At 55.9% G+C, this 277,402-nt stretch overlaps 4 protein-coding genes, 9 long non-coding RNA genes and 5 other non-coding genes across 30 annotated transcripts; 13 read left to right on the top strand and 5 right to left on the bottom strand.

The window, feature by feature from the left end:
- Positions 1-5,634: 5,634 nt before the first annotated feature.
- Positions 5,635-32,349, bottom strand: BRI3BP (BRI3 binding protein). 2 transcript variants are annotated; one of them, XR_009250581.1, is made up of 4 exons: positions 32,003-32,349; positions 19,545-19,647; positions 9,240-10,508; positions 5,635-7,434 (listed from the first exon to the last, which is right to left on the bottom strand). XR_009250581.1 is itself a non-coding variant. In XM_058691476.1 (3 exons), the coding sequence occupies exons 1-3, from the start codon at positions 32,210-32,212 to the stop codon at positions 10,087-10,089; spliced, it is 735 nt and encodes a 244-aa protein (XP_058547459.1). In that variant the 5' UTR covers positions 32,213-32,349; the 3' UTR covers positions 5,635-10,086. The 2 variants fall into 2 exon arrangements, 1 of the variants encoding a protein (XP_058547459.1); XM_058691476.1 differs by having other exon boundaries at positions 5,635-10,508.
- A 3,146-nt stretch (positions 32,350-35,495) lies between these two features.
- Positions 35,496-65,299, top strand: DHX37 (DEAH-box helicase 37). The gene is made up of 27 exons (XM_058691466.1): positions 35,496-35,703; positions 39,685-39,854; positions 42,677-42,789; positions 44,229-44,559; positions 46,953-47,101; positions 48,179-48,271; positions 49,863-49,959; positions 51,079-51,192; positions 51,373-51,474; positions 51,719-51,833; positions 53,036-53,131; positions 53,316-53,398; positions 54,102-54,249; positions 54,854-54,930; positions 55,266-55,498; positions 56,737-56,848; positions 58,028-58,134; positions 58,231-58,419; positions 59,403-59,527; positions 60,334-60,450; positions 61,639-61,811; positions 62,489-62,603; positions 62,752-62,889; positions 63,095-63,189; positions 63,278-63,351; positions 64,580-64,677; positions 64,834-65,299. The coding sequence occupies exons 1-27, from the start codon at positions 35,598-35,600 to the stop codon at positions 64,917-64,919; spliced, it is 3,456 nt and encodes a 1,151-aa protein (XP_058547449.1). The 5' UTR covers positions 35,496-35,597; the 3' UTR covers positions 64,920-65,299.
- A 1,239-nt stretch (positions 65,300-66,538) lies between these two features.
- TRNAA-UGC (transfer RNA alanine (anticodon UGC)) lies at positions 66,539-66,610 on the bottom strand. The gene has a single exon. It is a non-coding gene; the product is annotated as a tRNA-Ala (tRNA).
- Positions 66,611-66,863: 253 nt separating this feature from the next.
- On the top strand, positions 66,864-66,935 carry TRNAD-GUC (transfer RNA aspartic acid (anticodon GUC)). The gene has a single exon. It is a non-coding gene; the product is annotated as a tRNA-Asp (tRNA).
- Positions 66,936-68,005: 1,070 nt separating this feature from the next.
- On the bottom strand, positions 68,006-72,857 carry LOC131489482 (uncharacterized). Its single transcript, XR_009250589.1, has 4 exons — positions 72,647-72,857; positions 69,254-69,723; positions 68,477-68,550; positions 68,006-68,242 (listed from the first exon to the last, which is right to left on the bottom strand). It is a non-coding gene; the product is annotated as an uncharacterized LOC131489482 (long non-coding RNA).
- Positions 68,701-68,773, top strand: TRNAF-GAA (transfer RNA phenylalanine (anticodon GAA)). Its single transcript has one exon. It is a non-coding gene; the product is annotated as a tRNA-Phe (tRNA).
- TRNAD-GUC (transfer RNA aspartic acid (anticodon GUC)) lies at positions 69,277-69,348 on the top strand. The gene has a single exon. It is a non-coding gene; the product is annotated as a tRNA-Asp (tRNA).
- On the top strand, positions 70,108-73,540 carry LOC131489485 (uncharacterized). The gene is made up of 2 exons (XR_009250591.1): positions 70,108-71,029; positions 71,935-73,540. It is a non-coding gene; the product is annotated as an uncharacterized LOC131489485 (long non-coding RNA).
- On the top strand, positions 71,717-71,788 carry TRNAA-UGC (transfer RNA alanine (anticodon UGC)). Its single transcript has one exon. It is a non-coding gene; the product is annotated as a tRNA-Ala (tRNA).
- A 156-nt stretch (positions 73,541-73,696) lies between the features above and the next one.
- On the bottom strand, positions 73,697-76,065 carry LOC131489479 (uncharacterized). Of its 2 annotated transcripts, none has more exons than XR_009250585.1 (3): positions 75,623-76,065; positions 74,981-75,380; positions 73,697-74,170 (listed from the first exon to the last, which is right to left on the bottom strand). It is a non-coding gene; the product is annotated as an uncharacterized LOC131489479 (long non-coding RNA). The 2 variants fall into 2 exon arrangements; XR_009250584.1 differs by having other exon boundaries at positions 75,684-76,065.
- A 1,979-nt stretch (positions 76,066-78,044) lies between these two features.
- UBC (ubiquitin C) lies at positions 78,045-81,084 on the top strand. The gene is made up of 2 exons (XM_058691467.1): positions 78,045-78,188; positions 79,185-81,084. The coding sequence occupies exon 2, from the start codon at positions 79,188-79,190 to the stop codon at positions 81,015-81,017; it is 1,830 nt and encodes a 609-aa protein (XP_058547450.1). The 5' UTR covers positions 78,045-78,188; positions 79,185-79,187; the 3' UTR covers positions 81,018-81,084.
- Positions 81,085-83,848: 2,764 nt separating this feature from the next.
- Positions 83,849-99,160, top strand: LOC131489480 (uncharacterized). Of its 2 annotated transcripts, XR_009250586.1 has the most exons (4): positions 93,816-94,121; positions 94,384-94,592; positions 97,884-97,967; positions 99,029-99,160. It is a non-coding gene; the product is annotated as an uncharacterized LOC131489480 (long non-coding RNA). The 2 variants fall into 2 exon arrangements; XR_009250587.1 differs by lacking the exons at positions 93,816-94,121; positions 94,384-94,592 and adding an exon at positions 83,849-84,790.
- Positions 99,161-107,072: 7,912 nt separating this feature from the next.
- Positions 107,073-198,384, top strand: SCARB1 (scavenger receptor class B member 1). 10 transcript variants are annotated; one of them, XR_009250580.1, is made up of 14 exons: positions 112,706-112,968; positions 146,234-146,391; positions 148,065-148,206; positions 150,409-150,612; positions 152,493-152,588; positions 154,045-154,160; positions 156,691-156,857; positions 162,334-162,452; positions 165,331-165,404; positions 168,495-168,546; positions 169,679-169,825; positions 195,722-197,106; positions 197,367-197,534; positions 197,964-198,384. XR_009250580.1 is itself a non-coding variant. In XM_058691469.1 (13 exons), exons 1-13 carry the CDS (start codon positions 107,221-107,223, stop codon positions 176,639-176,641), a joined length of 1,593 nt encoding a protein of 530 aa, XP_058547452.1. In that variant the 5' UTR covers positions 107,073-107,220; the 3' UTR covers positions 176,642-176,647. The 10 variants fall into 10 exon arrangements, 8 of the variants coding, with proteins under 8 accessions (XP_058547452.1, XP_058547451.1, XP_058547454.1 ...); XM_058691469.1 differs by lacking the exons at positions 112,706-112,968; positions 195,722-197,106; positions 197,367-197,534; positions 197,964-198,384 and adding exons at positions 107,073-107,289; positions 172,470-172,594; positions 176,518-176,647; XR_009250579.1 differs by having other exon boundaries at positions 195,722-197,534.
- On the bottom strand, positions 110,145-112,482 carry LOC131489478 (uncharacterized). The gene is made up of 2 exons (XR_009250582.1): positions 111,520-112,482; positions 110,145-110,488 (listed from the first exon to the last, which is right to left on the bottom strand). It is a non-coding gene; the product is annotated as an uncharacterized LOC131489478 (long non-coding RNA).
- LOC131489484 (uncharacterized) lies at positions 154,605-155,326 on the top strand. Its single transcript, XR_009250590.1, has 2 exons — positions 154,605-154,998; positions 155,243-155,326. It is a non-coding gene; the product is annotated as an uncharacterized LOC131489484 (long non-coding RNA).
- Positions 156,870-158,668, top strand: LOC131489481 (uncharacterized). The gene is made up of 2 exons (XR_009250588.1): positions 156,870-157,819; positions 158,082-158,668. It is a non-coding gene; the product is annotated as an uncharacterized LOC131489481 (long non-coding RNA).
- A 31,759-nt stretch (positions 198,385-230,143) lies between the features above and the next one.
- Positions 230,144-234,096, top strand: LOC131489471 (uncharacterized). The gene is made up of 3 exons (XR_009250577.1): positions 230,144-230,517; positions 231,417-231,466; positions 233,348-234,096. It is a non-coding gene; the product is annotated as an uncharacterized LOC131489471 (long non-coding RNA).
- Positions 234,097-250,093: 15,997 nt separating this feature from the next.
- LOC131489470 (uncharacterized) lies at positions 250,094-270,224 on the top strand. The gene is made up of 2 exons (XR_009250576.1): positions 250,094-251,175; positions 269,761-270,224. It is a non-coding gene; the product is annotated as an uncharacterized LOC131489470 (long non-coding RNA).
- The last annotated feature ends 7,178 nt before the right edge of the window (positions 270,225-277,402 follow it).

Genomic DNA, 277,402 nt, shown 5'->3' with positions numbered 1-277,402 from the left:
AAATCTTTCTGAAGGGTAGCCCAAATCCCTAGGCCGGAAGGAAATTGCCCCCCCTTAAGGAGCCATAGGATTGAATACCAGCTAGGACAAAGAATGTGTTTGAAAAACAAAAAGACAGGGGCACCTGGGTGGCTCAGGCGGTGAAGCGTCCGGCTTCAGCTCAGGTCACGATCTCGCGGGCTGTGAGTTCGAGCCCCGTGTCGGGCTCTGGGCTGATGGTTCAGAGCCTGGAGCCTGCTTCCGATTCTGTCTCCCTCTGCCCCTCCCCCGTTCATGCTCTGTCTCTCTCTGTCTCAAAAATAAAATAAACATTAAAAGAAAAAGACAAAACGAGCTTATTCATTAGACTAATGCCCATTTTCATTCAGTCGCCACAACCTTGGTTTTAAATTTTCAACACCAATGGAAAGATGGAATGAAATTCGCAGCCCAGTTCCTAGGCAAAAAGCTAGAGGCAAAACTGATTGCTTAATGTCATATTGTATATACCGTGTTACATTGTATAATGTTACGTTGTGTTATAAGTTATAGTGGGTCATTTGTACAATAATGCCGTACTGTTATTACATAATAATGCTATGTTGTCTTATCACATAATCATGTTATACGATGATGTTATGTTGTATCATTATATAATAATGTTATATTGTGCCATGTTGTGTAATTAGGTTCTATGATATTATATGTTACATTGTGTTGTATAATGATGTTATATAACATCATATTTGCATCGAGCACAACAACTTGCATCAAAGTCATAGAAACACGGGGCGCCTGGGTGGCTCAGTCGGTTGGGCGTCCGACTTCAGCTCAGGTCATGATCTCACAGCTCGTGAGTTCAAGCCCCGCGTCGGGCTCTGTGCCAACAACTCAGAGCCCAGAGCCTGCTTCAGATTCTGTGTCTCCCTCTCTCTCTGCCCCTCCCCTGCTCATGCTCTGTCCCTCTCTGTCTCAGAAATAAATAAAAAACATCAAAAAAAAAAAAAAAAAAGTCATAGAAACACATGGGGACTTAGGCTAAGTCAGTCAATTTAGGAAGTGCGGCTGTTGGTCAATACGGAAACGGTTAAATAAATTATGGCCTAGCCACAAAATGGCCTTTCATAGCCACAGAATGGGGCAGCTGGCTCAGCTATATGCACACAAATACCAGGTTCCAGAAAAGCGCAGACAATATGCTGTGATTTGTGTTAAAGAATGGTGTATTTATATATCCTCGTGCAGTCACTGACTACCCCTAGCAGGAGTCACAAGAAACTGGTCACAGGGGTCCCCTTAGGGGAGGAAACCGCGGTGGTGGGGAGATGGGGCAGGGGCGAGGTTTGGTGTTCACCAAACAGAGAGACGGCTGTCATCCATGAACCAGGAAACGGGGCCTGGGCTGAGAGGCTGACAGCAACGGGCCTGATGCGGGACTCAGACACATGAACCGCGAGATCACGACCTGAGCCTAAGTCAGATGCCCAACCGAATGAGCCACCCAGGCGCCCCAGAAAACAGGAACATCTAGCGAGAAGACTGGCAGTGTTCCACGCACCTCCTAATCTGTAATATCTGACTTAAGGACCACTGGGTTCCTCCTGCCCGTGTCGCCGTCCATCAGTTGTGAAGTCATATCTCATAGTCTCTGGAAAACCCCGTTGCACAGTCGTGAAAAATAAAGTGGAGAATGCAAACGACTAATTATTAATAGTATTTTATGTAGCTGGAGGAACCCAGACCACAACGTGAGAGCCACAGGACTATCCAAATGAATGAAGAACATTTCTAAGCCTCCAAGGGATCCTTCATGCAAAAAAAAAAAAAAAAAAAAAAAAATTATATAGATGTATCTTTATCTATATATGCATGTGGGGGTAACATTCAAATAATTGTACACAATTCACACAGCAATACGGGGAAAGGATCTGAACACAAAGGAAGGTAATTTTGCAGTCTTTTTTTTTTTTAGTTTATTTATTTTTGAGAGAGAGAGACAGACAGAGCGCAAGCAGGGGAGGGGTAGAGAGAGACACACACACAGAATCCGAAGCAGGCTCCAGGCTCTGAGCTGTCAGCACAGAGCCCGACGTGGGGCTCAAACTCATAAATCGCGAGATCGTGACCTGAGCTGAAGTCCGACACTTAAGCAACTGAGCCACTCAGGTGCCCCAAGATAGCAAGATTCTTAATTAATTGTTTATAATGTTTATTTTTGAGAGAGAGAGAGAGAGAGGGAGAGAACGCACGCTGGGGAGGGACAGAGAGAGAGGGAGACACAGAATCCGAAGCAGGCTCCAGGCTCTAAGCTGTCAGCACAGAGCCCAACGCAGGGCTCAATGTCACAAACTGCGAATCATGACCTGAGTTGACGTCGGTCACTTAACCAACTGTGCCACCGAGGCGCCCCATAAGGCTTAACTTTTTTAAACCTCAATAAGCCGTAAAACAAATATTATTTATCCTTGTTCCCGGCTGTCACCCTTTGGAATAGAAAAGGTGGTTATTTCAGTTTTTTGATTGCCAGGCTTTGTAGTCATTATCTCATTAGGGTCGTCAATAGCTCTGTTGATACAGGTTCAAAAAATAATAATAATAATAAAAATACCCATGAGAGGTACAGCTTCCTAGCAGGGAGATCCCAAAGCGGGTGACGGGACTTCTGACGCAAGGGACATAGCCTGCAAGGCTGGGCGCCCACCCAGGTTCCCCGAGCTGTAAGCATTTGACCTTGGGAGATGTTCTTTAACTTCTCCGAACCTAGGTGTTCTCGTTTTATTACCCACATAATCCCTTCTTAGCAGAGTGGCTGTGTAATTCCAACAAGCTGGGGCAGGTACAGGGGAGCTGACCCACAGAAGGCTCTTAGCTCACACTGATGGCTGTCATTTATGGGGGCTTACGGCCACCGCCCCTCCCTCATCACCTCCCACGTCAACCTGCTGCGCTCTTGGTCCTGAAAACTCATCTAAAGGAAAATTGTTTCTCTGCTCCCAACGCTCTGACAGCAAACAGTTTTCCCTGTCACTAAGCAATTCTGAGACCAGTTACCCAGAACCAGTGCAGACCTCACAGGTTAAGAGCTGAGTCCCACAAAACCATCCCTGGCCTTCAGATGTCAATCCCAAGTTCGCCCCCCCGCCCAGGGTTGCCCTCACTTCTGTCCGACTTGGTGACAAATCAGGTTCATGACTGCCTCCTTGGAGTCAATAAATTGCTAGAATTAGGCTCACCGAACTCAGGGAAACACTATTTACTATTACTGGTTGACTATGCTTTAATTAGTGATGGCCAGCTTCCAGGGTGCCTGGGTGGCTCCATTGGTTAAGCGTCTGGCTCTTGATTTCAGCTCAGGTCATGATCTCGCCGTTTGTGGGTTCAAGCCCCGCGTCGGGCTCTGTGCTGACAGCTTGGAGCCTGCTTGGGATTCTGTGTCTCCCTCTCTCTGCCCCTCTCCTGCTCACACTGTCTCTCTCTCTCCCAAAAATAAATAGACGTTAAAAAAATTAAAAAAAAAAAAAGAAAAGAAAATACCACCCATACGAAGTGTCAGTGGGGTCATGGAGGAACTGGGGTTCTCATACAGAGCTGGTGAAAGCGTGGGTACAACCACCCCAGAAAACAATTTTTTGGGAAACTAAACGTACGCCTGTTACACAATCTAGCCGTTGCACTCCTAACTATTCACGTAAGACAAATGAAAGACAATGTGGATACAAAGATCTGTGCCTACGTGTGGCTTTATTTGTAAGAGCCCCAGACTGGGAACAGCCCCAACCCGCCAGCAGGTGAATGCGTACGCAAAGGGAGGTATATTCAGGCAGTGGACCACGACCCGGCAACAGAAAGGAGGGAGCTACGGACACACCCAACCTGGGTGAATTTCAGCATAATTACGCCGAGCCCAACGGAACGGTAGAAAAGCAAGCACACGCTGTTTGATTCCATTTGTGTGAAATGCTAGAAAACGCAGGCTAATGTGTAGGGACAGAGTGATGAGAGGTTGCCTGGAAGCAGGAGAGCAGGGAGGTCAAGAGGCCGGCACACTGAGGGTTTTGGAAGCGGCCAATGTGTTCCCCGTCCACCTGAAACACGCATGGTTCACCGTATGTCAGTTATACTTTGGGAAAGCTGGCGTTAAAAATGAAACAAGCGGGGGGCACCTGGGTGACCGGGTTGGTTGAGCGTCCGACTTTGGCTCAGGTCGTGATCTCGCGGTTTGTGGGTTCGAGCCCCGTGTCGGGCTCTGTGCTGACAGCTCGGAGCCTGGAGCCTGCTTGGGATTCTGTGTCTCCCTCTCTCTGCCCTTCCCCAGCTTGTGTGCACTCGCTCTCTCTCTCTCTCGAAATAAACATTAAACAATTAAAAAAATATTAAAAAAAAAAAAAAGCAGCCAACAGCACAGCTCAGTCCGGACTGGGGACAGGTGCCGAGGTGCCCATGCACCACGTAGCTGCCCTGGGTGTTAGGTAAACCACCTGCTGGCTGGAAGCAGCTGGCGGCTTTGGCAGAGAGGGCAGCGAAAGCGAAGACGGTAAATGGAGGCTGGGTCGGGGGCAGGGACGTGTATTTGTGCCCTCTGCTCTGTCAGTCACACTCCTCAGCCTGGTGCAGCCTCACCGGGCGAGGCCTCACTCCCGTTTCGTTTAACACTTTCTTGGTCCCGGGACCAGCTTCCACCCTCCTTTTCCACCTGCTGTTTTTCACCGGGATGTTTTTTTTTGTTTTGTTTTTTTAATGTGCTCTCACAAAATGATTAATGGCTTATATTTAATTCACTCAAAGGGACAAGGCTTTCCTGTCTCAGCGTGGTTCCTATTTTCTGACCCGACGCGGCTGTTGTGGCTAACTTGCTGTTCTGTCCCCCGTGGTGTGGGTTCCCTACCTTTAACCTGCTCCCTCTCCCAGGGGCCGGTCACCCAGGTGGCCTCCAAATAACTCACACGCCCAGGAGCAGTACTTTTGGGTCATAAGTGTGTTTCATTGGACTCTTCTGTTACATTTGCTCCTGAATATTTGCTAAGGAAATAATTTTTAGCACCCAGGAGAGCATCTCAGTTCGGGGTGGGGGGGAAGGGTCTACATGTGTTGCAAAACCCTCCTGGGGTTGCCCCAATTAGCAAATAAAAATAGTTTTCCTGGCTAAATTTGAAATATACGTTTTTTGTATATGTATATTCCTGGGTGGCTCAGGTGGTTAAGCGTCCGACTTCGGCTCAGGTCATGATCTCATGGCTCATGGGTTCGAGCCCCGCATCGGGCTCTGTGCTGACAGCTCAGAGCCTGGAGCCCGCTTCTGAGTTTGTGTCTTCCTCTCTCTCTCTGCCCCTCCCCAACTCATGCCTCGTCTCTCTCTCTCTCTCTCTTTCTCAAAAATAAATAAACATTAAAATTTTTTTTTAGTGTATATATATCCCATAGAGTGATTGGGATATATGTATACTTAAAAAGTATTTGTTGTTTATCTGAAACTCAAATTTAACTGGGCATCCTATGTTTTATCTGGTGGCCCTACCTACCTCCAACACGTTAAGATTATTTGATTTCCCAGACCGGGGAACAGAATCACAGAATCAACCAACACAAAGTCGGGGAAATTCCACAAATGCTCCGTTAGGAGTGATGACATATATTTAGGAAGCCCGTACAACGAAATTACAATAAACGTTTATTGAGCCGCAATTTTCACAATATTTTCATTCTGTTCTGAAATCGGTCTACAAATATCTCTACAGAACACTAAAGCCAGTGATTTAATAAATAAGAGGAATGTATTTAGCATTTTGCAAATAAAAGAAGCCTTATACATTCAGATCTCCATTTGACACTCACAGAATCAGTTTCCCAAGGCTTTAGGCAACTAAAATGCGCACACAGCACAGACACACACACACCAGCGTATTCAAATCAGATGGGTTTAGATTAAGCGCGAAATCAAATGCTGCATAAAATTTATAACCAGATACACACAGGATGAACTCAATCACGAACGCACTGTTCGATGATGGACACCGTTACCTCACTAGTATGATTTCCAGTTAAGAGGGAAATAAAGGATTGCTTCGTTGGATTTTAAGTGAGCACAAATCACCGTCACCATCACAAGAAATCAGTTGAATTGCACGGTACCCAGAGATTGAACACACATGCGAATGTTAAGCTGACACCACAATAAAACCTTGAAATCTGCGAAAAGACGTGGGGACATAGGGTCGATGACACCGTTAGCTGCCACAGGTTTCCCGTAAACGATGCAAATGACCATCAGCTTTTTATGCCACCACAGGGGAAAAAACTGGTCTTGCCGTGTCTCCTGCAAAAAACTCAGGACGCTGAACAAAGCCTGCTTCTCCCAGAGACTGTATATCATATCGACGGCTGTCCGTTACTCATTTTAAGGGTACTATGCTAGACCCCGCAAAAAAATAGATAATTCTATCGCTCACCACTCACAAGTGAGGGGCAAAAAGTCCAAGACTCAAAGGACCGTAAACAAAACTTTGCGGAATGGAGATCTATTATCATTACTATTTTGATTTGGGGACAAGGGGGTGACACCTCAGGGCCTTAGGAATTCCTGCTAACACAAGCCAGCTGGATGGCCGGAGCTGGCTTTTGGGTTCAGTCAGGCAATTCGAACCCCGTCAGGGAGAAGTTACCAGACGTCCTTCACCTAAAGCATCTTGGGGAGTACCAGGAAGCACAGAAATGAAACGGTTCAGGATTTCCGCTAACGACAAGGCGTATTAACCGTGTTTTTGATGCGTTGGCTTTGGCGTGTTTTTCCTAAGCTCTCCGTGAGGCCGCTGAATCGGAGGCAGACAGGCAATCAAGGTGGTTTACGCCTTCCCCCCGAGCCAGCCCTCACGGGCGTGCAAAGTCACATCACAACCCTCCCGACCACTGCCCCCCAACCTGCACGTCCGCGCCTGGCACCCGGTAGGGCATGTTCAAACCCGTTGCTTCCTCCCACCGCGGTGACGGAGTCCAGACACACACCCACTCCGCGTCCCGACCCCGTGTGAGGCTTCGCGAGGCCCTGCAAGGCATGCTGCGGCCAGGTGCTTTAGGGAACCGTGCCGAGAACCTTCTCTCAATGGGATTGGCCCCCGTGCTGTCACCCAGGTCACCTTCGTAAATGAAGACCCCGGCACAATTCACAAGAGCAGCTTTCAAGAAATTCTGTTGCTGCGTTTTGCCCCCAGAAGTGATGTGGGTTATCACGGAAACATGAGGCCAAGACCCCCCCACCCCCACCCCAGAAGCCAGGGGATGCTGATCTTGACCGGTACGGGGAATGCCTTTGTGGAGGGCTGACGTACCACGGAAGCGTCTTCGCCAGCACATCAGGGAACAGGTCCCTCTGGACACAGACCCCAGAAGATCCACTCAAGTCCAGCAATTTTGAGATGGTCTTTTCCTTTTCTGTCCTTGGCGTTGGTTGTTACTGAGGCACTGGAAAATAAAAACTAGTCAAGTTTAAGATCTCTAGAAAACAGAGTCTTAATTCGAACCCATCCACGGTCGTTTCTGTCAGGGTTTTCTAGATCACACTGAATATGAAGTGTCGCGCTAATAGGTCCTACAACCCGGAAGACATTAAAAAAAGGTTTCTCTTCCAGGTATGAGATGTGGTACAAAAATACATTTTTTTTTTCCCATGTACAAAAGAGAGAAAAAAGAAAGACACGGGGAGTAGTGGGAAAGGCCAAATACCCTAACAAGCTTCTGTGGAGTGGAGAGAGAGGAAACGAAATCCCCAACTATTCGGGGTTAAGACGAGGCCCCAAAACAAAAGTCAAACGGATGCGTTAAAAAGCAGGCGTTGTTCAGACCGAACGTCCACGGTTTCTACCAGAATTCCAAAGAATGTTCTGCCCTGAAGTGGTGCTCCTTTTTAACTGTAGGTGCTTTCATTAAAAATAAAGCCATCTTTCGTCGCAGTGCATGATGAAACTGCAAGGCTGGGCTCAGAGAGCCCAACCCTTGGCTAATGGGGTGGAAACAGCGCATGTGACCAACAGCGATTTCTACCTGCTGCTTACGGCCTCCGCGCGCCAGTGCCCAGGTGCACGCGCCTCCCTTGGTTTACCGGAAGTGAAAACGGTTTTCCTGTTGACCCCAACACAGCACGGTGCCTTTCAGGGTTCGCGGGGGAAGGCGGCCGGGGGAACAGAGGGGATATTCCAGCGACAGTTTCGGACTTAAACAAGCTGTGTGCAGAGAACGCCAGTTCTGCACGAGCAAAGCAATGTTTTGGGATCTCAACACGCCCGATGCACGAGAGCCAAACGCACAAGAGGAAGGCAGGCCGGGATGGCCTCCCCGGGGCTATTTCTTATACCCCTTGTGCTAAAAGAGATTTGCCTCCAAGATTCCGACTGCAACGGCTTCGGGCTCCAAATGCGCCTGGAGAAAGGTTTGCCCCGGGCAGACCTCGGAAAACACGTATGCGTTTCAGGAAGCGAACCGAATGCTGCAAAGGTTGGGTCCCGTTACGTGCACCTCACACAGAGAGGTTTCGTAAACATTCTCAGAAACATCCGCTCCGGTTTTCCGGATACTTGCATCCAGCAGTAAAACTTCACGGAAACCGCACAGGAGTTAGCAGACAGCTGAGTGTTTCTCCGGAACGATGGGTGGACCGTGGAGTCTTGGTTCTACCTGATCCAACTGGGGGTGGGGGGGTCTCTGCAAATGTGCGTACAGAGGCTCTGTCGGGGGGCCGCCGGGGTACGCAGGTGGGCAGGGAAGGATTGTGGCGGCCAGAACTCCCTTTCCTTGTTCATGCGTTGCCTGATGCTTACCAACAGGCCTGGCGGGGGGGGGGGGGGGGGGGGCCTACACTGGGCCGCGTGCATCGACCCCTGATCCAGCCTCACAAGGCGCCCCTGTCGAGGACCCCCATCGCTGTCTGCCCGGTATGTCCCTCTCTGCCCCTAGGCACGGCCGAAAACGAGGGCACCACAGACTTCACACAGAAAGCACATAACACGTGTGTCGTAAAAATTTCAGGAAAAAGAATTCGGATCTTCTCCAAGGCGTGTTTATTGCTGCTGAGAATGCCTTATAAGCAGCAAGAGACTTGAAAATGTTATTAGCTGCTAGAGTTTGTTTTAATTCCGAGGTCCTGAGTCAACCCACACTACCGTGACACAAATAAAAACCCTTGAGAGCGTACCTTTTCTCTACAGGTCTAGCTGGCAAATGGTGATACCGGGGCATCAGATAGACTCCAGACGGGGAGTTTTGACACTCACCCAGGTAGCTCTCGGCATCGAACCCCAAAGACATTTCTTTGCTTGGTCCTTGGATCTTCCCTTACAAAACGCGGGGGTTAAAATACATCAAAGTTCAGAAAGGGAAAACAAAAACAAAAACAAAAACGAAAACAAAAGCAAACGATCTCAGGGTTGCTATGAATAACGATCTCTTTCTCCATTTAGAAATATAATTGACGGGGGCCTGGCTGGGGTCACGAGGACCCAGAAGATGTTTAGTTTCGTCCTGGACCCCAACCACCCACATCCAGAAACAACGACATCTATCAGCTAAGTCACCGTCAACCAAAAATGACATAAAATGAAGTTCACGGTTTTGGAACATGAGAAGAACGCACACAGACCTCACCCACCAATCCCTATGCCGTGACGACAAACAGTGACGCTGGAACTCTTGGTCTAAAATGTCCGATTAGCATATTCTTCCCCTCAGTGTAAAGTTTTATTAAACTTGACTCGATCTGCCTTTATTAAAAAACCTTACAAAAGATGTATTTAAGTGCTTGAAAAAATTAACTTTATGCACTATGCACAGATAAACTCTTACCATACAGCTAATATGGTTATATCCTTTGTTTTAAAAAATACTTCTTCCCCCACTAACGACCCTCGGCGGGTAGTTCCGCATAAACGATCCTGTCATTCCTCTGGGAACGTGTCCTAGGGGTTGACACGTGGCCGGAAATACCCTCGCAAAGCGCCCCCGGTTCCTGCTCGGGAATGTTTATTAGGACTGCTTGGGGTTTGCTGTTCTTTTCTTCCTTCTTCTTTTTTGCTTCCTGAGGCAGGGCGCTGGTACGGGGGGACCCGGCCGGCCGGCTGATTGTCACTTGCCGTTGGTGCGGTCGAGACTCTCCAGCACTTTGTTGAGGCGGATGTTGAGCAGTCTGACCTGGTTCTCCAGGTGCTCCAGCTTCTCCTCCACGCTGGGGCCACTGGGGCTGCTGCGCCAGTAGAAGCCCATGGGCCCGGTCATGAAGTAGATGGCCACCACGAAGCACAGGGGCAGGACTGCGTTCTCTGGCTCCCCCTCGTACTTGTGCAGGACGTAGACGCAGGACATGGAAAACAGGATGACCCGGGCGATCCAGAAGAAGCGGCCGAACACCACGTGCAGGAGGCTGAAGGTGAAGCCCAGCGTCAGAGACAGGAACCAGTAGGCCAGGAGGACAACGCCCACCAGCAGGAGGGCGCGGGCCGGGCTGTTGGCCACCGAGGCCGGGCTGAAATACTGGGACAGGTTCGACACTGCGGAACAGAAAAGAGGGACAGTGGCGGGTCAGCACGAGCCGGGGGCTTCTCTGCAAGTGGGGTGCGGGGGTGCGCTGGGTCTCCGCCCTACGCGTGTAAAGTCCGCGGCCTCTTTATCCTTCACACGAAGCCCTGGGGGAAGGCAGGGCACCCTCCGAGGCCACCCGCCGCATCCTGAGTTGAAAACACCTTTCATGGCAGGGCAGAGCTTACAAGCCCGTCCTCTATCTCCTTCCTTCCTGTCTCCCATGGTAGCAAACGCCCAGGTGTAGGCTGGGTGCGTGGCTGCCTAGGAGGAAGGCGTTTCCAGCCTCCCTTGAAGCTCTGAGACTAAGCTCTGGTCAAGGAGATACTTTGTGGTGGCTTTGTGGGGTCTTTCCTAAAAGTAGCAGGAATGTGCCCTTTCTCTCTTCTTTTGCCTGCTGCGATGGAGATGCGATGGCGGGAGTGGGAGCGGCTATATTGGGCCATGAGGTAAGGGAAGTCACCTAAGCCGTAAGACGGACGGTGCCTCGGTCCTGAGGCCCTTGTGCTGCAAAGCCACCTCCCTGCCTAACCACCTACCTGTGAACACTGACACAGCTTTATTGAGATATAACTGACAAAAAGCACTGTATAAGTTCAAGAGCATGACTCATTACTTGGATTGTGAAATTATTAGCACAATAAATTTAATGAACATCCATCACCTCATATGGATACAAAAAAAAAAAAAAGACAAAAAAAAATGCTTTTTTTCTTGTCCTGAGAACTCTTAGGATCCACTACTCTCTTAATAACTTTCATATATACCATAGAGCAGAGTTAACTGCAGTCCTCACTTTCTAAAATTTTTTTAACATTTATTTATTTTTGAGACAGAGAGAGACAGAGCATGAACGGGGGAGGGGCAGAGAGAGAGGGAGACACAGAATCGGAAGCAGGCTCCAGGCTCCGAGCCATCGGCCCAGAGCCTGACGCGGGGCTCGAACTCACGGACCGTGAGATCGTGACCTGAGCCGAAGTCGGACGCTCAAATGACTGAGCCCCCCAGGTGCCCCTGCTGTTTTTTGGGTTTTTTTTAAGATTCTTCATATAAGTGAGATTATCAGGTATTTGTCTTTCTCTGACTTGTTTCACATGCCATAAGGCCCTCGAGGTCCATCCAAGTTGTCACAAATGGCAGGCAGGATTTCCTTCTCTTTTATGGCCGAATAACATTCCACGGTGTGTGTGTGTGTGTGTGTCACTTCTTCACTGCCTCAATTTACAATCCCACCACCAGTGCACAAGGAAGGGTTCCTTTCGGTCCGCATCCTTGCCAGCATTTGTAAACTCTTGTCTTTTTGATAATGGTCATTCCAGCAGGTGCGAGATAATGTGTGGTTTTGATTTGCATTTTCCCGATGAGTGATGTTGAACACCTTTTTATGTAACTGTTGGCTATCTGTTCTTTTGGGTTTTTAAAAAATGTTTACTTATTTATTTTGAGAAAGCATGCACACGAGTTGGAGGAAGGCCAGAAAGAGGAGAGAGAGAGGATCCCAAGCAGCCTCCACTCTGTCAGCACACAGCCCGACTCGGAGCTCGGTCCCAACAACCGTGAGATCATAACCTAAGCCGAAATCAAGAGTTAACCTCCAGGTTAATCAGACTGTGGGTTTCTCACTATTGAGTTGTAGGAGCTCTTTATAGATTTTGGTTATTAACCCCTTAATAGATACGTGGTTTACAAATAGTTTTTCCCATTCCATAGGTACTTTCTTTTTTTAAAAAAATTTTTAAAAATGTTTTTATTTATTTTTGAGACAGAAAGAGACAGAGTACAAGCGGGGTGGGGGGCGCAGAGAGAGAGGGAGACACAGAATCCGAAGCGGGCTCCAGGCTCCGAGCTGTCAGCACAGAGCGCGACGCAGGGCTCGAACTCACGAACTGCGAGATCGTGACCTGAGCCGAAGTCGGAAGCTCAACCGACTGAGCCCCCCAGGCGCCCTGGTACTTTTCATTTTGTGATGGTTTCTTCTGCTGTGCAGAAGTTTCTGGGTTTGAGTAGTACTACTTGCTTATTTTTGCTTTTGGTGTCAAATCCAGCAAATCATTGCCAAGACTGATGTCAAAGAGCTTTATGGAGTTTTATGGTTTCTGGCCTTACATTTAATAAGTCTTTCATACATTTTGAGTTAATTTTTGTGAGTGGTATAAGGTAGGGGCCTCGTTTCATTCTTTTACGCGTGCATATCCAGTTTTCCCAGCACCATATACTAAAGTGACCGTCTTTTCTCCATTGAGTATTCTTGGCTCCCTTGTCAAATTTTAGTTGACCACGTATCCCTGGGGTTTATTTCTGGGCTCTCAATTCTCTTCCATTGGTCTACGTGTCAGTTTTTATGCTGGCACTATAGTGTTTTGGTTACTGTTTTGGTTCGTAAGGCTTATAATACAACTTGAAATCAGGAGGTGTGATGTTCTTTTCTCAGGATTCCTTTGGCTGTTCCTTTGGCTTCTGCAGTTCCATGTAAATTTTAGGATTTTTTTTCCCCACATCTGTAAAAAAAAAGCCATTGGAACCTTGATAGGGATTGCATTCAATCTGTAGATGGCTTTGGGTAAATAGCAGACATTTTAACATAAATTCTTCCAATCCATGAACATGGGATAATTTTCCATTTATTCACGCTGTCTCCGATGCCTTTCGTCGATGTCTTACGATTTATCTTTCACCTCCTTGATTAAGGTTATTCCTAAGTATTTTATTGTTTTTTTTTTTTTTTCAACGTTTTTTATTTATTTTGGGGACAGAGAGAGACAGAGCATGAACGGGGGAGGGGCAGAGAGAGAGAGGGAGACACAGAATCGGAAACAGGCTCCAGGCTCCGAGCCATCAGCCCAGAGCCTGACGCGGGGCTCAAACTCACGGACCGCGAGATCGTGACCTGGCTGAAGTCGGACGCTTAACCGACTGAGCCACCCAGGCGCCCCAAATAATATACTTTTTGAGAAGAATAACTGATTTCCAAAACAGTACCAAAAAATCCCGATGATGAAAACAGTGAGATGTTTTGCATTTTTACAACTCTTTTTTTTTTTTTTTTTTAAATATCTGGCCTGTTAGGAGAGAGCTGGATCCTCAGATCTGGTTTTGAATTCACAGAAACAGAATGTCAGCCACAAACGTGGGCCACGGATAGATTTTAAACATTTCTCGGGGCACCTGGCTGGCTCAGTCCATAGAGTATGCAACTCTTGATCTTGGGGCTGTGCGTTTGAGCCCTGTGTTGGGTGTAGAGATTACTTAAGAATAAAATCTTTGTTTTATTTTATTTTTAAAGTTCATTTATTTATTTTGAGAGAGACAGCGAGCACAGGTCGGGGACGGTCAGAGAGAAGGAGAGACAGAATCCCAAGCCGACGTCACACCATCAGCACAGAGCTTGACGCGGGGCTCGAACTCACGAACAGTGAGATCATGACCTGAGCCGAAGTCAGACGCTTAACTGACTGAGCCACCCAGGCACGCTTAAAATACCTACTTTAAATAAATAAATGAATGAATAACAAAACAAACAAATATTTCTAGTAGCCACATTAAAAAGGGCAAAAAAGAAATAGGCAAAGCTAACATTAAGATATTTAGCCCAACAGGGGCACCTGGGTGGCTCAGTCGGTTAAGTGTCTGACTCTTGATTTCGACTCAGGTCATGATCTCACAGTTGGTGACTTTGAGCCCCGGCATGGGGCTTTCTGCTGTCAGTGAGGAGCCTGATTGGGATTCTGTCTCTCCTCTCTCTCTGCCCCTCCCCCACTTACATGCACACTTGGTGTGATCTCTCGCTCTCTCTCTCTCAAAATAAATGAATAAACTTAAAAAAAGAAAAAAGATATTTAGCCCAACATATGCAACATATTATCAACATGGAATTGACACATCGAAGGATCCCTTGAATGCCTGGCCTCACACAGGTTGCTGGAGAAGGGGGGCACCTCACGGTTCCCCTGAGGGGCCTCAGGAACCCCCTCCAGGGTTCATCAGAGCATACTTGGAGAACCACCGGACTAGCCTATGTATATCTGCAGCTACATACCACGTGTTATTATCAGGGTAACAAGGGGCTGAGTTAGGTGACCAGCGAGGACAAGGACCCTCGGTGGGGGTGGATCTAGGACTAGGGCCGAGAATGTTGACACAGGCACGACCTCGCTGAAACCCGCGCTGCAATCCAGCGAGGGGGGTAAAAAGCAGTGTGCCTCGCCAGACGCCCTAAAAATCGCAGCTAGAACAATGAGCAACTCATGACTCCTGCCTGAATCCGCTTCCCAGAGCTGCCACGACAAAGCAGCACAGGCCGGGCGGCTTAGGCGACGGGAACGTACGTATTCGCACACAGTCTGAGGTCAAGGCGTCGGCAGGGTGGCGCCTTCTGAGGCCGCCGGGGGACAGCCCGTCCCAGGCCCCTCCCAGCCTCGGGGTGGGGGAGGGGGGGTGTGGGCGATCCGTGGTCCTCTTGACTCGTGGGAGCATCCCCCTGACTCTACCTTGGTCTTCGGGTGGCCTTCTCCCCGGGGCCGCTGGGTCCGAGCTCCCTGCGAGGTCACCGGTCCTACCGGATTAGGGGTCCACCCCGATTCAGAGCCAGGGGAAAGCCGGCTGTGTGTGCAGCCGCACACAGACGGCCCTCGGCGTGGGGAATCGAGCCTGGGTGGGTCCCACAGCGGCCTGACAATGACTTTTCGGAGCGGATCCCCTCCGTAAGCCGTGAAGGGGTCACAAGGTATTTACCGCGGGCCCACGCGCTGCTCTGATGGCTCTGCACAAATTGTCATCTGGTCCTCACGATGTGCTGATGACACGTAGCGTTTTCCACATGGAGGGCGGGGGGTGGGGGGGGCTCAGGCACACAGCGTGACTTGCCCCGGGTCCCGCAGCGAGGACAGGGCGGAGCTGGGATCTCAAGGCAGGGAGCCTGGTTTTCGGACTGCGCTACCCTGATGCGTCTCACGAGCGTGTGTCAGAAGCGGCTCCCAAGGCTTCAGACAGAGTAAACCGCCCGATGCAGGGACGAGGCTTTAAGTCCATCCTTCCAACTCCTTCCCGGAAGAGTGACTTGAGCCGCCCGGTCTAGAGCAGGCCAACGCCACGGTGTCCGTTATGGGAGCCATCGGCCACGTGTGGCCACTGAGCGCTTGAAACGTGGCAGGTCTGAACTGGGATGTGCTGTGTCAAACACGGGCTGGATCACGAAGGCCTCACACCCCCCCCCAAAATGTAAAGACGCCTCATTAATAATGCCACACGCTTCCCACAAGTTGAGATGACAGGAGTTTGAATCTCTCGGGTTAACCGAAATACCTTATTAAGTTAGTGTCGCCGGTTTTTTACTTTTTTTAACATGGTAACTAGAGCATGTGACATCATCCGGCGCTCTCTTTCTACCGGACGGCTCTGGCTAAGGAGGCTCCACTTTAACCGGTACCCCGAGAGATTCTGGAGACAGGAATTAGAGGATTGTGCTCATGGAGACCTTTTGCACCAGAACATCCAACTTCGGAACGCTATTTCCCGTAAAGCCTCCTGCGTGCTCGGACTTCTAAGCAGAAGCTGAAAATCCCAAAGGCCTCTGGATGCTTTGAAGTTTATGCGCCAAACACAAGGGGAGAACATGACGTGGGAGGGGTTCTTTCACCTCCGGAACGTGCCAGCTGCCCTCCCCACGAACGCAAGCATGTGGGGCCTCTGCGGAATGACTCTGTTCTGGTCCCCTCCCAGGTAATCAGGAGGCTGTCTCCACCGCAGCTTTCCGCTCCAAGCTGCATGCAACTTTTTGCAATCAGGTTTGCTTCTCCGGGGCTCCTTGTTGGCCAGGGATGGAAATACCGAGAGTTTAACAATCTGGGCGAGTGGCGAATACGGATTCTGAGCGGGATTGCACACAGTTGCCGTATCTGGGTTGTGTGTTGGCTCAGCCCGACTCCCTGGAGGCTGCAAATGGCATTTGCTAGAGCATTGGGACTGTGTCGTCTTGCCCGCTGGGGGCCAGAATTCTGAAATCAAGGTGTGGGCAGGGCCGTGCTCCCTGAGCGCTCAGAGGGAGTCCCTCCTGCCTCTTGCAGCTCCTGGGGGCTCCAGGCACCCTTGGCTTGTGGCCACGTCCCTCCAGTCTCTGCCTCCGTGTCCATAGGGCCATCTCCTCTCTGTGTGTTTGTCTCTGTGTCCCAATTTCCCTCTTCTTACGAGGACACCAGACACTGTCTGGTGGGATTTAGGAGCCACTCTAATCCAGGATAGACCCCATCTTAACTTGATCACATCTGCAAAGACTCCATTCCCAAATAAGGTCACATTCATAGATACTGGAGCTTTTGGGGTACTTTTGGGGGGACGCAAGTGAACTCCCACCAGCAGCGAAGCAGAGGGGCCAAGAGTCCTCCAACTTTTATTAATGACAGGACCCTGTCCACCAGAGGCAGAGTGAGGTGGAGGGTGCAGCCTGGGGGAGATGGGCAAAACCCTGCTCACAGGAGCTGATTCCGGAAGAAATATGGGCAATAAACATATACACACACGTGTGCACGCTGCGGAACATTACAGCTGACAAGGGATTGTAGGCGTGAGAACAGGGTCCCTGTACATGGGGTAGTCAGGATGGGCTCCCTGGAGGAGGTGTCATGTACCAGAGACCCAAGGATGGGAAAGATCTGAGCAGGCCAAGGGCTGAGGGCCTGCTCCCAGTGGGGAACACCTAAAGGAAACAAACATGTGTCCGAGGACAGGACGGAGGCCGGGGCTGGGTGGGGAGGCTGGGCAGATCCTTGGAGTCGACGGTCCCCGTGGGAGCCCTGTGTCAATTCCAAGAGCAACAGAAGTCACTGGGCAGTTTTAAGGTGTAGGACTTAACCTGACTGATCCTTTTTTTTTTTTTTTTTAATCACTCTGTGCAACAAAAGAACTAATAAAAACTAAAATCACCCTGGCTGGTTTGTTGAGAAGGAACCACAAGGGGCCAAGAGAGGACACGGAATTAGGAAGTGTGCAGGAACGGGTTAACACGGCAGGCCCGAGTCCGCTCTCTAGAGAGGTGCCAGAAAGGATTAATATGGCCCTTGGCTGACATCTGGGAACTTGGGTTTCTGGAGTGTGATACAGTGATTTATAAGATGTATGTGTGTGTGTGTGTGTGTATATATATATATATATATATATATATATATATATATATATATATATATATTTGGTCTTTGTCCCCATTCCTGGCACAGAGCTCCTCCTAGAACCTTTGGATTAATTCTTAACAGGGTCCTTTCGGCCACACCTGAGTATGTGTTGACACAGTGACCTCTGGACAGGCCCTGAGGATGGGGGACCAGGAGAACCCATCATGAGGAGAAGGTTGGAATTTCAGACCCATCCCCTGACCTCCAGGGAGGGGAGAGCGGCTGGAGCCAATGGCTTCATCAATCGTGCCCGTGTGACAGAGCCACCACAAAAACCCGACAGGAGCTTCTGGGATGGGGAGCTCAGGGAACACCAAAGCTCCGTGCGTCTCCCTACAGAACGCACCCGAACATCTCCTCCATCGGGCTGTTCCTGAGTTACATCCTCCTGCAATAAACTGCTAAGCTAGTAAGTGGTGTTCTGGAGTTCCGTGAGCCGCTCTGGCAAATTAATCAAACCCAAGGAGGGGGAACCTCCCATCTAGAGCCACTTGCTTGGTCAGAAGCACGGGGGGGGGGGGCTTGCAACTGGCATCTGAAGAGGGAGGAGGGGCAGTCCTGCGGGATGAGCCCTGACCCCGTGGGCTCGCTCTGACATTATACCTCCAGGTAGCCGGGCTCAGGATTCAGTTCAATTCGTGGGACGCCTGGTCAACTCACGGAGAGTTGAGTTATCTGCTTGGGGGGTGGAAAGAACACGGGTAGTGGAGGGGGCTTCCCTCCATTCCCTGATAACGGGGGCTCCCTGTGCCTGGACTATTTGCACACATTCTGTGGTTTATGCTGACCACTTGCTTTCCCACGGGGTGTCGGGAATTTTGGCAGGTGCCGGGCAGAAGGTGCCCACATGACCAGCCCCTAAGAAACACCCTGGGCGCAGCGTCTCTAACGGGCTTCCCTGGTGGATGACGACTTTACACGCATCACCACAAATTGCTGCTGGTGGAATTAGGGTTTCCTGTGAGGCTCCCACCGGCCTGTCCCCTTTTGCTGAGGGTGCTTTGTGTCCTTGCCCTGGAATAAATCACAGCCGTGAGCATGACGATAACACTGAGTCCTGAGTCCTCCTGGTGATTCACCGAACCTGGGGGTGGTCTTGGGGCCTCAACACAGGCGGCTGCAGACTTCCTGGCGGGAGAGGTGGCAGCCTGGACCAGGGCCGAGTCCTTGAATTCAACCGTTCCAGCAGTAGCCTCCTGATTCCGCACAGAGCAGCAACTCCCACGGCAGGCCAGTTCGGCAGCGTTCTAGGCACGGCTCTGGGACCGCCTCAAGCTCTGTATGAAATCCCTTTGTGCCTAAATAACTGTAGGTAGGAGTTTGTGATGGGTCCCAACACCCCGGAGGCCCCACCTCTGGTCTTTGCAGTTTGCCTGGGGGCCAACGAATCAGCCCTACCCACACGTACCTTACCCTAAACAGCATCTGTGAATCTCAGTTTTGACGGGTCATTTCTTTATGCAACTATCACAATAAAAAATGTTCATTTGTGGGGCACCTGGGTGGCTCAGTCAGGGAAGCATCCAACTCTTGATTTTGGCTCAGGTGATGTTCTCACGGTTCGTGAGTTCAAGCCCCGCATCGGGCTCTGTGCTGACAGTGCAGAGCTGGCTTGGGATTCTCTCCCTCTCTCTCTGGCCCTCCCCCGCTCGCACCGTCTCTGTCTCTCTGTAAATAAATTAGCAAACCTCAAAAAAATTTTTTAAGTGTTCATTTGTGTCCTCACTACCAACCCCCACCAAGGGGTCCTGTGTGCCACCCATCATGGGTACTGCATCCACACTTTGATAACCACTCGAATAAAACAGCACCTTCAATGAATGCCTTCCCCCCAGCACCACGTACCATCAAGTCCAAGAACATCCAAGAGCTCCATCCAAACTTTCCACAGTGTTTCGATGAACATGTCCACCCCCAGCACGAACCTCTCGGTCAGCCTGGTCAGGAACTGCAAAAGCAAGAGAGTGGTCACTACCGCTGACTGGGACAACGCGCCCTTCTCCTGGTCCAGCCAGGCCCATTGGTTTATGCGTTAGTGGGAAAACAGAGCCGGCCAGTGATGAAGGACACAGCAGGAGTGGCCGAGTAGCCTGGGCACAGACATGAGCTTGGTAGGCCAGGAGCTGGGCGAAACCTGGTCAGGCCTCCTCCTCCACGGGCCAAGGGGGAGACAGGAGGTCCCCACAAAGCTGATCCACTCCACCTCTGACTTCTGAAGCCCTCTTGCCCACGTCAAGCTCAAGGTCTCCTTCTTTTCTCTGCCTGATTTCTCACCTTTATCTTTTATTTATTTTTTTAATGTTTATTTTTGAAAGAGAGAGAGAGAGAGAGAGTGTGTGTGTGTGTGTGTGAGCACGAATGGGGGAGGGGCAGAGAGAGGGAGACACAGAATCGGAAGTGGGCTCCAGGCTCTGAGCCGGCAGCACAGAGCCCGAGGCGGGGCTCGAACTCACAAACCGCGAGATCATGACCTGAGCCGAAGGCAGACGCTTCACCGACTGAGCCACCCAGGCGGCCCTGGTGTCTCATTTTTAAATGGTGGGAGTTTCCACCCCCTCCCATTCCGCCTGGACGTTGGGTACTGCCTCCTGGGACAGGAAGGGTGGGAGGGCAGTGGCTCTCACATGTGAGCTGTATCACATCTCCTGGGCATGAGGGAAACCCTAGAGACCCATGTCCACCTGGCTTTAAGGACCCGGGTCCTCAGAGGGCTTCCTGATCTCTACAGGTGATTCCAGAGAAAGACCAGGCTGGAGGAACAGCTCAATGAGGTGTAGTCTCATCCATCCGGTTATTATTTTTAATAAGTGCTATTCTGTACACATGGTATAAAACTCAAAGTTGCAAACGGGAAGTCAGTGAAAACTAACCCTCCCATCTCACTCCCCATAATGCAAATCTCCTTCTGGAGGCTCTGTCGTTATTCTGTGGCTTCCCTTTGATGCGCCGGGGGAGTGGCAGCAAACATTCTTCCTCCAAGTGCCAGTGACTATGCACGGTTTTCTCATGTGACACTCTGCCTCAGCCCGACCATACAGAGCTGCCCTTGTTCTCCTTAAAGATGTTTGAGCGATCCCCTACCCATGGACACCTAGGCTATTCCCACCCACGCTATTGCAGCAAAGGGGAGTGACACAGGGGAGCCCTGTACTTGTGCACTTTGGCTCACATGCGGGCGATCAATGCCTTGGAGTGAAATGGCTATTGTTTTTTTTTTTTTTTTTTAAATTTTTTTTTCAATGTTTTTTATTTATTTTTGGGACAGAGAGACACAGAGCATGAACGGGGGAGGGGCAGAGAGAGAGGGAGACACAGAATTGGAAACAGGCTCCAGGCTCCGAGCTGTCAGCACAGAGCCCGACGCGGGGCTCGAACTCACAGACGCGAGATCGTGACCTGGCTGAAGTCGGCCGCTTAACCGACTGCGCCACCCAGGCGCCCCATGGCTATTGTTTTTAAGTTATTTATTTATTTAGAGACAGAGGGCACAAGTGGGGGAGGGTCAGAGAGGGAGAGAGAGAATCTCAAGCAGGCTCTGCGCTCTCAGCGCAGAGCCCGATGTGGGGCTCGAACCCACGAACCATGGGATCGTGACCTGTGCCGAAATCAAGAGTCAGACACTTAACCGACTGAGCCACCCGGGAGCCCTGGCTACAGCATTTTGAATCAGACCTTAGGGCTGGATCACCGCTCCAGGGCACAAGGGGAAAGAGAGCAGGGTCGAATCAGCCACCAGGAGAGACAGGACTCCAGTAACCTCCGTGCTAGTTCTGTGGCTTGGCTGAGAGCGCGCGTGGCTGAGTTTAAGGGCCTCTGCTTCTTACTGCTAGCTACGTAGCCATCGTTGTGTGTGTGTGTGTGTGTGTGTGTGTGTGTGTACACACATATAATACGTATCAGAGCTCCCGCTAACTAAATGCATGTATTAGTATCTACCCCAACTGGTTATTTTAGCATTAAGCGGGATACTCATATGAAATGCCTCGAGCACACGGTAAATGGTCAAAATTCCCACCGACATCCCATACTCGCACTGAGCCCTGACCCCAGAGCACGTCCTGCAAGGAATCATCCTTTTCTCCTTAGGTCATCACACTAAAGGGATTTGTACACGTAAAGCCCACGTGGCCATCAGCTGACGGATGGAGAAACAAAGCCTGGTCCATCCATACAGTGGGATGTTGTTTGGCCATAAAACGGAATGAGTTACCATGAGCTTCCACGTCAGTGTACCTGGAAACACGATGCTAAGGGAAAGAAGCCGGACGCAAAAGACCACGTATCGTACGATTCCATCTGTATGAAAAGTCCAGAGGAGGCAAACCCACAGAGGCAGAAAGTCGACTGCTGGTTGCCAGGGGCTGTGATAGCTAAAATTTCTTTTAGCGGTGAGGAAATGTCCTAACATCGACTGTGGTAATGATTGCACAGCTCTGTGGTCGGACTAACGAGGACTGAACGGTACACTTTAAGGGGGCGAATTGTAGAACACGTGAATTATACCTCGATGAAGCTATTTTGAAATGGGAGGGTAAAAATATATACAATGGAAGAGCTGGCATTAAAAACAAAAACAAAAACAAAAACAGGGATGGGAATGCAAACTGGTGCAGCCACTCTAGAAAACAGCGTGGAGTGTCCTCAAAAAATTAAAAATAGAACCACTCTACGACCCAGCAATCGCACTACTAGGTATCTATCCAAGGGAAACAGATGTGCTGTTTTGAAGGGACACACGCACCCCCGTGTTTATAGCAGCACTATCGACGATAGCCAAAGTATGCAAAGAGCCCAAATGTCCATCGATGGATGAATGGATAAAAATGTGATATACATACAATGGAGGATTACTCGGCAATCAAAGAGAATGAAATCTTGCCATTTGCAACTACGTGGATGGAACTGGAGAGTATTATGCTAAGTGAAATTAGTCAGAGAAAGACAAAAATCGTATGACTTCACTCATATGAGAACAAACAGAGGGTTGCTGGAGGGGTTGTGGGGGGGGGGGCGGGGAATGGGCTAAATGAGTAAGAGGCATTAAGGAATCTATTCTTGAAATCATTGTTGCACTATATGCTAACTTTGATGCAAATTAAAAAATTTTAAAAAACAAAAAAACTAACAAAAAACAACAAAAAGACAACAGGGTGTCTGGCTGGCTCAGTCCGTAGAGCCTGCAACTCTTGATCTTGGGGTCATGAGTTCGAGCCCCACGTTCCGAGTGGAGCCTGCTTCAAAGAAAAAGTAAAATAAAATAAAATTTTCTTAAAAAGGGGGTGCCTGGCTGGCTCAGTCATTTAAGCGTCTGACTCTTGAATTCGGCTCAGGTCACGATCTCACGGTTTGTGGGATCGGGCCCCACGTTGGGCTCTGTGCTGACAGCGCGGAGCCTGCTTGGGATTCTCTCTCTCTGCCCCTCCCCTGCTCGATGGCTCTCTCCCAAAATAAATAAATAGTCTTAAAAAAAAGAGAAAGAAAGAAAGAAAGAAACCCGTACTCATCAGCAGCCAACCCCCTTCCCTCCTCCCCAACCTAGGCAACCACTAATCTGTCTGTCTCCACGGATTTGCCTTTCCTGGACTTTCCGTACAAACGGAATCATACGGCAGGTGACCTCTTGCGTCTGGCTTCTTTCTCTCAAAATAACATTTCCCTTGTTGTACCAGGACTCAGTAGTTCATTCCTTTTTATGGTGGCCGATAGTGTTCCACTTGACGGGCACCCCTGTTCTGTGTGTCCTCTCACAGAAAGTATGTTTGATCTGTGCGTCTTTGTCGGTAAAACCAGGTAGCAGGCTTTACCATTTGTTCAGAAGGAGGAAGAAGGAAGGAACGCCAAGGCTTTTGTGAGAAAAGGGTATCGGGTCCTTCGGATGGCACTGAGCCCCCCAGGAGGGGTGCGAGGAAACAGCTATTTTGGAAGGGAGAGACACGGCCGCTCAACATTGCTGAACCTCTCTGTGCCTCAGCTTTGTCAGCTGTCAAACGGGGCAAAGACAGGATTGGACGTTCCGACCTGTAAAGGCCTCCACGTGGTGCTGGCACAGACCGGGAGCCCGGGCGGCAGAAGGCTAAGGACGCTTCTGTCTCAGCGCCTACCCACGCTGGTCTCCAGGTAGGTGCTCGGAGACCTGCTATCCTTGGGAAACCCTCAGGCCCAGACATGACTGGCCTTGCTCAGGAGAAAGAACAGACCCGTCCCGGAAACTGGTCCGGGCAGGAGAGGTTGAGAGCAGAGAAGGGCCCACTGCTGGCCTTCTAGCCAGGAGCAGGACAGACTCGCCCTGGGCCCTGGGGGCTGGTGCTGTTGCTTTGGATACGGCCCTGTGACACCCTGTCCCACTTCACCCTGTGAAGGGCATCCGGGAGCCCTCAGGGGGATAAACCTGGTGCCTGCAGATTTCCTATGTCGAAGCCCTAATCGCCAGGCCCTCCGAATGTGACTGGAATTGACGACAGGGCCTTTGGAGAGGTAAGAAATATAAAACGGGGTCACCAGGCTGAGCCCTAAGCCAACGGGACCTGTTGGGGAGGAGACGGGGACACAGACGCACACAGAGGAAGGACCCCGCGAGGACGCAGGGAGAAGACAGCTGCCCGCACACCATGGAGAGACACCAGAGTCTCAGTTTTCTAGTAAATTCCTACTGTTCGAGCTGCCCAGTATGTGGCACTGGGAGGGCGGCCCCAGCCACTAACAGGGGGTCACAACACGGCCCGGAGCCTGGAACGGTTCTCCCACCACCGGCCTGCGGGGGTCGAGAAACATACCCAGCCAAACGTGAAGGTGGCCTTGCCTCCAGGGCAAGGCCCAACTTCGCCACAGAAGCCGCTGTGGACATAAAGAGCAGAGGAAGAGGGGAGCCCGGGTGGCTCAGTGGGTAGAGCGTGTGACTCTCGATCTCGGCTGAGGTCCTGATCTCACGGTTCGGGAAATGGAGCCCCGCGTCGGGCTCTGCGCTGACAGCGGGGAACCTGCTTGGGATTCTCTGTCTGCCACCCCCCCCCAAAATAAATAAATAAGCTTTAAAAAGAATGGCAGAAGGTTGATTAGCGGAAGCAGTGGCTGGTGGGTCCAGGGTTCATTACAGGATTCTCTCTGCCTTTGAACCTGTTGGACAATGTTCAGTATGAAATATGAAAACAAGGGAGATTCAGGTGAATTAACTCGAGGCTGGCGGCCGTCACGGTGGGAGGGACAAAATTACTGAAGCCTGGATTTCGTTATCCCTTCTCTTGTAGCAGAGAAGCCTGGACGTCCACCTCCCGAGGGCACCTGCCTCTGCCCCAACCTTCCCTCGGCCTGTCACCCCTTGGCTTGTGCAAATCGGCTCCAGGGAAAATCAGCAAATGTGTCCTGACGAGCGAGTCAGAGGAGGAGTGGGGTTTCTGCCGTTTCGAGTTTGCCCAAGCATGTGAAGAACACCCAGAAATGCAAAGATTGCACGAACAGGAAATACTGGAACCGACGCCCGGATCACAAATGGGTCACAAAAGGGAAAGGCACCTCCAGGGCACAAGGCAGGGACACAAGACCCCTTCAGGGGAATTCTTGCCAGATGCGGACGTGTGCCCTCATCCTAACCGCGAGGAAACAATCCGACCACACCATGGGACATTTCAAGAAATGACTGGTCTGCGGGCGACTGGCTGGCTGGGTCGGTGGAGCATGTGACTCTTGGTCTTGGGGTTGTGAGTTTGAGTCCCATGTTGGGTGTAGAGATTACTTAAAAATAAAGTCAGAAAGAAAGAAAGAAAGAAAGAGAGAGAGAGAGAGAGAGAGAGAGAGAGAGAGAGAAAGAAAGAAAGAGAGAAAGAAAGAAAGAAAGAGATAGAGAGGAAGGAAGGAAGGAAGGAAGGAAGGAAGGAAGGAAGGAAGGAAGGGAGGAAGGAAGAGGAAGGAAGGAAGGAAGGAAGGAAGGAAGGAAGGAAGGAAGGAAGGAAGGAAGGAAAGAATTGGTCTGTCAAAACCACAGTGAGATACCATTCCAGCCTCACCCTGTGGGCTATAATCAAAAAGACAACGATGAGACGACTGGGTGGCTCAGTGGGTTAAGCATCTGACTCAATTTCGGTTTATATCATGATCTCACAGTTCATGAGATCGAGCCTCGCATTGGGCTCTGTGCTGACAGCACAGAGCCTGCTTGGGATTCTCTCTCTGCCCCTCCCCTGCTCTCTCTCCCTCAAAAACAAATAATGGGGTGCCTGGGTGGCTCAGTCAGTTAAGCGTCCGACTTTGGCTCAGGTCACGATCTCATGGTTTGTGAGTTCAAGCCCCGCGTCGGGCTCTGTGCTGACAGCTCAGAGGCTGGAGCCTGTTTCAGATTCTGTGTCTCCCTTTCTCTGCCCCTCCTCAGCTTGTGCGCGCTCTCTCTCTCTCTCAAAAATAAATAAATATTTTAAATCAATCAATCAATCAATCAATAAAAATAAAATTGACTGTGGTGAGGGCTGGGCAGCTGTCTGAATATACTCAAAACTACTGAACTTTCAATAAAGCTGTTACCAAAACAAGAAAAGCAAAAAAGACAATTGGTCTGCACTATTCCAAAATGTCAATGTCAGAAAAGCTCTCCACACCCACACCCAAAAAGTGAGGGGACTCTGACAGACTAAAGGACATTAAAGAGACATGAAAACCAAATGCAATGAGCCATGGTTCATAAAGTGTTAGATTTTTTTTTTTAAGCTATGAAGGAAATGTGAATACAGACTGTATGTGACAAGTTTTTACTGTACTAAATGTAATTTGGGGGGATGGAGGGACCATGGTATTGTGGTTCTGTAGGAGAAAGTGTCATGATGTTTGCGACTTACTCTTTTTTTTAACGTTTATTTATTTTGAGAGAGAGCGCGTGCGCACATGAGCAGGGGAGGGGCAGAGTGAGGCTCCGTGCTGTGCGTTCAGAGCCTGACACGGGGCTCGATCTCACAAACCACAGACCACAAACCGTGAGATCATGACCTGAGCCAAAATCAAGAGTCAGACGCTTAACTGACTGAGCCACCCAGGCAACCGTGTGACTTACTTTCAAATGGTTCTGGGAAGAAAACAGTGTGTGTGTGTGTGTGTGTGTGTGTGTGTGTGTGTGTGTGTGCGCGCGCGCGCGCGCGCGTGTGTGGTGCGTGTAAAGAAAAAGGGAGAAACCAGTTTGGGGAAAATGTGGGTTCAGTGGGAAAGTTTCTAGCTGTTCTTCATTCCAGCCTTTCATCTGTTCCGTACTTCCAAACTTCTCATAATGAAAACGAGAAACGTTTTGATTGTGGTAGTGTTTACACGGGTGTGCACGCACATCGAAATTTATCAACTTGTACGCTTTCGGACACGTTTGTCCCACTTTAAATATGCGCTGTCTATCGAAGCGTCATGCCAGTCACACCTCCAAAAAGCCGCTAAGACGGGCCGGGGAAAAAAAGGCTGGAAAGCGTCAGAGTTATTTTTGCCCCACAAGCTCGCCGGCAAACAGCGAAACGGGCCAGCATCTCAAAAAATCAAAAACCAAAGACAAGGAAAGAGCTCAATAGAAGAAAATGGCAAAGAAAACAAAAGGCAGTCTCCAGACAAGAAAAGGCTGATGGAGTCTGCATATGTGAAAAGATGTAATAAAACCAGTAAAACACGTAATAAGAAACTTAATGATACGCTTCGTCGGACAAGGTGTGGAAAGTAGAGCTCACACGTTCGGTAGGAGTGGAAACCGGCAGAATTCTTTGGAAAACAATTCGGTCGTCTTTCACAGTATTGAAAGCGTATATGGAAGTGGGTGTCAACACAAAACTAACTTATGTTGCCAAAAGTCAGGAGAGCGGTTGCCTTGGGGTGGGGGACAGGGGAACTGGAACGATCCATTTCTAGATCCGCATGCCGGTGACACGGGTGTGTTCGGGGTGGGACAGTTCACGATGCTTTATACTTCTTATGGAGAAAAGCACACCGATTATATTCCAACTTGAAAATTTGTGAATGGGGGCATGTAGGGGGCGCCGTGGGTTGAGCGTCCGACTCTTGATTTCAGCTCAGGTCACGATCTCGCGTGGGTGGTCTCGAGTCCCACGGGGAGGGCTCTGCGTGGACAACACAGAGCCTGCTTGGGCTTCTCTCTTCGTCCGCCCCACCCCCCTCTCGAAATAAATAAACTTAAAAAAAAAAATTAAGAATAAACACTTGTGAAAGCACAGACCCTTTGACTCAGCGATTCCATTTCTAACAACCCGCACACAAAAATCTCTACAGAAAGACCTTTACCGCAGCCAGATTTGGAGGGCACAAGAGGGGACGCTAACAAAATGTCAACTATTAGGTTCAATTATGGTACATCCTGAATGATGGTTTGCTTTCTGCACTCCTCCAAAAGGAAGGAAGCAAAGCTTTATGTACCAATAAGATGTGATTGCCAAAATTTGTCAAGAAGGAGAAGAAGAAGAAGAAGAGGGGGAGGAGGGGGAGGAGGGGGGGAGGAGGGGGGGGAGGAGGGGGAGGGGGAGGGGGGGAGTGGAACAGCTTGCGTAACGAAAAACAGAAAACCCACCAAGGGGCAGGATCTGTACAGATGCTCAGAACACCAGGCTACTCTAGGAAGGAAAATGGGAGATGGGGTCAGACTGGGCAAGCAGATTTATTTTTTTTTACTCTTGAACTATGTGAAATGGCATTGCATGCAGCTACGGCCTTATTAAAAAAAAAAAAATGTTAATCTTCTTAAAAACAAAACAACTAAGGAACAAAGGACTAATAAGAACACCAACTCTCAGCTTCTCATTCAAATGTTCCCACCACGTGGGTCCAGCTGTATTTTTTCCCCTGGGCTCCGCAAGATCCACACCCCAACGCAGCCGCCTGTGAACCGGACCCCAACCTTGTCTCAGCCCTTCCCTCCCCTGCCAACCCATCTTCCCGGACCCAACTCACACCCCTTCCTCCACCCCCTGCCCAATGCCTCCAGGCAGGGCACCAGATCTCTTCCTCCTGGCTCTCCACAAGGCCTTTCTGGCATCACTATTGATGTCTTGTTAAACCCTAGGTCCTGTGTGACCTAGGTCTCAATCTCCCTCTGTCCCTTGTTCACTCTGCCACAGCCCTACTACGGACCCTCTCTGGCCCTCACACACCAAACCTGTTCCTACCACAGGGCCTTTGCTCACACTGTTGCCTTTGCCTGGGATTGTCTGTCCCTCCAGCTCCTTCTGTTTCAGCTCACTTCCCAGGCCACTCTGTTCCAGTCATTTCCAAGTCTGCAGAGGTGACGAGTGTGGGCACTCCCAGTCCTCCCTCCAACTGATTAGTGGAACTGGGGGCGAGAGGTTCAACCTTTCCATTGCCTTACTTTCCTTCTCCGTAAAACAGGGCTGATAAGAGAGGCTCTCTCTCTTAGAACAGCGCGAGGCACATCCTAAGCTTAAACAAAGATTACCCATCATCATTAACACATCATCTTCTCTTACCTCTGTAACGGCACTTACTACTCCGAAATAATCTTGTTTTAAGTGTCTGACTTATCTATTGCCTGTCCTATGAAAGGTCCTCGAGAGGGGACAATTTTGTCTGGCTTGTGCTCATATGGCAGGTGCTTAAGAAATTTTTGAAAATTGTTGTAAAGGGTGGCTCGGTCGGTTAAGCGGCCGACTTCGGCTCAGGTCATGATCTCACGGTCCGTGAGTTCGAGCCCCGCGTCGGGCTCTGTGCTGACAGCTCAGAGCCTGGAGCCTGTTTCAGATTCTGTGTCTCCCTCTCTCTGACCCTCCCCTGTTCATGCTCTGTCTCTCCCTGTCTCAAAAATAAATAAAACGTTTAAAAAAAAAATTTTTTTTTAAAGTAATATTTAAAAAAAAAAAGAAAATTGTTGTAAAATACACATAGCATAAAATTAACCGGTTGAACCATTTTAAAGTGTACGATTCAGTGCCATATGGTACATTCACAATGCTGTGCAAGTCACCTCTGCCTAGTTCCGGAACATTTTCTGCCCGGAAAAGAAACCCCCGGTCGATGAAACAGTCACTGTCCACCCCACCCCACCCTCTCCCCTTAGCAACCACTCATCTGCTTTCAGTCTCTACGGATTTGATTGTCCTGAAACATTTCACACAAATGCCATTGTACAATACGTGGCCTTTTGTGTCTGGCTTCTTTCACCTGTTTTCAAGGTTCATCCGCGTATCACCTATCAGTGCTCCACTCCTCTTTATGGCTGGATAATATTCCATGCTTGGACAGGCCACAGTTTATTCATTCATCAGCAGATAGACATTTGGGCTGTTTCCACCCTTTGGCTAACGTGAAAAGCACTCCGATGAACACTCATGTACAAGCCGCTTCATAATTTTTAATTGAATAAATGAGTCTATCACTTTCCTACCAGAGTCCCTTTCTTACATAAATATCTCCCACCATTGACTAAAAAAATCATTCAGTACCTGGTATTATGCAACCTAGTCGCATTCGGCCCTCCAATTCATCTCCTCTGGAGAGGAGACAGAGAGGTCAAGTCAACTGGCCCAGGATCGAAGGCTAGTAATTCCAATCCTTGTCTGTTGGACAGCAAGGCCCATGCTCCAAACCAGAGCCCCGCAGGTTTATTTTAGACGAGGCCTAGCTTAGACCATGGGGGTGTTTCTTTAAACACCCTCAAACCTCACAACCCACCAAGCCGGTCTGGCTCCGACTTAGTAACCCCAGGCAGGCCGAAAACGACGTGGCCAGCATACCTAGTTTTTGTTAACAAACAGTCTCCCCCAAGCCCGGCCAGTCTGGGCGACGCTCGGCAGGAAATGTCAGGTCGGTCTCGTTCTAGATGCTGCGTTGATGGGGGGAGGGGAGGACCACAAAGGGTCATGAGGCATAAAGACCCATGAAGGCACCAGTGTGGGTTTAATTCCCGGCCCTGCCACTCAGTTTGACTTGAAGCCACTCACATCACCACTCTGTGCCTCAGTTTCCCTATCTACAAAATGAAAACATGAACAGTACCTACTCATAGGGTTTTTCTGAGAATTAATTGAGTGACTCTATCTCTAAAAGCACTCAGCACATTTTAAGCAAATAACAGATTTGTATTAGCCCCGTGGAAGGCACAAACCTTGGTCACCCCAGAAAGAATTCTGATCTCGACCCAAGAAGAATGCCAGTCTGAGTTGGGTTTTGTTTTATCTCAAGCACCAGAAAACTTTTTTTTTTTTTTTTTTAAATCCTGAAAGTCCTTCCAGCAGGGCTAAGCAAAGTGGATTTGTGCCTTGGCCGGAATGTCAGCAAAACGATGTAGTTGACACAGATTCAGTCATTACTCTGGGCCAGGAAAGCACCATAATTACAGGAAGCATTCATAATTACAACCGCATAATGAAGGGGATATTATTATTAGCCCCTTTTAGAGGATAAAGAAACTGAGGCTCAGGGCAATGAAGCCACACGTGGCCCAAAGCGGAGCAGCCCGTTACGTGGTAGCCTGAACCGGAGTTCCCAAACCCCAGGGCTAGCCCGGAGCAGAGACATCAACAGGAGGAACAGCAAGGGCTGTCCTCAGGGAACCACGTTACCACATGCAACCGTCTTTCATTCACTTCCCCTTTCTCGGGCCCGAATGAAGCCTGTCCCACCGGGCTCCAGAGGGCAGCGCAGGGTGCGGACACACGTTCCCGCGCTCCTCCTGAGCGCTCGACACAGCAGCTCCAAAGTAAAAACGCTCCGAATCAAGGGACGGCACACAGTAGGAGCTCAGGAGGGTTACTGGGCCAAAGCAACAGAGGAGACCGCCTCAGTCCCTTTCTTTTCTTGTAAAGTTAAAAAAAAAAAAAAAAGCCGAGATAATCTTCGCAGCAGAAAGAGGAGGGCCTAAGGTGCTCGGGGGAAGTGGGTCCGCGCGAGGCTGGCAGAAACGCAGGGGTTGCTGGGGAGAGGGCAGGGCGCCCCCTGGGCAGCGCGCGCGGCGCCTGGCTCACAGTAGGTGCTCATTCAAACGCGCTGAATGAATGAATGAGAGGCGCGGCCGGCGTGGGCGCAGCCCAGGGGCCGCGCGGCGCCCGCGGGCAAGGTCCAAGGAGAAGTGCGGCGCCGAGCAGAGGGCGCCCCGAGGCCCCGCGCCCGCCCCCCGCCCCCCGCCGTGTGCGCCGCCACCGGCCGCCGGGCCCGCCCCCGGCCGCGCGCGGGGGGCCGCAGGCCGCAGAGGCCCCGGGGCGCAGGCCGGCCTCCCCTCTCCCCGCCGCCCGGCGGCCCCGGAGGCCGCGCACGGCCCAGGCCGGCCCCGGGAGCCAGGTGCGCGTGGGCCCGGGCAAGGTGACCGCAGGCTCGAGCCCGGCGCCCACCTTGTGAGCGGCGCGCACGTTGTCCTCGCCGAACAGGCTGCTGACGCTCTGCGAGAAGGTGTTGACCGTGCGGCGGTAGCTGTTCTTCTCGGCGCCGCCGCGGCCCCGCGCCCCCTGCGCGCCCGGGGCCAGGAGCCCGAGCAGCAGCAGCGGCAGAAGCAGCAGGAGCCCGGGCCGGGCCCGGGGCCCGCCCGAGGCGCGCGCGCCCATCCTGGGGCCGGCGGGATGCGGGGTCGGCAGCGGGGCCGAGGGCCGCACCGGGGACGCCGCGGCTCCGGCGGGGACCGCGTTAGCGCGCTCGGGGGCCGCGCGCCGCGCCTCTGTCAGCCGCCGCCGCTGTCGCAGCGCCACCTGCCCCGCCCCGCGCGCAAAGCCGCGACGGCCCCGCCCACGCCTCGCCCCGCCCCCCGGACGCCGGGAGCCGGCCGACGACCCCGCCGACGACCCCGCGAGGGGCCGGTGCGGCTGGAGGCTGCCTCGTCTCCCCGCCCCCACCGAGCTGGAGGGGGGTGGGGGTGGGGGTGGAGGTGGGGGAGCGGTTGGCCTTTAAAAAAAATAGTAATTGTTATTTTTAACTTTTCTGTAAAAAGGAGGCTGTGCCGGTAAAACTTGCAACGGCCTCAGCAAGGATGGTGACTGCGATTGATTGGAAAACCAGATACATGCATGTCCCTGAATTTCTACTGATCCCCAATACTTGGCCACCGTTGGCGACGGCAAGGGCAACCGTTCCTCCACCCGTTCATTCATGCTGAGATTTTGAATTAAAGGGAAAGCGCCAAGCATCCCTCCTGCCTTTCCTCACCTACTATTTCAGCCTCACAAAACGGGAGGAGGGAACGTTCTCTGAACATAAGTCCAGCTGGTAAATGAGGAGGGAGCCAAGGAGCTAGAAAATCATTTTGCCCCTTAGGGGAACGATGGATCCAGGCGATGGTCATCAAGAGACTGAAACCAAGAGGTGAATGCTGGGTGGGGAATTTGAAAATGGAGGCGCCGAGTTGTCCAGACCTGGACGCGGGACAAACCCTAGAAGCAGGAAGTACCTGCCCCACCTGGGATGGATTCTTGCCCGAACACTTTGAACCCTAACCGGATCTGGTCTCTACAGCTAACCAACAATTTACAGGAAATATGGGGGATGGAGGAGAAAATGAGAAGGCAGCAGAAGCAGTCAGTCAAATCCAGAATGTACAGGGCAAGCGACCCAGTGTCTTCAATAAATTAGATGGTATACAAAGCGAAGGAGGATTATTGATTTTAAAACACCCATGAGCCATAGTAGCCAAATGCAACCCAAGGGCCTAAAGCAAACGGTGTCCAACCGTTTTTCTGAGATAACCAGGAAAACTAAACTTAACCTTTGCCAATCCAAAGAGTGAAAAATTGTATTTTATTTTTGAACTTACACTTCTCTGGATTCCTGATGAAGCTTTCACGTATTTAGTGGCCATATATTTTAAGTTCTTATTTTTTAAGAAAAGTTTTACTGAAGTAGAGCCTACACACAGAAAAATACCCGAATCGTAAGGTGCTTCTGCATGCATTTAAACAACACATGAGGTAACCAGCACCCACATGGAGAAATGGAACATTACCAGCTTCCTGGGGAAACTCACTATTTTCCCTCCAAAATTTAGGGACTTAATTTTGCCTGTGTTTGAACTTTATGTATATGGGATCAGACAGTCTGCTCTTTTGCGATTGGTTTTTCAACATAGTTATGAGAGCCATGTTGTTGTATATACGTCTTGTCTTTTTTGTTTGTTTGTTTCCAATGTATTTATTTTGAGAGAGAGAGAGAGAGAGAGAGAGAGGCAGACAGAAGAGAGACAGAATCCTAAGCAGGCTCTGCACTGTCAGCACGGAGCCAGATGCAGGGCTCAAACCCACAAACCACAAGATCATGACCTGAGCTGAAGTCAAGAGTCAGATGCTCAACAGACTGAGCCACCCAGGCACCCCTATGTCTTTTCCTTCTTGTTTTACACAACATTGTATTTTCTGGAGATAATACTTTGGTATATAAGGAAACTATAGGAGAAGTTACTATTACCCCCTTAATTTTAACATGGACACACCTTTTATTTACTTAAACATATTCAAAGGAAACACTGCAGATCATTATCATTCTAAGCAATAAGACCCCTGAAACCAGAGGTTTGATATGCTAATTATTCTCTCTCCTCCCCAAAATTCGTTTAAATCAGTATATAACTTTATAAACATGTTTATACATACATTATCTAAGTCCTCTCATGCACCACCTGTGTGTTTATAGGGATGTTTTTGCTTTTGAATTTGGGGGGGAAGGAGAAAGTCTATGCAATCATGCTCTTCATTTATTCATTCAGTGATTATTACATTCAGTAACTCCTTATTGCTTACCTACTCTGCAGCAGATCTTGTTCTAGGTTCCTTTCTAAAATTCTAGGGGCGCCTGGGTGGCTCAGTCGGTTAAGCCTCCGACTCATGATCCCACAGTTCCTGAATTTGGACTCACAGTTGGTGAGTTTGGCCCGCGCTGGATGCTGGATTCTGCACTGACAGCAAGGAGCCTGCTTGGCATTCTCTCTCTCTCTCTCTCTCTCTCTCTCTCTCTCTCTCTGCCCTTCTGCTTGAGCGCACTCTCTCTCAAATAAATAGACATTAAAATAAATACAATTCTAAAATAAATCCTAATGCCTTCACCTGGTTTTTGTTATGTTATTTAAATGTCTGCCCTTGGGGCGCCTGGGTGGCGCAGTCGGTTAAGCGTCCGACTTCAGCCAGGTCACGATCTCGCGGTCCGTGAGTTCGAGCCCCGCGTCAGGCTCTGGGCTGATGGCTCGGAGCCTGGAGCCTGTTTCCGATTCTGTGTCTCTCTCTCTCTCTGCCCCTCCCCCGTTCATGCTCTGTCTCTCTCTGTCCCAAAAATAAATAAAAAGTGTTAAAAAAAAAAAAAAAAAGTCTGCCCTTAATGAACTCATGCTTTTAACAGAAAAAATGCTGCACGATGTAACTGTTCTACACGCAACATAATTACAGGACTCACAAAGTACATTATTTCCGAATGTGCTACAGACAATGTGATATGGTAATGAGAGTTTAAAGCCGCCTAATAGATACTTTCTTCTTTTCGTTCTTCTGTCCCTGTAATGGAAATATTTCGTGCCTTTTTACTACACAATTAATTATGTTTCTTATCGGAGTAACAGAAAATGCAAATGAGCAAAAAAAAAAGAGAAGCAGTTTGCAATGGGGACGGGGTGATAGTTGGAAAGGTGACAACACAGCCCCACTCCCAGGTAGCCAAATGAGTATTAGCAGGTAACTCCGATTTAGGGACTCTGCCTACACCACGTGCGAACTATCCCCAGTTTAAATTCAGGCCTCCCAGGAGACCTCAGGCCTCGTTCCCGCCTCTAACTTGGCCCCGCCCCGCCTCCTCCCCGCAGGCCCCGCCCCCAGCCCCCTGTTGTTTCCCAGCTCTCGCGAGAGTGCAGCCCGGAAGTCTCGCGGCCCGAGCCTGGGGCCTGGGAGGGAACCCACGTGGGCTGGGTTTTGGGGTGCGCGGCTCCCGCAGCCAGCCGTAAACCCTGCCGGACCCAGCGCCATGGGGAAGCTGCGCCGGCGCTACAACGTCAAGGGGCGCCAGCAGGCGACCCCCGGCCCCTCGAAGGGCCCCCCGGAACCGCCCCCCGTCCTGCTGGAACTAGAGGGTAAGGCGTCCGGGACGGGGGCTGGGTTTCGGGGAGGGGCCGAAGGGCTCCGCGACTCTGGGGCGGGGGGCACCGGGAGGAACCTCCTCTCAGATGATCCGGGGAAGGGGAGACAGTGACACTATGGTTTTAACGGTGAATTTGGGACAGTCCCGGGGCCTGCTCCTCTATGGGAGTCCGGCCCTAGTTTATTACTTTCTCAAGTTTTATTTAAGTAATCTCTGCACCCAGCGGTGGACTCGAACTGAGGACCTTAGCTGAGATCAAGAGCCGGGTGCTCTTCAGACTGAGCCGGCCAGGTGCCCCCACCCCTAGTTTAGTAGTATGGGGGAATGTGGGCAAGAAAATAAGGTAATTCCCTCTATTCCTCTGGCTGTTTTATAATCTCCTTGCCAGCGACCCCCGAATAAGTAAGTATGTTTAGCCCAGACCTGTCTGCTCAGCTCCAGGCTGCTTGACGTTTCTGCTCAGACTCCTTTCTAGTAGGAGCTGCCAGGACTTTAGGAGACATAAGGGAAGAGGAGATTTAAGGGGGAAAAAAAAAAAAAAAAGAATCTGCCCTGCTGAGCCTATTAGATGCTTGTGGGAGGAAAGAGGCAAAGGCAGACAGGTAAAATATACAGGATGTTGCGTGGGTATAAATACTAAGGAGATAAAGCAGAGTGGGTGTTTGGGTGGGTTGCAGTGTCCCATCGGGTGGGCAGGGAAGGCCTCACTGAGGAGGCGTTGAGTCAAGGCCTGAAGGCAGCCAGAATGGCTGAGTGGAGGTGAAAGAAAAAAATGGGGCAGGATCACGTAGGGTCCGCGAGGTGGGGTCGTGGTGAGGACTGTGGCTGGGGCAGGGTTTAGAGCGCCAGGGGGACGTAGGCTTATGTGGTGACAGCATCTCTGTGGCTGCTGCGTAGAGAAGCAGTAGAAGGTTAGGTAGAACCAGGGTGGTCGGTTAGGAGCTTGTTCATTCGTTCACGCAGGGAGCAGGTGAGCTGGTGGTGGTCAGGCTACGAGGAGCTCACAGGATTTGCTGGCTGAGCGTGCCCAAGAACACTGATGTCGAAAAGGACTCCCAGGCGCTGGGCCCAGGCGGTGGAGAAAAGGCAGGGTGGGCAGCTTGGGAGACCCAGAACCATGTTTGGGATATGAGTGGTCTGGGGGTCCTGTTCCATAACCCAGGCGACCAGGGTAGGCAGGCAGGTGCTTGAGAGAGGCCGTTCCTGGGGGAGATGGCAGTTTGGAGTCATCGGTGAGTGGCTGGGGTTTGTTCATTTCAAGTCCAGGCTGGATTAGCTCACTGAGGGGGTGAGTCCTGCCCTGGAGAAGGATATGGGGAGGAGAGCTCTGGGGCGTGTGGTCTGGGTGCCGTGGAGGGGGTCCCACCATCCGCATCAGATGTTCCCAAGGGGCCAGGGAGGGAGAGAGGGACCTCTGGATGTAACCAGGGAAGCTGTCCATGACCTGGATGGGGCCACTTGTGCAGGAGAGGTGAGATGAAGTGACTGAGTCCGTTCAGAGTTGTCTCGCAGGCTCCTGAAAAGGATGCGGTCCCAGGTCGGACTCACCCAGCTGAATGCACGTGCTCCCTGAGGTCCAGCCGAGTTAAACATCAGGAAACAGCGGACCTAGGCTCTGGAGATGCACAGAGGGAGAGCAGGGCCGCTGGAAAGGCCTGTGTCCCTCGACCCACGGCCTGGCCTTCTGTTCTGCACTCTCGTTGGGCCTGAAAGACAGTGAGGTTACCAGACAGAATTTTAGGGTGGGAACCTGGAGCCTGAATTCCCTCCTGAGAAGTCGCACGGATAGGCTGGGGGCTGACCAAACCGCCTCACATCTCCATGCCTCAGTTTTCTCATCTGTAAAAAGGATCCAGGAGGAGTAGTCGTTCTACCCCCGTCGGAGTTTTGGAGGAGGTGATTGGAGCAGGGGGGCCTGAGGTCTCTTGGACCCAAAGATCGGGGAAGGTTCTTTCCCACCTCAGGACATCTCCAATTAATCCCCGCCTTCCTGAGGGGCCAAGAGGAGGCTTATAAAAACATCCATCACATCGCCTGCCTTCTTCAAAGAGCCTTCCCCGACCACTGACCTAACATCGCCACCCGCTGCCTGATTTCTGTTTTTATCACTTCCCTTATTATTTTTTTTTTCTATAGTACTGTGGTTCTCAAATTTTTGGACCGAGGACCCTTTCACGTTCCTAAAAACTGAGGGTCCCAAAGTGCTTTTGTTGGTGTGGCTTCTATCCATCAACACCAAGAAATTTTGAAACCTGTACATACGAGCACACGCTTTTTCAGCTGTGAGAGCAGCTACGCGTCACACGATTTGGAGCCTCTGGAAAATGCTTGCTGTACGCTCTTTTTTTTTTTTTTTTTTTTCCTTTCTCGCTTTTAATTCTGTTTTATGCGAGAATTGCACAATGGATCACTTGCATTGCTTAAAATTGTCTCGTTCTCTCCTACGTTTTGTGACACAAGGCAAGATGGACGAAGCCAGAGGAACTACTGAAAGTCAGGGCCCCCACGGAACACGGGAGAGGGGAGCCACAGCAGGTTGGGTTGAAGAGTAATGTAGCCGAATTTGGGTCTAGATTGTATACTTTCAGACTGTGGCATCTATTTTTAATTTTTTATTTTTTTAACATTTATTTATTTTTGAGACAGAGAGAGACAGAGCATGAGCAGAAGAGGGTCAGAGAGAGAGGGAGACACAGAATCCGAAACGGGTTCCAGGCTCCGAGCGGTCAGCACAGAGCCCGACATGGGGCTTGAACTCACGGACCGCGAGATCGCGACCTGAGCCGAAGTCGGACGCCCAACCGACTGAGCCACCCAGGCGCCCCCAGACTGTGACATTTAAAAGTAGGTATGGTGGGGCGCCTGGGTGGCGCAGTCGGTTAAGCGTCCGACTTCAGCCAGGTCACGATCTCGCGGTCCGTGAGTTCGAGCCCCGCGTCGGGCTCTGGGCCGATGGCTCGGAGCCTGGAGCCCGTTTCCGATTCTGTGTCTCCCTCTCTCTCTGCCCCTCCCCCGTTCATGCTCTGTCTCTCTCTGTCCCAAAAATAAATAAAAAACGTTGAAAAAAAAATTAAAAAAAAAATAAAATAAAATAAAAGTAGGTATGGGGGGCGCCTGGGTGGCGCAGTCGGTTAAGCGTCCGACTTCAGCCAGGTCGCGATCTCGCGGTCCGTGAGTTCGAGCCCCGCGTCGGGCTCTGGGCTGATGGCTCAGAGCCTGGAGCCTGTTTCGGATTCTGTGTCTCCCTCTCTCTCTGACCCTCCCCCATTCATGCTCTGTCTCTCTCTGTCTCAAAAAAAATAAATAAACGTTTAAAAAATAATTTTTTTGTAAAGTAGGTATGGTACATGGGGTGCCTGGGTGGCTCAGTTGGTTAAGGGTCTGACTTGGGCTCAGGTCCTGATCGCACATTTCGTGGGTTCCAGCCCCACATCGGGTTCTGCGCTGACCGCTCAGAGCCTGGAGCCTGCTTCGGATTCCGTTTCTCTGCCCTCCCCAGCTCGCGTTCTGCCCCCCCATCCCCAAAATAAATAAACATAAACAATTTAAAAAATATAAAAATGAAAATAGATAAGGTACAAACTCAGTACTTAGTCCCCAGCGTGTCCGAGGAGGACGTTGTACCAGTGCTGTGAAAATAGTTTTGACCTCACAGGTCTGCCGAAAGCAGGCCACATTCTGAGCGGAGCACTGCTGTCCCGTGTACCCTCCCTCCTGGCACCCGCTCTCCTCTGCCTTGACCGCTAGGGTGGAGGTGCCCTGACCCGCGTGGCGGGTGCTGGGTAGGCAAGCTGAGTGAACGGTGGTGGGCCCGCACCCCCGGTCCCGTGGGGGCGCTCAGGGGGCTCACACTGGGGTGGGGAGGCCACATGGAGCCGCCCCGCACCGAGCCGGTGGCGTGAATGTTGACCGTTATTTGGCCTCCGGGGTCTCCGGTCCCTGGGCCAGGGTTCAGGCATGTGTGTCTTTCCAGATCAGGGCTCGCTGAAAGGAGTTGACGCAAGCAATGCGCTGGTTTTGCCGGGAAAGAAGAAAAAGAAGCCCAAGGCTCCTCCCCTGGCGAAGAAGGAGAAAAAGCCTCTGACCAAGAAAGAGCGGAAAATGCTGCAGAAGATCTTAGATCAGAAGGAGAAAAAGAGCCAGGTACGCCTGTTGTGGCAGGGTTTGCGCCCGGCCCCCCAGACTGCGGAGGGATGGGGTCTGTGTCCCCCAACTTGATCTCTTCCTTGGGACTGTCCCGTAGAACTTTCCGGAATGCGGGCCTGGTTTGTGTCTGCGCAATCCCATAGGGTAGTCGCTAGGCGTGTGTGGCTAGCAAGGTTGAGGAATTGAATTCTTTTTGTGATTTAATTAATTTAAATTTGAATGGCCTCCCCGTTGCTGGCCCTTGCCTGACACAGCTCCAGCAGGGCCCAGGTTTGTTGAGGCCAGCTGTCAGCGCAGAGCCGGATGTGGGGCTCAGACCCACAAACTTGAGATCACGACCTGAGTCGAAATCAAGAGTTGGACCCTTAACCAACTGAGCCACCCAGGTGCCCCTCCCTTCGTACTTCTTTGCAGAACAAATTTTGTATTGGGAAATTCAAACTTCTACTGAAGCAGAGAACCTAGTGTAATGGACTCATGCGTCCTGGTCGCCAGTGCCAGCGGCTGCCAGCCCAGAGTCCCCTCGTCATCCCTCCTGCTGGCCACTTTCCCACCTCCGGGGTCAAAGCCGGGGAAGCATAAGTCTGTATTGGTGTCCGGGGCTGCTGAAACAGGACGGCAAACTGAGCAGCTTAGGGTAGAGTTGTATTCTGTTGTGGTTCTGGAGGCCGGAGTCTGAAATCAAGGTGTCAGCAGGGCCTTGCTGCTTCTGAAGCCTCTAGGGGAGGGTCCCCCTGCTTTGGGTGGCCCTCAGCGTTCTTGGCCTGTGGCCTCATCTGTCCAGTCTTGGCCCCTGTCTTCAAGTGGCTGTCCTCTGTGTGTGTCTTGTAAGGACACTTGCCTTGGGATTTAGGACCCACCTGGATAATCCAGATCTCATCCCGAGATCTTTAACTTAATTACATCTGAAGAGACCCTTTCTCCAAATAAGGTTGCATTCTGGGACAAGAGTTATCCTTTGAGAGGGCAGGACACCGTTGTGTTTATACATAAACAGTTTCAATTGTATCTCTAAAATAAGGGCCATTTAGAATAGGCAAGAGGGGTGCGGGGCTCAGTCGGTTGAGCATCCGACTTCGGCTCAGGTCATGATCTCACGGCCAGTGAGTTCAGGCCAGTGAGTTCGAGCCTGCGTCGGGCTCTGTGCTGACAGCTCGGAACCTGAAGCCTGCTTCGGAGTCTGTGTCTCCCTCTTTCTCTCTGCCCCTCCTCTGCTCGTGCTCTCTCTCTGTCTCTCAAAAATGAATAAATGTAAAAAAAAAAAAAATTTTTTTTTAAATAACCCACAAGGCCATTAGCCCACCAAAATTTTTTAAAAATATCAACTTTCCCTAAATGGTCGAATTTCCAATTGTTTCATAAATGCTCCCCTAGCCCACCTATTTATTTTTCTTTCTCTCCTCTCCCCCCCCCCCCCCTTGTCATTTATTTGTTGAGGGAAATCAGGTTGCTTGTCTGCGGTTTCCCACAGTCTGCGATTTTAAACCTTCATCTCTGTGGTGCAGTCAAACACACCCCTCTGCCTCCGAATGTCCTGGAAATGCTATTTGGATCTGAGGCAGGGATCCTCAGCTGGGACAAAACGTTCTCTGGCCCGCACTGCCTGCAGTGCAGAGACCGAGAAACCCCAATCTGGAGACTTCCTGGGGTTCACATTTGACCTTCCACCAGGATCACCACACAGGGTCCCCTGCTCACAGCCCTGACACTCGGCCCCCGGAGCCCTTTCTGCAGGGAGGCTCACAGTCCGCGAGTGTGTCCTTTAAAATCCTGTGCGGTGTTTTTTCTCACTGTTCTGTACGTGCTTTTTCCTCTCGTTGATTGCAAAATACGTAGATGGGAGCACATATAAAATGCATGTTTATAATTTCAAGAGGAAGAAAAACTCCTGAATGGTTCCTCAGCAGAAAGAGGCCAACTGTCCCCGCCTCCGCATGCTGCTTTCTAGAAGGTGGCACAGGGACCGCTTGCCATATCACACAAGAGCCTCCCCTCCCTTTGACACCGCGGGGGAGCCCCGCTTTGTACACATAAACCCTCCTTTATTATACGGTCTCCTGCGGATGGGCATCTGGATGGTGGAGAATTGCTTATGACACACAGTGATGCAGAGAGAGCCTTGGTCCAGCGCCAGACTCCAGGGGTAGACAGCCACCCCAGCTCACGTGAATGTAAGGCCCCTGGCCTGTGATGCACTTATAATTGGACGTTTGGGGGGCGCCTGGGTGGATCAGTCGGTTAAGCATCCGACTTCAGCTCAGGTCACGATCTCACGGTCCGCGAGTTCGAGCCCCACGTCGGGCTCTGGGCTGATGGCTCAGAGCCTGGATCCTGCTTCTGATTCTGTGTCTCCCTCTCTCTCTGCCCCTCCCCCATTCATGCTCTGTCTCTCTGTCTCAAAAATAAATAAACGTTAAAAAAAAAAATTAAAAAAAAAAATAATTGGACGTTTGGTTTAAAAAGCCTAGATGTTAGCGTAGCCAAAATCTGATGTACGGTCTCCCTTCCCTTTTTTTTTTTTTTAATTTAATGTTTTAAGTGATCTCTTTTTATAATTTTTAAATTTTTTTTTAAGTTTATCTTTGAGAGAGTGTGAGCAGGGGAGGGGCAGAGAGAGAGAATCCCAAGCAGGCTCCCTGCCGTCAGCACAGAGCCCGATGTGGGGTTCGAACTCACGAACCGCAAGATCACGACCTGAGCCCAAATCAACGGTCAGACGCTTCACCAACTAAGCCCCCCGGGCACTCCCCAGGTCTCCCTTCCCTTCTGAAGAGAGGGTCGCCCTGCCACATGTCTGACACTGTCATTTCCTTCCCCAGCGAGCGGAGATGCTACAGAAATTGAGTGAAGTCCAGGTCTCAGAAGCCGAGCTGAGACTCTTTTACACCACGTCCAAGCTGGGCACTGGGAACCGCATGTACCACGCCAAAGAGTGAGTCGGGTGCCCCTCCTGCCAGGGCCCCGGGGGCGGCCTCACAGGTCACCGAGCCTTCCGGGTTGAGCGTTAGGAGGAAAGACGCCTGCAGTGGCCCCCGTGCTAACACGCCTCCGCCGCGTGGGGGCCTGGGTGCTGCTGATTCCCGCCCACACGCGCGGACCTTCTCACTCATGCGGGGTCCTGCGCGACCGGTTCTTCCAGCTCTGGCCCAGACGATTAGGCTAGACGTTGCCTTCAGGTGATCAGGGATTCGGTTCAGCTTATTTCTGAGCGCAGAAGTGTGGCCTTCCGGGTGTCACAGGCTTGGTCCCTTCTGGAAGCTGGAGAAGCTGTTCCTCCCCTCTCCCCCGGCTTCGGGTGGCTGCCAGCCGTCCTGGGGGTTCCTTGTAGATGTGACACCGCGGTCCCCGTCTCCGCTGTGTCTCCCGGTGTGTCTCTCTGTCTTCCGTGGCCTTCCTCTGTGTCCGCGTCTTTTAAGGACGCCAGGCATTGGAATTGGGGCCCGCCCTGATCCAGGATGCCCTCATTTTACCTGAATTACCTTTGCAAAGACCCTGTTTCCAAGAAGGTCACATTCTGAGTCCCTGGATGTGAATTCTAGGGAGACACTGTTCAACCCAATACCACCCACATTCCAAGATTCAGACTGCAGGAGTCGGGGTGCACCTGGGTGCACTGAGCATCTGACTCTTGATTTGGGCTTTGGAATCGAGCCCTGCATTAGGCTCTGCTCTGAGCTTGAAGCCTGCTTAAGATCGTCCCTCTCCCCCTCCTCCTCCCTCCGTCTCTCCCTGTCCCTCTCCTTCTCCCTCTCCAATAAATAAGTATTAAAAAAGAAAAGTTGGTCTCATATTAAAATCCAGGTTCCCGCCTGGTCTTGTGCCACACCAGATGGCCCTCTCACAGGGCAGCTGACCCTTAGATGGAGCCCATGTGCCTCCCTCCGCCCCCCCCGCCACAGACCCACGGGACACGGCCGTCTTTCTGTCAGCCTGCTCCCTGTAGGCCTTGTGTGTAGGCCTTATGGCTGCTCTGAGTGCAAACTGTCCCAGGCTCTCCTCTGGGCCCCGGGGATGGAGAGTGCACACAGGTAAAATAAGAAGGAAGCTTCCCTTAAGAAGCCTGCGTTCTCCTCATGGGGAGATGGGCAATAGTCAAACGAATGCATACGTATCTAGTGCTGGGAAGCACGAGGCACAAACTAATGCAGGGAAAGAGGATGGAGGGAGATGGGAGAGTCTCCCTGATGGGTGACATTTGAGTGAAGTGAGGGAGTACTTCTGCATAGGGAGCGGGAACAGCATGTGCAAAGGCCCTGAGGTGGGAGAGGGGGGTGTCCTTTGAATCCCGGCTTCTGAGGGGTGTGTCGCAACACAGAGCTACCTCAGGTTGACCGGCCCATCCTAGGGCCTGACTTCTGGCCGTGCTGGCAGGAGGTCTGACGAGATCGAAGCCCAGGGGCAGAAGATCAGCAGCCTCAGCGGGGCCCATCGGAAGCGCCCCCGCGAGGAGGCAGAAGATGAGTCATCCGAGTCCTCGGTGGAGTCTGAGCCTGATGAGGCCCCTGCCGCCGAGCCCGTGGAGGAGGCTGGTGCGGGGCCGCCGCCAGCTCCACCGGGGGCGGGGGCCGGGGGCCCCGGCTCCAGCGGCCAGCCCTCTCTGGCCGCGACGTCGTCGGTACCTCCGGCAGCAGCCCCCACCGTGGCCAGGCCCCCAGCGAAGCCCGCCGTCTCCATCCCTGTGGACCGCTCCCCCGAAGTGCAGGTTTGCTGCTCCGTGTCTGCGACGGGCTCTGAGGCTAGCGTGGTGGGGGGTTGGGGGGGGCGGGGGCGGGGGGGGCGTCCTGTGCCTCGAGCGGGTGGGATCCCTCCCGTGCGCCGGTGTCCTCGCCCAGAACGGGAGCAACTGTGCCCTCCTGTAGGGTCGGCGTGGAGACGTGGGCGGGTGCGTGTGTGGACGTGCCGGCTGCAGTCCCGGCACGGGGTGGGTGGGGGGGAGGGCAGCAGACAGCGCCCCCGCTGTTGTGAACGGAGGAGGCTGGGTGCCGGGAAGGGGGAGAGCAGGAGGGCCTGGGGAGGCATCTGGGGCAGGAGCTGGGAGACCAGCAGGAGCGGAGGAGAGGGGGGTGTCCCACACTGAGAACAGCAGGAGCTAAGGCCCTGAGGCAGGAGGCCTCCTGGGTCCTAGCGGGGCTGTGGCAGACTGCACGCTGTGTTGTGGAAACCGGAGGGATGCGACCAGCTCCTTTCTTTTAATGGAAAAAAAAAAAAAGAACAGAAAATATCAGCACAGCGTTGTAAGTAAGCATCAGAACTATTTATTGAAACCGGGATTTCAGTTCGTGTGCTCGGATATAAATGGGGCAAGCTGACGGCTCTGAGGAACCACCCGGTGTGCCCCTGGGTTCATGCTACAAAGATTTGCTCGTAGGTGCCGTCACATGGCTGCTGCTGGTGCGGGAATCTCTTCACTCGGTCCCTGCGGGCCCCGGGCTGCCCCCGCCCCAGCTTCAGCCCCTTTCTTTCTCCATGGCTTTTCTCCATACGTGTTCCTAAGCCGTTACGACAGGTCGACCACCTGTTTTGATAAGTGACATCATATCACTCGTCTCCCTGCACTTCGATTGCTTGGTCAAGTCAGTTTCACGTTTCTGAGACTTATTCGTCCGTGTCGGTGCTGTAACCGAAGTCCCCCTTATTCTGGGTGGTTTTCCCCCGCTGCTCTCGAGTATTCCGGCGTGTGACTAGAACACAGGGCACGTATTCTTGCGAGAATTCTTTTTTTTTTTTTTTTTTAACGTTTATTTATTTTTGAGACAGAGAGAGAGACAGAGCATGAATGGGGGAGGGTCAGAGAGAGAGGGAGACACAGAATCTAAAACAGGCTCCAGGCTCTGAGCAGTCAGCACAGAGCCCGACGCGGGGCTAGAACTCACGGACCGTGAGATCACGACCTGAGCCGAAGTCGGACGCCTAACCGACTGAGCCACCCAGGCGCCCCGCGAGAATTCTTCACATGCACAGAACTTCCTCTCGGGCAGTGTTGGCAAACTGTAGGTCACAGCCATGACCGGGTCACGAGATGACTAGCGCTTTTGGTTTTTGTTTGTTTGTTTTTGTTTTTAATTTTTTTTTCAACGTTTTTTATTTTTATTTTTGGGACAGAGAGAGACAGAGCATGAACGGGGGAGGGGCAGAGAGAGAGGGAGACACAGAATCGGAAACAGGCTCCAGGCTCCGAGCCATCAGCCCAGAGCCTGACGCGGGGCTCGAACTCACGGACCGCGAGATCGTGACCTGGCTGAAGTCGGACGCTTAACTGACTGCGCCACCCAGGCGCCCCTAGCGCTTTTGGTTTTGAAACAAAACGGAGTAGAATAGAAACGGAGTAGAATAGAAACGGAACAGAATGTTTTAAATCCGCACTTAGCATGCTTCACGTAATGAAGGTGTGAGCTGTGGTTCGTGAAACTTCTGCAGTATATAATAACACCAGATCCTTGAACAACGGGGGTTAGGGGCTCCGCCCCCCTCGCGGTCAGAAATCCACGTGCAGCTTTTGACTCCCCCCAAACTTGACGACTAATAGCGTACTGTTGACCCGAAGCCTCAGAACACAAAACAGTTGATTCATACGTGGTTTGTATGTTATGTGTGTCATATGTTTTCTGTATTCTTAAAATAAAAGTAAGCTAGGGAAAGAAGATGTTACTGAGGAAATCGTAAGGAAGAGAAAACATTTATAGCCTTGTACTTTTTTTTTTAAGTAATCTCTGCAGCCTCCATGTGTCTTGAACTCACGACCGCGAGATCATGCTCTACTGACTGAGCCAGCCAGGCGCCCCTAGTCCCGTACTGTACCGAAGACAATCCGTGCGTGAGGAAGCAGGCCCCCGCAGTTGTTCAGGGGTCGGCTTTGCGTGCTGGGCTGTCCCCGAGGACACCCGCTCTGGCACGGGAGGATCCCACTGCTGTCTCTGTCCCCTGTAGCAGGGCCTCACTGGCTTTGCTAGGAGGGCTCACGGCATCCACATGCCCACGGCCACCTTTATAGAAACCACGTCACCCTTCGCAGTCTCGCCGATCCCCTCTGCCATTCTGCGGGGCAGCCCCCCCACCCCCCCGATTCCCTGAGCACTGACTTCCTCTCTTCGCCAGGAAGAACGGCTAAAGCTCCCAATTCTTGCTGAAGAGCAAGTGATCATGGAGGCGGTGGCCGAGCACCCCATCGTCATCGTGTGTGGTGAGACCGGCAGCGGGAAGACCACGCAGGTGCCACAGTTTCTCTACGAAGCAGGCTACACCAGGTGGGGGCTGGGGGCTGGCCCCTCGGGTGACCCCCAAAAGTTACTATGAGTGGGAGCTCCCAGGGCCCTAATCCAGGCTCCGCCGTTGGTATGCTGTGTGGCTTTGGGCAAGCTGCTTAACTTCTCTGGGCCTTGGTGTCCTCCCACAGTCGTTGCACCTACTTCACACGGGTGTCGTGTGCACGAAATGAGAGACTTTGTGTAAAATGCTTAGATCAGCCCCTGTCACGTGGGGCGGTGTGTTTATGAATGTCGCCTCCTGTTGGCACTTTTGACCCGGGTGTGTCACAGGTCCCCAAGACCACCCCGGGTTCGTTGATTTGCGAGGAAGGCTCACGGGACCCAGCGTGTAGTTGTACATGTGAGTGTGATTTCTTAGAGCAAAAGAACACAAAACACGATCGGCAGAGGGAAGAGGTGCACGGGGTGGAGTGTGGGAGAACCGGGCACAGGCTTTCTGAACCCTTTCCCGGGAGAGTCACACAGAAGCAGTCCGTGTAAAGAGCTGTCACCAGACGAGCCGAGTAGAAACTGAGCACCCAGGGTGTTTGTTGGGGTCGGACCCCCTCTCCCTGGCACCTACCCAAGTCCCAGGCGCCCAGAAGGAAAGCCGATGGTCAGGATGAACCACGCTGTTGGTACAAACAGTCCAGGCACGGAGACCCCCCCCCCCCCCCCCCCCCCCCACTTATCAGGATCAGGAACCCTCCCAAAATTCGGATCTCGGACACCAGCCACCCCCGACCCAGTAAGCAGACCTTTCTAGGGGGACCGGCCGCGGGCTTCTGTGCTGCCTGTCGTCCGCCGTCCCCTTGGCAGGTCCTGTGACTCAGAGCACTTGCTCCGGGCCAGCTCCAGCCCAGCCTCCCATCCGCAGCTGGCTGCTTTCCCTTCCACTGTGACTCCCACGCGTCTGTGTGCGGACCGCCAGGCTGTCCCCTTTTGCTGTCAGGCGGTGCCTCGTCACCTCTAGGGAGGGCCACTCCGTACGTGGAGTCCTGACGGGGAACCGTGTGTGACCGTGGGACTGACAGGTGGGGCCGAGCACTGCTGATGTGTCTTCTCTCCCTCCCACAGCGACGACAGCATCATCGGCATCACAGAGCCCCGCCGCGTGGCTGCTGTGGCCATGTCCCAGCGGGTGGCCACGGAGATGAATCTGTCACAGCGGTGAGGGCTCTGTGTCCTGGAGGAGGGAAGGGGGTGGTCCCCCGGCTTGGCCCCGGGCGCGCTGTCCGTCTCGAGGGTGCTGGGTGGGAGCGTTGCTTCTGCGTCCGGGCGGAGGGTCTCCTCCCGCAAGAGGGCTTTCCGCCCTCTGGACGGCAGGACCTTCCTGGGGAGGGGCCACAGGGCAAGGACGAGCCCGCCAGGCCCTCGGGCTCACTCCGTGCCCAGTGCCCCGAGGAGACCGTGGCCCTTTCTGGGGCTCGAGGGCGGAGCAGAGTGGCAGGTGGCCAGACGCAGGCAGGCAGTGATCACTGCTTGCCATGGTCCAGTAGTTCTGTCTAGGCAGGGCTCCCGAGTTTGGGTCCCCTGCGGGCGGCGAGGCTTTAGGACTTGATGTGGAAAACTGAACAAAGCAGGCAGAGCGCCCGCCTGAGGGTGGCTGGGGCCGCGTTTATACCGCACACGCCTGGGCCTCGGCCCGCACCAGGGCATCCAGGTTTGAGGGGGTAGCATGTCTACTGGGCCTAAAATTGAGAAAGTCTCCTTCATCTGCCCTCTTCTCTGAATATTTACCGAGCGGCACCTGCTGTGGGCCGGCCCGGCCCCGGGTCTCAGGACACGATGAGCGAGACAGAACGGCCCGCCCTCCTGGGACTGGCGTGCGGGTCGGGGAGGCTTGTTGTGTGCGCATGTTGTGGGGGCAGGGTGCCCCCAGCGTGTTTCCCGTGGATTGTTCCAGACAGTCACAGGCACAGACAAGCAACCGTGGGCATCTCTGTATTTCTCCTCTCCGACTTGTATATAAACGATTCATATTGTTCACCCCTTCTGAATCTTTCCCGTTGTATTTGATGGTATGTGTTGAAAATAATACATACAAAGCTATCCTTTTTGGTCACCATTTTTAACTTTTTTTAAGGGAATGTTTATTTTGACAGAGAGAGGGAGAGCAGGAGAGGGGCAGAGAGAGGGAGAGAGAGAATCCTAGGCAGGCCCCACGCTGCCAGCGCAGAGCCCGACGCGGGGTGCGATCACACGAACCGCGACATCGTGACCTGAGCCGAAATCAAGAGTCGGACACTTAACTGACTGAGCCACCCAGGTGCCCCCTCTTTAACTTTTTGTGGAAGCTTTTAAGCACACACGAAAGTAGAAAGCGTAGTGAACGAGCCCCCGTGGACCCGAAACCCAGTTCGGTGATGGTCAGCTGGTGGCCAACTTGCTTCTGACTCCGTGCCCTGCACCCCAGGGGTGCAGAGCTGCTCTTGGAGAATTGCTTCCTCGGGGTTTGTCTGTTGGGCTGAAAGATCAAGGCTGTATTTCATTTCTGTGCGAGAAGATGCTAGAACAATTTCAGCGCCCTCACCGTGACCGAAACCCTGTGACACACTGGGGGGCCCTCTGGCCCCCGTTGTCTCTCTTCTGAACAGTTGTTCACCGTTGGTCGTTCAAATTGCACTCCGACCGAGGTCCGCGTTCAGCCGACCCGTTTTTCAGAGGGCGGTGACGGGCCTCCGCCGTCCGCCCCCGTGTGGCCACGTGGCTGCAACCGGTCGGGACCTTACCTGCCCTGAGCCGGAGTCTGTCCCTGCAGGGTCGTCTCCTATCAGATCCGATACGAGGGAAACGTGACCGAAGAGACCAGGATCAAGTTCATGACAGATGGCGTGTTGCTCAAGGAGATCCAGAAGGTTGGACGCGAGGCCAGCGAGCATGGGGCGGGCAGTTCGAGTGCTTGTCTTGCCACCCGCTGGCACGGCAGCCCTGTGTCACCTTGGGCAAGTTCCTTCCCCTCTCTGAGCCTCGTCTTCTTGATCTGCAAGCCGGTACCTTCCTCACACGGTTGTTTTTTTTTGTTTGTTTTTTTTTTTAATTTTTTTTTTCAACATTTTTTATTTATTTTTGGGACAGAGAGAGACAGAGCATGAACGGGGGAGGGGCAGAGAGAGAGGGAGACACAGAATCGGAAACAGGCTCCAGGCTCCGAGCCATCAGCCCAGAGCCTGACGCGGGGCTCGAACTCACGGACCGCGAGATCGTGACCTGGCTGAAGTCGGACGCTTAACCGACTGCGCCACCCAGGCGCCCCCTCACACGGTTGTTTTGAAGCAGAAGTTGTACGACGCGTGAACGCGCCTCAGCGTAGCGCCTTGTAGGTGCTCGTTACGCGGGAGCTCGTGTCGTTAGGATTTGGTTCACAGACTTGGTGCCTCGGCCACACGCGTGTTGCTCCTTGCTGGCTGTGTGGCGTCCACCTGGGCAGAGGTCTCTGGGGACGGCAGAGGTGACACCTGCCCCCTCTGCCCTGAGGCCGGCCAGGGTCACCCGGGGAGGTGGCTGTGAAGGGGGCTCCGGTGTGGTTGACTACGGCTCCTCTCTGCGTGGGAGACGCTGTCCCAGTGTCCTCGGTCCTACCTGCCACCCCCTCGTTCCCTTGTCCTGCGTGTCCTCTCTGCTCTACAGGCGTCTGGCTTTGGTAGCTCGCCTCTAATAAATGGTAGCTGCCCGTTTTCCAGCAATTTCTCTGCCAGGCACCAGCCCCCAGGCTGCGTTCTTTACGGATGGTGTTTGTCACGGAAACCTCCCTGTGACCCCGTGCAGTGGGTCCTGTTGCCCTGTTTTACAGATGGAAAACAGACACGGGGAAGTGAAATAACTTACCTGAGGTCACAAACCAGGATCCCCCGGGCCAGTGCTCCCGGATCCGTGCCAGCTGTGAAGGGGGCTCCTGGAGCGGGAATATGGGGTGTGAGTGATGCTGAAGTGGCTCGGGCCCAGGCTGGCGGGCCTCACCACGCCCCCCTCCCCAGGACTTCCTGCTGCGGAGGTACAAGGTGGTGCTCATTGACGAAGCCCACGAGAGGAGCGTGTACACGGACATCCTCATCGGCCTCCTGTCCCGCATCGTGTCTCTCCGGGCGAAGGTAGGGCGGCGGGGTGGTGGGGGTCAGGTGAGACAGGGTCTCCTGAGCACGGGGTCCCCCGGGCCCAGGGGCAGGGCTGTGACTCTCGGTGTGAGCGGCCCCCCTGTGATTCCTCCGCCTTGGAATCCTGGATCCGGCCGTGTTACCCTTCCGTCCGTCACCCCATCTGCCCTCCCGCAGAGGCACCTGCCGCTGAAGCTGGTCATCATGTCGGCCACGCTGCGGGTGGAGGACTTCACGCAGAACCAGCGGCTCTTCGCCCGGCCGCCCCCGGTCATCAAGGTAGCGCCTGGGTCAGCGTCTCGGGCCGGCGAGGGGGGAGCGGGGCCCGTCAGCTCCCGCAGCGGGACGCCTGGTGTCGAGGCCGCTCCCGCAAGGCCCCGCTCTGCTGGTGGAGGCCGAGACCGGGAGGCCTTGGGGAGCTGCTCGCGCCGAGCGGAGAGCTCCGGGGTCGCAGGGGCCAGGGACGGGGGAGGCACCAAGCTCAGCCCACCGCCCCCGGTGCCTCTGTGGGCGTGTGTCCCAGGTGGAGTCCAGGCAGTTCCCGGTGACGGTGCATTTCAACAAGCGGACGCCGCTGGAAGACTACAGTGGCGAGTGCTTCCGGAAGGTCTGCAAAATCCACCGCATGCTGCCGCCAGGTGAGGCCCCGGCAGCGGGCGAGGCCGGGTCTCCCCTCCGCACCCCAGGCCCCACCTCCCCGCGCTGGCTCTTTCCTGCTGGTGGAACGTACACGAGTTGGACCATTTGAGCCGTTTTTAAGTGTATAATCCGGAGGCGTTTAGCGCCTTCCCAAGTGCAGGCTCCCCTCGCTCACTTTGCTTGATCGTACTTCGCGGCTCCTGCACTCTGATGAGTTAGGGTTCGTGGCGATCCTGCGTCAAGCCAGCCGATCGGGCCGCTTTTCCGACAGCACTTGCTCCCTTCAGCGTCCGTGTCACGCGCTGGCGATTTCCACGGTATTTCAGACTCTCCCCCTGTACGTTTCCAGTGATCTGTGAGCAGCGGTCACCACTCCTGAGAGCTCCGGTGACGGTTAGCAGTTTTTAGCGATATTTTAAATCGAGGCATCCGCGGTGTCTTTTTAGACAGTGACACCATCGCGCGCTCAGTAGGTTCCAGCATAGCGTAAGCGTAACTTCTGTGTGCACAGGGCAACCCAGCAACAGCTGTGACGCTCGCTTGTGTCACTCATTGTGACACTCGCTTCTCGGTGGTCTGGGACCAGACCCGCGGCATCTCTGAGGTGTGCCCGTGCTGTGCGGCTGTCCCCACCATCCACAAGGGAAACTCTGTCCCCATTAAACACTAACTCTCCATCCCCCTGTCCTGGCCCCTCCCCCCGTTCTGCTTTCTGTCCCGACACATTCGTCTATTCCGGACATTCTGTACAGACGGACTCGTTCGGTGTGTGGGCTTTTGTGCCTGGCTTCTTTCACATAGTCTTGCTTTTTTGGGGTTCGTCTGTGTGTTTTCTGCCGTGTGGACGGACCACACTCTGGTGGTCCATCCACCAGCCGACGGACACTTGGATTGTTCCACCTCTCGGCTGTTGTGAATGGAGCTGCCGTGGGTGTCTGGGGACAGGTCTTGGGTTGCGTCCCTCTTTCCCGGTCTCCTGGGCTAATGCCCACGAGTGGAACAGCCAGGTCGTGCAGGGGCTCTGTCCAGCTCCCTGTCACACGTCCTCTGTGTGGGAGGCGGCTGCCGCTGCTCGTCTCTGTGGCTGAGTCCTGCCGTGACTGGCTCTTCCTTACACCCAGCTCCTGGCAGGTGGTAGTTGCTAAGTAGATGTTTGCTCCACGAATGACCGGGTAGCCGAGGGATCTGGTTCTTTTCGCAGGGGGCATCCTGGTGTTCCTGACGGGGCAGGCAGAGGTGCACGCGCTGTGCCGCAGGCTGAGGAGAGCCTTCCCGCACGCCAGACGCAGGCCTCCAGGTACCCCAGCGGCACTTGGCCCCGAGAGCCTCCCTGTGTGAGAGCCGGCGCCTCGCCCGCCCTGCCGTTCCCCAATAAATGGCCAGCAGTGCGGTGGCCTTACTCTGGACGGTGAAGAACAGAGCCCTGGTAACCCGCGTGTGGCCTCGAGACCTCTCCCTGCTGAATCTGCTCCTTCTTACAGAAAAGGAAGATCGGGAAGATTCAGTAGAGGAAGGGCGGAAGTTTAAGAAGTCAAGGACAAGAGCAAGGAAGGCCCGGGCAGCGGTATGTAGAGGCTCGTGGGCACCTGGGGACTCTGAAGCTACCTTCTCTGGTGGCCAGTGGCCCCATGGCATGTGGATGCCAATGTAATTAAAACGAAATAAAAATAAGGTTCAGTTTTAATCGAATTCTGTCAGACGCATTTCAGGTGCTCAGTAGCCACCTGGGGCTGCCGGCGACCGTGCTGGGTCCAGAACATTCCTACCGTGGAAGAGAGTTCTGTTGGGTGGTGCTGCCCTAGAGGCCTCAGGGTGGGCTGTGATTTGAAGGTTCCCTGTGCTGTGGGCCAGGAAGAAGTTTCTGGAAGGCCAGCCCTGAGGCCAGGAAGAAGCTTCTGGAAGGCTGGCCGTGAGGTCCTGAGCAGGGCCTGTGAGGATGTCTGGGAGGGCAGGCAGAGAAAGGGTGCGGAGTCCCACACAATGTCGTTGTGGTTCCGGGGGCGATGGCATCCTTACTGGGGGGTCACTTGCCCCCACCCGCTGCGTTTTGGACCTGCCGGGTGGCGTCATAAGTCCAAGTGTCGACTGGTCCTCACGGCAGCCCGTTGAGACGAGCTCTGTGGTCGTGCCGGCGTTGAGGCGAGGAAGCGGGCAGAATGGTTGTGAGGGCTCACGGGCAGTGCTGGGCCTCGTTCTTGGACGTGCTCGTCTTTCCTGCCTGTGACCATGTCTCCTGCAGCTGGGGTTCTGCTGTCTTCTTTGTCTAGACGTTGCCGCAGATCAGTCTGGACAGCTACTCGGTGTTGCCTGCAGGCGAAGGCGACGAGGACAGGGAGGCGGAAATGGACGACGAGGAGGAGGAGGCCCTGGGCTCCGACCTTGACCTGGACTTGGGGGACGACGGGGCAGACGGAGGTGTGCCCTGGGCAGGGCCCCTGCTCGCGCTCCCTGGGTCATTCACTCGGCAGGGGTCTGTAGGGCGCCCGCGGTGTGCCAGGCCCCGTGGTTAGGCCCAGACTTGTTGGTCTGGAGCTCAAGAGGACCGGGCTTTGTGGCCGCCTTGCGCCTGCTGTTTGCTGAGTTCCTGTAGCTGCCTGCAGACAGACCCTCCGATTTCCGTAGCGTCGATTGTGATGGGCATGCCACCCCCGGGCTCAGCTTTGCTGGGTAAAGGCGGGCCTCAGGGCTGGCTCGGGGGGGCTGCCCGGTCCCAGGGCCCCCTGTACGGAGATGGGCCCACGGCCTTGTGGGAGCCCCGGGGGCACCCAGCCGGCGGTAGGGCTCGTGGCCAGATTCTTCCCAGCAGACTCTCCAGCGGGGCGGGCGTCCCCCCCCTTGGAGGAGGGTCGTGGGGCCTGAAGAGCCTCCAGGAGCCTCTCAGACTCAGCCCACCCTGTGCTGGTCTGGGGGCGGGGGGCGGCGCCTGGTAGCAGGTACAACAGGTAGGGGGACGCGGGGCAGCCTGCGGTGGGCTCCCGCGGGTGGCGGGGAGTACCAGCCGGCCCTGCTTTCCCTGCAGGTGCACAGCCGGATGCGTCGCTGCCCCTCCATGTGCTCCCGCTCTACTCTCTGCTGGCCCCGGAGAAGCAGGCGCAGGTAACTGTGTGGGCTCCTCCTGGCCTCTTGGGGACGCCTCCTAGGGGCACTGAGATAGGGGCAGGTCAGGCCCGGGGCTGTCCTCCTCCTCAGCAGTTAGGTCAGCGCCCCCAGATGGGAGAGGGTGTTGGGATCCCTTGGAGAACAGGAACGCATCCCTGCGGTTGCGCTGAGGAATATCGCGGCCAGAGGCAAGGGGAGGGCTTGTCCACCTCGCCACCCGTGGGCCCCCCCAGCCTGGCCGATTTCTCTGGGGTCAAGAGCCCCACATGTCTGTGCCACCAGCTGTTTCCTGATTCTGGTGTTTTGCGGCCTCTGCTCCCTGACAACCCCAGGTCTTCCAGCCTCCCCCGGAAGGGACACGGCTGTGCGTCGTGGCCACCAACGTGGCCGAGACGTCCCTCACCATCCCGGGCATCAAGTACGTGGTGGACTGTGGGAAAGTGAAGAGGCGTCACTATGACCGCGTCACTGGCGTGTCCTCCTTCCGAGTCACCTGGGTGTCACAGGCCTCAGCCGATCAGCGGGCGGGCCGAGCGGGCCGGACAGAGCCAGGCCACTGCTACAGGTGGGACTCCCCTGGCCTCTCCAGTGACGATGGGGGTCCCTCTGCGGCAGCCACCACTGAGGAGCAAGGAAGGGGGCCCCCGCCCCAGTCTGCAGCGAGTGCCGTGTCCCCCTGGGGACAGTCCTTGGGGTGCCGTGCAAGCCCTTGTTGGCTCTCAAGCACTCAACGTGCTTTCTTTATTCTGACCCTTAAGCGATACTTATTTTTAGCTGTTTTGTTTTCGTTTTATCTTGTTACGGCTTTCCGGAGGTACCGTTAACGTACCGGAACTTTGACAGTTTCGAAGCGTGCACTTCTCTGGTATTGGGTGTTCTCAGAACCGTGCAGCTGTCCCCCAGTCCGTCCCAGACGTCGTCACCCCAAAAGAAGCCCCCATCCGCTAGGCGCTTTCCTCCCCTTCCCGTCCCCTTGCTCGGACCGGTGTTTCTGCTTCCCCTGGGTCTCTCCCTGGGGTGGGGGGTTGGGGGGGTTGCTGGGTCACATAGTCACTCTTGCGCCTTCTGGGGCCCGTCAAGCGTCCTCCGCAGCGGCTGCCCCACTCTGACGTTCCCAGCAGCCGTGCTCGCAGGTCCCCGTCTCCCCACATTCTCGCCAACGTTTGTTCCTTTCCATCTTTTTAGACCTGCAAGTGTGCGTGGTCGCTCGCTGTGCACTTGCTTTGCGTTCCCCCCCCCCCGCCGACCTTGAGCGTCCTTTCGTGTGCTGTTGCCTATTTGTGTTCTTGGGAGAAGTGTTTGTTCGTTTCTTTTGCTTATTTCTTTAACGGGGTTCTTTTTCCTTTATTGTTGAGTCCTAAGAGTTCTTTACCTAATCTGCGTATTAGCTCTGCCTCAGAGGCGTCATTGGCGAATATCTTTCCCGTCTGTGTTTTGTTATGGTTATTTGATCACTTTATAGCTGGGTTTTTTGGGGTGTCTTTGACATTGTTTTAAATCACGAGAAAAGGAAATTGGGAACCTGTGTAGAGAAAGCTAGTAAGGAGCGACAGTAGTCTCGGGGACTGTGTGCCAGGCACCGGTCTCCCTGCATGTGTGGCTTCGGACATCTGTGCCCCAGCCCCGGTGAGTCCCCTGCTGGCTTGGCCTGTCCCGCAGGAGAGGGAAAGAGGCACGAGGAGGGTCAGTGCCGGCCCTCGTAAGCGTCCTGGTTGAAATCCAGTGCCCGGTAGCTTGGTGGAGCTGCCCTTCTATTTATTTATAAAATGATGGTGTTCTCTCTGGTGCTTCTCCCCCCCCCAGGCTCTATTCATCTGCGGTTTTCGGTGACTTTGAGCCGTTTCCTCCTCCTGAAATCACCCGGAGGCCGGTTGAAGACTTGATCCTTCAGATGAAAGCACTCAACATTGAAAAGGTCAGTGGCGGCCCCCGGCCCTGCCAGCACCCCGCCGAGCCCCCAGCCCCCGCCGAGCCCCCAGCCCCCGCACGGGCCGGCTCCTGAGATGCGGGGGACCCAGGAGCGGAGCCCTGTGGTGCCGGCCCAGCCACCCGGAGCGCTCTCGTGGGACGCTGTGTCCACACGTGCCGCTGGGCCCTCCCACCTCTCGAGGCACCGCTTCCCCCGGGGCTGCACCCCTGGAGCACCTGGGGGACGAGTGCCTGGGACGGAAGCCACACAGGGAAGGCCTGCCCACTGCACAGAAACCTGTCGCTGTCCTTGGGGCTCACAGAACATTCTGTTGACACGGTCCTCACGTGGCACCTGTCTGGGGGTCACCTGCCTTTCTGCTGCTCCACAAGGGGTTGTGCAGAGAGAGAGAAAGAGAGGGAGACCCTGGACCCATTAGTCCTTTCCCGTTCCTTCCACCCTGACCCCCAGGGCAACCGTGCACCAGCTTTCTGTCCCCGTGGCTTTGTCCGTTTTGGACGTTTCGTATGAAAGGGATCATTCGCATAAGCGTCCTCGGGGGTCACCCACGCGGTGGCACGTGTCAGTACTTCGTTCCTCTGTACGGCTGAGTATCGCTCCGTCGTAGGGCCAGGCCGCGTCCTGTCTGTCCCGCTGTTGTCGGGCACCTGGGGCGTCTCCACCTCTGGCTGCTACACACAGAGCCGCTGTGAACGCGGCCGTGTGCGGATTTGTTAGAACACCTGTTTTGAGTTGGTCACGCTTTCTCAGGTGCCCCCATCCCCGATGCCGGTCTGTCTGTTCCCTCCTTCACCCTTTTATTGCGTGAGGACGTCTGCTCCCGTTCACTTAATGCGTTTGCTCTGGTTGAAGGGGCCCCGTGGAGGCGGAGCCCTTATCTGGTGCTTTCTCCGTCTCTGTTGCCAAGAACAGCCCCTAGGACGCACGAGGTGCTCAGTGGATGCACCCGTGAGGTGGTCGGTCTGTGCTTTTGAGTCCGTGGGTCGTGTGAACGAAGGGGTCCCCCCGGCACACCGCGCTGGAGCGTGCCTGGGGCTGTGCGCGGTGTCCGGACTGGTGCGGGAGGCGCCGTCCCCTGCCAGGCCAGGCCCTGCTGCCCCTTGTGGCCACCATGCCTGCTTCTCCACGTCTCACCGCTGCCCCTGCCGTGTCTCCTGTGCCCAGGTCATCAACTTCCCCTTTCCAACCCCTCCCTCCGCGGAGGCCCTCGTCGCCGCCGAGGAGCTGCTGGTGGCACTGGGTGCCCTGCAGGCGCCCCAGAAGACAGAAAGGTAGGCGGGGCTGGGGGTGGGGGGGAACAGCGAGCCCCGGGGCCGCTTAGCCGTGCCCCCCCCGCCCCCCGCCCACCACACGCCTCCGTCCTCCAGGGTGAAGCAGCTGCAGAGGTCCCGGCTGAGCTGCCCCATCACCGCGCTGGGCAGGACCATGGCCACGTTCCCCGTGGCACCCCGCTACGCCAAGATGCTGGCGCTGAGCAGACAACACGGCTGCCTGCCCTACGCCATCACCCTCGTGGCTGCCATGACGGTCCGGGAGCTGTTCGAGGAGCTGGACAGGTGGGCCTGCGGGGGCTGCCCTCCGGGGGCGGGGGGGTGACTGGCGTGTGGGGTGGCCTCGTGCTAACTCGGGGCCTCCCTGAGCCGGCAGCGCTCCGTCCTGGTTCCATCCCGGCAGAGCTCTGCCTTTGCAGAACTTCCGGGGCAGCGCAGATGTCAAAGGTCGGTTGTGTGACGGCCAGCCCGCCGGGGTTCAGCTCTCCCTCTGCCACTTCCGGGCTGTGTGGCCTTGGGGAGACGACTTCACCTCTCTGTGAAGAGAGGGGGAAAGTGGGGATGAGGCCTTAATAACAGCTGAGCTGTCATCAGGGTTAAAGTAGCAGACGCGAGGGGCACCTGGGTGGCTCAGTCTGTTAAGCGTCCGACTTCAGCTCAGGTCATGATGTTGTGGTTTGTGAGTTCGAGCCCCGCGTCGGGCTCTGGGCTGACGGCTCGGAGCCTGGAGCCTGCTTCGGATTCTGTGTCTCCCTCTCTCTCTGCCCCTCCCCTGCTCATGCTTTGTTGTTCTCTGTCTCAAAATAAATAAAAACATTTAAAAAAATAAAAATAAAGTAGCGGACGCGAGCAAAGCGCTCCAAACCGGGCCTGACGGGTGCCTTAACCTGCGTGTCCGCTCTTCAGGCCGGGGAGCCAGGAGGGTAATTCATCCAGGCCACGCTCGGTGGTGGTCACAGCAGGGTTCAGGCTCTTGTCGCTTGTGAGCAGCTCGGCAACATGCGACGTCACTCGTTTGTTGGATCCTTTCTTTGTATCAGTCCCTAGACGCGGACTGGTCGGGTTAGGAAGCAGGCGTGTGTATCATCTCGTGGGCTGCTGGCAGTGAATTTTGATTCTGGGACCTCAGTTGTGTTCGGCGGCGGCCCCACCAGGCATTTTCTCTGCCCCTGAGCCTCCCAGCCTGCCCTGATTAACTAATGCGTTCCCTGCCCCTGTGGCCCAGAGGGCGGCCGGGCCAGTAACCCAGGTGGTACTTATGTTGGCAGACCGGCCACCAGTGACGAGGAGCTCGCCAGGCTGAAGGGCAAGCGGGCCCGGGTGGCCCAGATGAAAAGGATCTGGGCCGGGCAAGGCGCCTCTCTCCAGCTCGGGGACGTCATGGTGCTGCTGGGTGCGTGCCCGGTGCGGCGTGGAGGGGTGGGGGGCAGGCGGGCCTGGGCGGGGTTCCGGGGGGGAGGGAGGGGACAGGCGGGCCTGGGGGGGTGGTTAGGCTGGCCTGGGCGGGGTTCGGGGGGGGCAGGGGCTAGGCGGGCCTGGGGTGGGGGGCAGGCGGGCCTGCGCGGGGTTGGGGGGGGGGAGGGACAGGCGGGCCTGGGGGGGGGGTGGGGGTTAGGTGGGCCGGGGGGGGGGCAGGCGGGCCTGGGGGTGGGGTGGGGGTTAGGTGGGCCTGGGGGGGGGGGCAGGCGGGCCTGGGGTTGGGGGCAGGCGGGCCTGGGCGGGGTTCCGGGGGGGGAGGGGCTAGGGGCTAGGCGGGCCTGGGGTGGGGGGCAGGCGGGCCTGCGCGGGGTTGGGGGGGGAGGGACAGGCGGGCCTGGGGGTGGGGTGGGGGTTAGGTGGGCCTGGGGGGGGGGCAGGCGGGCCTGGGGAGGGGGGCTAGGCGGCCCTGGGGGTGGGGTGGGGGTTAGGTGGGCCTGGGAGGGGGGGCAGGCGGGCCTGGCGGGGGGGGTGTGGGGGGGGCTAGGCAGGCCTGGGATTGGGGGCAGGCGGGCCTGGGGGGGGGTGGTTAGGCTGGCCTGGGTGGGGTTCCGGGGGGGAGGGGCTAGGCGGGCCTGGGCGGGGTTCCGGGGGGGGAGCGACAGGCGGGCCTGGGGGTGGGGTGGGGGTTAGGTGGGCCTGGGGAGGGGGGCTAGGCGGGCCTGGGGTTGGGGGCAGGCGGGCCTGGGCGGGGCAGCAAGCGAGCACCCTCCTCGTCCTTAGGTGCCGTGGGAGCCTGTGAGTACTCCGGCTCCTCGCCCCAGTTCTGCGAGGCCAACGGGCTTCGGTACAAGGCCATGATGGAGATCCGGCGCCTGCGGGGCCAGCTGACCACCGCAGGTACCATCCGCCCCCCACACCAGCCTCCCGTTCTCAGGCAGCACGCGGCAGAGAACTTGACTGTTTTGAGGTTTCAAGTTGTTTCGGGCGACACCAGCCACGTACAGTCAATCCCCTTTAACCACAGATTCCACGTTTGCAAACCCACCTGCTTCCCGAGACTTTAACCCAAACCAGTACTGGGTGCTTCCCGGGCGTGCGTGCCAGCGGGGGGATAACGTGCACACTGGTTTCCATCAGGCTGTCTGTCCCCCGGTCTCCTCTTTTCCTTAGTGACATTCCTCTTGTCACCCTCTGCCCCCCGCTGCTCACCATACCCCCTTCTCAGTGGCCCCTGTGCCCCCCCTCCCCACTGCTTGCTCCATGGCCAAGTGGAGAGCCCCTTTTTGCGAGTCGGGGAGCAGCCCCCCACTTTCTGCCCCTGGGCTGAGCCGGCAGAGACCAGACCTGTGTGAGGCCGCGTCGGGAGGCGGGGGCTCCAGGCACAGAGGCTTCCGGGCTTCTGTGTTCTGTCCTTGGGGCCTGTTTGTTTCCTATTTTTCCCCTTTTTTCTCTTTCTCCACCTCCAACAACATCCGTTTTGCTGAAGGTTTTGTAGAGAAACAGGTTTACAGGGCAAATCTCAGAGCAGAAACAGTCCAGTCTGCGCCCACCTTCCTTCCTGGCCCTCATCCCCTGGTTCTCCACCCTGCCGCGTCCCCCTCCGAGGTGCAGGGCCCGAACCCCCCATCCCCTCTCTCCCCCTGCAAGGTACCCCCACAGCTTCAGACCCCCCTCCTCTGGTGCGGAAGCGTGAGGCCTCTCCTCGTGTCAGGCCTGCCTCAGCAGCACCCCCTGCAGGAGCTCGAGAGGAGATGATCTCGCCCTACCATGCACGCTTGGGGGGGTGACCCGTTCACAGAGCCCATCGGGGAAGTCACGTGCAGGCCGAGCAGGGTCTCCCTTGGTGCCTCACTCAGATGCCCACTAAGGCACTGGGGTCTTGTCCTAAGGGGAGGAGGCCGTGGGTTTGGGGCAGGCAGCTGGTTGTGTCCTGCTGAGGACACCCCAGCAACCTCGGTGGAGAAGAGCCCCGGCGAGCAGGTGACTGAGTCGGGAGCTTCACGCTGAGGGGCCTGAGGCCTTCCAGAAGGTCAGGGCGGAGGCAGCCCCGGACCTCGCCGTCCTCACACCTGGCTCTCCCCGCAGTCAATACCGTGTGCCCCGAGGCCGGGCTCTTCGTGGACCCCAAGATGCAGCCACCTTCCGAGAGCCAGGTGACCTACCTGCGGCAGATCGTGGTGGCCGGCCTGGGCGACCACCTGGCCCGCAGGGTCCAGAGCGAGGACCTGCCGGACGACAAGTGGAAGAACGCCTACAAGGTCAGCCTCGGGAAGCGTGCGGGCGGGTCGCTGCACCAGGCTGCCCTCCGCCCTGCCCTCCCCACCCTCACCCGTCCCCCTCTGGGAAAGCCCCCGTCAAGGATCGGGGTGGGGGTCACAGCGGGCTCCCATCTTCCTTTGGGCCTTGGCTTTGCCCCAGCTGCATTTTTGTAGCAGCTGAATTGAGAGAGAAGTCACACACCGTACAATTCACCATCTCGAGGTGTGCAGTCTGGAGGTGTTTAGTGTGTTCGCCCAGCGATGCAACCGTCCCCACAGCTGATTCCGGGACACGTGCGGCGTCCCCAAAAGACGCACGTGCCCGCTAGCAGTGGCCCCTCGTTTTCTCCTGATCTCCCCAGCCCTAACCCGCTCTGTGTCTGTGCCGGACTCTTGGTGCTGGCGGAGGCGACCGGCACGAAGTGCTTTGTGCCTTCTCTCGCTTGGCATCTCATCGTTCAGGTTCATCCGGGTGCTAGCACGGGTCGGTGCAGCATCCGCGGGGCAGATTCGCCACGCGCACGTCTGTGTGGACAGACGCACGGAGAGCCACGCCGGCGGCTGGCGGAACGCTCTCCTGTTCTCTGGGCTGAGCGTGGGATCCGGTTCACACGGGTCAGTCTCAGCTGCTGTGCGCACGTCTCCTGGTCTCACGCCCGCTCGCCGTGTCTCCGCAGACGCCTCTCCTCGATGACCCCGTCTTCATCCACCCCAGTTCCGTCCTTTTCAGAGAACTCCCTGAATTTGTGGTCTACCAGGAAATCGTGGAGACGACCAAGATGTACATGAAAGGTAGCCAGGCCGGTGGCCGGCCCCTCGCCTGGCCCACCGCGGCTCTGCTGAGCTGTGTCACCAGGACCCTGTCGGGGGAGAACCCGGGAGGCCCTCCCGTGCGGAGGTGCCCGCGGCGACCCCCGGCCCTTCTCTTCCTGGCCCGCAGGCGTCTCGGCCGTGGAGGTCCAGTGGATCCCAGCCCTGCTGCCTTCCTACTGCCAGTTCGACAAGCCCCTGGAGATGCCGCCCCCTGCCTACTGCCCCGAGAAGGGGCGGGTCCAGTGTCACCGGGCCAGCGTGTTCTGTGAGTTGGGGCGACCTGCCACCGCCCTGGTGGACACGTGGCCACGCACCACGTGCCCACACACCACGTGCCCTGGAAGCATGTGGCGCGGGCAGTGTGGCCTCAGCCTTCTTCCTCTTTGGTGGGTGGGCCCAAGGGCTCGGGGCCAGGACGAGGGGCCTGTGGGAACCTATCCCAATCTCGCTCACGGGCCCCTGCCCTCCAGACCGTGTCGGCTGGCCGCTCCCCGCGGTCCAGGTGGATTTTCCGGAGGGCATTGACTGCTACAAGCACTTCGCCCGGTTTCTGCTGGAAGGGCAGGTAGGCGGCCCGGCGGCTCCCTCGGCCCCTGGTGTCGTGGGCAGAAGGGGAGCCGGACCCCTCACCCTGTCCTGTGCTGTCTCCTCAGGTCTTCCCTCAGCTGGCCTCACACCGGGGCTGTTTGCTGTCCAGTCCTGGCACGATGCTAAAGACGTGGGCCAGGTACGGGCTTGCCCGGGAGCATCGGGTGGCAAGGGGAGCGGGACTAGCACCCTGGGACAGCCGGGACAGATCACCGCCCACCAACCGAGAGGCTTAAAACGACGGAAGTGTGTTTCTCGTGGCCGTGGAGGCCAGAGGTTGGAAGTCAAGGCGTCCGCAGGGCTGTGCTCCCTTTGAAGGCTCTGGCGGGGTCCTTCCTGTCTCTTCCAGCTCCTGGTGCGTCCAGGCGTCCCTTGGCCTGTGACCACATCGCCCCCGTGTCTGCCTCTGTTTTCACGTGGCTGGCCCTCTCGGCCTCTGTGTCTTCTCTTCTCATAAGGACACCAGTCGTTGGATCTAGGGCCCGCCCCCAGTCAGTACGACCTCCCCTTAAGTAATTGTACCCTCAAAGATTCTCTTCAAATAAGGTCACGGTCTGCGGTTTGGGGGAGACCCTGGTCAGCCCATCGTGAGGCTCCAGGTATCAGCAGGGAGCATCCTGGGGGCTGCCTGCCCACTGAGCACAGACCCGCCTCCCTCCCATCAGCCTGCTCCTCCCTTCTGCTCTCTTCCTGCTCGTGGTCCCCACCGCCTTCCTAAGACTGGCGTCCCAGACGGCGCAGGGAGCCAGACACGTACGAAGCAGGCAGGCGTGCACACACCCCGGCATTCCCGGGGACTCTGGGTAGGGGCAGGGGGCCGGGTGCCCCCTACCCCTCTGCCAGCCAAGTCATTCCCCCGGCAGACAGTTGTGAGCACCAGCTGTGTGCCAGGCACGTTTGCGTGCTGGGGCACGGGCACGACCCCGTCCCCTGTGGGGATGTTGCAGTGCGGGGAGGCCAACACCGAGCCCCACCGTGACTAGTGCAGATGGCGTGTGGGGACCGGGCGACAGAGGGACAGAGCAGCACGTTGGGGATGAGCGTCTGCGGGGCTGGGGTTGGTCGGGGGGAGCCTGGCTGAGCAGATGGGGAGGAGGTGATGCTGGGAGCAGGGATGCGGAGGAAGGTTCCAGGCAGGAGGAACAGCCCGCGTGGGAGTGAGGAGAGCCAGGGTGCCGGATGAAGGTGTGAGAGGAGAGGTGGTCGGTGGGGCGCCAGGGTCTAGACCCTCCTCTCCGGCCAACACCGCCAGCACGACGGAGGGAGACCCTTCACCGGCCTTGGTCAGGCTGGCCTGGCGGGAGCGCCTGCCCCCTCGCACAGCTTCCGGGCAGAGTGACGCCACAGCGTGCGTCCCCCACCTGCAGGCTGCAGCCCAGGACAGAGAGCCTCCTGAGAGCCCTCGCTGCCGAGCGCGCCAGCTGCCGAGACGCCTTGCTCGCCGCTTGGAAGAAAAACCCCAAATGTGAGCTCCCCCGGGGCGAGCGACCCGTGGCCAGGGGGTTGGGAGCGGACAGGAGGGGACCCACCGAGGCAAGCCGGGGTCGGTGGGCGGATCTGCCCCAGCAGGCAGCCGGGTCCAGAGCCACCCTGACGCCGACCTCCCTCCTGCTTCCCGCAGACCTGCTGACCGAATACTGCCAGTGGCTCCCGCAGGCCATGCACGCCGACGTCGAGAAGGCCTGGCCCCCTGCCTGCGACCACTGACCTGAGGCCTGGCTGCAAGGCCAAGCACTTGTCTGGAGACCCAGGAGGCTGGCAGTGGCCACCCTGATATGCGGGCTGCTCCCAGGAGGCGGGCCGAGCCCCCAGGAACCCTCTCTCCTCTCGGACACGGGATGTCTGGACACAGCTCGCTGCTGTCCTGGGCAGTCTGACGTGGGCGGCTTCTTAGAACTGTTTATTCCGTAGGGGGTAATGGTGTCTTCTCACACGCTGCTCTGTGGACTACATTAGTCCCTTGTGGGGCTGCAGCCTGGAGGGCGGAGCGCGCGGGGAGCGGGAGAGTGCATGCGGGCCCTTCCCAGCGGGCTGGGCGCTCCCTTGCCGGGTTTGGTGCTGTAATAAATCTCAGCCGTGAGAACAACTGCGATCGAGTCGAGTGAGTCTCTGAATGTGGGGGTGGTCGGAAACTAGTCTGGGTGGGGGCTCACCCAGGTGTTCACTATGCCTGTAGGGGGTGTTGATTCCTTCCTTCAGCCGAATATTCGTCCTAAACCAGTTTGTGCTAATGCTGTAGTACAAATGCATAAATTCTAAAACGTACATATGTAAATAAAATAACAGAGATACACATTTAATATTCCAGAATTACTCTCTCCATAGCTTGGCCACTAATCCCAGTGTACCCCCAAACCGGGAGGTCCCCCCTACTCTCCCCACATTCCAGCCAGCTGCAGGTTGGGTGGGCTCTACCCCCAGAGTTTGTCCAGAGCCCCCTCGTGCTCCCCAGCTCCACTCCTGCACGCCCACATACACACCCCCAGTCCCTGAATCCCTAACAAGCCCCCACCAGCTCCTGCCTGCTCTCCCAGCCTCCACCTGCTGGCTCAGGGCATATTCTCCACCTGGCAGCCAGAGGGAGCCTTTTTACAGCTAAATCTGAACATGCCATGCCACATCAGGCCTTCTAGAATCTTCGATGATAAAATTCAAGCCCCTTATATAACCCTCATTCACCAAACTCCATGCACGGGGCTTGCTTTCAGTGTCTTCAGACAGAGCTCTCCTCCCCCTCCCAACCTGGAGCCTTAGCACCTGTCATTTCCCCTGCTTAGCCAGGCCTCCTGATGGCTCTTGCATAGCAGCTTCCACACCCTCCCCCCCCCCCCCCAGTCTCCATCTTATCAGTATTACTGTCTTCCTAAAACTTAACCTATACCGGATGAATGCTAGTCTCTAGAACTCAAACCTTGCTTCTCTTCTCCAAGGAATACTCAACTAACACTGTACCTGGGCACACAGTAGGAGCTCCATGCATGCGCACCACCGGCATTAGGCGCTCAGGAGCCACTGACTAAACGGCCACTTGCAAAACCCTCCTTAGAAATCACAAGCCGGTGACTAGAATAGGAGTGTAGAAACGCAGATTCCTGGGTCCACCGCCCACCTATTCAATCTGAATCTCCGCGGGGGAGGGGGGTTCCCTGGGTAACCGCGTTTGGGACCGGGCCAGGGACGTTTCCTAGCGCTGCCTTGTCCATGGGGGCTTGTTTCCCAGACCCACTAATGCGGGGCATCTGGGTCACCTTCCCTGCTTTGCCTTCTGGTGGTGCGACGGCTTTCGGACAAAAATTAAAAAAAAAAAAAAAAAAAAGGAAAACAAGTGGAGATGCCGGGGATTGAACCCGGGGCCTCATACATGCAAAGCATGCGCTCTACCACTGAGCTACATCCCCTACCCGTGAGCCCTTTTTTTCGGGGAGTAGGGATATCGGAAGCCACATCTTCGTCTCGTGCCCACGTTTTTCTCCTTCCCGGATGCTTAGTATCCCATCGTTTCCGAGAGGTCCCTCCGCGCCTCGGGAGGCCCACTGGCCAGGCGCGCCCGGCGCTGCGTCTGTGACAATCCCGGCTGGGGACGGATGCGCGCGGTAGCAGGTCGGCGCTTTATCTATATGGACCGACCCAGAAAGCGGTTGCCATAGCGTGTCCTCGTTAGTATAGTGGTGAGTATCCCCGCCTGTCACGCGGGAGACCGGGGTTCGATTCCCCGACGGGGAGGCTGGCAAACCGTTTTAAAAGCAGCAGAGGCTTTCCTTGGACGAAGACACCCTGCTCTCTGGGCCTAGTAACGCGCCCCTTAGGGCCCTCGCAAAGATGAGCCAAGTCCTTGGAGTCAACTGCGCGGGAGAAGCACGCTATCCCATGTGTGCCCTGTTACCTACATGAAATATACACAGACGTCAGTGTGTTATTATTTCTACTTCTCATGGGCATCACAGTAACAAGAGCCAATGATTTTATAGCTCTCACCACGGCCGGGGGCAATATTTACGGGTGTGCACTCCTTCCGAGGCTGGCTGGGGCTATCTGGTCACCCAGGCGGGTGGGGAAGCAGCTCTGTAACCTGCCCAAGGTGGCGTCAATCACAGTCTGCTGGAGACACCGGTTACCTCTGGGGGGAAGGACTGCAGTAGGGTGGGAGTGACTCTCACCTTCCATTCTGTACCCGTCTGCACCGTTTGAATTTTATTTTTCTCCCTCCCTCCCTTCCTTCCTTTCTTCCCTTCTTTCCTTCCTTATTCAGTTTTTATCAAAATGATACACTTCAATGATTTCCAAAGAATGGTGTTTAAAGGACTATAGGTGACTGTTGCACCATCTTGTGAATATACTAAATGCCACTAAACGGTTCGCTTTGAAATGGTTACTTTTATGTTATGCGAATCTCACCTGAATTTTTAAAAAATTGATTTTAACAAAAAAAAAATTAATTGTAGCAACAGATCAAGACTTGTTTGGGGAAGGAAGGAATGGGATGGGCGGATGGGAGTGTAAATGGCTTCAGCCTATTCAGAAAGCGCCTGGAAACCCGTGTATTCCACCATCTAACTTGATAATCCCATGCAGGGAATTTTGCCATTAGGGAGACAAACTTTAAATGCAAAATACAAATAACTTTGGTCTTTTTTGCTTATGAGCATTGCTATTATGCTGAATATCTGGTTAGTGCATTTGTGACTGGACCAGACGGTCATTCGGTGCTTAGCAAACACTTGTGAGATGACCTCACGTCATGAAGGACCTCCCCGCTCCCACCCCCGTCCCAGACAACACTCCTCTAACATTTCCCAAAAGGAGGGAAGTAGAGCCGAACTTGGACGCCCACCTGTTGACCTCTTCACCCCTTGAAGCTGAGCAGGTGCCACAGGAATGGTGGCCATGCGTGGAGGCCGGATCTGAGTCACTCACTGCCCGAAGGAAAGTCGCAATGTGCCTGTTGCGTCCTCCACACGCCTTGACGTGGTCAGCATCTCTGCCACACCTTAGGCTGCTTGGGGAGTTGCACCCGAGACATGACCTTGTTCCTATGTACAAAGAAGGGGGCTTGAGAAAGCGGAGTTCTGAGCCAGGTACGATTCATTCATCCATTCACTTGTTCATTAATTCAACAGATATTTATCAAGCACCTATTAGGTGCCAGGCACTGTTCTAGATCTTGAAGGATACGGCGGCGACCAAGGCACGTGACTTCCCTGCCCTCAGGGGTCTGTCATTAGCGCTGGGGAGACAGAGAATGGACAAGGAAAAACAATACCTACCCTAACAGTAAACGGTAAGGGGCTGGGGTCAGGTTGGGAGGCGTGATCCGGGAGGGCTTCTCGGAGGCGGTGACCTTGAAGGACAAGAGGGAGTAGATGCCGGCGAGCCTGGTCGACGTGGGTTCCAGCTGGTTCCGGACTTTCCGCATCGGACGTCCAGGGCGGAGGACCCAGGGCCGGCACCACGACCAGGAGGATCTGAGCGAAGCGGCGCCTTACCAGCAGCCGAAATAGCTCAGTTGGGAGAGCGTTAGACTGAAGATCTAAAGGTCCCTGGTTCGATCCCGGGTTTCGGCAGTCGCTCTTTTTTTTTTTTTTTTTTTTTTTTCCTCCCCGCCGCGACAGGCGGTTGGAAAAAACCGGAACAGGGAGGCTAATTCTCCGCGATTAATAAAGAGTTTCGCTTTCTTTAAACCCGGCTCCGAGCGGTATCCACGGGAAATGGGAGCGGAGGGAAACTTCCGCGCAATGTGGAGAATTCTAACGCGGCTGTGTTTCCCCTGTCTGCATTTCTCGCCTCTCGGAAACGTTTATTAATGTCTGTCACGTGTTTGTTGATGTCTGCTCGTTAATTTGGGCTTTCTGCGTATGAATTCCTGTTCCCCGAAACCCGCGCAACTAAGTCAAGGACCGAGCGGGGGACAGCTTCCCTAAGATGGAGTTAAGTCAAGTAGGACTTTTGTTCTTCGGTTTTGAACGGAAAGAATAAAAGAAAATATTGAACCCTTTGATATATAGTGATACACAGGGGAAGTTGAAAATGCTTAAAAGGAGTACCTGAAAGCCCCAATCAGAGCCGGTCCTCGTTAGTATAGTGGTGAGTATCCCCGCCTGTCACGCGGGAGACCGGGGTTCGATTCCCCGACGGGGAGGCACGCAGGCTTTTGCGTAATCCTCTGTTACTGTTTTCATTTCTCTTCCAAATAAATCAGATTCTCCCACTTTCACGGAAACTCTTTTCTACGAACGACTAAACCTGACCGGCGTGCGAGATTCGTTGTAGATTCTATCGACTGCCTGGTCAAAATCATGCCCCGGGTCCCCAGTGTCCCACAGTTACACGAAAGAAAAAGCCCAAGGTCTCGCACCCCGGCTTCATTTCCCTGCTCATTCTCCCAGCGCTGCACAAAAGTGCTGGGTTTGCGCCATGCTGTCGCGGGACGAGAGGGTCAACCTCCAAGGCCAGGAAATGCTCCTTCTGCTGCAAATCTTCCAATCTCTGTGGCTTGCTCCGGACCAGGCTGGCCCTCGGAAAATGTTTATGGATTTGAGACAGGAAGTGTGGGGACGCTACCGTGAAACGCTTTCTTGTCTTAACGTGGTTGCAGACTCCTTCCCGGGTGGCTATCAGCCTTCCCAGGCTCCTCTTCTTCCATTCGTTTTTTTGGTCACATTCATTCTGCAAATATACACTGAGTACTTCTTAGGGGCCAGGCACTGTTCTAGGCACTGGGGCTATAGCAGGAACCACGAGGCCCTGGCCCCTGCCCTACTGAGCTTATGATACCGGTGATAAACAAATAGTATTAAAATTAAAAAAAAAAAAAAAAAAAAAAAAAAAGTCTCCCAGAGAGTAAATGCTGTGAAAGAAGCGGAAAAAAAAGTGTGTTGGGGGGGGGGGGGAGGGCACGCCAGGGAGTGTGTGGGATTCACAGGCCCCAGTAGTGAGGCAGCCAGGAAGGCCCCTCCGAGGACCTGGACAAGGAGAAGGAGCCACTCACCAGAAGATCTGGGGAGCACCCTTGCAGGCAGAGGGAAGTGCAGGTGCAAAGGCCCTGAGGTGCAAAGGAGGGCAGCGTACCTGCAGAACAGCAAGGAGGCAAGTGTGCATGTAGGAGGGGGAGAGGAGGAAGGGATAAGGTCACAGGCGAACCTAAGGAGGTTGGATTCCATTCTAGGGTTTTGTGCAGAGAGGCAACATAATCGGGCTTGTTTCGAGCAGAGCAGTCTGGCAAGAGGGCAAGCAGGGGCCCTGCTAAACCGAACCCAGCTCATTCCCAAACGTCGTGCAAAATAACACCGCGAACAGTGCCATCCGTCCATGCTGGGCCAAGGTCTGTCTTCGCCAGAGTTCATATAATAATAACTGCATTTGCCATCCTGAGAACCCAGGCTCTGCCGGCCCTTGTACCAGGCGCTGTTCTAATCGCTCAATGGCCACACCCGCCCTGGGGAGGAGGTAGTACTCAGATCTCCATTTTATGAATCAGCTCCAGACAGGTGGGGATATGAATCACAACTGCCCGGCAGGTGTCCTGGGCACCAGCTCAGGTAGCCCTTTACCTGGGAAGGTTTCAAGCGGGTTGGAAGGGAGCTGACTGGAAGGCAGGACAACTGGGGGTGTGTTCTCCCCATCAGAGTAAGTGACTGTTTCCTGCCAGGAAATCTCAAGCGCTGGTGGAAAGAGGTAAAGAGTCAACTTTCTGCCCTCTCCCTGCCCTCAACCATTCCTCCACCGCAGAGCGACCCCTTGATGGCTGGAAGACATCTCGTATTGCCTCCCTGGGGCAGCTTCATAAGCACTCTGCACTCTGGAAGAGACGGGTGCCGACGGTGAGAAATGGTTCTTTTCGGTGGGCTTTTGCAAAGTGATTCCTCCCTCAGAGCCCTGATTCTGGAGCTGGACCTATTTCTTTTTAATTTGCTTCTTTTTATATTCAGAAGAGTGCTCTGGGAATGTGGGGGTGTGGTGGGGTCAGGGAAGGTCTGCAAACCTCAGTTCCTGAAGGTTGGAATATTTTTGTATTACGTGTTTAATTTTAATGCCAGTAGAGCTAACATACAGTGTTTTCTTAGTTTCAGGTGTACAATATAGTGATTCAACAATTCTTTGCATTAGTGCTCGTTATGATAAGTGTACTCTTAATTCCCATCGCCTGTTTTACCCTGGAATGGTTTTAAAGGACAGAGAACCAGACATTGCTGGGTAGAGGTTCAATCAAGGCAATGCCCTTATTTATTGGAAATAAACTCATTTTCCTTCCTTTTTTTTTTTTTTTTCCCCCTGTGATGAGCAACATTCAAAACTAGATCTCTTTCCCTTGGTTCCTGGGTTCCGATATCAGCGAGCACTTCAATCGCAAGGCTATGTAGAACGGGCCTGTTTGGGGAGATTTATTTTTGGTTTGTTTATGCCAACCCCCAACACACATTTAATTAGACAAAACTTTAAATTAGAAAAATAGCAACCTCAAGAATAGCATACAGCAGAGAATTTCGGGAAGCCAGGCAAGGAGGGAGGGGGATGTAGCTCAGTGGTAGAGCGCGTGCTTTGCATGTACGAGGCCCCGGGTTCGATCCCCGGCATCTCCACGAGGCCCCGGGTTCGATCCCCGGCATCTCCACGAGGCCCCGGGTTCGATCCCCGGCATCTCCACTGTTTTTCTTCCCAGTCTCCCCCTTCTTCATCATTAAAGTGCCATGTATGTGATTACGACTCCTCTGGTCACTACTTGCAGGTGGGATTTTCACAAGAGGCAGGATCCCCCCCCCTCTCTGAAACCTGTAACACTCCCGATGCGCTTTTGTTGCAAGAGGCTGAGGGCAGCTGCTGGCAGAAAAACGTAAAGGCAAAAACATCACCCGATGACTGAAACAGCCCGAGAAGGAGCAACGGGGGAGGCCACGGTCCTTTTCGTGGCACCGTGACTGCAGCAGAAGTCCCCAAGGACTGGCGACTGATGCCCCGCCATGAGAGGGCAAGTGTGGAAGCCATTCAAAGGTCTAACTGCTGGCCCTTGCCCTTTATTTGTGCTGTCAGTAACCAACCAGTTTGGGAGTTGACCCGAAGGGAAACGAGCATTCCTGGCAGGCAGGATTTTGTCTCCTGCTTCATCAGCAACAGGTCACGAACAAACGAACGAATGAATGAATGAATGAATGACACTGATGCACATACGGTTCATGTTTATATTTATACACGATCTGTATTTTATCATTAAAGATCAAAGATGCATTTTATAGAAAGAAGGGATTGTATTTATTGCCTTCTGTGCTTTCAATTCTTTCTCTGCAGTAATAATGAATTCCTCACCCGGCAAATCCTGTCTCTCGCGTGACTTGACCTCATCTATTAAATCATAAAAGCATCTCATCTCACATCTGGAGGGACGTGACTCTTTGCAAAGCCTTCACTTTTGAGATGACATTGAAATCTGTGAAGTGACTCACCGGTTGGGCGGTGGAGTTTTGGTGACAGCTCCTGTGTCTAAATGAGCTGCTGTGAAGGTGATTTCTCCTCAAATGTCAACCGGGTGTTAAGGGAACAGAATGTCGAGGTGATTTCTAAAGGCATCAGGCCTAACACGAAGCTAATTATATGCTTCTGGTGTACTTTCTATCTTATCATTAACCATTTCCGATAGCACACTGACAAGGCGAAACATACCATCAGGTTTGCTGGGGAACGTAGCTTCCTAGAAAAGCGGTTGTGAGTCTTTGAAAACTCTGCCTTTGTCAACTCTTGCATTTTACCGTGCACTTAAAACGACAAAGCCCATCGTAGGACATGGCTGGAGCAGTCAAGTTCAGAGAGGCAGAAAGCGGAATGGTGGGTACCAGGCGCCGGCGGAAGGCGGATATGGGAGTTCTGTAAATGGGGGCAGAGGACCCGTTTTGCGAGATGGAAGAATTCTGGTGGGGACGGCTGCATGGCAGTGTGAACGTTGACGAGCACCAGAACATGCCATCTGAGATTATTTTGAGCTGAAGGCACTTGAAGATCAGCATAGGCCGGGAGAGGCTGTCCCTGAACCCCCCCTTATGTGCCTAAATACAGACCTTCCCAAGGGGCCCACTGGTCCAAGATCCCCCCTCCGGAGGTTCACCAACCGGGGCAGACTGGCACACGGTCACACACTGTCCTACCTCCCATCTACTCTATGGTCCTTCCTAAAAACCGTTGAATGGCCCCCCGAGGGGCCTATACCCCCCTCTTCTTTCCCTCTTCAGATGGTGTTTAGGCCTAAATTCTAAAACCACCTCTGACTTCATAATTCATGTTGTCCTGGGGGATCTCCCGTGCATATGTGTGACCTACATGTTAATAAACTGCTGGGGACTTTTCTCTCTGGTTAATCTTTCATCACAGAGGTCTCAGCTAAGACCTCAGGAGGGTAAAGGGAAAATTATATCCCCCCCCCCCCCCCGCCCCGTGTACCTCACGATGTAGAAAATGTTGGCCTTTGGAGCCAACGGCCAAGAAAGAATTCTTGAGACGTCTTTGGTGCAAAAATGTGGTTTTATTAAAGCACAGGGACAGGACGTGTTAGGGTCTTAAAGGGGGGCCGATGCTATACTTTCAAGTCGGGAGGGGGTTAGGGACAGCACAAGCCTCCAAGGTATTTTGGAAACAAGATTTCCCACGGTTAGGAAAAGGTCATTTACTACCTTACTACCGTCTAGTAAAACCTCAGTCATGAGCCCCTTCAGATGTACATCTGTGGGCTGTGAGTTTGGAGTCATTGCTAACATAGATCTTTGGGGCTGGGATAGACACAAAGGAAGTTTCCAAAGGAATTTGTAAACAGTTTTATGTTATTAAGTTTTAAAATTTATTTATGAGAGAGAGAGACAGTGTGAGTAAAGGAGGGGCAGAGAGAGAAGGAGAGAGAGAGAGAATCCCAAGCAAGCTCTGTGCTGCCAGTGAAGAGCCCAACGCAGGGCTCGAAACTCCTGGAACGGTGAGATCATGACCTGAGCCAAAACCGAGAGTCAGACACTTAACCCACGGAGCCACCCAGGCGCCCCCAAAGGCATTTTTATATGTTAAACTAGATTTTCAGGATTAAGATTGCCTTTTGCCCTTAGCAAAGAACGGAGCTGAGCTCCTAGAGGAAGGTCCCTCTGTTTCAAGGGCTTTTCAATAGGCTGGTAAGTTGTCAGGAAATTTAATTTTTTCCTTTGCCTTTGTTTCCCGCATCCGTGAACGCTACTGAAGGGTACACTTTAAAATGGTTTAAGATATGGGGGGCCTGGGTGGCTCGGTCGGTTAGGCAGCTGACTTTGGCTCCGGTCATGATCTCGCGGTCCGTGAGTTCAAGCCCCACGTCGGGCTCTGTGCTGACTGCTCAGAGCCTGGAGCCTGTTTTGGATTCTGTGTCTCCCCCTCTCTCTGCCCCTCCCCTGTTCATGCTACATCTCTCTCTGTCTCAAAAATAAATAAACGTTAAAATATATAAAATAAAATGGTTTAAGCTGGTACATTTCGTTACGTGTGTATGTCGCCACAACTGCCACGAATTAAAAACAAACCAAATCTCCAACAGGCTAACTAACTTCTTAACCTTCCTAAAGCAGGCATATTTGAGGACTGGAACTTTTTAAAGTCTGATTGTCCCAGAGGTAGGGCATGAAACTGGTTATTTTTAAACCGGGGCGGTCTGAGTTCGGCCACACGAGGCCACACGAGGCAAATGCACGCAAGTAAACAGGAAAATGAAGAGTCCCTTGGGCTTCTCCCCCCCCCCCCCGCCCCCCTCAACTGCAGACGCCTTTGATTATTACCTTTTATGGTTACCTATGACATGACAATGACAAAGCAAGGCAAACGGTTCCCAGCCAGCCCTTGATCTCATCCTCTCTCTTGGGGGAAATGTTTGCTGATCGCTGTGCTCTTGGATTTTCTTTCTCATGATGCTGAGTCAAGTCCCAAACACGGTTATGACCTTCAGGGGAACCAAATCCTTTGGGGAAAGGAGGAAAGGCAGGCAGACAGACGGGCACCAGTCCCACCAGCACCGCCCACCCCGCCCCCAGCGGCCCAACACCCCAGGCCCTTTGTGAGCTCAGCCCGTCACGTGCTCGCGTCCGCGCGCCAATCCCGCCGTGTTGCTGGGCCTCTGTCACTCTTCCATTGGTTCCACCTCCGAAGCCATCTCTTCTGGGGCGTTTGCAAAGGACGGATCTGTGGGCGGAAGGAACTGAAAATGGATCCGGTGACTCACCCTGCATCTCGCACCTTCCAGCACATTACATTCTAGGTCAGGGGATTTGGGGTTTCAGGAACGTGACTTGATACCCGAAGCCTGAGTCCAAGTGGGACATTTAGGTTTGGGGAGGCTGTCTCAGCAAATAGAACAGCCAGTTGTGAAGAGGACAACAGTCCTCCGTAGGACAGGGTTTCTCAACCTCCTTGGTGTCGCTGACCTTCGGGGCTGGGTAATCGCGTGGGGGGGGGGGGCAGGGGATGTGCCGCAGCGTCCCCGACCTCGGTGACTACACGCCAGTGGCAGGAACTCTTCCTCCCCGCTCACACCACAGTTGTGACAGCCAAAAATTGCCTCCAGACGTTGCCACGTGTCCTCGGAGGGGTCAGATCACTGGTGCTTGAGAATCCCCGCTCTGGGGAAACACCAGCCATCCCCTCTCCTTTTCTCTCCCTCTCCCTGTCACCTCCGTGCCCTTGGACGTTTACTTCTATACCCTCTGCTGGACTGAAGGAATGCAGCAGGGGTGTTGCAGAGAATTGTTTTTTTGCTCGAGACATCAGTGTTGTCAGCTCCCAAGAATGTTGTTTTCTCTTTGGAGATAACCCTGGACCCCATTCGCACCCTCCCAGCTTCTCCTCTTCCTCCTGTCCTCCTCTTCGTCCCCCTCTCCCTTCCCTGCCCCTGAAACCAGCCTGTTTTTCTCTGTACCTTTTGGACTCTGGAAAAAGCTATGTCACAAAGCTCGTGACTCAGCCCTTAAACAACATGAATCACGAGGCTTCCAGCAAAAGCCACGGCCAACAGTGAACCGGGTGTGGTTTGAAGCTAAGCCTGATCCCCTCGGAAAGAACCTCAGCTTTTTGGTTCCCCGAAAATTGGGGAGAAACAACTCTACAAAGGGCCTCCGTGTTTTGTTCCTGTGAAACCTCTTTGCACGAATAACTTTCACAAACATCTGGATTAGGAAGTTACTGGCGTCTCCTAACCGGAGACATGACATTTTGCTCTTAATACTCATTTTAATTTCCCAGTCATAAATTCATTCTCTCTGAAAAATGTTGAAAATTACAAAGTCAATTCTGAACTCTCATCAGACCTTTTTCATAAACACCTACCGGGTTATCAAAGAAAATACAGAGCAGTTTCGTTTTCTCATTCTAAGTGGCTTAAAACAATACAATGATCGTAATTTAAAACAAGAGTCTTTTCTTAATGGCAGAACGTTTTTTAGGAATCTTTTCCTTTTTTTTTTTAAGGCTTTGAGGTTAGACATTAAAACACCCTCTCCCCCTCCACATGGTGGAAATACTTCTGGAAGAGTCCAGAAGGGACACTGACTGGGGAACTGAGTGTTTCTGAGGGAGACTTTTCACTGTAAACTTCTGAAAATCTCTTTTTTCAACATGTTCGCGCATTTTACAAACGCTTTAAAAAATATGTTGGGGGCACCCGGGTGGGCTCAGTCTGTTAAGTGTTGAGGACTCTTGACTTTGGCGCAGGTCATGGTCCCAGAGTCCTGGGATTGAGCCCCGTGTCTGGCTCTGTGCTGAGCCGGCAGCCTCTCTGCCCTTCTCCCCCTCAAGTGAGCGAGCACTCTCAAAATAAAATAAAATAAAATAAAATAAATAAAATAAAATAAATAAAATATGCTAAGAAAGGACTCACAGAAATCACAAAATGGAGGATAGTAAAAATAAAAATATCTGGCTGGTAATCTTGTTCTCTTTTATCCAAATGGAATTTACGTACAATGAAATTTCATGTTTGGGATATCAAATTGCCCCCCCCCCCCCCCATACAGGAACTCGGTCGGTGTTTTTGAAACTTCAGGCTTCAGTAGGTTCCACTTCCTGCTCCACTGAGTATCATCAACAAGCATGAAAACCTGAGGCCTTCCTGTCGGTATCTAAGTACAATCTTCTCAAACCCAAGGCCGTGCCCATGCAACAGGACGGCTCAAGAACAATCTAGAAAGTTCTTTTGGTGTCCGGAGGCACCTCACGTAGGTTCACGAAGCGTGAGGGGCCAGCGGCGCTTCCCCGACGACCCCAGGCGGGTGGGGGGGGGGGCGGGGGGGAAGCAAGGGCGGCCCCGCCTCCGCCCGCATAGGTGCCCCCCGCGCCCGATCTGTCGAGTCATCCGTCCTGTCAACGCGCCCGCGCGGGGGATGGGCACGGGGGTTCTGGTGACACGCGAACGCGCCGCGATCTTCAACGTGGCCCCTCACGAAAACCCCTCTGTCCGCGGAGGGGGAGGGGCGCGTGAGGCCTGAGCCCCCTGCGTCAGGGCGGGTCTCGGCAGCGGCGGGGGCCGTTGGGGCTGAGGGGACGGGGACGGGGGCGTCGGGGCCGAGCCCGCTCCGGGCGCCAGGGAGAATCCGCGCCGGGTTTTCACACCTCCCGCGGCCCCGCCCCGCCCCGCCCCGTAGGTCGAGCGCCGGCCACGTCCGCGGACGCCGCACTCAACAGTCGCGCTGATCCCTCCGCGAGGGCGCCGAGCACAGCGGCCCCCTCCTCCTCAGATTCTCCGCTGCCGCCCGGTCTCCACGGGAAACCACTACAGGAGGGGGCCCTTCGATGCTCTGGGGTACTGCTTTTTCTGTCCGGGGCGGGGTAGGAAGAGCGGAGAAAAGTAGTCCGTTCTCGGCGTTTCTGCGGAGGGATCCAGCGGAGCTGTTCCACCGAGTGCTATATAAGGAGGTGCCGGGTGTGGCGTAGGCAGTTCCGTGGAGGCCGGGAGTTCCGTTGCTGCTCTTCGGTGTGAGTCGCCGCCACAGCCGCTTGGTGAGGAGCGGGCCGCTACCCCGGCCCGGGGGGCTTGTAGTCGTGCGGCGCGCCGGCGGCGGAGCGGCAGCCGAGTCTTAGTCGACGCGGCCGGCGAGCAGGGCGGTTCTGAGGGGCAGGGACGAAGCAAAATGGCGGCCGTGCCCGCTGCCTGGGTGGGATAAGCGGGGCTGTGAGGTTGGAGGGAGAAGACGCGGGGAGGGGGTTGGGAGCGGAAGAGAGCGCGACGGGCCCGTGAGGCTTTAACGGCTCTTTGCTGGGGCTCCGTGCGCGGCGGGGGGGCGGTTGGGGGGGGGCGTCTAATGTCTGGCGGCCGCGCTGGCACGGGACTGGGTTTCTGGTCGCAGTGAGGGGAAGCTACGGGGACGGTGCCACCCTGCGCGGCCCCGCGCCCGCTCCGTCGGTCACGTGATGTCACCCCCCGCGTGGGCTCACAATCCAGGGTGGGGCCGCCCACTGCCGTTTGTGTGGCTCGCTTTTGTCACTCACGGGACACAAGGTTTGGGCCTGGGGGAGACCCTGCAGAATCGTCAGGGGACAGACATCGGTCGGGGGGAAGGGGGAGAGGAAGAGAAGTGAGACAGCACCTTCACTTGGCTGGGATCCTCTCTCTCAGGGCCTGAAACGGGGCTGTTGAGCTTTTTCTGTTCCGTTTCGTTTGTTTTTATGGTTATTTGTCTATCTGGAGCCAGAGCATGTGGGGAGGGACCGAGAGAGGGAGAGCGAGAGCATCCCGAGCTGGCTCAGTGCTGGGGCTCAATCTCATGGAACCCTGAGTTCATGACTTGAGCCGAAATCAAGAGGCGGTGCTTAAGGGTTTGAGTCACCCACATCCCCCTGGTTGGGATTCTTTTCTCAGACAAGGTTTATTTTAGTCACTGGGCCCTCATAAGATGACCTATAACTTTTAACGCTAGAGATGTGTTCATATGTGAGTTATTTATTACAATCTTGGGTTTTTGTATTCGTTTTGTTTTGTTTTGCTTTTGGTGACAGACCATGCAGATCTTCGTGAAGACCCTGACGGGCAAGACCATCACCCTGGAGGTGGAGCCCAGTGACACCATCGAGAATGTCAAAGGGAAGATCCAGGAAAAAGAGGGTATCCCCCCTGACCAGCAGAGGTTGATCTTTGCCGGCAAACAGCTGGAAGATGGGCGCACCCTGTCTGACTACAACATCCAGAAGGAGTCCACTCTGCACCTGGTCCTCCGCCTCAGGGGGGGCATGCAGATCTTCGTGAAGACCCTGACGGGCAAGACCATCACCCTGGAGGTGGAGCCCAGTGACACCATCGAGAATGTCAAGGCGAAGATCCAGGACAAGGAGGGCATCCCCCCTGACCAGCAGAGGTTGATCTTTGCCGGCAAACAGCTGGAAGATGGGCGCACCCTGTCTGACTACAACATCCAGAAGGAGTCCACTCTGCACCTGGTCCTCCGCCTCAGGGGGGGCATGCAGATCTTCGTGAAGACCCTGACGGGCAAGACCATCACCCTGGAGGTGGAGCCCAGTGACACCATCGAGAATGTCAAGGCGAAGATCCAGGACAAGGAGGGCATCCCCCCTGACCAGCAGAGGTTGATCTTTGCCGGCAAACAGCTGGAAGATGGGCGCACCCTGTCTGACTACAACATCCAGAAGGAGTCCACTCTGCACCTGGTCCTCCGCCTCAGGGGGGGCATGCAGATCTTCGTGAAGACCCTGACGGGCAAGACCATCACCCTGGAGGTGGAGCCCAGTGACACCATCGAGAATGTCAAGGCGAAGATCCAGGACAAGGAGGGCATCCCCCCTGACCAGCAGAGGTTGATCTTTGCCGGCAAACAGCTGGAAGATGGGCGCACCCTGTCTGACTACAACATCCAGAAGGAGTCCACTCTCCACCTGGTCCTCCGCCTCAGGGGGGGCATGCAGATCTTCGTGAAGACCCTGACGGGCAAGACCATCACCCTGGAGGTGGAGCCCAGTGACACCATCGAGAATGTCAAGGCGAAGATCCAGGACAAGGAGGGCATCCCCCCTGACCAGCAGAGGTTGATCTTTGCCGGCAAACAGCTGGAAGATGGGCGCACCCTGTCTGACTACAACATCCAGAAGGAGTCCACTCTGCACCTGGTCCTCCGCCTCAGGGGGGGCATGCAGATCTTCGTGAAGACCCTGACGGGCAAGACCATCACCCTGGAGGTGGAGCCCAGTGACACCATCGAGAATGTCAAGGCGAAGATCCAGGACAAGGAGGGCATCCCCCCTGACCAGCAGAGGTTGATCTTTGCCGGCAAACAGCTGGAAGATGGGCGCACCCTGTCTGACTACAACATCCAGAAGGAGTCCACTCTGCACCTGGTCCTCCGCCTCAGGGGGGGCATGCAGATCTTCGTGAAGACCCTGACGGGCAAGACCATCACCCTGGAGGTGGAGCCCAGTGACACCATCGAGAATGTCAAGGCGAAGATCCAGGACAAGGAGGGCATCCCCCCTGACCAGCAGAGGTTGATCTTTGCCGGCAAACAGCTGGAAGATGGGCGCACCCTGTCTGACTACAACATCCAGAAGGAGTCCACTCTACACCTGGTCCTCCGCCTCAGGGGGGGCATGCAGATCTTCGTGAAGACCCTGACGGGCAAGACCATCACCCTGGAGGTGGAGCCCAGTGACACCATCGAGAATGTCAAGGCGAAGATCCAGGACAAGGAGGGCATCCCCCCTGACCAGCAGAGGTTGATCTTTGCCGGCAAACAGCTGGAAGATGGGCGCACCCTGTCTGACTACAACATCCAGAAGGAGTCCACTCTCCACCTGGTCCTGCGCTTGAGGGGGGGTGTCTAAGTTCCCGCTGTAAGCTTTGACAAAATGCATTGCACTTTTCTTTCAATAAAGTTGTTGCATTCCCAAATGGTGTGAGTTTTTGGCCAGTGAGGGGTTCTTTTTATTTTGGATGGGGTTTGAGGGATCAAGAAATTTAATCTATCAAATGATTTTGGTAACCAGGAGGTAAGAAAGGTCAGTAAAAATGGAAGGTTGCAGTTAGAATTCTCCATGTGGAACGTCTATAGCTATATTTATAAACTACTTGTTTTAAAAATACAGAATTTGGGCTTGGTTTGTGAGATATCTGAGAATGGGAAAGTTCTGGGCTACCAGCAATCAGGTGATATTAAAAAGAAGGTGGTCATGGCAGAGCCTGTAGGTGGAATCTATAGAAGAGTCAGCTTTAATACATAGCTCTGTTTCACATTGAGTTACACAGAAAGTCGTTTGACTAGATGTTTTTAAAGAATGGCAAGTAATGTGTAATAAAAAGTATGGCATCATGCTCAAAAGTTGAGGAATTCGTGGTTCTTTAGATCATGAAAATTACTGATTGAAATGTTAACAGTTGCTGAGATAAGTTGTCAAAGGGATCCTCAAATTCATGTGACTATAGATGAAGCTTTTCTAGAAGAGTGTTAGGAGAGGCCACATTCTCTTGGTCTTCACTTAGGAAAGTTTGTAGCAGTTGTTACCCAATCAGATCCTTGTGTCAACTGCAAACAAAGGTGGAAGTCCAGGGAAGCTTGTTTAATGAAGGGAATTGACATCGGGTGGTAGGTGCCCCAGAAACCAGAACTATTAGAACTTTAAAGAAGGGCCTATTCTCCAAAGCACTACTGCCTTCCACTTCCCTGGTGTTTTAGAGTATCCGTATATAATCTTGGGTGTACAGGAGACTTTTGTGTTGTCTACCAAAAGTCACCAGTCTTCGCTTTAGGCATTGGAAAATGCCTTTTGAGAAACCTATTAAGTCTTAGGTAATTACATTAGTTGCAGTTTTTCACTTTGTTGACAAAATGTAGTTAAGTGTCCCGTGACTCATATAAGTTGACATATATCAAGAAACAAGAAAGACCCAGGAACTCCACTAGCACCACTGTGGTGTAAATTAGGTGCTCATTCCAAACGTTCTAGGAAAACCCCAAAAGCATCTTGAAAATCACCAGTCTGCAGGACAGGCAGCACATGGTTCATAAATAACCGTGAGAGTTCATTTTGAAGTAGGCTCTTGGCCTAGTGCAGGGCTTGAACTGAAGACCCTGATATTGAGACCTGAACTGAGATCAAGAGGTGCTTACCCGGCAGCCACTCAAGCACCCCTGATGAGTTTTTTTTTTTTTTAATATTTTTGAGCGCACACAAATGGGGGGGAGGGGGTAGAGAATAAGAGGGCAGAGGATCTGAAACGGGCCCTGCGCTGACATATAGCCGATGCAGCACTCCACTCACCATGAGATGGGGACCTGAGCTGAACTTGGACGCTTAATGGACTGAGCTGCCTAGGCACCCCATGAGTGGCTTTTAAAAATTTTCCAGGGGCATCTGTATGGCTCATTGGAATGTGCAACTCTTGATCTCAGGGTCATGAGTTTGAGCTTCCAAATTGTGTAGGGATTACTTCAATATTTAAGGTCTTGTAACTAAGAGGTTCAGGGGCTAACAATAGTTCTTGAGAACATGGGGCTGGATCATATTGTTACAGCCCAATGTCCCTTAAGACAGAGACCCTTAGTGCCTTGTGCAAAGCTAGAGGGGTCTTGGCATTGGAGCGTAAGAGCATCAGAGCACCAACCTAATAAAACTAGCCCCTGGTGGGGATGCTCAATAATACTTGGTTCCTCGAACTAAAGTGCTGCCTGCCAAGTTTAATGAAAGGAATTGCTAATTAACAAGAGTAAGTACTAGAAAAGTTTTGAAGAACAATTACAAGCACAGGGGTGCCTAGGTGGCTCTTGATTTCCACTCAGATCATGATCTTACGGTTTGTGGTTTGAGCCCCAGGTCAGGCTCTGCTTGGAATTGTCTCCCTTTTTCTCTGTCCCTCCCAACTCGTGCTCTCTCCCTCTCTCTCAAAATAAACATTAAAAAAAAAATTTAAAAAGTTGAAGCACATTAAAATCAATGATGTGTAAAGTGAGAGTTCCATATAAGCCTACTCTTAGGAGTTTAGAATAGGTTTGCTGCTCATTTTAATTACAAGGTATACATACATTGTGTGTATCATAAAGTCCAAGATAGTCCACCTGAGTTCCTGATTATTTCCCGGTGATAGCTACTTCTAAGGTTTGGTCCTTTTTGGGGACTGTAAAATAAATACATCATAGTTACTTATATACATACATATGTATACACATGTATGTACACCTACAAATAGGACCATTTGCAATGCAGTGTTTCTCAGCTTTTTTTAAAGTGTAGTTAGGGACATTTTTTCATGCCACCGTATCTAGACCTACGTTGTTCTTTTTAACACTCTTGCTGTTCCATTTATATGGATGTCCTATAATTTCTTTAACCTTTCCACCAACATTTGTTTCCAGTTTTTGCTGTTACGGTGCTGTAGCAAAGTCATCTTATACACATCTCTTTTTTATACTAATATTTTGTTTTTTTTTTTTTAATTTTTTTTTTCAACGTTTTTAATTTATTTTTGGGACAGAGAGAGACAGAGCATGAACGGGGGAGGGGCAGAGAGAGAGGGAGACACAGAATCGGAAACAGGCTCCAGGCTCCGAGCCATCAGCCCAGAGCCTGACGCGGGGCTCGAACTCACGGACCGCGAGATCGTGACCTGGCTGAAGTCGGACGCTTAACCGACTGCGCCATCCAGGCGCCCCTATACTAATATTTTGAAAGTATAGCATAAATAATGAGATTTCTATGTAATAAGTTTCCCCAGGGTAATTAAAAATTGGCCTTAGAGCTTAACTTTTATAACTATTTGTTGTCCCATGATACTTTTCTATTTTAATTTTTTGAGTAGGTAGTACCTTTCATGTGTTCCAGATACATAAAAAGTTTAAAACTGTGTATAGCAAGTCTCCACCCAGTTCTCCACCCCCCATCTTCCCCCGCCCCCCACGAACTTTTAGAGTTTCTCTATACACATACAGGCAACCACTAATTTTTAATACCCCTGCCACAGAAACTAGCATACTGGTTTGCAGTCTCCTGCACCTTGCGTTTACACTTTACATCTTTTATAGTTTTGACAGAGTTCTAATATCTTTTCATTTTGTATGAAGGAAAAATGCCTTTTATTTCATTTTCTCAGGAATAAAACCACCTAGCCAGCACAATCCCTAGTGGAACATTTACAGGCCCCTCCCAACAAATCCAGAACTGCAGTGACACAGTGATGAATAAGATGTGTTTCTGCCATTTAGGCGTCCTGAGTCGAGTTAAAGAACAGATAATAGACTTGTTCAGTTTCACCGAGTGATGTAATAGGTCAAAGCACCCCGAATTTTGCTTTCACACATGAATTAATGCTATGGAAGGATTCGCCTACATAGATACAGTTGCAAGTCTTGAATAAACTAGAAGAAAAGCACATGAATCTCATTTATTTTTTTTTTAATGTTTTGATTTTTGAGACAGAAACAGCATGAGCGGGGGACGGGCAGAGAGAGAGGGAGACGGAATCCGAGGCAGGCCCCAGGCTGCGAGCTGTCAGCACAGAGGCGGAGGCGGGGCTCAAACTCAGACTGTGAGATCATGACCTGAGCTGAAGTCGGACGCTCCACCGACTGAGCCACCCAGGCGCCCTGGCTCCCATTTATTTTAAGGTAGTGTTCCTTTTCATGTTTTGTCTGAAAGCACAACAAAATCCTCGCCAAGTTATAAATATGACCCTCACAGAGGTATGCTGTTTAGAGACTGGCAAGTGCCTTTCAATGATCCCCCATCTTAGTGTGCAGTGCTTATTTCTGCCGGAAGAGGGAACCCTAGGACAGGCTTCGGTTTAGTCGTGAGGCCCGCAGCGCCTCCAAGCGGTTGTGGTTGACCAAGCAATTTATGTTTTTGCCTTTCTCCCTGGTGAGGCTTTTAACTGTCTCACCCTTTCCGTCCCCCCACCCCCTTCACCCACCCACCCCCGCCCCAATGCCTTATACGTTCTCCTTTTTCTTCCAGTCCTACAGCCACTTCCTTTTCCACCCCAGTTGGAATTACTCCGCAACATCTAATGTAGCCATTATTCAATGTAGGCCCTCTATTTCTGACTCTATCTCATCAGATATAATCCCTCAAAATGCTCTCTTTCCTGCTTCCCTTATCTGCTGGCCACTTTCTTTTCTCCATATGCTTCCTGTCATTTTCCGCCTTTCTCCACTCAAGCTGCTCCTTGTTTCTAAAATACCACCAACCCCGACCTCAACAAATCAAATCGTATCCGTCCAGGCCTGCTTCAAAGGTTGGTTGCACAAAGCCTTCCTTGACTGTCCTGACTGGACATCATCTGAAGTCCCTGAAATCTAGCTCTTTCTAGTTTTGTATTGAAGTTCTTTATTCAAACGAGATAAAGCACTTTATTTATCTTTAAATAAGATAAATTTAAATTTAAATAAGACAAATTCTTCCTTTATTTGAGAATAAATAATTACACACAGCAGCAGAGATGATCGGATTGAATGGGAGAAGTTTGGGATCCTACTTATGATCTGATGGTTAGGAGAGGCTTTCCGGGAGGAGACTCCTTAAGTGAGACCTGAAAGATGAGTGGAGGCAGCTTTGCAGAAGGTGGGGCAGCACAAGGTAGTTCAGGAGCCCCGGTATTGGCAGGGTTTGGGATATCTGAGGAACAGAGAGACCAGCATGGCTGGAGTGCAATAAGCGAGTGGAGAGACGGGGCCGGAGGGCTTTCAACAGATACACTAAATGCTTGGTCTGGAAGGGGTACCAGGCATCAGCTTTAAAAAAACAAAACAAAACAAAACAAAACAAAACAAAACAAAACACAAACAACCCTCTCCTAGTGGATCTAAAAGTGAAGCCAGGGTTGGGAACCACTGTTGTAAACTGTTGCTATCATTTAATGGGTGGAATACCTTTTAATCAAACTGGTACCAAAGAATTGTATTAAGGAAGTTCAAATGTATTTAAAACATTTTTTAAATTATTTTATGAAAAAAAAATGTTTAAGGTTTATTTATTTTTGAGAGAGAGAGACGGAGTGCAAGCGGGAGAGGGGCAGAGAAAGAGAGGGAGACACAGAATCTGAAGCAGGCTGCAGGCTCTGAGCTGTCAGCACAGAGTCCGATGTGGGGCTTGAACCCACAAAATGCGAGATCATGACCTGAGCTGAAGTCTGGTGCTTAACCGACTGAGCCACCCAGGCACCCCTATTATTTTATTTTCTTAAGTATATTTACTTTGAGAGAGAAAGAGTGAGTGGGGGAGCGGCATGGGGGGGGGGAGAGAGAAAATACCAAGCAGGTTCTGCACTGTCAGCACAGAGCCTGATGTGGGGCTTGAACCCATGAACCCTGAGATCATGACCTGGTCCAAAACCAAGAGTTGGATGGCTCAACCCACTGAGCCACTCAAGGTTCCCCCTCTACCAGTTACTATTGGGAATCCTATTTTTAGCAACTGTTGGTATCTACTCAGTTAAAACTTTTTTGAGCCCCTACTGTATCAGAATGTTTCCTATAATAGAAAACTCAACCGGCTGGTCTAAACCTTAGGGAAATACATTATCTTTATAACAAGACACTCAGAGCCAGGACTCTGGCCTCCTCTGTGTTGCCTTTTTTTCTCGGGTGGTCAGCAAGATGGCTGAGCGGTTCCGGACATCACATACAGATCAGACAATGTCCACGGGAAGAAAAAGTGACACATCTCGTTCCTGTGACTCTTATTAGAAACAAAACAAAACAAAAAAAATCTTTCCTGGATGTCCCCATGGCAGACGTGCCTTCATTGCCCAGAATAGGACTATCTGTTCATTCATTTTATTGTTGTTGAAACTGTAGAATCTATTTTTAAGATTTTTAGTTGTTCTTATTGTGTTTCTTCTTCTTGTGGTTGGAATATAAACAATGATTAGGACATTTATCTCTCAGAGATGGTTATAGTAAACAGGACATATTGGGGCACCTGGCTGGCTCAGTTGGTGGAGCGTGATACTCTTGATCTCAGGGTTGGAAGTTCGAGCCCCATGTTGGGTGCAGAGATTACTTTAAAAATAAAATCTTGGTGGGGCGCCTGGGTGGCGCAGTCGGTTAAGCGTCCGACTTCAGCCAGGTCGCGATCTCACGGTCCGTGAGTTTGAGCCCCGCGTCAGGCTCTGGGCTGATGGCTCGGAGCCTGGAGCCTGTTTCCGATTCTGTGTCTCCCTCTCTCTCTGCCCCTCCCCCGTTCATGCTCTGTCTCTCTCTGTCCCAAAAATAAAATAAAAAACGTTGAAAAAATAAAATAAAAAAAAATAAAATCTTGGGGTGCTTGGGTGGCTTAGTTGTTTCAGCGTCTGACTCTTGATTTTGGCTCAGGTGATGATGTCACTATTTGTGAGATCGAGTCCCATGTGGGACTCCACGCTGACAATGTGGAGCCTGCTTGGGATTCTCTCTCTCCCTCTCTCTCTGCCCCTCTCCTGCTCATTCTCTCCACCCTCCCCCAAATAAATAAACATTAAAAAAATCAAAATCTTAAAAAAAATAAACAGGACATATTTACAAACCATCAAATGAATCTTAAAATGTGTTGAAAACCCGAGCTCTATGGAATGAAGAGTGGAACCTATCAAGATGGACTATGGCAGGGGAGTGGCCAATTCAGATGTAGGCAGGAGGGAGCAGGGAGGTGGACCCCCAGAGTCTGGGTGAACCAATGTGGAAGGGTCAGTATTTCCTTTAAGCCCATATGACAATAGTCTGTGCTGCATTGTGTATGACTGCCTTGAGGAAGACCTTCCTAAGTTGCTTTTTAAAAAAATGTTTGTTTGTTTGTTTGTTTGTTTGTTTGTTTAGAGAAGGCCATGAGTGGGGGAGAGGAGAGAGAGAGGGAGAGAGGGAATTCCAAGCAGGCTCTGCACTGCCAGCATGGAACCCGACTCGGGACGTGATCCCACGAATTGTGAGATCATGACCTGAGCCGAATTCGAGAGTCAGACCAGTGGATCTGGTTTGGGTCTCTGATGATGTTGCAGGTCTTACATGAAGGCTTGGTAAGCCAACATGGCTGCTGGCCTCCCCCAGAGTGAGTCATTCAAGCAAATAGTGGAGGAGGCGCTGTCTTTTATGATCTAGCCTTGGAAGTCACACACCTACATTTCTACAATATCCTATTGGTTACACAGGTCAGCCCTGCCCACTGTGGAAGGGGACAGCACAGGGTATAAATACCAGGAGGTGGGGGCCACTGGAATCATCTTGGAGGTAGACGCCATCCCCGTATTGAGTCCCTGATCGATTATTATCTGGCCTTGTTCAAAATCAATGAAATCAATTTCATATTGCCTTGGTCTTCAGTATTTTCTTTTGAAGAGATGTTACAAATTCCCAACGATCATGCTTCTGTTTAAAGAAAACCTGGTTTGATACCTAATGATTTTTACGTTATGTATTTCACGTAGGACGTCATCAGAATTCATTTTTCTTTCTTTCCAGGGTCATATTGTCAATGAGATTCGATAGACCCAGTTGCTGGGGTTTTTAAGGCCTGCTACATTGCTTGAGAGTCTAAAAAAGTACACTGTATCCAATATATGAAAACTTGACTTTGAGAATTTTAGGATTGAGGAGGGGGCCAGGCTGGCTCAGTCAGTGGAATGTGTGTGTGACTCTTGATCTCAGGGTTGTGGGTTCGAACTCCATGGTGGGTGTACAGATTACTTAAAAATAAAATCCTAAAATAAATAAATAAATAAGTAAATAAATAAGTAAACAAACAAACAAACAAACAAATAAATAAAAATTAAAGCAAAACAGTAAAAGTTACCCACATTAGATACAATTCCCTACTTCAGACTTGAGGTGAGCATCACTTTGTGTCACCTTGTGTAGCTACTAAAATGTTTATTTATTTATTCTAAGATTTTATTTTTAAGTAATCTCTATGCCCCATGTGGGGCTCAAACTCACAACCCTGAGTTCAAAGGTGGGTACATTTTAATGTAAGATCCAATATGGAATATTTAGTATTTGGTTGTGGCATCCGAAGTAAAAATGGCTAGCCCCCCCCCCCCCCGTCTTGTTTTTCTTTCATTAAAAAACAATACTTGACAACAGATTAGACATTTTTGCCCCAAGGATTTCCTGGCCACAAGAGAATCCTGAAAGTTTGGGAATAAATGATTTACGGCACCCACATGCCGAGTCGAGGCTGAAGGGAAGAAAAGTTCTGGGGAGATCACTTCGTGCGTCTGCCCAGGACGCTGCCGTATTTATTAGGTGTGAGATGTAGTTTCTCATGCACTCCTCATTTTGTACTTCCCCTAAGTACGACGGCTCTAGAAATGCTTAAATGACCCCAACTGGGTCTTCTTATTCGCTTGAAAAGAAAACAAGATTAAGGACCGGGTTCTTGTGTTAGGTGTAGAACCAGCAGAGAGAGCCAAATATTATCTTCTGCCTTGAGACAAGTCTGCATGGATCTGAACAATTAGTAAAGTGATGGGGTTTTATGATCAAAGGCCTTTGATGAGTAATAAGGATGCTTTTAAAAATACAAAATAAAAAATATTTTTAAAAAATTTTAAAAATGTTTATTTTTGAGAGAGAGAGAAAGAGAGTGAACGCAGGGGAGGGGCAGAGAGAGAGGGAGACAGAGGATCCGAAGCAGGCTCCATGCTGTCAGCGCAGAGCCCGACATGGGGCTCAAACCCACAAACCATGAGATCATGGCCCAAGTCACAGATGGATGCTTAACTGACTGAGCCACCCAGGTGCTCCTTTTGCTTGCTTGCTTGCTTTCTTTCTTTCTTTCTTTCTTTCTTTCTTTCTTTCTTTCTGATTTTTTTTAATGTTTATTTATTTATTTTTGAGAAAGAGAGCACAAGCAGGGGAGGGGAAGAGAGAGAGGGAGACACAGAATCCGAAGCAGGCTCCAGACCGAGCTGTCAGCACAGAGCCCGACGCGGGGCTCGAACCCACGGGCCACGAGATCATGACCTGAGCTAAAGTCGGACGCTGAACCGACAGAGCCACCCGGGCGCCCCTATTTACCTTTAAATTAGTTAAAATTTAACAAAATGAGTTCCTCAATTGCACCAGCCACATTTCAAGTGTCCAGTAGAAAGGTTGGATTTGGGCTAATATACTGGACAGCGCAGACAGAGACGAGTCCATGATCACAGAAGGTTCTGCTGGATGGGTGCCAGTGTAGACGAGCCGTAATTTAGTTAAGCAATCCCCTATTGTTGGACATTCATGTTGTTTCCGATACTTTGATTCTATCAACACTGTGACAAAGACTGTTGTTAGCACAGATCTCTGCCCACCTGTGCATGTATATCTGAAAAACCAACTTCTCAAGGCAACTTGCTGGGTCAAAGGGCATATACATTTTAAATTTGCACAGGCTTTGCTGAATCCCCCTGCAAAGAGGTGACAGAAATGTGCACTCCTGCCACCGATTGCCAAGAGCGCCTGGTTCCCCACATGTGAGCCAGCACGGGGCTTCTCGAACTTTGATCTTGGCTTGGTGAATGATGGGATCTTAGAACAGCTTTAATTCAGACACTATTTTAAGTTTCCCCCAACGTAAGAAGGACCTCATTCACGATTTCACGCGACAAAATCCACTCTCGAGGCGAAAAACGTTTCTCGAAGCCCTTTGTGGATCAGTTGGGGACTTTGGCCTTCAGGAGGGCGTTGGATGTTTATGTTGATTGCCTCACCTGTCATTAGGTGTTGAACTGTGTGCTAATTATTAGCTACGGTGGATGGAGAAGCAGAGGCAAGATCGGATATGGAGTGCTCGAAGCTATTGACCAACTATAAGGGTACCCGGGTGTCACTTTCAAAGAAAACGTGTGATGTTTCTCAGTGAGACTTAGTTTTCAGGTACAGCCTGTTCATTTGCCTGAAGCAGTAAAGGGCTGTCACCTGGCCCTTATCCTCAGCGACTGCTCGACTGATCTGCTCTGGGGACCCAAGATTTCTGCAGCCATGGCTACGCAGGACCCTTGACTTCAGCTAAACTGTGTAACACTTAAAGATAATTATGGTACGCCCGTGTTTACACCAGCACTGTTCCAGCAGCCAAAAGGTGGCAACAGCCCAGACTTCCATCAAGGGATGAACAGAGCAGCAAAACCTCATCTACCCATGCGCCGGAATAGGAAACAGCCACCAAGGGGAAGGGGACTCCAACACCTGCTACAGCATGGACGAATCCGGAGGGCATCACGCTAGGTGAAATATGCCAGTGACAAAGGGCAGCTACTGGCTGATTCCACGTACATGAGGTCCCCAGAGGAGTCACATTCACAGGGACAGAAAGCAGGACGGTGGGCACTAGGGGCTGGCGGGGGGCGGGGTGGGGGGGACTGGGGAGTCAGTGTTTCATGGGGACAGAGTCTGAGTTCGGGAAGATGAAAGAACTCTGGAGACGCACGGAGGTGACGGCCACACAACAGCAGGCATGTACTTCGTGCCGTGAACCGTACGCTTAAAAATGCTCCAAGCAGGGGAAAAAATATACATGCGGAGGCAGGACGTGGAACAGAGTTTAGGTGATAGATGGAGAACCTGAGAGCGGTCGCAGAGCCTTTCATGTGGGAAGATTTTTATTTGTATTTTACCTTTTAAGGCGTTTATTTCTTTTTGTGAGAGAGAGGGAGAGAGCGATCAAACAGGGGAGAGGCAGAGAGAGAGGGGGGACAGAGGAGCCGAAGCCGGCTCCACACTGACAGCAGGGAACCCGACCTGTGGCTCAAACTCACCAGCCGTGAGATCGTGACCTGAGCCAAAGTTGGATGCCTAACTCACTGAGCCACCCAGGCGCCCCAGACTTTTATTTATTTGTTGTTACTATTATTTTAATGTTTTATTTATGTTTGAAAGGGCTCAAGCTGGGGAGGGGCAGAGAGAGAAGGGGACACAGGGTCTGAAGCAGGCTGTGCGCTGAGAGCCCTAAGCGGGGCTCGAACTCACCAACCGCAAGATCGCGACCTGAGCCACAAGGGGGCGCAAGGAGGCGGCCGAACACCCCAGAAAGGGGGTGAGCAAGGCCCGTCTCCCTTCCTCCCTTCCTCATTCCATTTCCTCCTGCTTTTTGTTTTTGTTTTTTGTTAATAGCCCTTATTTTTTAGAGCAGTTTCAGGCTCACAGCAAAGTTTGACGGGAGGTACAGGGCGTTTCCATACACGCTGCCCCCCACAGCCTCGCCGCTATTCGCGTCCCCCAGCAGAGTGGTATCCCCCCCTTCTTAACCTTGGGGTGACATTCACGGAACACACAAAGCGCCGTTTCAACCGTGGTGGAGCGCACAACCCAGCGGGGTTTCATCCGTTCACGACATTGTGCAACCATCGCCTCTCTCTGGCTCCGGAACATTTCGTCACTCGGAAAGGAAACTTCGTACCCGCCAAGGGGTCACCTCTGCTGTCTCTCCCCCGGCTCCCGGCAGCACCAGCCTGGGCTTTCTTTCTTTTCTTTTCTTTTTTTTTAAGTCCTTTTTCAATGTTTATTTATGTTTCAGAGAGAGTGTGAGTGGGGTAGGAGCAGAGGGAGACCGAGACGCAGAATCAGAAGCCGGCTCCGGGCTCTGAGCGGTCAGCACAAGGCTGGTGTGGGGTTTGAACTTGAGAGCTGTGAGACCATGATCTGAGCCGAAGTCAAGAGTCAGACATTTAACCAACCGAGCCACCCAGGTGCCCCTAAGATGTTATTTTTTTAAGTAATTTCTAACATCCAACATGAGGCTTGAACTCCGGACCCTGGGATCAAGAATTGCTCGTTCAGGGGGTGCCTGGGTGGCTGTCTGTTAAGCATCCGACTTCGGCTCAGGTCATATTCTAACCGTTCGCAGGTTCGAGCCCCACATCGGGCTCTATGCTGATGGCTCAGAGCCTGGAGCCTGCTTCGGATTCCGTATCCCCCCCCCCCCCCCCCCCGCCTCTCTCCCACTCAAGCTCCGTGTCTTTCTCTCCCAAAAATAAATAAACATTAATTTTTTTTTTTTTTTTTTAAGAATTGCATGCTCTACCTACTGAGCCAACCAGATGCCCCTCCACCGTTCTTTAAAAGCAAGGGCCTCAGGGTGCCTGGGGGGCTCGGTCCCTTAAGTCTCCAACCTTGACTTCCGCTGAGGTCACGATCTCATGGTTTTCAGTTTTGAGCCCCGCACTGGGCCCTGCCCTGAGAGTCCGGAGCCTGCTTGGGATTCTCTTTCTCTCTCTCTCTGCCCCTCCCCTGCCTGTGTGTGCTCTCACTTTCTCAAAATCAGTAAATAAACTTAAAAAATAAAAATAAAAGCAGGAGCCTCACCTGCCTTTTCGTTGCCGTATCTCCGGGGCCACAAACAGGGCTTGGCGATAGTAGTCACTCAATAAAAGTCTGTGAAATAAGTTGGTTCCAACTTGGGGAGACATTCTTACTACAACTTCAAGCCTTTTTTAAAAAAGTTTTTAGGGGCGCCTGGGTGGCGCAGTCGGTTAAGCGTCCGACTTCAGCCAGGTCACGATCTCGCGGTCCGTGAGTTCGAGCCCCGCGGCGGGCTCTGGGCTGATGGCTCAGAGCCTGGAGCCTGTTTCCGATTCTGTGTCTCCCTCTCTCTCTGCCCCTCCCCCGTTCATGCTCTGTCTCTCTCTGTCCCAAAAATAAATTTAAAAAAAAAAAAAAAAAAGTTTTTATTTATTTAATTCGAGAGAGAGAGAGCGAGCATACGAGCAGGAGAGGGGCAGAGAGAGGGGGAGAGAGAATCCCAAGCAGGCTCCGCACCGTCAGCGCCTGACGCGGGGCTCGAACTCCCCAACCGCGAGATCAGGACCTGAGCCCAAATCGAGAGTTGGATACTTAACCGACCGAGCCACCCAGGTGTCCCTACAAGTTTGAGTCTTGTTATCATCCTGAAATACAGTTCCTCATTTCAAAAAATTCTTTATTAGTTATTAGAATAACGGGCATGGTACTGGACAGAGGCGTCGGTCAGTAATAATGTATTTTTTTTAAGGTCTTATTTTATTTATTTTATTTATTTATTTATTTTTTTAATTTTTTTTTCAACGTTTTTAATTTATTTTTGGGACAGAGAGAGACAGAGCATGAACGGGGGAGGGGCAGAGAGAGAGGGAGACACAGAATCGGAAACAGGCTCCAGCCTCCGAGCCATCAGCCCAGAGCCTGACGCGGGGCTCGAACTCACAGACCGCGAGATCGTGACCTGGCTGAAGTCGGATGCTTAACCGACTGCGCCACCCAGGCGCCCCTTTAAGGTCTTATTTTTAAATAATCTCCATACCTGATGTGGAGCTCGCACTCAGGACCCCAAGATCAGGAGTCACCTGCTCTACTGCGCAGCCAGCCGGGCGCCCCGGATACTGCATTTCCCAAACAAGCAGAGACAGTACGGCCACATGATGCCTGATCTAATTTATATGAAATGTCCAGAATCGGCAAATCCATCGGGACAGGAAGTAGCCTGGTGGGTGCCAGGGTCTGGGGTGGGGTGGGGTGGGGTGGGGGTGGGGGTGGAGCAGGCAGTAACGTTAATGGGGGCGGGGTTTGATCTGGGGTGATGAAAAGTCTCGGAAATAGACAGAAATGGGGTTGCACAGCGTCGTGGAAGGACTGGATGCCCCCGAACTGTTCGTAGGAAAATGTTACTTTTCTGTCGCTTCACCTCAACTGAAAGAAAGAAGCCAGTCACCAAAGGCAACTACCGCCTGATTCCACTTATATGAAGTGTCTAAAGTAGCCGAACTCATTGAAACACAAAGCAGGGTGGCGGTTGCCAGGGGCTGGGGAAGGGAGGAAGCGGGGGGTGTTGTTTATGGGGACAGAGCTTTACTTTTGTGAGATGCAGAAGTTCTGGACCTCTGTGTCCAGCCACGTGAATGTACTTAACAGCACTGAACTGCGCGCTTAAAAAGAGTTAAGATGTTAAATTTATGTCTTTTTTTTCTTGGTACCATTTTCAAAAAAAAAACAAGCAGAAAGAAATACGTCACAATAGGAAGACTTATTAGGTCTGGGTGCTAGGTACCCGGTGTGCATGATGCTATACTATATAGCATACTTTTAAGATATTTCACAATTAGGAAAAAAAAATCTGAAAGTATTTCCTTGAGATACAGGGGCAAAAACTGATGTAGAATTTTTTTTTGAGCTTTTGTGCAAATCTTTAGACTTGAACAGCAGCCGTAGGGCTTTACTTATCCTTTAAATTATATTTTTAAACGCTGATTTTTTTTTAAGTTTATTTATTTCATTTTGGAAGAGAGAGAGAGAGAGAGAGAGAGCATGCGTGGGAGAGGGGCAGAGAGGGAGGGAGAGAGTCCCAATAGGCTCAGCGCTGAGCTGTCAGTTCTGGAGCCCAACGCGGGGCTCGAACTCACAAACACTGAGATCGTGACCTGAGCCAATATCAAGAGTCGGATGCTTGACCGATGGAACCAACCAGGCGCCCCCGTAAAAGATGGCCCTTTAATTCTATTTATGAGGTATTAAAAGCATACCTAATATACACACATAATGAAAATGATTCCGCAGGATTGCTTAGTTATCTGTCGCTGCTTAATAAACCGTTCCGGACTTGGGGGCAGGACATCACGCCGTCCAACGATTGTGTGGCTCGGCTCTGGGGGTGACCGGGCTCAGCAGGGTGGTCCCTGCGCAGCTTTGTCGGGTGCTTGGGTCAGAAGTGGCTGCGGAAATCAAGAAGCCCCCTCCCTCGCACAGCTGGCAGTTGGTGCTGGTTTGGGCTGGGTCCTCGGTGGCGGTTGTTGGCTAGAACACAGCACAGAGCATCGGCACTTGGTCTGGGGTCCAAGAGCGAGCAGCCCGTGAGAGCCAGGCGGACCTCATCGCCTGTGCCACATCCTGTTCATTAGAAAAGAGCACAGCTAGAAGGTGCAGGGTTAAGGCTATCTTGAACTTCTTCATCTTGGAAAACAGAAGCTCATTAAACATGAACTTCTCGCTCCCGCTCCCCCAGACCCTGGCGCCCCCCCCCCCCGCCCCCCAGACTGTAAATCTGACTGCTCACGTAACGGGAATCCGTATTTGACTTTTGTGACTGGCCTATTTCACTTAGCATAATGTTCTCGAGGTTCGTTCCTGTTGTAGGAGGTGACGGAATTTTATTCCCAACTTTTAAAAAATGTTTTATTTATTTCGGAGAGAGAGAGAGAGAGACAGAGCGCTAGCGGGGCTCGAACCCATGAACCGTGAGATCGTGACCTGGGCCGAAGTCGGACGCTTAACCGACTGAGCCCCCCCGGGCGCCCCATTCCAAATTTCCAAGGCTGGATAATATTCCACTGTATGGCTGGAGCACATCGTGCTGAGCCATTCGTCCGTCAGCGGGCGCAGGGGTTGCTCCCACCTCTCAGGTATTGTGAATAACGCTGCTGTGAACACGCGTGTGTGACTCTCTCTTTGAGATCCTTCTCTGAGTTCTTCGGGGTGTATACCTAGAAGTGGGATTGCTGGATTCCCGTTTTCTCCACGCCCTTGGCTGTGCTGGTTGTTTTCTCTCTTTTGGGTGGTAGCCATCCTGATGGGTGTGAGGTCAGATCTCACCGATTGGCATTTTGCTGATAATTAGCGATACGGAGAATCCTTCTATGTGCTTGTCGACCCACTTGTACATCATTTTTGGAGAAATTCCTACTCAAGTCCTTTGTTCATTTTTTTTTTTCAATGTTTTTTTTTTTTTTTTTTTTAATTTATTTTTGGGACAGAGAGAGACAGAGCATGAACGGGGGAGGGGCAGAGAGAGAGGGAGACACAGAATCGGAAACAGGCTCCAGGCTCCGAGCCATCAGCCCAGAGCCTGACGCGGGGCTCGAACTCACAGACCGCGAGATCGTGACCTGGCTGAAGTCGGATGCTTAACCGACTGCGCCACCCAGGCGCCCCCTTTGTTCATTTTTTGACCGGGTTCTTTGATTTGTTGTTGTTGAGTTGCAGGAGCTTTGTATATATTCTAGATATTAACCCCTTATCTGACACATGACTTGCAAATATTTTCTTCCATTCTGTTAGGTTGCCTTTTCACCCTGTTGACTATGTCCTTTCATGCAAAATAGGCTTCGCTTTTTCTGGAGAACTGCCACAGGCTGCAGAGATACGTGTTAAAGCCACACAAGTATAAACAGGTTTGGGCAGAAAATAAGTCTTGCCCTGCCCTGGCTGCCCCCCTCGAAGGCAGCGTCTAGTACCAGGTTCTTCTGTGGCTTTCCAGAAGCTTTCCTTGAGGCTTTGAGATGTAAAATTACCATAGGGATTGTACAGGGCTCATATTCAGACGAACTGCAAAGTTGACCTTTCCTCATAGGGTTTGGAGAGCTTGTGTTCTTGGCTTGAAAGGTGCTTGCTTTCTTTTTTTCTTTTTTCTTTTGTTTGTTTTTAATGTTTATTTATTTTTGAGAGACAGACAGAGCATGAGTGGGGGAGGGGCAGAGAGAGACCAACAGACAGACACAGAATCCCAAGCAGGCTCCAGGCTCTGAGCTGTCAGCACAGAGCCCGACGCGGGGCTCGAACCCACGAACTGTGACATCATGACCTGAGCCAAAGTGGGATGCTTAACTGACCGAGCCCCCCTGGCGTCCCAAAAGGTGCTTTCTTAAAGAAGAGAGTGTTTGCTCGGAACAGCGTCTGAGTTACTGTTCTGCAGGAAGATAAGAGTTTGTGTTTTGTTTTACTCGAACTCAGTTCCTCTTGTCAGTCCTGTGCTGGGGAAAACTCACTTCGGTTCTTTGTTTTTCAGAAATTCCAAGGAACATGAAACGTGCCAACAGGAAGACAGCAAAAGTGCTGACCTTCCCCCAGATTCTTCTTCAATCAGAAACTGGTAGGATATCAGCCATTGGGGCAGGTGGGCGGAAGGGAATATAGCGTGGGGAGATTAAGAATTAGCCTCCGGTTACTGTTTGCCGCTTTCCCTTTGAGCTTTGGAGACACCTGAGTTTCAGGGGGCATCTGGCTGTCCAGCTAGAGCTGATGTGTCACAACAGAAATGATTCCGTGTCTCTGGGGGCCAGAAGTGGGTAATCAAGGTGAGGGCAGGGCGGGTGCTGCTGGGGGCGGGGGGGGGGTGGATGGTGGAGGGAAGACCCAATTCTGAAGCCACCGCAGATGGAGGGAAATCAAAGAATTCAAGACCTATCCGTGCAGGAGAAATCTTAGATTCGATGGGGAGGGGCCGTGGAAGGAGAAGGAAGAGAAAAAGAGCTCGACTCCCTGCTGTCACCCGCACAGCAAAGCTCAGAGGGTGCGGGTGTCTTGTTTCTTTCCGTGGAGGCTCCTGAGGATTGAGTTTCAGGAGCTGGATTCCCATACGGTGGTAAACACGTTGCCGAAATAAACACCTTCCTACCTGACAACTTTCTCCCTTTCCGGTGCGGGGGCAGGGCCGGGACAGGGGAGCTGGAAGCAAAATGCACTTTTCCCACGGAGCCAGATTGCACTAACCGCGGCTCGGGGCGGGGGCCCTTGGGAGCCAACACCAAGTGCAGAATCAGGTGCCCGGCCGCCTTAGATCTCAGCCGCCTCAAGGAGAGGGCGGAAAGGGAGACAGCCTCGGGCTTGTCTCAGTGAGAAGGAGCTGGAGAATAGGTCAGCGTGGGAGTCCCTCCTGACATTTGGGCTTCTGGAAGGTCCTTCTCCCCCCTCCCATGGCCTATTTGGAGTGTTCGTCAGAAGCCTCTGGAAGGCATGTGAAAACACAGATCCCTGGACCTTGCTCGGCATGCCTGAGAGCCCCCGGGATTCTGGTGTTCAGCCAGATTTGAGGTTAACAGCCCAGTTCCTCCTTGTCTATCAGAGGGCGACCCAGAAAGCCTTCCCTGACCTCTCCCGCTGGGGTCAGGTCCCCTATTCAGTCACTCACTCACTCATTCATTCATTCCACAGACCATCACACCCCTAGCACACTGTGGGCCCTGGTGTGAGGACAGGCATACTGGTGAAGGAGACAGACAGAATCAGGCCGGACAATATCCGGGTGTCGCGGAAATAAAACAGGATGATGTGATAAGGAGTGTTTCTTTAGATGCGCCGGCCAGGGGACGCCTCTCTGAGGAGGTGACATTGGAGCTGGACCTCGAAGGAGCTGCTGTGGAGACCAGTGATGAGTGTTTAAAGCGGTGAGCCCAGCACGTGCCAAGGTCCTGTGGTGGGTGCAAGCCGGGCACATCAGAAGATCCACCAGAGGCTTAGGGTGGCTGCAGCTCAGGGAGTGAGGGGCGGGGAGAGGTGGAGGAGGGAGGTGGCCCAGGCCCAGGGCCTTGTGGGCCCCAGGGAGGGCTGGAGGCTTTATGCCCGGGCAACGGGCACCGACGGGAAACCAGGACGGGGTTTAGGCAGGAAGTAATTCGATCCTGCTTGCTTTGACAAAGGGCCACTCTGTCACCTCTGTAATACACCCTCACTGAAGCGGACTCCTTTCCCTGAGAGCGTTTTTCTTAGGTGCCAGTATAGACTCACCGGTGTGAGAGTAATATCTTTGTCCCTACGGGTCTGGAACCTGTACGAGGCCGCGGCTGATGGGCCCCGTGTCTCCCTTGCCCGTAAGAAATGCTCAGTAGACACAGTTAAACCGACGGCCCTGTGAATGTCCAGCGGTCCCCCCCACCTTGCCCTGCTGCCCCGGGCCCTCTCCCCTCCCCCCCTCCCCTCCCCCCCTCCCCCCCCCCCCCCCCCCGCCCCGGCCTCTCTCTCCTCCCCCCCTCCGCCCGCCAGCACCACCCTGTCCCTGGCAAAAAGCAGTTTCGGATGCTGGCAGTTGTGTCCGGAATGGTGTTGCCATCCCTCGCTTGCTAGATCATATTTTTGGAAGCTGCTTCTATCTAGGTTCCAGCCGCCTCCGACATACAGTCTGGTGGCCAAGGACAGTCTCCCCCTCGGGGAAGAAACCGGCAACTTTGCTGTTCTACGGTTGAGCGAATTTTTAAAGCAGGCGGCGGGCTTTTCCTGTCCCAAAGGATTCTCTGTCCCGACACTGGCCTGCTGTGCCTGGCTGCCCAGGGACTGTCGTCTTGCCCTGATGCTGCGGGACGTGTCCCCGTGCCTCAGCGGGCCCCGGGCAGAGGAGGGCAGGCTGCTGCCCTTTTCTGGGCGGGGCAGAAAGTGTTGCTCCGGCAGGACAGACAGCGAGACAGACAAACAGACGGGGGCCGGGTGCAAATGAGCTGTTCAGTCAGGCCGAAGCACGAAAACTTGGCGATCGTTTAACAAGCCAGTGTGGGGTCAGGCCCCCCCGACGGTGAGAGGTTAAGTGGTTCTCTTGAGTTAAAAAGAGAAGCCTGAAAACTCAGCCCAGAGTGTAACAAACCGGCGCTCATACGCTTTGGGCCTGGGAACAAAAGCCCTAAGAAAGAGGGACAGGGAGAGAGAGAGGGAGAGAGAGAGAGAGAGAAGGAGGGGGCAGAGGGAGACTTGGACTGCGAGCCTTTGGTGCACTTCCAGATACTTCCCCGAAAGCTGCTACCACAACCACGCCAGCCTCACGTTGCGCATTTCAGGTCCTTGGACACACGAAGTTCACTCTCACCTCAGGGCCTTTGCACCTGCTGTGCTCGCTTGCCTGGAACCCTTTCCCTGGGTCTTCACGTGGCTGGCTCTTCTCTATGCCGTTCTTTGCTCCCATGTTACCTTCTCGGAGAAGCCCTACCCTCACTCTCTCTATCAAACTGCTCGATGCTGTCTCTTTCTGCGCCTTTAGCATTGTCCGAAATGATGCTGTTTGCTCATTCGTGGACTTGCTTTTGTGTCTGCCCCCACCCGCTGGAATGCACCTCGAGGAGAGGAAGGACCTCTCCCATGAGCTCTCCAGTGCCCAGGACTGTTCTGCCACATAGAGGGCACTCAGTAAACATTCCCCGAACGAATCAATCAATAACGCTGTTGATTGTGGCTGCTGGCTGCTTGCCAGAGGGTTTCATATCTGTATCCATTGAGATGCTTTTGGCTTTTTGCTACTAGAAAGCACCAACCCAAACAGTCGGACAATCAAGGCATTTATTATTTCCGGAGGGGGAGAGTCCTCTGATAGGGCCGCTTTGGGGTTCTCAGTCTCAGTGGCCAAGGACGGGTGTCGCTGAGGACCCAGGCTCTTGCCATCTCCCTGCTCTGGCATTTGCTACACGGCAAGATGACGGTCACCCCCCCAGACGTCTGTCCCACTCAGACGGGATAATACCCGCCACCCTCTTGTCTCATTGGCCAGAATTTGGTCATGTGTCCGTCTTGTCTCTAAGCCAGTCATAGCGAGGCGAATGGTATTCTCCAGACTGGCTCGGCACAATCGGGATCCCCTCCTAGGGGGGCGTGGGGTTCCCCTTTTTGAGCCTCGTGGCCACCCAGAAGAAGGCGGGCACTCTGCATTCAGCAGAGAGGGGGGTGGAGAGGAGTTTGGGGAAGGCGGCCAATGGTGCCTATCACACGCAAGTTTAATGTTCCATTTCATTGTCACAAAGATCGTGTCAGCAATTGACCCCTGAGTGCACCATTTTTTAACACCCCACCCTTTAAACGACAATTATTTTCAGTAAGAATAATTATTTTCTGGATTCCTTCTTTAGTTTCTTTCTTTTTTTAAAGATTTAATTGAAAAAAATTTTAATGTTTATTTTAGAGAGAGAGAGAGAGAGAGAGAGAGAGAGAGAGAACGCAAGCAGGGGAGGGGCAGAGAGAGAAGGAGACACAGAATCCGAAACAAGCTCCAGGCTCTGAGCGGTCAGCACAGAGCCTGACTCGGGGATTAAACTCGCAAACCGTGAGATCATGGCCTGAGCCAAAACCTAGGTGCCCCAACTAACTAGAACTTAAAGAAAAATTTGGAAAAGAAAAAAAGAGTTGCATGCTCCACAGACTGAGCCAGCCAGGTACCTTCCTTTTTTAGTTTTAGACAAACAGAAAGAAGAATACATTTCTATTTTAAAGATGTTTATTAAAATATTGTGTGTGTGTGTGTGTGTGTGTGTGTGTGTATGTGTGGCATCTGAAGTTCTCTGAACTAAATTCTGTATAGAATACCATACTTATTAAAGGGCAAATTGGGGCTCCTGGGTGGCTCAATCAGTTAAGTGTCTGACTTTGGCTCTGGTCATGATCGCACAGTTCACGAGTTCGAGCCCCGCGTCGGGCTCTGTGCTGACAGCTCGGAGCCTGGAGCCTGCTGCAGATTCTGTGTCTCCCTCTCTCTCTGCATGTGCTCTGTCTCTCTCTCTCTCTCCCCAAAATAAATTTATTTATTTTTTTTTTTAATTTTTTTTTTTTCAACATTTTTTATTTATTTTTGGGACAGAGAGAGACAGAGCATGAACGGGGGAGGGGCAGAGAGAGAGGGAGACACAGAATCGGAAACAGGCTCCAGGCTCCGAGCCATCGGCCCAGAGCCTGACGCGGGGCTCGAACTCACGGACCGCGAGATCGTGACCTGGCTGAAGTCGGACGCTTAACCGACTGCGCCACCCAGGCACCCCTCCCCAAAATAAATTTAAACAAAGAAGTAAAGGGCAAGTAACACAAGGATGCTAATTTGAAGCTTCCGCAGATATTGTTAAAACTCAGCAGCAAGGTAGCAATTGTTCAGCATGGGAATTGGTAAGCTTTTTCTGCAAAGGGCCAGAAGGTAAATATTGCAGGCTTTTTGGGCCATAGCGTTTCTGTCACAACTCAACTCTGCCATTGAAGCAAGACAGCAGCGGTCAATGACATGTAGTGAATGGGCTTGGCTGTGTTCCAATAAAACTTCATTTACAAAAACAGGCTGGGGGTCAGATTTGGCTTGTCGTTTGACAATTCCTGGTTTAGAAAACTTAAAGGGTTTTTTTTTCAGGGGCAATATTTTATCACTGACTTTCTTAGAGTTACTGTTGCGCGGTGATAATAAGCAGACTGAAGGGACACCTGGGCGGCTCAGTTGGTTGAGCGTCCGACTCTTGATTTCAGTTCAGGTCATGATCCCGGGGTCGTGGGATCGAGCCCTGCGTTGGGCTGTGTGCTGAGCATGGAGCCTGCTTGGGATTCTTTCTCTTTCTCTCTCTCTCTCTCTCTCTCTCTCTCTCTCTCTTCCTGCTCCTCCCCTGCTCGCACATGCTGTCTCTCTAAAAAAAAAGAAAAGAAAAGAAAAAGCTTGGGGCTCCTGGGTGGCTCAGCTGGTTAAGCATCCAACTCTTGATTTGGGCTCAGCTCACGATCTCAGGGGTCGAGCCCCGCATCAGGCTCTGTGTTGACAGGGCAGAGCTTACTTGGGATCCTCTCTCTCTCAAATTAATAAATAAACTTAAAAAAAGAAAAGAAGCAGGCCGAGCGGGTTTTATTATTGTTTTTAAATTATCTAGAAGCAATGCATTGTGGGGGACTGGATCCATGGTCTCAGCCTCGTCTTACAGAGGGGGCACTCGGGTCTTAGAGGGGCGTCCCGGGCTTGGGGGGGGGAATGCCTGGAAAGCAGCGAGCCCCCATAGCCGGCACGTGTCCTCTTCCTGCCCCCCTGCGTGGCAGGGTCCTCTTTCTGGCACGGTCGCTCAGGGGAGCTAGTGGGCTGCCCCCTCACACTTTGCGGGACTTCCCTCTCTGGCCCAGGACGGGCCCAGGAGGGAGGCGGTCCCTCCAGGGTGGGCTTGGTGACAGTTGGGAGGCCCACGGCCCCTCACTCCCCTCGCCTGGAGGCTGCGGAGAACCTCCCCCCGCCTCCCCCCCCCCCTCCCGGCCCCAAGCCCTTCCCACCATATCTTATCTGCCACCTCCCTCCCCAGTTCTTGATCAAAGATCGACTCTCGGGTCCCTCTTTACAGCTCAGTTTCCTGCCAGCCTCCTAGGACGCTCGGCAAAGCTCTAGGCCACAAGCCCTGCGCGTCGTGGGGGCTCCTTTTCCTTCCCTGTGCGGCTCAGACGTTTACCATCGTGTAGATATGTAGATATCATCGTGTAGATATCAAGCGGGGTCCTCGGCGGTGAGTACGCTCACGTGTCTGTGCAGCGCCACCTCCGTCGACCTCCAGGGCTTTCTCATCCTCCTGATCGGAGACTCCGTGGCCCTGAAACACTGACCCCCCGGTCCCCTCCGCCAGCCCCTGGGGCCCACCACCCCCCCTTGACGTCTCTGCGGACGCGACTCCCCCGGGCGCCTCACACACGTGGGATCATCCCGTATCTGTCCTTGGGCGGCCGGCGCCTTTCATCACGCAGCACACATGTCCTCAAGGTGCGTCCCGGGCGGAGCGGGGTCAGCGCTGCCCTTGTTTTGAAGGCCGAATCATCTTCCACTGCACGTTGGTCCTTCCTCTGTCGATGGACGCTCGGAGCGTTCCCACCCCTTGGCTCTGGATGCCGCGGACACGGGTGGGCGAGGGTCTCTCCAAGCCCCAGCTCTCAGTTCCTCGGGGGATAGGCTCGGAAGGGGAGTTGCTGGGTCAGGTTTAATTTTCCGGAGGAGCCACTACGTTTTTTTCCCCATAGCGGCTGCAGCGTGCACAGTGGTCCCATTTTCTCCGTATCTTCTTTAATATTTGTTATTTCCTGTTTTGCCTTATTTGTTTGTTTATTTATTACATTTATTTACTTACTTACATCGGGCTCCACGCCCGATGTGGGGCTTGAACCCACACCCCCGAGATCGAGACTCCCATGCTCTACGGACTGAGCCGGGAAGGCGCCCCGTGCCTCACCTTTTTAGAGCCTTGTCCTGGTCAGGGGCCATCCTCTTGTCTGCGGCAGGCAGCAAACTACAGGAGGCTTCTGTCCCCTTGTGCGCTGGCAGAAATGGAGCAGAGTTCTTAGCTCACGGCTGCTGGCCCGGTTCTCCCCACGCGCTTCCTTCCACCTTTGTCCTGGAAAGTGGTTTTGTGTTGGAGAATTAGCCCTTGTCAGAGAGGCACTATCTCAAGTCCTGAGAACCAGAGGCAAAGGTACTATTCAGCTGCCAGCTTTTAGAGAAGGAAGGTGGCTGGAGACTGGCAAAGTGTTGAGTGATTCTGCAGGAAGCCGGGATTGCTTGGGGCTGGGCTAAGTCTCCAAGGGGAGGACTGGGCGTTCTGGGGACCTCCACGAATATTTACAAGATTGTAGGGGCATTTTTGCCCATTGACGAGAAACAGCTCTTCAGAAGTCATTTGCATCAGTATGAGAAATTGGCATTTTCATTAAAATCTATCCAGGGGGGCGCCTGGGTGGCGCAGTCGGTTAAGCGGCCGACTTCAGCCAGGTCACGATCTCGCGGTCTGTGAGTTCGAGCCCCGCGTCGGGCTCTGTGCTGACAGCTCGGAGCCTGGAGCCTGTTTCCGATTCTGTGTCTCCCTCTCTCTCTGCCCCTCCCCCGTTCATGCTCTGTCTCTCTCTGTCCCAAAAATAAATAAAAAACGTTGAAAAAAAAAAAAATTAAAATCTATCCAGGAACCCTTCTGCCTCAGGGCCTTTGCACTGGCTCTTCCCTCTGGGAAGCCCTTCCTTAGAAATCTGCATGGCTCCTTCCTGTACCTCCTTTAAGTCTTCGCTCAAATGCCACCTTCTCACAGACGCCCTCCCAATCACCCCATTTAAATGCATTGCCCCCTCCTTACTGGGGGCACTTACACTGCTCTCTTACCCCCCCACCCCCACCCCCAAGCACAGATCGTTCATTAACACAGTGCTGTTCAACAGAAATGCAATGGGAGACAAATCTGCAATTTCAAAGTTTTTAGTAGCTGCTTTTGTTTCTTTTAAAGATTTTATTTTTAAATAGTCTCTACACTCAATGTGGGGCTTGAACTCCCAACCCTGAGATCAAGAGTTGCACACTCCTCTGACTGAGCCGGCCAGGTGCCCCTGCCTATATTTTAAAAGGTGAAAAGAGGCCCACCCGGGTGGTTCAGTCGGTTAAGCGTCTGACTTCGGCTGCGGTCATGACCTCATGGTTTGTGGGTTCGAGCCCCACGTCGGGCCCTGTGCGGACAGCTCGGAGCCTGGAGCCTGCTTCGGATTCTGTGTCTCCCCCTCCCCTGCTCACACTCTGCCTCTTTCTCTCTGTCAGAAATACAAAAAAGAACAAAAAGAAACAGGTGACATTCGTTTTAATTGTGTATTTTATTTAACCCAACGTATCTGAATGTTTTCATTGCAACGTGTCATCAATATAAAGACATTGAGATAGTTTATGTTCTCTCCTTCTACTGAGTCTTTGCAACCCGGCATGTTTATGACACATCTCGCTTGGGCTGAGCCCGTCTCGGGCGCCCGGGAGCCCATGTGGCCAGCGGCTACCATAGGGGACCGCACTGCTCTGACGCGTTATACAATGTACCAATGATTATGTTTACCGTTTATCAGTCTTTTTTTTTTTAATTTTTTTTTTAACATTTATTTATTTTTGAGACAGAGAGAGACAGAGCATGAGCAGGGGAGGGTCAGAGAGAGAGGGAGACACAGAATCCGAAACAGGCTCCGGGCTCCGAGCTGTCAGCACAGAGCCCGACGCGGGGCTCGAACTCACGGACCGCGAGATCGTGACCTGAGCCAAGTCGGACGCCCAACCGAGTGAGCCACCCGGGCGCCCCTCGTTTATCAGTCTTGCTTGTCTGCTGGAACGGGAGTTGTGCAAGGCCGGCGAGCTTTGTCACGTACGCTGCTGGGTCCCCGGGGCCCAGCAGAGCGCCCAGCACAGAGCAGGTGCCCAGTCAGCAGGGAGAAAGCAGATGTGATCTCTGGTTCCGCCCTCGCCCTTGCCCTCGCCCTCGCCTGGCAGCTGTGGCCAAACATGACTGCTTTCCCCTTCCTCAAGAGATTTTTCCTTTTCTCCCGTCCTTGCCCTCACCCCTGTCTTCTCTCCGGCCGACTGCCTCTCTTTTCCCTTCCTCCGCGTGTTCCTCTCCCTCGGCTAAGAGTCTCGTCCGTTATGCATCCCTCGGGGGCTCGGGAGGCGAGTGCCTCTGGTTCGGCCCCTGCTCCACTGGAAACCAGGACTCTTTGAAACCAAGGCCTTTCTTTCCACGCGATCCGGTTAGTGCTCTTGAGGATAACGCCCAGACTTCCCGGGCTGGGGTGGGGCAGACGGCATGTGGCTGCTTGCACAGAGCGATGATTCCATCTGACGCCGGCACCTTGCTGAGTGTGTAATCAGGATGAACTCATTTCAAGCTCATGACCACCCCCCGGAGGTGGGCGCAGTTGAGCTCATCGCTATCGCACAGGTAAGGGGGCCAGGGTGCAGCGAGGATCGACGGCTTGCCCGAGGCCACCCAGCTACGCAGCCTGGCTGCACACGTGGATTTTGAACCACCGGGCTCTGGTAGCTAGTGTTCATCAACACGTATTGATTGGAAAAAAATTTTTTTTTAACGTTTATTTATTATTGAGAGACCGAGCGTGAGCAGGGGAGGGGCAGAGAGGGAGACGCAGAATCGGAAGCAGGCTCCTGGCTCTGAGGTGTCCGCACAGAGCCCGACGCGGGGCTTGAACCCATGAACCGCGAGATCGTGACCTGAGCCAAAGTCGGACACTTAACTGACTGAGCCTCCGACTGTGGGCCAGGCGCTGTTGTAGGAGTTGGAGACACGGTCACGGGCAGAACAGACAGATTCCTGCCCTTATGAAGTCTGCATTATGTAGTGTGTTGGAGATGATAAGTGCACAAGTAAAGCAGGGAAGGGAGATAGGGAGCATTGTGGGGTGTGGTTTGTAATTTAAAGAGAGTGGATAGGAAGGAAGTGCTTGCAGCGATGACATTTGAGCAAGAACTCGAAGGGAGAGAGGGTGAGCTCTGTGGGGGTTTGAGAGAAGAGCAATCCAGGAAAGGGACCGGTAAGTGCAAAGGCCCTGAGGCAGAAGCAAGGTGGCAGGTTTGAGGAACACCGGGAGGTCCAGCAGGTGGGCCAGGGGTGGGGGGGGGGAGGGGGAACACGAGGTCAGGGAGATGATGGTGACCTTGTGGGCTGTCATGTGAACTTCGGCTTTTATTTTTATTTTTCTTTTTAAAAATTTTTTTTTTTTCAACGTTTTTTATTTATTTTTGGGACAGAGAGAGACAGAGCATGAACGGGGGAGGGGCAGAGAGAGAGGGAGACACAGAATCGGAAACAGGCTCCAGGCTCCGAGCCATCAGCCCAGAGCCTGACGCGGGGCTCGAACTCACGGACCGCGAGATCGTGACCTGGCTGAAGTCGGAAGCTTAACCGACTGCGCCACCCAGGCGCCCCTATTTTTATTTTTCTTAATGTTTATTTATTTTTGACACAGAGAGAGAGACAGAGCATGAGCGGGGGGAGGGACAGAGAGAGAGAGGGAGACACAGAATCTGAAACAGGCTCCAGGCTCCCAGCTGTCAGCACAGAGCCCGACGCGGGGCTCGAACTCACGGACCGCGAGATCATGACCTGAGCCGAAGTCGGACGCTTAACTGACTGCGCCACCCAGGCGCCCCAGGACTTTGGCTTTTAATCTGACTGAGGTGGGGGCCGTGGGAAATGTTTGATTTTTTTTAATGACAGCTAGCTCATGTAGCATACAATGCACTCATTTGATGGGCACAACCCACCAGATTTTAGTCTATTGCATGGGGTCGTGCAAACACCACCACAGTCAATTTTAGGACATCGTCATCATCTCAAAGACATCATCATCCCCCCCCACACCTCCTCCCCCCCACCACGAATCTGCTTTCTGCAGAGTTGCCCCTTCTGGACATTTCCTGTGAACGGAACCCAACACTATGTGGTGTTTTGTTAACATGCTTCTTTCACTTGGCATCGTGTTTTCAAAGTTCACCCGCACTGTGGCCCGTAGCAGCGCTGTTTTCCTTTTCATGCCAAATAACGTTCCGTGGGGTGATACCGCCCCTCTCATTTACCTATTCGTCAGCTGAGGGACGCGGGGGCCACCTCCACCTTGGGGCTGTCGCGGGCAGCGCTGTAAGGGCCACTGGGGCACGGGTGTTTGTGTGGACGCGGATCTCATTTCTCTTGTGTGTGCCCCAGACTGGAACAGCTGGGTCTTTTTTTTTTTAATTTTTTTTTTTTTTTTCAACTTTTTTTTTTTTTTTTAATTTACTTTTGGGACAGAGAGAGACAGAGCATGAGCAGGGGAGGGTCAGAGAGAGAGGGAGACACAGAATCCGAAACAGGCTCCAGGCTCTGAGCTGTCAGCACAGAGCCCGACACGGGGCTTGAACTCACGGACCGTGAGATCATGACCTGAGCCGAAGTCGGCCGCTCAACCGACTGAGCCACCCAGGCGCCTCCACACACTGTCTTTTTTTTTTTTTTTTTTTTTTTTAATTTATTTTTGGGACAGAGAGAGACAGAGCATGAACGGGGGAGGGGCAGAGAGAGAGGGAGACACAGAATCGGAAACAGGCTCCAGGCTCCGAGCCATCAGCCCAGAGCCTGACGCGGGGCTCGAACTCACGGACCGCGAGATCGTGACCTGGCTGAAGTCGGACGCTTAACCGACTGCGCCACCCAGGCGCCCCTGGAACAGCCGGGTCTTAAGGTGAGTCTGTGTCCAGCCTTCTGAGGGATGGCTTCCTCGGGGGCCGAACCATGTTACACCCCCCTCCCCCAGCAGTGTCTGAGGCCACCAGCGTCCCCGCCTCTTTGCCAACACTCACTCTCCGTCTTTTGGTCACGGGAGACTGTGGAGCGGAGCACGAACGTCATCTGACTTGGTTTTCACGGGATCCCTCCAGCATCCACGGTGAAAACATTTTACTCCTTTTCATCTTTCTTTCTCTTCTGCGTTTTTGCTGCCTTTCTTCATCCTGGCAAGGTCTTCCTCTCAAGTGCGATGAAGCTTTTTCTCCTGCTTCTTAGGTCGCCTTAGGTCACCCCCACAAACCTGCCCCCGGCCACCCCCCCCACCGGAAGTGACTCCCCTCGGGCGAGATCACGGGTCACGGGTCTCAGACAGCCTTTCATCTCCTCTGCCTCTGGTCAGGTGACAGCCAGCCGTGACGCAAGGTCACTCCCGCCATGTCCTTGGGCCTGTCTTGGGTAAGCATCACGCACATTTGGACCTTGAGGAGTTCGTAATAAATGCAAGTTAGATCGGGTGAGATGGTCAAGGCGAATGAGCCTCTTTGAGGCAGGAGGGGTGTCAAGGAAGTGGGTGGGGGCATCCGGCCAGGGCAGACCCCAGGTTTTAGTTAACTGGTCAGTTGCCAAGAACCACAAAGTCAATAGAAATAAGACAGTCCCCAAAGCTGATGGCTGTTGAAGACCTTTGGGAATTCGTCGAAGTATATTCATTCCTCCATGAGAGACTTGATTAATTACTTAATGCTGTAGCGAGCGAGTTGATTACTTCGTCTTTAGTGCCTATGAAGTACGTGCGGGACACTGTCCCAGTGCTGGGGGTGCATCCGTTAGCAAGAACAGAAGGGCTTCTGCTCTAGAGCTGGGGGAGACAAAGGAAATAGAAAAACGAAGACAACAATTTCAGATAAAACGGGGTGACTTGGTAGAGCGACTGGTGGGTTGGTGTTCCCATTTTGGATATTTAACAGTAAAGGCCCCTCTGAGGAGTGGACTTTGAGCTGAAGCCTGGAGGAGGAGTGAGCCCCAGAAGGATCTGAGGGAAGAGTGTTGTAGGCCTGAGGTACAGCAGGTGCAAAGGCCCTGTGGCAGAAGAAAGCTGGGGCCGTTCAAGGAACAGAAAGCAAGCCCAGGAGGCTGGGAGTAGCGTGAACATGGGGAGAGGCTGGGAGATGGGGACAGAAACGCAGACGGGAGCCAGGTGGGGCAGACCGAGGGACGGCACGGGGCTTATAGCTGTGTTCACGCCTCCTGGGAGCTGGCATGAAGTGCCACCAGTTTTCCAAATCACTGAATCCTCACAACAGCCCTTGGAGAGAGGCTCTTATCCCATGTGACAAATGAGCAAACTGAGGCCCAGAGAGGGCCAAGCCACTTGCCCCCAGGACTCTGCCGTGGGGAACCCCGGAGCACGGGTTTTCCTGGACCTGTTCCCATGGGACAACACAGCCTTGCCCTGGCACCCCTCCTGCACGCACCCTGGACAAGGGCAGGTCTCCAGGCAAGGCTGTCTGGCCGGTATGCAGTGGGTGCCCAATAAATACGGGCTCAGGCCAGGCCACGCTGCTTAAGGATGGGCCTGGGATAAGGCCGCTTCCCTCCAGGGTCAAGTGGGGGTTTCAGAAGGCCCCTTTCTGAGCCATCAGGGGCTGGCTTGCCTTAGCCGGGTGCTGAGGACACTGCCTCCCATCCCGAGTAACCCCTGCCCGGCCCTTGCCCTCTCTGCAGCCCAGTCGGGGAATGAGGGGCTCGGCCTACGTCAGGGCTCCGGAACCCAGCGTGAGGTGGGGGCTGGGGGTCGCAGGCACCCGGAGGCAGGCCAGGCGGGGTGGGGGGCTGCGGAGGACTGGCGGGGAGCCCATGGCCACCTGTTCATTTCCTCCAACTCGTTACCTGCGATTATCCATCGTTCACTCGCTCATCATCTGTCTCCGTCTTCGTTAGAAAGCACGAACGTGGATCTGTTGACTTCGCGTCTCCGGGCGCCTTTCCGACCTGGGAAATGGAGCCCCGTGTGTCAGGCCCTTAGCACAGCACCCAGCCTCCGTTCATTCTCAAGTGCTTGCTGAGAGCAACCATCACCTGCCAGGCAGTGGGGCAGGACGGGGCAGAGAGACAAAGCGTCCACCCCACAGCATCCCAGTTGGGGCGCAGGGGGGTGGGGGTGTGTGTGTGTGGGGGGGGCTCAGAACGCAAAGAACAAATGAACGTGTTGCAGGCCAGGTGGTGCTCCGCGATAAGGGGGAGCGCGGCCCGGGAGAGCCGGCGCTATTTCATTTTGCACAAGGTGGCGGGGGAAGGCCTTTCTGATAAGGTGGCGGGGCAGTCGTGAAGGAAGGAGCCCGGCAGATATCCGGGGGAAGAGAAATGCCAAGCGAGGGGGGGTGGGGCGCTGTACCGGGCACTGAGGTGGGAGTCTGCGAGGCTGGTTCCGGGAAGAGCGAGGCTAAAATAGAAGGTGTGCGTGGTGGGGACTTGGGGGATGGGACGGGGGGGGGGGGGGGCAGGGGGGGGACTCGGGGACAGAGGCGGGGGTGGCGGTGGGTTCTGGTGTTTCTGGTGAGTTGGGAAACTCCTACCCAATGTGACCAAAGACGTGGGCCGTGACAGAGGAAGTGGGAGAGGAGGACGGGCAGGGGCGCGGGATGGGGGAAGGAGCAGCAGGGGGAGGGGAGCAGGGGGAGGTGGGGGAGACAGAGGAGGAGAAGGAGCAGGTCAAGGGGGGAGGAGGAGCCGGGAAAGGGAGGTGCGGGGCGGAGAGGGGAAGGGGAGCGAGCGGGGGAGCCGGGCAGCGCCGACGCCCCTGCACGCGGACGGCGGAACTCCCCCGCCGCCACCCGCGGAAACGGAAGCGAGGGCGTGGGGCGCGAGACTCCCCCCACCCCACGGCGGGGCGTGTCCTCCAGACCGTCCGATCCGCGCCCCGCCCCGGCCCCGCCCCCCTGGCCGCGCGGGCCCCGCCCCTCCGCCCCCGCCAGCGGGCGCGCGCCCGAATCCCGGTGCCCCGGGCGGCCCGGGGGGCGGTCCAGCGGCGCCGGCGATGGCTCATAAGACCGCGGGCCACCTGCCGGGCCGCTCCTCCGCGCGCCGCGCTCCGGGCCCCGCCGTGCCGCTGCGGGCCGCGTCCCCGGAGTCGGCGCCTCTGTCGCCTCGGTCCCCGTCCCCACCCAGGCGCGGAGCAGCGCGGGCTCCGGGCGGGCGCCAGGGCGCGCAGACATGGGCAGCCGCGCCAGAGCGCGCCGGGCGGCCGCGATGCTGGGCTTCCTCGGGCTGCTGTGCGCCGTGCTGGGCGCCGTCATGATCGTGATGGTGCCCACGCTCATCAAGCAGCAGGTGCTCAAGGTGGGTGAGGGGCGCCGGCCGGGGCCCGCGCCGGGTCGGGGGCTGGAGGGCGCGCAGCCGGAGGCCCGGCGAGCTGCGGCCGGGATCGGCGCCCTGGTTCCGGGCCCCCGAGCACGGCGGAGCCCAGAGCACATCGCCAGGGGCAGCTGGCCGCCTCCCCAGTACCCTCCGCGACCCAGGCCGAGGTGCGGGGCAAAGGAGGCTTCCAGGGACTTTCCTGGAGGCGCGGGCCAGGGTCCGGAAGGCCAGAATGAGAGACCAACCGGAGCCTGACCTCACCCTGAGGGGGTCGGGGGCCCAGGACGGGCCTGGAGTCTGGCCACATTATGGTGCTACCCTCCCGCCTCTTTACTACAGCAGCCTGAGGCCGCGTCTACTAAAATTAGGGCCGCACTTTGCCTGTTTCCTGTGCGCCCAAGAGGACAGGAACCCTCCATTCATGTGCTGCTGTGACACTCACATGGGCGCCCCGGTCTCCCATTACGGTGCTCAGTAGAGCATTCTCTGCTGTCCAGAATCCACACAGAAAGGCCTTCTCAGGGGCCGAATGCTCTGTCCTCCGCCAGCATTGCCTTCCCGATGCAGATTGGAAGCCATAAGCCGCTTTGTCCCCAGATTGACACAGAGGCAGCCACAAGCCCAAGGCTGCAGACGCAGAGGGTTTTCCTCTGTTCATAACCTTAGGTACGATTGCCCTTTCAACCGTGGAGACAAATGAGCTGGCCTGGGACTAGACTCTGCCCTGGGTGTCTGGACAGCCTGTTTGAATGAGCTGGAGTTAAGGAAGGCCAGGGACACTGCAGAGAGGATCGCAGCTGAGCTAAAAGTGTTTCAGGGCTTCGAAGCCAGAGACAGCACCTGCAGTGTGGGGAGGGGAGACTGAGGCTTGCTTTGCCCAGACACTGAGCGGGGATACAGATGTGGATAATGTCACTGGCTCGTTGATTTCTCTTTTCCCCCTTCGCTGGCTACTTTAAGTGGGTTTCTTAAGAATGAGACTTGTCCTTAGGGCAGCTGGGTGGCTCAGTGGGTTAAGTGTCCCACTTGGGCTCAGGTCATGGCCTCGTGGTCCACGAGTTCAAGCCCCGCGTCGGGCTCTGTGCTGACAGCTCAGAGCCTGGAGCCTGCTTCAGAGTCTGTGTCTCCCTTTCTCTCTGGCCCTCCCCCGCTTGCACTCTGTCTCTCTCAAAAAAAAAAAAAAAAAAAAAAAAAAAGAATGAGACTTGTCCACATTTCGTGTGTGTGTGCCCCATGCCCAGCACAGGATGCCTGGGAATGAATGAATCTGTGGATGAATGAAGGCTACAATCCGCCTACACCTGCCTGTCCCTTCTTGGGACCTGGCCATCTTCAAACATGCTGCAACGTTTGGCTTTTACCACGGTCTCTGGGGAAGTAGTTGTCTGAGTTATACTGGCCACACTGTGTTTTTTGTTTTTGTTTTCTTTAGTTTTCAGATCTTTTCCCCTTAAGCCCCGTAGCCTGATTCCAAGGAGATCCTGGCTGACGGTGGCACTGAACACCGAGTTCCTCTTCGTGTTTTTTGGCCTCTGGGGATGGCAGGAGAAGCTCCCCTCGAAGCATTAAAATTGCTTTGTTCTCTCCCGCAGTGGCCAAGGGGCTACGCTTTCCAGAGTAGCCGTGAGAGCTTTATCTCAGCGCGAGCCTTCCGTAGACGCCCGCCGATGTTACGGTTCCTGTACGGTGTGCATCCTGGAGACGCTGTCACCCCGGTGGTGGAGGGGGGAGTGTGAGGGCGGGTGGGGTTTAGAGCTGATGAAGAACCTCACCGGCCCCGTCCTTCTCGGACCGGACTTCGGGGTGATTTCCGTCTGTGGACGTTGGTCAGGTTCGGGATGTCGGTTCCACGTGTATCAGCTCACACGCGTGTGCCTCCTAATTCCCCACTCGAACGCTAGGCTTCCGAAGCGGAGAGTGACATCGTCCTCCCTTGTCCTGCAGCTAGAATTTCCGGGCTCAAAGTTGAGCGAGAGCCACCCAGCATCCTATGTGACTCTCCCAAAGGCGATTGGTTTGGGACTGAGTGGCGTGAGGGCAGGAAGGCAACGCCTAGCCCGTGAGAGCCACTTCTTGGGCAGCCCCGGCTGAGCCCTGGCCAAGTGCCTCCCGTGGAAGAAGACTGTCTGTGTTCAGGGGACCTGGCGGGTGGGACCCCAGGAGAGGGAGGAACTTCCTCCCCGCCGGTGTTTTCTTTGGCTGCACAGGCCCCTGGACAGCTTGAATGGCGGGCCTTGTGCTTTTGATTTCCATTTTTTTATGCTTTTTGGTTCACTGAAGAAGTCCGCATGTCAAAGGCATGAGCCCTTGCTTGCACAAAAAACAAAAAACAAAAAACAAAAAACAACCCATTCAAATGGAGGAAAAAATTCCCTCCACTTTATTCCCTTCCTCAGATAATACCACCGTCATTGGCCTGTGTCTTTCTAGACTTTCATCAGTGCACGCATCGTGAGCACGTATTTGTACACGTTGGTACATACTTGTTACGTATAGTGAGCTAAGCTATGTGTAAATATTCTGCAGTTTGCTTTTCAGTTCCTGCGTACCTCTTGGAAAACGTTTCCATATCAGAACAGATAGATCTATCCGGTCTTTGTTTTTGGTTTCACTGCTGCGTGGCTTTCCTTCCAGTGGCTTTGCACTTCATTATTTCCCTGTTTCTCTATTGACGGCTGATTTTCTCTGTCGCGGAGTAACCGAACAGTGAATGTCCTGGCACGTGCCCCTCGGCGTCCAGGCACCAACGCCTCCGCCGGGTGGATTTTCAGGACAGAAGCCTCTAGACCGCGAAGTCCGTTCAGCTTGAGTTTTGACAGTTACCGCCGAATTGCCTTTCTGAAAAGCTCTAGCGTTCACACAGCCACCAACAGCATGACAGTGCCCACTCCCCCCACATCCATGCCAATTGATTGTCGTGTTTTGTTGTTGTTAATCTGATGGGTTTGATTTACATGTCTCAGGCTGCCGATAGGGTTGCGTTCGCGATGCGATGCATTTTGAAACCTGTGACGGTTTCCGGAGCCCGGGGGTTGTAGACCCGGGTTCTGCCATTTGCTGGCTGGGGACCTCGCGTTACTTCACCTCTGAGTCAGGGGTCAGATGTAGTTTGCCTCCTGGCACGATCACAAAGCGCAAAGGTGATTACATGTGTGTGGAAATACCCTGGATGTGCCTGGTTTCTTACTTGAATCTGACCACTGCCTTGAGAAACAGGCTGAGACCGTGCTTTTGTTCCCACAGATAAGGAAATGGAGGCACAGCAAAGATCAGCAACTTGCCGGGGTTTACACAGCTTGTGGCCGTGGTGGGCCGGCACCCCAGCCCCGAGTTGGGGTATCCACTTCTGGAGGGGCATAGGACATCGAGCGGGAGCCCTCCATCCCATCCGATGCGGGGCTCGAACTCACGAACCGTGAGATCGTGACCTGAGCCGAAGTCGGACACTCAGCCGACTGAGCCTCCCAGGCGCCCCAGCTTTTTCTTTTTTTTAAACAAAGAGAATATTCGTGTATTATGTGTTTAATTAAACATTAGTAACGAACCCACAACTTTCCCCAGAGAATGGCCCAATGGATTAGACACAAATGGCAGAGGGGCCCTGTGGATTGAGGTCGCTGGGAGAGGTCCAGGGAAGGAAGCGAGACTCGTCCCTTCTTCCCCGCGGCAGGCAGGAGTGGACAAGAGGCGTTCGGCCGGACGGCGTGATCGTGAATTACCGAGTATTCGGTATACTGATGGCAGTATTCAGGCCATCAGTATACTGATGGCAGTATTCAGGCCATCTTTGTAAATGTCCTCTTGTTTGGTCCTGGGGAATTCTGTGACACTTCTCGTTCTCATCACCAACAGTTAGGGAAACAAGCTTCGGAGAGTCATTTGCCCCAGCTGACCTTGCCTGGTGCGTGCGTGTGTGTGTGTGCGTGTGTGCGTGCGTGTGCATGCACGCGTGTGAAAATGTTCTGGAAGAAAACGCCAGGAGAATGGGGACACTTGTATCCACTGCCTAGAACTGATCCTGGCATGCGCGGTCGTCCCAAGTTTGAATGGGTGAGGAATGCACGGCCAAGGTCCCTAAGGGTACATTTCCGGGTGTCTCTGGTCCAACGGCGAAGGCCCAGCGGTGGGAAGGGCTCGTCCGCTGGGCCACCGTGTGTGTTGCTGGGCCCCTTAGCCTTCTTCACATCCCAGAGGGGAGCTGAGTCCCCTCTGCTGTCTTTAAGTTGGTTTTCTGGTTGGGATCAGTCTCAGGTGCTTTGTGCACGAATTTTTCCAGCTGAGGCTGAAGGCTTCCCCCGTGTGTATTTCCATCTCGGTAAATGACGCCTCCATCTCCCCGAGCGCAGAGCTGAAGATCTTGGGTCATGCCCGATATGGTCTATCAGCAGGTGCTATTGGCTTTATCTTCAAAACCTAGCTGTGTTTCAACTCCTCAACATCACCCCGAAAGCCTTCTCCAACCGCTGCTTGGACTGGTGCAGTAGTCTTCTCTCTGGTCTCCGTAGACAGCCAGAGGGATCCTGATGAAACACTCAGCAGACCATACGTCCCCTCGCTGACAATCCTGCAAGGTTCCCTGTGTTACTCTGAGTGAAGACCGAGGTCCTCTCGGTGGCCCAGAGGCCCCTGCAGTCTGGCCCTCCTTCCCTCTCACCTCGCCCGCTCTTGGCCCCGCAGCTCACCTGCCATGCACATCTCCTGGATGTCCTCGAGCCTGCCGAGCCTGGTCCCACCACAGAGTCTCTGGCTCGCGCTCCTCTCTGTCCGGAAGGCTCACTCTGAGATATCTGTGTAGCTCGCCCCGCACGTCCCTGAAGGTAGCCTCCGTTATGCTGTATGTTTATTTGTGTGTCCTCTTTGGCCCTCATGAGCGTGGACGTCTGCTGGGGCAGGGGCCGCGTTGTCGCTCCCACGGCAGTGTCCCCGGGGGCCAGAGCAGCGGGGGATTCGTGGTACGGCGGGTGACGGAGAGGTGGTCAGGGCCGTGAGGTTGGGGTGTTTCCTCGCCCTCTCCCCTCGCCCGGGACTTGGACCCAGACTCTAGTTTGCTCCTTCTGCCCTCAGCGAGAGCCACCACCCGGAGAGCCTCAGGAACGCCGTGCCCTGCCCCTGGGTGGCCTTGTGCCCTTTGGCAAATGTCCTCTGCCCATCAGTTAAAAGGTGGGGGGGGGGGGGCGATGACGGGCAGTGAGTGTATTCGGCAGATGCCGTTTGAAGTGTCGTGCACGTATTAAATCATTTCGTTTCGCGTCCGAACAGCGACTGTTGCCTCTCTTTCCTGAGGGAAAGAGAAGCACAGGGCCGTGAAGTCCCTTGCCCCAGGTCACACGGCTGAAATGGCAGAACCAGGATTTCAGTCCAGAGGGCCTCCGCCCGGAGGCCCGGCCTCCCTGCTGTCTGTATTGACTGCTGTCAATATTTCGCGGTAGGGCAGGCCCCTCCCGGATTCCCCGCTTGGGTCGACCTCGCCTTTCCCTGCGCGGCCGGTGGGCAGCGGGGTCCGCTCCGGCCTTTCCTCCTTATCGGCACCTCCCCCGAACTGTCGGTACAGCGCGCCCCGTGGCTATCTCGCTGGCGGGCCGGTCTGATGGAGCGGGCTGTGTTCTAGAATGACAGATGCCCAGGCCAGCTGGGGAGGGCCGCCCGTCTCGTGCCCGTCGTCGCAGCAACCCTCAGGGTGGGCTCGTGCCTCTGCCCCGGGGTCTGCTGGGCCAGCCCCGCCCGCCGGCCAGCGCCCCCTCCGGAGCTTCGGGAGGCCGCCGGTCAATCTTGGAGGGCATCGTGGTGTCACAGGCTGATCGCTCCTGGGCTGTTTTCTGCAGCCCCCCCCGTGCACCTGGCCGCGTGCGGCAAAGCGGTGGAATTGATCTGTGGTGGCCGATGGCGGGCGCCCCCCCCCCTCCCCCCCGGGGTGGCTGGGATCGCAGGTGCACGCTGGGTCTGTCCTGTTTTGCTTCCTCTTTCCCGCAGCGGAACTCGGTTTCTCTCCCTGCGCACGAGAGACCTTCTTACTCCATGGTGACAGCTGGAGACCGGGGGCTATTTTGAGTCTCCCGGAGTCTGGTTTATTTTTGTTTTCGGCTCTGGCTTCACGAGGGTGTGTGTGTGTGTGTGTGTGTGTGTGTGTGTGTGTGTGTGTGTGTGTATGTGCGCACGCGCAAATGCTGGCGTGTGCGTGCGCTGATGGCACACGCGTGACTGGTGATGCGCGAACACGCGTTGGCATGTGCAGCCCGTCCCGGAGCACGTGGGTCAACAGGGATCGCGGTGTCCCGTGTTGGCATAGAGGTGCGCGCGTGTGTTGACGTGTGCGCGCATGGGGAGGCGTGGCACGCGCGGCCCTCACGCATCCGCACGTGCGCACGTCGTCGCGGTCGCGTCGTGCGTATCGCGACGCGTGCGGACACACTCGCGCACGCATGTTAACGCGTGTCCGCGCGTGCTGGGTGCACGCAGTGCCGCCGCAGTCCGGCCTCCCCTCGGCCTGGCACCAGGGGCATGTTCCGCGGGCCTCGCTCTTCCCGTTCCGTGAAATGTTCCCCGTCCCTTCCTGGAATGACTAACACCTGCCAATACCTGCACCCAGTGAGTCAGTGTGATTAGCCAGAACGTGGTTACGTGCAGTTACCTGGAACCGCCTTGTGCCGGCCTTCGTCGGGCACAGCAAACGAGGCAGAGGCCAGTCCCGAGTGGGTGTCGAAGGCGTGCTCCGTCACGTCTCCCTGGGGCACGTCCTGGTCGCCCTGGAGACCCCGCACGAGCGCGTCTGCTCCATCAAAGTCTGTGGGTCGACCCGGTGTCCTGGGTCAGCGGCAGAGAGGCCCCTGGCTCTTCGGCCACCCCCAGGGCTGGTTTCCGGCACGAGGCTGCCGCGGACAGGCTTCGGGTTCCCAGTCGTGGAGGAGTTGGTGCCCCTGTCCTTTGCCACAAAGATCTAGTGGCTTTGGCCCCGTAAACATGTTTATGGTACAGAGAATTCAGTTGTATGGTTAGGGCCAAAAACAAAACAACACACAAAAAAAAAAACACCCGAGAAACAAAAGGAGTTCTTTCCCGTACCTCGTTTTCCCTTGTCAAACGTGACCTTGGCCTCCACTGGCCCTGGGAATGGCTGGCAGGGGCAGAAACGCAAAGAGGAACAAAACAGTCCGTTCTTGGCTTTGGAGCTTTACAGGGCTCAGCAGCTGGCGATCACGGGGCGTCCCGGATGCTTCTGGTCCTGACGTGAAGCTGCTCGGTCTGCCCAGAACCTCCCTGAACCCAGAGGTCCGGGACCCTGGTGGTCCGAGGCCTGGCTGTCAGTCTCTTGCCCCTTCCCCTCCCCCGCCCCATGTCTTCCTGTCCCTGCTGGGGAGGGGGAAGGAACAGGAGTGGTCCGACCCTTGTTTGCTTCCTGGCATTTTGGGCGAAGTTCCTTCCACCTTTTCTGGAAGCTCCCAGAAGGACTCTTAAGACACTTGAAATATCTGTTCCCTTACCTCCTGGCCAGCTGCTCCTTTGTCTTATGTGTTGGGGCCTCGGCCAGTCTCAAGCAGTGAGGGGCGTCTTTGTCCCGGCCGCTGATATCCCACGCCCAGACCTTTCTCCCGAATTCCAGCCTCCGGCAGCCAGGGGCCAACCGCGGATCTCAGTTCGGGCGGCCAGAGGCTGCTTGCACTACCCCGGGGGGGGGGGGGGGGGGTTGCCCGACCCCTCATCGCTGCCCCCACCCCCCCGCCTCAGGCCTCCGGCTGTACCCCCGTCTCTGTCGGTGGTTTTTCTCTCCCACCGCCGTCCAGGCCGAGAGCCTGAGCCCCAGCCTGGCTTCCCCCTTCTCTCTCTTACTTCCTACATTGAACCAGCGGGACGGTTATAGTTTTCATCTTCACAGTACGTCCGGGATCCCACCGCTTCTCGCCGAGCCTGTGGCCACCGCCCCGGTCCAAGGCTCCATCGCGTCTCCCTGTCTCTGCCTTTGCTCCCCGGCCGGGTTTGCTCCACGCAGCGGCCACACGGAGCCTCTGAAATCTGCAGCCGGACCACCATTCTCTGTTCCAAACCCCCCCCCGCGGGGGGCCTGGCTCATCCCCCCCCCCTCCCTTGTTTGAATTTGCCAGCCCCCTCCCCATCCCCTGTGCTCCCGTCCCTCCTTCCCCTGCGGTCACTTCTGGAGCCCTGTCACCCCGTGAAATGCCGCATCTCTCACCTGTGTGCATCCTGTGTGGTGTTTATTGTCTGTGTCTCCCCAGGAAACCGTGGGGCCCGTGAGGGCAGGGACCTTGGCTTTGTTTTTTGCTGTGTCCCCAGCACCTGGAATGATGCCTAGCACGTAATCACAGGTTCTCAAGTATTTACTGAATGGGGGTTTAGAAGACAAGGGTGGTTCACAGGGAGGTTTGCGACCAGTGGCGGGTGGTGCTCCCGGGCGGGGACGTGGGGTCGGCTGCCCTTCCCCCCTGCACGGCCCCTGCTGTAGCCCGAGCTGCCCCTGCCTCCTCACCGAGCTGCCCCTGCCTCCTCACCGCGCCGCCCGCCCCTGCCTGTCTGTCTACCCTGCGGGCAGCTCTTTCTGCTGCGGCCAGAATGCTCTTTGGAAAATGCAAGTTGGATCATTTCACTGCCCTGATTAAAAACAAAACTTCTCGGGGGTGGTAGGAAGCCTGTCTGTCCCCACGGTGGCGCTTCTTCAGGGCCCCTGCCTGCTCCGACTCTCAGATTTCTTGCCCTTGCTCTAGCCCCACAGGCTTTGCTTTTCCTGCAGGGCACTGTGTTCTTTCCTGCCCCTGGGCCTTTGCATGTGCTTTTGTGTTTCAGCTCAAATGTGACCTCTCGAAGAAGATACCCCCTGACCACCAGCCCTCCCCGTGAGCCCCACTCCCACCGTGTCCCCCGTCTGCGTTAGAGCCACCCGTGTCATTCCCTTCCGGGCCTTTGCCATTCTCCCAAGTTACGGCGTTCGTTTGCTTGAGGTTCCGTGAGGCAGGGACCTCGTCTGTCTTGTTCTTGACCGTATCCCACGGTTGGGGACCCTGGTCCAGGGCGGGGACCTGGCTGGCATGGGACTTTGGGCTGAGTCAGGGAAGGGATCCTACTGGGGATCCTCAAAAGCCTGGGCTTTGGAGCCTGACTCCTTAGATTCCGGTACCTTCTCCTCCACTCCTTTCTGCGCGACCGTGGCGAGTGACTTAATCTTGCGGTCCCTCACTTTCCCCAGGCCCGCCTCTGAGGGCCGTGCCACAGACAGTGCTGTGGAAGAGCCCGTATTAGCACAGTGCCTGGCACAGAGGAGCCCCGAGGAGCCACCGGGAGCCTGGTCTCTGAGATGCGTTCGTGGATTCAGGCGGGGGCCCTGGGACTTCTCTCTCATTCCAGTGACTGGGTGTTTCCCTTGGCCGATGTCTTCTGATTGACCCCTTCTCCGTCCCAACACGACGACGGAGTGGCCAGGAGGGACACAGATTTACAAAGAGGTCCTCAGGGCCGTCTGTGAGCGGGCGGGTAACCACGCGGCACCTGTCCCGGCATCGTGGCCCCAGCGGGCGGCTCGCTTGGGGGGAGGGGGCTCCCTTCCTGCTGCATTTAAGCAGAAGTTGAGCGTTAAAGTGGAACCATTTGTGTGTCGTCTCGGGTCCTCACCCGCAGAAACTGTGTGAGGCGGGAGGGGAAGCAGCAGGCCCGTTCTGCTGCTCATTTTACTCTGAAGGGACCGGAGGCGCGGCTCACGGGCACTGTCACTGTCGTGCAAAGTCACGTGCCTGCACCCGGTGAGCCACCTGAGGGCGCAGGGAGAGGGCAGGGAGGGAAGCTTTGCTGGCCCTACCCTTCTTCCTGCGGGTCCCACAAGGGAGCACCTGGTAGGCTGCACGCAGTCCCAGAGTTCAAGGTGGATGTCTTTGCCGTGTGAATCCCTATCACTCACCAGCAGCTTTGTCTGGGGCTCGGGATTGGTCTCCTGCACTATGGGGGGGGGGGCTGGAGTGGGGGAGAGCGGCTGCTTTGCAGAGGTCTCCCAAGGGAACCTTGTGGAGGGACCTTTAAGGGTAACTAGAGAATTTGCCCGGTGGCTTGGGTCACATGTGCATCCCTGGAGCTGGGGAAGGAGTTTCCTTTTTCCCCAAACCGCAGGGAGTGGGGTGGGCAGGTGGTGCCCTAAATGAAAAGGAGGCTGGGTAGGGAGTAGGGGGCATGGAAGATGGGGACGCGTTAGCAGAAGGAGGAAAAGGAGACAGGCAGCAAAAAATGGTTGAAGGGCCCTTTGCCCCAGAATAGCCCCCTCTGCCCCCGCTTCATCTCGTTGCCTCAGTGACATTGGCCGTTACAGTGTTAGAGATTATTTTGTTTGGCTCCACCTAAGACCTCTTGAGGAGGCAGTCGCTTATCAGCTAATTGTTTGTATCGGGGAAGGTTTCATAATCTCCCGGATCGTTAGATCTGGAACTTGGGTTTTACTCAATTGCACTTTTTTTTATTTCTCCTTCGGGGAAAAGCAAATCCAGAGGGAGCACGGATTTACGTAAAGCCACGGAGCAAAGTGGCAGCGAGGGCTGCCGGCGGGGCCGATGGCCCCCGGTGAGCCGAGGAGGGGGATGCTGGGTGGAGGCCAGCTGGGCCGGGGGAGGCCGGACGGTTGCAGGAGCAAGGCCTTATGAACTGGGAGAGACGTCAGAGCTGGAATGTGCCGAAGTTCAGACGGCCTGCCCCACGGGTGGGCGACTCCCCGGGCGTGCGGCAGATGGAGCGTGGCGAGCGAGGGATGAGCCCGGGACCCTGTGGCCTGTATCACCGTCTGCCCGCGTCCGTCAGAGGGGTGGTTGGTGTGAAAGCCGTGTAGCCAGCAGGTACATTCCGCAGTGTGGCCGAGCACATCTGTCAGCAGCAGCATCCAGGGGCACAGCCTTCTTGAGCCAGGACAGTGTGGGGGTGTGCGTGGGAGGGGCCTGCCTGGGCGGCCAGGCCCGGCGGGGGGGGGGGGGGCCTCCGGGAGCATCTCTGACGGAGTGCCCTGCGTGCCCACACGGTCACCTTCCATCTGGGTGAGAGGCCAAGTGCGGTGTGGGGGCTGGGAGGTGGTACCCGGGCCGCCAAGGTCAGTCAAGGTCAGTTCTCAAATGCCCAGCCCTTGGCCAGGGTTTTGGCGTCCAGGAGCTTAGTGGACCCAAGAGCGTGGACTCTGGAGCCAGACGGTCCGGGTTCAGATCCTGCCTTTCCCCCAGCTGTGTGCCTTTGGGCAAGCGACTCGACCACTCTGTGCCCTACTTCCTCCTCTGTGAAGCGGAGTCTAAAGTATCTTCTCTCTGGGGCTCTTCAACACTGGAGGAGCACTTAGGATAACAGCTTAGCAAGTGTTACATAAGTGTTTGCTCTTGCCTCCCTCTAAACCTTATAGACACGTGCCTAGAGGATCAGGCTGCCTTCATTTCCCCTGAGTGGGGCCGTGCCGTTTTCCTGCGTCTTGCTGTTCTCACCCCGTTGTCGCTCTCTTTTCCAAACCTCCCCGGCTCACCTGGGTCGCTCTCGCCGGTCTGTCTGGCGGACTGGGAAGGTTCCGGAGCGTGGACGTCCCAGCGGGCCCCACAAAGGGGCCGTTCGGCCTCGTGAAACAACCACACCGCGGTCCGTGCGCCCTGTTCCCGACCGAGGTTTTGCTTGGAGAAACTGCCAGGACCGTGCGGGGGACGGGCCTGAGCCCTGTCCCCAGCTCCCCTGAAGGCTTACAGTTTGTCCGCGAGGGGACCAGGCCAGCATTTTTGACAGCTTGCCCCTCGGTTTGGATTTGTCTGATCGTTTCCTCATGAGCGTGCATTCTCTTCCGACAGATTTTGTCGTGTAGCAACACAAAAGCGGCCTTGTGTGAATCAGATGGGAGTAGGGTGTCTCGACCCCCCCCCCCCCCCCCCCCCCCGCCTCCGGATTAACCCCAGTACTGCGGACGGGTGACTGCCCGCGGGACGGCCGGATGGTCGCCTCCTCCTGTTCTGGGCTGGAGAGCTGGACGCTGGGGTGGCGGGTGGGGGCTCCCCTCTGTTCTGGAGCCCCCCCTCCCCCAGCCCTCTGAGTCCTGCGGGAATCTCGTGCCCCGTCAGCCCGGCCCCATCTGGCCTGTTGGCCGGCGGTGGAGGTCATGGGCGTTACTCGGCAGAGAGCCGACTGCAGCCGGAATCCCTTGGCAGCTTCGAGAGCCTCTCCGGTCCCCGGGACTTCCTTCGACTGCGCGTTCCCAGGCTTCGTGGATTCCACCCATCAGAGCCTCCTGCTTCCTCGTGTCAGCCCCGGAGACTTTGATTTCTTTCTGCTGTGAAATATCGTGCACTTCAAGGAAACTGCCGGAGACACACGCGGTTAAATAGACACCGAAGACGAACACCTGTGTGATCACCCCCAGACGGAAAAGCGGGACCTCGGACGCCCTCCAGAAGCCCCCGGCGGACGAAACTGGGCTCGTTCCCGGCCTGCCGTGCTTTTTATTCTGCTCCCCTAAGCACGACGCTCGGTTTCCTCTGATTCCGAACTCTACTTGAAATCAGTCATACTGCCGAGGTCTGAATGTCTGTTTTCCCCAAACTCCTGTGTCGCAAACCCCGAGCCCAGAATGCTGGTGGGAGCGGGGGCCTCTGGGAGGTGACCGGAGGTGAGGGTGGGGCCCTTAGGAAAGTGTTAGTGCCCTTGTGAAAGAGCCCCCAGAGAGCTCACTTGCCACTTCGGCCACTCGAGGACACAGCAGAAAGCCCACGACCCAGGAGAGGGCTCTCGTCTGCCCACGCCGGCACCCGGATCTCAGACTTGCAGCCTCCAGACGGTGAGAGACGCGTGTCCGTCGTGCGTCGGCTGGGGCGTTGAGTCCTCGCAGCCCGGATGGACTAAGGCAGAAACGGTACCCGGAGTGGGTTGCTGCTGTATAAACACGCCTACAACCGGGGAAGCGGCTTTGGACCTGGGTGGCGAGCAGAGTCTGGGAGAGTTTGGGGTGCACGCCGGAGGGAGCCCCCACTGCCACGAACGGACGGTTGCGGTCAGTGCTGGTGAGGGCTCAGAAGGAGAAGAGGGGAGGGAGCCCCCATCTTTTTGCCCAGCTCCCCCCCCCCCCCCCCACCCCATGGTCGCCAGCGGAGTGTGGTCGCGGGCCGAAACGGGGGCCTGGTTCGAAGCTGGAGAAAGGGCGATCCTTGGTCTAAAGCAGCTGCGTTGTGTTTGCGTTCTCGTGTCGTGTGGAAGGTGGAGCTGGCGGGTGAGGAAACTGGGTACCTGGGAGGGCCGGGGGGGTGGGGTTGGTTCTGTAAGCGCAGCGTGGAAGGCGTGGCTTGTGTGAGCCCTTACAGGGGAGCGAGCGCAGAGAAATGACACAGGGACCGTTCCTCAAAGGGAAGTAGAAGGTAAACATTTGGAAACGTCTCAGCCTCCCCGTACTGGAAACGAGAGAGCCGAGGAGGAGAAGGCCACGGGTGTGGCCAGTGACCGTTTGATAAGGAGATACGTGTGGGTGTGAACCCCACTTTGTTCGCCCCGTGGGAAGGTAGCCAGCCCGACCCGAAAGGGAAGGACGGGGCAGTGGGGGAAGGCGGCTGGCACCCTTAGGTTTTAGGGCCCTGCAGGGGCACGCGCGTCGATCCTTCGGAGAAGGGAAGGACCCCAGGAAGGACCAGAGGTCCTCGGGGCTCCCTCCTCGGGGCGGGGCGCCACCTGGGTTTCAGCAGGCCCGGCTGGCTTCTGCCCCAGGAGCTGTGGGCGTGCACCCTGGGCAGAGGGCGGCCGCCAGGCGAGGCGGCCGCCCACGCCCTGTCGGGGTGACGCCCGGCAGAGCCGTGGGGACGGGGCAGCCCCGGACCCCAGGCGGGTGGAGCCAGGGGCGCGCGTCTCGACCCGGGAGAACCGCCGAGTGGGCCGTGCCCGGCGAGCGTGGGGGGACCCCGACCCCAGCCACGGTGGGTCGGGGAGGCAGGACGGCGGCCGAGGGGGCCTCTTCTTGAGGCTCGGGGCTCAGGGTTCTTTGCCGCGTTGGGTTTTGGGTTCCCCTTCGACCTGTTCCCCCTTTTCCCCCTTTCGGAACGGGAGTGTCAGATGGGATGTCACAAGCCCTAGACGGTTGTGATTTCACAGGCGCGCAGCTGGAGTCTCACTCATGCCTGATTTCGATACGTAATAGTTTTTAAATTTTTAATTATTTTTTTGAGAGAGAGAGAGGAAGAGGGAGAACCCCAAGCAGGCTCCACACCCAGCACAGAGCCGGACGTGGGGCTCGATCCCACAACCGTGAGATCGTGACCTGGGTCGAAATCAAGAGTCGGATGCTCAACCGACTGAACCACCCAGGCGCCCCCCTGATTCAGATACTTAGATGGGGCTTTGGGCTCAGACTGGTGGGCGGATGCCACGTGAGAAGGGCGTAGATTGGGGGGGCCAGGGTCGCAATGCTGTGGTCGGCATGTTTGTGGCCCCCCTCCCCCGCCAAATTCCTGCATTGAAAACCTGATGCCCAGGGTGATGGTGCTGGAGGTGATTTGATCACGAGGGCAGAGCCATGAGGCGCCACGGATGGGAGACCCCAGGGAGTTCCCTGCCGCTTCAGAGGGGGGCTCTTCCCGGCCACAGTGACGCCCTCAGACTTCCAGGCTCCCAGCTCTGAGAAGCGAGTGTCTGTTGTTTATAAGCCACCCTGGCTGTGGCGTTTTGTGACAGCAGCCTCGCCCAGGCGGACTGAGACACACATAGGTTTTTTGTTTTTTTTTTTTGGTCTGTTTTTCTTCTCATTATGTTTGTGAGATCTGGCCTTTTTTTTTTTTTTTTTCTTTAAAAAAAATTTTTTTTATTTATTCTCGAGACAGAGAGACAGAGCATGAGCGGGGGAGGAGCAGTGAGAGAGAGGGAGACACAGACTCCGAAGCAGGCTCCAGGCTCCAAGCCGTCAGCGCAGAGCCCGACGTGGGGCTCGAACTCACGAGCTGTGAGAGCGTGACCTGGGCCGAAGTCGGACGCTCAACGGGCTGAGCCCCCCGGGCGCCCCGGGATATGCCCTTGTGGTTGCAAGAAGCCACACCTCCTTTTTCGCGGCCATGTAATATTCCACGGGGCCATCCTGGGGTGTCGGTCTACTCATGACGGCCGTGAGTCCCTGCGGTGCTGGGTCGTGCACGCTCGCGGCCCCCGCCCCCAGGCTGTACACACCGAGGTCGCTGAGGGTCCAGGTGTGTGCAGCCTCAGTTTTGCCCGGACGTGCCGCGCTCCTTTCCGGAGCGATTGCACGAGCTCTCACCCCCTCGTTAATTTTTTACTTAATAATTTATGGAGGCGAAATTCACATAACATATAATTAGTCACTTCATTTATTAAAAAAATTTTTTTTAATTTGAGAGACAGAGAGAGGGAGAGAGCGAGCATGTGCACAGGAAGAGAGGTGCAGAGGGAGAGAGAGAGCATTCCAAGCAGGCTACGTGCTTAGTGCAGGGCCGGACACGGGGCTGAATCCCACGACCCTGGGATCATGACCCTGGGATCCCATGACCCTGGGATCGTGAGCAGCAATCAAGAGTCGGAGGTTCAAGCGACTGAGCCACCCAGACGCCCCCGATTAGTCGCTTTAAAGTGATCCATTCGGTGCCATTTAGTACCTTCACGGAGGTGTGCGGCCGTGACCTCTGTCGGCTTCTAGAACATTTCCGTCCGTCCAAAGTGAAGCCTGCTCCCCCTGGGCCGTCACTCCCCATTCTCTCCCCCCAGCCCCTACACAGTCACGCGTAGCGCTGGGCGTCCGCACGCGCGGCAGGGGTCAGGAGCACGCTTCTGGAGCCAGGCAGGAGGTGTGGGTTCAAATCCTGGCTCTGCCTCCGGTTCTCGGGGCCTCTGCCGGGACGTGCGGGGTCGTGGGGCGACGGGAGCCAGCTTCCTTAGCTGTGCCTCGCGGTCCCTCCCGCGGCCATGCCAGCGCCCCATCCCTTCAGGCCTTCTCCGGTGGCTGTGGTTGCGATGGCTGCTGTTTTGATTCGCATCTGTGACTTGCAAGGTTGACTTGCCTTGCTTTTGTGCGTCAGTGGGCGTGCAGAGTCCGAGGCTCAGAGTTTGAGGGGCCTGTTGGGGAGGGGGGGTCACGCAGCAAACTGGGGCTCGGGCTCGGTTTAATCAGAAGTCTGGGGCCCCTGGGGGCGCCCGGGTGGCTCGCTGGGTTAAGCGCCTGACTCTGGGTTTCGGCTCGGGTCGTGATCTCGCGTTTTCGTGAGTTCGAGCCCCGCGTCGGGCTCTGTGCTGACAGCGAGGAGCCTGCTGGTGATTCTCCCTCTCTCTCTGCCCCTCCCCTGCTTGCGCGCTCTCTGTCCCTGTCAAAATAAATCAACAACAACAACAAAAGAGTCTCGGGCCCCTGATGAGTAAGGGCAGCTAAGTGGCAGAGAACGTGAGGTTCTTCTCCGGTGGGAGCCCTGAGTGCGAGGTCGGCGTGTATCCAGGACGGGGAGAGAATGTGGGTGACCCCCCCCCCCTTGCCCCCCATCCCCCCCCCCCCCCCGCCTCCCCAAACCAGCCTGGGCGTTCCTTGCCTGCTGACAATGCTGTGCACCTGTGTATGGCTGTATTTATTTTCTAGCGCCTTTGTTCCTACACGGCCATCCCCTCTGTGTGTCTGTGTCCTTTCCTCTTCTTTCAAGGGCACCTGTCATTGCATTTAGGGCCCCCCCCCCAATCCAGGACGACCTCATCTCCAGACCCTCAACTTGATTCCACCTGCAAAGACGCTGTTTCCAAAGAAGGTCACGTTCTGGGGTTCCGGACGGACGTGAATGCGGGGGGCGGGGGGAACACTATTTACCCCACCGCAGTGTGTGTGTGCCCGATGCCCCAGACCTGCAGATGCCCAGTTCACAGCCAGCCCCTGGGTCTCGGGTTCTCTGGGAACTCGATTTTCCCCTGAAAGCCACTTTCCACCTGTGCGGTGGGGGTGATTTTTGTCAGCTCGCGTGGCCCCCGACGGTCATGTTCCTCACGACAGCTGGACTGGCCGTGCCCTGCAGGGCCCACGCTTGCCCAGAAAGCCCCTGCTGGCGTCGGAAAGAAGGTAGAGAAAGAAGCGAATTTAAAAAGAAGGGGACGATTAAAAACGAAGCGAAAGCGTACAAAACACCGGCACAGCCTCAAAACGAAGGCACAACGTGCAAACCGCCGCTCCCAGGGCCGACGGTGGGTCCTCGCTGCCGCGGGTCCTTGCTGACTCGGGCCAGTAGTTGCTTCCTGAAAAACAATGTTTGTGTCCCCAGGGACCGGCACATCCTCCCTCCTCTCTCTCTGCCCCTCCCCTGCTCATGCTCTGTCTCTGTCTCTCTCTCAAAAGTAAATAAACATTAAAAAAAATAAAGCAACAGAAATACATTCTCTCACAGCTCTGGAGGCCGGAAGCCTGCAACCAACGTGTTGGCTGGACCGCCTTCCATCCCGAGGCTCTCGGGGAGGAGCCTGCCTCTTTCTTCTGGTGGCTCTGGGTGGCCCTCGGCTGGTGGCCATATCACTCCAGTCTTTGGCTACCTTTCCACACGGCCCTTTTTTGTAACTTCTCTTCTGTGACAAGGACGCTCGCCATTGGATTTAGGACCCACCCGCGTGACCCAGGGTGATCTCATTTTAAGATCCGTGATTGCCTCCGCAAAGACCTTTTCTTCCAAATAGGGTCACGTTAAGGTTCCAGGTGGACAGGTCTTCGGAGGGGCCCCCGTTCAAGTGGCTGCAGGGAGCCCGATGTTAACGGCAGCGGCGTTGATGGGGTGTCCCCTGTGAACCTGGCTCCAAAGCCGCACAACAGCTTGTCACATCCTCACGACCCCTCAGGGGTGCGGTGATGCGTGTTTTCCAAGTGGAGGCACAGGGGCTCAGAGAGGTTGCCGGGCCTGCCTGAGGTCACACAGCTGGTGGTGGGAATGGGCCGTCTACTTTTGTCCCAGGTCGTAGCCCAGCCGCTCACGGACCCGGACCCGGCTGGAGAGGTGTTTTCTGGGGCCCACACGACAGTTAAAAAACAATTATTTAAATAAATTCGTCGTCAGCATTTAAAGACGGGTAGGTTTATACGGAAATCTAGGTTTCTGGACACTCGTGGTAGTTAGTTGACGTCTGTTCTAGAAGCAGCCTCACCTCGCCAGGACGATGCTTTCCGGCCGTGTGGCCTCAGGCGAGTGACTTGGCTTCTGTGGGCCTCGGTTTCCTCATCCGTAAAATGGGGCTAGCAGTAGGCCTGGCCACGCAGGTGTTGCTTCGAGGGATAAACAGGTTGGTAAATAGGGCGCGGGTTTGCCCTGCCCCGTGCGTGTGCAACTGAGCAGTGGCTGCATCAGGCTGACATCGTTGTGATCAATTCCCAGGCTCTTTCTGGAATAAATTCAGAGGCCACCGGGGTCCCGGGTGATGCAAGGGTGCCCAGAGGACATCCGGGCCATCGGCAGCCGCTGGGGGTTCTGATGCCGCCTGAGGTCTTAGGCGTGAGCCCCCTGCCTCAGTTTCCTATGGGGGGATTCAGAAAGTGGCCCCAATTCCTGGCCGTATGTGGGCAGTGACCTCAGATCCTCCTCCAGCCTCAGTTTCCCCAGCTGTGAGGTGGGATGGGGATGTGGGCTGTCGTGAGGACAGAGAGGCGGGGAGCAAAGTGCCCCTGGCGGGAGCCCGGGGATGGTGATGGGAGAGGCGGGCGATGCAGGGCGTGTCCACACGGCCCCGGGGGGTGGGAGCGGAGGGGCGGGGGCGGGGGGCCGGGAGGCTGTCCTTGGGGGGCAGCCTGGCCCTCAGCAGCCTCTCCCGCAAGACGCAAGGACTGACATTGCTGACGTCCACGCTCCCTTGTGGCCGGGGAGCGGAGATAAGTGGTGGGGCTGTCGGCCGTCACGGCCACTTGTGTCCCGGTCGGAAAGTAAGGAAGGCCGGGGTCTGGGACAGAGTCCAGCTGAGGCCCGAGGCGTCCTTCAACCCTGGGGGTCAGTGCCGGGAGGGGCCTCTTGAACCCTCTCGATGGTTTTGGACGTGACACCAAGCAGCTTTGCGTTTCTGCAGGATCTCTGACTTTTCGGGGAGCTCCCACACCTGTGGTCTGGTTGACCCGCCGCGGGGCAGGCTGGGAAAGTTCCGGGTGTCTCTGCCACGTGGTCAGGAGCGGCAGAGGGCCCCCTCCTCCAGCCGGGGGCGGGGGATGCTTTGCAATTCATCACCGGCTGCTTGCTTAGACACCCCGAAGGATTCGGGTGGTTGCAGTCCCCGTGGGGACGTGGGACAGGCGAGTGGAGAATCGGCTCCGGGCAGCCCGGCCCGAGGGAGCGGTACCGACGGGAGGGGGCCGGGCTCCCGGGTGTCCAGGAAGGTTGCTCGTTCCTTCAGCGTGCACCGTGTGCGGGGTGCTGTGCGGTGTGGGGGCTGCGGTTGTGGACGGAGCTGACCAGGCCCTACTCTCAAGGTCTGACGTCGTGGAGGGAGGGGTGGCCCGTGAGTAAGCAAATAGAGACGCTCACGAAAGGCGTCCGAAGGGAGCAAGGTGGGGGAGTTGACATCGGAGACTGCCCGGGTGGTCGGGCGGGCTTTTCCGAGGAGGACGGAGTCGGGTGCTGGAGTGGCTTCCCAGGCAGAGGGCACGGCACGTGCAAAGGCCCAGAGATGGGAAGTTGCTTCCTTAGTGGTGGGACAGCAAACAGGCCAGTGGGGCTGGGGCACGGTGGGGGGAGGGGGAAGGGGGAGGTGATGAGGCAGGCTGGGGCTTTGTAGGACATGGTGAGGGGTTTAGATTTGGTTCTCAGTTCATTGGGATGCCTTTGGAAGACAGAAACAGATTGGAGATCTCTTCTGCAGGGAGAGCCACTGGGTCGTGCCGACGGGCTGTTCTAGGCGTGTGAGGGGAGGAGTCCAGGATAGCTCTCAGACTTTTCTGTGGGAGGGACTGTGAGTGCGGGGCTGTCTTCCAAAACAGAAAGACTGGGTTGGGGGGGTCGGGGCAACCAAGACCAGATGGAGAGCGCCGGCCTTCAATCCGGCCTCAAGTTCCTGGTGCAACAAAAATCAAATAAAATGGGCCAAGGACTTAATAGAGATTTCTCCGGAAAAAGCATACAAATGACCAAAAGCTCGGCATCACTGATCCCTAGGGGAATGCACATCAAAACCACAGAGATCCCACCTCCCGCCCATCGGGACGTGCCACCAAAAAAGCAGAGAATAGCCAGTGTTGACGAGGATGCGGGGACGTGAAATGGGGACGTGAAATGGTGCAGCCGCCGTGGAAAACGGTGCGGAGGCTCCTGAGAGAATTGAAGACGGCATATTGCCCTGTGACCCAGCACCTCTGCCTGTGGGCCTATCCCCCGAGGAACTGAGAGCTGGGGCTTGGAGAGAAGAGACCCTCGCCCACCCGTGTCCGCGGCATCGAGAGCCAAGGGGTGGGAACGCTCCGAGCGTCCATCGACAGAGGAAGGACCAACGTGCAGTGGAAGATGATTCGGCCTTCAAAACAAGGGCAGCGCTGACCCTGCTCCGCCCGGGACGCACCTTGAGGACATGTGTGCTGCGTGATGAAAGGCGCCGGCCGCCCAAGGACAGATACGGGATGATCCCACGTGTGTGAGGAGCCCGGGGGAGTCGCGTCCGCAGAGACGGCAAGGGGGGGTGGTGGGCCCCAGGGGCTGGCGGAGGGGACCGGGGGGTCAGTGTTTCAGGGCCACGGAGTCTCCGATCAGGAGGATGAGAAAGCCCTGGAGGTCGACGGTGGGCCTGGTTACGCAGCGACGTGAATGCGCTTCACGTCACCGAGACTCGTACCCTTCAACACGGCTGAGATGGTAGATTTTATGCTGTTCACGCAAAAATTCGTGGTGGGGTTTAACCCGAGGGGGAGCGGGTTTGTAGCTGTGGCCAGATTGCCCAGCCCACCGGCCGTGGTCAGATTACAACATGCTGAGCCTCTTGCAACAGCTGGAGCCTTTGAAGGAGGCAGCCCTGAGCTCCTGATTCCTGCAGACTCAAACCACTGTTACCCCATTTGATGAGGCCTTGGCAAGTCTCACCATGTGTGCTTGAATCGCGGCCAAGGCGGGCCGAAGGAAGGCTCATTTAGTAATAGTCCTTGGGACGCGTTCACACCCGGCTGCCTTCTCCAGAGCACGTCCCGGGTCACTTTATTCTCTCTGCACACTGCCAGCTCCAAGGAAGCGGGAGGAGGGATCCCTGTGGCTGGGGAGGGGGCCGGGGTGGGGAGGACGGGCTCAGCAGGCCACCAAACAGGTTCTGTGTCAACCCCCAGCCTGCCACTGGGGCTCAGAAGCCGTCACCAGGGATGGCCCGCCCCTGAGCGGGTGAGGCCGCGGCGTGCATGAAGCTTTATTTGCGGGCCTGAGATGGGGATTTTACGTAAATTTCATGCGTCCTGAAACAGGGTTCTTTCTGCTTCTTTCCTTCCTTCCTTCCTTCCTTCCTTCCTTCCTTCCTTCCTTCCTTCCTTCCTTCCTTCCTTCCTTCCTTCCTTCCTTTCTCTCTCTCTCTCTCTCTCTCTCTCTCTCTCTCTCTCTCTCTTTCTTTCTTTCTTTCTTTCTTTCTTTCTTTCTTTCTTTCTTTCTCTCTTTCTTTCCTCCTCCAAACACCCAAACATTATTAGGAAATGTAAAAGCATCGTTAGCTCCTGGGATGCGTGGAAGGAGGCATCGGGACAGATTTGACTCTTGGGCCGCAGTTTACTTGAAAACACCCTGCTTTGTTATGGGAGTGAAGTTAAGCAATGGAAGGAATGGTTGTCCTCTGCCTGACTCGGTGGAAAAGCGGGGCCCTGGGCTGGTCTGTGCCTGCCAGAAAGAGTGTGGATGGGACTGCCAGATTCCATCATGGCGGCGGAATTAGGGGGCCCGGATGAGGTCCTGGGAAGTGGGATTGGGCTCGATCCCCCCCCCCCCCGCCCCGGGGACGGGGGTCAGGACGGTGTGTGCCTCCCAGCAGTGTCCCCACTCAGCTGTGATCCTTACTCCCCCACACCTGGAGGGGGGGAGCCTGCCCTGAGGGCAGTGGGTGTAGTGGTCAGACCACAGGCTTTCAGGCGGACTGGAGTTCAAGACCCCTTGCCGCTGCTGGGTTTGTGCCCTTGGGCAACTAAATAGCTTAAAAAAAAATCTCACTGTGCCTCAGTTTCCTCATTCATAAGACAGAACATGTAATGGTATCTACCTCACAGACCAGTTGTCAGGTTTAAATGAAAGAGTGTTGATTCAGATGGGATGCCCTGGCCTGTAGCAACATCGAACCTGCTTCCGAGTGGCCGGTGTAATACAGATGTTTGTTATTGTGCTTCGTATGAGACTAGAGATGGTAGGTGTTTCTAGATGTGTTTGGCAGTTCAGTAATGTCAGGGCACTAGGTCAGTGTCTGTGTGATTTCTTAAGCCTTGACCTCATGGTCTCAAAATGGCTGCCACAGCACCATACATCACGCAGGTACCTACGTCACTCAGAGCCAGAAGGAGGGATGGGGCAGTGGCAGGGTTCTGTTCTTTTATTGGGAGTGGGATTTTTTCCCCAGAAGGCCCCCTTTCTTTCTCATTGACTAGCATAAGGTCATGGGCCCGGACCAGAGCTGGACCCACCTTCCTGAAATTCAGGGCCGTGTACCCCAAACGGGAAGCAAGTCAGAGTTCTCTTAGTTGAGGGAGGGTAGAGAGGTGGGCTTTGGGTGAGCAGTAACACGCTCTTATTTAGCACATGGCCCAGCACCCAGATCAAGAAACAGCAGCACCCAGAATCCCCCCGTGTTTCCCCTCTAGTCGCCACCCACCCCAAGCGTGACCACCACCCTGATTTCTTAGAGCGTCGATTGGTTTTGTACTTTATCAGAATGAAATCACCCAGCAGACAATCCTGCCCGCTGGCTTCTTTTCTTCCCTGGTTTTTTTTTTTTTTCATTTTAACGTTTTAATGTTTATTTTTGAGAGAGAGACAGAGCACGAGCTGGGGAGGGGCAGAGAGAGGGCGAGACACAATCGGAAGCAGGCGCCAGGCTCTGAGCTGGCAGCACGGAGCCCGACGCGTAGGGAGCGACGTTCGAGGACCCTGAGCTCCTCGGACTGACTGCCTGAGCCCTTTCTGATTGACAGACCTTCTCTCTCACTTTGTGCTCGGCTCCTGATTGATGAACGTTCCCCCCCCCCCATAACTAAGCACCAGCTTTGAGCACGTGAGACGCTCAGACGGGGTTGGAGCGAGCGAACGAATGAATGAACGAAGGAAGGCTGTTTTGTCATCTGCTGCTGCTGTGTATAGGACGGGGATTGTGGGTAGATTCAGATCCCCATGGGAGCCCTGCAGGTACCAGAGGCAGGGGTGGGGGGGGGTGCGGGGACAGCCTGGCGTGAACTGATTTGGGAGCCGCGGGCCTGAGCACAAACCCGTCTGAGGAGTTCCGTCCCGACGGGCCGCCGCCGCCTCGTAGGGATACAGGCGCCGTGCTGGCCCATCTCCCAGGTTGTCAGAAGGTGCCGGAAGTCCAGAACTTACCTTGCCATTTAAAAAACACTGTTGACACATTCACACGTTTGAAATCCCGCGTGATGATCCGAAAGGCAGCCTCTGGCCGAAGCTGGCCCGTGGGTGGACAGCTGGCTTCGGGAAGACAGCTGTGGGGCCAGGCTGTGGGGTGTTTTGGGGGTGGGGAGGGGGTGGGAGAGGGCAGTTAAGACATTTGGGGCGATTTTAACTTTTTTTTACTTATTTTATTTATTAACGAAGTTTTTTCATGTTTAGTTTTTGAGAGACGCGGAGACACAGAGTGTGAGCAAGGGAGGGGCAGAGAGAGAGAGAGGGAGACAGAATCCGAAGCGGGTTCCACGTTCTCCGCTCTCAGCACAGAGCCCGACGCGGGGCTCGAACCCACGAACCGTGAGATCGTGACCTGAGCGGAAAGAGCCGCTGTGGGTGAATTTTTACTCGGGTCTGCACACTTGCCGAGCTCGCCCAGCACCCGCGGGAGGTTCTCCTGCACCCTCAGTGTCCCCACCCCCGCTCCCCGCGGTGCCCCCGCCTCTGTCACCGGAGCTCAGCGTTGCACGTCCGCCAGAACGTCGCCGACGCGGGCTCCCAGGGCACTCCTCCTGCGTCGAGCTTCTGCCGGTCGGCGCTGTGTTTGTGGTTCATCTGTGTCGTCGCGGGCATCCAGCGTCCGCTCCTTTTCCCCGGCGGGTGGCGTCCCACTGTGTGAACCTGCCCCCTCTTGTCATCCTTTCCCTCGTTTGCGGACGTCTGTGTTTCCGGTTTGGGGCTTTTCTGAGAGACGCTGCTGTGAGCGCTTGCCGATGCTCATTCGTGTGCGGACGGACGTAGGTTTTCGTTTCTCTGGGGGAAAGCTCTAGAGCGGGTCGCTGTATCGGGGGGTAAGAGTCTGTTCCGCGTTAGCAGATGATGCCACCCGTGTCCCAGCGACGGTCGGCCGTGCCTATTAGACTTCCCCCAGCGGTGTGTGAGCGTTCTGGGTGCTCTGGTCCTCATCAGCGTCGTTATCGTCCGTCTTTTTTGTGTTAGCCGTTCTGGGGGAGGCTGTCGGACGTCACCGTGAGGCTAACGGATACCTTCTCTGATGACCAGGCTGCCCGGGACTGGTGGGGTGCCTCCATGAAGTCGTGGGGATCTAGTCTCCTATCTTTCCACTCCGCCGTCCTTTGTTTGCGGCTTCCATCCTCAGGGCAGCCTCACGATCCAAGGTGGCTGCTCTGGCTCCATCCCTCACGACTGCAGTCCAGGCAGCAGGGGGACTTGTCACCAAATACAGGGGAATTTCTGACGTCGATAACGCCAGGAAGGCAAAACAGGGTGATGGATAGAATGTGACTATGTCAGAAAGGATGGCCTTCTTCTCCTTTTCATTCACTGCTATATAGTCCCCAGACTTAGAACAGAACCTGACATGTGGTGGGGGAGCTCAGTAAATATTGTTGGGGGGGATGTAGAGCCCTCGGGGAAGGTTGCGCGGAGAGCGTGAGTTTAGACTTAAGAAGCGAGGGGGTCACCAGGGAAGCCGTGGAAGGGAAGGAGCAAGCAGTCTGTGCAAAGGCCCTGTGGCAGAAGCTTGCCCGGTCGGCGGAGGAGCAGCGAGGGCAGTGTGGCTGCAGGGAGTTGATAAAGCGATAGCTGCGGGGAGCCCGGTTGCTCGAGATCTCGTAGGTTAGGGTTAGGGTTAGGGTTCTTGTTCCGGGGTAAACCGGGAGCCACTTGGAGGCGTTTGAGCGGGGGAGTGCGGCAGCCGACCTGTCTTTTAGGAGCGGAACTCTGAGCCCGTGGGGAGAGCGGAGCAGCGGCAAGAGCTGAGGCAGGAGAGCCGCTGACCAAGTGAGCGCGGCCGTCCCGACGGTCCGTGCCGGGCGCGGGGTGGTGTTGGGGAGAAGCGGAGGGTCTCCGGGGGGGGGGGGGGGCGCGTCGCGGGGCGAGCGCGGCCGAGATACGCTGGCGCCGGGGCGTTGGGTGGGAGGGAAGCGGAGGCGTCGGCCAGAGATGGCTCAACTTCCCGGCTGAAGAAACCCGTCCGTGGTCTTAGCAAACCGCTCGGCTTTCCTACGAAAAGCACCTTGAGAAGCCAAGGAGGTCGGAACCCGAGCCAAGGGTGCGGCGTTCCCAGGTTCCGCGCTGACTCAGCCTGCGCCGGGGTCCTCCCCGAGCCCCCGGGGCCGCCTGGGGCAGGGCGCGCCTGCGAGCCCGGGGTGCAGAAGGTGGCAAGAGGCCCGCCGGCCGATCCGGGGCGTGCAGGGGCCGGTCCCGTCGCGGGACTGGGCTCGGAGGTGTGTTTCCTCCGGAGCCTGTTTCCTCCTCTCTTCTCGCCAGGGGAGGGATTCGGTTTTGCAACTCGGGGGCCAGGTCAAGTTGATGGTCATTCTGCAGGGCTGCCCGGAGCCCAGTGGGTGAGAAGGTGTAAGGGTGCCGCGGGGATGTGATTAAGGGCCCCGCGGCCGATGGGTCTCCCCCGCTCCCTGGGACTTCGGGGACGCGCTCGGCCTCCCCGCCTCCATGTCTGTGTGTGTTAAGTGAGCCTTCGAGAACGTAACGAGGTGAAGCAGGCAGACGGCCGTTGTTACCCGGATGGGGCCGTACGGGGAGGGTTGATACGATTCGCCTGCTCTCCGCTTGTCCCCCGCCTCCTCGGGGGCAGCGCGGGGTGGGTGGTTGTGCACCGGTGGCACCTAGGGAGCAGGGTTTTGGACTTGGGTGGCAAGGGCATCCTGGGCACCGGGGCAAGGGCCGTGGGAGGCGGTGAGCTGATCTGCCTTCCCGGCGCGCACTCGTGTGTGGGAGAACACGGCGAGGCCTCGAGTGCCAAGGGCAGGAATTCGTATCTGAAGGTGGTCGGGAACCCAGCGACGATCACGCTGAGCGCCTCCTGTATGAGCTTGCCGTGTGCACCGGGTCTAAATCTCATCCGCGGCTCTGCCCAGGAGGGGCTGTTAACTGTTCCCATTGGACAGCTGAGCAAGCCGAGGCACCGAGATGTCGCTGGAGGCCGCACGGCTAGGAAGCGACGGACGTGGGGTCCAGCGAGGTCCGTCCACACCAGCGCTGCCTGTACAAAGCGCAAATCATGAATGTGAACGCCTTGTGTGATTTGAAACTATCTAGGAGCCGCGTTAAAAAAGAGCCACCTGGGGCGCCTGGGTGGCTCAGTCGGTGAAGCGTCCGACTAGCTCAGGTCATGATCTCACGGTCGGTGGGTTCGAGCCCCGCGTCGGGCTCTGTGCTGACAGCTCGGAGCCTGGAGCCTGCTTCGGAGTCTGTGTCTCCCTCTCTCTCTGCCCCTCCCCTGCTCACGCTCTGTCTGTCTCTCTAAAATAATGAACATTAAAAAAATACAAAAAGGGGCGCCTGGGTGGCTCAGTCGGTGAAGCGTCCGACTTCTGCCCAGGTCATGATCTCATGGTCGGTGGGTTCGAGCCCCACATCGGGCTCTGTGCTGACAGCTCGGAGCCTGGAGCCTGCTTCGGATTCTGTGTCTCCCTCTCTCTCTCTGCCCCTCCCCTGCTCGTGCTCGATCTCTCTCTCTCTTTCAAAGATAAATAAACATTAAAAAAAAATTTTTTTTCTTAACACGTCAGGTGCTTCTGGAGACTGTAATTTCTCCTTCAGAGGAAGGAGAATATGGCCTCCTCCGAGAGGCCTTCCTGGACTGTTTGACGTGACGGCCCTGTCACTCTCCACCTGGCTTTATTTTTCCCCAGTAAGCGTCAGGGCCTGAAGCATTTCCTGCAAGGATTTGTTTGTCTGGTGCTCACCAGTGGCCTCTGCCCCGGGGCCATCACCTCCGCCAGTGCGGGGACCTTGCTGGCTTATTCTCTGCGCTCAGGATGCCGAGGGGCCCCCGCAGGTGCCCCGGGCGTTTTGGGGGGTGCTGGTGAATGGTTGGGGCGCATAGTGCATCTTTCCACGATCGTCCGGGAGCCCCGACGTCGAGCCTGAGGAGCGCCGTGGGGTCCGGTGGGTGTGCCGAGGGGCGCGGAGGTGGGCCCACAGCCTCCCTGCCGGATGCTGTCCCCGTTCTCCCTGGTGCCAGGGGACCGAGGACGTGAGCTTTGGGCCAGGATGCCATCCTGGCTGGGTGTGGGTTCCGGTGACACTCTGGTCACTTAGCTTGGCCTTGGCCCCTGTATTGGGCTCCGTAAGTGTCCCCCACCCCCACCCCCCCACCAAAGACGTGTGAGTTCTAACCCCAGTTACCTGTGAATGTGACCTTATTTGAAAATAGGATTTTTGCCGATGAAATTAAGGTAGGGACCAGATGGGCCCTAAATCCAACGCGAGCTTTTTTTTTTTTAAGAGGAGAGGGCACACAGGAAAGCGAGGCGACAACGGAGGCAGAGGTTGGAGGATCGCGGCCGCCGGAGGCCGGGGAGCAAGTCGGGACCCCCCTTCCAGATTCCAGAGCGATCAGGGGCAGCATGGCCCTGCCCACACCTTGGGGTCAGACTTTGGCCACCCCCCTCCACCTGTGAGAGAACAAATGTGTGTTGCTTCAAGTCCCCCTCCCGCCCCAGGAGTGACTTCGTCCGAGCAGCCGGGTCGGGGCGGAGAGGGGCCAGCTGAGGCTTCCGGAGTGTGGTTTCGCCTGGGGTCTTGGATTCCCTGGCTCTTGGGATCTGGCGAGCGATGCTTTTCCGGCCTCTGGACTGAGGTCCCGAGCTTTCGCCACCACCGGCCAAGGGTGACGGTGAAGTCCCCGGGAGCCGTGGGGCCCTCTCGGCCCTCTGCCCACTCCTCAGCTCAGAGCTCATCCCGGCCGCGTGCTCGAGGCCAGGCTGGAGGTCTGAGGCCCTGGAACAACAGCCATGCGGCCCCTGGCCTCTTCCTGCCTTCCTTGGGCCTCCGGTGAAGCGCAGGGCTGGCCCAGGACCCCCCACCTCCCAGGCCCCTCTGGTGAAGCGCGGGGCTGGCCCAGGACCCCCCACCTCCCAGGCCCCTCTGGTGATGCCCGGGGCTGGCCCAGGACCCCCCACCTCCCAGGCCTCTCTGTGAAACGCGGGGCTGGCCCAGGACCCCCCACCTCCCAGGCCTCTCTGGCGAAGCGCGGGGCTGGCCCAGGACCCCCCACCTCCCAGGCCCCTCTGGTGATGCCCGGGGCTGGCCCAGGACCCCCCACCTCCCAGGCCTCTCTGTGAAACGCGGGGCTGGCCCAGGACCCCCCAGCCCATCCCCCACCCAACTGTCCCTCCCTGGGCAGCGTCTGGAGCACCTCCCCTCCTGGCCCGGGGAGGCGATGGGGGCCAATGGAGGAGCCCGTGGAGACCACCCTCGCGGTCTGTGACATCCATGTGTGACCTCCATCGGTCTCGGTCCCAGCGCTGCGGCCTGGCCCGTGAGGTGGCGGCTGGCTAAGCCTCAGAATGCGATCACGACTGATTTTACAGATTGACTTCACCGAAACAGAGACCGATAGCCGAAAGTTAGCGTGAACGAAACGTTCATTTTTGCCATCCCGCGTCCCCTGGGCCGCTGTCCCGGCCCAAGCTGGGCCCCAAGGAGGCCGTGCTGTGTACTTTAAAAAAAAAAAATCTCGCTTAAGTAGGAGCTATTTGAAATATATACAAAGGAGGGGCGCCTGGCTGGCTCAGTCCGTTAAGGATCTGACTCTTGATTTCGGCTCTGGTCGTGATCTCACGCTTCGTGGGATCGAGCCGCGCCTCGGGCTGTGCGCTGACAGCTCAGAGCCTGCTTGGGATTTTCTCTCCCTCTCTCTATGCACCCCCCCCTTCAAAATAAATAAATAAACTTAAAAAAAAATAGGTGTACATACAAAGGAGGAAGCAGATAGCCGCTCTCTGGTAGACATTTCCATGTTCCAGGGCTCATGTTGCTTGTTGACTCAGCAAAAATTTGCCGAGTGTCCGCTGGGTGCCAAGCACTGTCCTAGGCCCTGGGGATACGTCAGTGAATCCATGAACAAAGCAGATGAGGATCCTGTCCTTGTGAGTTCATGACCTAGCAGGGGAGACAGAGAAAGAACAGTGGACATAGAGTATGCTGGAAGGCGACAAGGGCCATGGGAAACACAGTTTCAGGGAGATCAGGTGAGAGATCTGACTATGTGGTCACCTTAGGAAGAACATTAGAGGCAGAATAACCAGTGCAAAGGCCCTGGGGCAGAAGTGTCTGCCAGTCGGCCAGCATGACAGGGTTGAGTAAATGACAGGGACAGGACAGGACGTGAGTCCTGGAGAGGCCACAGGGGCCAGACCAGGTGGAGGGACTTGCCGGCTGGGGTGAAGACGACAGCTTTTATGTTCATTGTATTTTCAAGAAATAAAAGCTTACACAGTATGTTGTACGTTTGACAAATCGCTGTGAAAAGGTCCCAACCGACTGTATCTTTCTGCGGCTCGTCTTTTTTTCCCAAGTCGATCTGTTCGTGCTCTGTCTCTCAAAGATAAGCAAACATTAAAAAAATTAAAGAAAAATATGTTTTAAAAACATATTCGCTGTCGATGGACGTTCAGGTAAGCCGTGGTCCTCAAGGCGTCCTGCCTGTACCCGGGCTGCGTCCTCTGCTGGGAATGCCCTCTCCCGTCCGTCTTCCTTTCCCGGCAAAGCCCAGCTCACTCTTTCGGTACTGGGCTCACGTGTCCCCTGTTCCGGGCGGCCTCTCTGACCGTCCAGGAATGGGCTCCTGGCGGGTCTGGTTCGGTGAGCGGCGGTGGTGCCTGGCAAGGGCTCACCTTGGCCCTCTCTCCCAAGTCTTTGTGTTCCGGGCTGTGATCTTTGACCTTGGGGGGAGGGGGAGGGGGAGGGGGCTAGACTCTGTCATATCAGGCAAAAGGCCGTGAGCTTGGCTAGCGCTGCTGTCCAGATGCCTCTGTCCCGATGCCGATCAAAACCAGTGCAAAGTCTGCCCCCTCCTGAGGGTGGGGGGTGGGGCAGCGACAGTGCCGGGGAGGAAGAAGGGTCGGTCACTTCATGCCGGGTGACTGCTTGGCTGACCTTCCGGATGCCCCGGGCTCTGCGATACCCTGTTCTGAGCACTCTACCTGTACAGACGCACGTAAGCCTCACCCCAGCTCCGCGAGGTGGACCCTACCCTCGTGCCCATTGTATGGATGTGGAGGTTGAGGGTTCGCAGAGGAGCAATGACTTACCCACCGTCACCCAGCCAGAAGGCAGAGCTGGGTCATCGAACGTTCCCTGTGAGTGGGCGGGTGAATGGGGTGGAACCCCAGAACTAGAAGCCCCTTCTGCTGGAGAGAGAGAGGGAGGGACACGTGGCTTTGCCTGGAGGTTCATTTCTTGGGTCGTGATCTGTCCCCAGGGCAGGGTGAGCTGGACAGCGGACGAGGAACGTGGGGTGGGCTTCTGGGATGCTGGAGTTCCCAGGGCTTCTCCGGGTCCGGCTGAGAAACAGGGCTGGGGAGGGAGGGGAGGCAGGAACCGGAAACACTCTGCGTTTTTTAAAACCCCTCGCTTGAGGTATGATTGACGTTCTAAAGAGCTGTACGTATTCAGCGCGTACAACTCGAGGAGTTTGCGGGAAGCGTTCGCCCTCCAGCCCGTCGCCGCGCTGTGTGTGGAAAGACCCCCACCTCCACTACTTTGCTGCTGTTTTCGTTTCGCAAGCCCAGCAAGCCCGGCGATCTCCCACACGCCACAGCGTTTCCAGTTAAGAGGACCGCGTCCTCTCCTTAAATATTTGTTCAGAGGGCAGATCTGCTCTTACGTGTTTTTATCACACACACACAGGAGGAAGGAGCTGGGACCGACGTCACGTTCTCTCCTGGCGGAAGCCGGGACAGGCAGGGACCCCTGGTCACTAGCCCCGTGTGTGTCTTTTCCGTTGGGGGAGGCGATGGCTGAGACGGCCGCGTCGGGACTGCCTCCCCGTGGGCCTGTTGGCAGATTTGAGGATTTCCACGCTGGGCGACCCCCCGCTCCCCCCCAGCAGCCTCTCGCCCAGCCCGCGCCCACAGGAGCTGTGGGGCCGCCCTCCTCCGGAGATGGTGCCCCGGCGGGCGTGGCGCAGGGGTGGCCCGGGAGCCAGCGGTGGCCCGAGGTGTGCGATTTGGCTCCCAGGAGCGTTTGATTTTGAAAAAGAAATTGTCGCTGTGGAAGCAGTTTGGAGATGCCACGGAATCCTTCGCTCAGATCACATTTGTGAGTCAGCTCTATTTGCGTGTATCACGTGTCGCGTCATAAACATGGTCCCTGTGGCTTCCGTGGCTGGTAGGGAAGATGTGTTTGTCAACAGGCGATCACGACGGCCTGAAATCCAGATTTTGTGGTCAGTCTTGCAGTGTTTTTTATTCTTGGCAATGAATTCAGCCCGTCTTCATTTCATTGCCATGTCGGTCAAACGAGACACAGCTGAGTCCCTGGCGCCCATGGCACAGATGGGAAAGCCGAGGCTCAGAGATGACCGTCTTGCCCGCGTGGTCCTGGGATCCGGCTGCCTTCCAATCCGCTCCTCTCCCGAGTCTGCCTGTTGGGGACAGAGGGCGGGGCCTGGCAGGCCAACTCCCGCCTTCTGCCTCCTGGACCCGAACGTGCGGCTATAGCCTCTGCCTGTTGGTTCTGGCTGTTTGGGCACAGATGGGGGGGTGGCTGTCCTTGTTCTGGAAGGCCATGTTCAAAGGAACGTGGAAGGTCACACACGCCGTGTGGTACCTAACTTTGCGATATTGGGCATCTGTCTCATGGGCTGGCTCCCTGTGACAGACCCAGGCTCTGAGCCTTCCGGGGCCCGTGATGTGGCCGGGCCACGTTGCGGGGGGGGGGTGGGTTGGGTGGTCCCGGGGGGACCTCCCTGTGACACTAGAGCAGGGCTTGCAGAGCTGAGGAGGGAGGCCGGGATTGGAGGCCCGTGCATCTGACAGACAGACTGCAGACCTGTTTTCTTCGGCTCTGTCTCAGCACCTCCCTGCCTCAGGGCCTTTGCACCGGACATTGCATCTGTGTGCCGTCCTCCTCCCACCAAATCCACGCGTTCCCCTCGCTGCCCTTTGTTTTTATTCTGTGTTTGTTTCTGTTCTATTTTTGCTGGCGTTTCACCTGTCTACTCCGTTTAAAGTTGCAGTCCCCCTCCCTATCGCCGCCTCTCACACGGCCCACCTTTTACCTTCGTGCGCAATACCTGCCTTTCCCCGGCTAGGTTAAAGAGCCCACGACGTTGGGCATTGGGGTCTGTCTTGTTCTCTCTGGTATCCCCAGCTCTTAGAAGAGTGGCTGGTGTGTAGCAGGTGCTCAGGAAAAGTTTGTTGAATGAATGAATGATGCCTTTGGCCACGTGGAGCCCACGAGTCTGGAGTCCAGCAGCAGGCCCCTCCTGGCCTGTTACTAAAACACACATGGAAAATACCAGCAGGGGCTTCCTGGGGCGCTCAGTCGGTTAAGCCTCCGACTTCGGCTCAGGTCACGATCTTAACGGTTCATGGGTTTGAGCCCCGCGTCAGGCTCTGTGCTGACAGCTCGGAGCCTGGAGCCTGCTTCGGATTCTGTGTGTGTGTGTGTGTCTCTCTCTCTCTCTCTCTCTCTCTCGCTCGCTCGCTGTGCCCTTCCCCCACTTGTGCTTTGCTCTTTCTGTCTCTCAAAAACAAATAAGTAAACGTTAAAAAAAAAAACCTTTAAAAAAGGAAAAAACAATAGTAGGAGTATCTCGCCGATGAACGAACACTCCGGAGCAGTGCGTGTGCGGAGAGCGCCCTCCGGGTGCCCGGGTGCGGCCCGGCGGTGGGTGCCGCCTGGCTCCGGGCCGCTGTTCTAGCCGCCCGGTGGGGTGGGCACCTGTGGGGACCCGGGTCACGCTCCTCACAGACGTGTTCGTTTTGCCCCCACAGAATGTGCGCATCGACCCCAGCAGCCTGTCCTTCAACATGTGGAAGGAGATCCCCGTCCCCTTTTACCTGTCCGTCTACTTCTTCGACGTGGTCAACCCCAGCGCCGTCCTCTTGGGCGAGAAGCCGCAGGTGCGGGAGCGCGGGCCCTACGTGTACAGGTGAGGACGGAGGGGACTGGGGGGGGGGGGTTCCGGGTCGTCACCCCATTTGACAGTTGAGGAAACCGAGGCCCCCGGGAGCGGAGAGGCTTGCTTAAGGTCAGTCTGGCTTTCTCCAGTCCAGTGCCCTAGTGGTTGGCACCGTGCACTCTGGGGAGAGACCTCCCGGGTTTAAAAACTGGCTTTCTGATTGCAGGACGGGCGGTCTTTCCTCGTGCCTCAGTTTTGCCGTCTGTAAGTTGACGGTAACCGTATCCACCCTGGGGTGGCTGTGAGGTTTTGAGGACCGGACGAGATCGCGGGGGGGGCCCCTTCGGACGGCGTCTGCCCAGTAAACGTTAGCTGCTGGCGTATTATTACGGTTGCTGCGTGACCCTCTTCGATGGGTCAGGGTCTTTGGGAGAGCGCGGCTCGTCGAATCGGCCGGAGCGGTTTTCCGAGAGACGAGGGAGGGCTGTTTCCAGCGTGAGACCCAGTTCCCGGCTCCTGCCCGTTCTGCCTTCTGGGACGAGTCACGTCGCAGAACTGCCGACCGGGCTGGTCCGTGAAAGGCTTCGGGGCTGAGCCCGCTGTGCCAAAGTTCCTACTGATTTCTTCCTTCCGGAAGCATTTATTGAGCAGCCCCTGCGTGCTGGGCACCGTGCCAGTCGCTGTGAGAGGCAGACCCAAGCCCCTGCCTCGCAGAGCTGACGTCCAACGAGAGTAAACATGCGGGCCAATCAGGTGGCCGTAAGTGTGGTGAGAGCCACGCAGGGGAAGCCTGGAGAAGTGCTGGAGGGATGGGTGTGGGCGGGGTTGGCCTAACTGGAGGGTCACGGGGGGGACCTCTACCAGTGGAGCGCTTCCCGAGGCCTGGGTGGTGAGAAGGGGGTGCCGCTATCTGAAGATCTGGGGGGAGGAGGGCCCCAAGCAGAGGCGGTGGCAGGTGCAAAGGCCCTGAGGCAGGCAGAGTCTGGTAGTCCGGGAAGGAGAAGGCCTGTGTGGCTGGCCTGGTGTGACTGACAGGGGGAGAGTGGCAGAGACGAGGGCACAGCATTGGATGGGGTTGGGTGTCGGGGACCTCGGGGGCCACACTAGGGGCTTGATTTTACCTTGTCCGCAAAGAAGGCTTGTTGGGGAGAGAGTTTCCACTTTTCAGACTTTGTCCGGGTGCCTTGTAGAGAATGGGTTAAACGGGACAATAACGGATCGAAGCGGCTGAGACTTACGTAGCGTCTCCTGTGCTTTGGGCCGCTGTCGGGTGGGTTGACGGGCACCGACCCACTCAGCCCTCACACAGCCCTACGAAGCGGGTCTTGTCATCGCTCCCATTTTATAGACGGGAAAACCGAGGCCCCGGTAGTAAGTGACAGAGGCAGGGTTCGAGCCTGGGCCCTGTGTCCCCAGAGTGCACATTCCTAACCACCGCGCCACACTGCGTCCCTCGGAGAAGCAGCCGCCTGCCGGGGGCGGTGGGGGGAGGCTGTGAAGGAGGTGGCACTCGGCCAGGCCGGTGGGGAGGGTGTGTTGGGATCCGGGTGCTCTTTGGGGTGGCCCCGAGGAGCCCCGCGGAGGCTTGGGCGCCCGTTCTCACGGTGGGCTCAGGGAAGGCGGGCCGGGGGCCCTGTGGCTCCCGGCGGGTGCTGCGTCCCCGTGCGGCCGGGACCCGCTGACCCCGACTTCCTCGCCCACAGGGAGTTCAGGCACAAGAGCAACATCACCTTCAATGACAATGACACCGTGTCATTCCTCGAGTACCGCAGTTTCCAGTTCCAGCCTGACAGGTCCCACGGCCTGGAGAGTGACTACATCGTCATGCCCAACATCCTGGTCTTGGTAAGGCTGCCCCGGCCGCACCCCCCGCCCCCGCCGCCGGCCCTCCTCCCCGTCCCTGCGGGTCTCCGTCTCTCTTCTCGCCTGCCCCCTGCGCAGGGCCGTCCTGCGTGGGGCCCGGCTCTCAGCCCATTGAGTTTCCCAGGTGCGTCCTTTCTTACTGGCTTGGGGGGCCCGGCCCAAGTCCTTGTGTGTCCTTTCGTCGTCTGCAAATCTAACATCTCCAAACGGAGGTGCTGGTGGGGGACTTCCTCGGGCGCCCCCAGGTCGTGTCACTGTCTGCAGCGTTTGCAGGCGGGGCCTCCGTCCCCTGCAGCTGGGCCACAGTCGTCGCTGGGCTTGCTGACTGTGTGCCCGTGGGCTGGGGTCCCCGAGCCCGCCTCCAGGCTCGCCGACTCCCTGGGAGGGCTCGCGGGAGTCCACTGTGATCTGTTACGGAGGAAGGGTGCGGCACAAAATCAGCAAAGGGAAAAAGGCGGGTGGGGTGGAGGCCAGGACTCCCCCACGTCCCCCGGCAACAGGCTGTGACAGCGCACATGAATGAAGGCTTATCCCCCGGGAGACCTGTAGACACTCCGTCCCCAGGGCTTTTATCGGGGGCTGGTCACGGAGGCACCTTCTGCCTGGCACCCACCGAAATCCAGATCCCCGGAAGGAAAGCACTGGTCGGCGTAAATCATACTGTTTGTACAAGGAGACCAGGCACAGAGAGCCCCCCACCCCCACCCCTTATCAGTCAGAGAGGGGTGGGAACCCCTGGAAACCCGAGTTCCCAGATGGCGGCCAAGGGCCAGTTTTGCCAGCAGGCCTTTCTAGAGAGAGGGGGCTCACGCCTGTCGTGTTAATGCTCTGCTAACACGTTAGTGTTGATGGGCCTTACACACATTACCTTGTCTACTTGTCGGTGATCCGGGGGCCGGCCCTCGGCTGGGCCCTGGATCCGAGGCGAGCTCACCTGCCGAGTCCGTTGGACGGTCGGGACAGGGGAATGAATGCATCGCGAAGCTTCACAGCTGCCTCCCCCAGAGTTAGATCCTTAAGCTTTGGCAGCGGAGACGCTTTGCCCCACCGGTCAGGTGGGCACAGCCCTCCCGGTAACTCCCAGGGTTCGTGAGCATTCGTGGAAACGGACACGCTCACGTCCTGCCGGGAGGAACTGGGAGGAGCCGTCGGAGGGTAGTGATTTTAAATAGAAATTGCACCTTGCTTCCGACCTCAGAAGCTCCACGGGTAGGAATGTGTCCTCCTGATAGCCTAACACACACAGAAGATGTTTGTACCCGCGGATATTCATTTTGGCAACCTCGTCAGAGCAGATTCCAGAAACAACCTAAATATTGTTCCATCGTGTGCGGTTTCGTTGCGGTGGTTTATTGCAGCCAGGCGGTGCTAGGACCTGGCCCGGCAGCAGGGGGCGGGGATGCGGGCGGTGGGCGGGGACGGGGACCTGGGGACGGGGGCAGGGGGCGGGGCCGTAGGTGGTGGCTCAGAGCAGTCCCTAAGGAATATCCAAGGGGGAGAAAGGCGGGTACAGAGCACAAGCAGAAGGCTATCACCATTTATAAAGGAGCGGGCCTTGCATGCACACCCCACTTACACACGTGTGCTTTTACGTGTTTTGAACAGGGGGAGCAAACTTCTGTAACGGGCCAGATAGTAAGTATTTTAGGCTCCCAGGGCCACGTAGTCTCTGTTGCAACCGTTCAGCTCTGCCTGCCAATGCACAAACAGCCAAAGACAACACAAATGGGTAGACGTGGCTACGTTCCAATGAAACTTTGTTTCATATGGACACTGAATGTGCCTTTCCTATCATGTTCATTGTTTTGAAAACTCTTTTCTTCAACCGTTTGAAAACGTAAACTTATGGGGCTCCCGGGTGGCTCGGCCGGTCGAGTCTCCCAACTCCAGCTCGGGCCGTGGTCTCGCGGTTTGTGAGTTCGAGCCCCGCGCCGGGCTCCCTGCGGTCAGCACAGAGCCTGCTTCAGAGTCTCTGTCTCCCTCTCCCTCCCTCTCTCTCTCTCTCTCTCTCTGCCCCTGCCCTGCGGTCTTTCTCTCAAAAATGAGTAAATGTGAAAAATATACAAAAATGTTTTTGGCTCTCAGACCGTACGGGAACAGGTGGCGGGCTGGCCTGGGCCCGGTGTGACGTCCAGGGTGGACGGACCCGTGGCATCTAGCCTGTGGTGTCCCCGGGCTCTGCAGGGTGCGGCGATGATGATGGAGAACAAGCCCATGAGCCTGAAGCTGATCATGACCTTGGCGTTCAGCACCCTCGGAGAGCGTGCCTTCATGAACCGCACCGTGGGCGAGATCATGTGGGGCTACGAGGACCCTCTGGTCCACCTCGTCAACAAGTACCTGCCAAACATGTTTCCCTTCAAGGGCAAGTTTGGGCTCTTTGCGGAGGTAAGTGCGGCTCGGCCAGCAGTTCGGGGGCCTGGGTCGTGTCCTCGTTGCCACGGCCTGGAAGATGGGTCAGCGGCCTGCTTTTCGGGCTGGCCGGGGACCTGGGGGCATTGGGTTGTCAAGGGCAGAAAACCTAACTCAAAGTGGCTTAGGACAAGCAGAGAGTTTGCTGGCCCATCAGACTGGAAACTCCAGGCCTGTGCTCAGGTGCGGCTGGACGCTTGTGGCTGCCGGTGGACGAACGGAGACCGGCGGCCGGGCAGGCGGGTCACGAGTGTTGACCCCGACGCTGCCCCGGGCTGCCCGCTTTCCTCTTGATCTCGACCCCTGATAGTCCGGTAGGGATTGGGCTCCTGAGCCCTGGGCCGACGGACAGCCTGACCTTGGCTCCCTCAGCCGCAGGTTTCAGCGAGCCCTCCGAGTGGCTCCAGCCTCAGCCTCCCCTTTGGGCGCTGCTGCTCCGTGTTGGGGGGCGCGGGGGAGGCAGGCTGGGATTCCGCCCCTGGCACGTGATAGACACTCACTACGTTTTGGCAGGTCCTGAGTGGGTGGGTAAGCTGGCAAGTTTGGGGTTAAGTGACATGATTCCTTTCAAAGCGTCTTATAGACTCGTAAACAAGTGAGAATTATTGCGAAGCGAGTAGCAGCCGCGTAATCTATGTTTGCGTATGACGGAAACCCCGAAATAACATCCCAGCAGTGACTGTTCAGTGTTGGTGTGGTGTCTTCATAGCCTTCAGGGATCCAGAGTGTTTTCCTACTACTCCGCTCTCCCATCCTTACGGTGTGGTTTTCGTACTCCAGATTACCACATGGTCCCGTGTGGCTGCCGGAGCGCCCGCGGTCGCACCCACCCTCCGGGAAGCAGAATGGGAAGGAAGGAGCGGTTGGGGATGGAGAGGCAGGCAAGGGAGTTGAGGACGGAGCAACATGACCCAGCTGTCTCCTTCTTTGGGAGGGAGGAAACCGATTTCCACTTGCTTTCCCTTGGCCAGAACTTCGTCAAGTGGCCGCGCCTAACTGCAAGGGAAGTGGGGAAACGCAGCCGAAAAGGCTAAAGGCCGCAGCTGCTGCGCTGATGCCCTGAGTAAGGTTTGGGTTTTGTTACGAAGGAGGAAGGGGAGGCTTCTAGATTTCACCCCACGGTCACTCATTTCTTTGTGTGCTTTGCGTGTGAATTAGAAATCTGTTTCTAGGAAATCTCCTCAGAGTGCCAGAGCCTGGGGCTTTCTGTCCAGAACCTGCTCGATAACAAACATTAGGTCCTGTATCCGTTAGGATAGACCAGGTTATGCTGTGTAATAAGCAGCCCCAGAACCTCAGAGGCTCGAAACAGTAAGTTCGCTCCTGGCTTGTATGCTGTGTCCAGTGTGGGTGACCGGGGGGCCGTCTGCTCTTTTTGGCCACTTCAGGGACCCAGGCTGAGGGAGGCAGCAGCTTGACACACGCTTCCACGACCCCTGCAGCAGCGGCAGAAAGCACGGTGACATGTGCGTGCGCTAGGTCCTAAAACTTCCACCCGGAAGTGGCGTTTCCGTTGAGTGGAGAGGTCCCACGACCTTGCTTTATTTTAAGTCTGGGGGGAGGGGGGCATTCTGCTATTCCCCCCCGGGACGAAGAGCAGACTCTCCTGGAGTCAGGAAGGGAAGGTGGGACGCTTTCTAGGAGGGACGCTGGAATCGAGTGCCTCTTCTGGAAATGCTCCCTCCTCTCGGTCCCCAGGCACCGGGATGCAGCAGTGAACAAGATATCGAGGCCCCTGTCCCCTGGGTGAAGCGGGGAACGGCCTCTAAATAAACGGGTGTGCTCGAGGGCCGGGCCCCGGGGCCTTTGCCCCTGTCGCGAGGCTTAAAGACGCTGTTCTCTGTCCTTGTCCGCAGCTGAACAACTCCAATTCCGGGCTCTTCACCGTGTTCACGGGGGTCAAAGACTTCAGCAGGATCCACCTCGTGGACAAGTGGAACGGACTTAGCAAGGTGAGGGCAAGGGGCGGTGCCCTCCTGCTCGGGGGCCGGGCGGAAGCCACAGAGGCCACCTGTGCTGGGCTCCTTGTTTCTCTTGGAAACCCGGAGGGTGTTCCCCTCTGGAGTGGAGACCGTTCTCGAAGTCGGGGATTTTGCCTGTGGTCGGGGTTCAAGTAGCTCTTGGTTCTGAACGGGCGGGTGGGGAATAGAGGCTCTACTTATGTAGCACCTAGTGTATACCAGGAAGTGACTTCTTTCTTTCCTTTTGTCGAATTTACAAAACCACTTCAAAGAGACTACGCTGATCCTATAACCACCCGTTGCATTAAAAGATATAATTACACTAGGAACACAGGAAGATGCTCACATTAAAAAGATAAGACAACAGAGGGGCGCCTGGGTGGCTCGGTCGGTTAAGAGTCCGACTTCGGCTCCGGTCAGGATCTCACGGTTTGTGAGTTCGAGCCCCGCGTCGGGCTCTGGGCTGACAGCTGGGAGCCGGCTATAAAAATTAAAACCGAGAAACGACAAACCAGTAGAGACAGATTAAGTGCCCCTTGCACCGCTCCACACGCCGGCCCCCCTGCACTGGGGCACAGCGGGGAGTCTACGGTGTGCAGTATGGGGTCTTCCTGTCCTCCTCTGTCCCTTCCACGCCCGCGTGCAAGGTGGGTGTGCTCCTTCGAACGTGACGAAATGCGTTGGCCCGCAACTTGCTGTTTTCCACCTTACTTGCCTTTTCTTGTTACGGATGCAAATGTTGTTCACACCTGCCAAGCGCTCACCGTGACCTGGGGGCCCCAGCGATCCCCCCCCCCTCCCGCCCCCCTGGTCCATGCCCGGAGCGGCCAGATCACCATTTGCGGCCGGTAACAACCCTTCGCAGCGGAGGCTCTCCGCCTTCTCTGGCTTGTGTTTTCAATGCACAGATACACGCGTGCACACAACAGAGGGCCAGAAGGGGAGGGGTCTGTTTTGTTCTTTCCAGGCCTCACTTCCCAGAGGCAGCTGCTGGGTTGAGATCGCCCCCTGGGGGACGGGGGCACCATTATGATTTTAAATATTTTGCTTACCGTAGATGTTTCACAGTAAATACGGTAAATATTTCACTTACCCCCTCCCTTATCTGTGTTCTGGTGACGATGCCAGAGTCTCACCTCTCACCTCCCTCCTCTCCTGCTCACTGTGCCCCTTGGAGATGGGGGTGATTTTACAGATAAAGTCACCGAGTCCCCGGGGCAAAGGTGCCCGTTCGAGGGTCCGTGTTAGCGAGCGGGGAGCCACAGCCGACGCTCTCTGGCTGTCCGTGCGGCCGCCCGCTCGCCTCCCCGAGGGGACCGGCTTCTGGAATGGAGTGGTGGGTGCCCTTGTCCCCGGGTCCCCGTGCGGTCGCCGCCCCAGGTCGGGTGTGGTCATCGCCCAGAGCCGTCGCGGAGCTCAATGGGCGCTTCCGAACGCTTCCCCGCAGGTCAAATACTGGCATTCTGACCAGTGCAACATGATCAATGGGACGTCTGGACAGATGTGGGCGCCGTTCATGACTCCTGAGACCTCACTGGAATTCTACAGCCCCGAGGCCTGCCGGTAATTGCTGGGACATCCTGGGTCATCCTGGGCCTTCCCCGGGCAGCGGAAGTTGGCTTTGTGGACGCTCACGGCCTAACCGAGTGGCTTTTCGCGTGTGCTCGGGAAGCACGTTTGGCTCTTTGTGTGTTCCTGGGCCCTTGGCACGGTCCGGAACCCTCTTTGGTTACACCGTGAAGGGCCACACCCCTCCTGCACCCAGAGAGGCTGCGGGCAGGGGTCGGCATGCTGGTAAGGGGCAGGAAGCCATCAGGTCCCGAGGGCTGGGAATGGGGTGAGCACCGGCTCCCTGCGGCATCCGTCCAGGTGCCCTGTTGTCCATTTGGATGCTCAGATCGCTAGACGCGTGTCCGACAGCCTCTTTGGGCTCCAGAGTGTGGCCTTGGAGGCCCGGTGGATTCTGGGGGCCCCAGTGAGGGTGAGAATAGACAGAGCTCTCCTCTGAGCTGGAGCCGCCTTTGCTGTGCCTCTGTTTACTTTTTAAAACGAGAAATTTCAACCCAGAGAAAAGCCGCAAGCAGGTGCCATTTCCCTCAGTTTTGGCGGTCATTTCTCTCCTGCCCCATCCGCTCTCTCGTCACTGCTCAGCCCCCCGGGACCGTCCGAGAGTAAGTTGGACGCCTCAGTACCTCAGGGAGCGTTTTCTAAAAACAAGGACGTTTTCTTGCGCGACCACATTACCGTCATGAAAATGAAGAAATCTAGCGTCCACCTTAACACTGTTGTCTGGGCCGCTGCTGTCCCCTAGGAACGCGAGTCCTGTCTGCAATTTTAGATTTTCTAGTGGCTGCGTTAAAAAAAAGTAACAAGACGGACACGAAGTTAATTTTAACGATAGGTTTTTTTTTTTTTTTTTTTTTCAACGTTTTTTATTTTTTTATTTTTGGGACAGAGAGAGAGACAGAGCATGAACGGGGGAGGGGCAGAGAGAGAGGGAGACACAGAATCGGAAACAGGCTCCAGGCTCCGAGCCATCAGCCCAGAGCCTGACGCGGGGCTCGAACTCACGGACCGCGAGATCGTGACCTGGCTGAAGTCGGACGCTTAACCGACTGCGCCACCCAGGCGCCCCTTAACGATAGGTTTTATTTGACCCAACTGTACCCAAAACGTTACCACATTGGCCTGTAAGCAACGTCAAATGTTACTGAGATGTGTTACTGTTTTTTTAAAAAAATTTTTTTTGTAACAAGCTGTAGAAATGTGGAATGTGTTTTATGCTTACGGCGGGCCACACCCAGACTCGCCCCATCCGAGGGGCGTGTGCGACAGATGGCCTCCGTGGACAGCATGGTTGTAATCCAGAGTCCATATTCAAGTTCAGAAGTGCCTTTGAGAAACACGGCAGGGAGAACAGGGTGGGGGACACGGTGCCACTGGCTGAGGCCGTGGCGGCTCAGTCACCACGTGTGTGCAGAACTGAAGCTGGGTGTGTGATCAGCCCGGGGAGGCCGGATGGAGGAAAAGGACCAGGGGCAGGAGGGAGCACGTCTGAGCCACAGCCAGGGGGCCCGTGGGGTGCTGTAAAGGGGCTGGACCCCCAAGAGGCCTTTGGACCGTGGTGAGGACAGCGGATCGTATTCTAGACAAGACTGGAAGCAATTGATGGGGCGCCTGGGCGGCTCAGGTGGTTAAATGTCTGATTTCAGCTCAGGTCATGGTCTCGTGGTTTGTGGCTTCAGGTCCTGAGTCGGGCTCTATGCTGACGGCTCGGAGCCTGGAGCCTGCTTCGGATTCTGTGTCTCCCTCTCTCTCTGCTCCTCCCCTGCTCACACACTGTCTCTCTTAAAAATAAACATTAAAGGGGCGCCTGGGTGGCTCAGTCGGTTGAGCGTCCGGCTTCGGCTCAGGTCATGATCTCGCGGTCCGTGAGTTCGAGCCCCGCGTCGGGCTCTGGGCTGACCGCTTAGAGCCTGGAGCCCGCTTCGGATTCTGTGTCTCCCTCTCTCTCTGCCCCTCCCCGCTCACGCTCTGTCTCTCAAAAATAAATAAGTGTTAAAAAAAATTAGAAAAAAAAATACTGGAAGCAATCGCACTTTTTAAAATGTTTATTATTTATTTTTGAGAGAGAGTGTGAGAGGGGGAGGGGCAGAGAGAGGGGGAGACACAGGATCCGAAACAGGCTCCAGGCTCCTAGCTGCCAGCACAGGGCCCCACGCGGGGCTCGGGCCCACGAACCGCGAGATCGCGACCTGAGCCGGAAGTCGGACGCTCAACCGACGGAGCCCCCCGGGCGCCCCGGGAAGCCATTGTGACTTCACGTGGGGACGTGACATACTGTGTTCTTATTTCATCTGCTTGTGGAGACCAGATGGGTGCGGGCGGGGAGGCAGGGAGAGCGATTGGCAAGCCCCCGGCTGAGAGACGGAGGCAGCTGCTGGGACCGGGGGGCGGTGCGGGGTGGGGGGGGGGGTGGCAGTGCAGGTGGAGACAGTGCAGTGAGGAGGGGCTCAGCCGGGGCCGCCTTCAGCGGGACCGGTCTAGCCGCCACGTGCGGGACGTCATCCTGTCCCCCGTCTGTCCCCCACAGGTCCATGAACCTGGTCTACAAGGAGTCAGCGGTGTTCGAAGGCATCCCCACCTACCGCTTCGTGGCCCCCAGCACCTTGTTTGCCAACGGCTCCATCTACCCGCCCAACGAGGGCTTCTGCCCCTGCCTGGAGTCTGGGATTCAGAACATCAGCACCTGCAGGTTCAGTACGTGCCTCTCGTCCCCCGGGAGGGGGGGCGGGAGGGTGTAGCCCGAGGCCACCAGGCACCTCTCTGTCCCTACGGGGCCCCCGCCGCCTGTCTACTCTCTGGCCCCTTTACTCTTGATAATTCCATTAGTTGGCCGGAGATAAGGAGGGCAGCGGACAGATAATCCGAAAAAGGAATACGCCGCGTAGATTAGTGGCTGTCGGCACGAATTCCCACAACCTTAGGGGCCGAGAGCGACAGCGAATTTATCGCCTCTGACGGTGCGACGCAGGCCTCCCCGGGCGAGGGCCCAGATGCCCGCGGGCTGACAGCTTCCTGGCTGGACGCTCGAGGGGGGAGCCACGGGCCGCCGTGCCCTTGGGAGGCCCCCGGAATCCCTTGGTTCCTGGCCCCCGTCTCCAGCCTCACCGCCAGCGACACCACGTCTGTCTGGCCCCACGTCCACGATCATCTCTGATCCCACATCTCTCCTGCTTCCCTCTTCCAGTTTGAAGACCCCGGAGACCATCCCGGGCCCCCCGGGGGTAATCCGGGCCACACGCCCTGAGTTAAAGGCTAGCCGATTAGCAGCCTTAATTCCACCTGCGTCCTTCGGTCCCCTTCGCCGTGGGGAGGCTAACGTTTTCACGGGCTCCACGGACGTCTTTGGGGAGGGCCTCGTTGTGCCTGCCACACCAGGAGACGTGCCTTGAGGACGCGGCCTTGTGGGAAGGGCCCTTTGTCCCATGTTGGGAGGAGAGGAAGCCTCTGCTTGTGGATGGAGCAGGGAAGGGGGTCCGTCCTCCCTCCCGGGACCCCGCCTCCTCGCGGTCCGGGCCCCTCCCTTTGGCCCCCGCCACGTCGCACTGCCGTCACCCCACGTACCAACTGTTCCCCAGTCTGCCCGGTGCGGTCACTCACCACTGGCCCCACGGGGCTACGTAAATCGAAACGGGTTTGAATGCAGCCAGGTTGAAAAGGTGGTGCCATGGGACGCCTGGGTGGCTCAGTCGGTTAAGCGTCCGACTTCAGCTCGGGTCACGATCTCGCGGTCTGTGAGTTCGAGCCCCGCGTCGGGCTCTGGGCTGACGGCTCAGAGCCTGGAGCCTGCTTCGGATTCTGTGTCTCCCTCTCTCTCTGCCCCTCCCCCGTTCATGCTCTGTCTCTCTCTGTCTCAAAATTAAATAAACGTTAAAAAAAATTTAAAAAAAATTAAAAAAAAAAAAAAGAAAAAAAGAAAAGGTGGTGCCTTAGTCGCACTGGCCGCCTTTCAGATGTTTACCACCCGCATGTGCCTGGTGACCTCCGTACAGGACGGCCAGCACAGAAGGACAACATGTTCGTCGTTGTGGAAAGGTGTGTTGGATGCTGTTCCAGAGAGCAGCCCGAGGGACCTTTCCAAAACACGGATTGCCAGCCAGCCCTTTGCTTCAAATGTCTAACGGCTCCCCCGTGACGTATGCCGGAGCCCTGACCCTGGTCTCCGTGCTCTGTGGGATGTGGCCCGTGCCAGCTTCTCTGACATCGTTTCTTCCTCTGCTTCCCCCACCAACTAGTCTTCAGGCCCGTCGTCTTCTCCCTGTTTCTAGAGTCTGTCAAGCTTGGTCCTACCTCAGGCCCTTTGCATCAGCTGTCCCCCTGCCTGCAGAGTCCTTTCCCTAGATATCCATGTGGATCTATGTGGACCATTCCCTCCCTTCCTTTTGGTCTGTTCAGATGCCACCTCCTCCAGGTGGCCTGCCCTCATTTCCATGCTGAAGTTGCCCCCGCCAGCCGCTCTCTGTCACTTCACCCTTGATTGCGTTCTTGGTGCTCGGCACTCCCTGAAATCCCTGACTGTGTGTTTTGTTTTATTTACGGTCTGTGTCCTTCACTAGACTGTAAGTGTTCTCGGCAGGGCTCTGTCCTCAGCTTCTAGAACTGTGGCTGGTGTGGAGCATTTGAAGGTACGGGTGTGTGGGTGTATCCTGCACTTAGGACATTGGGGCGCAGGGCTGGGACATGCCCGAGGTCACACGGTTGGTGGGACAAGAAACCACTCCTCACATGACTGGGTCTTGCCTCCTGGGGGCCTGTGGGGGGCCGAAGCCGCATTTCCAGCTGGAGATGGGGATCGAGAGGGGTGGTTTGCAGCAGGGTTTGTGGGAGGGAAGGACTGTCTGCGGGTTGGACGACTTCCCCAAGCTCAGGCAGAATGGGGTGCTCGGTAGGTGACGGGTTTAGAGCTGGGGGCTGGAAATGCCCTCTGTCGTGGCCTTGTGTGAGCCCCCCTGGCCTTGCCCTCTGTTGAATTCTTCCTTCAGTGGGGTCTGTGGGCATGGCTCCAGAGATCAGCTGTCGTCGGAAGCTGCCTTCCGCCCCGTGTGCCAGCTCGGTTTTCTTCCGGGCTGGCTTTGCTGCCAGGCGGGCTCTCCCCTCGGGCCCCAGGCTCCCCTGCTCCCCTCTGGGCGTCCTGCACAAAGGGGGCCACAGAAGACCTCCTCATCCTGCAAAAGCTCCCAGGGTTCACCCTGATTGGTCCACCTTGGATCCACGGCCAGCTGTGACCCAATCACCGTGGCCAAGGGTTATGCCGATTGGCCAGGCTGTGTCACATGCTCAGCCCCTGATTCCGTGGGTGGGGCCGGCACTCGCCTAGCCTGTGAGGGGCGGGCTGGTTCCGGGGTTGGGGTCTAGGTTGCAGAAAAAAGAGTGGGTGCCCGGCAGGCACAGACCGTATGTCCATCCGCTCGGGAAGGCTAGGGACGAGGTTGGCACGGTCTCATCTTAGCACATCTGCCCAAACGACCTCAAAAGTGCAAGGGAATTTTAGGGGCATCCGGGTGGCTCAGTGGGTTGAGTGTCCCAGTCTTGATACGGGCTCAGCTCATGATCTCCCAGTTCGTGGGTTGGAGCCCCAGGTGGGGCTCTGTGCTGACAACGTGGAGCCTGCTTGGAATTCTCTCTCTTCCTCTGCCCCACCCCCCCCACCACCAAATAAATAAATAAACTTAAAAAAAAAGCGCAAGGGAATTGAAACATAGGTATAAATAAGATTTCTCCCTTTTGTGTTGAAATGAACACGTGTACCGAGAGGTCCCCAAGCAACACGTGCAGTTTGAAATTCCACAAAGCGCACGGACCCATGTAACCGGCACCCGGATCATGACTCTCGGCTCCTCAGACTTCCATGCTGTGTAAGGTCCTCAGACTTGCTCAGCAGAGCCTCTTAGTCATAATCTGTGGCGATCCTGGGCTTCCGTCTGGCTGGGGGCACCACAAAGCTGTAAATGGCTGACCACTCATTGCCCGTGCGGTTTGGAAATCAGATAGAAAGGGGCACGTGCCTGTGTGCTTGCCAGGAAAAATCAAGCGTGCTTAGCGTCCGAAGCAAGTGATGGCACGTTGGTCTCACCCACTCTAGGTTTCCCCAGGCTTGGACGCACGCGGGGGCTTGTTTGAGATTTGCGACCCTCAAGGGCCTGACGAGGTGACTGCCCCCCTTACTGAGGGTCTCGCTTCTGCTGTCTGTAAACGTGGGGTCCTCGTGTTTGCTATGGTCGTTTCACGGCAGAGATGGGAGAATGGGAAATGAGGTTTTCCGAACTGTGGGACGTTGTCTCCGGGGGTGCGGTGCTCAAGGTAGCTTCGAAGGTCCCAGGAGGTGGCTTTAAGTGACACTGGCCGACGTGGGAGAGAGGCTTCGTGCTTCCCCAGTCCCTTACCCTCCTTCCAGGTACCCCCAGCAGAGTCTCTGTCGGTGCTAAGAGGCCTTTCCAGCGCCCATCTTTTTTTTTTTTAATTATTATTTTTTTTACATTTATTTATTTTTGAGAGACAGAGCACAAGTCAGGGAGGGGCAGAGAGAGAAGGAGACACAGAATGTGAAGCAGGCTCCAGGCTCTGAGCTGTCCACACAGAGCCCGACGCTGCACTCGAACTCACGAACCGTGAGATCATGACCTGAGCCGAAGTCGGACGCTCAACCGACTGAGCCACCCAGGCGCCCCTCGCCCATCTGTCTTTTTAAAAGATTTTTATTTTTTTTATTTTTTAAAAGTTTATTTATATTGAGAGAGAGTACACCAGCAGGGGAGGGGCAGAGAGAGGGGGAGAGAGAATCCCAAGCAGCCTCTGCCCTGTCCGGACGGAGCCCACTTTGGGGCTCAAACTCACGAACCACGAGATCATGACCAGAGCCAAAATCAAGAGTCAGACATGTCACCAACTCAGCCACCCAGGAGCCCCTAAAATTAACCATTTAAAAATGTTCAGTCCAGGGCTGCCTGGGTGACTCAGTCGGTTAAGTGTCCGACTTCGGTTCAGGTCATGATCTCATGTTTCGTGAGTTTGAGCCCCGCATCGGGCTGTCTGCTATCAGCACGGAGATCCTCTGTCTCCCTCTCTCTGCCCGTCCCCACCCCCCTGTCAAATTAATGAACATTTTTAAAAATGTAAAAAAAAAAATGCAGTTCGGTGGCATTTAGCACATTTACAATATTGTGCACCTACCGTCTCTGTCTAGTTCCAGAATGTTCTCATCCTTCCGAAAAGAGACCCATACCCATTACCAGCCACTCTCCATCTCCCCTCCCCCGGCCCCTGGTGAGCTCAGTCTGCATTCTGTCTGTAGGATTTGCCTCTTCTGGATCCTCGTGGGTTTTTGACAGAGACTCATTCTTTTCCTCGTCAACTCATTGTCCGTCAGGCCCTTTGTACGTTGTCCTGAGCATACGAGGATGCGTTGGTGTTTGCCTTGCTCGATCAGTTGATGGGGAGGTTCAGCCTCATGTTTCTGGGTGTGAATTGCTCTCACGGAGGGGCCCGAGTCAGTCCCTGTTCACACTCGCTGGCTTCCGTCCCTCACACCGGCTGCTGGGAGAGGAGAAACGAAGCAGGTGCGTCTCCTTCCTTCCCATTACGTTAGGGAGACCTGGCTGCAGGCGTGCACCCCTCAGCGTCTCCGATGATTGCCGCGTTGCCTGCAGAATACAGCCTGGGCTGCTTGGCTTGGCGATCGGGATACCCCTTCCCCACCCAAGTCCAGATCTGGCCTCGACTTACCTTTCTCTCCTCAACTCCTGTAATTCTCCTCCACGCCCTGTCTGCTCCATGTGCACCGTGCATTTCCCCACCTCCCCGCCTTTGCTTCTGCCAAACCCTCCCCCTGAAATGTCGTTCCCTGGCCTTCCCTGCCTGGCGTATTTTAACCATCCTCCTTTCCTTCCTGTGACCTCCTCACCCACGTCAGCAGCTCCTCTGTTCCCATCCCTGGGACACAGGGCTCATCTCTTCCCAGTGCCTGGCATCTCTTGGGCACTTGACAGGCATTTACAGGCCGGATGAAGGGATTCTCTCTGTCTAGTTATTGTCGTTTGCATTTTGTCATCATCCGCGGGCTCTGTAGGCAGCGGCTCTGTTTCATCCCGTGAGCCTGGCACGAAGCAAGCCTTGGACGTGCTGACGCTCTCCCTTGTCTGATGCCCCCCCTTCTCTCCGCCCCTCTGCCTTCTAGATGCACCCTTGTTTCTCTCCCACCCTCACTTCTACAACGCCGACCCGATGCTGGCAGAGGCGGTGCTTGGCCTCCACCCCAACCCAGAGGAACATTCCTTATTCCTGGACGTCCACCCGGTGAGCCCTTGCCTGTCAGCCTGTGGGGGGCGGGATGCCAGCTTCTCCCCCTTCCCTCCCCCCAGGCACTGAGCTATTCTGGTGGTGGGGTAGGGGGGTGATGGGAAGCCTGGCTTTCCTTGGCATTGATAGCTTCTGGAATGTCAAGCTGTCAGAAGTCCCTACTTTGCCCTGACTCCATAGTTCAAGGGATTCATTATTTCGTCACAAGGGAATTGTCTTTCTGAAAGGACCATAAGACAGTAAATCAGTTAGAATTATCAGCATAGGAGATAGCCAGAAGAGCCCTCTGACTGTGCCAATATGTCATAAAGATGTCTAGGTCCCGACAAGAGCCTGGAATATCTTGTAGATAAGTTGGGTTCTGGGGAATTTGTCCTCTGTGACATTCTGTCTGCAGGTGGGGACCAAGAGAAGAGGGTAGCAGGCCCACAGAGGTGGCCCTCCCGTGGGCCTATCTTTACCTGATTGCCTTATCTCCTAGTATCGCTGTCACTGTAAAAGGTGCCCATTTGGACCTGGCGGCCTTCACTGTTGATTAAAAATCCTGCGGGTTTCTGTCTCCTGCATGGACACTCGTGGCCTTCCGGACAGGCCTTTTTCAAACCTCTTCTGCCTGACACCGTTCCACGTCATTTCTCTGCGTACCCCTCAGATTTTCGGAGCTCCTGACTCCGTTCACCAGCCCCTGGCACTCCACCTTCTCCCCCTGCCCCGCCCCCCTCTCTTTTCACTAAGAACCCAGGCTGGTGAAGTCGTCTCTCTCTCTCTCTCTCTGTCTCTTTTCACTAGGAACCCAGGCTAGTTAGGTCAACTGTGACTACATGCACTTCCCCTCCAGCAAATAGTGCTTGCACACTCATTATGGTCCAGACACCAGCCGGATACTTTCACATGCAGTAACGCAGTAAACTTGCACAATTATCTGGGCAGGGAGCACTCCTCCTCCCATTGTACAGATGGGGAAACTGTGGCCCAGGTAGGTCACGTGATACAACTAATAAACGGGATCGTTGGCTCCATAGAGGAAAGATCCATTCTGTTCCGTTCATCGCTTGACTTCTAGCCGTTCGCATAGAGGAACTCAGTAGGTACGGGTTTGATAAGTGGGCATAAGTAAGTGGCAAAGCTGAGTCCAAACACAGGCCTTCTGACGCCCCCACCTCATGTCCTGTGCTAATATCTAGTGAATTTTAATGAGGTTAATTTAATGGTATTCGTTAATTAAATTGGTAGTAATTAATATTAATATATTATGTGTTCCATTGAAGTTCGTTCTTTCTTGTTAGAAAGGTTAAGGCTCGGGGTGTCTGGGTGGCTCAGTCGGTTAAGCATCCGACTTCGGCTCAGGTCACGATCCCACGGTTCGTGAGTTCGAGCCCCGCGTCGGGCCCCGTGTGGACCGCTCGGAGCCCGGAGCCTGCTTTGGATTCTGGGTCTCCCTCTCTCTCCGCCCCTTCCCCGCTCACGTTCTGTCTCTCTCTGTCTCGAAAATAAACATTTAAAAAAATGTAAAAAAAAAAAAAAAAAGAAAGAAATGCTAAGGCTTTTCCACATCGTCTTAACATTTCGGGGTCTCCGAGACCACCCCCGAGTCTGACGATTTGCTAGCAGGACTCCCAGACTCAGCATATGGTGGAAATCACGGCTGTGATTTGTTGCAGAGAAAGAAGACGGAGTACCGTCTCCCAGGGGGGCCGCACAGCACACACTTAATTCCCTCAGCAGTGCGGTGAATCATCCCCCAGGGAAGCCCGTTAGAGACAGCGCCCTGGGTGTTCACCGGGGACTGTTCCCAGCGGCACCCTCTGCCTGGTACCTTCCAAACTTCCAGACTCCCCGCGGGGAGACTGATGGTCGGCATAAATCACAATGTTTGTACAAACAGTCCAGGCACAGTGAGCCCCCCTTATCAGTTAGGGAGTGAGGGGGGGGCTCCCGAAATCCAGGTTCCCGGACACCAGCCGCCGACCAGCCCGGCCAGCAGGCCTCTCTGAGGAGGACGGCCTCCGGCCTGCTGCCTCATCACTTTTCCACCCGCGGGTGGACTCCCTCCCAGCCTGCCGGTTCTTGGGTCCAAGCTCTCCCTGGTCTCGGGAGCACGGCCTTTGCGCTGTCCCTCTGTGCCATCGGGGCCCGGAAGGCCTACTTTTCATGGAAGATATTTCCTTTCCCCCAATGTGCGTGATCGTCACGCAAGCGTTTATGGCCCTGAGTGTGGCTGTTTTCCATCCCTTATTTCGCCCCGCAGTGAGGTGGCGGGAATGAGCCCCTTTTGCAGATGAAGAAACAGGCCTCAGCTAAGAGGCGACAGTTCTGGCCTCCCGACCTCCAACCTCGGTCCCTTTCCTCTTCGGGAGCCACCTCCCTGAGTTGGGGCCTACGTGTGTGTCGCTTCCCCTGCTGTCTGCTTACCGCTTTAAAAACTCCTCTCTTAGAAGAAAAGGGTAGGTTTCGGCACAGAGGAAGTTTCCTGTCACCACCTCGCGTCGGAAATTACAAATTTCTCGAAAAAAAGAAGGCGGCAGCCATAAAAGTGAACACAAGGATAAAACATTAGGTTTGAGACAGTCAGGGCAAGTTGTGTGATGGAGAGCGACTTTATTCACATGCAAATCTGTGTTGTTTGGTCTGGAGGAGGGGGGAGGGGTGGGCAACCAGTGGCAAACGTCACTGTGCACTCAGAGAAGCGTCGTGGGCACAAGAGCCTTCGGGGAAGCTTGTGTCCCCCACCCCCGAAGGGCCTGGAGCCAGCGGGGAGGCCCCGGTGCCCCGGCAGTTCAGCCCTGACGCCTGCGCTCTGAGCGGGACCAGGGACGCGGGTTTGGGGGCGTTCCCGGGGCGCGAACCCAGGCCCCTCACCGTGCTGTTCCTACAGGTCACCGGGATCCCCATGAACTGCTCTGTGAAACTACAGCTGAGCCTGTACGTCAAGGCCATCAAAGGCATCGGGTGAGTGGGTCCGGGAGGAGGGGCCGCGTGGCTTGTTTGGGGGCGGGGACTTGGGACGGGGGGGGGGGGGGGGGGGACACGTCCCCAGGGACCCCGCACGTGGGGAGGGAGACGCTCCTCCCGGATGTGCCGGCTGGTCCCCGCCCCGGAACCCCCGCTTTTTCTGTCTTAACATCTGTCCCCCAGATTCAGCAGACTCTTCTGTCCAAGCGGTTTCCCACTCAACAGAAAACTGGGGGGGAAAAAAAAAATTAAATCCTGGCAAAAGCAAGTCTTTGAAAATGGAAACTCACCCAACAGGCATTTTAAAGTGTGACTCTTCCCTTTGTGGGAGGAATATTTTAAGCCCCGATATTCCTTTCTGTTTCGCTTTATTTCCGTGTCGCATCGTGGCCTTACCGAGATACAATTCACATACCGTTACGCTCACCCTTTTCAAACGTACAACCCGGTGATTGGAGGCAGATCCGTGGAGTCGCGCAGGGCCGTCGCAGTCCGTCACCCCCAAAGATACCCCGTGTCCGTTAGCAGCCGCCCCCGGCCTCGCCCAGCCCCTGGCAGGCCCTGGCCTACTTTCCGTGTCTCTGGATTTGCCGGTGCGGGAAACATCCCATAAATAGAAGCGTAGGAGACGTGGCCTCTGCCGTCTGGCGTCTCTCACCGGCGTCAGGGCTCATCCGAGGCGTAGCAGGTGTCCGAGCGTCTTCCGTTTTATGGCCGAATCCTGTTCCGTTGGACGCACACGGCGTGTTTTCTCGCTCAGTTGAGGGGCATCTGGGTCTCTGTCGCTTTTGGCCGTCGTGAGTAGCGAACGTGCCCGTATATGTTTCCGGTGGGTGCACACGCTTTCGATTCCCTTGGGCAGACGCGTGGGGGCGGATTCCTCGCCGGGCGTCGCGGGAACTCTGCGTTCAGCGTTGGAGCTGCTGTTTTGCACGGCAGCTGCCCGGTCGGCCTTCCCGCCGGCGGCGTGGGAGCCGTCGGGCCCCCACGATCCTCGCCAGCTGCGGTTGGAACGAGGGGGCTGGGCGAGGGGCTGCGCCGGTTTAGTCGTGGTGGTGGGGTCTGGCTTCTGTGTTTTGTTTTGTTTTGTTTTGTTTCTTTACGCATATTTGGAATAGTTTCATTAAAAAAAGCTTCCCCTACAAAGATTCCTGGGCTGCAGGAATGTGAGCATCTATCTCGCCGGCTTTGTAAAATGCCTTTCAGCTGGAAAGAACACGCTCCTCTCTTCCGCTCTCGCCCTGGCTTTTTATCTGGGTGTTTGGGGGCTGTCCGAGGGTGTGCTAGGTGGTGAAATGGCACAGGGGGTTCACCAGGCGCCTGCCCTCCCTCCCTACCGCCCCCCCCACCCCCGACCCCGGAGCTCCGGCTCTGGGGCCTGCATCACTTCGTGGGGGGGCCAGCAGGTGACTAGGAGAAGCCGGGCAGGCCGGTGGAGATGGGGCCCAGGACCCGCCCCTCCCCAGCACCAGGGGGCTCACGCCGGCTGTGGGCCCCATCGGGTGCATTTTCAAAGGCGTTTCTCAAAATCTGGATTTTAACCAGCGCTCTCTTAACTTTCACCTGTGGGAAGTGAATTTGAATCCCCGACAAACGTTGCTCAAGTCAGCAGGACCCCCGGGGGCCGCTGGATTCTGCGTGGTGGGGACTCCCGGGCCTCTACCCTGACCTGACCTCTCTGGGCCTCTGGGTGCTGGGCGACACAGCTGTCTGACCCCCCCCCCAACCCCCCCACTCCTTCTGGCCTCAAGGGAACCGGTCTAACAGCGGTGCCTCCCGCCAGCCCCGAGGGCCAGTGGCCGTGGGAAAAAGCCGGAGACACAGCTGCCCGCACGGAGAGCTGTTTCGCTGCGGCTCGTCCGGGGGACTCTGGCGCCCCATCCTCGCAAGATCCAGACAGCTGGGTTGCGTGCTCTTTGCCCTGAACTTACACCAGTTCCTAAAAACTCAAATAAGAAGGGGCCAGCGTGGACTTCCTGTGGTGTTTCTCTAGTGTTTTCTGTGTGTCGACTCCGCGGCGGGTGCCGTATAAACTCGTTGCCCTGCACGACACTCTGTCTCAGGCGGCCCGAGAGAGTTCTGAGAGTGGTGACTGAAGGATTTTGGCCATTCGTGCCGACTCTGGTTCTGTCCCCCTGGTGGGTCCCCTTTCCCCTCCGTCCGGCTGTGCCTTCTTTAAGCAGACCCCAAAACAGTGAAGCTGAAGAATATTTTGGCCCGTTTGTTTGCTGGTAACGAACAACAGCGACGACAGTAACGAGCTTGGAGTAGTTTCTATAGGGTGGGTGTTCTTCTGAGCACTTTTCATGGGGCCGCATTCAGTGCCAGTGCAGTCCCCACTTGGCGGAGGAGACACAGGGAGGGTAGGTCGCGTGCCCAAGGTCACACAGCTAGTCAGTGTTGTGTCGGGGGGACCCCAAGACAGACCACCGTCCGGTTCGATGATTCAGTGGGAAGACACCCAGGACCCCGAACATAGTTGTACTCGTGGCTGTGATTGATTACGGAGGAAGGATTCAAGCAAAATCAGCGAAGGAAAAGGTGCGTGGGGTGAAGTCTGGGGGAGCCAGGCAGAAGCTTCCAGAACCCTCTCCTGGGACAGTCACATAGGACGCCCTTAATTCCTCCAGCATTGAGTTGTGACAACGCATGCGAAGTGTCTTCTACCAGGGAAGTCCATTAGGGACTCAGCGCCCAGGGTATTTATTGGGGCCTGGTCATGTAGACACCCTCTGGCGTGGACCCAGCCTCCAGACTCTCCAAAGGAAAGCAGGAGGTGCTGGGTGCATTACCATCCCGAATTAGTGTGGGCTTTTGTTTCTAAAAGGAACCAGTGGGCATCAGCCAGGTCGCTGGCAGTCCCCCCGGCCCCCCACCGTGTAGGTGACGTGAGTTTTTAATTCAAAAAGATGTGAGCAGATCGCCGAGTTGCTCCCTGCCAGGAAATACCCCTCTCTCAAGCCGGCACCAATCCAGTCCTTGCAAAATCAAATCCCTGCTGATCTGGACCCTACGATCACATGTCCAAAGCTGCCTGACATAAAAAACATGCTGACAAAACTCACAATGTTTTGGTCTTATTTCCAGACAAACAGGGAAGATCGAGCCAGTAGTCCTGCCGTTGATGTGGTTTGAGGAGGTGAGAGGCTGTCTCACGTTGCCTGCGGGGGGAACCGTTGGGCGTGGTGTCTGGGACCCCAGGGAGGGGCCGGTGTGGGCTTTGCAGGAGGGGGGCTGTTTGTGGAGGAGGGGAGGCTGGGCTGGGAGCTGGAAGGGGGGGGGGAGCTATAAAACCATCTGTTAGAAGCTTCCTGAGGTCCAAGCGCTTTATATCAATTATCCCACGGAGTTGAAAGGATCACTTGAGGTGAGGAAGACAGAAGCTGCATGAAAATGTGAAGCTCTATCTGGCCCAGGGTGTAATTTTGTAAATGCACTTGACCACTTCTCCGGAGAGGGAGGAAGTTGCTTTTCAGAGTGTCAGCTTTTCTTTTTTTAAAAAAAACTTTTTAATGTTTATTTTTGAGAGAGAGAGAGGACGAGGGGTGGGGGGAGGGAGGAGCAGAGAGACAGGGACACAGAATTCGAAGCAAGCGCCAGGGTTTAAGCCCTCGTCGGGTCTCGAACCCACGAACCTTGAGATCGTGCCCAGAGAGCCGAAGTTGGATGCTTAACCAACTGAGCCCCCCAGCCGCCCCCTAGGGTATCAGCTTTTCCCTTGAACTTTCTCTCCTCCCAGCTTTTCAGGGTTCCTTCTGGCCAGCTTGTTTTCTTTTTTTTTTTTTTTTTTCTTTTTTTCAATATATGAAATTTATTGTCAAATTGGTTTCCATGGCCAGCTTGTTTTCAATCAGGCAGAGCTCACCTCACAGGCTGGGCCGGTTGTGGGAGGCGGAGCTCTGCCTCATGGCCCCGCCCTCCCGGGGAGCCTCAGAGCCCGTCACCTTCAGGGAGTGAGGACAGAGAACTAGAGAATCCGCGGGCAGGTGTCTATGGGCCGGCCGGAAGTCGCGGCATACTGGGCCCGCCTCCTGTTGGCCGGAACACGATCACGTGGCCCTGTCCGGCTGCAAGGGAGTGTGGGAAATGTAGTCCCGCGTGGGGCCCCGAGGGAACGGAGGCCCCCGCAGGCTCCATCACAAGCGCAGGGAGGGGGGCGGCCGTGAGACGGGTAAGGGGCGGGGGGCCTGGAGGTGGCGTGGCGCGGCCTCCGTGTCCCGGGGCCTGCCGAGTGCGGCCCAGCCTGTTAGTCTGTTGTTCTCCATCCCCAGAGCGGGGCAATGGAAGGTGAGCCCCTGCAGACCTTCTACACCCAGCTGGTGTTGGTGCCCAGTGTGCTACACTATGCCCAGTACGTCCTCGTCGGGCTGGGCTGCGTCCTGCTGTTCATCCCCATCATCCACCAGATCCGGAGCCAGGTAGGTGGCGGCCGGAGGGAGGCCCGGGCCGAACGGCCCCCTGCTCGCCTGTCGGGGTAAGCGGGACTCGGATGGGCTCGCCCGGCCGTTCCTCCAGTCGCTCCCGCAGACGCCCTCAGCTTGGAGCCCGCCTTGGGCAGCGGTGCCATGTCTCTGCCTGGGGCAGGGGAGCTGCCCTGCGTCTCTGCCTCCCTCGCGTCCCGCATTTACCACTTTTTTCTGCCTGTCCCGGGAGGCCTGGGGACCCTCCCTTGGAGGGGCTTTGGGTGGGCTCTGGTCATGAGACCTGGTCCTTGAATGGTTTGCTCGTCAAGTCAGCACCTGCTGGGTGCCAGGTTCACGGCGGCCGTGAACGAGACAGACACGGTCCCGCCCTGGGGGCACGTGGCTTCCCTGTTGGGGAGACAGAAGACGACCAAGTAAATAGAAAAGATCACTCCGCCGATGATAAAGGTGGCGGGACACGTGACAGGTTAGTGCTGTCCGCTAGAAATCCGTGAGCCGCATCCGGGATTGGAAACTTAGATTTTTTAGTCGCCCCATCCAGTAACAAGAAATCGATTTTAATCCTAGATTTTGTTTAATCCGGATAGGCCCGAAATATGGCCGTATGAACATGCAATCAACATAAAAAATACAAATTTAACTGTATTTTACATTACTTTTTTTTTTACGTTAAGTCTTTAAAATCTGCTGTGTGTTTTAACACTTACGGCAGGTCTTGAATCGGACTCACCCCATTTTTTTATTTATTTATTTTTAAATGTTTATTTATTTTGAGAGAGAGAGAGCAGGGGAGGGATAGGAGAGAGTGAGAGCGAGAGAGAGAGAGAATCCCAAGTAGGCTCTGTGCCCAGCGCATGGAGCCTGACACGGGGCTCGATCTCTTGACAGTGAGACCGTGATCTGAGCCGATATCAAGATTTGGACGCTTAACTGGCTGTGCCACTCGGGCGCCCCTAGACTCACCCCACTTAAAAGACCTAACAGCCCTATGTGGCTACGGGACCAGGGAGCATTGTATTCAAGAGGGCTGGGGACAGCTATAGAGAGCATCCGGAAAGCCTTCCCCGAAGAGGCAGAATTTAGGCTTAGATGTGAATGCTAATGAGGCAGTCAGCACAGAGTCACAGAAGGAGTGCTTCAAGCACAGGAATAGCCAGTGCAAAGGCCCTGAGGCGGGGATGGGCAAGGCGTGTGGGAGGGGCCTTGGGCCCCCGCAGCACCTGCTTTCTTGCTTCAGCTTTGGCAAACAACTCTTCTGTTTTCTCCTCTTTTTGGGGGGTGGCTTGCACGCTTGCTTGCTCGCTGGGGGCAACGATAAACCTTCCCAGGCTCCTAACATAGGTTTTGGACCCTTAACCCGATGTGCCTTCCAAATTCCCCATCCTTTAGGGGGAAAGGTTGGCCCTGGTGCCAGGGTGCCAAGGCCCCGGAGCTCTCATCGTGCCAGTGCTCTGGTGTTTGAGTCCCTGGTGATCGAGGGGTGTAAGCAGCCTGTTGGGGGCCCAGGGAGACCGGGCTGAGCAGACCTCGTGCTCTAGGGAGCGCAAGGAAACTCCCTACAGTTTTTTGACTGATTTACGCTAGGAGGGTGGAGAGGACCAGAAGCCAAGGCTCCCAGCCTGTGGATCCCTCCTTGGGTGCTTCCAGCAGTGAAGGTGTCCTGTCACAGCCAGGGGACCCAGTGGACTGGCTGGATCTGTCCTCTCTGTCTCCTGAGTGTCCGTCGGAAGCCAGAGGGGGAAGGAGAATGAGGAAGCACGTGTGAAATCGCTGGCTCAGGCCCCTTTCCTCCAGGCCTCACCGCCCTCGGACCCAGTAAGGACGTCTGTTTTCACTGAGGACGCAGTCCCTACAGGTGTCACTGGAGGCCAAATAATGGAAATTTATCCCATTATGTATTTTTTTGCGGGGGAACTTAGCAGGCGTTAGGCCTTACGTGTTTTTTTATTTTTTTAATGTTTATTTTTGAAGGAGAGAGAGACAGAGTATGAGCGGGGGAGGGGCAGAGAGACAGGGAGACACGGAATCCGAAACAGGCTCCAGGCTCTGAGCTGTCCGCACAGAGCCCGACGCGGGGCTCGAACTCACAGACTCTGAGATCATGACCTGAGCTGAAGTCGGACGCTTAACCGACTGAGCCACCCAGGCGCCCCTAGGCCTTCCGTGGTTTTATGTGATTTGTCCTGATTTTAAGAAAATAATCATCATCACATGCTGGTGAACTCAGCACATTTTAATTGCCGAGAAATTTTTCTTCTCAAGTTGTTCTTTTCAAATAGCCAAGCTGTTTCTGGTCCCTTTAAAACGCCACCTGCTCAGCCCGCGGGTTCTTGGCCAATACGCCCTGTCCACCGTGGCCCGTCTCCCCACCCTGGCTCCCGTCCAAAGCCTGAATGTTCGGGCCGACAGCCCCTGTTCCTGCGTGGCTAGTCTGTCCGACCAGGCGTGTTTCCCGAAGATACCTGCATTTCTGTCTCTGGTGAAGGGCACCCACTCCCCGCCCCCCACCCCCAATCTCAGCCTCTCTGGTCGTTAACGGTTGTTGGACTTAACACCCCGCTCTTTGCTTTTCGGCGATTGAAGAACCTTTTGCGTTTGGCTGCGGAGTCAACTATAAATTAGCTTGGTTATCTTCTAGGAGAAATGCTATTTATTTTGGAGTAGTAGTAAAAAGGGCTCAAAGGATAAGGAGGCCATTCAGGCCTATTCTGAATCCCTGATGACATCAGCACCCAAGGGCTCTGTGCTGCAAGAAGCAAGATTGTAGGTGGGTACCAGGTAACGCCTCGCCCCTCCCCTCCTCCCCTCCCCTCCCCTCCCCTCCCCTCCCCTCCCCTCCCGTAGCAAATAGAACTCTGGCGGCTTGACCCACTTTGGGCCTCACCCGTTTCTTCAGCCTAAACTTCTCCTGGGGTGTCTGCAGACCGTAAATTCGTACTTGTAGATTTTGCGGGTGGGGAACCCGCCCTTCTGACGTGAGGAGCAGTGCATGGCAGTTTCTTTGGCCCCCGGCGTGGTAGGGGACGGTGGAGGGCGATCGCGTTCCGCGGGCTGACGTGGTCGTTGCCCAGGTTGTCTTAGAAACGTAGGGTCCAGGCTCAGGCCACAGGTGCTTCTCAGACCTCCGGTGCAGTGGACTCCTCTGGGAATTTAAGCAGTTGGCTCCAAATTGAGACATTGAGACCCCTGCACATCCTTCTAGAACTCCCCCCCCCCCCGGCCCCCCTGCCCTGGAATAGAGTCACACGGATGGAGCCCCGGGATCTGTGTTTTCATGGACCCCTCCCTGCCCCCCCCCCCCCCCCCGACAAGGGGATTCTGATGCGGACGATCCAACATTTGAGAAACACAAGTCTCAATACATCTGGGAGGACTGACCGAGAAAGAAAGAATGTAAGCACCAAGTGGGCACCGACCGGGTGCCCAGGATTCAGCCCGAGAGGGTAGCTTGGCCAGACGCAGCAAAAACAGACGCACAAACACGCCCCCCGCCCCCACAGGAAACAAGAACGACGAAGGGGTCCCGGTGAGAGGTGGACGTTCGGTAAACGGTGACTAGGGTTTAGGGTAGGTGTGTCCCATGCCGTCACTGGGACGCACGTGGGTTTTGGACCTCTGATAACAGCTGTCACTTTGGCTTCTCAAAACTGCACCGCCCCCTCGAGCTTCTGGGGCTGCGCGGGCTCGGGTTGAAGTAGGCTTCTTGGGAGCCACGGAACGAGGGGGAGGCCGCCGCCCTGCTCTTTGGGGCCAGTTGGCTGCCTCCAGTCGGCGTCGTTTGCCAGGGCCGGAGGCGGAAAGAAAATAGAAAATGCGAAGTCGTGAGCGCAGGCCTGTTTGTGTTGACAGGTGCGAGGAGGCGGAGGGAGGGGCAGCTGTGTCCCCAGCCAGGCCCTGGGGGGGGCTCCTCCTGACAACTGGGGAATAGGAGGCTGGGGCCCGAGCACGTCAGGGTGTCCCAGGGCTGGACACCCAGGACACGGGGTGTCCTCCTGAGAACACGGCCCCCGGGCTTGGAGACTAGTCCCCCTTTCCTTCCAGTGTCCCCCCCACCCTCTTCCCAATAACACAGAAACAAAACTGGGGTCTCCTCTGTATCTTGCCCCCAGAATCCAGTTTCCAAGTTGTTAGGGAAGTTTCTGACTTAGATTCTAGTGCCCTGCCTCGCGGAAGGCAGCTCGGCCTCCAGGCCAGATGACGCTGCCTCTGCCCCTGGTGGGGTACTTGGGGAAAGCAGTGCCCTGTAGGCTCTGGTTTGGGAGCCGGGCACCTGGGAAGTGACCATGGTCCTGCAGACCTGGAACCCCGGCATGGTGGCCCCAGCCTGCACGGAGCCTCAGCCTGGGTCCCTGGAGGAGGCCCCCCACCTTGCCTCGTACCTGGGCATGGGAGTGGTCTTGAGGGGCGGCCTTGCCTGGGAGAGAGCAGGACACGGGGCCTCCACTAGCCCGGAAGGGTGTTCTCATGTCGAGAAGGAAGACGGCCACTCTTGGGCAGACCTGGCCAGCTCTAGGGCAGAGGGCTTGGCAAACGGAACATGATAACCCATTTGCCGTGCCTTTGTGCAGTGAACATCTTAGACAGCCGTACATGGAAACCCTTCAGGGAAATATTCCTGGACCTGTCCTACCTTCTCAGTGATTTCTCTCCTGTTCTAAGTCTTCATTCCTCAGCTAAATGAAAGTGGAAGGAAATAGGAAGAGGAGGAATGTGGTTCACCTTCTGGTTCCTTGCGGATCTGTTACATGTGTCTTCCTTGGGATGGACCAGGGCCCCTGTCACAGCCTGGGATTAGTTTCCCTTTGTACTTCTGAGCAAGGCTTTCTTAAGTTGTGACTCTTTGGGCCACGTTGCTGAGGTTCTGGGCACCCCTGGGTGTCCCCATGCGGTCTCTCTGTGGTGGAAGGGAGGGGTGCAAGGCTGGTCTCACTCTGGCCTGGCCTCCCCGCCCCTCCCCCCATTCCTGCCCCTGGCTTGAATGTGGCTCAACCCTGGAAGCCTTAGATCCGTCCCAGAGGGAGGGAGAGGGACAGGGGTCCAAGCCTTCCCTGTGTCCTGCCCACCTGGGGGTGGTAGACACGGGAGGGCGGGAAGGGGTTGATTTTCTTCACTGCCCGGAGAAGCAAGCCCTTGGGGTTTGGGAATGAGGCACAAGTGGCCACAGGCCCTCAGGGTGTCCTGGCCACACTGCTGGGCCCCGAGGCCTCTCTCTTCTTCAGGGCTCAGACGGATGATAAGCCTCCTATCAACGTTGCTCTTTTTTTTTTTTTTTTTATGTTTATTTATTTTGAGGGAGAGGGAAAGAGACAGACAGAGCACCAGCAGGGGAGGGGCAGAGAGGGAGACCCAGAATCCGAAGCAGGCTCCAGGCTCTGAGCTGTCAGCACAGAGCCCGGTGCCGGGCTCGAACCCATGAACCATGAGATCATGACCTGAGCTGGAGTCGGATGCTTAAGCGACTGGGCCACCCAAGTGCTCCTCAGCATTGCTGTCTTTTTTTTTTTTTTAATTTTATATTATTAATTTTTTTTTTTTTTTTTTTTTTTTACCATTTATTATTGAGAGACAGAGCATGAGCAGGGGAGGGGCAGAGGGAGAGGGAGACACAGAGAGAGTGACGTGGGGCTCGAACTCCCAAACCGCGAGCTTTGAGCTGAGCTGAAGTCGGACACTTAACCGACTGAGCCACCCAGGCGCCCCTCAACGTCGCTGTCTTTAACAGATGTGTTGAGAAGTCTTTTAAAACCGTAAAAGTAGATAAATTATAGTATGCGATGTTCCCTCTCACCCGGACTCAACAATATTAACTTTTTGAAAACAATTCCTTTTTTTTTTTTAAGTTTATTTATTTTGAGAGAGAGGGTGAGCATGAGCAGGGGAGGGGCAGAGAGAGAGAGATTGAGAGAGAGAATCCCAAGTAGGCCCCATGCTGTCAACGCAGAACCTGATTCGGGGCTCGAACTCACGACCGTGGGACCCTGACCCGAGCCGAAATCAAGAGTCGGACGCTTAAGCGGTTGACTGAGCCACGCAGGCGCCCCAACAGCATTAACTGTTAACATCTCGTCCTGGTTGTTCACCTTTTCCCCCAGAGGCAGCCATTGCCGGGAAATTGGTGTGTGGGCTTTTCCCCTCTAAGTCTGTATACATATATCCACGAACAAGAGACGACTAACAAAGTTGTCCCCCTGCTGTCATGGCACATGGGTCACTCTGCCGCTGGCTTTCCTTTCCTCGGGTTTCTGTTTGTGAAAGCTGTCCAGGCTCAATGCCATCCTGTGAGTGTATTTTAAAAGTGCGTTTCTTCTGTCGGTGGACATTTAGGTGGTTTCCAGTTTCTGGTTAACAGTATGGCATGTAAGCCCTGGATTCCCGGCCTTGCCCTTCTCACTGTGTTAGGCAAGTCCCTTTGGGCCTCGGTTGTCCCACCTCTGAAATGGGGCGAGGGCAGTGTCCAGTGAGAGAGGGGGGGGCCTCGTAACCGCGTTCCGGGGGGGGGCGGGGGGCGCTGTATGTCACTCCGGGCTTTTCTCCTCTCCGGCTTGATAAGTGGGCGCTGCGGAGGGGGACACGGAGGGGGACACGGAGGGGGCTGTTTCCGTGAGGGAGGGTGTGGGGGCGGGGCCGGGGTGGGGGCGGGGCTTGGTGACCCAGCCCCCCCCCCCTCTCTCTCCACAGGGTCCCAGACCGGGTCCCAGAGACGTCACCAGCCAGCCCAGCGTGGCCACTGAGCCGGACCGGCTCCCCAGCCCCTGCACCCCGCTTCTTCAGGACTCCCTCGGCGGACCGCCCACCAGTCCCAAAGCCTGAGCCCCCCCCAGTTGCCACACGCGTGTCCGCGCGCTGCACACCCCCGGCCCGTGTCCACACGCGAGTACGCAGGCGTGCGCAGACACACTCAGGGATGGAGCCGCCGCTGAGGAGACTCAGGGCATCGTCAACCGGGGCCGTCTGGAGCCTTCTGTCCGGGTGACCCACAGTGCCGCGGGCACCGGGTCCCCTCCCCCGAGTGAGCCCGGCCCCGGGCTCCTGACGACTCACGCCTCCCCCCGCCCCCCCCCCCCCCCCCCACCTTCCCCGACACGGACGCCCGGTCCCTGCAGGACACGCCTTGCACTACTGTCCCCAGCCCCAGCCCGGGAAGGCAGACTTCTCGCGCCAAAGCCGTGCGGGCCTGGGGGGGGGGGGGGGGGGGGCGCCCCGAGCTTTGGCCGCGCGCGTGCCCCCCGGGCTGCGGGCCAGGCGGCGGCGTCACGCGGGCCCCAGCAGGTGGCGTGACCGCGACCTACCCGGATCTGCCCAGACGCCTGGGGCCCCCTGCCCCCGCCTCAACTGACGTCATCCTGTGTACTGAGCCGGCCGCTCCCGGGTGGGGGTGGCGGGGGGCCCTGCCCCGAGTCGCCCCGCACGAGGGCCCTCCGCCCCGCCAGTGTGGGTGTCCCGTCTGGCCCGGGGCAGGCCTCTGCCTCTTTTCTACTGCCAGAGAAATGAGTTTTACCGTCTTTTAAAAGGAATTCACTATTGAAGAGTAATAAACCTTTTGTAAACGTTAAAGCGGGCGTCGGTGACAGCCTGTTTGTGGGGGAGTGAGGGGCTTCTGGAAAATTCTGGGCTCTTCGTGGTCAATAGCCCCTTTCTGGTAGCTGTTCTCTAGGGGCTGGGCTGCTACCTGCCTGCCTCTTTCTCTTTCTCCCTTCCTTCCCTCCTTCCTTCCCTCCTCCTTTTCTTTTCTTTTTTCTTTTCTTTTCTTCTTTTTCTTCCTTTCTTTCCTTTTCTTTTTTCTTCTTTATTTCTTTCTTTCCTTTTTTCTTTTCTTTCATTTTCTCTTTTCCTCTCTTTCTCTCTCTCCCTTTTTCCCTTCCTTCCTCCCCTCCTTTTCTTTTTTCTTTTCTTTCTTTTCTTCTTTTTCTTCTTTCCTTCCTTTCTTTCCTTTTCTCTTTTTTCTTCTTTCTTTCTTTCCTTTCCTTTCATTTTCTCTTTTCCTCTCTCTCTCTCTCCTTTTGTCCCTTCCTTCCTTCCTTCCTTCCCTCCTTCTTTCTTTTCTTTCTTTTCTTCTTTTTCTTCTTTCCTTTCTTACCTTTTCTCCTTTCTTTCTTTCTTTCTTTCTTTCTTTCTTTCTTTCTTTCTTTCTTTCTTTCTTCCTTTCTTCCTTTCTTCCTTTCTTCCCTTTTCTCTTTTCTTTCCTTTCCTTTCCTCTTCTCTTTTCCTCTCTTTCTCTCTCTTCCTTTCTTTCTTCCTTTTCTTTCAATGTTTATTTATGTTTGGTGGGGGGAGTGGAGAGAGAGAACTCCAAGCAGGCTCTGCACTGCCAGCCCAGAGCCCAGTGTGGGGCTCGGGCCCCACTAACGGTGACCTCATGACCTGAGCCAAAATCAAGACTCGGATGCTTAACCCCCTGAGCCACCCAGGTGCTCCTCTTTTTACTTTTCCATCTGAGAGACAGAGAGACAGAGAGAGAGAGCGCGATCACAAGCAGGGGAGAGGGGCAGAGAAAGACTCTTATGCAGGCTCCATGCTTAACGCAGAGCCCGACTCGGGCTCGATCTCGTGAACTGTGAGATCGTGACCTAAGCCGAAACCAAGGATCGGTTGCCGAACCCACTGAGCCACCCAGGTGTCCCCGGATGGGATCTATAGACGATACTCCCCCCTGAAAAACATTCACAAACGAGGTCTCCTTGTCAGATGCCTTTTTAATGTGTATCTCCTCCTCCCCCAGAAGTTCAGCGAAACATTGTATAATATACGCCTTTAATCATTCTCTTGTACTTCTTTGCAACCCAAGTGTCTCTGGAAATGCAGACAGGTGTTCTGATTTCTTCTTGTGACCACAAAGGTTCACATTTTTGGGGGCTGGACCGCCATTCCATTGTAGGTACACAACTGACCAGCAACATCGATGGGTCACATTTGTTATCTATCACAAAGCCATAAACCTTTATTGGAACGCATCTCCTTTTTTATACGTATTTTACGATGTTTTCAGTGTGCAGAGTGGAATTGACGTGTGTGTGCAGATCCAGGAATTGTAACGCCTACACACACGTGAGTGACTACCACCAACCAGCTTAACGAACAACTTCATTTTCCCTCCCGATTCCCTCCTGCTTCTCCTCTGCGGTAAAACCTTCCCCTGAGGCCTAACCTCTGGCAACCAGGTAGTTTTGCCTTTTTGTGAATGTCCTATAAATGGAATCGCACAGTATATGGTCCTTTAAGATCGCTGCTTTCTCTTGGCACAACGTCGTGGGATTCACGCAAAGCCTTGCACCGATCAGCCGTCTGTTTCTCTTTACTGCGGAGCAGAATCCCGCTGCTTGCACATGCCGCGGGGATTTGGGCGAGTCAGGACTCGCAGGGCATTTAGACGTGTTTCCAGTTTTGGGGCGGCTTGGATGACTCAGTCAGTTGAGCGCCCGACTTGGGCTCGGGTCGTGATCTTGCGGTTTGTGGGTTCGAGCCCCGCGTCGGGCTCTCTGCTGTCAGCGCAGAGCCCGCTTCGGGTCCTCTGTCCCCCTCTCTCTCTGCCCCAACCCGCTCGCACTCTGTCTCTGTCTCTCTCAAAAATAAAGAAACATTAAAAAAAAAAAAGTGTTTCCAGTTTTTGGTGATTAGGAACAACACCTAGGAGTGGGGTTGGTAGGGGCCATACGGCAATTCTGGGGTTAGCCTCTTGACTTTCCGCCAGATAATTTTCGGAGCAGCAAGGCATGAGAGTGTCACCTGCTCTGCGTAATGGCCAGCCCCTCGGTATTTTAAAACCTTTTAGTCATTCGGAGTGGAATCTCCTTGTGGTTCTTACTTGCCCGGAAATACACCTCCTGCGGAGGCGAACGAGGCTTCTGCGTCCTCCCCCGTGAATTCATGTGTCCTTGACTGACAAAAACTTTTTGCCAGAAGGAGACCACATTTGTCATCATTTCCATTCTTCGGAGATGGAAGACGGAGAAGCCCTGTTTACACGAATAAGCAGCCGGGGGGCAGAAGGAATGTCCTGATGGTGGTGTCACTCAATTCTTATAGTCGTGAGTAATGAGCAAAAGTCAGAGAGCCGTCTGTCATCAAAAAGTATTTTTGCTGATGTGTCAGCTGACCGGTCCATTCGACCTTCCTGCACATGTGTAGAAAGCAACAACGTGGAAGTCACCCATTTGCAGCAGGATTGCTCAACCTTTAGATTAGTTCTGTAAACCAGTATTCGGTGTCCCTCCGGTGGGGACCTGAGGGCAGCGGGGGACTCTGTCTGCCGGCCGCAGAGCGGGCGGTGGGGAGCGGGGCGCTCACAAAGGGGCGGAGAGAATGTTCTCCACGGCCTGGGCCTGCTCTCGGATAGACCTACAGGCCGAAAGCTCGCGGGGAGTCCAGGCTTCCGAGACGGTTCCCTTCAAACCCACATTTATTCTCCTTGGGAAGCGGAGCTCAAGGACTCCCGAACCGGAGTGCGATGACCTTTGAGGACCGGACACTTGGGCCTGAGCCTCAACACAGACGCGTTTTTTTACACGTGTGCACAGAGCTCTATGTGCTTATAAAAAGGGAAAAAAAAAGGCAACATCCAGAGGGCATTCCGGTGTGTGTGTGTGTGTGTGTGTGTGTGTGTGTGTGTGTGTGTGTCCCAAGGGAACACGGGATGAAGAAGCAGATTTGCCCTCCACGTGGCTCATCGTGTGAACAACTTCCTTCTGAATGTCTTTGTCACGTTTCGGCCGATTCGTTTTTTGGGTGCAGCCGTGGAGCCCAAACACATCCGATGACTTCATCCAGGGCTCCGCGAGTGAAATGCCCCTGACCCTTTGCCAGCCTTCAGGGTGGCCTTGGTCTAAGGAATCCCCAAAAGCGTCCCTGGCTCAGACTTTTCCCTCACGCGCGCACTCGACACCCTAACCCCCACCTACCATGTAACCCTGTTAACTTCATGCTTTTCTAAAATTTGACTCATCTTTTAAAAACGAATTCTCTTTTGAAAACAAAAAAAAGCGGTTGTATCTCAACTTGCGGGTCCAATGGGCAAGTTACCTGTTTTCCAGGATCCAGGAAAACAAATCACACAACTACTGAAGTTTAAAGATGTTCCTCCGGGGTGCCTGGGTGGCTCAGTCGGTTAAGCATCCGACTTCGGCTCAGGTCGTGATCTCGCGGTCCGTGAGTTCGAGCCCCGCTTCGGGCTCCGGGCTGATGGCTCGGAGCCTGGAGCCTGCTTCCGATTCTGTGTTTCCCTCTCTCTCTCTGCCCCTCCCCCGTTCATGCTCTGTGCTCTGTCTCTCTCTGTCTCAAAAATAAATAAACGTTAAAAAAAAATTAAAGAAAAGAAAGATGTTCCTCCAGGTACCACGAGACCTGCCGTATGTGGGAACTCTGCACTGTTCCTTACTGTTCCTTACTGTTCCTTACTCTTCCTTACTGTGTCCTGCATTCCCCCATCTGCCCAGTCTGCTCGTGGAATAAACGTTACCCTTGTATGGCTTGTATGGAAGCTTTCCCTCCTGTCTCACTCACTCCTGGCATCACCCAAGGCTCCATTCCAGCCAGGCCCTCTCCTCCAGGAAGCCTCCCCGATCACTTCTGCTCACTCAGCTATCCCCCGCCTTGGAATTCCAGGGACACTGTGTCTGTACCCTAGATGATGCTAGAATGTTCTAGAACAGTAGAAGTCCCGATTCTACTTGCTGTAGCCCCAAACCCCAACGCCAACGGGCTGTGGTGTGACCCCCGGTCCCTACAATCGTGCAGGAACTGGAATATTCTTAACTGAGATGGTTGCACTCCTCTGCAATTCCTTTGTTTGCTCAGACGGTCCTTCTTTCAACCAGAATTTATTGAGTGCTCGCAATGTTCTCGTGAATAAAATCCCGAGGGTGGCTTCCCTCATCTGAAAAAAAAAATGGGGATAATTTAATACTTGCCCTGCGGGGTCAAGTGTGGATCTCAAAAGAGTTGGTGGCGTCACGTGAAAGGTTCAGGGCTGGGGAGGCTGCACTCAAGCCCACTGTTTTGGGGCCAACCTGACGGATGCCATCGGGGTCCCCCACCTGGAGACTCGGCCGGCCGGGTCCTGGCTCCCATGCAGGTCCTGCGAGGTCCTTTCTCCATGCAGTGGCTCGAGAGGTCTTTCTGAGGTGTGAACTATCAGAAGGTTCATCCCTTGCTTAAGCCTGGACTGTTCTCCACACTGAGGATCAAGTCCCCCCTCCTGGGGACTGCCCGGAAAATCCCTTCTCTCCTCCTGCAGTGGCGCCGGCTTCTGGGCAATTCCAGGATCTGCCACTGGGGGGCGAGCTGTGCACACAGGTGGTTCGGAGGCCAGGGCTCTAAGAGGTGCTGCGGGTCGGTTCTCAGGGTGTTCCTTAAATTGGGGGAGTGTTACCTGGGGCCACTGCCTGGCTTCCTAAGCTTGTAACCTCGGGGCGCCTGGGTGGTTCGGTCGGTTAAACCTCTGACTTCAGCTCAGGTTATCGTCTCGTGGTTCGTGGGTTCGAGCCCCGCGTCGGGCTCTGTGCCTGCTTCGGATTCTGTGTCTCCCTCTCGGTCTCTGCCCCTCCCCCGCTTGCGCTCTCTCTCTCTCTCTCTCTCAAAAATAAACATAAGAAAAATTAAAAAAAAAAAAAAGAAAAGAAACTTGTAACCTCAAGACGTTGCATTTTATGAAAATGGGCATTTTGGGGCGCCTGGCTGGCTCAGTTGATGGAGCATGCGACTCCTGACCTTGGGGTTGTGAGTTTGAGCCCCACATTGGGTGTGGAGATTACTTAAAAATGAAATAAATAGGGGCGCCTGGGTGGCGCAGTCGGTTAAGCGTCCGACTTCAGCCAGGTCACGATCTCGCGGTCCGTGAGTTCGAGCCCCGCGTCGGGCTCTGGGCTGATGGCTCGGAGCCTGGAGCCTGTTTCCGATTCTGTGTCTCCCTCTCTCTCTGCCCCTCCCGCGTTCATGCTCTGTCTCTCTCTGTCCCAAAAATAAATAAAAAACGTTGAAAAAAAAATTAAAAAAAATGAAATAAATAAATAAATTAATTAATTAATAAGGGCCTTTTTTTTTTTTTTTTCTAGGAAGCTTTTCCTTAATATTCTTCAGATTTTCAGCGGGGCCTTGACCCTTTCCAGGGGTGTTGGAGGCGAGCGTCACCCCTAAAACGAAAACCGGAGTCACGTGATGTTTGCTTTTCCTTTGTACGTACTGCAGGGGGTGCCAACCTCTGTCGTGCTCCAGCGGCGGGGCAGCCTTAGAGAAAAACTGTGGCCTCTCTGAGCCTTGGGTTGCCCACCCGTGAAAGGGGAGGTACAGATTCCCGCTCCGTGACTGTCTGGGAACCCCCGCGAGGGTGGAATAGAAATGACGCGGGAACGTTGTCTGTGGGGTCTCCAGCAAGCATTTATTAGATACCGACGGTGTCGGGCGCTTTGCTGGGTACCGAGAGGGAGTCGGGCTCTGAGAGGACCGTGTTCATTGGTTCCTCCATTCCTGGGAGCGCACTCATGTGGCTCCTGGGAGTTGTCTTTGGTTGGGTCCCTCAGTTGGAGCGGCTGAGACAAAGGGGTGTCCCGAGCCACGGGGCGTCCCAGGAGGACAAAGGGGGCTCTCGCAGCCCAACGGTTTGGGCGTGGAAGTACACGGACTCCAGCGGTGCACAAAAGCAGTCAAAAGGGACCCATTTGGATCTGTTAGAGCACCGATGTGCTCTGCCTCAGAAGTGTGGGGGCAAATAAAGCGGGAGTGGTCCCTGCCCTCCCAGGCTCGCGTTCTGGTGGGGGTGGGGGGGGGGCAGCAAACAAGTACAGGAAAAGGCAAGATACCTCCAGAGAGTGATGAATGCCAGGAAAGACATAAAAACAAGGTGGCATGATGAGAAGTGTTTTAGAAGTGTCCCCTGAGAAGTGCCATTGATGCTAATTCCTGAGGCATTTGAAGGACTCGCGAAAAGAGCACTTTAGGAACTGGGGACCGCATGTGCAAAGGCCCTGCGGCAGCGACCTGCAGACCAGAGACCAGTGGGCTGTGGCTGCAGCTTGGTCAGCTGTGCGGGTGGGGGATGGGGAGGGAGATGAGATGGCGAGTTAGGCAGGGACTCAACCAGGCGGGGCCCTGTAGTTCGGATTTTAAGCACAATGGGAACCACTGGCGGGGTTTAAGTTGGGAAGCGACAGGATTGCTGTTTCTGCTGCGTGGGAGTTGCAGTGGGGACAGGTGTGGGTGCAGAGGGATCCAGCAGGAGGCACCCTATACAGTAACACCTCCCCTGCCCCCTGCTCGTGCCCAGCGGCCCTCAAAGCACCCCTGCGATGTCTGGGGCAGGAGAACTCGGCCGGTTTTACAGGAGAGGAAACTGAGGCATGTTCCAAGCCTCTCCTGCCCTCTAGCTTCCTAAGTGACTCCTCTAGGGGAGGGTGCATGCCCTCACTCTCACGAAGAGCGCTGGACCTCCTTCCTTAGACTCCGCGCTCCCGAGGGGAGGGTGGGCACCGGGTCTGTGGGGGTCCCCGCTGCGTCCGCAGCCCCTGGTCAGGCGTGTGTGCAAATGAGTCTCGGCTGAGTAAAGGAAGGAATGACCGAGGCTTAGTGGCCGGAGAGCGAGCGAGCGAGTGCCGGCCGCGGCCACCAGGGGGCGCTGCGGGACCGCCGTGCGCCTGGCGGCCCCGGTTCCCGCACCCGGGCCTCTCCGGCCGCCAGCGGCACCCCGCCACGTCTGTATTGTGAGGCTCTGGATAAATCACACGTAAAAAATGAAAAGTTGACGGGCCGGGGCTGCACAATCCGTGTCCCTCTGTACGTTCACGTTGAACAAGCCAACCGTTTCCACACCTAAACATGCCCTGCAATCTACCTGTGTGAACTTAGTGCGGGAGGCTGAAAATAGGAATTAGTCCTGTGGGCAGAAGGCAGGTTTGGGTAACGGGAAATGATTATGAGTCTTTGGCTCTGGGTGTCGGGACCTGGCTTCCACAGCGGCCCCTGAGTCTGACTGTGGAACTCTGGTGAACTCAGGGCCCAGCCCCGACCGGCCGCCCTTTGTCCCCCAGGAATGGACCGCAGCAAGATCAAAACTTTGGATGCCCAGCAGATACAAAGTGTCAGACCAGAGGGGCGCCTGGGTGGCTGAGCTGGTTAAGCGTCTGGCTCTTGGTTTCAGCTCAGGTCGTGATCTCAGGGTTTGTGGGATCGAGCCCCGCATGGGGCTCTGGGATGACAGGCAGAATCTGCTTGGGATTCTTTCCTCTCCCTCTCTCTGCCCCTGTTCTGCACACGTGCTCTCTCTCTGTCTCTCTCTCAAAACAAATAAACTTAAAAAAATTAAAAACTGGGGGCTCATGGGTTAAGCGTCCGACTCCGGCTCGGGTCACGATCTCACAGTCCGTGGGTTCGAGCCCCGCGTCGGGCTCTGGGCTGACGGCTCGGAGCCTGGAGCCTGCTTCGGATTCTGGGTCTCCCTCTCTCTCTGCCCCTCCCCCTGCTCTCCCTGTCTCTCTCAAAAATAAGTAAACATTAAAAAAATAAAATAACCAAAATAAAATGTCAGACCAGAGCTGGGCTCTGCCTGTTGCTAACGGTGGGTGAGCGTTCAGAGGGTGCCGTGTGTTACTTTAAACCCTCAGCGTGAGTTCCCTTCATTTTCCTCACGATCCAGGTGGGTGCCCCGCTCATCATCACTCTGCTATTACCGACGAGGAAACTGAGCCCAGAGAGGTGAAGTCAATGTCCAAGGTCTTACGGCTGGGAATCCTCAGAGAGCCCAGATTGGAACCCCGGGCAGCTGGATCCAAGGCCCACGTGCTCGGCCGCTGCCCTGCACGCCTCCTTGTCGTCCGGTTGACCAGGACTCATATCGGTGCCTGTAGCCAGAGACCGCTTTCTCGTACCCCTCCTGGAATCCCACTGGGGAACCGGCTTCGTTTCCGACCCAAGGGACACACAGGTCCTGGTTCTGGAGGCTCTGAGAAGCCGGGGGGCGGGGCGGATGGCAAGGCGCACTCCCCACAGAGACAACCCCAAGTCCGTCTAGAAGGAGGCTCTGTATGCCGCGGACGTGCCCGGGCCTCCGTGGAAGGGCTCCCAGTGGGGGAACATCCAGGCTCCTTCCAAAAGAGATTGAAGATGGAAGGGAAAGATGGGGAGTAAGAGTTAACATTTCTAGAAACAGTGCGTGGTCTCCAACCCCCACAACAAAACTTGAACGAGAGGGCAGCAGATGGGGGGTGGGGAAGCAGCCGGGACTTTTGAAAAAAAAATTTTGGTTTTTTTTTTAGCGTTTATTTATTTTTGAGAGACAGCATGAGCGGGAAAGGTCAGAGAGAGAGAAAGAGGGAGACCCAGAATCTGAAGCAGGCTCCAGGCTCCGAGCTGTCAGCCCAGAGACCGACGCGGGGCTTGAACTCACGGACCGCGAGATCGTGACCTGAGCTGAAGTCGGACGCTTAACCGACTGAGCCACCCAGGCACCCCAGGACTTTTAAATAAGGTCCACCGTTTCGTTTTCGGCTGGGGTCCCACGTCACGGACCTCCCTCCCTGTGGTTCAGGAGCTAGCTCCAGAAGGTTCCAGGCCTGGTGTTTCTCCCAGAGGGTGAAGGCCAAGTGGCAATGTCTTGGAGTCTGGATGCTTCCAGATTTCATGGCACCTTGGCCACAAAGCCACAAAGCCTTAGGCACGGCTGACCTGACAAGATCCAGTCTGAGAAAGGCGGGGCCTTTGCGAGGGAGCCGTTTGAATTCGGCTTTAAGGAACAGATGTCCGAACAACGCTGGCCAGGAGGCACATTTCTGCAAACTAGGTCTCATTTACCTCCTCAATTTCCATCACGGAGTAGGACTTCCTCTCCCCTGGGAAAACATTCCGGCAGATGGGTTCGAACCACGTTGCTGTGGAAGGCACAAAGGTGGTGGCTGGGCCCGCGGCAGTTTTCCAGAGCTCTGGGACATTCTTCTGGTCTCTGGGATCTTCTGTCTGTTTCCATGACCCACCCCGTCTGCTTGTCCCCGGGCTGCAGGATGTCTCCCATTTTGGGGGACGGAGGCTCTCTGAGGAGACACTCACGTGTCTGGGCCTGCTTCGTGGTACGTTCGGCTCTGTGGTCTCAGGCGGTGGCCACGGCAGCCATCTGACGGAGGGACACGATTTCTTCCATGAGCTCAGCCTTGGGGATCAGGCAGGCGGCAGGGTTTGGAGCTGTTTGCTTAGAACTCCTGCCCCCGTTCATTTCGCAGCTCCTCACGAGGGCTGTAAAGAAGGAGCTTCTACGCACTTCGGGCTGCAAATAGCGTAAGACTTTGACATCTGTTCGCGAAGCAGTCTGGGAACCGACCCTAGCACCCAGAATGCAGTTCACCTTAACGAGCGCCAGGTCTCGCTGGGCTGAGCTGTAATACCGGGCGCCACCAGGAGGTGTCACTGTCAAACACGCCCTGGGCATCCTCACACCGCTGTGTCTTTGGGGGGGCTTTGTGTGTAAACCCGACTTCTTTAGATGATGGAGGTCAGTGCGGGTGAGTTCAAATGCCCACAGAACCACGCAGCAGTGGATGCTTGGCCTCCCTCAAAGCAACATCTTGACAACACTTAAAAAATTTTTTTTTTTAATTTTATTTATTTTTGAGACAGAGAGAGACAGAGCATGAACGGGGGAGGGGCAGAGAGAGAGAGGGAGAGACACAGAATCCGAAACAGGCTCCAGGCTCCGAGCTGTCATCACAGAGCCCGACGCGGGGCTCGAACCTACGGACCGCGAGATCGTGACCTGAGCCGAAGTCGGACGTTCAACCGACGGAGCCACCCAGGCGCCCCCCAAAATTCTTTTTTAAGTTTATTTACTTATTTATGTTCGAGAGAGGGAGCAAGCAGGGGAGGGGCAGAGAGAGAGGGGAGAGAGAGAATCCCAAGCGGGCTCTGCACCATCGGCCCAGAGCCCGATGTGGGGCTCGGACTCCTGAACCATGAGAGATCATGACCCGAGCCAAGACCGAGAGCTGGACGCTTATCCGACTGAGTCGCCAGGCTCCCCTAACAGTTCTGAAGTGATACAGGTGACACCATTTGGAAGACGGATGACGTTTCACGAAAGCAAGACGGCTGGGATGTCAGATCCGAGCTCCAAGAGAGCGGTATTTTGCGGGCTGCGCTCTAGGCGAGTGACGCCCCTCCCTCCACCCGCGGGCCCAGGCTGCCTTCGTGTCACCTGAGAACCTGGCTTTGCCCCTCAGTCGCGCCTGCGGCTGCCTTGTTAGGCTGGATGCAGGCTATTGTGGCCAAGTCGTCTAATTTTTGGTTTAATTTTCAAAAGGAGACGGCTTTGAAGAAGGTGAAGTTTCCCGATTTTTAATTATTGGCAACGAATCCCAATTAAATAAAGTACTACGTGGGCCAAACGAAACACAACTTGGACAAGACTCAGTCTGTCGGTTTCTGAGCAGTACTTGCCTTTGTGTGTTAGTTGTATAATTTAGGCATGCGTGTCTGTGGCTATAAACCCCTTTCTGGAGGCGTGTAGGTGGGTGCCTTCCATCAGCTGAAGTCATGGGATGCGTTTATCTTCTGCACAATCCGGGTAAAATAGATCATACTCTGGTGTTTGTAAGTGGTAACAGCTGAGACACTGGTTTTTGGAGTCAGAACCGGGTACGAATCCCGGATCTGCGAGTTGCTAGCTGTGTGACCTTGGGCAAGTCACTTGACCTCTCTGAACCTCAACATCCTCATCTGTAAAAACGGGGGCCATAAAAATCCCAGTGTCGTAGCCCCGAGTCGCGTGTCCACCATAGATTTCTAACTGTCACCTTCCGGGCACACGGAGAAGGCTGCTTTGCTGGCAGCCTCGTGGTTGGATGGGGTCGTGAGATTCTCACGAGAGCGGACGGTTATCTGTAACACTCTGTGGACTGTGGCATTTAACTGCTGCTGTGACAACCTTCAGAACTCCCTTTCCCTCTGCCCCGACGGCGGGCGGCGTCTGAGGTGCTGACGCTTCCATCAGCGTGGGTCCCAGGATGAGGACTTCCCCAGGACACAGCCCCGAGCTGACTTGTGTAGAATGAGCACAAAATAAACCTCGGTTGTCGGAAGCTGCGAAGATCCGGGGGACTGTTACCGCGGCATCCATAACCTAGACCATCTCGACTGTCACGACCCGCCTCCGGGAATGTCGTGGGGGGTTCAACGAAATGATGGATCGGAGGGACTTAACACAGCACCTGGCACACAGTGACCAGGCGGGAACTGGTAGAGTTTTCTCTCTTAAGTCAACAAATATTTGTCGAGTGCTCACGTCTTGCCGGGCCCTGTTCGAGGCACGGGGGACAGAGTAGCGAGCAAAGCAGACCCAGATTCCTGACCCCCTGGGGTCCCGTGGCGCGTTGTCTCCTCCCTCGGCTGGGTGCGCGAGGAAAATGGGGCCATTCGCTTTGTTCTGGGCCCACGGGGGGATGGAAAGCAGGTCTGGAGATACCATTGGTGGCAGGCAGACAGGGACCGGGGGAGCCCCTCCCTCCGAAGGAGGCAGCAGGCAGATTGTGACCGTTTCAGGCCAGGTCACCCCGGGCGGCCCGCGGTGACGTCAGTAACGGCGCCAGGCCTTGGGCAGAGGCCAGTATTGACTTTGCCTGGGGAGCACATCCGCACCTAAATCAGAGACTGTGCTGAAAAGGGGGGATCTCGGGCATTTCGGAAAGGCCACCACCGTTTTCCAAATGCCTTTTTGCGTGCGTAGTGCTTGCCTTATGTCTGCGAGTCCCTACAGATTCCTCCCAGGAGGAAGAATTCCCTGCATTTTACAGTTGAGGAAGTTGAGGCTCAGAGACGTTGAGTGAGCCGCGCCAAGCTGCACAGCAAGGTAGCACGGGAGCCGGGATTCCGACGCAGCTCTTCTCCCCCAGATCCTGTGCGCGTCCCCTGTGCTGATCTCTCGTGACGCGCTTGGGAACCAGACGAAGAAACACACAGCGCCGTCCCGGGCTTCCTTCCCTTCTCAAGGCGACTTCCGGCCAAGGCAAGCTTTGTGCTTTCTGGGTCTGATGGTCTTCACCCTGTTGGCTGAGAACCTACTGTGTGCCCGGCCCCGCTAAACACCCTACCTGCGTCCCCTCGTCCCACGCTCACCACGGCCGTGACGGACACTATCCGGGCGGCCCCGGGATAACCCGGGATAACCCCATCGTACAGGAGAAGCCCTCGAGGCTCGTGGATGTGACCTGCGTAGCCAGGTGGCCAGCTGGTCTAGGGCAGTTCTGTGGCACTGATGCGACATGGGGCTCTGGAGGCAAAGAGCGGGGTCAGCGGGAGGCGGAGGGTCATCGAGCTTCAGGTGCGTGTCCCCTGGGGGCCCGTTGGCAGGGACCTGCCGTGGCTTGTTGTCTCTGGCCGTGACCCCAGGGCAGTGCAAGTTCTAGGGTAACTCCAGGTCGTGTCCCAGGGGGAAGGGATGGCCTTGGACCAGACCAGGGGGTGCAAGCTAGTGGCCCACAGACATGTTGACTTTGGCTTACACCGTGTGCAGGGGGGAGACAAAAACTAAACTAGCAGCCAAAAGTTCGAACTCGAGGGAGTTCGTACAAAACCTGCTTTTCAGCTACTTTTGCAAAATCAGAAGATCTGGGCACCCGGGGGCCTCGCGCCTGCCTGTCCGCGGTGCCCTGGGCGACTGCTGCTTTGAGAAAGGACGAATATTCTGTGTCGCTGCCGAGATGCCGCCACGCCCTGGTGCCACTGGAGCCCGCGACCCTGCGCCGAGCCTGACCTCTTGGGAACAGACTTCTAGAAGCTGGCGGAGGGCTGTCCTGGCCATGGCAAACACATCAGCAGTGTGTGGACCACCCCGGACCGCCCAGCAGCCCCTCGTTTCCTCCCTGCTGCCGCTCGAACGTTACCCCTCGAGTCCCAGCGCTGTATCTGGAGGAGCACGGAGAGGGGGAGACGGAAATCGTGACGGTGACGACTGTGTCCCCCCTCCCGCCGAAGCCTGGGGGGGGGGGGCGAGGACCTGACCCGCAGACCCTGAGAACGTGTGACCTCACATGGCAAAGTGGCTTCGCAGACGCGGCTCAGGGAAGGATCATGAAGCAAGTAGCTCATCCCAGGTCATGCGGGTGGCCCTCTGTGGTCACGAGGGTCCTTCCAAGAGGGAGGCCGGAGGGTCCGAGTCTGAGACGGAGGCCCGAGAGGACAGAAGCAGAGGATGCCGGGACGCACGGGAGCCAAGGGGTGTGGGCATCTCGAGAAACTGCGACAAGGACCAGACTCCGGCCCCCCAGAGCCTCCCGAAGGAGCGCAGTCCTGCCGACGTCCTGATTTTGACGTCTGGCCTCCGGAACCGTGAGAGAACAAAGGGCGGCCGCTCGAAGCCGCTGACCGTGTGCTCGCTGGCTGCGGCAGCGACGGGAAACGAACACAGTGACGCGGGGCCGTGTGGCTCCGACGGGTCCCCGCCCTGGCCTAGCGTATGTGCCTCTCTCCGCGAAGTCATTCGGTCCCGGCAACGCGATGAGAAAGTGAGGCTCAGAGAGGGCGAGCCACTGGCCCCGGGTCACACAGCCCGTGAGGGCTCAGTGTGCACTTGGAGCCCGTGGGGCTTCAGGTCTGCCTTTCCTGCTGTGCTGGGCATTCTTCAGTCGTCCTCCGGTCCCACCCCGTCCCGCTCCACTTTGCCCTTGTCCTGGAGGGCCACCGGGTGGCGGCCCCTCCTTGGGCTACCGGCCGGGTTCAGCCCATGGGCGGCGCTGGTGGAGGTGGGAGGCGGTGGGAGGCGGTGGGAGGAGGAGGGCCCTGCAGCCTCCAGGGCCCTCCCGGCTCCCACTGCCCCTGCCCGGCCCTGCCCGCCTCTCTGCCAATAGTTCCCTTGATTAAAACCTCTCCAACCACTGGTCCCGGATTCCACATCTCGATCCATGTTGGGGGGCCACCGCGGCCGGTCCACACGCCGCCCCGTGGAGTGGGTTTAAGAGCCCATTTTACAGCAGAGGCAGAAAAAGGCCCAGAGAGGTTGAGTTGCTCCCCCAAGCTGACCAGCTGGCTGGTGATACGGCCAGGATCTGAGCCCAGGCCGCCCTCTGCCCTGCACCCCGTCTCCCTAACTGCGGCTGTGACTGGGCATGTCCCCTCCCCGCCAGCCCTGGGTTTCCTCCCTTGTAAAATAAAGAGGAAGTGTAGTAACTGCCCCCAAAGGATGGATGGGAAGATTTTTCTCCTTCTCAGCTGTAGATACAGGGTCTGGTTTTGTATTTACCGCCCCCCCCCCCTTTCCTCCACCCATCTAGAAACTATGGATTGTGTTTCATTAGTTTCGAGGTTGCCCCTCGATGTTGAAGCTAAGTAGCTATTTTCTTCCCAGAGGTGACCCCTGGTATCCTCACGTTCTCCGGCAGCCCATCAACGCTTCCCTCTGGGAACCGGCAGCTCTCAGCCTTTGGGCCGTCCTGGGCCTTGTCACGTGCTCAGTGTCATTCGTGGCCTCGGCCCAGTAGACGCCAGCAGCACCCCACCGTCGCCTGTGAAAACCAAAAGAGCCACTACCACACCGAGCCGGGTGTCCCTTGGGGGCGAAATCACCCCTGCTCGGGAACCATCGGTTTGAGTCTGAGTTTTGACTGTTTTTGAGTTTCGACTGTTTGACTGAGTTTTGACTGTGTTTGGAGCGAGGAGGCTTTTCAAGATGTGACTCAGCTTGGCCCGCCTCGCCCCAAGGTGTCCCCAGAAATGTCCATCGCGTGAGCCCCACTTGTGTTTGCCCCTCGAGTCTCCGAAAGCCCTTTCCGTCGGTGTCTGCTGTCTCTTTCTCTGCCCGTTCCAGAGCCCCTGGAACCCCTCCCGGAACCCCGTTCCCCGGGAACTCTGGCAAATGTTTCTTCTGTTCTTGAGGCCCCAGAGGAACTGCAAGGGGGGATTTCCTCCAGACGCCCTTCCCTCGACCTCCCTGCCCCTGGAGGGAATTAATTTCCGGGGAGGGGGGGGGGGGATCACTGCCTGTCTCCTCTGTGCTAACCACACACTGTTTTTGCAAGACTGGAGTTAGCGGGTGTCACTGGGTGTGGGGGGGGTGGAGGCCCCCTGACTGGGGGGAGGGGGGCGGCGGGAGGGGGCTCGGGACGGCTGCCGCCCTGGAGTCCTGCCTCCCTGCCACGTCCTGCCACCCTGCGAGCTTTGAGCTTTGTCATTGAAGAGGCAGGACACATACGGGGCCCCAAGATATCCATCTGTCTCCCTCATTTGCAAGCCCTGAATGAAATCCTTCAGCATTTCCCGACAGGGCAGAATGCGGCAACTCCCAACGAGCTATTTATGGGACATTTTTTTCAGCATTACTTGCATATTATAATTAAGAGATAATGTCAGTGGAATAGAACATTGTCACCGGGTAATGGTCTCCCGCTGCTTCCGAAATGTCAAGGCAAAGTCACAGCATTTATCAAAAATAAATGTTGGCGGGAAGACGCGACGTTTGTTTTCACAGCAGGGACATTAATCCCGGGACAACGATATGGCAATGTCTTGATTTCTCTTTTCCGGAGTGATGGATGCCAGGGGACGGTCCCGGCTGATGGATGTAGGGTCTTGCCGGTGGGGGGGGGCGGGGTGGGGAGGCTGGCTGGGGACAGAGGTGCCGGCTGCCTGGCCGGGTGCGGCTGGCGGGAGGGTGCTGGCTGGCTGTCCCCAGCCGCTGCCCAGAATCCGCAAACTCACGGGGCGCGGACCTGGCTCCCGATTGGGCAGGGGCGTCTCCTGCTGCTGGTGGTGGCCTGCTCATTGGGTAGGCAGAGGACGGACATTTGGCGGGGATCCTCCTTCCTGCCACCACGCCGGTCCCTGGGGAGTGGGCTCGATGACGCAGAGGCCTACCCCAGGGCGGCTTCCGTCTGTCTCCCCATCGCTGCCCACGAGGGGGCCCGGCGCGGCAAGGGGCAGCCAAGGCAGCCGGCCACCGGCCGCTGCTGGCGATCGGGGACCCGCCCCGCCACACTTTGCCACGGGGACCTCTAACTGAAGTCGGCCTCCACGGCTGCCCCGAGGGATCTTTCCCAAGTGCACGGCCGATCCTGCAGCATGAGGCTGAACTCCCCGTGGGCCCTCGGGACAGTCTCGCCCCCCTTAGGATTTCAGCACAGCCTTCCCAACGTCCTTGCCTACCGTCTGAGCAGCCCGGCTCTGTCCCCCCACCGGCCCAGGCCTTCACCCTTTCCTTCCGCCTGGGACTCCCCTGCCCGCTCCTGCCTACACACATCCCCTAGCCTGGCTGTCTCTCACTTCTCCAGGCCTCCGTTTCATTGCCTCCTCCTCCAGGAAGCCTTCCCTGACTTCCCAACCTGGGACATGTGCTTTCCCTGCGGTCTCTAGGCTTCAGCCCTTCCCCGGATCATACCAACATGAGTACTTGGGTCTGAGTCTGTCTCCCCCCCCTCTCAACTGCGGGTGCCGCGAAGGCAGCTCTGTTCCTGGATACAGAGTTTAGGTGTTTAACGATAGGTATGTGCTGGAACAGTTGGATGGTTGGAGGCCTCTCATGTGAGTCCGTATGAGTTACCTACTGGCAGAATAACGCCGCGTAACAAGTCGCCCCAAATATCAGTGACCTCAACCAGGAAGCATGTATTCGAGCCGTGAGTCTGCCGGCCGGCAGTTGAGGCTGGGCGAGGGTGGAGGTCTCCTGTCTCAACTGGGCATATGCACGTGCCTGGGGTGGCCGGCCGGTGGCTGCTGGAGGGGCTCTGTGTCCCCTGGTCTCTCCTCCAGCCAGCTTGCCCGGGGCGGGAGCCTCGGTGACAGCAGAGGGGTGGGAGGGCAGGCAGGAACGCACCCCTACTCTCATTGGCTGGAACCAGCCTCGAGGCCCGTGAAGGGCACGGAGACGGGTCGGGGGGTGGAATTGGGACCTTCAGGGCAATCTGGCACAGACTGAGTCAAGTTCTTACGACATCCAGCCGGCTGCACACCTCTCACGGTGTGCGAACGGTCTCGCGGCGTTCGGTATGTTCGCATCGTCATCACACGAGTCTCCGGAACTCTCAGCTGTCAAACCCCCCTTCTGTCCCCGAGAAACACTGACTCCCCGGTCCCCTCCCTGGCCCCTGGTGCCCACCATCTACTTTCTGTCTCTATGAACGTGGCTCCTCTGGGCACCTCGTGTAAGTGTGGTCAGGCCGTATCCGTCCTTCGGCGGCTGGCTTCGTTCGCTCAGCATCGTGTCCTCCAGGCTCGTCCATGGGGGAGCAGGGGTCAGAAACAGGTCTCCTTCTCTTCTCTTCTCTTCTCTTCTCTTCTCTTCTCTTCTCTTCTCTTCTCCTCTCCTCTCCTCTCCTCTCCTCTCCTCTCCTCTCCTCTCCTTTCCTTTCCTTTCCTTTTTCTTTTCCTTTCCTTTCCTTTCCTTTTTCTTTTCTTTTCCTTTCCTTTTTCTTTTCCTTTCCTTTCCTTTCCTTTCCTTTCCTTTCCTTTCCTTTCCTTTCCTTTTTCTTTTCCTTTCCTTTCCTTTTTCTTTTCTTTTCCTTTCCTTTCTCTTTTCTTCTCTTCTCCTTTCCTTTCCTTTCCTTTTTCTTTTCTTTTCTTTTCTTTTCTTTTCTTTTCTTTTCTTTTCTTTTCTTTTCTTTTCCTTTCCTTTCCTTTCCTTTCCTTTCCTTTCCTTTCCTTTTTCTTTTCTTTTCTTTTCCTTTCCTTTCTCTTTTCCTTTCCTTTCCTTTCCTTTCCTTTCCTTTCCTTTCCTTTCCTTTTTCTTTTCTTTTCTTTTCCTTTCCTTTCTCTTTTCCTTTCCTTTCCTTTCCTTTCCTTTCCTTTCCTTTCCTTTCCTTTCCTTTTCTTTTCTTTTCTTTTCTTTTCTTTTCTTTTCTTTTCTTTTCTTTTCTTTTCCTTTCTCTTTTTTCCTTTCCTTTCCTTTCCTTTCCTTTCCTTTCTTTTCTTTTTCTTTCCTTTTTTTTTTTTTTCAAACAGGTCTCCTTTTTCAAGGCTGAATAATACTCCATCGTGTGGCTAGACCACATTTTGCTTATCCATTCGTCCGCAGCTGGGCACTTGGACGGCTCCCGTGTTTTAGCTACCGCGAATCGCGCTGCCACGAACATAAAGCGTACAGATACCTCTTCAAGATCCTGCCCCGACCCTTCTGGGTATACGCCCAGAAGCAGGACTGCCGGACAAGAGGTAGTATGTTGTCGCCTGGCGGGGAAAGCCTCTGAGGCAAGAACAGTGGTCACACGTTTGACAGGCGTCAACTGGGCAAGCTCCAGGGTCCCGGGGCCTGGTTTGGATCTCAGCTCTGCTGATTCTTAGTTGTGTTTTTGCACATGAGTTGCCTGCGCTGAGCCTCAGGGTTCTCCTCTGTGAAATGGGGATAAGAATAGTATCATCCATGAAGGGAGAAGGGAGGATGAGAGCAGTGCCTGGCACAGAGCCCACGCTCAGCAGATAAAACCCACGTGTTGTTTTAGGCAAAGTTCTTGTCTGACGATCATGCCTGTGACACCTCTCCCCCCTCTCCCCCGACCCCGGGGCGGGGTGGGGGGTGGGGAGGGGGAACGTGTTGTAGCTGACCTGCCTTTAAGCTCTATAGGAACACACCCTGAGTTTTTCTGCCCCAGGGAAGCCCGAGGGACAGGCTGGGTTGGAGTTTGGTGGCCAGCCCGCCGGGCTGCGGGAAGGGTGAGGGCTGGTGACAGTGTGGCCGTGGGCAGGGCAGGAGGGAGGTTTCCTGCCTTCACAGATGTTCAGCTTCCTGATTCAGAGGCCTCCCCAGCCAGGCCTCCTCCTCCCCTGTGCAGATTGCAATTTCGGCCCGGCAGGAAGAGAGAAATGAGCTTGCATAATAGAGGAACATTTGGTTCTTTCGGCTGGGCCTGGAGAGGGGGAAGGTTTTTGTGCTGAGCGCGGGGGCAGACTGGAGAGGTTTCCTGCGTGCTGGGCGGCCGTGGGGGAGGCCGGGCCACCAGGAGGGAGGGCTGTGCGGAGGGCCAGATGGACGTGGGGGGGTGTGGGGAGGCTTCCTCGGGGAAGAGCAGACAGGGAGGGGGCCGGGGGCTCTGCGACTTTGCTGTTTTCAAGAGATAGGAGAGAGCGCTCTGGGGAAACCACACGGGGGGGGGCAGCACTGTGGCCTCGGGGACCCTCGGACAAGCACGCAGGCGTGGTAGGCTGTCCCTCTGTCCTGGGGCCCTTCGGGACACTTCCTCCTCAGCCCAGAGAGACCTGTGACTTCAGCACACAGCCGAACCTGAACTTTCTGATCCAGGGGGATGGGTTTGAGCCGCCACGGTGGGGCCTCCCCAGGATCCCCAGGCCGGACGAGAACGAGAGACACAACTGAGCACAGACTGGCCGAGGTCAGGAGGCAGGTCCCCAGATGTGACACCCCCACCCGCAATTGGCTCTGTTGTTTATCAGGGGCCTGAGCTGGGACAATCCCCGAGTAGGGGGAGCGGATTCCAGGCCAGGGTATGGGGTACAGGATCGGGACGAACTCTCAGAGGGATCTTGTAATTCTCGACACGTCGTTCACGTCCCTGACCTGGGTTTGTCCTCACGACAGTGCGGGGAGCTCAGTCTTTGCACAAGTATTTGCTGAGCATCTGCTTTGTCCCAGGCCTGTTCCAGGTGCTGGAGCTTCCGCAGTGAGCACAGCAGATAAAGGGCCGTGCACCCCGGGAGGTTCCATTCTAGGGGAAAAGGCAGGTGCGCAGCAAGGAAACACGTCGCGGCCGCATGGAGGGCGCACGGCTGGTCTCCGCTCTTCTCCCTTCCCCACGAGAGCGTAAGTCCCCTGCTCTGACCTGCTTTGGCCGAATGAATGAAGTGTCACTGATGCTGTGCCTGGCCCTCAAGGGACCTTGTCCTTTTCTGCACCTTTGCCATCGTGTGGGACAAACACTGACCCACGGGGGTTGAAAGACAGGTGGGCCAGCCAAGCCGGGCCTGGATCAGCCCCGGGTAGGGGTGTAACTGATAACGCGTGATGGTTTATTTTACAATTGTATTTTAAAGTAATCTCTACCCCCCACGTGGGGCTCGAACCCCAAGACAAGAGCCACACGCTCTACCAACTGAGCCAGCCAGGTGCCCCGCGTGATTGTTGTTTGAAGCCACTGAGTTGAGGGGCCGCTTGTTACGCAGCCGACTGGTGACGATGGCTGGCTGCCGAAACCTGCTATTGCTAAGTGCTGTTATTAACCTCATTCTGTAGACGAGGACGCTGAGGCCCAGAGTGGGGAGAAGAGCCTCTCAACATTATAGTTCACGTGTCCAAGCCCAGACAAGAACCCGGCTGCCTTGACTCCAGCTGGCATACTCATTCCTTCAGCACGTTTTTATTGAGCACCTACTATGAGTGTATAATTGTATTGGGAGCTGGAGATACCACAGTGAAAAGGACATCCCTTCTGCAAGCAACGTTGGTTTAGAAGAACTTCTCCTGGGGCGCCTGGGTGGCCAGTCGGGTAAGCGTCCGACTCTTGATTTCGGCTCAGGTCATGATCTCACGGGTCATGAGTTCGAGCCCCGCACTGGGCTCTGCGCTGACAGTGTGGAGCCTGCTTGGGATTCTCTCTCTCCCTCTCGCTCTCTGCCCCTGCCCCGCTTGAGCTGTTTCTCTCTCTCTCTCTCTCTCAAAATAGATAAACATTTTGAAAAAAAACGACTACTCTTGTCTTAGGGTTTCGACAGAGGTAGAGACTTGATAAGCCCCATCACATGGTACGTATACCCACCCGGAACCGCTCACGGCCGGGCCGGGGTGCGGGGCTCCAACTGGCCAGGCCGGATCATGTATTCACCCTCTGTTGCTGGGGGAAGGGATGGCCTGACCTGAACCATATGGCCTGAGAGCCCAGGAGGGGGGTTTTTTCCCAAAGAAAAAGTGGGTGCTGTTCACCCTTAAGGAGAGGAAGGAGATGCTGGGCAGAGAAGAAAGCAATGCTCACGCCAGACATCTGGGGTCCCGATCAAGACCCGCCCCCCCCAGCGGGTCTGTGGTCCTCAGAGAAGACCGCCCCCCCCCACCCCCGGGGCCACAGCTGCTCCAGGCCTCCCCCTGCCTCTGACGTCCTCACGGGAGCTCTGCCCGGCTCTCGGAAGATCAGATGTGATTTATTCCTGGCATCTGTACCGCCACTCGCTGTGAGGTGCTTTGCAGTGGAACAATAAGTTACAGGGCCATTTATCTTGTTGGCGGCTTCTGATAAAATGCACAGCCCGAGCAGGCAGGGCCTTTAACGAACACGATCGGGGCTGTTCATTTAGAAACCAGGAGACCTTGAAATTGGCTTTAATTGAAGGGGTTAGCAGAGAGGGGTGTGGCTGGCTTTGTTCAGGCTGGAGCCACCTCGTCTCCAGAAAGGTCGCAAGCGATGGGCAGACCAGGCTGTGAGTCCTGGCCGTGCCTCCACGTTTGACTCTGGGCAGGCTGCGTGACCGCTCCCAGACTCGGTTTCCACATCTGTGAAATGGGCACGTACTGGTCGGCACCAGCTCAGTTACGTTGTAGTAACAAGCGCCCCCCCCACCCCCCACCCCTTCAACTCTCGTGGCTTTTGACACAACCCAGTTCTCCTTGCTGCTGCGTGTGTTCCGGGGGTCGGCGTGGGCTCCGCGTTTCCTCACCCGGGGGGCCCAGGCTGACGGAGCAAGCATCCCGTCTACGACGTGCAGCGTTCCTGGGCACGGGGCGAATTGTGCCCCGGTTCTTACAGTGCCTTCTCGGGAACAACTGAACTCACTTCTGCTCCTGTCTCCTTGGTCCGGGCCAGTCGCGTGGCCTCCCCTCGCTTCTGGGGGCGGGGCTGGGAGGACAGAAAAATCCTACTGGGTGACTTTACGCAGGAAAGCCAGAAGCGTTATCGTTTATCAGGGAGAGCGATTCTGCGGGGCCATTGTAGAAATCAGGACGTTTTCTCTCCCTCCTGGAGACGCTGATTTCTGCCTCTAGTCCCCCCTCCCCCACTCGGCCCCCTCGCCCCTTCTGCTACAGACTTCAGTGAACAGCAGTCGCCCTGCCTACTGCTAAATTTTAAAGCGGGTCAGGCTCACAGGCAAAGGGCCCCTGGGGTGGCCACTCTCCAGGGACCCAACTCTGGCCCAGAGCGGGCTGGGACCAGGCATTGACTTCTGACTGTACCCTCAGAATCTGGAGTGGTGCCTGGTGCACGATGGGCGCTCAATAATTACTGGCTGCAATTACGAAGCGATCACGTGCCCTGGAGAAGGTCAGAGGCAGGATCCTCAGTGCTCGGCGCTGCTGTCCCCACGGGTCACTGCCATTTACTGGGGATTCGCCGTGTGCCAGGCCTCCTGAGCCGTCTGCCCTGCGTGCGTTAACCCCTTACCCCTGTACCCACCCCCCACTCCACCGTGGAGCAAGGGGGGCAGGGAGGGGTGCCCCCGGCTCAGCGGCTATGGCCCCGTGGAAGTTTTCTCACAGCGGGACAGGCGGCGTCCTGAGCTGGTTCTGGAGGGGGGAGCGAGAGCGGGAGAGAGATTTCCACACGCTGGGGGCTGGGGTGGGCAGGAGGGAGGCAGTCCTTGTGACCTCATTCCGCGGGGCTGCCCCAGGGAGGCGACAGGATCTAGAAGTTGCATCATGCACCTGGGAGGGGGTGCCCTAAGCAAAGCGGTCCCAGTGTAGACAAGCCCCTTCCTCCCGCGCAACATGGATGCTGAAGAGTTCCACACCAGATGGGGCCGCGTGGTCCTGGATCCCAAGCGTCTCAGGGTCCTCGGTGGGGTGCAGCGGCCGGAGGGACCTCTCAGCCGTTCGGTGTCTGATGTCACCCAGCGTGGAGGAGCCCGAGTCTTGCAGCGGAGACGGAATTTTCTATCATCTTGGAAGAATGAGGGCTTGGAATGGGCTGTATGTTGACTGGAAGGAAATAAAAGCTGGATGTCCCTGTTTCACTGAGTGACGAGATCTGCTCCGAGATGCCAAGTCACCGGCCCCTGGTCGCACAGCACGTCCATGATCACGGTGGGATTTGGAACGGAGCCTGAGGTTTGCACCCCTCCCCCGCACACCATTCGTGAACCTTCCGGCCCCGCTCGGGGTACAAGGGCAGCAGGGAGAAACCGGGGCAGGGGAGGATTCCGGGCACCTGGTGGCCGTGACGTGTGATGTAGGTTTGCCAGGAGTTCTAGAAAGTTCGGCAGGCTGCCCCCCCGGGAAGCCTCTCGGAGGCTCCACAAGTAACGGCTGTTTTCCGAACAAGTTGTCACCCCCTGTCATCTCCCCACCCCAGGCTGGGCGGGAAGAGGCTGTGAATTACCCAACGCTTTTAGGCCAGGCCGGTTAATTCGCCTCTCTGAGCCCCAGTGTCCTCGTCTCTGAAATGGACCCCACGACACGGTTGCAGGTACTGTTCAGTGAGAAGTCAGGTGGGGACTTAGCCCCGGGCCCTGGAGCAAACAGAAAAACTCGATGTAATGCTGGCATCTTCTCGCAACGGCGAATCTTCCTGTTCCGCCCGACTCAGCGACTCTTCTCTCAGGGACATGCCAAAGTGACACTCGCGCGCGTGCCCCAGGCCACGCGTACAAGGAGGTGCGTCGCAGCCCTGTTCACCGTGGCAAAATCTGGAGCCAACCGTTCCGCTCACTGGAAAGAAAACGGGTAAGCAAATCGTGGCTCGTTCACACAGAGGAACATTACACAGCAGTGGAAATGAACACGCGTCGTCTCGCTCGAGGGCAGAGCGGGGGGCGGAGTTTCCAAACTTTGACGTATTATTTTTTCCCCGTTGTCGTTTTCCAATAGCTTTAGTGAGACGTAATTCGCGTGTGATACAATTCACCCTTCTAGAGCGTACGGTTCGATGGGTTTTACTCTCTTCAGAGAGCCCTGCCATGACTTGTGGAACATTTTCAAAACCCTGAAAGGAAACCCCCAGAGCGCCTAGCCCTCTCGCACCGTTTTCCACCCGCACGGAGAGGCCACAGTCTGTTTAGGTGCTCGTCGGTCGATGGGCGTTTGGGTTGTTCCCGCTTTTTTTTTCTTTTTTCATGTTTTTCGAGAGAGAGAGGGAGACAGAGGAGGGGAGCCGGGGAGGGGCAGAGAGAGAGAGGGAGACAAGAGTCGGAAGCAGGCTCCAGGCTCCGAACTGTCAGCACAGAGCCCGACGTGGGGCTCGAACCCACGAACCATGAGATCACGACCTGAGCCGAAGCTGGATGCTCAACCAACTGAGCCACCCAGGAGCCCCTGGGATTGTTTCCATTTTTTGGCTCTCGTGAATGGTGCTATACTGTGAATATTTGCGTACGGAGTTTTGCGCGGACATATGCTTCCATTTCTCCTGGGACAAGTTCATTCTTGTTCCCTGGTGCGGGGGGCCTGTCCTGCAGGATGTTCATCACCACCTCTGACTCTCACCCACCAGGTGCCGGGAGCACATCGCCCCCCCCCCCCCCCCACCACTGGTGACCATCAAAACCGTCTCCAGGGGCGCCTGGGTGGCGCAGTCGGTTAAGCGTCCGACTTCAGCCAGGTCACGATCTCGCGGTCCGTGAGTTCGAGCCCCGCGTCAGGCTCTGGGCTGATGGCTCGGAGCCTGGAGCCTGTTTCCGATTCTGTGTCTCCCTCTCTCTCTGCCCCTCCCCCGTTCATGCTCTGTCTCTCTCTGTCCCAAAAATAAATTAAAAAACGTTGAAAAAAAAAATTTTTAAAACCGTCTCCAGACATTGCCCAGTGTTCCCCCCGGGAGGTAAAATCGCCCGTGCTTGAGAATCACTGGGGCAGGATGAGAAAATCTGGTCACGGAAGGCTACAGAGGACACCACACCCTTGGTAGGAATTTGAAAACAATCACAGCTCGGGTGCCACGGTATTTAGGGCAATGGTTCGCAAAGTGTGGTCCCAAAGCAGCAACATCCTCTGGGGGAACGTGTTAGAAATGCAGATTCCCGGGCCCTCCAGGGGGTGGGGCCTGGAATCTGTTCCCACAGGCTTCCCAGTGTTTCTGAGCACACATGTGTGAGAACCACGTTAGGCACACACACACACACACACACACACACACACACCTGCATGTAGAAACGCAGGGGACTGATGAATACACATTCAGGATCGTGTTCCCGGCCCAGAGTGAGGACAATATAAATATGCAGTGAACCAAGGAATCGTGCTCCCTTCTGGGGGGTCGGGGGACGCACGTGTACCTCCATGAGTCGTGTTCTTGTTCCGGAATGGGGGGAGGACAGTCAGGAGTGTCCGTTACATTATGGAACAGGAAATTTAAAAGTACCAAAAAAAAAAAAAAAAAAGGTACAAAGAGAAAGACAGACACAAAGCTGTGAAATAAGACCAGGCACCCATCCATGGTGGGAGTGAGTCATGAGATTAGAATGGACCTGATCGTGTGCCCCTGATGCCCTGGAAGAACCAATGCTGGGCCCTACCGCCGCGTCCAAGTTCGTTTGCTGAAAGGGGGGTGGGGGTCTCAAACAGCCCCCACGGGTAAGTCCTGGGTTCTGCTGCCTGGCTGGTCCCCGTGAGTTTTTCAGACCATCTCGGCTCTAGAAATCAGGAGTAGTTGCTACGGTTTATTGAGCACCTACTGCGTGCCAAGTCGCTGTCAGCTTAAGTACACACAGTCACGCTGCAGTTCATGGTATCCCGTTTTATAGATGGGGAAACCAAGTCTCAGAGATTAATTGACTTGCCTGGGTGTCCAACGGCTTTCGGAACTGGAGCCTCGGTGCAGGTCTGTCTTTTCCCTGGATCTTCAGGGCCTGGGGCAGGGTCACTCTGAACACCCAGGCCAAGGTCTCACTCCAACAAAAGCCAAGTTCAAGATGTTTTGGTTTCTCTGTGAATGGCCCTAATCCTCTCCATTACAGGCCTGGCTGGCTGGGGCTGTTGTTTTCTTGAAGTCTCCAAAAGATGAGGTCACAAGGCCCAGAGAGGTGAATACATCACCCAAGATCCCCAGCAGAGGAAGGATGCACACCTACCTCACCTCCTCCAGGAAGCCCGCCATGCCTGCTGCATTGCCTCAACTCCTCCAGAACTTGGGGGCTCAGGGACACATCCCCAGAGCCCGTTTGTCTTCTAACACAACTCAGGTGGTGGTCAGCCCCTCACAGGCAGAGCCCAAACCTTCCACTGTTTTTTTATGTCTCTTCCCTTACCTCCCTGCTTCTCCCCCATCAACACAAGGTGGGCACACACCAGACCTTCAGTGGGGTCCGCTGGATGTGAGTGGGCAGAGTAGGCACAGCCCTGGGGCTCATGAGAAGGCCCCCCTGAGTATGTGCCCCTTTTCTTCCCCACTTCAAAGTGGTCTGGGGCCGAGACACCCAACTCTACAGAGTCAGCTGAGACCAGGAGGCTCTAACTCCCCAATGACTCGAATGGCGTCCGTGCCCAGAACCCTGCCTGGATGAACGATCCTGAGCCGCCTACAGCCTTTCTCATCTGTTGTCATCCCTGTTTTACAGGTGAGGAAACTGAGGCCCAGAGAGGGTGACAGACTGGTCCAAGGCCACACAGCTGCAGAGGAGCCCGGATGTGGGCGGAGAGACTCCAGTTAGGGCCATATTTATGGCTCCCATAGGAGAGGATGTGAACCCCGGGCCACAAGGCCCTTTACGCTGTTTTTAGGTTTCGGTCATGCAGATTGTCCCAGGTTATGCAGCCTGGGCCGGCAGCTCTAATCCGGCCAAGGAATGTCACAGCGGCTCAGCAGGGCCAGGATGGGGAGGGGGGCTGGGCAGAGGAGGGAGTGGAGTCTTGGCCGCAGTAACAAATAGAAAGCAGATTGTGTTTCCCTTTGCTTCCAGGGAGGGGATGTGCCGGAACCCAATTACCCCCTTACAATGGATGCTCTATTGTCGGATGAGGCAAGGTCAGGGGCAGGCGGGGCGGGGCAGGGCCCTGCCCGGGGCACAGTGTCCCTGGCACAGCCAGTTGGCTGGGCCCTGGCTGACCTGGCTTCCTCCCGCCAGCCCCACCTCCCCCCTCTCCCGGCTCACAAAGACCCAGCGTCTCTTTCCAAAGCTGAGTGCTCCCCTCCAAGTAACCCTGACGCTGTAGGTCCTCTCTAGGACCTTCCGTAGGAACCAAGCCTCCTTCATCGCGCTCCCCCCCCCCCCCTTCTCCATCTATCTTGTTAATGATCTGGAAATGTCGATCCATCAGGCAGCTTTGGCTCCCGCTTGAGATTCATTCATTTCTTCACCAGCTATTTGTTAAGCACCTACTATGTGCGGACACTAAGGCCATGCTCATTTACCAACTATTTGCGGAGCGCCTACTATGTGCTAAATGCTAAGGCCATGTGCATTCACCTGCCAAGTGTCTGTGGAACACCTACCACGTGTCAGGCGTTCGGGATGCCGCGGTGAACAAGACAGACGTGGTCTCGGGCATCTTACAGTCCGCTGGGGGGCAGACACTCAACAACAGTTTGACTCGAGGGGCGTTTATTGCCCACCGACTGCATGCGGTGTTGCTAGGCTCTTGGAGGACAGGATTGGAAGTAAATGCATGAGGGTCAGTGCGGGTAGCAGGAGGATGAATCGACTTAGGACGGGAACCCTGCCTCCATCATGAACGAAGTTTGTAACTTTGAGAGACTGATTTTACCTCCAGGGTCTCAGTTTACTCGCCCGTGAAATGGGCGGTAACGAGACTTAGCAAAGGGGCCTGAGAAATGTCATCCGTTTTCTGTGGGGGCAGCGGCTGCCTTTGATGGCTCAGTGTCTGTTCCTCCTTCTGGCAGTGGCCTCCTGATCTCGTTGGGGGACAAAAGTTCTCTTCCTTCCTCTCAGCACCTGCAGACCAGGTGGGGCTGACTCCTCCCACCCCACTCCTGGGAGAGCACGTGACTAAGCCTGGCCAATGAGATCCTTTCAGCCCCTGGCCCCAGTCGCTGGTTAGAGGGGAGGTCAGTGATCCAGGAAGGGTGCAATGAGACTCAGTTTGGGAACTATCGAGGACACCACATCTTTCCGCTGAGGCTGGCACGCGGGGGAGACGCGGGCCCCTGGTGCCACCTGCCTCATGAGGGGAGAGCCTCCCTGAGAACGAAACCAACCCAGAAGAAACAGAGGCAATGAGTCCTGATGGTGCCGTTTTGAGCCCCTGGATCCAGCTATGCCTGAAGGTTGTGCCAATTCTGGACTTTTCAGTAACACGAGCCACCAAAGTCTTTGTTGCTTTAGTCACCTTGAACTGGGATTCTGTCACTCGAAACCAAGAGCCCTGACTCATAAGTAGGCCTTTCCTCCCCCACTTATTTCATAGAACAGAAATCCCACTAATCCTGGCATACCTGAACACGGAAAATTAATTCCCTTGCTTCCTAAAAAGCTGATGAGAAATGGACAGCGAGAGAGGCCGCGCGAGCACTCCTTTCTTTTTGGTGTGTGAGGACATCCATCCTCCCGTGGCCCCCGACCTCGCCTCGCTGAGCCAGAGCAGAAATCGCTTAACCTTCTGGGCCTTGGCTTTGAAAGGTTTGTGATGGATGGCGCTCAGCCTCGCAGGCAGAAATGGAAAATTCTCGGCTGTCTGGTCTGTCCCTTCATGCTGCATTTCCCAGCCGGCCCAGGCCAGGAAAGCTGTCGGTGAGCGAAACCTGGTGAGATTCCGAGGCCGCCGACTTTTTCCGTAAAGGGCCAGATAGTGAACGTGTCAGGCGTCGTGGGCCGTAAAGGTCCCTGTTACACATTCTTCTTTGTTCTGTTTGTTTGTTTGTTTTCTTTTCTTGCAGCCCTTTAAAAATGTAAGAAGTTTAAAAAAAAATGCAAGAAATCATACGTAGGCTGCACAAAAACAGGCCACGGGGTGGATATGGCCCATGGTGATAGTTTGCCGACTCCTGGATTAGATTATAGTTATGGAAACCTATGGTCTCTTTTCTCCCTCCTTCCCTCCCTCCTTCCATCTTTTCTTTTCTTTTCTTTTCTTTTCTTTTCTTTTCTTTTCTTTTCTTTTCTTTCCTTTCCTTTCCTTTCCTTTTCTCTTTTCCTTTCTTTTTCTCTTTTCCTTTCCTTTCCTCTCTTTTCTTTTCTTCTCTTTTCTTCCAACAAAACCTCATTCCCCCAAAACCCAGGAAATATTCTGGAAATTCTAACACTTTGGTGTAAAAACTCAGATTTACAAGTAGCCCCTGTCTCCTTCGTCTGCCCCCTGTCTCCCTGGCACTTATCACAATTTGTAACTATACAGTTTATTTCTTTGATTATTTTGGGGTCCCCGCCTCCTTGTTCTGGGTGGAACATAGGCTCCATGAAGAAGGAAAGCCCTGGGAGGCTCAGGGTCTGGGTTTCTGGCAATTTGGGACTGATTTCAGTGACGGGGGCCAGGCCAGAAGGTGTGGGGAACCCGACAAGAGCGGAGATGCTGGCTTCCTGCTGTGTGAGCAGAGCTGAGCAAGCAGGTGGCTGTTGGAGGGTCCTCTCTGCACACACTCAATCCACCATCCTGAACCGTGAACTCGGGGAGGAGTGAGCTCCCCGTCCCTGGAGGTAAGACGCCAGCTGCCTGCCAGGGCCTGCTTGCAGATGGGATGCCTGTCTCCAAAGGCAGGCCTCTCCTCTGCCAGAAGACGCCCACAACGCCTCGGCCTCCTCGAGAACTCCTGGCTCTGATTTCCTGAGATCCAGATTTGTTTCTTAGGATGAGGTTGTGGCCGGGAGTCAGCCCGGGATCTCACGCTTGTCAAGCAGACCCGGAGAGACACGTGGGTTCGGAAGTCCTCTCTGAGCCCAGATCTCTGGGGGAGGGAGCCTGGGCTCGGGAAATTCCAGCAGCCAGGCTTCTAAAATCCTGAGCCATCCCCTTGCCGCTCACAGGGCCACTGCCTGAGTCCGGGCCGGGGAGAAGCCAGAGCCCAGCAGAGATCAGGCCTCAGAATGTCCCCCCCCAGAGTGGGGAAGTCAAGGGTGCTCCTTTCTGTATTCTCTGGGCTTGGCAGCTGCCTTCCAAGATCTGCAAGCAGTTCTGGTAACTTCCTCACCCTGGGCACCTGGTTTATGCCTGGAAGATCCACCCCCAGCCCCCCAGCGGCGTTGACGCATCCATTCCACGATGGTGCTGGGGGTCGGAGGTGAATGAGGTGCCCCCACCCCACCCGACCCCTATCCTCACAGAGCACAGGGGCTTCCAGGGGCCGGGGGGGGGGCACAGCAGGAACTTGGTTAAAATCCGGGGTCCAGGAAGCCTGCCCCGAGGACCCTAAGTCCCAAGTCGGCACCGCTCGGGGGTTAAGCAACCACCCTTGTGGACAGCTCCGGCTGCCATTTGCCAGTTGTGCGAGTTTTTTAGGCTTTGGGTGAAGATTAAGTAATTTATGCATATCTAGAGCAGACGGAACAGAGCCTGGTACATACGGGGCAGAGAGAGAGAGAAAGACACAGATCAGAAGCAGGCTCCAGGCTCTGAGCTGTCAGCACAGAGCCCGACGCGGGGCTCGAACCCACGGACCCTAAGTAGGATGCTTAACCGACGGAGCCCCCCAGGCGCCCGCAAATCAGGCCCTTTCATGTGAGGCGGGAAAGGAACGGGCAGCCGTGTCTGGGGTGGGTGCAGAGGGGAGGGAAGGAAGCCTCCCTCGGGCCTCGTTTCTCGGGTGTGTGCGGACAACAGTCACGGGGGAGCCTGTTGATTAAAACGGTAGTTCAGTTCTGGGGACCAAGATGCGCAGGTGTTCCTGGGAGATTTGCCTTCAGTGCCTCTCCTGCCTCCACAGAAACCCTCCTTGCAGCGGCAGAAAATGAGGAGTCTTGTCTTTTCCGGTGTGCAGAGGGGCCTGCCGTGACTCTCATGTAAGAGCGAGGTGTTTCCTGACCACAAATGACTCAGAGAGATTTGTTGGCGGAAGCCTGCTGCTGCCACCCTGGGGTTAATTTGGGAGAGTGCTGGCCCAGGACGGCGGGGCTGCTGGCTGCCCGTGGAGGCCAGGCCTTCTCTGAGCCTCCTGTCTGGGTCACTCTCGGGGCCTCTCTCTGAGGAAGTGGCCAGCTCCGGAGAGGAAACGACTGGCCTGCAATTCACCCTTGGAAAATTCTGCTGAGGTTCCTCTCCGCCCTCTTGTTCCAGCGATGGCTGCTGAGGGAGGGCGTGTGGGAGGGCGTCTACTGGATTGTTCACCCAGCAAATTGTTACTCCATCAACACACATTGGCTCAGCACCTCCGATGGGCCAGGCGCTGTGCTAGGTCCGGTGACACAGAGTTAAATAAGGGCTTGTCTCTGCTCTCAGAGGGTTTCACATGAGACAGAGACATGCAGGCTGGTAATTATTCATTGTGACATCCTTACTCGTTGAGACTTGTATGAGGCCCTCTTTCTCCGAGTAATAAAACAAAACAGAAGCCTCAAAGTAGCTGGGGCAAGAAAAGGTCATGCAATTGTCGTCATGCAATCGAAAAGCTAAGCAGATCGCTTCAGGTACGGTTTGACTCAGGGGCTCAAAACATTTACCAGGATTTACTTTTTCTCCACCTCAGCACCTGCTTTCCATGGTCTGGATGTCTGAATAATGGTCCCAAAGATACCTATGTCCCAATCCCAGCAGACCCGTGAATCTGTGACCTTCCATGGCAAAAGGGACTTGGCAGTTGTGATTCAGTTAAGGATCTTGAAATGGCGCACGTATCTTGGGTCGTTGCAAGGGTAATGCAACACAGCGGTCCCCAGCAGTGAGACAGGCCGGAGAATCCAGGTCAGAGAGAGATGTGAGGGGGAAGGGGACACGAGCCACAGAATGGGGACAGCCTCCAGAAGGGGCTGGGAAAGGCAAGGCGCGGATTCTCCCTTGACGCGCTGGGAGGAACACGACCCTGCTGACCTCTCCGATTTTAGCGCAGTAGAGGCCCGTTTCAGACTAGTGGAAAAGACGGGCTGTTTTCTCCCTGGTAACTCTTACGTAAGTCCTAATAACACTATGATTGGCCAGACTTGGGCTCCGCCCCTCGAGGGGGAGGAGCCCCACCTGACCTTCCCGAGTGGAGAGTCTTGGTAGGTGGAGGAAATCCCGGGATTAAGCTGGTTACAGACGGGAATGAATGCAATGTAGCTAAAAATAGCCACGGTTCTGTACAGCAGAGGAGGGAGGAGCCTCCCTCAGCTCCAAGGAAGGAGGGAAGAGCGCTGAAGGGCATCGGGAGATTGGGTGTTATTCCCAATTTCCTGCCTCATGAACTTCAGGGACGTGGTGCTACCTCTCCGGCCCTCTGTTTCCTCACCTGTAAAATGGGGCTAATGGCCATGGCCTTGCAACTTCCGGGGGGTCGGGATCTTCCTTGAGTGGCAGGCCAGCTTTGAGTCACTCCTGAATTAGGGTCAAGCTAACCCCGGGATCATGGATGGTGGGCGTGTGTGTGTGTGTGTGTGTGTGTGCACACGCGCGCCAGGGTGGGTGGGGGTGGAGGGGTCCTTGAGTTTTTCCCACTGGTTTTGCTTTATTAGGACATTAAATGGAATCTTCGGCTGGTGACCCAGACTTCAAAGGACATTGAACTTCCGGGCAGATCCTCCCTGCTCTGTGGGTGGGGTGTGAGAAAGAAATGTGGCTCCTTCCTTTGGTGGTCTTGGGGCTCCCGACCTGTGTGCATGTATCTCTTGCCGACACGGTGGCAGCCGTGACAGCAAGGGGCAGGGCTTCCTGGCAGGGGAAGGCTGGGATTTAGCCCATTTTTTGAGAAGGAAGGGGCCAGTTTATCCCCTGGATGACTCAGAGTGGGTGCACACGGTCCCATGGCATCTTAATCAGGCCTTACTGGCGGCAAATGACAAAAGTCAAATCAAATGGGTTCAAATCTCAGCCCCACCTCTTACTAGCTGTGTGACCCTGGGCAAGTCACTGAACCTCTCTGAATGGCAGTTTCTTCATCTGTAAAACGGAGGTACCCTTTTGTGGGCAGCTGGATTTGCTTTCTATTCACAGGCCGCAGCCACTAGGAATCCCTGCGGATCCCCACATCCCGAGGGTGCTGGCGAGAGGACCCAGGCCCTTCCTTTTCTTTTCCAATACCATTCTTATCGCGGCTTCTAACTTTGTCTCTTGGTTACAACATGGCTGCTGTAGCTCCAGTCATCGTGTCCACATGTAGGCAGGAAGTGGGGGGAAGGGGAAGGGGCAAGGGCAGATTCCATGGGTGACCGGATAAATACACCGAAATATATCCGTATCCATGCAGTGAAATATTATTCAGCATTAAATAAGAACAAGCTTAACTGCTGCCTACCACCACGTGGGTGAATCTCAGATTCATTTTGTTTAGACATTTAGACGGATTCTTAACTCCTCTATCTGGCTCTGCGACTTGGAGAAAAACAGTGAAACTTCCCTACCAAAGCCCACAGACCCTTCCGGGCCTAGACTTAATATCCAGACTGAGACAGAGCCGAGTACGGCCGGCCTCGGCTGCAGCCTGCCCTTTTCCCCTTGCGCTGGTTGGTGGGCTCGCACTTCCGGGCTTTTGCACGCTTTCTATCTGCAACCAGGTTCCCCGAGCTCTCTGCCCAGCTGCCTCCTTCCTACCCAGATTTCAGCTCCGATGGAGGCCGTGTGGACGGCCTTCCCTCGCCGCTCGCTCGGGCAGAGGAATCCACGCATCACCGGCTTTGCTTTCGCCCCAGCCCGGGGCGTTATCTGCAATCGGCCCCTGTGTTTGTCCCTGTATCTTGTCTCTCTCCCCTGCAGAGCGCAGGCCCAGAGATGGGGGAGCTGCTGGGGACCTCAGCGGGCACCAGGCGTGGGTGGGTCCTTCTCCGATCCCGGCCCAGTGAATGGGGGCAGGCACACGGCACACACCTGTCACAGGTGTCCGTGCCCCCGGACACAGACCCACGCGCACACCCCTGAGCGGCGCAGCCGCAGGTGCAGACTGACCCCTCCCCCCAACCCGGCTGTGCCCACGCTCCCGCCTCGGGCAGGGTGGAGCCGGCATTGGATTAATCCTGTTCCAGGCTGGCTTTCCTCTTCAGGGCTGCTTCTGGGATCGGTGAGATGTTTCCCACAGGGGAGGGAAAAAACAAAGGGCTTTGAAGGGGTTGGGGGGCGGGGTGCTGGTTGAACGCCAGCCGGCTGGGCTGGGGCCGCTGCCAGGGAGGATCGGGGCTGTCACCAGCCCCCAGCTCTGGTCCGGATGTCTCAGTAGGGGTGGGGAGAGGGGGCCCGGGACCCTCACTCAGAAAGCCTCAGGGGTGGGCCTCCCCAAGCTGGTCCCTTGTTCCCAGCTGTGGCTTCCACTGGGCCCTCTGGCAGGGAGAGGGACATTTGAGAACTAAGGTTCGGAGTTTGAGATGAGGCCCCCTAGACTGCTGCTCGGCTTTTGCCCTGTCACCTCAGGTGACACAGCTAGATAGTCCCAAGATGGTGGCCGATTCAGTTAAACAGTAATCCGTGCGCCGGGCAGGCCCTGGGGGTCACCTTGCCAGACACTGTTCCCTCCCTTTTCTTTCCAGCAAAGCCTGGGTTTTATTCGGAGGGTGAGCTGCCTTGTTCTGGGGGATTAATCAGATAGGTCTAAGGAGATCCTATTTTGGGTCGACCCAAGGTGAGCCTGCCTGAGATACAGCTCTAGCCAATGAGATGCTCAGGGAAGGTGCTGGGGGCCGATTCCCCCCTTTTAGTAAGAGAGAGTGAGACGAAAGTCCCTCTTACTGCCTCACCTTCCTTTCCGCATGGTTCACTGTTGTGTGAGGGAGTGTCGCCTGGAGCCACAGCAACCATTTTATGACTATGAGGCAAAACACAGCTGACCCTTTGAGGATGGTGGGGCGGGAGGTCAATGAGCTCCGAGGTTTGTGGAGCCCGGATCATCTGGAGATCGGTGCTCTCCTGGCCTCTTATTTTATGAGATAAATTTCCACACGGCTGTTACCCGCAGCCCACAGAGTCTTCACTCATTGGTCGGCATTTGTATGCGGACTTCTTTTCCCTGCGTCCTCCCCACTCAGCTAGGTAGTACTCAGTCATTCTGCAGAGCCTCGCTCACACGCCGCTTCCTCAGAGGAGCCTGCCCTGATTTCCTCCCCCACCAAGAGTAGATCCCACTTTCCTGGTTCACACTCCCGTCCGGCCTCCTTGCCTGTAAAGCCTCGCAGTTGACAAATGTCCGGCTCCTGCGGGAAGTGGACCACGTCACACTCCACAGGCCTGCTCGTTTCTGTTCACAGCTGTGCCTGGAGTCGGGCCTGGTGCTCGGCAGGCGCGTGGCAAATATTTTTGAGCGCAGGAGTGGGAATCCTGGACCTTCAGGGTCTCACAGTCCCAAATCAAGACGGCATACCACTGCGCACCCACGAGAACGACGGAAAGAGACGGACCGTGTCAAGCGCGGGTGAGGATGCGGAGGCCCCGGGGTTCTCCCGAGAGTGCGAAATGGTGCAACCACTTTGGAAAGAGGTCCGTCACGCGCGTACCTTGTGACCCAGCCACCCCCCTCCTGGGTATTCACCCGAAAGAGACGAAAGCCTGCGTTTTCTCCTCCACAAGTGTCTCTCGCGGCTTTCTTGGTAAGAGCCACAAGCTGGAAACAGACCAGCCGTCCACCAACAGGTGAATGGGTAAATGGCCGGCGGTCTATCCACACGACGGAATCCCGTTCGGCGGGAGCAGAGAGTGAAGTGTGGATGCACCGCGGGGAAGAAGCCAGGCAGGAACAGCCAGCTGAGGATGGGTGGGGGTGGGGGGACGGTGTGCTGGGGACCAGGAAGGAGCTTGTCACTTGAGAGCAGAAGCCCGAGTCCTTACGACGTCCCACGAGGCCCACAAGATCTGGCCCCGAGACCCCTCCGATCTGATTTTCTCCCTCTCCCCCATCCACTCCAGCCCCCCACCCCCGGCCTCTGCCCTGCTTCCCAAACCTACCAGGCAGGTTCCCAAGCAGGCCTTTGCCCTGGCTGCTCCCTCTGCCTGGGACGCGGTCCCCCAGACCCAAACATGGCTCAGGCCCCCTCGTCAGTCTTGCCTTATGCTTGACCTCCTCGTCGGCGCTTACCTCCATCTGGTAAAATGGCAAAGCACACACACACAAACAGCAACGTGGATGGCTCTCAGAATAATTACGCTCAAATGAGAGAAGTCAGAGGAAAGAGACGTCCCGCGTGATCCCATTTACGTGAGATGATTTCATTCATACAGATTTTGACCACCTCTCGCCTGCGTTCCGACCTGCATCGTCCCGAACGATAGCCAGTAGCCACGTGTGGAATGTGGCCGGCGAGACGGAGGAACTGAATTTGCAATTTTTCAACGTTTATTTTATTTTTTGGGACAGAGAGAGACAGAGCATGAACGGGGGAGGGACAGAGAGAGGGAGACACAGAATCGGAAACAGGCTCCAGGCTCTGAGCCATCAGCCCAGAGCCTGACGCGGGGCTCGAACTCACAGACCGTGAGATCGTGACCTGGCTGAAGTCGGACGCTTAACCGACTGCGCCACCCAGGCGCCCCTGAATTTGCAATTTTTACTGTATTTCAATTAATTTAAATTTAAAATGAAACACCAAAGCGGCTTTGAAGGTGTGGATGCAAATATGAAAGGGAAACGCGTTTTTGATGTTCAGCGCCCGGAAGACTGGGTCTCTGTGGAACGACTCGGGCAGGCCAGCCTACCTTCCCAGCCGTCGGCTTCATGGAATCTAAGTACAGATCAAGTGGTTCCGATGGGAATTTAGCAGCCACCGTGGGACGGGTTGCAGGCGTAAAAGGCACAGTGCATTTTGAGGCGTGCGTGTGCAAAACAAAACAAAAAAAAAGAATGTAAATATCTCACTGATGGTGTTTCATGTGGATACGATGCTAGAAACGACGACGCTTTGGGCCGAGTAGGTTAAATAAAATACGACACTTAATTTCATCTGTTTCTTTTTCCTTCATTTTTTTTTTAAATGTGGCTACTAGATTCTATTTATTTACTTATTTAAAAAAAATTTAAGCTTATGGATTTATTTTGAGAGAAACAGAGGCAGTGTGAGTGGGGGAGGGCAGAGAGAGAGAGAGAGAGAGAGAGAGACGGAGAATCCCAAGCAGGCTCCGTGCTGCCAGCACAGAGCAGGGCTCGAACTCACAAAACCGTGAGATCAGGACCTGAGCCGAAAAGGAGAGTTGAATGTTCGCCCGACCGAGCCACCCGGGCGTCCCGAGGAGATTTTAAAATTCCACACGCGGCTCACTCGTGTCTCCCCGGAGCAGCGCTGACCCGGAATGCTGATGGGGACCGCCAGCTCCGCCAAGCCCGCGTAGACCGCACACAGCCCCACTCCGGGCGCACTTCATCGACGGCTCCTAGAAGCTGGCCCGCCCGGCCCGCCGGTCGAAGGGATCATCCTCGATCTGCTGAGCGTGGGCTTCTGTGCACGGAACCGGGGCATTCCCACCCACAGGAGGTATGCCAGTTGCCGGGAGGGCCCGGGCAGGATGACTCAGTTCCTGCCCCGGGAGGGGGACCTTGGGCGTCTGCTCTTGCCCAGGTCGTGAGTGTGCCAAGCGCCTTTCTCCCCTGCCCGCCCCCGGCCGGCCTGGGAATGGTTTGCATCATTATGTATCCGAGGCCCGAGGGCATCTGAAGTTCAGATGTGCTGGAAGGAGATCAGCCTGTGCCTTGTTCTCCCCGCGAAACATGAATCAATACGGCATTGATCCAGAGAAGCCCGCCTTCCTTACCAAGTGCCTCTGAGCCGCAGGGTCCAGACCCCGGGGTGGGGGGGAGCGGGGTCAGAGATGGGCCACTGCTTGGAGGAGGTTTGGGGCAAAGTGGCTCTTGTTGGGTTTGTTTTTTTTTTCAACATTAAAACATATCATGGCGAGAAAGAAACCGTAACGTAAAATTTACCCTTTTCATCATTTGTATTTTTTAAAAACCTTTTTTAATGTTTATTTATTTTTGAGAGACAGAGCACAAGGTGGGGGTGGGGGGGGCGCGCAGAGAGAGAGGGAGACACAGAATCCGAAGCAGGTTCCAGGCTCTGAACTGTGAGCACGGAGCCCAACGCGGGGCTCGAACCCACGCACCGCGAGGTCATGAGCTGAGCCGAAGTCGGACGCTTAGCCGACTGAGCCCCCCAGGCGCCCCCTTTACATCATTTTTAAATGCACAGGTCAGTGGTAGTAAGCACATTCACATTACTGTGCGACCATCCTTCCCCCACTCATGGGCTCTCAGACTTGGGGAAGGGCAAGGCGGGTGCCGGAGGGTCATGGGAGAAGGCGAGTGTCTCAGCCCGGACTGGATTTCCTCTCCGCATCTCTCTGGGGGCAAGACCTCGGGAAATGTCACATCGGTCACGTAAGGGTAATTCCAGGAGGCCTTATAAAGAGGCTATTTGCAAAGATGTGGGCAGGCGTGTGGGGAAATCCTGGGCTAGAAATGGAGACGTTCCCACCCTGGGCTGGAAGAGGGGAGGGGAGGGAGAGTTCCAGAAACCCAGCAAGAGAGAGGATGTAGGAGGAGGGGTGCCCTGGGGTGGAGGGAAACAGTCAGCCCCAGGGACCCCCTGACGCACTCTCCTCCAGGGCCCTGCAGGGGCTCCCCTTGGGGGGAGTCCGTCCAGAAGGTGGACAGTGGCAGGCTGTGGATGGTGTGGGTCAGCCTCAGGGCAGAGGGCCGGGGCAGGAAGGAGAGAGGTGGGCAAACAGAAAGAGCTGGGACACAGGGCTGTTCCATTTCTCGGTGTAGTGTAGCCACACCGTCACCTCCAGGGACAGTGACGGGATGTGGCAGAAAACCCCTGGCAGCCATCTTGCCAACATGCGGCCTCTGTGAATAAAACCAACGTGGAGGAGAGAACAGACCAGAGAGAGAGGGGGAGGGACAGACTCAGGCCTGAAGATATTACCTAAACCCCTGGATCCAGCTTTGCCTGAAGCTGAACTACTCCCGGAATGTTAGTTACTTGAGCTAAAAAATCCCCTTTTTGCTTAAGCCACTTTGATTCGCACTGGCTTGCAAGAAAGATTCCTGACATTATCAGTTTTTTTTTCTTTTGTTCCCCACTTTTTTCTTTTCTCCTCCTCCTCTTCCTCCTCCCTCCTGCTCCCCCTCCCTCTTCCTCCCTCCTCCCCCTCCCTCCTCCTCCTCCTCCCCCTCCTCCCTCCTCCTCCCCCTCCCTCTTCCTCCCTCCTCCTCCCCCTCCCTCTTCCTCCCCCTCCCTCTTCCTCCCTCCTCCTCCCCCTCCCTCTTCCTCCCTCCTCCTCCCCCTCCCTCTTCCTCCCTCCTCCTCCTCCTCCTCCCCCCCTCCCTCCTCCTCCCCCTCCCTCTTCCTCCCTCTTCCTCCCCCCTCCTTCCTCCTCCTCCCTCCTCCCCCTCCCTCTTCCTCCCTCCTCCTCCCCCCTCCTCCCTCCTCCTCCCCCTCCCTCCTCCTCCCCCCTCCTCCCTCCTCCTCCCCCTCCCTCTTCCTCCCTCCTCCTCCCCCTCCCTCTTCCTCCCTCCTCCTCCCTCCTCCCTCCTCCTCCCTCCTCCTCCCCCTCCCTCTTCCTCCCCCCTCCTTCCTCCTCCTCCCTCCTCCCCCTCCCTCTTCCTCCCTCTTCCTCCCCCCTCCTTCCTCCTCCTCCCTCCTCCTCCTCCCCCTCCTCCCTCCTCCCTCCTCCTCCCTCTTCCCTCCCCTCCCTCCTTCTCTTCGTTTTAAGCAAGCTAAGCTCTGGTTCTGGCATTCTCTGGGATTTTTATTTATTTTGTTAAAGTTCAGCAAGAATGCGGAGCGAGCGGCAGACGAGGAGAGCACCAAGCCGTCTTCTGCCCCCGGCCTCTCGGGCCAACGTTACGTCGGCGTAGGGGCGGCCACGGGCCCAGGGGGTGGCGGCTGGGGTCCGTCGGGGCCTGCCCTGCCAAGCCGGGCGCGGCCCTCCGAAGGCAAGACCCGTTCGTCCGCCGCCTGGCGCCGGGTGCCCCAGAGGCAGGGCGGGCCGCCTGGTGGTTAGAACACGGGCTGCGGGTCAGCCGTGCGGCCCTTCTGCGCGGCCCGCGGCGCCCTGCGGAGGCTGCGGCTGCCTCGGCACCATGGGCTGACGTGGGAAGGAGGGGGGGCCGATGCCAGGGCCCGGCTCTCGGCGAGGCCTGGAGAGGCCGCGGAGGGCAGGGGGCGGGAGCACAGGGCTCCGGGCTCGAGTCCCGGCTCCGCGGGGCCCTGGGCACGTCACTGCACCTCCCCGTGCCTCAGTTTTCTCGCCTGGAAAACGGGGATGGTGACAGCATCTCAGAGCTGTCACGGGGACTAGCGGGTCGCGTTTAGACGCAGCCGTTGGGAGAGGGCCGGGCGCACAAAAAGCTGGTGTTCCTGCTGGCACTGTCGGTGATCCCTCTCTCACACGCTTGGCAAGTCTCTACAGCATCTCCCGGACTCCCTCCCGACGTATCTGAAGACCATTTGGCTCCTGCTTCTGGCCCAGCGTTACCTGGTCAAGCTGTGACTGTCCCGGGTTCCTCACTGGCAGAGTGGAGCGTGAGCAGGGTCCCCGCCAGGCTTCTCGAGGCCGTGCTCAGCACAGCGCGCACCCCGCGCGTCCGTGGGACGCAAGGCGCTGAGCCATTTTCAATAACAGTGTCACCACCCCCAGCGAGATCTCAGGGGAAGAAACGCCGGGGCTCATGCTGTTCCAGGAGGCACCGGGGCCCAGACAGCCGGTTCTTTCACCTCGTGCCATAATTTTAAAGAAAACGGCACATTAAAATGTATCTGCACCTGTGGCTCTCAAAGGAGAAAGGAGGTGCTGGAATGTCCCGTGTTTGTAGCAGAACGACACCAACGAGGCCCCCCCCGTGTCGGCCCCTGCCCTCCTTCTAGCGACTTCTCGACATTAACCGGCCCCTTGAGACCCAACAAAATCTCACTCACTTCCTCGCTGGGTTTGAGAGGTCATATGGGTCAGTGACGTTCCAGGCTTTGGTGTCCCCCAGCCTGGTCTGAATCCCAGGCTGGCTGGGGTCAGACTGGGTGTCCTTGGGCAAGGCGTGAGAACAAGCCTCGACATCCTCATGTGGAAAATGGACATAATTTCACTTACCCTGTAGCATTAGGGTGTGCATCAGAACAACGTTCCTCAAGAGACAGCAAGGTGAGGGGCGCCTGGGTGGCGCAGTCGGTTAAGCGTCCGACTTCAGCCAGGTCACGATCTCGCGGTCCGTGAGTTCGAGCCCCGCGTCAGGCTCTGGGCTGATGGCTCGGAGCCTGGAGCCTGTTTCCGATTCTGTGTCTCCCTCTCTCTCTGCCCCTCCCCTGTTCATGCTCTGTCTCTCTCTGTCCCAAAAATAAATAAAAAACATTGAAAAAAAAAATTTAAAAAAAAAAGAGACAGCAAGGTGGTTTCTCCATCCCCCCCCCACCCCCAATGCAGGACTTATCAGTGCTTTTAATATGCCCAGTGTGCTTCTCTAAGCAGGGATGAGAACACGCAGTTTTCCATGAAATCCCTTTCTCAGAGGCGTCTCTGTGCTTCAGTGAGTCTCCTTCACTCTGGGTTCAAGACGAGGGCCGTGAAGGCATTCGCAGGATGGGGTCTATTGCACTGATTACGTCACCTCTCTGACCCTCACCCTCAAGCTGCAGTTAGGAGAGAACAGCCGTCTCGTGTGGCTGGAAGGAAGGTAAAGACTCAGCAAGCAAGCGAGTGGCTCGGCTAACAAAGCACGTGAAAACACTTTGCCCAGACGAGACTCTATACCGCCTAGTGCAGAACGAGTCATCAGTGAAGCAGAAGGGGAACTTGGAGAGTAACACGGGTCCTTGAAGCTCTTCTAGAAGAACATCCAGAGAATTTGGAAACAGAGCGTTCTGTGCTGGAAAGCCGCGGGGTCGGACAAGCCTGCCTGCCGACTCGATGGATCAGTTAGCCGTGTTGTGTAACAAAGTATCACCAAATGAGCAGCCTAAACTGACACACCAGGTTTCAGCGGCTCGGGAGTGTGGATGTGGCTGGGCTGGGCGCTGGCTCATCTGGATGCCCGAATGGGGACGGGTCTGCTTGTGCACTCACGTGGTCCTTGGCACGATTCAGATCGTTGTAACCTGCCGAAGAGCGTAACCAATAGTTACGGGCAGGATTGCGTCCCCCCCCCCCCCCCAAATTCATACGTTCGAGTCGTAACCCTTGATACCACGGAAGGGGACTGGAATCGGACACGGGGTCTTTGAAGAGGGGATTCGGTTAAAATGAGGCCACTAGGGTGGGCGCTAAGGCCATAGGGCGGGTGTCCCTACAAGAAGAGGAGATCAGGACACAGACACGCACGGAGGAAAGGCCCGTGAGGACAGAGGGAGAAGACGGCCGTCTCCACGCCAAGGTGAGAGGCCCTGGGACAAACTATCGCCATCGCCTCGATCGTGGACCTTCAGCCTCCAGAACGGAGAAATAACGTTTACGGGTTTACTTAAGCCTCCCTAGTCTGTGGTACTTGTCACGATCGACAGCCCGCGCGGACTGGTGCTGACCGTCCCAGTTTGCAAGAAGACCGGACCTCCAGTTTTATTTTATTTTATTTTATTTTTTAAATTTTTTTTAACGTTTTTGAGTCCTAGCGGTAACAAATGACCCCTAAATCCCAGCTTCACCATGACCGCGCCCCGTAGGTCAGAGCAGAGAACTGCACCCTGGGGAAGCAGCCAGCATTTGAAGGGAAGCGAATGTAGCCAATGGTGGTGCGTGAGGCACGGGCTCTTAAAGGGACACATGTCACTTCCACTGAGTGCCACGGGGGTGGGGAACTGCAACCCCACTGTGTGCCCGGGGCCAGAACCGGAAAGCCGGCCGCTGGCTTAGGGAGCCAGCTAATCACTGTCCTGCACCCTCCACAGCTGTTATGTGTAGCCCCCTTTTTCAGATGGGAAGATTGAGGCTCAGAGACATGAGGCAACTCGCTCAAGGACACACAGCTTTTAAGCAGCTGAGCAAGGACATCATCCCGTGGCCTTGAAAAAACCGCCACATTTCTCACTCATTCCAGGTCTGCTCAGGGGCTACTCGGGGACACACACACACACACACACACACAGGCTGTGCTGTGGGTGGTGGTTTGGAGCATGCTGGGCTGCGTGAGGGCCCTTCCAGCGTCCCCCTGTTCCCCTCCGCAGCTCAGCTGAGATCACTGCGATTTCCTGTTACTTTGTAATAATTTATGGCAAATCTAATGTGCCCGCCGCCGTATGAGCTCATCCGAATCCCCGTCTATTGTCTGAGCCTCATACGGGGAGACATCCTCTGAGGGCCCCGGTATCATCGCTCGGTGATTTATGGCGCCAGCTTCCCCGCCAGTTGAGGCCGACCCAGTTGGAGGCTCGCCGCGCTCAGGGGAGGCGGCAGAGAAGGATCTGGTCGGTTTGTTTTATCCCCAGAGGGGAACAAACCTGAGAAGGGAAGATTTTCAGAAGCTCAACCCAGACAGTGCGTTACATTTTCCTGCGGCTGTGTCCTTAGAGAAAAACCTGGCGGGGCCGCAGACGGTTCACGGGCACATCCCGAGCCTACTGCGTTTAAAACCGACCTCAGACCTGTCCCTCCAGCCATCTCCCCATCTCCGGGAACGCTAGCCGCCAGCCCGGCAACCTCGGAGTCGTCCCTGACCCCTCTCGTCCTCGCGGCCGCTATAGCCATTTCACTGGGACACCGTGTTGTTTCCATCTTCAAAACAGATCCAGAGTCCGATCACTTTCATCGCCTCCCCCCCCCCCCCCCCCGCCCACCGTCCTCTCTTGCTTGGACTGGTGCAGTAGCCTCCTTCCCGGAATCCTGGCAGATACCTCGGCCCCACCGAGTCTAATGCCCACGTGGCAGCCAGAGGGGTCCTATGAAAACCCTAGTCACGGCTGGCCACTCCTGTGCTCAAAAGCCTCTCATGGCTCCCACCTCCCTCAGGATAAGAACGAAAGTCCTCACTGTGGCCCCAGGGGCCCGCGTGCCCTACCCCCCTTCCCTTTCTGCCCTCACCTCCCAGTGTCGCCCTCTCTGCTCAGCATCAGACACACCGGCCTCCTTACTGTTCCTGACATGTGTCGGATACATGCCAGCCTCCTGGCCTTGGCACGGGCTGTGCCCTCCTCCCTCGGATTCTTGTGGCTCACTCTCTCACCTCTTTTAGTTAAAAAAAAAAAATTTTTTTTTTACATTTATTTATTTTTGAGAGACAGAGCACGAGTGGGGGAGGGGCAGAGGGGGGGGGCGGGTCACAGAGTCCGAAGCAGGCTCCGGGCTCCGAGCTGTCAGCCCAGAGCCGGACGCGGGGCTCCAACCCGCCAGCCGTGAGATCGTGACCTGAGCCGAAGTCGGACGCTCAACCGACGGGGCCACCCAGGCGCCCCACTCTCGCCTCTTTTGGAAACTTGTACCCCCTGGCATTCCCTGTCCCTGCCCTGGTTTATTTTCTGTCCTTAGCACTTACCGGTGTGCTAATGATCTAGATCATCCATCATATATAGGTATATAGATATATTGTTGAAATTGCCCGTCTCCCCCTGCTACTCGAACGCGGGCATCTATAGGAAGGGGATTCCTTCCATCCGGCTCACAGCTGTATCCCTTCTACCTAGAAGAGCTTCCGGTACGTAGTAGGTGCTCACTAAACTTTTTCCGCGTGTGTGCATCCCAAGGGCAGTTCAGCATTTACTGTGGGCTCTCTGGGGCCACAGCAGAAAGGCAGCCTGGTGCGCACCGGCCAGTGATGGAGTCGGGAGAAGGCAGATGGGTCCCCAGTGTTCTAACCCACGTGACGAGGGCCTCTGTTTCCTCACCTGCGGAGCGGCGGCGCCCATGGATCGTCCCCCCCACCGCCTTGCTCTCCCATGAGCACAACGGCCTTGGCGCCGCACCTGCTCCTGGTCGAGGGGAGGTAAGCGTTCGGCGTCACCTCGTTCCGCTGAACTGGTGCGAGGAAGAAGGCAAGGTGAATCCCCTCCACCTTTCCGGAGGCAGCGGTCCCCGCCGTTGTCACGCGTGAAAGCAGGAACCCCTACGAGTCGCTCCGAGCGGCAGTTGACTGGTTAACCAGGCCGTACGTTTTTGGCTTCTGCCGGGATCCAAGTCGACAGGTCTTCGCGTCGATTCTTACCGCCGGCTTCTCTACCTCGGAGGCAGCACAGGCCGTTTTGAAGGCCTCAGACGTCGTCACCGGCCCTTGCAGCCGGCAGGCGCTGACGGCCAGGCCCGCGGGGCTCGCTGCGGCCCGGACCCGGAGGCTGGGGTCCCGCCAGCCGCCTGCCCGGCCCCCCTCCGTCTCCCCCTGCCTCTCCCCGACCCCGTGCCTTCCCCGCCAGCCTCCCCAGGCCTCTCCCCTTGGGCAAGCAGTCCCCACCTTCGTTGTAAGGGCTTTGCACCTGCTGAGCCCTCCTCCCAAGATGCTTTTCCCGTCCCTCTTCGCCAGGACGCGATTACTGCCATCTAGATCAGCTCCCTTATGACTGGGGGGGGGGGGGGGGGTGGGGGCGCAGCAAAGCGCCTCTCGCTTGGAACACGAATCACGGCTGACATTCGCGCGCAGTGCCTCGTTTCGCGCCCTCCCCCTCCACGCCCCGCGCCGTCTACGGGGGCGGCGACTTCTCCGCCTTTGTTCCCGATTGTTTCTGCAGCGCGCACTGTGCGGTTGCACAGCGCCGGCTGGCAGGCACTCAGTAAATATTTGCGGAATGTACGAGCAAGCAGCCCACACTCGCTGTCTAGTAAACAATGGCTTCTTGAAGCAAATAGCACCGTCTGGCGCCGGCAGCGCCAGATCAGCTCCGTCCTTCACCCTCCCCGTCTTCACGCCTTCCCGGCTCCCCCCACTCGCGGGGGCGGGGCTGCTTCCCTGCCCTTCGACTTGGGCTTTGACCGGGTGCCAGGCCTGCCGTGGTCCCCGGAGACCCTGCTCGAGGTTCGGTGCTCGTCCGCGGCCACGAGGAGGGCCGCCGAGCTGCGGCTGGTCCCAGAGGGAGGAAGACGGAGGCGTGAGGCCGAGCCGCGGCCCCCCACCCCCACCCCCACCCCCAGCCAAGCTGCCCCTCCCCAGGCCCGGCCAGGTGGTGTCCACAGAGCCTGCCGGCTGAGCCAGCCCACGCGGCTGGTCCCGCCACCTTGCAGACACACTGGCTGACGCGGCGCTTGTCCTTGACGCCCGGGGCTGCTGTGGCTGTTTGTTATGAAGCTTACAGTAGGTGCTCAACGAATGAATATTGGTTGAGTGAACACACAGCCAGAGAGCGATGACAGCCATCGGAATAAGGCACTCAGCGCCGTGTCTGTCACACAGAAGGTGTTCGTCATGCTGTTCCCTTCTCCCTATGGGTGTTCCATGCATGCTGTTCCCGTCTCCCTGCGGGTGTTCCGTGCATGCTGTTCCCTTCTCCCTGCTTCTTCCTCGCAACAGTGGTGGGTCACGGAGGCCCATATCGGGACGGCGCGGCAACCTTCACACGGGCCACGGTGGACTCTCACGACGGGTCACCCCGGACCCAGCAGCCACCCCACGGCTGCCTCTGGCCAAACGGGGCCTGTTGCTTCTCACAACCTGCTATGGCAGAGACTCCTGTCCCCGGGGTGAAGAAGCGTGGCTCCGGAGGGGAGGAAGCCACTCCACAGCCCCACGGGGCTCCAAATGTGAAAATCTGGAATGTTCTCCCCGTCTGACTTGGCTCCTGCTATGTACTGTAAATAGTCAAATGAGATCTGCCCCCTCCCCCCTCCCCTTTCACGCGCAAAAACCATAATTATCTGCGTGCAATTCCCTGTCACCTGAAGACACAATTAATGCTGTCCGGGGACCCAGTAGTTCACGTTTGTGCACAGTGACTGTTTCAGCAGAGGGCAGAGAAGAAACCTGGGCTGCGCATGTCTCTGGGCCACGTCTGCTCAGCCTTTGCCACGGAGAAGTGGTCCCACGAAGCCGGGCCCTTTGCTCCTGTCCCGCTTCCGGCTGAGCCCGGTGGCTTCCAGGGCTCGCAGGTCAGAGTCTGGGTCAGGCACGCATAACGATGGATTCAGAGAGAGAGACGCAGGCTTCCTGCGAGCTGGGCCGGAGGTGAGGGGCCACCTCCTGTTTCCTGGCCATTGCTGTCAAACCAGATTTTCCAGAAGCTTCTGATGCACTGCTGGCAGCCTCACCTCTCACCTAGCCGGCTAGGCCAAGCAGGATGCCACGGGCTGTGGGTCTGGGACCCCTGTGGGGGCCCCCTGTGCCCTCCTCCCTCGGGGGTAACCTCGGCCCTTGCGCACCGAGTTCCTGCTCCTCTGAAAGAAGAGGTCTCTCTGAAGAAGAGATCTTTGACGATCTCTGCTCGTCAAAGCTGCTGGTGCCCACGGGCTCCCGTCCAGGGCTCACCTCGCAGCGAGGCCTTCCGATCAGTTTATTTTCGAGTCGCAGCGATGCCTGGGTGGCCCAGTCGGTTGGGCGTCCGACTTCGGCTCAGGTTGTGATCTCACGGGTCGCGGGTTCGAGCCCCGCGTCGGGCCCTGTGCCGGCAGCTGGGAGCCTGGAGCCTGCTTCCGACTCTGTGTCTCCCCCTCCCCCATTCTCTCTCTCTCTCAAAAATAAATAAGCGTTGAAAACATTTTTTTTTTTTAATTGCAGCCCTCCTGACTTAGATCAACTTTCCCAGAAGCAGCGGCTGAGACAGGGATCCTGAGAGGGATGATTTGTTGGGGAAGAAGAGGCAGGATTGAGCCCAGGAAAAGTCAAGTAAGCAAGTGCTCTCGGCTGATGACCAGCCTCAGCCCGGGGACACACGGGCCCTGGACTCGGGAGGGAGATGCTACACCAGGGGCCCACCGTCTTCAACCAATGGGTCAGTGTGTGTGTGTGTGTGTGTGTGTGTGTGTGTGTCTGGGTGCAATACTGGGCTTTTTGCTTTATTTTTTATTGTGGTAACATATACATGCCGTAGACTGTTTCCCCTGCAAAACCCATATGTTGGAATTACACATTTGTCCTTTTGCGTCTGGCTTACTCAGCCATGTTTTTTTTTTTAATCTTTTGTTTAGTATTTTTTTAATGTTTTTTCTTGAGAGAGAGAGAGAGAGAGAGAGACAGAGCATGAGTGGGGGAGGGGCAGAGAGAGAGGGAGACACAGGATCCGAAGCAGCTCCAGGCTCCGAGCCGTCAGCACAGAGCCCGACGTGGGGCTCGAACTCATGAACCGTGAGCTCACGACCTGAGCCGAAACCGAGAGTTGGGTGCTTCACCCACTGAGCCTCCCAGGCGCCCCCCTTCCTATATATTTTAAATAGACTTGAATTTTTAGTTTTAGGTTCACAGCACCTGCACTCCTTTCTATGGCCAAACAGTAGTCTACTGTATATAGAAGCCATGTCTCGTTCATCCGTTGTTCCCCTGATGGACACGGGTTGCTCTAGCCTTTTGGCTGCTGTGCATGGTGGTGCCATGAACAGAGGCGTGCGGGTATCTGTGCGTGTCCCGGGTTAGGGGGCCCAGGCTTTTGCCCCCCCCCCCCCATCCACCACATCGGTCAGTTATGGGCCCCCTGAAGGGCGGGGGACACCCGAGTGAGCAGCCAGGGTGAAGGCCAGGCCCCTGGAAAGGTCGCGGCTGAGCCCCTCACAGACAATGCTCACGGCAGCCGGGGAAAGGGAGCCCCGGCCGGGAACGGGACCCGGGGATGGGGCGCCAAGGGTGTCCCCCGCACCTCCCACCCCTCACCTGCCTCTTTGGCCTCTCAAGGACTCACCACCCTGGTATCGGCAGTAACACACTCACTACCTTGTTGTCTGGCTCTCCCCCTAGAAAGTGAGTGTCAGGAGCCCAGGAGTGTGCACGTTCTGCACGCGATCTCCCAGAATTCTTGCCCTAAGTCTGCGACGGCGGCTCGGTGATTATACCTATTTCACAGAAGGGCACACTGAGTCCGGGGATGTGCAGTGAATGCCCCATGGTGACAAGGCTTATGAAGGGGGCAGAGCGGGGACATGAATCCAGGGGTGCCACACTCCCCAGTGCTTGCTGAGACACTTGGTCCCTTTACGTTATGGAGCGGACTCGTCAACGTGTGCTCGTTCCTGCTAATTCCGCTGTGCAGCTGGAGAGATAAATTTCAACGGCCAGGCCATCTCGCGTAACGAGCGGGGCTGAGGGGCACACCTACTTCTGCGGTTTCCGTAGTTGGTGCTGATTTCCCTTGTGCCCATCTATTTATTTTTATTTTATTTTATTTTATTTTTTATTTTATACTTCATTTTATTTACTTTTAAGTAGGCTTCATGCCCAGCACAGAGCCCAATGCGGGGCTTGAACTCACGAGCCTGAGATCAAAACCTGAGCTGAGATCGAGGGTCAGGTGCTTAACCGACTGAGCCACCCAGGCGCCCCATTACGTATTTTTGATGTAACATGGTACTGAAACACGGTTAAAATGTGTATCCGTCCGGGTCCAATCAGGAAAACAGAAGCCACTGTAGGTGTTCCAACGAAAGGGACTTAATGCCGGGAATTGGTTGCACAGGAGACGGAGGAGCTGAGAAGCCAGGAGTCAGCCCAGTGACCTGCAAAGGCAGGAAGTCACTGCCACCACTCGGCTGGAGGGACAAATGGAGGAGGCCGTGGTACCAGAACGAGAGGTGAGGGTTCCCCGAGCCTCAGCAGAGTGTTTCAGCGGAAGCCGCAGGTGCAGGAGAGTCAGAGACACAGAGAAAAGACCTCAGGAGAAAGAGCTGGGGAAATACCCCGGGAGCTCCCTTCCTCCCACCCTCGGATTCCAACCGGCACCTCCCATTGGCTGGCCCTGGGTGGAAGCCCGCTGATTGGACAGCCCAGCAAATAAGGTTTACACACCAGGGCCGGAAGGAGCAGGCACCTGCGGAGCCCCTGACTCCGGGTGCTGCCGGGCGCTCAGTAAACGCTCAATAAATGCTTGTTGCATTTCTTTCAGGAGCACCTGGGGTTGGTGCTCCCAGTCTCACGAGCGCATTCTGCGTGAGCCCAGGCCCGCAGTTTTAAGGATGAGGATATTTGGTATTAACCGAAGGAACCCTCACCAAACGCACAAGTGGCTTAACAGTCTTCCTGCAGAGAAGTGGCAGGCGGAAGATAATTCTAGTAACATGAGTGCGGGGGGAGCCGCGAGAAGACAGCTGAGTAATACGGCAGGGCATGCGCAGAATTTACAAGCTAGGAACTATTCATATCATGGGGTCTGGTGCTCAAAACTTATTTTTATTGTCTTCCAGAAGCGTCTGGAACGCATCATGGGGTCTGGTGCTCAAAACTTATTTTCGTTGTCACGGGGTATGATCAGAAGTGTCTGGAACACTCTGGTTTGGCGGGCCTTCGAGGAGAGCAGGGGGTCACAGAGCCCGGTCCTCGTGGGACTGTGTTAGAGCGGGTTCCCAACGGGTAGCATACCTTTAGGCAAACACAGCACGATTTTGGCTGGGACACCGTTCAGCTTTTTGAAAAAAAAAAAAAAAAAAAAAGATTTTTTTTTTTTTTTTTGAATAGTTACGCGTGTATCGTAATGTGTACTCGAGAAAAATAAAATAGCACGTATGTCTTTGGGCAATCGTGGTGGGAAAAACGTGTCCCCAGAGACCTGCATGCTACCCGTGGGTCCAGCAGTCATACATGAATTCTTGTCGAGTGATGGCTTCAGCTCCGCGCGAGCAAATATTCAGAGGAATGAATTTAGTTAGAATACGAAAGTGGTTTTTATGCCTGCCTCTTGTTTATGGAGACCTTCTGTGTAAGAGAAGTGTTAAGACACTCACCACCGACCTCCACCCCCCCACCCCCCACAAGGTTCGGAGGCTGAGGGGGGGGGGGGGGAGGACCAGTGGGAGAAGGAGGATTTTAGCTGGATCTGCAACCTTTTATTTCTGTAAAAAGAGAGATCTGACGCACATTTAGCAAAATGTGAGTACGTGTGTCACCCGAGCCGGTTGGATACACAATCTGTTACATTATTAAGTTTACCCTTTGATTGTTTGAAATAGTTTGCGGTTTTCAAGATACTGAGAAAGTGAGTTCAAGATACTGAGAAAGTGAGTTTGGAACGGGGATGGTGTAATAACTGTGAGAGTCTGGTTTGTTATTTGAAATATGTTCCCCCCGCGGGGCATGCTGGACATGTTAGAAGGGTCTGAATCACGTCGTCTGTACGCGTGAGTTCAAAACATACCGTACAAGCGTAGCGGGCTCTGTCTGTCACCTCTGTGATCAGCGCTAAGGCCTCGGGAACAGTGTCGAAAAAGATCACCTCCTCTCAACCAAAACAAGGCCACTTGGAGGCTCTCCCAACCTCCCTTGGAAACCTGTGACTACTCAGGCCTTTTACTGCCGTCAGGAGTTAGGAAAATATTTGACAGAGAACCCCAGTAATGGGGGTTAAAAAAACCAAAGGTTGACTTCTCAGAGGTAAACAAAGTGAGGAGGGACTCCTGGCTTTCATCTTGTGGTCTAAGAGGCTGCCGGGGCTCCGGCCATCTCGTCTGCATTCTGACCAGCAGAAAGGAGGAATAAACGACTTCCATTTACAGTGGCCAGTGCCGCGTGGTTTGGCCACACCTGTCTGCAAGGGAGCCTGGAAAATGTCACCCATTCTCGCCAGCTGTGTGCCCAGCTAAAAATCAGGGTTTCTGTTACTGAGGAACAGGGGCCATCAGGTACAGGGGAACAACTCAAGAAGTCTTTGCCATGGGGCTGTGGGGGGTGGAGGAAGGGTCCGGGCCCGAGGCCCTGTCACTGCTCCTCCACCCCTGGAGCTCAGGTGAGGACCTGGGGGCCGCAGCCACAGAGTGCCACCGTGGCGACCCTGCCTTGCCCGCCACACGGTTCTTTGCTAAGTCCTTCGGTTGGGTTTTGCTCGGTGACCCCGGGCGGATGGAGCTGATCCAGGGATTACCCAATAGAAACAAAAGAAAAAAAATTTTTTTTACATCTGCGTCGCAATAGTAGGTATTCATTATATTAAACAGAAAGGAGAAAATTGAAACGTGGAAATGTAAAAGCTTTACCCCAAGTTTCACCATCCAGAGGCAATCAGTACCCTTAACATGTGGTAACCCGTGGGGATTTTTCCTTCTAGACTTCTCTCTCTCTCTAATTGCGACGTTTCTTTTTAGCCTGGTTATAATCATACGGTGTATTTTGCGTTTTATTTGGTTTCTTCGTTTAGCGGTGTCACATAAGAGCTTTGCTGCCTCCTTGAAACCTCGTTTTTTATTTAATTAAATGTATTTATTGATTTATCTTTTTCAAACGATATGTATTTTTGAGAGACGGAGAGTGCGTGTGCACGCGTGAGCCGGGGAGGGACAGCGAGAGGGGGACAGGGAATCGGAAGCCGGCTCAGCAGCGAGCCCAACGATACGGGGCCCAGATTCACAAACAGAGAGATCGTGACCGGAGCCCAAGTCGGACGCTCAACTGACTGAGCCACCCAGGCCACCCCCCCACCTCCCCTGCAACTCTGTTGGAAATGACTGCCGTCTGTCCCAGCTGGCGGCTGTCTCTCGGTTTGGTGGGGTCCCGGGGACAGTCCTCTGGTTTTCTCCCCCTTCCTTACTTTATCAGACTCTCATTTAAGCCTTTTGCCTCAGGGAAGGCATATGGCAGGGATAGCCTCCGAGTCACTTTCTGGAGCTTTGGGAGCCCTTACAGCCCCGGTTACCAAAGTGGGGTGTGCCCAGGGGGTGGCCAGGAGGATGCGATGGGGACTCGGGAGATTTTCCCGGACAGATCTCCAACACTGGCCCGCTGTTATCTCTTTGCACAACCTATTCCAATCCTTTCTCTCTTGCTTTCCCCTATCAAGAGCTGGAAAGCTAAAAGTTCACCTTTCCAGACCTCCGGGCAGCAATCGTGGCCGTGGGGCTCACTTCCGGCTCGTGAGAGGTAAGCAGAAGCGGGCTGGGGGTTGCTTCTCCAGCAGCCGCACCCCTCCTGCCCCCTCCTCCCGGCATCCTCAGACGGTAAGAACTTTCTGTGGCCCAGGAGTCTGGAGCCAGAGCCTGAGTCCTCCAGCGCTCCGCAGCCCCCGCCGTGCCCTGTGGATCTCCCATCGCTGTGGCTGGACACTCAGTGTCTCTCGTGAGACTGTCAGCTCCAGGAGGGGAGCCTGGATCCGTGCCTGACACAGAGTCAAGTGCTCAGTAATCTTTGTTGAGTGACTGATCTGGCACCTGCTGGGTCCAGGCTAGGCATGTGATTTTGCAGCCCCACATTAGAGCGTGGCTCTTCAGGTCGTCAAAGCAGAAAAGAATAATAATGATTCCTGAGCGAGGCTTTGAAGGCTCCAAACCCTCCACCCCCCCCCCCACCAGAAGGCAGCGTAACTTAGTGAGTTAAGAGCAGAGGCTGGCAAACTTTTCCTGGAAAGGGACAGATGTAAATATTTTTGGATTTGTGGGCCACCACTGGCTCGGGTTGCAACTTCTCAACTTTTACCGGCCTAGCACGAAAGGAGCCGCAGACGATATGTAAACGATCGCGCCTGGCCGGCTGTGTGCCGATAAACCTTTATTGACAAAAACAAGCAGCGGGCCAGATGTGGCCCGAGGGCTGTAGTTTGCGGACCCCCTGGTCGTAGAGGGTGGACTCTAGAAGCAGACCGCCTGGGTTCAAGTCTCTCTCTCCTCCGCCCACTGGGAAGCCCGGCTGGAAACCAGAGGGAGCCCGGGTCAGCCTCCTGGTGCCTAGAGCCCAGGGGAGTGTGGGTGTCCGGGGCAAACGGAGAACATCCAGCGCCGAGGCTGCTAATGAACGACATCACGGCTGGAATGTTTTCATCGCAGCGTTACTCCCGAGAGTGAAACGAGGAAGCCGGCCGCCAACGGAGAGATGGGTAAGTAAAATGTGGTCCATCCGTGCGGCGGAGTATTACTCAGCCCCGAAAAGGAAGGAGGGCCTGACACCTGCTCCAGCACGGAGGAGCCTGGGGGACGTGACGCTGAGTGAGAGAAGCGGGTCGCAAAAGGACACGTGCTGTGTGATCGCACTGACACGGGGCTCCCCGAGGGGTCACGCTCCTGTAAGGTCATATCCGCAGGTTCTAGGCAGACATAAATTTGGGGGGGGGGCACTATCCGCCCGGGGTCATAGGATTCGCGGGAGTGGGTCTGTGCACCTGCGCAGGGCGGACACCTCACTCACCCGTTGTCACTGTTGTTATTCCACGGGAGAAACAGAAGTCCTCCTCTCAAGTCGCTTCTGGGGGGCGGGTCTGTTCTGTGAGGCCCCAATAAGTGCCTGACGGGGATATGCGTGGCTTTGTGCCTGAGGCCGGCCGGAAGCCTGCCCCTTCCAAGGATCGTCCTCTATCTCCAGCCCCCCCCCAACCCCCTCCGCACCCCCTCCCAGCATTCAGCTGCTTAGTTCAGCTGGGGAGGGCGCAGGCTGCCGTAAAACAGAGGAAGCTGCTCCCATTCTGGCTTTCCAACAAGGAGGGCTTAATGAGGCAATTAAGCAGAACTATTTTCTCTTGATCTCCCTTTCCATCTTCCTGAGCCTGGAGGGCCCTCCGAGAGAGAGAGGAGCCTGCCTCCCCCCTCCCCCGCCCCAGTTTCAAGAACAGGAGGAGAGGATTCAGAGAGGGGCAGTGGCTGGGCCAAGGTCACACAGCGAGTTGGTGGGACCGCCAGAGCCGGCACACCCCAGGGCCCCAGGACCCCGGCGGGTGAGGGGGTGGGGGATGAGCGAGGTGGGGGATGGTGGCATACTGGGATACCCAAGGCCTGGCCAGGGAGTGTGGTCACCGTGAGGCCCCACTGGACCATACCCACGCGGGGGACAGGGGGCCTGTGTGACCAAGTCAGCTGAGTTTCCAAGAGAAGCTAAAATCCACATTTGTAAGGAACGCCACATAATAAGTCCAAGTTCTAGACAGCCCAGTATAGGCCAAACAAAGAGGTCCTTGCTGGGAACAATGTCTGCACTCGGATATCGGATATCGCAGCGCCCGGGGCGGATGGCCCAGAGGCTGGATGCAGAGGAGCGAGTGTAGGGCCCAGCAGGGTAGGCACTGGCTTCTCCTCGTCCCCTGAGTAGTGAGGTGGGATCTTCCTGGACTGCCTACATTAGTGTTCCCTCCAAGATCTCCTTACAGCCAACGGGTCTGTAGCAGCCCGGCCATGCACAGTGTATATGTTGAGCACTGCACGAGGGCGCCCAGGAAGAGGTCATCGGGGTGATTTCAGGCCACGCTTGGCTTGCTTGGCTGCTGGTCCTGGAAGGAGTATCCACCACCTGTCGTAACGCACCCACCCAGAGGAGCTCCATTTTCTAACTCTCGCGGTGGTGCTGGACCAGGTTGGGTGCTCCAAGGGGAGATCAGATGTGTGAGAGTTGGACTGACGGCAATAGCTCTGAGGGGACAAGGGTGGGGGGAGGAGGCAGGAAGGCCTTCAGGCTGAGATGCCGGCCTCACCTCTGTGGAGGATCAAGAAGCTGAAGAAAGGTTGGGTAGGAGGGGCTCTGCACGGCCGCGAGGGAGTGTTGTTCAGGCGGATGTTCAGCCGGAGCCGAGAGGCGCCATCAGGGGTGACCCTCATCCTAGCAGAAGGGGCCTGCGTCGTTTCGCTTCCATGCTGGGTCGTGGGCGGGAGCACCCGGGGGCTCCCCGTGTACTTCTGGAGGTCAGAAGTCCGAAGGGAGCCTTATGGGTCTAAAATCATGGGGTCCACAGGGCTGGCTCCTTCTGGAAGCCACCATTCCTTGTGTCTTCTAGCTTCTAGAGGAGGCCTGCGTTCCTTGGACCACCGCTCTTCCTCCGCCTTTAGAACCGGCTAGTCCGTGTTTGGGGGGAGCCGCCCCTCTCCTGTCTTCGTCCACGTACTTCTCGCGGATCTGACCATTCTCCTGTCCTCTCCCCCTCGAGGATGAGTTGGAGGCACTCAATCCTGGCTCATCAGAGTGGCTCGTGACCTTGGCCAGGCCAACGAGAAGAGCTTGGCCTGGGATTTGGGGAGGGCTCTTTTCCTGCAAGGTGGCGACACCAGTGGAATGAAAATCTGGAGCGGCTGGCGGGCCTCCTTCCGCCAAGGACGAAGACCTTGCTTGAGAGTCAAGTCCACGCAGAAGAAAGCAGACTAAGAACCAGAGAAAGGCCGATTGCTATCGACCTTGAGACCTGGATCCAGCTGTACCTGAAGCTAGCGAATAGGTCCTGACGTTTTCAGACGCTGAGATCATAAATCCCCCTTCTGGCTTAAGCCGACTCACACTGAGTTTGTAGTTCTCGTGACTGGGAGCCCTGACCGGTACTCCCTTCTCCGATCTTGAACACCCAACTCGAGACTGCAGAACGAACGCGCCAAATTCACGTCAGCCTCCCTTGCTTCCCTTCCTCTCCCCTCTCCCTCTCTTCCCCTGCCAGCCATGCTATTGGGCGATACATCCTAATGTATATTTAACAGTGGCTCAAAATCAAATTAATTTAGATTGGTTAATAAACTGTAACATCCGTTTCTAAATCAAGCTACATTTTCCTCTTGAGCAACTAAATTCATGCCTGTTGGTTTAATTTGTTGCTATTGTAATCCTTTAACGCTGATGAAATTATGGAAAGGTTTCTAGTGAAATTATCCAGATTTGATTAGGGTTGGACATATTAATATTTTTCCTTCCCGGTCGTCTTTGGAGAGAGATCGGCTGAGAGTGTGCATGTTCCCACGTGCTGTGGACTGTGTTCTCAGAAGGCAGACAGACGCGTCCTGTCCCTTAGCAGATAACCCTGCTTTGGGTGTGCATTTATCGAGCGCTGGCTGTATGCACAGCCACGGATGGTAACGTTCTCAGTGGAGGGCTGAAAGAAGAAAAGCTTCTGGGCGTCTCTGGAACAGTTGCTGTGAAGGATGTAGGGACCCTGAGGGTCCCCTTAACTTTGCCTCCTTGTGGCCCCCACCTCCAATTGTAACTCCAGGGCTACGAAGTAAGTGCTCGCAAGCAACTCAGTTCGACCTGGAGCTTGACCCTGAAGAATTTCCTGAGGACAAATCACACCTCTCCAGGACCTTGTAGCAAACTGAAGCAGGTGGGGGCAAGAGAGGAAGGGAGGGGAAGGTCAAAGCCGGACCCAGCCCCACAGAGAGGAGTGACAGCCGGGCAGGTGGGTTTCCGTCTGTACCCCCTCCCCACGCTCCCTGCTGAGGCTGTCCCGCCCACCTGCTAATCCATTTGTTCTGGAATGTGCCAGGCCTCACCCAAATAGCACAGAATCCGGGGGGAATCTGAAGTGTGCTTCTGGGTTCTCTCCTTCAGGCAAGAGCGGGTTGGGCCTGGGAGGCACGGAGCAGCCCCCATGGGAGGGTCCCCCCACGTCCAGTGTCCAGCCAGTCTGTGGGGAGGGAGGTTCTCCAGAACGCCCTATTCCTCCACCCGCTGGCATTCTGGTGGGTGGTTTCTGTGCCTGGCGGGCTTTTCTAGAAGGACCGCTGCCCCTTTCTTCCACTTGGGTGAGCCATGTAACAACTGTGTGGGCAAAGTCTCTGTGCCGCTCCGGATGCCTTTCAGATCCCCAGATGGACAGAGCAAAGTCTCACTGCCAAGCCTTTGTCCGTGCTGTGCCCTTTTCCGCTGGGCCCGCCCTTTCGCTGCCTCCTGCCTGCTCCCCCTTTGTGCCAGGAGCCCAGGGCCCGAGTCTCTTCCTCCTCGGGGAACCTCCCCTTCTCCTTGGAGTCTGCTCTCCGGCTCTGGGTTCTTCCCTTTGGTCGACTCAACCACAGACGGAATTCCGAATTGTGACATTATCTCGTCACACCCAGCTCCTCCCGGCCCCCACCCGCCTGCGAGGTTGACCAGAGGAGGAGGAAGCCCACGTTTGTCACCCAGAGCTGCCCTCTGCTCCACAAACGTGTTCAGCTGCCCTTACACAGAGTTTTAGCACTTTTAACAAATTGATAGGCACCATTTTAAAGTTAGGACGTTTGGGGGCACAAGGGGGGCTCAGTCGGTTAAGCCTCTGACTTCGGCTCAGGTCACGACCTCGCCGTTCGTGGGTTCGAGCCCCGCGCCGGGCTCTGTGCTGACGGCTCGGAGCCTGGAACCTGCTTCCGATTCTGGGTCTCCCTCTCTCTCTGCCCCTCCCTGCTCATGCTCTGTCTCTCTCTCTCTCTCTCTCTCTCAAAAATAAATAAACATTAGAAAAAATTAAAGTTAGATTTCACATGAAAATCTGGATTTTTGGCCTCTGTTAAAACAAAAGAAAAAGAACAGATTTGGTAACCTTAGGGCCTACGCCCCTTCATGAGGACAGTTGGCGGGAACTGGCCTTTAAACAGGGTGGGTGCACTCGTTCACTTCGCCCCACTCCCTACCAGCCCCTATCGCCCACAGCCAAGCTGCCTCGCCAGTCGGCATTGCTCGTCTGACCTTTCTAAGTTGCGTGTTCCAACCCCTTGTCGACTCCTCGTGTCCTGGCCTCTGTCAACCCTCGAAGCAACCTGGTGGGACAGACAGCCACATTTTTAAGACGGGAAAACTGAGGTTTAGGACAGATTCAGCATCCTTTCCAATATCACACAGTAAGTATGTGGCAGAATGGGGATTGGAACCACTGACGATCTGGTTCCGGGACACGGGGTCCCTTCGCTGCATCCCAAGCCTGCACCAACAAGGATGGAGAAGGCTTCTCCTTTCTTTTTTTTTTTCTTTAACTTTTTAAAATATTTATTTTTGAGAGACACAGAGAGAGAGAGTGTGAGCAGGGGAAGGGCAGAGAGAGAGAGAGGAAGCCACAGAATCCAAAGCAGGCCCCAGGCTCTGAGCTGTCGGCACAGAGCCCGACGCGGGGCTCGAACCCAAGAACCGCGAGATCGTGACCCGAGTCGAAGTCGGACGCTCAACCGACTGAGCCACCCAGGCCCCCCGAAAGCTTCTTTTTACTTAAAATGCCACCTACATCCTGGTCAGAATTCCTGCCCGCTCCACGTCGAGGGGGGATTAAAAACTCAGTTGCCCACAGGGGCCACAGGGGGACACAAAGGAGAGGATGGGGTGACCTGAGCAGAGGTCCCAGCCCGGCATGGCCAGGCAGGAACGCGGCCCAGCCTGGTGGGATTTCTCATGTCTCAAGAGAAGCCAGACATCTGGATCCGTGCGTGGAATATCGCCATCGGTCAGCATCGTGCGCGCGTTGCGAGGTAAATAAAGCCCTTCCGTGGGTCACAGTGGGCGCGGTGGCTGGATGCCCCAGGGCCGCGGTCAGGCCGGGCTGAGAATCTTTGGCAGCGCCCCTGATGTCCCCAGGACTGACGAGGTATGGTCTACACCCTCCAGACACAGAATCACCACCCACTCTCCCTGACACGGACACTGTCACTGGCCCTTCCCTGCGGTGTTTGGGTATTTACCACTCATTTCTAACGGAAGAAAAAGTATTGACCACTCACTACGTACAGGCCCCACACAAGGCCCTGTGTAGCTTCCAGAATGAAATCAGAAGTTACTCCTTTTTGAGAGAAATGTTTCAGTCTTTATTTAAGTTTGATTGATTGATTGATTGATTGAAGTTTGATTGATTGATTGATTGATTGAAGTTTGATTGATTGATTGATTGATTGATTTAAGTTTGATTGATTGATTGATTGAGAGAGCAGAAACAGGGGAGGGGCAGAGAGAGAGGGGGAGAGAGAATCCCAAGCAGGCCCTGCACTGTCAGCGCGGAGCCAGACGTGGGGCTCAGTCCCACGAACCACGAGATTAGGACCTGAGCCGAAATCAAGAGTCAGACGCCCAACCGACCGAGCCACCCAGGCGCCCCCACGAGTGACTCCTAGAGTCTAAATGAGATGAGTTCTCCCACCTTCTCGAACGTCAGCTCCAAGAGGGCAGGGCTGTCGGCTGTCTTATTCCCCGCCGGCTCCCGCCATCTAGAACATTCTCTGGCGCATAGTAGGTGCTCAGCAAATGCTCGTTGAATGAAGACCAGCGTCCTGGCAGCGTCTTTCCATACATTTGCTGCTGCGAATTCCTCCAAAGCTCTTATCATTATCCTTCGTTTTGGGAGGGGGCATCTGAGAGGCAAGGACGGCGGCCGGGTTGACCAGCCGCTGGGGCCGGGGCCAGACGCGGAAGGCGGCTTCCTCTCCCTCCCGCGTTTCCTCTCCAGCATGCACCCGGAGCTGTTTTCTCACACAGCCGAGTTTCAGCACCTCTGGTTGACTCCCAGTGACTAAACAGATGGGTGGGGAGTAGATGTCTCTTGTCACAGCTCAGCAAGGCCCTTCAAGGCCACTCTGAGTGGCTCACCTCCTAGAAAGGGGCCTCACTTCTTGTTCAGAAAGAACTTCATTCTGGAGTCCAGGCGGCATGGAGGGGTTGCTCCTGGGAGGGTATTTCCACCTTCATCAGACGTAATTATTTTCTTAAGTGAAATATTCAAACAGAGCTTCAAGGAATCCAACGAAAGAAAATGAGTTTTAGGGGAAACACACACACACACACACACACACACACACACCCCACATTCTTTCCTCAAAACATAAGCTGGAAGGATGTTATCTGCTCTCAGAGGGAAAACTCAAGAGGTTTAATTTAAAACTTGGGCGGGCTCATGGCTTCTCAATGGGGTGACTGTTCCATATTCGGGGAATGAGATAATAAGAAAGCTTTTTCGAGCCAGTGTTTCATTTGGCTTCAGAAATTCCAGCCTGCGTTTTTTTTCCGTTTTTTTTCCGTTTTTTTTCCCCAGAGCGCTCCGGCCTGGAGCATCGCCGGGCTGGTGTCTCCCTTGGTCCGGGAGCAGTTCTGCAGAAACGTGTGTCCAGCCCGAGCCGTCTGGGGGGCACGGCCAAGTGACTGGCTTGGGCACCGCCGAGCTCGGCCAAGGACGAGGTTACCCACCCTGCCTGCTTGTCGCCCAGCCGTCAGGTGGCCGGAGACTTGGAGACCGTGTAAAAATCGGGCTGAGACGGAAGAATCATCTGCAAGCCCTGAGACGTGACAGCATCATCACCCCCCCCCCAATGCCCCCCCCCCCAAGGCCTTTCTCTAATCAAGAATTCTCGGGGCACCCGGGTGGCTCAGTCGGTTAAGCGTCAGACTCCTGATTTCGGCTCGGGTCATGATCTCACGGTTCGCGAGTTCGAGCCCCCTGTCGAGCTCTGTGCTGCCAGTGTGGGGCCTGCTTGGGATTCTCTCTCCCCTCCCCCTCCTCAAAATAAGTAAATAAACATCCAAAAAATCATAAAAAAACAAACAAAAAAAACACACCAAAAGTCAACCAAGGCTCGGACTGGCCCGAACCCACCAAAACCCATCCTTAAGCCTAACCTTACCCTCCCGTGAGGCCTGGGCAGCTCGAGGTGAAGTTTGGCTCTCCTGGGGACTGCCCCAAGTGTCCCCGTGGCCCCTCAGCCCTGCTTGGGTCCCCTGAGCCATGCCAGCGTCACCCTGCACCGAGGTGATGGATGAGTACAGCTGCTGTCACAGAACCCCCACGTGGGGAACCCGAAATCCATGTGGCAGCCAGGGTCCCACTTGCTGAGGGCTCCAGGGGACAATCTTCCCTTGCTTCTGCCTGGCTTTGGAGGCTCCCAGCAGTCCGTGGCACCCTTGCCTTGTGGCTACGTGGCTGGCTGTCTTCTCTCCGGGTCTCTTTGTCTCCGGACGGCCTTCTTACAAATTCACCCGTCATCGGAGGGATTCGGGGCCCGCCCTAATCCAGCAGGATCTCGACTAGACTTCACACCCATCCACCTGTAACACCCTGTTTCCAAGTAAGACCACACGCACAGGTCCTGGGTGGACACTGATTTGGGGGGGAGGGGGAGGGGGCGCGTTTACCATTCAACCCAGTCTGCTCTCCGCGGGCCTGCGCTGGGCTGGGCTTCCTGTGTTGCCCCCCACGGCAGCCCACGGACGCGGGCACGGCTAACGTTCCCATTGCACGGTTGAGGAAGCGGAGGCTCTGAGCGGTTAGGCGACAAGTGGCCGTGGCCACGTGGCTGGAAGAACAACGAAGCTGCGATCGGAGCTCCGGTCAGCCGGCCTCTGGAGCTTTCTGGCTCTGTTGAAATCTCTACGGCGTCTGGCCTTCCAAGCACTTAACCCGAGGGAGAAGCTTCCGGCTGGTGAGCTCCCTTCTGGGGGGCACTTGTTTCTAGAGCCCCCTTCCAGGCAGACGGATCCGACCAGCCCATGCCGGGAGCACAGGGGACTATCTGGGCAGATCTGTGGAGACGGCCCAGAGCGGCGGGGGCCAGGCTGGGAGAGGGGCGACAGGAGTCCCTGCGAGCGGCCACGAGGTCTCCTCCGGGGTGACGAACCGTCCTGGGGCAGAGGTGGGGGCCGTGGATGTGCTCCTGCCCCTGAAGTGTGCACCTGAACATGCTGAATCGTACGTGAGTTTTACCGAGAATTTTTTTTTTTCCTGTCTTCGTATTTTTCCTTTAACTAAAATCTCACCCCTCGAGTTAGCCTTTGCTCTTGAGGTCTTGTGAAGGCCGCCATTGGGTCCTTTTGTTGGAGACGTGGTGTCCAGGAGGCCCCCAGTTAAAACGCAAGTACCTCTCCTGGGAGGTGGGCAGAGGGTTCCCAGCTAACGCGGGAGCGGGGGTTGGGCTGTGTCCTGGGCCATCTGTCACTGCCCCCAGCACGGCGGGGGGGGGGGGGGGGGGGAGGGGGCGGGGGGTGGAGTGCCAGCCAGGTAAGTTTCGCTTGTTTAACTGTTTCTGGGAAAGAAATCTAGAAAAAGGGAGGGCACCCGGGAGGCGGAATGTTGCAGTCCACCTGCTTTTCCTGGTTCGGCTGCTGGCCAGTCTGGCCCATACCTGTCCTCACTCCATCAACCGTCTCCAGGCCCCTGCCCTGCCCGCCAGGGGCGCGGGGTGGCTGAAATGCCAGCCCCAGGGAGCGTGGTTTCCTGTGTACTTGCCGAAAGGCCTGATACAGCAGTAGCTCAATTTTATTGATCGTGTCAATGGCAATAACTCAAGAAAGCTATTTAAATTCACGGGAGGAAGCCAGAGCAATTATCCACATCTGCCTCAGATTCTCCATCATTTTCGTTGTTGGCTATTGAGCGTGGAGACAGACATTTTGTGTAAGGCTGACGTGGGGGCTGGTGAAGGCTGGGGTTTTGTTTGCAGCCCGGAAAAAAAAAAAATCATAATCAACAGTTCGTCAGATATAAATCTATATGCACAAAGGTTTATGGGGCGCTCTCGCGGGGCGTGCGGGCACCCAGCGGTTTAAATACATTTTATCCCTAATCCCGGCCAAATCCCCTTGGCATATTCCCGCAGTCCCCTATTTCAGCACATAATAACATTGTGATTTGTGACAGAGCAGGTGACTTTTTTTTTGCAGTCTTTCCCCTGTAGTTAAACTTTAATGAAAGCTTAAATCACACCGGAATTCTCGCGGGTGACAAGCAGATGAGATCAGTAGAAGGCACGGTGAGTCTGGCTGGGTGGGCTGTGCGGTGGGGCGGGGGGAGCTGAGAGGGGAGAGGACCGCGCCCCCCTGCCTCACACCCCTTCACATGGCATCTTCTCTGGGCGGGGGTCATGATTAATTCAGCTCTAAGTCCCTGGCTCCTGGCACAGTGCCTGGGACACAGCAGGTGCTCAATGAATAATTGAACAAATGAATGAGCTGGGGGGAGGGGGGTTGCTTACTTTAAACGGTGTCTGGCCAGACTCGGTTGCCCCTGGCTATCATGATGTCATGGTATTTTCTCTGTATGTGCTGGACATCTTCTGTTTGCCTCTCCAGGTCTCTCTCCACCTGTTTTCCATTCTGACCCGTACAGGCTGACCCGTGTGGGCCGCGTCCCCTGGGCTCCTCAGCCCTCTGGCGTCCAGGGGGAGTCAGCCAATGGGAGGTGCCAGCTGGAGGCTGGAGGCGGGCGGAGAAAGAGGCCAGGGTATTTACTCCCCAGCTCTCTGCCTGCCTGTCTCAGGTTGACTGTGCCCCTCCTCCTCCTCCGTGGTGGTAATGCTCACCCTTCCCCGGGGCGGCGGCAGCAAAAGCTTGTCACTTTGCTGGGTGGAAGGGGGGGGATGAGGGGGGCGGGGGGAGAGAGGGGGAGGGGCTTTACCCTGCCCTGCCCATACTTTTGCAAATAGTCCCTTTGTTAGCTTTTCTTGATTTCCCATCTGAGGGTGCCCTCTGTCTCTTATGGGGATCTTAACTGATAATGTACCTAAGCCGTTACGTCCTAAGGATTATCCTTTTAAAATAAATTCATGTGTTTTCGCTCAAGTACCGACTGCCCTACCGCAAGTAGGACAGTTCTCAGCAGTTCTCGAAGTGTGGTGTCGGACCGGCAGCCCCGGGATGGCCTGGGAGCTTATTAGAAATGAAGATTCTCAGGCTCCACCCAGCTACCTGAGTTTCCCCAGATCCCTGCAGGGGACTTTCTCGACTCCTGCCCGAGCCAAGAACCGTGGCGTTAATAGTTCCTGCCAATCATAGGTTTGGTGTGCCTGAGCCGCACTGGTGGTTGCCTTCCGAGTATCTATTCTCTCTCTCTCTCTTTTTTTTGGTACTAATAAAACAATAATTTTGTATGGGACAGCAGTGTGCCCAGTTTAAACTCCACCTTTCCAGCTCCCTCTGCACATAGGGGTTGCCCATGAGGCAGTCCTGGCCAGTGAGATGTGGCACTTCGGTAAAAACTCTTTAAAAAGTGGAGAGTGGGGGTGGGGAGCAGCAGGACCTGGTACAGATCTTTTGCCCTTTGTTCTTTTCCGTCTTTCTGCCTGGAATTAAGATGCAATGTTGGAGGTAGAGCAGCCACCTTGTGACCACAGGTGACCATTAGAATGAAAGACTTTAGGGGCACCTGTCTGACTTCGGCTCAGGCCACGATCTCACAGTTGGTGGGTTCAAGCCCGGTGTCGGGCTCTGTGCTGACGGCTGGGAGCCTGGAGCCCGCTTTGGATTCGGTGTCTCCCTCTCTCTCTGCCCTCCCCCCACTCATTTCCTCTCCTCTCTCGCAAAAATAAATAGGCTTAAAAATATTCCTGATTCTTTTAATTTTTTTTTTAACGTTTATTCATTTTTCAGAGACAGAGACAGAACATGAGTGAGGGAGGGGCAGAGAAAGAGGGAGACGCAGAATCGGAAGCGGGCCCCAGGCTCCGAGCCGTCAGCCCAGAGCCCGACGCGGGGCTCGAACCCACCAACCGGGAGATCGTGGCCTGAGCCGAAGTGGGACGCTTAACCCACTGAGCCACCCAGGCGCCCCATGAGTGATTCTTTTTTTTTTTTTTTTTTAGCATTGAGCTGTGTGTGCCCTCCAAATCATCCTGCAGGTGACGAAACTCTGCTCCAATGAAAACTTCACTGTTAAAGGCAAGACGCCATTATAGATTGGCAAAAAAGAAGCTTGCCTGACACAGAGCTGGGCGCATAGCAGATCCCGGGGTTTATGAATCTGTTTAGACCCACATCCTGGCAAAAGAGGATTTGGAAACACTTCTGGAGACACGTTAGCTGAGATGACACTGGAAGTGGAACTAAGGAGACCTAGCTGGTCTCAAATGACATTTTCTCCATCGTCGTCATCGTCGCCGTCGTCACCATGGTCACTCGCAAAATCCCTAGAATGCCCACTGTTTACGGGGCCATGTGCCGGGTCCTAGGGACTCCAAAGTCGCTAGTGACCTGACCTAAACTTCCAAGGTGCTCACTGTGCAGGCAAGAGGAGAGACCAAGAGGTCATCAGAGCCGGGCAGTCAGGGAAGACTGCGTGGAGGAGGTGGCATTGGGGCTAGCAGTCAGGGAAAGAGAGAACGTCCACGAACCGAGCACCTGCTTATGTCGGGCACTGTGTATTGGCAGCCGCCAGTCTCATAGCTTCTCTGTGATGAAGGGATGCCCGCGAGGAAACGGCCTCAGAGAGGCGGAATGATTTGCTGATGTCACACAGCATCTTAGGGGTAGAGGCTCAACTCCGAACTGTGAGGAACCCCATGAGCCTACCAGTATTATGCCCGGCGCTTCCCCAGGACACTGAGAGATGCTGGGGGGGGGGAACCCCACCCCAGAGAGACCATAGCCTCTGCTGCAGCCAATGGCTCAGAATCTAGCAGAGCCCTCCCAAGAGTTTTTCATCGCCCATCTCTTCTAGAAGAGGAAACTGGTTCAGAGAGGTGAAGCCACTTTCCCAGGGTCGCATAGCTCGAGGAGCAGAGCCGGGGCTCAGACTTCGGTCCATGGGGCTCCAGGGGCTCTGAGTGCACTGGGGATCCCAGGAAGGCTTCATGGAGGAAGAGGGCTAGATTTCACCAATAAGGGAGTGGAGGGAAAGGCCAGGCAAAGGTGGCCTGGGTTCCAAAGAATCCGACGTTCATTGTGTCTTTCTTATGTACGCCATTCTGAACCCTTCACACTTTGGTGTTATTTAGTTTTTATTGCCCTTCATGCTTACGAATCCCCGTAATCTCTACAACCATGTGATGTTGGTGCTAGTTTTGACCCCATTTTATGGAAAGGGAAACTGAGGCAGGGCGTTGGTTAATCTCTCTGTTCTTTTTGGGCATTTCTCTCTTTCCCCATTCTGCAGGTAGCCCAGTGACCCGGGCAAGATTTCTCTGCAATTCCAGGGGAGTGCAGGCAGCAGGGACTTTGAGGCTTTGCTTTAGCCACCTAATCCCACTGACGGATCCTATCATGCAACTGTTCTCTTCTCCTCACGTCGTGGCCCCCACAGTGCACGTCTATGGCCTTCTCTGCCCAGGCTCTCTCCTTCTGGAAGGAAATTCTCCCCTCCCCTGTCCCACTGGGGAACCACCCCTTCCTTGTTCTTCATCTATGTGGTTTGAGGGAGTGAAACTCCGCCCCATCACCACCGCCATTGGTTAGGGGGTGGTCATGAGACCTAGACACGTGGCCCAGGCTGAGCCAATGAGAACCTTCCCTGGGACTTTAGCTGGAACCACTTGGAAAAAACCTCTCTTTTCCCACTGAGTTGTTATACTAGTGGGATGTAATTGAACCCGCCTGAGAAAGAGACCCGCCTGGAGGAAAGTAGCACCAAGAAGGAGGGACCGATGACATTATTTGTGCCTCTGAGCCCAGCCATGTCTGAAATCTACCTGGGACTTTTCAGTTACACAAAACAAGAAATCTGAGCGTTGGCCTTCTATCTCTGGTAGTTAATTGTCCTGACTCACACAGCCTCCTTTCTAAGATTCCCCACCCACCCCCCTCCCCAGCCGGGGTCATTTCTGGTCTCAGCAGACTTTGCGGAGACTTGGGAGCAAGGGAGGGGTTTTATAGACCATGCTGCTCAGACTCTGCCCCTTTCCTGTTTTCCAGTCCCCTTCCTCCCCTCCCCCTCCCCCCAAAACGATATCTCCTGAACTTCCTGCGCAGCCCTCCCCCTCCCCCCCCCCCAAGTTTGGGCTCCCATCACCTTTCTGAGCCCTTGTCATTGTGTCTTACTGAGAAAATGGCTGTCCACTCTTTCCCCGCACCCTGGCCTCATAGAAGAACCGGCTCTGGGCTTTGGCAGCGTCCGCTTTTCCCTTCCCCTCTGTGAAGGGGCTAAAAGCACCAGAAGGTCTAAGTTCAAGTCCCAGCCCAGCCCCTCTCTCCGGCAGCTGTGTGGCCTTGGGCAGGTGACTTAGCCCTCTCTGTGCCTCAGAACGTGGCCTGGAAAATGGGAATACAGACGATGCCCTTTTCTTAGGTTTGCTGCGAGGATTCACTGAGTTGAATTTGTGCTGAGCGAAAACACTCAGAGGCAAGCCTGGTGTATAGGGATGGCTCTGAAGCATTTCAGTTATTAAGAGGAGGCAATATAGGAATTCATATCCCCGCTGGAATGGATTCCGCTCCCTCCCTGAGAAGGCAGAAGCAGTTACCATCCCTTCGACCTGCTGCGTCGGGGGTTTCTTCTGCCCAAACAGAAAGGAGAGCCCTGAGAGGAGACGGGCTGGGGGAGGGTGGCGAAGGGGAACCTGCGGCATGGGCGGGGGGGGGGGGGGGGGGAGGCTCTGGACTTGAGTCCTGGGAATGAGGCGTTGTTACTGGTCTTTGAGGAGGGAGAGGAGGCGTCTCACATTTGCTGTCTCGGGTGTATGCAGTGGCGCCACATTCTTGCGATAACCGATAACCGAGGGGCTCCGGCCCTCCCGCTCCCGCGCTGGTAATACAGGATCAGTGGCTCCTCTGTGAGCTGAGAGCGCCTAACAGCCTAACAGCCGACGACGTGCAGAAGAAAAAAGGACTCAGTCAAGCTAACAGCCCTTCCCGGCTGCCCCGCGGTGATCGTGCTTTGTGCTGAGCTGGGGAAAATACCGGCCCTTAAGTGTTCTCGCTCTCTGGGGAGCAGCGGTGAGGGGAGCGCGACAACCCACAACGGCCGGGTCAGCCTTGACACAGGGTGAGACGCTGTGGGCCGCGGGGAGGGGAGGTCTGTTCCACGCCAGCCCCGCGCCCTTCCCTGCCTGAAGTGACCACACACTCAGGTTCACGGGGACGGCGTGCTCCTTATGTATGCTGGGCTCACTTCACTCCCCGGGACAGATGAGGAAACTGAGGCTCGGCACGGGAGAGCGGCCCACTCAAGGTCATATGCCAGGAAAGTTCCAAACGGGGACCAAAGTCCACGTAATGTTTGCTGGGCTGGCGGCCTCGCGGGTCTGTGAGGGATAGTGGGATAGAGAAGCTGGTGTGGGAAGCAAGTTAGGGAAGGCTGGGGCTTTGCAGTCAGATAAGGGCGGCCTGTGTGCAGGCAGGAGGAAGAGGGTGTGTGTGTGTGTGTGTGTGTGTGTGTGCATGACAGGTGTGTGTGTGTGTGGGGGGAATTATCAGCCTCTTTCTCGATTCTCAGAATCCCCTGATGTTCCAGACTGCTTCCAGGCCTGTGAAATATCCGCTCATTCATTCACTCAACATATACATACAATTAGCTGAGCGCCTATCACATACCAGGCAAACTCTGACCCTTCTCGGAGTGTGTGTGTGAGTCGCCGGGCAGAGAGAGAAAAAGGTAAATAAGGAAGGACCAAGAGAAAGGCAAACAGTAAAGAGCAGCGTCTCAGGAGTAAGGCAGGGGAGGTGGGACAGAAAATCCGTGGCATGGGGGGGGGGGAGGGGAAGGGGCCACTTTGAAATAAGATGAGATGGGAAGGCTTCTTGGAGGAGGTGATGTGTGCACTGTGTGTTTCTGCGTGTCCGGAAAGAGCCGAGGGCTGGGTGCCTGCAGGCTGGGACTGGGCGAGCCCTCCTCTGACACCCTTCACCTTCACCTGGAGAGAGAGAGATGGGACAGAAACCCTTCAGAGGGACCGCGACCGCAGCTGATGTCCTGAGAGCAACTTCTGGGAAGACCCGGAACCAGAACCACCCACTGGGTCCCTCCCGGGTCCCCGACCCACAGAAACTGAGATAATACTTAATTTTCATTTAAAGCTGCAAAGTTTGGGGGCGTCTCGTTACACGGCAACAGGCAACTGCCACACGGGCCATGGTGGGTGGAGAGTGTCTGTTTGAGAGTGCGCAGATCTTGCCGGGAAACCTGCCAGGAGTCGAACACGTCGTGGCCCCTGGTCGCCACCGGCCACCAATCCCAGGTTAGGGGCCTGGTCCTCTTGAACCAATCAGAACACACGCCCTGGGGCTGGCTCTCTGGCCCGATCCCGAAGGAAAACCAGGAAAGAGGGTGTATACACAAGCCCTTCCTCCTGACCTTCAAAGCCTCCCACGGTTTAACCCCCGTGCATCCTTGGAGGTCAACAAGGACCATTTATTGAGCACTAACTGTATGCCTGGGTTTTCACCCCCGGGGGAGCTCTGGCTCCACGGTTTTCTCATATCTACTCGCCCTCATCCTAGTCTTTGCAGGAGCTGGTCCCACCACTTGGCGTGTCGTTCCTGCCCCCATGCCAGTTAAAGTCCCATCCATCCTTCCCCTCAGTCTCTACCTCATCTCAGAACCCTTCCAAGCCGCCCCCCCACCCCCCCACCCCCACCCCGAGAGTCCCTGGACAGGCGGCGTGATTTTTTTTTTAATTTTTTTTTTTAATGTTTTTATTTATTTTTGAGACAGAGCGAGACAGAGCATGAACGGGGGAGGGGCAGAGAGAGAGGGAGACACAGAATCTGAAACAGGCTCCAAGCTGTCAGCACAGAGCCCGACACGGGGCTTGAACTCCCGGACCGCGAGATCGTGACCTGAGCTGAAGTCGGCCGCTTAACCGACTGAGCCACCCAGGCGCCCCCAGGCGGCGTGATTTAATCACCATCGCTGCCCCCGGTGACTCATCACATGCACTTGTTGGTTTGTTTACAGCCGGTTTCTCCTCTGCCAGCCCCGTTAGAACGAAGACTCGAAGAGGGCACGGATAGGGTGCGTGTTGCTACCCCTGTATTGCTCAGAAGGGGTCTGGCCACTTGGGTTCAGATCCTGCTCCTCTGGTTATTGGCTGCGTGACCTTGGACAAGCCGCTGACCCTCCCCGCGCCTCAGTTTCCCCATCTGCAAGATAGAGATGTGATGGCAGCTCCCTCAAAGGGGCCGTGATGATTCCGTGAAACTCGTGTATCCCAGGGCTTGGCATTCGCTGTGCTCTCACAAGTGAATTAGTGAGTTAGAGCCCCTCTCCTCCACTGTCGGAGGGCCACTCCCTTTGCTGTGGCCTTGGGCTCATGAGTGACGCGTTCTCGCTCTCTCTGGCAGCCACCCTGGCTTTGATGCAGAGGGTGAGCCCCGAGTCTCGTGGGCTGGCCAACCTCGACCACGATGCTGATCGCTGGCTCCTGAGCCCCCGAGTCCCCGGCAAGGGCCAGCCCTTCTCGAATGTGCGCTGCTTTCCAGACAAGGCGTGGGGCAGGAGCGTCCTTCCTCGGGCAGCCCCGCACGGCAGGCTTTCCGCCACCCGACGGTGCACCTGTGCCCGCGCCCGGGGAGCGCGAAAGCAGGCCAGGCTCAAAAGAAATCAGACCCCGGTTTCCCCTGGCTTCTCCTTTCCACTCATGGCTGCCCCCGGGGAATCAATCGCTCTCGGGGACGGGACTCTGGCTCCTTAGCAATAACAATAGAAATAACAATGACGTGGTCCCTTGCAGAGAACTCCCCGCAGGCCAGGCTCTGTGCGGAACAGACGGGGTTCCAGAACGGGCGCGGCGGCCCTGTGAGCGGGCTGTAGCATCGTCCCCACTTCACAGATAAGGATGAGGAGGCCCCGGCCCTGAGGGGACACGAGGGAACCCAGGCCTGCAGTCTGAGGAGTGGGAGACATTTTTGAGGGCTGTGCCGTGGGCTCGAGTGACTGCGACTGAAAACAGTAAGACCCCGGGCTTGGGGTCAGGCTGGCCTGGGTGGATCTGGCTCCTCCCCCACCAGGCAAATTCTTTTTCTTTTTTTTTTTTAACGTTTATTTATCTTTGAGAGACAGAGACAGAGCCTGAGCGGGCGAGGGACAGAGAGGGAGACACAGAATCCGAAGCAGGCTCCGGGCTCCGAGCTGTCAGCCCAGAGCCCGACGCGGGGCTCGAACCCACGAACCGCGAGATCATGGCCTGAGCCGAAGTCGGAGGCTCCACCGACTGAGCCCCCCAGGCGCCGACCCCTCCCCCCGCCCCAGGCAAATTCTTAAGGCCCCAGCACCTCAGTGTCCTTCTCAGTAAGACGCAGGGAGATATGGGGCGCCTGGGTGGCGCAGTCGGTTAAGCGGCCGACTTCAGCCAGGTCACGATCTCGCGTCTGTGAGTTCGAGCCCCGCGTCGGGCTCTGTGCTGACAGCTCGGAGCCTGGAGCCTGTTTCCAATTCTGTGTCTCCCTCTCTCTCTGCCCCTCCCCCGTTCATGCTCTGTCTCTCTCTGTCCCAAAAATAAATAAAAAACATTGAAAAAAAAAATTAAAAAAAAAAAAAAAGACGCAGGGAGATGTGGCCGCCCTTCCAGGCCGTTAAGAGCACTGCAGGAAGGATGGATACGGAGCCCACGGTATACATGCTGTACCCAGCATCCGCCTGGCAGAGAGCGGATGCTTAGAAAATGATAGCTGGGAAGACAGCAGGAAGATGAGATTCCAGCAAATCCTTGGAAGGCAGGCCTCTCCGTGTCCCTCACTTTTGACAAGGTACAGACTTTGAAGGACCAGTTACTTTCCCGTGGGAAAAGGAAAGAGGTAGGAAGAGAGAAAAGGAGAACATGAGGTGTGAGTTTGGGTTGCAGATAAGAGAAAGCCTAACCCAGTGTTGCAAACAGAGTCGAATTCTCCCATATAAAAAGACGTCTGGGAGGCGGGAGAGTTGGTTCCAAAGCTCAGGTCTTCCCAGGTCACCGCCTGTGCTTCTCGCAGGCTTTCCCTCAGATCACAAGGCGGCTGCCATGACTCCAGGCGTCACATCCACACTCAAGGGAGGAAAAAAGGACGCAGGGGACATTAGCTACCTTTGATTTTTTTCTTTTTTTTTTTAATCAAGAGAAGCAGAACATTTGCTACAACCTCCCGGTTGCCTTCTGCCTGCGTTTCATTGGCCAGAACTGCCAGGCGAGCCCGGGAAAGCAGAAAAGGCTGGGAACAGGTGATGAGTCAGTCACAGTGCCTGTCACAGAGAGCCCACTCGTGGCCAATATTTTTGGCTTCGGGACGATCCCACAATACTCAAGAGAGTCAAGAGCACCCGCCCGAGTTCAGACCCCCGCTCGGCCATTTTCCAGCTGCTTGTGGTAGTGACTCAACTGCTCTGTGCCTTGGGTTCCTTATCGGTGGAGGTGGCAGTCACTGCAGCCCGTCCTTCGGTGGGTCGTTATCTGAGTGCGATGTTCACGCACGCGACGTCCTCCGACCGGGCCCGGCGCACACAGAGCTGTCTCCGGCTGTTAGCGGCAGCTTTCCCCACTGTCTCGCCTCCCAGTGCCCCTCGTGGCTGAAAACGGACACAGGCCAACTGCCCCGGCTCTTATGGGACGCGTTACGGACGATCCCGACCTAGTGGGACGGCGGCGACCCGGCTGAGCCCGCGAGGCCCAGCGTGGCATCTCAGGCTTGCCCTACGGATTCCCTCACGTCAACACACAGCTCAGCCCTTTCTCCACCCACAAACCGGGCAACTTCCTCCTCCTCTATGGAGGGCACGGGGCTGCGCAGAATCTTCCTGAAAAGAACGGACAAGGCGTTCCAGAACCTGGTGCTAACAGAACTGCTCGGGAAGCATCTCTCCCCCGTGGGAAGTCAACCCGCTCCCAATGGCGAGAAAGTCCCCCTGCTGCAGCCTGGCCCTCCCGGTGGCCAGGAGGCCGGCAGTCCTCCGACGGAGGACGTTTCGGCCGCCTGCCGGGGGTCCTGGTCCGCTACGTGCTCGGAGGCAGCCTGGAGTGTGGTCATGGGCAGGAGGCACGTGCTGGGAGGCATTCGGGAGCTGGCCGACTGCTGTCCCGGGGAAGGAGATGGGTGGCCGGCTGTCTCCTGACCTGTCGGGTTCCTCTTTATGAGCTTTCAAAAACGAAGGCTGTGTTTGCAGAAGGCAGTACGGTATTCACAGGTACCTGAAGAAGATGCTGGAATGTTTGGCTCAGGGGAAGCCGGACGGGGCCCAAGGCCTGGAGCCTGTTCTGCAGATTTGGACGCTTGGAACAATCCGGTTTTCACGGGGTGAGTCACTCTCGGGAGGCAGAGGGCCCTTCCTCACCCCCTTTGTGTCAGCTGAGAAAAGCATTCGATACCCGCCGTGGACCGAGGCCTGGGTTCTGTTCCTCTGCTCCAGGGACACTCCTAGTTGGCCTTTGTCTGGAGGTGTGGACAAACTGTGGTGTTCCTCGGGCTGCTCTGTGAATTACCGGGCACCACGACGGGGATGAGTCGCGGGGCTTTGAAGGGCTGACACTCTGGGGCCCTTAGATGTGCAGCCGACCGGTAGGACGAATGTTTCACCCTCAGAGCCTTTTTCGGAACCGGGGACGTTTCAGACCACGGCGCTGGGGCCCGCGTTTCCCCTCCTGACAAGCTCGGATGTGGAGTCTGTGGGTGACGGGGCAGCTCAGACCTCCTGCCCAATAAGCCCAGATCTCACTGGCTCCCCCCAAAGTGCCTGCTGTGTGTCACATACAAACTACAGTGCGCATCCCGACGAATTACGTCCTAAGGATTCAAGGCGGTCACACATGGGCCGTTTGGACCCAGACGGGCACAATGATCGTTCTGGGCTGCGTGTCGAGGGCCGTGGAACACGACATGGGCATCACAAGCAGTGGAGTGACCTCTGTGTGTTTGGCATGAAATTATCTTCTAGGCAAGCGGTGAAACGAAAAAAGCAAGTCGTGGAACAGTACGGAACAGAAAATGGGGTGGGGGAGGGAAGAAAAAAGAGTTAAAAACGAAATCAAGAGCTTTTCTGTTGAGAGGGGGCGCTGGCATAGCGGTCACAGGTGACGGTCAGAGCCAGACCGTCTGAGTTCGGCCCTGTTCTACCACTGGCTGGCCCTGTCCCTCTCTGAGCCTCAGTTTCTCTGTCTGTAAAATGGGTGTAATGATAGTGACACCCTCAGGGGATCGCTGGGGGCCCTATGCCAGCATCTGTCAGACAGACGAATCTGGCCCTTCCGAAGGGTGCCCAGCACCCCTGCCTGTGGCTGTCTGTCACCTCTGCACTGGGGGCTGGAATCGGGAAGGCGAGGATCTCCCCCCCATCACGGTCTAGAGATTTTGGAGCTTCTTAGTGTCGGCGCATGTGGGTTACGTGTATACATTTTAATAATAATAATAATTAATAATAAAGAAAATTAGTAATGCTATTGTAAAGCGTTAATACGCAGGGCGTGTCCCTACCCACCGAGGGGCCGTCCTGCAGCTTGGGGGGCGGGCGGGGGACTGACACAGGGCCCTGGTGGAGGCGGGCCGCCGGCCCGCTGGACATCTATCAGCGTTGGGTGGGGAGACACGCTTTCTCCCGAGGGGCCCCTCTCACGTTACCTGGTGGCTTTAGGACAGAAGCGATGAGCTGAGATTAAAGGCTCTGTTGACGCACAAAGGAGTAGTTTTATCTGGAAAATTCCACGGCGTGGTGAGGCTTGCCAGGCCACTAATGCAGGGGCCTGGGGATTCCCGAGCGTTCCCGAAGAGCCCAGAGGGGTGGGGAGGAAAGCGGCCTGTTCAGTCATGTAGTTAATTTTTACTGAGCGCCTGCTATGAGCCAGGCCCCGGTCCGGGCACCGACAGCCAATAGGTATGCGACTGAATGTGACAATTCCAGCCAGTTGTGAATTCCATGAAGACAGTCACAGGTTTGACGGGATCGAATGTGACTGAGTGTCGGGCCTGGCGGGGGTGGGTACGTCCACTTCTAGCCGTGGGGTCAGGCCGTCCTCTCCGAGGAGGCAACGTTTGCACGGAGATCCTCATAAAACAAGGGAGTGAGCTGGAGTCTCTATGGGAACAGCATTCCAGCAGAGGGCACAGCAAGGCCCCGAGGCTTTGGTGGGCTTGGCATGTTCTGGAAGGAGCAAGGAGGTCTGTGTAGCTGGAACCTGATGGTTTGGGATCGGGGTGGGGCGGCTGGGGGGCGGGGGGGAAGCAAACTTGCTTGGAAATGGGGACTGTGCAGATGTAACCGAGTTAAGAGGAGGTCATTAGGGTGGGCGTTAATCCAGTAGGACTGGTGTCCTTACAAGCAGGGGAGGTGGGGCGCCTGGGCGGTGCGGTCGGTAAAGCGTCCGACTCTTGATCTCGGCTCAGGTCACGATCCCACGGTTTGGGAGTTCGAGCCCCTCATCGGGCTCTGCGCTGACGGTGCGGAGCCTGCTTGGGGTCTCTGTCTCCCTCTGTCTCTGTCCCTCCCCCACTCACCCTCTCTGTCTCTCTCTCAAGATAAATAAACTTAAAAAAAAAAAAAAAAGAAGGGGCCACCTGGGGCCCCCTGAGGCTGGAAGAGGGAAGGAAGGACCCTCCCCTGCAGCCTCGGAGGGAGCATGGCCCTGCCCACACCTTGACTTTAGACTTCGGACCTCCAGAACTGGGCTCTAAGCCACCCAGCTTGGCGGGGTGGGGGTGGGGGTGGGGGAGGGGTCGTTAACTCAGCCCGAGGATGCGAACACACGACGTCCAGCAGGTGAGGGCACCAAGGGCCTCGAGGGGGGCCATGACCTGCCACAGCCACACAGCAGGTCACCGTCAGGGCTTGAGCTCGGCCACACCTTCCCCTGTCTGCAGGGCGAGGGCTTGTCACAGAGCCCTGGGGACCTTGTCAAGTGTGGGCTCTGGTTCAGGAGGGCGGCGGTGGGGTTCGAGCCTGGCTCCCTGATGCTGGTCTAGGGACCGTGCGTCGAGTAGCAAAGTACTTGAGGACCCGGCCGCCATCCACTTCTGTCTCACTCACAGACTATTGTTTTGCTCAGTGTTCATCCCTCAGGGACAGTGACTCAGCCCAGCACAGGGGTGAATCCCAATTAATGTCGCCAGGAGTCAGCAAACTGATTTTCCGTGGAGTCAGACAGTGAATCTTCCGGGCTTCGCGGACCAGATGCAATCGCTCAGCTCTGCTGTTGTAGCACGAACTCAGTCGTATGTGAAAAAAATGGGTGCGTGGGGCTCCTGGGTGGCTCAGTCAGTTAAGCCTCTGAGTTCACTTCTGGTCACGATCTCGCGGTTCGTGGGTTCGAGCCCCGCGTCGGGCTCTGTGCCGACAGCTCGGAGCTCGGAACCTGCTTCGGATTCCGTGTCTCCCTCTCTCTCCGCCCCTCCCCCGCTCACGCTCTGTCTCTCTTTCTCTCAAAAATAAATAAACATTAAAAAAAACTGGTGTGGCTGCGTACCAATAAATCTTTATTTACACAGGCGGACTTGGGGCCAGATTTGCTGAGCCTTGGTCTGAGCCAGTCAATGGCTGTCCTGTGCCCCTCGCGTGTGACCCAACTGAAACCAGTGAGGTGTGAAAGGGGCTCCAGTGGGGGGTTATGGGGAATCTTGGCTTGCTCTTGAAAAAGAGAGAAACACGAGGAAGACATGGCTGGCTCATCTTGGGCTGCAGTTTGTCCTGGTGGGATGTGATGACTGGATCTGCTGCAGCCATTTTGGGGCCGTGAGGGGAGTGATCCGTACTGAGGGTGGCAGAGGACATACAGGGAGAGACCCTGGTCCGGACGCCACCACTGAGCTGCCGAACCAGCCTGCTCAGAAGTTCCTCCGCCGCAGGACTTCTTGTGGAAAATATAAACCTTCATTATTATCAAGGCTGTTGGAATTGATGTTTTTCTGTTATTTGCTGCCCAAGACATCCTGACTGACACAACCTCCCCCGAGTTCCTTCTCCGAGTTAACACCCTCTTCTTTAGGCCCTGCAGGCAGTGACTGAATCAGGGGTCTAGAGATTTGGTTCCCTGCCCCAAATCTGTGTGACTTTGCCCAAACCAGTGGTGTTCCATCTGTGAAACGAGGGCAACACCACAGGTCAGACAGGTTTGCTGTGAGGTCCTAGCAGGTAAAGTCTCAAGAGCTATAGGGCAGTGATCACCCAGTCGGGTTCCACCCACACATCCTGGGTGTCAGGGCTCCGACCCTCCTCTTCCCGGTGCCTGGCCCCTGACTGCCGGCACTTTCCTCAAGCTTCTGCCTCGGCTCTTGGACCGCCTGCCGGAAGTGCTTTGGCCCCTGACCTGCCTGGGGGTTGTCATCACTCTGGGACAGCCCTTAGGTGGCAGCTGACAGTGTGTGGGTCCGGGCCCCCTGCCTCGAGGCAAGAACCCTGGGGCGTAGCTCACACTCCAGAGCCCTCCACAATCAGGGGTTGGGGCTAGGGGACTGGAGGTGGTACCTCGGGTGACCCTCCTTCCCCCTGCTGGCTTCCCCTGGAGCAGCTGTCCACAAGTCCTCAGCTCAGAATCTGTCGCTGGGGGAAACTGAGGTAAGCCCCCAGGCCTTACTCTGCCCGTTCCTGCTCTAAGTGCTTTGTGCGCATGAACGGAGCTGATCCTCCCAAGGCCTCTCCGAAGCGGGCACTATTATCCCATATTGCAGAAGGGGAAACTGAAGACCAGAGGGGCTGAGTTACTTGCCCAGGGTCACACAGCTTATCTCACTCTTGAGTTCGTGTCTCCACCGCTGTACTGCACTAGGCAATGGAGTTCTACAGGCTAGAAATCCCGGGTTTGAACACTAACTGTGACCCTGGACGAGTAATTTTGCCCCTGTGGACCTCAGTCTTTCATCTATTGAATGGGCTGCGTGAAAATTAAGTGGTTGACAGCCGGTATTAGTTATTATTAAGAGACAGGTGTCTCCGAGCTGGCTTCGCCCTGCTGGGGTTGAGTGGGTGAGGGGTTCTCAGGACCTCCAGGGGACCCCTGTGGGAGAAGGGCGAGGTGGCCGGCGGGGCCCCGCCCCGCCAGGAGCAGGTGGGGCCTGAACCCAGCTCCCTCACGGTCTAGCTGGGAGGCCTTGGGCACCTTACTTGATCTCTCTGGGCCTCAGTTTCACGATCTAAAATAAATAACCGTAATGCAACCAGCCTAACGGAACCCGCCACATAGGGCTGCTTGTGGGGACCACCTGTCTGCCAGGGGCTCTGCGGGGATGGGTCCCGAAGAGCAGCTCTGACTTACTGAACCCAGCACGCGGATCCTGTTCTAAGCACTTTGGGGACAAGCCCTGAATCCTCCCCGGTCCTCAACCTCCCTCTATCATGTTTGCTCCCGTCGTACAAATAGGGAAACTGAGGCACAAGGAGATTATGCCACCCGCCCCGGCACGGCCTCTGCTTCCCAGGGTCCTCTGTTGCATGGAAGGGGGGGCCCTCAGATACCAGCCAGCACACACGAGCAGGCATTTATTGGGTACCTACTGAATGCAGGCGCGGTTCTGGCCGCTGGGGCGAGTGGGGATGCTCGAGGCAGGGCTGGGACCCTCGGAAAGAAGCATTCAGACGGCCCAGGGGCCCCGAGGTCTCTGCCTCCTCCGGGATTTCTCGATTCTGGCTCAGAGGGGGGTCAAGGGAGCCCCACAACCTTTCTCCCTCTGAAGCAGAAGCTCTAGCAGCCCCCGTGTCCTGGCCTCCAGCTGTGCCTTCGGCCTCGCGGCTTCTTTCGGGCGCATATTAGGTCAAATCAACCTCAGATCTGCCCCCCCTGCCCCCACCTCACTCCCCACTCCGGGAACATCTCCCCTCCCGGCCTCCTTCCCAGGGACGCGTGGATCCTCAGGGTGGCACGAGGGAGAGGCTCACGTCCCAGGGCCGCCCTCGGGGTCCCTGCTGGGCCGTGCTGGGCTGTGGCCGGTGTCTGTGCCCAGGGAACCCCGAGGCCCCAGGGGCTGGAACCTTGGGCAAGGTCCTCCTCTCTGAGCCTCGGTTTCCTTGTCTGTAGAACGGGGCTGGTGACACCTGCACCGCTGAGAACCCCCTCATCCTGTTTTGTGGATCTGAAATAATGTAGAGAAGGCACTTTATAAACCAGAACCGTGTCCTTGGGACTCATTTCTGTCCTATCGCCCAGTGTGGGCGGGGTGGCCGAAAAACCTGAGAGGGTGAAACTCTCCTTCTCTTCCTCTTCTCTCCCTCCCCACTCCCCTCCATTCTTTCCATTCGCTCCCCCTCCCCTCCCTCCCCCTCCATCCCTCCCTTCCAGCCCCCTCCTTTCCTTTCCCCTCCCTCTCCCTCTCTCCCCTGTCCCTCCCCCTCCCTCCCCCTCCCTCTCTCCCCTGTCCCTCCCCTTCCCTCCCCCCTCCTCTCCTCTCCCTCCTGTCTCCCTCTCTCCACCTTCATTCCCTCCCCCTCCCTCCCCCCTCCCTCTCTCCCCTCTCCCTCCTCCTCCCTCCCCCTCCCTCTCTCCCCTGTCCCTCCCCCTCCCTCCCCCCTCCTCTCCTCTCCCTCCTGTCTCCCTCTCTCCACCTTCATTCCCTCCCCCTCCCTCCCCCCTCCCTCTCTCCCCTGTCCCTTCTCCTCCCTCCCCCTCCCTCTCTCCCCTGTCCCTCCTCCTCCCTCCCCCTCCCTCTCTCCTCTGTCCCTCCTCCTCCCCCCCTCCTCTCCTCTCCCTCCTGTCTCCCTCTCTCCACCTTCATTCCCTCCCCCTCCCTCCCCTCTCCCTCTCTCCCCTGTCCCTCCTCCTCCCTCCCCCCTCCCTCTCTCCCCTGTCCCTCCTCTCCCTCCCCCTCCCTCTCTCCCCTGTCCCTCCCCCTCCCTCCCCCCTCCCTCTCTCCCCTGTCCCTCCTCCTCCCTCCCCCCTCCCTCTCTCCCCTGTCCCTCCTCCTCCCTCCCCCTCCCTCTCTCCTCTGTCCCTCCTCCTCCCTCCCCCTTCCTCTCCTCTCCCTCCTGTCTCCCTCTCTCCACCTTCATTCCCTCCCCCTCCCTCCCCTTCTCTCCCCGCCTTCCTCTTCACTCTCTTCCTTAGGCTTTTACAGAAAACAAATCCTGAGCTGGGAGCAGTGTTCCCCGTCGTCGTGTCGTGGGCGGTGGGGACCCTGGAAGACACGGCTCAACCCTCCCAGCTGCAGGCAGGCGCGAGGAGGGAGCACTGTTCTCTGTAATGTCGCGGTCATACTCAGCACTTTTCATGTTCAAAGTGCTTCCTTGGCACGAAATAATTAATTCTCGCCACGCTCCTGTGTGAGGGAATAAATAAATGTCACTTGTACGGGGTGACTAAGCCCGGGGGACATCGAGGCTGACAGCCTCAGGATGCGTGGAGGGGTCGACTGGGGACGGTGCGCAGAGGCTCCGCCAGCCCCGGGCCCCAGGCTCAGGTGACCCCGGCCTCTCCTGGGCCTCCACCTTCCCGACTGTGAAATGGGAATCATCCCGGCGCTCGGGTCCCAGACTCACTGGGACCAGTCCGAGTACAGCCTCCCAAACACAGGTGGAGGTTGGGCCCCCACCCCCACAATGCCTGGGGTCTCCCTCCCCACACTCGTCCCCTCTTCCCCCCTGCCCCTGCCCAAGCTCACCTGTGCCAGCCCAGGGGCCTGGACTCCCCGGGGTGTTGGACACACCAAGCCTGTCCACCTCGGGTCTTTCCGGGCCGGTCCCTTCCCCTGGGGGCCTCAGTGCTGGCTCTTTACTCCAACTGGGTCTGTCTCCGTGCCCCTTCCTCTGAGAAGCCTTCCCCGATTGCCCCATCTAGAAAGATCAAATGGGTAAGAACGCCACTGTCCCTCCCTCAGCCCTATTTTCCTTGTGGCATCACGGCAGGTAAGCGCTGTCGCTCATCTGAGGACTGTGGGCTCTGTGAGGGCAGGGACCACATCCTTCCCGTCACCCCCCTGCCCCCAGTGCCAGGCACACAGTAGGTGTTTAACAGATGGCTTACTGCTGTGTCCCCAGGGCCCAGAGCGGCTCCTGGCACACAGTGGGCGCCCAATAAACGCTTGTTTGATCATGGTTGCCCTCAGCTGACGCACAGTGGATGTCTAATGTCTACTTGTCTTGTTCTATGGCTGTAACCCCAAGGGCTACAACAGTGCCTGGCACACAGTAGGTGCTCAGCAAATACTTGTTTTGCTCGTTATCCTATCTCCAGTGCCGAGCAGTTAGTAGGCACCCGGTGTTTAGTGAATGAGAGAACGAACGAGTGCTTGGATCAAGAGCTGTTCTCTCTGCCCCCCCCAAACCCTGGAATCTTCCAGAACAGAGGCGCCTACCTTATGAGGTGAGAGGCGGGGCCGCAGAAGGGGCCGCAGCAGCTGGGCCCGGCGGGCCTGCTTCTGCCCGGCTGTCCGTGCGTCCGGTCGCCTCTCCCCGGGGCGCAGCCCCCAGCCTGCCAGGCAGCACATGGCCCTAACACGCTCTGCCAGCTTTGAGGAGGCTCGCCCCGGCACCCGGTCTGGCCACGCCGCGAGGAGGAGGGGACCGCAGATGGCCGGCCATCTGGCGGCACAGGAGGCTGTCTGGGCCGGCGCCCCCACACAGGCCCACGCTGTACTTCCTCTTCCTTTCTGTTCGGTGGGGCCGCGGGGGTGGGGCCCTGGCCCGTCCCCACGCTTCTGGGTCTCACCTGGGCACCGCGGGACACGTCGGCTCTGCGTCCGGGCCCCGGAGGGTCCAGGAGGCACTGGGCTGGCGGGCGGCAAGAGGAGCGCGAGCAGGGCATCGAGGGCTGGGCCCGGGGGGGGGGGGGGGGTTCCCATCCCCCGCCCTAGACGAGGCCAGACGGCCTGCCGGCCGGAGTGTTCCTCCTCCCTGTCGTCGACCGAGACCGGATGGAGCCGGTGTCAGCCCTCCGGGCCCCACCGCAGCAGCCGTGGAGCAGAGAGTGAGGCCCCGGGGCCGCAGGACAGGAGCGCGTCCGTGGGTGTGCACGTGTGTGCGTGCGTGTGCCTCTGGGTGTCTGTGGGTGTATGGGGGGACAGGGAAGTCCCAGACGTCCCGGTTCGCAGGCAGGAGCTACGTACTTTTCGGTCTGCGACTGCGTTCACGGTCCGTGGCAACGTTTCTGCGGACGTCCGTGTGCGAGGACACACGCCCTGGTGTTTGTGTGTGCCCCCTGTGCCGTCCCGGGGACGTGTGTGCAGAGCTGGCGCGTGGGTGCAGGCCTCGGTGTGGGAGTGTGTGCGTGCACGACCCCCACAGAGGTCCATGTGCACTCGTGCGCGGGCCCGCAGACGGTCCGCCTGGTATACCCTCGTGTGTGTGTGTGTGTGTGTGTGTGTGTGTGCGCACCCCGGGACACGCGTGTGTGCGGGCAGGTGTGTGCGCGTGTGGTGAGCGTGTATGGATGGCCACATCAGAGTGTCGACGTTCGGGCCGGGGGACTTGGATCCACACCCCAGATCCGCCGCTTTCCGTCACATGTGAGAAGTCACTTCACATCTTCGGACTGGGACGGGGGCAGCACAGCTCCTGTGGGCGCCCTAGAGATCTGGGGCTCCTCTTGGGGGTCGGAGGTGGCTTCAGGGGGTCAAGGGAGATTTCCTTAAGAAGGAAACAGTCTAGGGGCGCCTGGGTGGCGCAGTCGGTTAAGTGTCCGACTTCAGCCAGGTCACGATCTCGCGGTCCGTGAGTTCGAGCCCCGCGTCAGGCTCTGGGCTGATGGCTTGGAGCCTGGAGCCTGTTTCCGATTCTGTGTCTCCCTCTCTCTCTGCCCCTGCCCCGTTCATGCTTTGTCTCTCTCTGTCCCAAAAATAAATAAAAAACGTTGAAAAAAAATTTAAAAAAAAAAAAAAAAGAAGGAAACAGTCGAACTGGGTCTTGAAGGATGAGTAGGAGTTCGACGTGCAGAGGAAGTTAAGGAGAACTTATCTAGGCAGATGGCACAATGTTGAAGTCACCGATTCCGGCCCCGGGGGCAGGCTGCCGTCTTCTCTTCCGCAAATGGTGCGGGGACCCTCCCTGCTCGTCTCTCACACCCTTTCTGAAGTCTCACACCAGTCTCCACTTGGGACGGCGGCTTCCCTTCTTCAAGGCCTGGCCCTCGGGCCAGCCCCTTGGCTTCTGTGCGTCCATTTTCTTCGCTCTCCTGAGGCTGCTGGGAGCTGTTCTACGGCTCCTTCCCTGCCCCTCATCATACAGATGGGGAAGGTGATGCCCAACGAAGCACAGAGGCCTGCTTGAAGGCGCACAGTAGGGCTCGGGACAGGACGGTTTCCCTCTGTTCGAGCGAGGCACCCCGCCGCGTGGGTCTCCGTTTTGCAAAGTTTGGCTCGGACCCCGAGGTGAAACCCAGCGCGTCCTTCGACCAACGAGCTGTAGAAGCACTACTCGCATGTCACTAATTGAACATGTTCATTGGGGACCGTGTGCCCGGCTCAGGGGACCCGGCAGCGACCCAAGCAGAAACAGGTCTTTTGGGAAGCAGCGGTTGGCACCTGCCCTGTCCAGTATGGCAGCCACCGGCCTTGCGGGTCCTCATCGGAGGGAGGCGGGAGGGTCAGAGTCGGGGAAGGCTCGACAAGGAGGCGGAGGGCACAGCGATGTGGGGCCGCGGAACGCAGGCGGCCTCTAGAAGCTGAAGAGGCAAGAAAAGGTCCTCGTCCAGAGCCTCCAGGAGGGACACAGCCCCACAGACGCCGTGCTGTCGGACCAGTGAGGCCCATTTCAGACTCCGGACCTCCAGAACCGTAAGATTAATTCGCGCTGTGTTAAGCCGGTATGTTTGTGACCGTTGTGCCGGCAGCAGGAGGAAACTCCTACCTGAGGCTCTTTAAGTCGAAATGTAATCAAATTTCAAGTTCGGTTCCTTATCACAGCAGCCCAAGAACACAGCATTCCAAGGACTCAGTAGTGTTGTTCTTTTGGGGGGCTGGGGGGTGGGGAGACACTATTGAACACAGCAGAGGCCTTCTGCAACTTTCCGGGACCCTGGTGGGTACCGATTGGTGTTTCCCAGGCGGGCGTGCTGGGTAATTAGGAGCACAGACTTAAGCGGGAGGTCGGGGTTCAAACCCCAGCTTCGCCGCCACTTGGCTGTGTGACCTTCGGAAGGTTGCTTAACCTGTCTGGGTCCCACGTGGGGATGATGACAGCACCTACCTCACCCTCGTAGGGCTGTTGAGCGTTACAGGAACCTTCTGGAATTGCCTGCAACACACGGCGAGCCCTGCTGGGGCATTTGCGATCGTCCTCATTTAGGATGTTTCCCAAATGGTTACAGAGACCTGGGCCGGATGCAGACACAGCGGCAAATGATCCTCGACAGCAAGAAAGTCAGTCCCTTTCTTCTTTCCATTCTCCTGCCTGCTTCAAGGAGAAGGTCTCTGCGGGGTGCCGAGGTGCCTCTGATGGGTCTGGCTTAGATACAACGGGAGAGAGTTACTATCTTGAAAGCCATCAGGCAGCAGGATGGTGATCGCCTTTGCTCCTGTTCGTGGTCACCTTCTGTTCAGAGCAAGTGCTATTGCGATCTACGCTTTCTTTTCTTTCTTTTTTAAATTTTGATGTTTATTTATTGTTGAGAGAGAGAGAGAGAGAGACAGACAGACAGAGCATGAGCAGGGGAGGGGCACAGAGAGAGGGAGACGCAGAATCCAAAGCAGGCTCCGGGCTCCGAGCTGTCGGCACGGAGCCCGAGGCGGGGCTCGAACCCACGGACTGTGAGATCGTGACCCGAGCCGAAGTCGGACGCTTAACCAACGCAGCCACCCAGGCGCCCCTCTACGCTCTCCAAGTTCGTTTATTTGCCTAAAGAGAAAGCAAGTGGTTGACATTTTGCAGCATTGAGCAAATCCCAGGTCTGGCACGAGGGAGCGGGATCTGTTCCCCAGGGCGCACAGGGTGGGTGGGCGGAGCCATGTGCCGATGCCCCAAGGCCCCCGGAGGGCAGCCCCCGCTTTGAGGTCCAGGGCGGAATGTTTCCTCGTCTGCATCAATGATTTGATTACCTGGATTATCTTCTGATCTGTGTAGACTCCCCCTGGGGACAATTCACATCCAACACCATCTCCCTTCTTTTGGAGGAGACCCCCCCCCCCCGGGGTAACTGGACCAAATCGGAAGCAGGAAGCCCCACGAGACTGGAGTTAGGAGACCCAGGGCTGAAGGGGGCAGAGAAATGGGAGACCCCGCCGTGACTCAGCCTCCTAATCTCAGCGAAAGGAGATTCTCTGGGCAGGTTGATGCGAAGCATTTAGCAAGTTCACCGTCAAAGATTTAATTTGCTCCCTCCCTTCGGAAGGTGACAAGTTCCATTCACAAGTCAGCGAGAGTGGGCAGGACCTGAGCCTCTAGGAGGGCAAGTCTGTCCCCACAGCACCTCATCCTGGCAAATTCATAGCAAGTGCCCAGTGGTGTGGCCGGGCCAGCTTCTGCCAGCGGCGGGGGTCACTCGGGGACTCAGGCGTGGCCCCCTGCCTTTCTCTGTCTCTCTCGGACAGACTAGCATCGCCCAGGCCTGGGAGCGCCTGGTACTGTGTCGTGTAGTCAGGCCACGGTGGCCCCTGTGGCACCCTCTTGCCCTCAATCCCCCCACTAGCCCCCTCTTCCAAGTGTCTGTGGCTGTGTGACGAATCGCCCCGCACTTAGTGGCACAACCCAACAGCCATGACTGGACTGTTCTGTCACGGTTCTGGCGCTGACTGGGCTCAGCTAGGTTCTCCGCCAGGGTCTCCCGGGCGGGCGGCGGGGCTGGCTGTCGGCGGGGATCTCAGCCAGGGCCGTGGCCTCCACGGGTGGTGGCTCGGGCTTCCTGACAACATGAGGTCTCCACGGAACAGCGTCCCACGAAGGTCAGGAAGGAGCCGTGTCACCCTCTGTAATGTAGCCTCAGAAATCACACACTGTCACTTGCACGTTAGCCACGACGCGGGCCAAGGGAGGGACCCGGACCCCACCTCTCGATGGCTGGAGAGACGAGCACGTTGAGTCGTGCAGAGAGCTTGTGAAATGGGCGAGCCGGGGGCCGCCTTGAAGAACACACAGGCACCCCCACCTTTCCTGCCATACTTCCAGCCCCGGTTCTTGCCGGCCTCCGATTCCGGGGACCTTCCCCAGGCACCTGCCGAAGGCCAGCTGTCTTCACGGACATCAGCACCTCCCCTGCCCACGGCTCCCCTTTGGGGTGGATCTGGAACATTCCCACTCTGCAGAAGCGGGATCTGAGAGTCAGAACGTCTGAGGCACCTGCCCCAGCTCCCACAGCCGCTCGGCGGGTTTGGGGGAACATCAGATCCCAGGGGTGCTTCCTCCGGTCGCAGCCTTGCACACCCTGGGAGACAACGCCTCCCTCACTACAGACCACGTGGCCTGGGTTCGACTACTTCTGCTCACTGGCCCGGAGATGGGCATCTGGCTACCACCAGGCCAGTCTGAATTTTCCAAGCCTGCGGCCTCAGTGATTAATTCAGGGAACGGTAGGTGACGCGACTTGGTCCAGTCAGAGGTAATCCCGGAAGGGTGGCAGGAACAGTTGGGAAGAGAGAATTGGGGATGGCTAACCACAGAATTCAGCTGGCTCTGTTGGGATGCCTTTTCCATCTTGAGAGCCAGGCCTGCCCGAAAATGAAGCCAACAGAAACAGAAACAACCATGAGACAGAAAGAAAAAGCACTGGAGGTTAGTGCTTGAGCCCCTGGATCCAGCCATACCTGAGGCTGGCATGCTTTTGGACTTTGTTGTTATAAAAGCCAATCGCTTTTCGCTTTTTCTTTTTTTTTAATGTATTCACTTATTGTGAAAGAGAGAGAGAGCACGGGAGGGGCAGGGAGAGAGAGAGAGAGAGAGAGAGAGAGAGAGAGAGAGAGATGCAATCCCAAGCAGACTCTGCACTGTCAGCATGGAGCCCAGTGCAGGGTTTGAACTCATAACCAAGAGATCATGACCTGAGCCAAAGTCAAGAGTCAGACGCTTAACAGACTGAGCCACCCAGGCGCCCCTGGATCACTTAAAAAAAAATTTTTTTTAATGTTTATTTACTTTTGAGAGAAAGAGGGGAGGGGAGGGGCAGAGAGAGGGAGACACAGACTCCGAAGGAGGCTCCAGGCTCCGAGCTGTCAGCACAGAGCCCGACGTGGGGCTCGAACTCACAAACCATGAGATCATGATCTGAGACGAAGTCGGACTGAGCCACCCAGGCGCCCCTCAAACCGATTGTTCTAAAATCTGAATCCCTTGGGAACAGAGCTCGGTCACAGAAAGCCGGATGGGGGCGTTCAGGGTGGAGACCCGGCAACGAGGAAGGAGCGGGTGTCGGAGGAAGGAGTGTCGCTGCGGCCGAGGCGGGTCGACGGGGACGTGAGAAAGGGCATCCGGGCTGGAAGGAGCAGACCCAGACGTGGGCACTCGCAGGCATGTTCGGGGGACACAGAAGTAGCTGCCGTGGGTGGTACACGGCAGACGAAGGCTGCTCGGCGGTCCCGGGATCATGAGATGCCAGGTGAGGGTTTCGCTGTTTGCTTTCCAGGTGATGGGGTGTGGCCCTGAGGGTGCTGCGGCAGGGGACAGCCTCCTTCAGACCGCACTTTGGCAAGACGGATCCGTGCAGGGCGGGGCGTGGTTTGAAGAGGTCGGAGGCCGGAGGCAGGGCTGGGGTCAGGGGCCCGGGGGAATCAAGGGGGAAACGCAGTCACCCAGATCAGGGTCAGTGCCGTAGGCAAGGAGTGATCAGGGACATCCTCGGGGACAGTTGGCTCGATGTAGAGACAGACGGGGGGGCGGGCTCAGGGTGGGCCGGCGCCTTGGTGCAGCCCCAGTATTGGCCCCTGTGCCGAGCAAGGCACATGCTTAGCGTCCCCTCCCTTGGGGACGGGCGTCTGTCTCTGGCCTGTCACGTATACTGGTGGATCCACGCTGGGAGGACAGACTTACTCTCCCCTGCTGTGTGGCCGGCCTCTGCATGGACGTATCATGAGTTACTTACCTGCTCTCCTGCCCAAGGGCATTCCGGTAGTTTCCAGTAAGCCCCCGTTTCAAATGCGAAGCAGTAAAGTCTGAGAGAGCCCGGGGGGGGGGGGGCTGGCTATATTTTGTGTATTTTGTACACATCAACATAAATGCACAAATATTTAAAGTCATAGCCGCTCGTTCGGACCACTGTGCTGCACGGGGCTCTCTCCGGCAAAGGCCGTGGGCATCCGGGCCGCAGTCGCCTCGTCCTTCTCGGTGAGAACCCGCTCCAGGCCTGGAGGTGGGCCTCCTCAGCCCCGGACAGCAGGCCTTCTGGAAGCTGCCTCGGCCCCCGCCCGCCCTCAGCTGGAGGGAGACATTGAGCCCCATTCATCCTGCCTTCAAAGGGCTCCTGTCTGAACCGGGCTCCCGGGTGAAGCCCCTGCCAAACCCTCGCCGCGGAAAGCACACTGGGCCCTTGTGTCGCCCTTGGCCGCCCGCAGGAGCTCAGGGCGGCTGCCAGCGCAGGAGCCCCGACGCGGTGGCCCCCCTGCCCCCCACCCCAGCTCCAGGCCCCGGGCCCCCGGGGAAGCAGGGAGGCCTCACACGGGGACCCACGTGCCTCTGCGCCCCACGGCGGGGGTGGGGCCTCTCGGGAACCTCGCTCTCTTCCTCTTGGGACACGCAGCTCCTGCCCACCCAGATCTTTCCGGCATCTGCCATTCAGCGCCTCCAGCCTGAGAAAGGATGATTCTCCTGGCAAGAAGCAGGTCTGGGGACCGGCCCGGTGCGAGGGGAGAGGATTCGACAGGGATCTGAACGCCAGGAGACGACAGGGGGCGGTGGGGGGCATCTGAGGCTCCTTCTCCGCCTCTGGGGGGGGGCCCCCAATCGGAGTCCCTCCCTTCCCCCAGGGGGTCTCAGCCGGTCCCACTCTCCACGTGGCACCCCGGTTCAGTCACTTCCACATTTGTATCTTCCACAGCCTCCTTGCCGGTGACCCGGGGCCTTCACACCACGACCTGAATTCTTGTGTTTTGAGAGAGAGACAGAGACAGAGCGCGAGCAGGGGAGGGGCAGAGAGAGAGGGAGACGCAGACTCCGAAGCGGGCTCCAGGCTCCGAGCTGTCTGCACAGAGCCCGACACGGGGCTCGAACCCATGGGGCTCGAACTCACAGACTGAGAGATCAGCCGCTCAACCCACTGAGCCACCCAGGCGCCCCAGCCACCTGGATGTCTTAAAGGGACCTCGACTCGTCCCAAACCCTTCTCCGCCGCCTGAACCCCAGACCTCAGTCTCCGCTGGGCTGCGGGGACTGGCATCCTCGGAGGCCCCCAAGTGGGGTCAGAACTGCCCCGTCTGGGGGGGGCTTCATGGGGAGCTGTGCCAGCAGCCCCCCCCCCCCCCCCAACACGCCCCACACCCACCAGGACACGTTCCTGAAAACAGGCTGCCATCTGGTGGTCCGGTCCCAGACCCGGGAGCTCAGATCTCTCCACCTGCGCCTGTGTCATCCCAGGTGGCAACAAGCTGTCCCTGGAGGTGGGGGGAGGGGAGGGGGGAGGCATTTAGGGACAGACTGCCGAAGGGACGGTGCGGACCCTTGTGCTCAGCCGCCTGCGTTTATTTCAGACTTTCCCGGGGACGAGGCCTGCAGGAGGACTCCAGGGGTGGGGAGGAGGGACGACACGGGCTGGGCTGGGCTGGGCTGCCCACCAGCCAACTGAGTCCAGGAAACTGCCCTGGAGGGAGGGAGCGATGGGAAGCGGGTTCCGCTCTCTGGTTCCTAAAAGGAGGCAGGAAAAGAAAATTATTCTGCAAATGAGTAGTCCTCTCCGCCCTGGGCGCTTTTCTCCCCTCTGCAGCGCGGAGGACGCGGTCCCCGCGTCTCGCCACGGCGCGAGGGGCTCGTTAATTAAACGGATGGGCAGATGTCCCCGTTCATTAGGCCGCGAGTGTAGCGCGACCCCGCGGCTCCTTCTCCAGACCCCGCCCGGCCTCGGCGCCCCCTGCTTAATTACGGGACCCCTTGTGGCCCCAGCGCTGGCCGAGGAGCGTGGGGGCGCCCCCGCGTCCTTGTCGGCAGGGGCGGCAGGTGATGGAGACTTTTAATTTCCATCACGCTCGTCCGTCGGAGCCGTGTTTTAAATCACTTTAACAGCGGATTAAAAATATATAAGCTGATATTAGAGGACATTCTCAGTGCCTTTATAAACACCTTAAATCAGAAGTTTGGCTTCATTGCACTTGGGTGGTTAGGGGAGGCTGGGGGGGAGGGGGACTGGGGGAGCCCTGGGGCGGGGGGCGGGGAAGCCGAGTGGGTGCGGGATCCAAGGCCCCGGGGCCCGGGGTTCAAAACATCCCTCCAGGCAGCGCGTGATGACCGACCGAGTGGCGCCCACCGGCCCCCACCCCGGGTCCAGACCCCCGGGAGCACTACGGCCTGGCAGGGAGGATGCCCGGCGAGCAAGGAATTGCGCACAGTGACAATAGCCGCCATTGATCGCATGCTGCGCGTCAGGCGCGGTTCCAGGCCCTCGGCGAGTAGCGTCTCGTGTGACCCTCACAACCCTGTGGGATTCGTCCGTGAGGGAGCCGGGATCTGGCCCCAGGGCCTGTGATCTACCCACCGCGCCTTCTGCCTGCCTCTCTAAAAGTCACCACAGCCCAGAGAGGAAAGTTTCCGGGGAGAGATGCGGGGGGGCGGGGTGGCATGACTGGAGCTTGACCTCATCCCAGGGGCACAGAGGAGGCTTCCCGAAGCAGGGATGTTTAGCTGGGACCTGACGGTGAGTAGGAGAGAGAGTAGTAGGAGGAGAGGTGAACTAGGAAGTCGGTGGCAAGGGAGCGAGAACAGCAAGTGCAAAGGCCCTGAGGTAGGTGCTTGTTTGGCACGTTTAGGGAACGGAAAGGTCGCTGCGGCTGGAGCTGGACGGAGACCTAAGGGCAGATGGGGCGGAAGGCATCTGGAGGACTTCTGTACGAACCCTTCCCCCCAAGAGGCCCGTAGGGCCGTCGGTGCCCGGAGCATCACAAGTAGACTCAGTCCGTGGTACAGGATAGGAAAAGATGGGGGGGTCGGCGGGGAGATCCCAGACTCCCCAAAGTTCTGCTCAGCCAAAGAGAGAGGAAATCCAGACCCTGAAACGCTGGGAGGCTGGGGGTGGGTTCCGGAGCTGAGGCCGGGCCGTGCAAAGTCTCAGAATCCCAGGGGGTCAGAGCCGGGACAGCCTGTTGGTCGCCCAGGCCAGGGAGAGGCAGGAACCTAGACGCCCTGGGGGCTGTGGAGTCCCCTGGCTTTGTCACACCTGCACCTGCTCCGTGGGCTAACCCTGCTGGCCAAACCCAAGAGATCCACGGAGGCCGTGACCGCTTCTCTCCGCCCCTGCCCTCAGCAAGCCTCCGGTTACCGTCATCACTGGGCTGGGACTCACAGCTCTCTCCCCGCGGCCACCCTCGCCCCTGCAGTCTTTTCTCCACGGAGCAGCCAAAGGGATCCTGCTAAATCGGCATCAGGGTTTGTCATTCCCGATGGAGTAAAAGTCAGCCTTCGCTTGGGCCCCGGAGGCCACACGCAATCTGACCCCATGTCGTCCCCAGGCCTCGAGCTAAGCTGCTCCTACTCCCCCCTTCCCTCCCCCTCTCTGTTCTTCCTGGCTGCCTGGCTGTGCCTGGGGCGCACCAAGTATGTATGCCTACCCCAGGGCCTTTGTATGGGCGGTTCCTTTCCTGGAGTGCACCTGGATTCTTGCCTAGTTAGCTCCTTTACCTACTTTTTGCTTGAATGTCACCTTTTCTGGGAGGCCCGGGCGCCCTATCTAAAATTACACCCACCTCCCACGCTCCCTCCCACCGTCCCCGCCGTATTTCTCTTGATAGCGTTTATCACCGTCTGACGTATCTTTTCTTTCGCGTGTTTATTTTGTGCAGCGGCTTCTATGGAGAGTGGAAGTGTCATGAAGGTGAAGGTTTTTTTTTTGTTTTTGTTTTTTTTGTCTCCAGGGCCAAGGACAGTGCCTGGCACCATGCAGACACAGAGGATGTATTTACTGACTGAACAAGGAGAGGAGGTACCCCTTCCAGGGCACATGTCGGCCACCACGGCTGCGATCGGGTTGGCCAACCGACACAGCGCATTCCCTTGACCACGGTGATTGGCTCGGGGATGGCCATGTGACCTGGATGGACCAGTGAAACTCAGCCCTGCAACTTTTGCCCAAATGGCCGGGGCAGAGAAGCTTCGTCTCTCTGGGGCGTGCTGCGCTGGGAGCTCTGAAGCGAGGTTCTCCCCCCGGGGTGCGTCGGTCATCTTCTGGGGAGAGTTTGCGAAGGCAAACCGGACGGGGAGACGATGAGAAAGTGACTTGGGAATCTTTGAGTCCCTAGATCCAGCCATTCCTGAAGCCACCCTTCCCTAAAGCTTTCCAGTTACCTGGCCCAATAAATTCTCTTCTCTGTTCATAGCAGGGGGTGTTGGGGTTTCTGGCGCTTGTCACCCAGAGTCATGACTGGGCACCGGGTCAAAAGATTGTCATCCGTTGTTCAATCTCATCATCACACGTGAGGCTGACACACATTTCCCCAGGTTTCCCCAGAACCTGCCACGGAGCCCAGGCTGACTCTCTCTGCCTTGAGACTAGCGGATTCTCTTGCAGATTAGCTGGTGAACTTGGGGTAGTCACTTGTCCTCTCAGGGGGGGGTCCCAGCTTCAGCACTCGAGCACAGGGTAATAACTGTGTTCGGTGTCCAGTGAGTGACGGCCCTTCTGGAAAACCCAGCACCGCCTCGGGTCCTTCACGGGACGTGACTCTTCCCTTGCAGCGGTCACACTGGCTCTTCATTTGGTTTCTGGGACACAAAAAGCTCATCTCCACCTCAGGGCCTTTGCACTCGTTGTTCCCCCTGCCTGGAACACTCTCTCCTGAGATTCAGGCATAGCCGAATCCTCCTTCTTCTCCAAGGCTCGGCTCAAATATTGCCGCCTCCGAGAAGTCCTCCCTGACCTTCGCCTAAGGTCCTTGCTTACCCCACCTTCCTATCTCCTTCTCTTTCCAGCCCCTATCATCCGAACCAGCTCCTTTGTGAATCACAAGCCATGCGCCGTGAGCACAGAAGCTTGCCCATCCCGTCAGGCATATAGTGGGTGTGCCGTGAATCTTAACGGACCCACCGCAAGTCCTCAGGCTGGTCACTTACCCTCTCAGAGGCCGCCTTCTTTTTCTCCTCTGTAATTTGGCATCTCCACTCATGCCTGGCCCTCTGGGGCTCCGTGAGCCCTCAAGTTATGTTGCAATCATATGAAAAAGTGAGGGCTGCTTATTAGGTTGGGGACAGGTCCTTCCACCCTCCCTACAAACCCCCTAGCACTCCCCATCCCCAATCCAGCCCTAAAGGAGGAATTCTCCCTGCCACACTGGCTTCAATCCCAGCGGACTTCCTGGAGGGGGGGCGGCATTCTCTCCCCAGCTTCATCTGCCCCTGAGGCTCAAGGGTAGGCTCCCTCCTTTCAAAGCCTCTTCCTCCAACCCCTCCTCCCCTGTTCCCTTCTCCTCTGTAAGCCCTCATCATCATCATCGTCACAGCCCACGGCCCCACCCCCCAATCCTGAACATTTTCTTCAAGAATGCAAGCCAGCAAGCGGTCAAGGGCACGGCCTCCTCCTCCCCGCCCCCCCCTCCACCCCCGGTGTCCCCCGCCCTCTAGCCTGGGGAATTAGACTCTGGGCCACACCATCTGTCTGAAAACAATTAGCAATAAACGCCAGCACACTGGGGCTCCGGGTCACCGGGGGGGGGATGGAGCGGTGGGGGTTATAAATCCAGAAGGTTCCCAGCTGAATCAGCCTTCCTGTCCACGGGCCAAGAAAAATCCTCCCCGGCCCCGGGGAGAAAGCTTCCCGGCTGCCTCTTGCTGGGCTGCAGGCCGCAGGATGGCAAGGAGCCTCCGAGCGAGCCTCACAAAGCCCCGGCCCCGGCTGGGGAGGCGGCGGGGGCCATCTGGCAGAGTGCGGGACGCGTCCGGGCCAGACGGAGAGCAGCCTTGTTTGCTGTGTATTGTGTGTTCCGTTTCTGAAAACAATCCCGCGTAGGCTTCAAGTGCGTGGCTCGCGGCCAGCTGGGGCCCCGGGGTGGGGGTGGGGGTGGGGTGGAGTGCTTCCGAAGTGGGGGGAGGGGGCGGCGGGCCTGTCCGCGGGGTGGGGGGGTGGCAGATCCCCGTCCCCACCCACCCCACTGGCCCCAGTCCCTCTTCCCCTCCCCCACCCCGGCTTGGCCCGTGGCTAACGTCCCCCCCCCACCCCCACCCCCCCCCCCCCGTTAAGGCTCTCCAGCCTCTCGCTCAAATGTCACCTCCCCTTACGAGCGAAGGGGAACCCACTTTGCCAAACTCGGCTGAGTTTATCTACACAAGGGTTGGCTCACCGAGCTGTGTTTTAATTTGGGTGATTTGAGTAAGTTGCTAGCGTATAAAAGCCAGGAGGTTCTACATAAAAGTCTGGATGTTCAGCTTCTTTTGAAAGATCAAGAGATCTGGCAAGCCAGAGCTCGCCACATCAGCACGGCCACGCTCAGCCGGTGGGGGGGGGGGGGGGGGCAGCGGGGGAGAGAGTGGCTGGCCCCTCAGCCTGGTCAGACTTTTCCGTTCCAGTCACTTGCTCGTACACTCACCCGTCCAAAAGCACTGGGACCTGTCACTGCGCCTGAGTCTTTAAGGCATTTAGATCCTCACAGGGGAGACAGACGCTAAACCCTAGACCAGTGCATATATAATAGAATGTCACATGGTGACAAGTGTTACTAAGGAAATACACAGTAGGGGAAGAGAATGGGTGTGGTCTCACACAAGAGGCCAGGGGAGGCAGACCCATCGGGCCTGGATAAGATGATGGCAGGGCCCCAAGACAAAGAAAGCTGTTCTTGCGGCCACGACAGCAGGTGCAAAGGCCCTGAGGTTGCACGCTGGCGCGTATGAAGAGCAGCAAAGAGGCCGGTGTGGCCGGAGAGGAGGGAGTGAGGCCTCCTTTGGAATAGGTAACCCGGACAGGCCAGGGCTTGGGGTACCCCAGGTGGAGTCCTACTACTGCGTCAGACTCCGGGTAATCCAGACAGTGAATCCTGGGAGATCTCCCGAGTGGGGCCCAACTTTGAGGACTCCAGGTGGTTTCGCCAGGGTTCTCAGCCTCTTCTGGATCAGCTTCGGGTGGTCCCGGTTCGGCAAGGTGAAGGCGGGGCTTCGCCAGAGGGAGTACCCTCCAGTGGTTAAGGCTCCCGCTGCCCAGGCTTCCAATCCCCACCACCCCTGCCCCCACCCCGCATCTGGGCCAGACGCTTCACCTCTCAGAGCCCGGGTTTAAACCCCCAACTGCAAAAGGCAGTAACCAGCATCCCCATCGGGGGGGTTGTTGTTCTACTCAGTTAATACCCGCGTGCACATCTGCCTAAAAAATATCTACGCAAAATGTTTAGACGGATGCCAGGCACGTACAAAGTGCTATGTAACTAAGCTCTTTTAATTTCAGGAGCTAAGGAAAATTGGTGTTCAAAGGAGCGCTGTCCTCCAACTTTTCGGTCTCTGGACCCTGTGAAGCCGAAAAGCCATCGAGGTCCCCAAAGAGGTCTTGGCTTCCGTGGGCTTATTATTCGGCATTAACCGGACTAGAGATCAACATTCGTAAAATTTCAAAACGTGCGTTTATTCATTCACTGAAAAAGAAGGAGGATGTGCCCATTACCTGTTGATGTCGACAGTGTATTTTTATGAACAAGGTATCTGCTTTTTCCAAAGCAGTCCGTGAGAAGAGTGGCATTGGCTTGTGCCAACCTCTTTTACGCTCCACGTGGGAAAGGAGCTGGGTCTGAGTGTCAGCATCCTCGGCGTCCGGCCCCTAGGGGCCTGTCATCTCTGCCGAAGGACGGGAAGGAAAGCCCGCTTAGCAACATGGGGCTGCAAAAGGAAAACCCGTGCCCCCCCCCCCACAAGGGCCTCAGACCCCCGGGGTCCTTGGTCCACATTTTGAGACGGCGGGTCTCTAGGGGCCTTTCTGGCCGGCGAACGAGCATAGAGCTCGGTGTTTCCCTGGTGCGGGCTGGGGACGGGGCTCCAGGAGGTGCTGGGACCCGGCAGGGTGGGTGGCGGGAGACAAAGCCCAGCCCGCATCCGGCGCCAGACCCGTAGGTGAGGTGGCCAGTGAAGGGGGAGGTGCAGCCCGGACCGCCGGGCGCCGAAATGGGGGGTGTGCGGGCCTTCGGGGAGCGTGGCATCCTGCCCCGCTAGCGGAAGGATCTGGACTCAGTGCCCGGGGCCTGGGTCGCTCGGCGCTGGCTATGGCTGGGTCGCTGAGCGTTACCTTCCCCGGCTGTCGGTGGCTTCCTCATCCCCACTCTACAGAGGAGGAAACTGAGGCTCCTGCCTCCCAGCACCGAGTCGTGGTTGTGGACGGCAGAGCCCGGGAGGGCATCCGAGGCCTGGGGTGCGGGACCGTAGCAGGCAGAGTTGAGACGGTCCTGCCTCCCCAGCCTGAGGCCGGTGGGGCTCCAGGGGCGCACTGGGCTGGGGGCCGGGAGACCCCAGGGGCTCAGAAAAGAAGAGCTGCCACTGAGAGGTGGGGAAGCCCGCGGCCCTCACGGCCTCAGCTTCTTCATCTGTATAATGGGGGCGATAAGCCGCTGGTTCTGCGGCCGAACCGGGCGCTCGCTCCCCATGGGCGCCGGCCCCCGTGGGCACACGACCCACCTCCCCCACTTGCAGGGATGTCCCCATGGCTCAGCTGGCCCGGTCCCCCCGGGCCCCTCTGTGTAACGATGACTTACGAACGTGCTCCCCATACGGCACCCGGATCCCTGCCGGGTCCCCTAAGGCCTTTACCCCCTTTATGCCTCTTGGAAGCTCTGGCTGGACTGTAGGGCCCTCGTGCGCGTCCCACCGAGGCCAAAAGGGAGCCGGGGCGCCGAGCACCTGCGCACAGACCCACACGGTTCCCGGCTCGGCCATCTCATGACAAGGGGACAAGGCAGTGGGGCAGGAACGCGTCCAGGAATAGAAAAGAAAGTCGACACCCCAGTGTGGGCGCTGGGGCTCTAGGGGCCATTCCTGGGACAGTCCTGAGGAAATCGGGGCCACGCTACCCTCATGGCGCCCCTGTTTCCCACCCCAGGTCTGGGAGGGCAGAGGAAAAGGGAGTTTTGAACCAAGCCCCAGAGTGCTCAGTCCGTGGGGGGCGGCTCCAGCCTTCCCTCCTGGAACCCCGTGGAATGGACCTTCTGGCCACATGGGGGCTGAGGGGTGGGCAGGCAGCCCCCGGGGGCCACCAAGGAGGCAGGGCCCTCAGGCCTTCCAGAACGACCTCATTTGCTCAGCCCAGGAGTTTAATAAGATGATCGGACTGGCCCACGGGAGAGGCAGCCCCGGCCAAGAGGAAGGGGGCATTTCACGCCTGTCCACACACCGCGGGGTTCACAGATGGACCCGGGTAACCTAGGGCGCTCAGCCTCCTGACTGAGATCAATCCTTACACAACCACACAGTATGGAGCCCTGCCTTGTTGAGCCCAAGGCCCGCCGGGGGCTGATGGCAAAGAAGCGACCATCCACTCTAATTTCCACCCGGAAATACCCGGAAACGCTGACCTTATTCACCCTGATCACAACCTTGTGCTGAGGAAACCAAAGCGGTTGGTCTGGAGTCAGATCTGCTCCTTCCTGGCTGTGCGTCCTTGGGCAAGCTGCCTAACCTCTCTGAACCTGTTTCCTCGTCTGCCCCTAAGGGTGTGTTTGCTCCATACTCCTGTCACTTGATTCATTCTTTCTCTCCTTTGACCCTCTCACCCGTGGTCTAAGGAACGGGTTGTTGTTTTCAATTTTTAAAATGTATTTATTTTTCATTAAAATTATTTTTCACTCAGCGTAGAGTGAAATAAGTCAGCCAGAGAAGGACAGATACTGTATGTGGATCTTGAGAAACTTAACAGAAGACCATGGGGGAGGGGAAGGGGGGAAAAAGTGACAGAGAGGGAGGGAGGCAAAGCATAAGAGACTCTTAGATACAGAGAACAGACTGAGGGTGGGAGAGGGGAACATGGGGGATGGGCACCGAGGAGGGCACCGGTGGGGAGGAGCACTGGGTGATGTACATAAACGATGAACCACGGGAACCTGCCCCCAAAACCAAGAGCACACTTCACACGCTGTATGTTAGCCAACTTGACACGAAATTATATTTTAAGAAAAGAAACAGAAAAACATTATTTTTAATGTTTTATTTATTTTTGGGAGAGAGCAACCCTCACGAGTGATTTTCTTTTTTAATGTTTATTTTTGAGAGAGTGCGCGAGTGAGCAGGAGAGGGGCAGAGAGAGAGAGAGAGAGAGAGAGAGAGAGAAGGGGACAGAGGATCCAGAAGGGGCTCCACACTGACAGCAAAGCAGACAGCCCGATGCAGGACTCGAACTCATGAGCCCTGAGATCACGACCTGAGCCAAAGTCAGCCGCTCACCCACTGAGCCGCCCAGGTGTCCCTGGAAAGGCTCGTTTTTTACATCAGAATGGAGGTTCAGGGAGGCAGAGCCAGACTTGTTCCGAGTCCCAGAGCTCTAGGGTGAGGCCAGGATTTGAACGTGACTTTGCCAGGCTGATGCCCGTCTCGCCTCCCCCCAGCACACCCGGGCTGCCTGCGAAGGCGAGTGAAGCGGACACCCGCCATCGGAGAGGATGCTTCTCCAACGGTGGCGTCTGGGCCAGTGGCGGCCAGCTCGCCGGGCTGTTTGCCAGGAATGCAGAATCTCAGGCCCCACCAGAGACCAGCTGAATCTTGTCTTTCAACAGTCTCCCCAGGATGACTGGTGTGCACGGTAAGGTTTGAGAAGCACGGGCCTAGGTCAGGGTTTCCCGGAGTGTGTTTAGGGAAATGAGAGTAAATGTGATTAAAAGAGAAGGTACCGAGGGGAGGAGGGTCAGTGCCCAAATCAGTCTGGGAAGGGCAAGATTAAACAAAAAGGGAGTACAGAACTTATCAGGGCTTTTAATTTGGAAATGCACATTGTCTGTCTGGAGGACAGATTATATCACAGGACCCATGCTTTTTTAGAATCTCCTTGTGTTCTACTGAATATACTAGGAGGGAAACCTGGGTCCTGGAGGTCTTTTTTTTTTTTTTTTAATTTTTAATTTATTATTATTTTTAAAAAAATTTTTAAATTTTTTAATTTAAAGCATATGTCTATTTTCAAAGTTTATTTATTTATTTTGAGAGAGAGAGAGCTCACGCAGGGGAGGGGCAGAGAGAGAGGGAAAGAGAGAATTCCAAGCTGACCTTGAAGAGCCCGACCTGGGTCTCAATTACACGAACCGGGAGATCACGACCTGGGCCGAAATCAAGAGTGGGATGCTGAACCGACTGAGCCACCCAGGTGCCCCTGGGTCCTGGAGATCTTAATGATAAAATCGCAACACTTACTATGCACCAGGCCCTGGGCTCCTCTACACATTAGCGTGTGGCTTCCCTCCCCAAAGTAACCTCATCATTCAAGATGGCTCCTGGAGCTCCAGCCATCACGTCTGCATTCCAGCAGCAGGAAGGAGGAAAGAGACCACTGTCCACCTGAGTCATCCTCCTTTAAGGAGCCTTCCCGGAAGTTCCGCTAAATCCGTC

The sequence above is a fragment of the Neofelis nebulosa genome, chromosome 11, assembly GCF_028018385.1.
Source record: "Neofelis nebulosa isolate mNeoNeb1 chromosome 11, mNeoNeb1.pri, whole genome shotgun sequence".
In the NCBI taxonomy this organism is placed as follows: Eukaryota; Metazoa; Chordata; class Mammalia; order Carnivora; family Felidae; genus Neofelis; species Neofelis nebulosa.
This window is presented reverse-complemented; position numbering and strand designations above follow the sequence as displayed.

Bases quoted from the DNA above. Each gene is read 5' to 3' on its own strand.
- SCARB1 (XM_058691468.1), top strand. From the start codon at position 112,843: ATGGGCAGCCGCGCCAGAGCGCGCCGGGCGGCCGCGATGCTGGGCTTC. The intron at 156,858-162,333 runs GTACGTGCCTCT...TCTGCCTTCTAG, and splicing joins CATCAGCACCTGCAGGTTCA to ATGCACCCTTGTTTCTCTCC. The intron at 172,595-176,517 runs GTAGGTGGGTAC...ACAGGGTCCCAG, and splicing joins GTGCTGCAAGAAGCAAGATT to ACCGGGTCCCAGAGACGTCA.
- BRI3BP (XM_058691476.1), bottom strand. From the start codon at position 32,212: ATGGGCGCGCGCGCCTCGGGCGGGCCCCGGGCCCGGCCCGGGCTCCTG. The intron at 19,648-32,002 runs GTGGGCGCCGGG...TTGCTTTTGCAG, and splicing joins ACGTGCGCGCCGCTCACAAG to TTCCTGACCAGGCTGACCGA. The intron at 10,509-19,544 runs GTACGTGGTGCT...TCTGTTCCGCAG, and splicing joins GGATGTTCTTGGACTTGATG to TGTCGAACCTGTCCCAGTAT.
- DHX37 (XM_058691466.1), top strand. From the start codon at position 35,598: ATGGGGAAGCTGCGCCGGCGCTACAACGTCAAGGGGCGCCAGCAGGCG. The intron at 49,960-51,078 runs GTTGGACGCGAG...CCCCCTCCCCAG, and splicing joins TGCTCAAGGAGATCCAGAAG to GACTTCCTGCTGCGGAGGTA. The intron at 56,849-58,027 runs GTCAGTGGCGGC...TCCTGTGCCCAG, and splicing joins AAGCACTCAACATTGAAAAG to GTCATCAACTTCCCCTTTCC.
- UBC (XM_058691467.1), top strand. From the start codon at position 79,188: ATGCAGATCTTCGTGAAGACCCTGACGGGCAAGACCATCACCCTGGAG.